The sequence below is a fragment of the Schistocerca gregaria genome, chromosome X (genome assembly GCF_023897955.1).
Source record: "Schistocerca gregaria isolate iqSchGreg1 chromosome X, iqSchGreg1.2, whole genome shotgun sequence".
NCBI classification, from domain to species: Eukaryota; Metazoa; Arthropoda; class Insecta; order Orthoptera; family Acrididae; genus Schistocerca; species Schistocerca gregaria.
Genome location: NC_064931.1, coordinates 873,051,693 through 873,340,050, shown reverse-complemented (window position 1 = coordinate 873,340,050; position 288,358 = coordinate 873,051,693). Strand labels below are relative to the sequence as shown.

The 288,358-nt window shown below is 40.5% G+C and overlaps 1 protein-coding gene across 2 annotated transcripts; it reads left to right on the top strand.

Annotated features, from left to right (window-relative positions):
• The first annotated feature begins 95,597 nt into the window (after positions 1–95,597).
• Positions 95,598–238,441, top strand: LOC126298227 (uncharacterized). Of its 2 annotated transcripts, XM_049989532.1 has the most exons (10): positions 95,598–96,377; positions 128,781–128,829; positions 147,373–147,644; positions 168,570–168,804; positions 186,196–186,385; positions 189,303–189,424; positions 203,055–203,178; positions 218,963–219,979; positions 220,673–220,822; positions 236,176–238,441. In XM_049989532.1, the coding sequence occupies exons 2-9, from the start codon at positions 128,823–128,825 to the stop codon at positions 220,803–220,805; spliced, it is 2,100 nt and encodes a 699-aa protein (XP_049845489.1). In that variant the 5' UTR covers positions 95,598–96,377; positions 128,781–128,822; the 3' UTR covers positions 220,806–220,822; positions 236,176–238,441. The 2 variants fall into 2 exon arrangements, with proteins under 2 accessions (XP_049845489.1, XP_049845488.1); XM_049989531.1 differs by lacking the exons at positions 95,598–96,377; positions 128,781–128,829 and having other exon boundaries at positions 147,351–147,644.
• The last annotated feature ends 49,917 nt before the right edge of the window (positions 238,442–288,358 follow it).

The window sequence follows — 288,358 nt, the reverse complement described above, 5'->3', positions numbered from 1 at the left end:
TTTGCTTTCCCAAACAAGAAAACTCTACGCTGTTTCTGTGGTTATTTTGCAACTTCCACTAACATAGAAGCCACAACGACATTATGGTCGCTAATACCTTCTTCTAGAACAACTTCCTCAAAAAAGATCAGGTCTGTTTGTCACCAAGATGTCTAATATGTTCCCATTGGTTCAAATGGTTCAAATGGCTCTGAGCACTATGGGACTCAGCTGCTGTGGTTATTAGTCCCCTAGAACTTAGAACTACTTAAACCTAACTAACCTAAGGATATCACACGCATCCATGCCCGAGGCAGGATTCGAACCTGCGACCGTAGCAGTCGCACGGTTCCGGACTGCGCGCCTAGAACCGCGAGACCACCGCGGCCGGCTGTACCCATTGGTTTTCTAACCAATTGCTCAAGGTTGTATGTTGAGAGCGTTCCTAGAATAACTTGACACGAATGTTTGCTTCTGCCCCCTGTGATAACAGTGTAATCTATGCCAGATCAAAGTCTCCACCTATAACTAATCGATAATTTGCATATTTATTTCCTATGTACTCAAGACATTCCCTGAAACGTTCTGCAACGTTTGTTGCAGATGCTGGTGGTCTATAAAAACATCCACATACAATGGCGAATCCTTGTCTGATTGACAGCTTTATCCAGACTATTTCACAGTCCGACCCAGTATCGATCTCAACTGCGTTTAAACAATTTTTATCTGAAATGAACACCCCGTTGTATAAGTCATATCCTTCCTAAACATTTTCCCATACGAGTTGAAAATTTCACTGCTATTTATGCCTGGTTACAACCAGCTTTCAGTACCTAATACAATATTGGCTTTACCACTATTTATTTCAGAGAGTAACTTCGGGATCTAACTACAGACACTTCGACAATTTACTAACATGAGATTAAGCATATTTAAATCCTTGCAATGACTTGTTTAGGGGAACTAACAATTTTTTCAGTTGGAACACCCACATCAGTGACATGAACTGGTACTTTTTCAGGCCAACGGTTTGTTTCCCGTGGGGACGAACCTAATCTAAAAAAACTGTCATGTGCACGCCGCAAATACTGTGCTACCAGTACAGCTACTTCATGGGTGTGGTGCACCCCTGATCTACCAGTACAGCTACTTCATGGGTGTGGTGCACCCCTGATCTATCGAGGGGCGTCCTACAACATTCCACCCCATAGCGTACGTCGACGAATCTACAGCTGGCTGCACCCCACACGCTCGATAGCCGCTGGAAGAGCCTCTTCCACATCCCGGACATGGCCCCCCAGCAAGCACACTGGGTCAACATTGGACTTCCTCCCCGCCCTAGCCGCTATGTTCCTGAGAAGCTCCATGACCCGTTCCCAATAACTAACAAACCCCCTACCCCCACATGCCTGTTCGGACCTTGCTGAAGGAGTGGCCACTTTCCAGGAGAAGGTGCATTTTGATCTGGCTCAGCCTCCCCCCCCCCCCCCCCCCCCAGCATCAAATATCACACTGACTCTATTAGGAAAGTGCATGGGATTTGGCAGGAGCCTGCATCTACCATGCAGCCCTAGCCTTGAGGCTCGAGACCTCGACGCAGTCCGCCACCCACACTAAGGTGAGAGTGGGTCAGCCGATTCAGTTGTTCCTGATGTTGGCTCAGTGACACAGAGCTGTGACATCCCCCCCCCCCCCCCTGCGCATCTAGTACATCTAGTATAGCAGAGGCTGCCCCAGGCACCCCATCCCCACCACACCTCAAGGTGGCACTCTGGAGCTTGTTGACTGTGGCCAACAAAGCTTCCAGCTGCGCTTGGACTGTGACCAACTCCTCCTGCATCCGCTCACAACAGACACAGTCCCTATCCATCTAGTTAATATGTTATTTACTATAAGAAACGTAAGGAGACCTACTGCCACACAAGGTTTACAGTTACACTCTAGTTGCAGAAAGGACACTCAATAATGAAAATAAACATTTATGGCAGAAGCTAGATCTGGTGCTTAATTTCCTGCTAGGGCCTATCTAGTGAATGCTAAAGAATAAGACAGTGACCTACAGTAAACTGCTAGGGGCTATCTACTGAATATTATTAACGAATTAAACAGTGACGTACGGTAAGCTGCACCCGCTGATTATCCCTCGTATTTGTAAATTAAACAAACGTTTACGTAAACGCGAAAGTGACCTAATATAAGTATAAAAACTGCTACCTTAACGAACCGAGTGTAAATGACACTAATAAACGTAAATACTGAGTATTTTACACTGGCACATGCAGGTACAAAAAAACCTTTACCTTACAATAAGAGTTCAGAACGTAACGCACAAATACGAACTTTACTTTATAGGAACCGATGGGCTTACAATACACGATCACTAAAGCCGACAAGAAGCTAAGGAATTGATGCAGACAGCGAGGTGAGTTTTAGCTTTCTGCTAACTAAACTGTATGTAAGAAGGGCTCAGAAGTTGTATTGTAACACTGATTTACTCAGATGTTGTAGTGTAATACTAATTTACCACGTATTTTACGTTTCCTTGACTGTTAACGGTCGCAGCTTGCGCTAGTCAAACGTATACAAGTAAGGTTAGAATTCACTATCAGTTCCTAATAAAAAGTATAAAAACTGCTACCTTCAATGTATCGAGTCTAAATGACACTAATAATTGCAAATACTGAGTATTGTGCACTGAATTAATTGATAATCCCGCGTATTTAACGTCATTTAAGAATGTAAACATACGTTTGTATTCTCGCGGAACTGTCCTAAACAGAAACTTCGCTTATCTGATTCAGGCGCAAATAAAAACTGGAACCTTCAATTTATCACGTCTGTCTGACACTAATGCACGTAAATACTATAGAATAGACAGCAAAAACGATTAATTACTAGCTGAATTATTTATCTTGTAACACAGCAAGCGAGAAGCGCTCGTGGCCAGCGTCAGATTCATAAGAAATCTCAGAGATTCCACTAATCTCACTGCCTGAATCCAGAAGTCCTTTACTCTAAAATACCCAACACTTAATTTAATTTTTGGTTTTAATGTTGCCATCTAATTATTTCTAAAAAAAATCTCAAGTAGATCCTTCTCAATCCTTTGAGATTCATTTACAGTGTCTTACACACTTGTACCACTGAATTCTCCCACTGTATGATTCATTGACTTATTGCTATTCCTAGAAACAACATTACATTTTAATTTACCACATGCTACACCTACAATTACATCTTTACTACTTATATCCCCTGAGGAATTGACGTCACACTGCAGAACATTTCTTTCTACCATATCAATTTCACCAAAAAGTTCCTCAGTATTTGCCAATAACTTCATATTTATTTCATTTCCCCCCACGATCACTTTATTCTGTACCTTTCTTTAGTATTTCTGGCTGCCAGTTCTATTCTTGTTGGTCTAAACTGCGAACAACATTTACAGATTGACCGCCAATTACATTTAGCCCTAATTTTGGTACACAGAAAAATGAAATTCCATTTTGTATACAATTTGCACTCATATCGTTACTGATTGCTATCTCTACATTGCCACCTGCATTAAATACATTAGTTGGTGCCTCCCCTTCACAGTAAATTTTATCTTCAGTTCCTGAAGAAACAGATACATCAATAACATTTATATTACACAGACAAGTAAACCTAATGCTGACTATAGCAACATGTATAGCATTATTAATACCAAATTCAATCATATACAATGAAGTGGTACCCCATAGGCACATTTCTCAGAAATAATCAAGAAATATTTCTATATTGCTGTACATCACCTCATATGTATCTGCTTGAATGCAATTTGTCATGTTCAGTTGATTAACAAGTCTTTCCCAGATATATACAATCTAAATTTATAATCTACATATATTGTTCTATACAAATCTTCTCGTTTAATTTTATGAAATACAAAATCTCTTGTGTTGTAGTGATCACAATTCTTCTAGTTATTACGCCGCGTCATTGATAAAAAACTAACAGCAATAATAAACTAAAACCGACGTTTCGGCCGAACTGCAAAGGCCTTCCTCAGGGCACAACTGGTTTTGCATGGGGATAGATGCTTATATTTATTACAGACTATCGATGTCTGACGTCACTGTTGTAAAACTTTTAATTGCCATCTAATATGATTGGCTAGTCGTGACGTAAGGGAAGATGGAACGAACGATGCTATTCGTGGATGTCCATGTCGTAGCTGTCCGCCCATCAGCGTTCGGCTTCAGGTCGGCAAGTTTTCTTCCTGGTGTGTGCGGAAGTGGACTGACAGTTGCTCAACAGCTGTTTGTGCAGATACGCCCGTGTCTCGTGTAGCTGCTGCCCCACGACCGCTCGCGACCCGTTGGATTGGGGTGGCCGGCAGCCAGGACGCCGGGAGTTTGTAGCCATCTTGTCTGTTTATGTTGTCAGGCTGCTTAATAATTTCGATCGCCTCCCATATTTTGCGTTCTCGCATCCACGATTCTTTCGCCAGTACTCGGGCTTCCTGGAACCTGACAGGTTGTCCACAGTCATGGTGGTGACTTTATTTTATTCATTTATTATGTTGTTGTAATCGTACATAGCGTTCGTGTTCTGCTACTCGTAAGCTGACAGGTGTCCCTGCCTCTCATATGTAGGCAGCTCTGCACTCACACCGTAGTTCGTAAACACCTGCAGTGTTAAGATTGTTGACTACATCTTTGGTGGAACCTGTGACTGCTTCGAAAAATCGGTTTGAAACCTCGTCGGCGGAGGAAGTTGCCTAGCCCTTCACTGACGCCTTTTACCTTTGGTAAGTGTACCAGTGGAAGCTTCTCTTCTTTGCCTTCTTCTCGCGTTCTGCTCCCTTTAGTTTTAGCTACCTTTCTTATGATGTTATCATCATAGCCGTTGGCACGAAACGTGTGTTGTAGTTCCTTTAATTCTTCTTTGATGTTATTTTCATCGCTTATCCGGTAGGCTCGGGCAGTTAACGTATGCAGAACAGAATACTTTTGAGCTGGGTGGTGGTGGCTCTTCGCGTGCAGGTACCGATTAGTGTGCGTTGGTTTCCGGTACACTTTGTGTCCCTGTTTACCTTCGGCAGCTCTGTATACTTCCACATCCAGAAATAGCAAGGTACCATTGTTTTCAGTCTCATTTGTAAACTTTATATTTTTGTGCAGGCTATTTAAGTGCTGGAAGAAGTTTCCCAATTCCGCTTCATCGTGAGGCCAGATAACGAATGTGTCATCCACATATTGTAGCCAACAACTGAGACGTAACGGAGCAGAAGCTAGGGCCGTTTACTCAAAGGCTTCCGTGAAGATGTCCGCAGCTACAGAAGAATTTTAATCACAACGACACCGGCCATGGTAGCCTACGTTCTTGTATCAGTGACCTGTATGGGTAGGAAATGTACCAAAACATACGGAAACTGGAGCTGCTGAGGAAGAGGAAGGTGAAACTGCTGAATGATTTGGCGTTCCTTAAAAGGTGCCGAGATCATCATGTCATCACGAAATTCATCAGCGTACGGCCTCAAATAGATACGAGAAGAGCAAGAACCATTTACTATCGGGCCAGCCATGCATTATTAAGGGAGAGGATACAACACCTCCGGAGCTTCATAAACTACAACAACAGGCAACTGTACGCCATGCATTTATGGCTGTCAACTACGTTATCAGCGAAGGACTGGGATAACATCGATCGAATAGCCCACAACCAGGCCTGCACGGATAAGGACTTGGTCAGCAGTCGATAGAAAAAGAAATTTGAGGAGCTAACGGGAAACAAACACCACTCACAGCTAAGTGTGGATACAGCTCGTACATCTCGACACAGACCATCAGTGAGGCAGCGACGTCAGTGCTGTCCAAAGGGTTAAACTTCGCAGTTACGCCCACAAAGATTTCCACAGAAGAGATGATTCAATCTGTGGAGGCGTCACTCCACCAATTACTACGTGTTGAAGCAGAAAAGATAAGACAGGAAACTGTAAGAATTTTACAAACAGCAAATCCACCCAGAGCCAATATAACACGTGAAGAAAGACAGGCCACAAAGGAGCACAGGAATAACAAGGATATTGTGGTCCTACATGCGGCCAAAGCAAACGCTACGGTTTGATGGACACTTTTGAATATGAAAAGAAGATGGACGAACTGCTAAGCAATCCCATTTACAGAGTACTAAGGAGTGACCCGACGGCGAGGATATGCAGAAATACGAAGGCTCTCGTAAAGGACTCGAGAATTGATCGTGACACAGCCTAGAGACTAATCACCAAGGTGCCTGTTCCTCCTAGAATCTACGGAGTATCTAAACTCCATAAGGAGGGTTATTCGCTGAGGCCCATAGTGAACGGAATAGATTCACCTACGTATTATGTTTCGAAACATCTGGCACCTAAGTTAATGTTGTTTTGTGGGACAAACACACTTCTACGTGAAAGACTCTTCCCACTTTATACAACTGATTAGGGAACAGCGAATGAAGACATCAGACATTATGGTCAGTTTTGACATCAAGTCTTTCTTTATTAACGTAACTATTGAGGAGACTATGCGCATTCTACAGGATCGGATCCCACCAGATATCTGCGGTCTGGTGCGCGCTTATGCCTGTCATCTAAGTACTTCACCTGGCAGGGAAAATACAACCTATCAGGTTCCAGGAAGCCCGAGTACTTCCCTTACGTCATGACTAGCCAATCATATTAGAGGGCAATTAAAAGTCAGACATCGATAGTCTGTAATAAATAGAAGCATCTATCCCCATGCAAAGCCAGTCATGCCCTGAGGAAGGCCTTTGCAGTCGGTTTTATGACGCGGCATAGTACTCAGAAGAATTTTAATCACTATGACACCAGCCGCCGAAGCCTACGTTCTTATATCTTCTGTTGTATTTCTATTTTTGCTTCAGGTTTGGTCACTTATTCAGATTTAATTAGTTCATATTTTAAATTGTTAGTGCATGATTATTATTGTAAATTTGAATAACAATGAGGAAGTGCAGAATTGTTCCTGTCAAAAAATGCTGGATGCACTTCAGTTTTGTACATGAAGCAGAGTAGACAACTGCTGTTTCATGACAGGATGATTGTTTTTAACGTAAATGGGAATCGATCTTTCACATTTAGGTAGTTTCTGTTTAGCGTAACCACTCTTGTCCCAATCATATTTGAAAATGTTTTCGAATCTTGGAGAAGAAAACTGATTGTGAATGAGTGATTGAATTTTAGAACATTATTTCTTAAATGCAAATTAATATCGTAATTATACAGTAGAATTACGTCTGAAAAATGTTTCAATAAATCTTTCTGTGGCTGAAAAGTATATACATCTAATGGCTAAATCATACTGGTCGTTCTGGTAGGAATAGTTACAATATTCATTTCCTATACATGTTTATCAATGGCGTTAAATATTTTTTTCAGTTTTCTCGGTCCATGAATCTAAACATAAGACAGACTTTAAATTCGTATTAGGTATATAAACCCATTCAAAGCATTTCCTTATGAGCTCGGATGTAAATTTACTGGACATAGGAAAGGCCACAAGAATACTATATGCTTTGTATAAATCTTTTATACGAACTTGACATATTTTGCTTTCAAAACTAAGAACCGAGTGAGGTGGCATGGTGGTTAGAACACTGGACTCGCATTTGGGAGAATGACGGTTTAAACCCGCGTCTGGCCATTTTGGTTTAGGTTTTCCTTGATTTCCCTAAATCACTCCAGGCAAATGCTGGAATGGTTCATTTGAAAGGGCATGGCCAACTTCCTTCCTCAACCTTCCCTATTCCGATGGGACTGGAGACCTCACTGTTTGGTCCCCTCCACCAGAATCAACCATTCAACCAACTAATACTGAAAGCGAGGGGAACATTAAATTTCCGCTTGCTGATATAATGCGCTGTATCGTATACTACAATGACAAAAAAGCATCATAAACTTAATATAGAGTAATAAAACTTCGGAAATAAATTTGTCTTGGAAACAAATTCATGTTAATTACATTGCAAGATCACAGGATAATGGAAGTGTGAGATAAGACATTGTTGAGTGAGATGTTGGTACATTAATAACCAGTGTAACCGCCAGAATGTTGAATGCAAACATGCAAACATGCATGCATTATGTTGTACAGGTGCAGGATGTGTCCACTTCAGTGCAAAGTTGTCATGTTGGGTTGTTCAATAAGTCTTTCCCAAATAAATATAAAAACATATTCTAAATGTGTGTATTATATATAGATATTAAAGCACTCCGTCTTCAGGCCACGAGTGGCCTACCGGGACCATCCGACCGCCGTGTCATCCTCAGGGGAGGATGCGGATAGAAGGAGCATTGCGTCAGCACACCGCTCTCCTGGTAGTTATAATGGAATTCTTAACCGAAGCCAGTACTATTCGGTCGAGTAGCTCCTCAATTGGCATCACGAGGCTGAGTGCATCCCGAAAAATGGCAACAGCGCATGGCGGCTTTATATAGTCCAGTAAACTTGTGCTCTAAAATCCGTATCTTAAAAGTTATGAGCACTTGTTCATTAGAAGAGTTGTGTTTCAAAGTAGTGAAGGTGAACAAGTGCTCATAGCTCTTAAGGCATGCATTTCACAGCACATGTTTACTGGACATTTTTGCTTGGTTTGGTCCATACTACCACTTCACAAAATATGGAAAGCATAGAGCTTGCGGTAGAAGAATGTTTTTTATTGGGTGGGTATATAGCGACATAGGTATATTTCTTCCTTAAAGTCACAAATGCGTCTTTGGAATACTACTTCACATGATTGAATTTTGTATTAACCATGCTATACGTTTTGCTATTCGTCAAATGTTGAAATGAAAAACAAATTAGTGGAGCAGCTGATTTCAAAAAAATTAAAAACTATAAATCTCGGTACACCATCGTAACGTACATTAAAAAACCACAGAACTTTCAATTGAATTTCTTTTTGTATCTGTTACCGTTTCAATGGTATTCATTCAGAAATATTAAACTCAATTTTTTTCAAGGGAATGCTTCATCCCTTAACGTCTATATGGGCACATATAAAAAAAGAAATGTGTTGTATTTTACTCTACATGGCAACATTTTCAAAGCTGATCAAAATCGAAGAGTGTTCGAGTGTTCCTTGGGTAGGCTTACTTGTCAGTATGTTCCACTGCAACACTGCTGGCAACAACAAAAACAGCTGAAGCATTGTTCCCAATAATGACCTCAGGGAGATCTCCGTCAATATAACTTGCACCATTAATATTATTATCCAGATTCACTTCCACTGCCTAGTTCATTTCAACCTCTATACTTGCATCAACACCAGGAATAGCATATGCAAAACTGACAACTTTCTTGATGCAATGTTCAAAATTCAGATCAGTGTCAACATCATTTGAAATATCACATACAGAATCAGCAGAAGAAATATTATCACATGAAGGATCCACCCTTCCTTCATCTATATGTAAATCAACACAATTACCAGTAACTTCACTTAATATGTTCTCATGCTGCTCATTAGTATCAATACACACACTCTCAACATTTGTGTTATCAGTTCCAGAATTAGAACAAACCATATTATTATACCTTAAAATTTTAAAACTAGCATTTCCAGTATCATTCACGTTTGAATTTTCACCATTCGCTCTATCACTTGATTCAGCTCACTGAAATATTTCACTCCCATTCTCACTTACAACCTTTTCTTTCAACTACTTCTCTCTTTTCTTTTTTCCCAGTAGTTTCGAAACAGTCTCCTTAAAATTCACTTTCCCGAAATTCACTCCATATTGAATTAATTAAACTGCCTACCCACTGGTCCTTTAGTCAGCATTTCTCACTAGGTCCTTTTCCAAGCATTATCAGTCTTTATCACAGTTCAGACCTTAGGTGGGATACCTACTCGTTTCCATGCTTGTGAGGTTTGTCTGACTCCCAGCTGGTCGTTCAACATCTAAATCTACATCTACATCCATACTCCGCAAGCCACCTGACGGTGTGCGGCGGAGGGTACCTTGAATACCTCTATCGATTCTCATTTCTATTCCAGTCTCGTATTGTTCGTGGAAAGAAGGATTGTCGGTATGCCTCTGTGTGAGCTCTAATCTCTCTGATATACGTAGGAGGGAGATATACGTAGGAGGGAGCAATATACTGCTTGACTCCTCGGTGAAGGTATGTTCTCGAAACTTCAACAAAAGCCCGTACCGAGCTACTGAGCGTCTCTCGTGCAGAGTCTTCCACTGGAGTTCTATCATCTCCGTAACGCTTTCGCGATTACTAAATGATCCTGTAACGAAGCGCGCTGCTCTCCGTTGGATCAGCCCTATCTGGTACGAATCCCACACTGCTGAGCAGTATTCAACCAGTGGGCGAACAAGCGTAATTAACCTACTTCCTTTGTTTTCGGATTGCATTTCCTTAGGATTCTTCCAATGAATCTCAGTCTGGCATCTGCTTTACCGACGATCAACTTTATATGATCATTCCATTTTAAATCAAATGGCTCTGAGCACTATGGGATTTAACATCTGAGGTCATGAGTCCCCTAGAACTTAGAACTACTTAAACCTAACTAACCTAAGGACATCACGCACATCTATGCCCGAGGTAGGATTCGAACGTGCGACCGTGGAGTTCGCGTAGTTCCGGACTGAAGCGCCTAGAACCGCTCGGCCACACCGGACGGCCATTTTTAAATCACTCCTAATGCGTACGCCCAGATAATTTATAGAATTAACGGCTTCCAGTTGTTGACCTACTATATTGTAGCTAAATGATATGGGATCTTTCTTTCTATGTATTCGCAGCACATTACACTTGTCCACGTTGAGATTCAATTGCCATTCCCTGCACCATGCGTCAATTCCCTACAGATCCTCCTGCATTTCAGTACATTTTTCCATTGTTACAACCTCTCGATATACCACAGCATCATCCGCAAAATGCCTCAGTGAACTTCCGATGTCATCCACCAGGTCATTTATGTATATTGTGAATAGCAACGGTCCTATGACACTCCCCTGTGGCACACCTGAAATCACTCTTACTTTGGAAGACTTCTGTCCATTGAGAATGACATGCTGCATTCTGTCATCTAGGACCTCTTCGATCCAATGACACAATTGGTCTGATAGTCCATATGCTCTTACTTTGTTCATTCATTATCGAACGCCTTGCGGAAGTCAAGAAACACAGCATCTACCTGGGAACCCGTGTCTATGGTCCTCTGAGTCTCGTGGACGAATAGCACAAGCTAGGTTTCCCACGATCGTCTTTTTCGAAACCCATGCTGATTCCTACAGGGTAGAGTTCTAGTTTCCAGAAAAGTCATTATACTCGAACATAATACGTGTTCCAAAATTCTACAACAGATCTCCGTTAGAGATATAGGTCTATAGTTCTGCACATCTGTTCGACGTCCCTTCTTGAAAACGGGGATGTCCTTTGGAACTCTACTCTCTTGTAGAGACGTACGGTACACCGCTGCAAGAAAGGGGACAAGTTCCTTCGCGAACTGGTAGCCCATCAGGTCCAGCGGCCTCTTTTGAGCGATTTTAATTGTTTCTCTATCCCTCTGTCGTCTATTTCGATGTCTACCATTTTGTCATCTGTGCGACAATCTAGAGAAGGAACTACAGTCCTCTGTAAAACAGCTTTGGAAAAAGACATTTAGTATTTCGGCCTTTAGTCTGTCATCCTCTGTTTCAGTACCATTTTGGTCAAAGAGTATCTGGACATTTTGTTTAGATCCACCTACCGCTTTGACATAAGACCAAAATTTCTTGGGATTTTCTGCCAAGTCAGTACATAGAACTTTACTTTCGAATTCACTGAACGCCTCCCGCAAGGCCCTCCTCACATTACATTTCACTTCGCGTAATTTTTGTTTGCCTTCAAGGCGTTGGCTATGTTTATGTTTGCTGTGAAGTTCCCTTTGCTTCCGCAGCAGTTTTCTAACTCGGTTGTTGTACCACGGTGGCTCTTTTCCATCTCTTACGATCTTGCTTGGCACGTACTCGTCTAACGCACATTGTACGATGGTTTTGAACTTTGTCCACTGATCCTCAACACTATCTGTACTTAAGACAAAACTTTTGTGATGAGCTGTCGGGTACTCTGAAATCTGATTTTGTCACTTTTGCTAAACAGAAAAATCTTCCTACCTTTTTTAATATTTCTATTTACGGCTGAAATCATCGATGCAGTAACCGCTTTATGATCGCTGATACCCTGTTCTGCGTTAACTGTTTCAAATAGTTCGGGTCTGTTTGTCACCAGAAGGTCTAATATGTTATCGCCACGAGTCGGTTCTCTGTTTAACTGCTCAAGGTAGTTTTCAGATAAATCACTTAAAAAAATTTCACTAAATTCTTTGTCCCTGCCACATGTTATGAACGTTTGAGTCTCCCATTCTATATCCGGTAAATTAAAATCTCCACCCAGAACTATAACATGATGGGGAAATCTACTCTAAATATTTTCCAAATTATCCTTCAGATGCTCAGCCACAACAGCTGCTCAGCCAGGGGGCCTATAGAGACATCCAATTATCATGTCTGAGCCTGCTTTAACCGTGACCTTCACCCAAATTATTTCACATTTCGGATCTCCATGAATTTCCTTCGATACTATTGCACTTCTTATCGCTATAAACACGCCTCCTTCTTCACTGTCCAGCATGTCTCTGCGGTATACATTCCAATCTGAGTTTAGAACTTCATTACTTTTTACATCTGGTTTCAGGCAACTTTCTGTCCCTAGTACTATGTGGGCATTGTGACCGTTTATTAATGAGAGCAGTTCTGCTATCTTTCTATAGACGCTCCTGCAATTTACTATTAGCACATTAATATTGTTATTCCCTGTTGCATTTTGCCTACTCCTACCTTTCGGCGTCTCAGGACGCGTCTTGTCGGGCCTAGGGAGGGAATTCTCTAACTTAAAAAACCCACAAGTGCACTCCACACGTACTCCGCTACCCTTGTAGCCGCTTCCTGCGTGTAGTGCACGCCTGACCTATTCAGGGGGACCCTACATTTCTCCACCCGATAGCGGAGGTCGAGAAATTTGCACCCCAAATCTCCGCAGAATCATCTGAGCCTCTGGTTTAAGCCTTCTACTCGGCTCCAAACCAGAGGACTGCGATCGGTTGTGGGGACGATACTACAAATAGTTAGCTCAGATTGAAGCAAAGCAAGCGCTGTATCATGTATAAGATACAGAGGCGAGCGAGTGCACGGGACTTACCCTAGTTCACTGCTAGTAGCGTCACGTCATCGTAACGCGCCTGCATATAGTATTGCACCACATTTAACATAAAAGTAAAAATTAAGATTTGTGTGTAAAACTTTGTTAAAGTATAGTTCTATGTAATAATGTTTCAGGTAACAAATCTTAATGTTATAAAATTAGTAGTTTACGTAAAATTCACGTTTTGAAAGAAAAATAGGAGGCGCTAGATAATGACGCTAGGAAGCCAAAATTTGGTGAGAAGGTGCAGTAAGAAGTCATTAATGAGTGGTGCTGGTTTCCAAAACCATAAAACTAAAATTGACTCCAGAATCCGCGTTTTTCGGAAAAATCAGAGGCGCGAAATAATAGAGCTACAATATTGAAAATTGGTAGGATGCTTCAGTTCACCCTAATAATAATAATGGAAATACCACAATCAGTTACCTCTTCTAGTTTTTTAGTAATTTAGTAAAAACTACTTTTGTGAGTAAAATGTACATAAGCATTATAGATTAAGTACTTTAAATTTTAATGATAAAACAAATTCTTTAAGACCAATGATCAGATAGGACAATTAACAAAGCTACACCAAGTTTTAGTCTTGTAGCATAATTAACAGCTGATACAAGTCTTGATAAAGCTATGGTTCAGAGGTAACAATCTACCGTTAGTTCCATTGTAAAAATTCTAGAGAGTAAAGTTTTAATTTTAGCGGGCTGAGATTTTCTACGTGCTTCTGTACTGCTCAGATGTATGTATACAAAAATTGAGAAGTTTGTAAAGCTATTATTAAATGTGATATTTAAGATTATGTGCCTGAGATAGCGATCATTTGGAGGCTGCAGGCATCTGCATAGGAACGGAAAGAACAGATGCTCTCTTGGCGGTACGCGCCGGAGCTATATAAAAAGAGCGGCAGAGGCAGTAGGAAGCTCACTCCGCATTAGACCAACGCCTAGTCCACGCGAGCTTAACGTCCGATCGCGCCTCGCCTCGGGTGACGTCATAGCGGGCTGTGACATGCGCGTACTTAGCAATGTAAACGGACATTGAAAATCGCGAGGACTGTACACCGTCCTGGATCGTTTAGACTTCGGTAACAAACTGTTATTGTTCCGTCCGTGTGAAGTATAATTCCGCGTGGCAAGTGGTGACTAACTCCACTTTTAAGGCGAGCATTAATCTTTTTTTTTTAACATTATTGCGAACTATTAATAGAGCACCGTTAGTTAGAGTAATGAACTATTCGGGAGGAACTTGCTGTAGAAGTCGCCTCTGAACTATTAAACGATTGGCTGAATTAACAATATTTAATGTCTTTAGCATTTTCAGAAGTTTCGAGTAATTTGTGTGAGCCTTTAAGATAATAAAATCTTGTTTGGAACTTTAAATTTTATTGAAGCAGCCCTAATCCCGTGAAGAACTATGGATATTTTTCGTTTAGCTGGGCTGTACAGGAATGTGGCCGTGCAGACTGGGAACTAAGGTCAGTAAGTTTCCCTTCGCTTTCTGACTGGCCACCAAATTAGTTGCCAGGCTCGCGTGATTTAAGGTGGCAATGTTCAACTTTCATTCAACATTAAACAACGACTTCTTCGCCGTCCCACATATGTTGCATCGGCAATAGTCTGTTACGTGAAATGAACATTACAACAACTCATTCGACGACTTCTTCGCCGCCCCACAAGATTCCACCCCGCGAGCGAGGCTTTCTGCCAACTCCGCCAACCGCCTGTACGAACTGAGGATGACCTGTGAACCCAGACGGCAGTAGCAACAATTTGCAGTCGGGTGCACCCAGTGCTCTCTATCGCCGTCGGCAGGGCCTCTTTCACATCTCGGATGAGACCCCCCGGCAAGCAGACAGAGTGAACACTGGCCTTCTTCCCCGACCATTCCGCTATTTCCCTAAGGGGCTCCATCACCCGCCTAACGTTGGAGCTCCCAATAACTAATAAAGCCCTCCCCCCGTGTGCCTGTTCGGACCTTGCTGAAGGAGCAGCCACATGCCCACTCACAGGCAGAGCGGGCGATGCCACTCGGCCAGCCTCCACATTCACCCTCCGCCTCGTGCGCCGCGAACGCCGCTGAACCCGCCACTCCCCTTGGGGAGAGGGTGGCCCAACCGCGCACGGTACCCGCGAAGATGTTTCCACAGCAGGGACAGTGGGTGAAGCATGTAACACCTGGGGTGTACCATGCGACGCACCAGACTCCCCACTGCCGCTACACTCCGAGGCAGCAGCCTGAAGACGGCTGACCGCGACCATCAACACGTTCAGCTGTTCGCGAACAGTGGCCAGCTCCTCCTGCGTCCGTACACAGCAGTCACACATCCTATCTGTCCTAAGAAATCAATTTACTGTAGAGAGTTAATCAACTTTTAACTAGACTGCTAATTCACTAAAGGCGGCTGATAGTTGACTAAACTGTGGTTACTAGACACTTCTTGTAGAAAACAATGAACATAGCACTACCTGTCTCTGGACTGTATTCAAAACAAACACTAGCACTACTGGCACTATGGCTGACTAAAGGGACTCTCTCTGACTGTATTCAAAACAAACACGAAATCTATGGAACACTATTACTAGCACTCGACAATTAAAGCTTCCTAAAAGCAAAAACACACGAAAGAAGAAGTGACAAGGGAAAAAAATACAGTTAATACATAAATTAACGTAGCTCACTGCACAGCAGACGTAAAGCAGAGGGCAGTTGCGACGACACTACGGTCTACTGTAATGTCTTCTAACATTTGGCCCACAATTTCTCCTACTATCATTCCTCTGTTAAAGTTCTGTTGTCTACCCTGTAATTCCTCTTGTCCCACCCATCATGATTTCTGTCGTTTCAGAAATTTTTTCTGTTTCTAAATGGTCAAGCACTATCCATATTCCCTACATAATTAATGAATGAGTCTACATCATCTCTCGTAACATTTACGACATCCAATTATATATTTCTCGGCACTCTCTTCTTTAAAGTGAAAATGATTATTAACGGCCCAGTTGCCTTTTCCAAATTTGCTTATTTTTCAATTTTCAATTAAATCAGCAGCTATTTTCCATAAATATTAAAACATTTAAAAATCTGAACATTATAATGGGCAACATATTTACAGAATGGTTACCATATTCATGTTCCATCATAGCAACCTTTACCTCATACCAACCTTTACCCCATGTGTTTAATTTTCTTTGATATCACAGTACTGACATCAACTTTTGATTTAGTCAGTTTACTATCCACTTTATTAACATTTCTAGTTCACATTTCACTCATTCTTGAAATTTGAAATTTTCAGCTGTGCAATTTTCATCCAGCTTAACAGTTTCATCCCTTACCACAGCATTTAATCTGCTACATTCCTGCTTCTTTCTGATGTTAGCTTTCCTTCCATTTCTCGTTTAATGTTGCCTCCACAGACTGAAAACTGTTTTTTTTTATTTCACCTTTGCTGCTCTTAACTTCTTTTAATTGTTCATGCATTTGGTTCCCTTGGGTTTTTAATTGCACTTCTTGTGCTTTAACACTATTTCGAACATCATTTACAGTTTTCTGCAACTCAGCAAAAGAGCTCAAAATTTCTTTGAACACATGTCTCTTGGAACAACAATATTCTCATCTGTCGATTCCACATCGCTTACAACATTATTTCCCGAAATATGTTCCCCCCATTACGGCAAATAAAGGGAGGAAAACACAAAAGTTTGCAGCACACGACAATAAATTCTACTCATAGCACTTGCAGATTTACGTAATTTTTGAAGTCTTCGTCTCTGCTGCTGCACTCCGTAGCGCCAGAAAATCTGCAGCGCCCCATGTGCCGTAGTCCCGTGTTGCACTGTGAACAGCCGTTTGCGACGTCTCTGTTCGTTTCAGTTTATCCTAATCAGGAATGTCGATTGCTGTGTTTGGCACTCGAACTCGAAAAAACTGGAAACGACAGCGTACAGTAGCCATTCAGTAGCAACACTACTGATCACTCTTTTTATTTTACAGTGGATGCACACTACCACACGAATGAGATTTTCACTCTGCCAGTACCTTCCAGACTTCACAGAAGCTCTTCTGCAAACCTTGCAGAACTAGCACTCCTGGAAGAAAAAAGTGCTAGTATTGTATTAATAGCCAGGACCCTGCTTCTTGACGTTTTGCAGAGCCCACGACTCTACAACATATCTGGCATATATTTTGTAATAAATCATAGCCCATTTCTTCTTAGATAATTACACATATTTGTCGAGTTGCTCTTCTTGTAGAAAAGTTGAATTCTATCATTGTCTTCCGGGGTTCTCACACACACTACATCTTCATGTCACCTGTCCTGAACTAGGGCTCCCTTATTGTAGTGTACTGAAACTGCAGTTACTGAAAAAGGTGGGACATGGCCTCATAAATACATCCATAGGGATTTCCCTACAGATTATTCCTTAGTACTATTATCATGTCTCCTTAGAAGGAGAATACATAATTTAACAACATTTTCAAAACATAATCCTTTTAAGAATATAAATGAAATAATATACATTTATATATTTCACAAAAAATGTGGTTTATGAAATTCTACAGCATCATTAGTTGCTACTTTAGCCATAAGGTGACAGCACATTATCGTCACTTCATAACATTTGTACTCATTACAGCCATTAGGCGTCATATGCGTATAGTTTGACATGCTCTATGACGAGCCTTTTTACTCATGAGAGAGGACAAGTGCTTAAGTGTTGCCTGCTGTTACAGTGCAATGTTAGTAAAAAGTTTACTGTTTATGGTCGTAATGATATCTCTACCTTTACATACTGCCCACTACTTTGCCTGCCCCCACTGCTTTGTCTGCTGTCGATCATCCGTTGCAGCGTTCAAATCGTCGTTAAAGCCTTTTTCACTGCTTCTTGGTACAACCAACACTACCTTTGGATCGTCTCCTGTGGTTCAGACATCCTGAACGAAAACTCCCATTTATAACGCTAAACGGTTCTGATCACTACGAAAAATCTCATCGATGTTTTCAGTTAACTTGTTGGCTCTCTGGGAATGATATCACTTAGCTCCTTGCTAGTATTAGCGTCATATAACTATTTGATTACTAAAATGCAACTGGTTGGGCCAAATAAAATTACAGTTTAAAACATACATTACTTTACTCCAGTTACAAGTTCACATTCACACACCAGCACTGCTCTAACGGAAAAGACACCAATGTATGTCTGAGCCCCTCACCACTTCTGCTGCTTCTGCCACATTGCTATCATGCAAAGTAAACTCTCCAAAATAACGACAACATCCACAAGTTCCACACATTCTGCCATTCCGAGATTATTGTTTAATGCTAAATATCGCAGTTCTTAAAGGACTATCGTTACTTTGTTTTACTAGCATGGAAAAATTCTTCAAGACATGTGGCACAGTGATACAATAGGTATCTAAAGGAACAGATTTCCAGCGAGAACGACCTACATGTGGAAATAATATCTTTGCGTTACTTTCGAAGATTCTCTAGGATGTCGTCTGCCACCAACCATCAATTTTATTTTAATGTACAGTGTGCTGGCGATGGGGCAGGATCCACTAGAAGTAAGCGTTGTGCCATGACCGAGAGCATTCCATTGTTGGAGAAGTGGGAAGTGAGGGTGGCTGCCTTAAAGTCACTTAGCAGTACAGTTTTTTGGATGTCCCACGTGATTGTTAAAACAACAGCTGATTCCGCAAACTGGGGTGCTATCAAGCACGGAGTCCCACAGGGTTCGGTCTTAGGTCCTTTACTGTTCTTGATATACATTAATGACTTACCATTCCACATTGATGAAGATGCAAAGTTAGTTCTTTTTGCTGATGATACAAGTATAGTAATAACATCCAAAAACCAAGAACTAAGGGATGTAATTGTAAATGATGTTTTTCACAAAATTATTAAGTGGATCTCAGCAAACGGACTCTCTTCAAATTTTGATAAAACACAGTATATACAGTTCCGTACAGTAAATGGCACAACTCCAGTAATAAATATAGACTTTGAACAGAAGTCTGTAGCTAAGGTAGAATTTTCAAAATTTTTAGGTGTGTCCATTGATGAGAGGTTAAACTGGAAGCAACACATTGATGGTCTGCTGAAACGTCTGAGTTCAGCTACGTATGCTATTAGGGTTATTGCAAATTTTGGTGATAAGAATCTCAGTAAATTAGCTTACTATGCCTACTTTCATTCACTGCTTTCGTATGGCATCATATTCTGGGGTAATTCATCGTTGAGTAGAAAAGTATTCATTGCACAAAAACGTGTAATCAGAATAATTGCTGGAGCCCACCCACGGTCATCCTGCAGACATCTATTTAAGGATCTAGGGATCCTCACAGTAACCTCACAGTATATATATTCCCTTATGAAATTTGTTGATAATAATCCAACCCAATTCAAAAGTAATAGCAGTGTGCATACCTATAACACCAGGAGAAAGGATGATCTTCACTAAGCAGGGTTAAATCTGACTTTGGCACAGAAAGGGGTAAATTATGCTGCCACAAAAGTCTTTGGGCACCTACCAAACAGCATCAAAAGCCTGACAGATAGCCAACTAACATTTAAAAATAAATTAAAAGAATTTCTAGATGACAACTCCTTCTACTCATTGGCTGAATTTTTAGATATAAACTAAGTAAAAAAAAAAACTTAATCATTAGTGTCATGCAATATTTTGTGTAATGTAATTTCTTGTACAGACATCTTTTATTAACCTGACACGTTCCACATCATTACGAAGTGTCGTATTCATGATCTATGGAACAAGTATTAATCTAATCTAATCTAATCTAATTGAAATGTTTTTGGGCTGGTGATCTGTGTGTTGTCCTTCGATGATGAGGTTGTTGTCTATAATTTTGACAGTGAGATCTTCAGGAAGTAAGTCACTGATGTGTATACGGAGTTTAGAGGTCAGTAGTATAGTGCTAATAGCATGAAGGTCGTTGAGCATTTTGAGGGAGGGTGCTTGGTGCGCATTGTCATCGAGTGTATCTTCCTGTAATGCCCATGCAGGATTCAGACTGCTTACGAACATGACTGTTAGTTTACCATTCAATGAGATGAGGAACATTCGATCGTATCATCGAAGTACCGTATATGGTTGTGTGTAAAAGGTTTGTATGGCAGGACGTACTGTGTCTCCTGTCTACATGACGAAGTCGCTATCTGCGAGAGGTCTGTACACAAACACTTTTGGGATTGAGTGTAGGAGAAGCAGAGATATTCTGAGGTGCACTATGTGTTTTTTAACACGATGGCGGGATTCATCAGACCTGTGGGCATGACTGACTGGACTTCAAGTATGAAGTTCACTGAATGCTTTGGCAATGGCTTCAGCCATAATTGATTAAGTGGTTTCGCCTTGACCCATCGTATGACTCAGTTGATGGCCGAGAGGATGGAACGGTAGCCATCAGAGGCTGCCGATGGGTCAACGAGGTTGATGTGAACGTGTTGGAAGCATTCTTTAGCAACATCAAGCTGACCTAATGGTGACTGTGTGTGGCACGAAACTTAACTTTCTTGACATAGAATGCATGTGCGAGCCCAGAGTTTGCAGTTTTTTTTAACATTAGGCCAAACAAATCTGTATATTACCAGGTAGGGCGAATTCGTGGATGTGCCAGTCTGTGAAGCTGTTCGCATAGTATGGGGGGCGTCGCCTCTGCTATATGACAAAGTTCAGATCTGCGGTTTATGTCTGGGTCGTGGGTGAGGCCTTGTAACCGATGGTCTTTTCTTGCACCTTGGCGAATTGTTCATAATCGATAGTCGAAAACAAGGCGCTGGGGTGTGAAAAATAATTCTCTACGACGTTCTCTGCACCTTTGAGGTGGTAGACATGTATAAACCACGAATTTATTACCAGAAAACAAGTTTCATGTCGCTGTTTCTGACAAAGAGTACACATTTGTAAATGTACAGTTCTTGCAACAGTGTGTAGTCTGCAATTGCTCCCGGCCGGAGTGGCCGAGCGGTTAAAGGCGCTACAGTCTGGAACCGCACGACCGCTACGGTCGCAGGTTCGAATCCTGCCTCGGGCATGGATGTGTGTGATGTCCTTAGGTTAGTTAGGTTTAAGTAGTTCTAAGTTCTAGGGGACTTATGACCACAGCAGTTGCAATTGCTAAAGAGAGGATAACATTAGTCCCTAGGGCCAACCTTACGCATTACGTGTGACATTCTTCTTTGTATTTTTAAAATGTTGGTAATGTAAAAAGTGTGTGCATAAATGTAAATGCCAAATGAAATTTTAAGAGTCCAATATACAGTACTCTACTATAGTACCAGCATTCGATAACCATATGTCTCAATTTCCATAGGCAATAGAAGACTTGTGAAGCATTTTTGCAGAAATAGCTGACATGTTCTTTCCAGTTAAGTTTAGGATCAATATTTATTCCAATGATTTTCACAGATATATTTTCTATACCCTTGGAAAATTATAAAACAAGTTGTTGTGCTACTTCTGGGTTGCAGAGTATTTTATTTGACTAGAAAGAGTGGAGTAAAGACTCAAATGATTCATGTGTGATCATGTTCAGAAATGAGAAGTTCTGGTGCGAGGAAAACAGAGTTGTGTCTTAGCACTCCATATGAAAATCTGGTATGTGCAGATCATTATAGTGCTAATGAAAAAAGAAAGGTCTGAGGACAAAGTATTGTGGATACCAGCACTAATTTCTGCTAAAGAAGAATTTTTATTTTTACTGAGCAAACTGCCTGCTGTTCAGACAGGAAATAATTACTCTTAATGAAAGATTGCACACATCATAATATTCAAGGTTTACTACTAGAATTTCAAAGTAAAAGCAGACAAATGCTTCGCTTAGGTCATATAATACAATTGGCACCATATATTCTTATTTTCAAAGGCTGTTAATGGTCGATCAATAATTTCCACTACACCCACAAATGTTTCTGTCCTGCTAGAATCCAAATTGACTATTATATGGAAGATTATGTACCTCAAAGTAGCTAATTAATTGAGGATCCATAATTGACTCTAATATGTTAGAAATACTGGAACAAACAATTAAGACTGACTGACAGCTTTGTGGCATATTTTTAACACCCTTCCTGTCCGCCCCCAGTAGCTGAGTGGTCAGTGCGACAGAATGTCAGTCCTAAGGGCCTTGGTTCGACTTCCAGCTGGGCCGGAGATTTCCACCACTCAGGGACTGGGTGTTGTGTGGTCTAATCATCATCATTTCATTCCCATCGATGCACAAGTCGCTGAAGTGGCGTCAAATCGAAAGACTTGCACCCAGCGAACGGTCTGCCCGACGGGAGGCCCTAGTCACATGACATTTACGTTTTCTTTTAACACTCTTCCTAAATATTGGAACAGCTTTTAAAAATCTAAGTGAATCATGTAAAACTACAGACTGTAAACATTTGTTAAATATGAAACTCACTGACATAAAAGTGAAGACTACTGTGTTTCTGCTAATAAGGTAACTAGATAGCCAATAGCAGTCTATGCAGTTAAATACATTATGAATGTCCAATTAGCTTCATGAGCAAACAATCTGATTGCGACAATAGTAGAGCACAGACTGATGGGCTTCAAGCACAGAGGTAAACACACAAACTGTACCTGGGTTACTTGTTTGCTTACATTTTCTACAATAGGGCAGACTTTTGTAGGGCCATTTATTTTTACAATAGGAAGTGGTTTGCAGTGCTGTTATCTTGTTACTGTTTCATCAAGTTCCAATTATGCTATGTCACTGAAGTCATATTAGTAGGCTCTTTCCAGTGCCACAGGACAAAATATGTATTTTCACTTAAACGACGGTGTTATAATTCGACAGCTATGAGCGTCAAAAAATAACTTTCATATGTGAGAAAATTCGTCTCAATGTACCCTATAGTTTATTGAAAACCGCACTTCGATATTACTCATTCTGGATGCATTTGCATCTCCCTGCCTTAGCTGCTTCAGCCTGTATACGTGATGAAACAACTAACAATACCACCAATAGTATTTTCAACATGAGATGTGCAACTGATATGATAGTGATGTATATGCTAATAAATGTGCTGTTAAAATTAACCTACACAGTAATTCCACAAGATATGATAATGATTATTAACAGGAAGTTGAACGTCCTATGCCGCCAATGATAAATTATCGGATTTTGTGACCCATTATCTAGGAAACTTTTTAAGACACCAACTTACAATTTGCCATAATTATTGAATGCGACTTTCTAGTTACACTGAGCTACAATTATTACTAAAATTGTATTGTGTGGCATGTTATCTTCTTTTTAAAACACTCAATTTTTTGTAAACAAATGAACATAAAAATAAAACAACTCAGGATACTTAATTATACTAGTTCCATATGTGTTGAATCTCACACTTGGCATGCTGTGAAAATTTCATATCTCTACCATCAATACTTTTTAGAAAATGGGTCATTTATTACATAAAATGTAGTTCTGAGATATTGAGGTTCAAAGTTTTTTTATTACATATTCTCATACAGACTTCCATTTCTGCATCTTTTATGCACGAGAATTGTCCTGGCCCATAGTCTGTGTCTTCTTCAGAGTCACTACAGCCCAGTGCTTGCCTCCTTCTCTTTCTTGCTTCTTTTGTCATTTGCTGAGCAGCTAACTCTGTTTCATGTACACGAAGCTCGTCCAGTTCCCACAGTCCTTTAGCTGTGTTCCGTCCAAATCTTACCCCTAATTTCTCCAGAACCTTAAGTCTTTCAAAGTTCCTACCATTAAAAGTTATTACGGCATCTGACACTGCGAACTTAATAGTCATAAGGCCAACAAATACATTTTTAGGCACACAGCACCACACAACATTATTGAAAGACTCATTCACATTCTGGGTCTTCCTATGTAAACACTTCTTTAGTAGCTCAGGATTTGCCAAATCTCTGTAAATAGGTTTTATTGCCTCCATTGCTGCCAAAGAACGAGAATGTCATCCATTTCTAAAATTACTTTCCTTTTCGATGCATTAGGGGGCGTGGTCACTTCAGAAACATTATCGTGGTTTCCTTTACTGTTAGCACACATGTTTTCAAGTACTTCAGAAGAAAATGCAGGTCTCACATATCTGTTACCAGCAAATTTGCGTTTCTTGAAGTTAATTTTACGCTTAGTCATTTTCATCAAATCAGTCTCAGGACTGAAGACAACAATAACAACAACAACATTTTATTCACGTATAAAAAGCAACAGAAGTTAACTTACTACAAAAATAACCGATAATCACACTACTTTAAACGAAAACTAGTATCAGAAACAAAGGACTGATTTGTTTATTCGCAATGTCAACTTCTGAGACGCAGCAGTAGGAACAAAGAAAAGCAATTCACAGCCTTCTAGACTGTGTAGTTCCTAAGATATGACTGCTCAACTGTGGCAGTATACGCATAGCGGCTAAATTTGACAGTCACATGTCAACATTTAAAATATTATTTGAAGGTCTCACAACAGTCTTATTTTAATGTATCATATACCAAAATGTTCAGCAAAGTCCAAAGTACATTATGGAGCAGAAAACAGAAAATGTCAAATTTCAACGAATTAAATGGAGTAATACCTTTGTTTACTACAAAACTGACGACAGAGGTATCATGAATCACAACTGAGCTCCTCATGCAGCTTTAGTTTAAATAGTTCTTGAAATACTGTAATTTCACTTTGCAAGTGTTTTCTGCCTCATTAGATTCGCCACTAGCACGGTAATTTCGCCTACAGTAGCTGTTTGCTTTATTTTATCATTTGACTTTCGAATCGTGGATGTCACTTGAATGAATCACAGACCTTGCCAAAGTGGGATGCCTTGCTTGCCTTAGTGGTACAGAGAGCTGGACAGTAGATGCAGCCAGAATCACAGGCCAGATAAACCTGTATTACTTGAAGAGGGGCATCATTAGTTGCAGGGGCAGTATTTTGAATGATTGAGTGATATGGCCTTGTAATATTAGCTTATATAGCCTTGCTATGTTAATACCATGGATGGCTGAAAGCAAGTGGAAAATGGCAGTCATTATAGCACGTGGTTATAATTAAACTAACAGTGTACTGAGTGCTGCAGTGTGAGCTGTATACATTGCAGAACACTGAAATATCGTAGGTATGTTCATTAATCAGTGCACTTGTGAGGTATGCTAAAAAAATAAAAGTTCCACTTTCTGCCACCGGGTGAAAAACTGGCGCTATGAGCAGTCACAACGTGAAATGTTTTCTGTTTTGACGTCAGTTTGCTGTTTGTTGCTTCGAAAAATGTGTGGATTTCTTTTTCGAAGTGACTGATGGTGTAAAGGGTTAAGAATCTCGAAGTTTTCCATACGAAACATAGTGGCTATTGACTAGAAAGACCGTGCATTGCTTGTAAAGTTGTTTTATCACAATGGGAGCAATATCATTGTTGCAGTGTGAGAATATCGCCGACACAAACATCTTCGAAGAGGCTCCATGTAAGTAAATAGGCGAAATAATATAATCAAGACATTTGAAGAAACAGGTGAATTAGGTGGTGCAGCAGGGAAAGAGAGACGGCCCATTCGCATGGCAATCATTAATGAAGTTGCTGTAGTTATAGCTTACCCTGTAGCACATGCCTCAAATTCTGCAGTCAGTACGCAAGCTGTGTCACAGGAAGTGTTTCTTCCTGGGTCAACAGTTCAATGGATTTTGTGCGCACTTTACACTGGCATCCCTAAAAGATTCATAATGTGCACCAAGATAGTTTGAAGTGCTGTGACATTGCCCTTCGTCGTTTGGTATGCATGGAAATGGATGACACGTGGCCGGGGAATATTCTTTGGTTAGACCATGCACATTTTACCCAGCAGAGTGCTATGACTGCACAGATTTGTTGCATATGGGACTCTACTCTGCCACAATTTGTGCAGGTACATCCACTGCACTCAGCTTATGTAACTATGTGGTGTGGTTTCACAAGCTCCTTCACTCTTGGTTCGTCTTTCTTTGAGGAGATTACACCTCAGGGGCGTGTTAGGTGAACAGTGACATTTATATACACTCCTGGAAATTGAAATAAGAACACCGTGAATTCATTGTCCCAGGAAGGGGAAACTTTATTGACACATTCCTGGGGTCAGATACATCACATGATCACACTGACAGAACCACAGGCACATAGACACAGGCAACAGAGCATGCACAATGTCGGCACCAGTACAGTGTATATCCACCTTTCACAGCAATGCAGGCTGCTATTCTCCCATGGAGACGATCGTAGAGATGCTGGATGTAGTCCTGTGGAACGGCTTGCCATGCCATTTCCACCTGGCGCCTCAGTTGGACCAGCGTTCGTGCTGGACGTGCAGACCGCGTGAGACGACGCTTCATCCAGTCCCAAACATGCTCAATGGGGGACAGATCCGGAGATCTTGCTGGCCAGGGTAGTTGACTTACACCTTCTAGAGCACGTTGGGTGGCACGGGATACATGCGGACGTGCATTGTCCTGTTGGAACAGCAAGTTCCCTTGCCGGTTTAGGAATGGTAGAACGATGGGTTCGATGACGGTTTGGATGTACCGTGCACTATTCAGTGCCCCCTCAACGATCACCAGAGGTGTACGGCCAGTGTAGGAGATCACTCCCCACACCATGATGCCGGGTGTTGGCCCTGTGTGCCTCGGTCGTATGCAGTCCTGATTGTGGCGCTCACCTGCACGGCGCCAAACACGCATACGACCATCATTGGCACCAAGGCAGAAGCGACTCTCATCACTGAAGACGACACGTCTCCATTCGTCCCTCCATTCACGCCTGTCGCGACACCACTGGAGGCGGGCTGCACGATGTTGGGGCGTGAGCGGAAGACGGCCTAACGGTGTGCGGGACCGTAGCCCAGCTTCATGGAGACGGTTGCGAATGGTCCTCGCCGATACCCCAGGAGCAACAGTGTCCCTAATTTGCTGGGAAGTGGCGGTGCGGTCCCCTACGGCACTGCGTAGGATCCTACGGTCTTGGCGTGCATCCGTGCGTCGCTTCGGTCCGGTCCCAGGTCGACGGGCACGTGCACCTTCCTCCGACCACTGGCGACAACATCGATGTACTGTGGAGACTTCACGCTCCACGTGTTGAGCAATTCGTCGGTACGTCCACCCGGCCTCCCGCATGCCCACTATACGCCCTCGCTCAAAGTCCGTCAACTGCACATACGGTTCACGTCCACGCTGTCGCGGCATGCTACCAGTGTTAAAGACTGCGATGGAGCTCCGTATGCCACGGCAAACTGGCTGACACTGACGGCGGCGGTGTACAAATGCTGCGCAGCTAGCGCCATTCGACGGCCAACACCGCAGTTCCTGGTGTGTCCGCTGTGCCGTGCGTGTGATCATTGCTTGTACAGCCCTCTCGCAGTGTCCGGAGCAAGTATGGTGGGTCTGACACACCGGTGTCAATGTGTTCTTTTTTCCATTTCCAGGAGTGTATTATAAGGACCTCCTTGTGCAACACGTCATTCCAACTTTGCAAGAACGCAGCTGTGGGGTGACACGACATGTCGCTTGCTAGGTGAAAGATTTTTCTTCGAGAAATCTTTGGTAACAACCACATCATCTCTATGGAATTTCAAGATGTGTGGTCTTCCAGTTCCCATGACCTAAATCCATGTGACGTCTGGTTGTGGAGATATTTGAAAGATCGTGCCTATCAGGGATTCATCTGGACTCTCCCGGATCTGAAGGATGGTATACAAGACATACCACTCTGATTACACTAAATATTCTGTGAGCAACTGTCGACCACGCCATGTTATGGACCCAGTGTGTAACTGAGTTGGGAGACCCATTGAACATATGTTTTAGCTTGTCACCATACCCTAATAAACATGTCAGAACCACCCTTATTATCTGAGTGATCGTTGTTCCCCTTTTGCCGTACCCACACCGTAATGAGTAAGAACATTTGATGTGGATAAGTCACTATGAATAGCACAGTGAAGCATTAGCACAGTCGAGACAGACAAACACCCACATCAGGAGTACAAGTTTATTTGCAAACTAACTGCTAGATAATGAAGAAAGTGAAAGAATATATTATGAGGTAAAAGAAATTACTCAAATACTTAAGGGAGAAAAAAAACTTAATTGTGATGGGGAAACGGCATTCAACACAAGGAAAAAGAAGGGAATGAAAACTAGTAGGTGAATAGGGACTGGGGGAAAGGAGTAAAAGAAGTCATCTGGTAGAGTTTTGCACAGAGCATAATTTAATCACAGCTAACATTTGGTTGAAGAATCATGCAATAAGACTGTATACGTAGAAGTGACGTGGAAACACCGGAAGTTTTCAGATTACTTACGTAACAGTAAGATGGAGACATTAGAAACAGATATTAAACTGTAAGACACTTCCAGGGACAGATGTAGATTCTGGCCTCAATTTATTGGTTATGAATAGTAAATTCAAACTGAAGAAATTAAAAATGGTGGGAAATTAAGAAAATGGAATCCGGATGGGTTGAATGAACCGAAAGTAGCTGAAAGTTTCAAAGGGAGCATTAGAGAACGATAGGCTACCACAGGGGAAAGAAATACAATAGAAAACGATTGGGTACCTTGAGAGAAAGGTAATGACTAATTAGTGCTATCGACATGGCATGTCAAACTGAGTCCATATTTTTAGATTTCTACGGAGTATCGCCTCAGTTGTGAGACTGGATTCGTGATTTCCTGTCAGAAGGGCCACAGTTCATAATAACTGACAGAAAGTCTTCGAATAATACAGAAGTATCTGGCGTTCCCCAGAGAAGTGTTATAGGCCCTCTGCTGTTCCTGACATACATAAACGACATAGGAGACTATTGAGCAGCCCTCTTAGATTATTTGCAGATGATCCTTGTTTTGTAAAGTCATCAGACGATCAAAGCTAGTTGCATCATGCTTTAGACAAGATATCTGTATGGTGCAAAACATTCTAAATAATGAAATGTGTGAAGTAATTCACATGAATACTAAAATAAATCCGCCAAATTTCGTTACACGATAAATCACATACATTTACAGGCTGTAAATACTTAGAGATTACATTTATGAATAACTTAAATTGGAACGACCACATAGACAATGTTCTGGAGGAAGTCAGCCAAGGACTACAATTTATTGGCAGAACACATAGAGTGTGCAAAAGGTTTACTAAAGAGACTGCTTACACCATGCTTGTCCGCCCTGTTCTGAAGTACTGGTCTGCGGTGTGGGATCCAAATCAGATGGGACTGAGGGGGGATATCAAAAAAGTCCAAAAAAGGGCAACTCGTATTGTATTATAGCGAAAAAGAGGAGAGAGTGCTACCGATATGATACGCGAATTTGTTCGGCAATCATTAAAACAAAGGCGTTTTTCGTTGCGGCAGGATCTTCTCATGAAACTTCAATCACAAACTTCCTATTGCATTACGAAAATATTTTGTTGGTGCCCAGTTACATAAGGAGAAATGATCATCATAATAAAATAAAAGAAATCAGAGCTCGTACGTTATGTAAAGGCTTCAATGCTCGTTTTTCCCTCACGCTGTTCAAGTGTGGAACGGTAGAGAAATAGCTTAAAGGTGGTTCGACGAACCCCTGCCAGGCACTTAAATGTGAATTGCAGACCAATCATATAGATATAGATGTAGAAGGCAGCAGAGGATTAAACAGGTAAAAAGAGACGGCCAGATAGAAGTCCTTGCCTATCACAGGAGATAATGAATTTAAATGATGAAAGGACAAAATATAAACGCGTAGCCAATGAAGTACGCGAAATAGAGTACAAACGTCTAAGAAACGACAGCGACAGGAAGCGCAACATGGCTAAACTGTAATGCCTAGAGGACAAATGTAAAGATGTAGAAGTGTTTATAACTAGAGAAAAGATAGATAAAGCCTATAGCAAAATTAAAGAGGCCTTTGGAGGAAAGAGAAAAAGTTGGATGGATATCAAGAGCTCAGATGGAAAACCAATAGCAAGCAGATAAGGAAAAACTGAAAGGAAGAATGAGTATATAGAGGAGTTACATAAAAGAAATGAATTTGAAGGCAATATTACAGAAAGGGAAGAGGATATAGATGAGGATAAGATGAGGTGGGGATATGGTACTATGCAAAGAATTTGGCAGAGCACTGAAAGATCTACTCCGAAATAAGATACCTGGAATAAATGACATTCTGTTGGACTACTGATATCTTTGGCAGAGTCAGTTAGGACAACACTATTCCACCTGGTGTGTAAGATATATGAGGCAGGCAAAATACCCTCAGACTTAAAGAGGAATACCATAACTCCAATTTCAAAGAAAACAGGTGTTGACATGTGTGAATATTAACGAATTATCAGTTTAACAAGTCGTGGCGGCAAAATACTGACACAGATTCTTTTTAGAAGAATGGAGAAACTCGATGAAGAGGTGGACACCAAGCCAACACCCACAAAAATATTAAAAATTTATAGGCCTGTTAGCCCCACAAATCATGAAGAGCTCGAACCGATGTATGATGAGATAAAAGAAATTATTCAGAGAGTTAAATTTAATTGCGACGGGGCAGTGGAATTCAATAGTAGGAACAAGAAGACAGGAAAAATACCAGAAAATGAACTAGTGGAATGAAAAGGGAAGTCACCTGGCAGTATTTTTCACAGATCATAAATCAATCACGAATAGGGTTGTGTATAAGGAACAGATCTAAAAATAAAATACGATATGATATAAAATATACACTATGTGATCAAAAGTATCCGGGGACTCCCAAAAACATACGTTTTTCATATTAGGTGCATTGTACTGCCACCTAGTGCCAGGTACTCCATATCAGCGACCTCAGTAATCATCAGACATCGTAAGAGAGCAGAGACTTGTGTCATACATCTGTATGCGAGATTTTCACACCCTTAAACATTCCTAGGTCCACTGTTTCGGATGTGATAGTGAAGTGGAAACGAGAAGAGACACATACAGCACAAAAGCATACAGGCCAAGCTCATCTGTTGACTGACAGTGGCCGCCGACAGTTGAAGAGGGTCATACCGTGTAATAGAAAGATATCTATCCAGACCATCACACAGGAATTCCAAACTGCATTGAGATCCACTGCAAGTACTATGACAGTTAGGCGGGAGGTGAGGAAACTTGGATTTCATAGTCGAGCGGCTGCTCATAAGCCACAGAGGTAAATGCCAAATGACACCTCGCTGGGAGTACGCAGCCTAAAAATTGGATGACTGAACGGTGGAAAACGTTGTGTGGAATAGCAAATCACAGTACACAGTGTGGCGATCCGATGGAAGGGTGTGGGTATGGCAAATGCCTAGTGAACGTCATCTGCCAGCGTATGTAGTAACAACAGTGAAATTCGGAGGGGGTGGTGTATTGGTATGGTCGTGTTTCTGATGGAGGGGGCTTGCACCCCTTGTTGTTTTACGTGGCACTATAAAAGCACTGGCCTACAGTGATGTTTCAAGCACCTCCTTGCTTCCCACTGTTGAAGAGCAATATAGGAATGGCGATTGAATCTTCCAACACGTTCCAGCACCTGTTCATAACGCACGACCTGTAGCAGAATGGTTACACGAAAACAACATACCCGTAATGGAACGACCTGCACAGCGTCCTGACTTGAATCCTATAGAACACCTTTGAGATGTTTTGGAACGCCAACTTCATGTGAGGCCTCACCGACCGAAATCGATACCAGTATTGGGACAAGGCTGATGCCACCCGAAACAACCGTTATCCAAGATGTAGGCGATAAGGTCAATTGATGACATCATCCAAGAGGGCAGCCATGACGTTATTCAATATAGCGTCTTTTGGCGGGAAGTTTGAATTTTGGTGGGAAGATAGGCCAACTGGACTACCTCCACTAATGTAACCCCCATTCTCCTACCACATAAAATAGCGGGAACTTCAAATTCCATCACAACAATGCAGCCTCTACTAATCTAAGGAAAATGGCGGGAAGATAGGTCAATTAGACTACCTCCACTAACCCAAGTCATCAACCACCACCTCTTCCTAGTGATTGGTGCGAAGTTTGAGTATTGGCAGTAAAGAAAGGTCACTTGAGCTGTCTCTACTAAACTAAGTAAATGCTGGGAAAGAAAGGACAGTTGGGCTACCTCCACTAACCTAAGTCATCCGACTACCACCTCTCCCCAGGGACTGGTGGGAAAAGGACTCGGCCTGTGCTGCGCTGCTGGAGAGAGGAAGGAGTGTACTTTATTTATTTTCGAACAATTTATTTAGGGATGGATTTTGTAAGATAGTATATTTATCACAGAGATGCAGAACACACGCTGTGATGTGCGTGGGGTCACGCCACACAGCCTACAGACCTACAAACCACTAGTAAATATTGCAATACTTTTATGTCCAGAGAGCCAAACAATTCGTAAATTGTCAAAATAATAGTGCTGTCATCCATTCTGTGATGTAACCAAGACAGTGGTGGAAAATGGTGGGAAACCGTGTGGTCGCCACGAGGTCTGGACCTAGTGCACAGTATTGTCACCAGAGGGCGCTGTCGCCCATTCTGTGCCATAAACCAAGATGACTGTCTGGAGGGGAAAATGATGCAGCCTGCGCTGGGCTGCTGGAGAGAGGAAGGAGCGTACTTTATTTATTTCAGAACAATTTATTTAAGGATGGATTTTGAAATATAGTATATTTATCACACTGTTACAAAACACAGGCTCTGACATGCTTGGGGTTATGCCACACAGCCCACAAACCTGTAAATTACTCCTAAATAATGCACTACAGACACGCAAACAACTCCTAAATTACCGAAATAATTTCAGTACAAACATGCAAACTCCACCTAAGTAATGCAGTACAATAATGTGCAGACACAAAATCAACTCGTAAACTGTCCAGATAATACATAGCACAGCCTACAGACCTGCTCACAAAATAATGCAACAGACAAGCAAACAATGTGCACAGAACAGGTACTGCTCACTGGTCCCAGTCCACACACACTGCCAGAAGTCAGGAAGCACCGGCTAAGTGATGCACACGTGCCCATTTGGGTCCTGCAACCATGAGGTGGCGACATCCCTTTAATACTTGGTACCTGAGAACTTCCTCTCGAAATACTTGTTCACTTAGGCACCATTGCTGATGCGACCAGGCGGGAGTGAAGACCTATTTGCAGAGCACGTCAACACCACGAGCCACCACTGGATGCAAGCCAGTACGAGCCAGCACTCTCACTCAACTGTACACGGCATGTGAAAGTTCATCCATTGTTATACGGATGTCACGTCTGTCTAAATAAGCGCCAACTTATCCTCTGGACCGTGTACGCATGTGTTTACCGTTGGTGGTGCGATGACGCATAGGTGTGGTGTGGGGCCATTGGGAGCACCATTCACCATTGTTTTCTGCAGACGGGACATGCAGGCGGTAAAATTATTTTGCACAGATCGCTAAATTGTACTCACAGTTAAACCCACAAAACTTGTCTACAAATCATCAAATACATACAAGACTCACAAGAATATTGGAAGCCAGGAACATATTTAGCAGTGCAACTACAATTAAATATTATGATTGCTGCTACAGTCTGACACCGGTCGATGAACATCTCCTCTTGACGGCTGTGGTTATGGTACGAAAGTCAGTATCTATAATTTTTCACATAAAAAATCTCTCTCATACCCTCGTGGTTATCAATGTGTTGAATCTATACTTCCCTCATGATAGGACACACACTCTTCTTCTCTGGTCATGCCACAACATTTGTAACTTTACACTACAATATATAGACATTTTACACAAACAGTGCAGTTATCTTTTATATCTGTACAGCACCCGAAAAAATTATGGTATGCTACACTCACACCTGCTATAAGTCTCGATTCTCCTTCACATGGTTCAAATGGCTCTGAGCACTATGGGACTCAACATTTTAGGTCATAAGTCCCCTATAACTTAGAGCTACTTAAACCTAACTAACCTAAGGACATCACACACACCCATGCCCGAGGCAGGATTCGAACCTGCGACCGTAGCAGTCCTGAGGTTCCGGACTGCAGCGCCAGAACCGCACGGCTACCGCGGCCGGCTCTCGATTCTCCTCAGTCCTAGAAAATTATCTGACAAACTCTTACAATCAGCCCTTCTGGAAGGTGCTACATCCTGCCACGATTCTCTCAAATAAGTGTTATGAAGGACAGGCATCTGGCACTATGTGTGATAATGAATACTGCACCCGCAGACATAAGCTTGGAAAGACATCACTGATGCAGGTTGATGTACTGTAATCATCATCACTACCTATAGAACAACAAGGGAAGTGTGTATTCATTCTCCTTCGCGCTCCCAACATGACTCCGCGTCCATCACGCCCTACCCTTCCTGCTTTCAACATACACAAACGTTCTCACTGCTAAGTAGAGACTCCTATATCCCAGCACAAAGGATGTCTTGTGAATGAATGGGGGAGTATGATTGCCTCTTATCGAATTTACCCATAGAATTACTGATGCCGGCAGTCTGGAAGATCCGTCCGACTTTTTTATTCTTTCTGCAGACGAGACTTACAGAGACAAAAAAATTATTTTACCCTCATCGCCGTATTGCACAAACAACTAAACATTGCAAAGTGCCCTACATATCGTCAAATACGGAAAGACTTACTCATTTACACTGCTCTCCCACTAAGGACAAGATTTTGAATATTAGAGTGTGAAACTGATCTCCAACCCAGCACTATAACACCACATACCGTGTCGATGTAGTAAACATCCAATTCGTATTCTGCGCCATTCAAAACCAACCCTCCTACATCATTCATACATATACCACAAAGACAGATGGCTCTGAGCACTATGGGACTGAACATCTATGGTCATCAGTCCCCTAGAACTTAGAACTACTTAAACCTAACTAACCTTAGGACATCACACAACACCCACCACAAAGACATGAAGCGCCGTATATACCCCTCACAGCACAAGATATGTCCCTGTGAAGTCCGCAGTCATCCATTCCCGACGGGTGACCAGACCGCCCTCAGTGGACCAAAGTCACTCTCAGAACTGTTATACAAATTTGCACTCATTCCCGCTCGGCACAAACGCGTTACTGTTTCTGGTCCGTACCTGCTTCCTTGCTTGCTTTTCTACACCCATCTCCAGATTTTGGGATTACAAGAGCACATGTATTTTCTCATGATTTGCCATAATATTACACCATTTTCGCTCCACTTTTCGATATCAAGCACACAGCAGTAACCTACCAATCGCTCGCGCAACATAATTCCGAATATACATACTGGAAATTATTTCTCTTCAAACCCCAAACATTAGCGAGAAGGAGCGTGCTCTAGACCACTAAGTAACTAGACAATTATCGCATCTGCGAAGACCTTTACGTGAGAGCTCGAAACAAATAGAGTAAAATGATCTTTCCACTCGCGAATACCGATGGCGGTGATGTAACAGATTCCAAATCATCCCTATAATTTACAAAGTCAACTAAGGTGTTTCTCATGTCTAGAGAACTGGAAAACGTGTCTTTCACCTGCAAGACGCACACACCACAATTACTTCTCTCAACTACATAAAAAAGTCAAATGTAAAGCAGCAGTCAACAGAATAATTTACATGGGAGGGAACAATGGACCAGTGCAAACCAGTGTCCATATTCAATCTTCTCAAATTTCCAATTGATCACGAAAGCTGCCCAACACACACTAAGTATTAGTTAGGTATTCAACTGTCTAGAGGACAATACGGTTAATTCATCTACATTCCTCCACTCCAACAGGCCTCTCCTTTCTGCCAGCTCTTACCATTAACAGGAAACATGAATCATCTGTGCACAGATTTTCAGCACTGCATTCCGACCACGCACAGGTAGAACCATCATCCTAAGGAATCGGTCTCATATATATTTTATCAGTGTTCTTACAACTAAACGGTACGATTGCAGTCTCAGTTGAATGACATTCGACAATGAGTGAAGTATCAGAAATATACCCCGTTGTTGGCCGCAGCTCTGTTAATAAAAATATCACAACCGTTCTTATGACTTGTCATATTCTTCCCTTTGCTATCAAAGTACTCGACATCATATCCATCCATACCTTCTGTTGCAGCCACGTGTAGTAAGCGTTGCCTCACGCAGTAGAGAATGGCAAAACAGAGGCACACCAGCGACCGAGGCGTTGTGAAGCACGCACAGATAGCCTTGCTGACGGCAGCAGTCTACCAGCAGACTGACACAAGGATGCACACAGACCGAGTTCCGAGCAAAATCCAGGAGAATGCTGAGTAAGGAGAAGTGAGGCCAGCTCGCTAAGTTACGATTCAAATTACTGCGTGAGTAATAACAAAAAGCTACCACCGAGGGTAAAAAACGTCCTCCTGCTGAATATAAATAGTGGAGCACAGGCAGCAACAGACAGATGCCATTAGAAAGCAGTTCGGATCTGAGGACGGACGTAGTCCGTGTCTGAAGGTTCAATCTCCGTAGGTGACGAATACGGATGTCTGTTCCAGCTCGCAGGAATCATCCGTTCATCGCCAGATGTCAACTTCAGCTCTGGAGGTCTGCCCGAGTTCGGTCGGCATCATGTCTAACTAACTGCAGCGAGAACCTCCAGCAGGACCGGCCACAACGCAGTCTTGGTCACAGACGCCTGGACTTCACGGCAACCTGGCCCCACGGCGCATGGTCCGTCCATGACGGGACCTCAGGGACATCGCGACTGACGGCGTTTCAGCTCAGCCGCCGGTGCAGCAGGTGTCGGCAGCTGACCTCACGGCGAGGCGGCTCCATGGGCGTGTCTGTACTGGGGCGCCGCGCGGCGATGAGTTCATCTCAACCGCAGTGCATCCTGGCTTTATCGGAGCACTGGTGGCCTGAGGCTCCCGAGTGCGCGCATTGTCTGCACTTCGTGAAAAGGTAAATCATTTGAGAGGAAATGATCTTTCGGGTATGGAAGCATTATTATTAAAGTATAAAGCATTGTTTGAAGCGCAGAGTACGTTACCTGCTACACCGATAACACAGCATCGTATTCTGACAAGGAATCATGCTCCAGTGAATCGTAAGCGATACAGACTACTGAAACAATTACAACCAGTAGTAGAGCAATTAATAGAGCAACAACTGGAAGATGGGATAATCCAGCACAGTAATAGTCCTTGGAGGATGGGATAATCCAGCACAGTAATAGTTCTTGGAAGATGGGATAATCCAGCACAGTAATAGTCCTTGGAAGATGGGATAATCCAGCACAGTAATAGTCCTTGGAAGATGGGATAATCCAGCACAGTAACAGTCCTTGGAAGATGGGATAATCCAGCACAGTAACAGTCCTTGGAAGATGGGATAATCCAGCACAGTAATAGTCCTTGGAAGATGGGATAATCCAGCACAGTAATAGTCCTTGGAAGATGGGATAATTCAGCACAGTAATAGTCCTTGGAGGATGGGATAATCCTGCATAATAGTCCTTGGAAGATGGGATAATCCAGCACAGTAATAGTCCTTGGAAGATGGGATAATCCAGCACAGTAATAGTCCTTGGAAGATGGGATAATCCAGCACAGTAATAGTCCTTGGCCTAGTAGCGTGGTCCTAGTTCCGAAGAAGACACCAGACGGGTCGAAAAAATTTCGCTTTTGTTGCGATTACAGACATTTGAATGAACGGACAATGGCGGACGTATATGCAATTCCAAATATCACAGAATCGTTAGACAACCTAGGGCAGTGTAAATTTTTCTCCACTATGGATTTCCGAAGCTGTTATCACCATATTTAAGTATGTCTGGAGGGCAGGCCAAAAACAGTATTTACGACGCATTGTGGTAACTTCGAGTATAAAAGAATGCCGTTTGGACTAAAAAACGGTCGAGCAAAATGTCAGAGGTTTTTGGATGGAGTCCGCGGGTTGAAACCGAAAAAATGCATGGTGTATCTGGATGACATTATAGTTTTTTCAAGAGATATAGAGCAGCATGTGGAACGGTTAGAGGAGGTGTTTAAAAGATTAGAGGCAGCACGGCTAACATTAAGTTTGGACAAATGCTATTTTGCGAAAGCACAAGTAAATTATCTCGGGCATGTTATCAGTGAGGATGGGGTATGGACAGATCCTCGTCTCGCTTCTGCAGTATGAGATTTTCGTGTTCCACAAACGGTTAAACAACTGCAATCGTCTATTGGTCTTGTGAGCTATTATCGAAAATTCGTACAGGGGTTCGCAGAAATAGTGAGGCCACTTACTAAGTTGTTAAGAAAAGGTGTTACCTTCCAGTGGACGTCAGAGTGCGAGAAAGCATTTCAAGAGTTGAAACGGATACTGACATAGATCCAGTTTTGACGTTTCCTGACTTTTCGAAGGAGTTTATACTACAATGTGACGCATCTAATCACGCTCTTGGGGTTGTACTTAGGCAAGAAATTGATAGCAAAGAACATCCGATTGCGTTCGCGTCTCGTCAACTTAACAAGGTGGAACAAAATTACTCCACGACGGAGAAGGAATTACTAGCGGTAATATACAGGATTTAGTACTTTCGATGTTATCTGTATGGAGGAAGGTTTAACGTTGTGTTGGATCATTCGGATCCGAAATGGTTATTAGGTCTGAAAGACCCAGCGAGTAGGCTGATGAGATGGGCGCTGAAACTCAGTGAGTTCGATTATGAAGTAATACACATGCCAGATGTGAAACATACCAATGCTGACGCATTGAGCAGGAAAGTGGCAGTACTACAAGTAACAGGGCTGACTGAAGATAGTGGAAAAAGGCACAAGCCGCGGATAGTGATTGCATTCATCAGAAAGCAACTGCAGTTCCTAGAACAGGACGGGTTACTTTGCAGGTCGACTAAATGCGGCCCACGCATCGTTGTACCAGCAGCATTAAGTTCTCAAATTTTGCAACAGGCTCATGACCATTTTCTTTCAGGACAAATGGCTCAAATGGCTCTAAGCACTATGGGACTTAACATCTGCGGTCATCAGTCCTGTAGAACTTAGAACTACTTAAATCTAACTAACCTAAGGAAATCACACACATCCATGCCCGATGCAGGATTCGAACCTGCGACCGTAGCTGTGGCGCGGTTCCAGACTGAAGCGCCTAGAACCGCTCGGTCACACCGGCCGGCCTTTCAGGACATGGCGGGAGAAGAGCTACAAATAGGCGGATAGCAGAGAAGTTTTGGTGGAGGACACGACGTCAAGACGTGGACGAGTACGTCAGGAAATGTGTGCCATGCGCACAGCATGCGAACTTGAGCCATCAAAAGATTCAGCTTCAAAGATTACCACAGGCACACAGACCTTTCCAACAAATCGGAATTGATGTATTAGGCCCATTTCATAGGAGTGCAGCAGGGAATATGTATGTGTTAACAGTGATTGAGCACTTTTCTAGTTATTTAGTCATGCTCACATTACCAGATCAGAAAGCAAGTATGGTGGCACAAGCTTCAGTTAATAATTGGTTACTCAGGTATGGGAGACCTCAGTCCTTAATCTTGGATCAAGGTACTAATTTCACGTCAGATCTGACGAAGAAGCTATGTAAGTTACTGAAGGTAAAGAAACTATGGACTAGTCCATTCCATCCGCAAACAAACGGACGAACGGAGAGAGTTCATCGCACGATCACTAAGATCTTGAGTTACTATGTAAATAGTCAACACACCGACTGGGATGTGTACTTGCAATTTGTAACCAGTGCATATAATGGTAAGGTACATATCTCGACAGGATTGTCGCCGTACGAAGTGGTGTATGGGCGGAAGATGCTATTACCTTTTGACATGCTTCGTCCAAGGCTGGGAGTGGAGGGCGAGCATGTGAGGCAGTTTGTGAAAACCATTAAGGAAGTATGGCAGAGAGTTAGAGGAGCTAACATAAAAGCGTTGGAATGACAAGAACAGATAGGAGGTACAACGAGGAAGTTGCCACAGTACAGAGTAGGCCAATGGGTGCTAGTAGCTAATCTGTATGTTCCAAAATGGAGAATCAAGAAGTTCACAAACAAGTTCCAGGGACCATACCAGGTAGTGGAAATGACATCACCTGTCAATGTAAAATTACAATTGCCTACCAAGACTACGGTGGTTCACATTAGTAGAGTTAAGCCATTCCAGGGGGTGGTAGATCTGTGTATATGTACTTCTCCTTCTGGCAGAAATCGAAAAGAAGCGCCAGAAGCAGACAGTAAACCGGGTATTAAGTATAAGATGCGTTCGAGGGATGTGTAGTTAGCAGTAATTATCATGTGTGTATTATTTTTGTACACGGACCAGGGTTATTTTATTGGTATTAAGGGATAGTGATGGGAGTTTTTTCCTTCTCTCTCCATTCTGTAGGTGACGCAAGCTGTAGGTGGCAGCTGACACAAGCTGGCCAGGTACAGGATATGCTGTTGCAAAGTGGGGTGATGTTCGGGAAACAACCGGAAGTGGTCCTCACGAGTCATGAGTGGACGCTTCGGCTGGCACTCAACATCCTGCAGGTATGGAACTTACGGGACGTGCAAGAAGAGTACGAGGCTTTGGATATATCATGTAAGGAAATAAGGGAAGAACTGTGCCAAGTCATGAGCATGATTCCAGGGAGGAGAAAGAGAGTAAAGACAGGTCGGTTGAATGCAGGTGGGAAGTTGCTGAAAACAATTGTTGGAACATCGGATAGAGACGATATTGAGGGTTTGGACAATTGTTTAACAGTTATTCGCGACAGGGAGGAAAACATAGGGAAGTTAGTGGATATACACACAACAAAGATACGAGGATTAGGTACAGAGTTGTTGAATGTGACACGTGTGGTGTGTGGGGTGGCTACAGGGTTACGAGCATATATAGAACAAACACAGAAATTATTGAATACGGATCTGGAATAGGTACAAACGGGATTGGATATAGTTTAAAGGAAGCTGTAAATGGTTAAACTGCTGCGGGAACTGGTTAACAGCATTGGTGATGCAGGAGTCAGGATGGATGAATTGCAAGAGGTGAGTGTGGATTATGTCTAGGATTAAGGCAAGAACGGATCTAGTTAAGATGTATATAGAGATTAGATTCCCAGTAACTAGTGTGGGGAGACGGTATCACTGTTACACAGTGCATCCTTATCCGGTCAGATGGAAGTGCATGGGGAAGGGCGTACAGTTCATGATACAGGAGGTTTTATTAATTTTAAAGGAGGTGGATACTCATGCTACTATGTCGAGTTTAGAGTTGATAACGGAGTCAGTTTCCATTTGACCAGCACAGGTTGTTTTCACGGGCAAGGGGTCTGTGAGATCCAGTTATTTAGGGCAGAAGCAGAAGCTTCGGAGTGTCGGAGAATAATAGTGAAGCCTACGCCACATTTTCAACAAGTTGGGAGGCACTGGTTGTATTCAGTATTCGCTACCGAGAGGATATGAGCCAAGTGTTATAACAATGGGAATTGGACAGCAGCCACGGAGATGGAATTATGGGATAGTGGTTTGCTAATCAATGGGACAGATTGTGAAATAGTAGGGGATCGTTTCAGCTTACCACCGACAGTCAAAGGAGTCACTAAGGTTACAGATACTCATCTGACGTTGTACTGGCCAGATGCCAGTAGAAAATTTGATGTATATTAACAACACCTTCCATGCTACACTATTGCAAACGATAGATAAACTAGCAGATTCAGAGAAAGGTCAAATTTCAATGCAGCAATTATTAAGGCATGTGGGGGAGTACAATATCAGGTGGAAACGTAGCATAGTGACCATTGGTATTTCAGCCAGTAGTATTACTGTGTTGATTGTATTTATCGGTGTGGTACATTTCTTATTAAAATGGAGGATTCAGCATCTTAATGCCAAACCGCTCTATGAGATTCCTGTACAATGGATTACCAGTAGGGCATGAGTCAGGGCAACCTGGATGTATATAGGGAAGAAATAGAATATAGCATAGAACTGGAGTTAACGTATAGGGTAAAGTCGGGGACGAATTTAATTTTTAGGAGGAGGCAGAGTTGCGGCCACATGTAGAAAGTGTTGCTTCACGCAGTGGAGAAGGCAAAACAGAGGCACGCTGGCAGCTGAGGCGCTGCGAAGTAAGCACGCACAGATAGCCTTGCTGACGAGAGCAGTCTACCAACAGACTGATGCAAGGACGCACACAGACCGGGTGCTGAGTGAAGCGTGGAGAGTGCTGAGTAAGGAGAAGTGAGACCAGCTCGCTAAGTTACGCTGCAATATACTGTGGGAGTAATAACCAAAAGCTACCACCGAAGGTGAAAAACGTCCTTCTGCTGGATATAAATAGTGGAGCGCAGGCAGCAACAGACGGAAGCTATTAGGAAGCAGTTCAGATTTGAGGACAGATGAGGTCCCTGTCCGAAGGTTCAATCTTCTTAGGTGACGATACTGGAAGTCTGTTCCAGCTCACAGAGTAATCCGCTTCCGCCAGATGTCAACTTCATCTCTGGAGGTCGGCCCGAGTTCGGTCGGCACCATGTCTGACTAACTACAGCGAGAACCTCCAGCAGGACCGGCCGCAGTGCAGTCTCAGTCACAGGCCCCGCCGGGGACTGACGCCTGGACTTCACGGTAACCTGGCTCCACGGCGGGACCTCGCAGACATGGTGAATGATGGCTTTCCAGCCGCCGGTGCAGCAGGCCTCGGCAGCTGACCTGACGGCGACGCGGCTCCGTTGGCGTGCCCGTACTGGAGCGCCGCAGGGGACAAGTTCATCTCAACCAAAGGGCATACTGGCTTCAGCGGAGCTCTGGTGGCCTGAGGCGTTGCACGCATTGTCGGAGAATCTACACAGCAGCAGCCAGGCGGAGACATCCGCAGGGCTGGGGGATAAATTCTAAAGAAAGTTCAATAAATAATTGTAAAACTCCACGCCATCTCAGTCTTTGGCCCAGTCACTTTGTCTGCTGCTAACAAGTGGTACAGAAGTCGTAACACTTCCTTTGCACATGACGGAACACAAACACATACTTTATAAGCCTGATGCTCAAGACGAACCTATCATGCACCCCCTACTACTAACTATAATACTGCGTCAATAACTGATCGCTGGCGATACGAAATAATACTGACCGAAAGTCATCTACGGGTGGACATGTCTCGTAAGTTTTGCTTGTGAGTGATACCACTGTGTCTTAGAAAGATAGGCGTAATCGTCTCATATGTCAAAAAAACCCGATCACAACAACTACTCTACGTTACTGTCACAAGCGCTCCTGGTTCTACAGGTGCACACAAGTATCCATGTTAAAAGCTATACTTGCTATATAAATCGAGGTACGACAAATACCGAGACGGTGATCGCTGGAGTATATATTATCAGAGCAGCAGTCCGAATACACGTAGCCCTCGATGCAACCTCATGATAAAACCGCTGAATTTTGAACCTAGAAGGTATTGGTAAGAGAGAACATAAACACATGCACTCCTAAGGCTACAACGTCGTGCACTTAAAACGGGCTATAATGTTACATCTCTTTCGTTTCCAACCTATCGGTTGTATGGAATGTGTCGCTGTTAATAGTCCAGTGCAAGAAATACACTTCAAGCGCAAGACATACACCCTTCATCCCGGTTTCTCTACGATGAACTATGTCATCGAACCGTAAAACGAACAAACTGCTGCCTTAAAACATTGACTCTGTGTGATACGAGCACAATATAGCTTTCCGGATATGTATAGCGTCAACTGTTCACGTCCGATCATGGTTCAGAAATTATACTATGCTTGCCTCAGCCCTAATAAAATGATCCAATGTGGAGGTAACTGGACACAATCGAGTACAGTGATATACTACACTTTTGGGCTAGGTGTTGGCAGCTGTGCTACATTTACAAGCAATTTTAGAACACAGAACGAGAGACTGTGTCATGATCGCATGAATAGATCTGACAAAAAATCGATAGAATTGCTATAAATGATGGGGGAATAGGTATAAATGATCGAATATACACCGAAATGTTGGGAAATTGAGGAAGTGCTTGCGTATCTTCTGATTCGCGCAGAACACTTTGTACATGGGAACAAGTATGAGGCGGCAAGAGGAATCCGGGAAAACGTCGACATGGAAGCAGAAACGAATCAGTGAAGCAGTCAATCTTTCTCCTTCGAGGCAGCATTTTAGTGTATGTCTATTGAGGTACCAGTGATACACGCAAGTTGACTACTGTATTCGACGCTTTTCAGGAAGACGGAGAACTATCCGCCTCTAAACTTACATACATCTGAGTTAAAGGATAAAGAGAGTGGACGGGGTGATCGACGCAGATGGGGCTGTAACGAGGTACGACTTAATTGTTAACTGATGATGCATTCTAGAGAGGGAGAAGTCACTGCAGGTCAATTTTTCCATTGTTCTGTCAGAAGGCATCGGTCACGTGGCATAACCTCCTTTCTACTCGTATATAGCCACATGTTCTGTATGTGGTTTAAAGCACTATCTACTTGCGATCGTTAATGGTAAACCTATCGGTCAGCAGAGGACTTCCATCTCACGTGTGATGAAACGTGAAACATTCATCTAAACGAGCTATGATGTATGTGATGTACTCCATCTCTCTGTCGCATGTTGGGTGTAAAATCAAGACTTCTGCTTCATAACTAAGTTAGCGATAGGTGTTTGTGAGGCACTGCAATCCCCATGTATACATTTACCTGACAGATATGCTGTCTACAGAGTTAGTGGCAGAATGACTTGTAATTTTCACGTGTCCAAAGTTGCTGGTATTCGTTTACGTGTTTCTTTGTAAGAGGTATTCACCGTTACTAACAATCATTTTATATAGGGCTGATGCAGGCATAGTATAATTTTCAAACCGTGAGCCATCAGCTATTCGGTCAATGGGACAGATGAGTTTAAATGTATTTTGGAAACCCATGCCAGCGTCGTAAAACTCTTCCAGTTTCTTTATGTTTTAACTGTCTTTTACTTAAAATCATCCAGTGTGTATGGCGTGTTATGGTAGGTGCAGTAACAACATGATTTACACAGTGTGACGTCTAGTTTTCTGCGAGAGGCAATGGATAAGAACGTGTTAATGTCAGTTGAGAACCTGACATAGACCTCGGCCATATAGGACTTAATATCTGCGGTCATCAGTCCCCTAGACTTAGATCTACTTAAACCTAACTAGCGTAAGGACATCACACACATTCATGCCAGAGGCAGGATTCGAACCTACGACTGTAGCAACAGCGTGGTTCTGGGCTGAAGCGCCTTACCTGTTAGAACCGCTCGGCCACAGTGGCAGGCGATGCGGTAAAAATCTTATCGAGTTCTCTATCGGATGAAGTTAGTGGAGCTTTTACTATTCGTAATTTTTCTCTGGTGGATGGAACAGAATAACGATGGTAGAATGTTGGGGTGATAGACGTGGATTTGGCCCTGAGGGATGTGGATTTTTAGTACCTGCTTGTACTTTGGAGACGCACCACAATGCAGCAGCAACATCCACGTCCTTCCCCCAGTTCCCGTACTGTCCTTTATACTACTCCGTGTTGCAGGAGCAGGCTTCGTTTCTGTCAAATGGTCAAAACACAGTTATGTCGCAGTAACTCGGCTTTGTATGTTTCTATATTGGTTGCAGAGGGTGATAGGTACAGCATTCTTCGACTTCTACGCAGTTCCGACTTACATTGGAAAAATCACTCGTGCAAAGCTGCAGAGACGGTAGCGCAGTGTCTGAGGGGTAGTTGCAAGATGCATACGGGCCACCTAAAACCACGTTGGAATCTTACTGTAGCAGGTAGGTTCGAGAAAGGTGGCTCGTTTCGAGATACGAGAGTGCCAGAAATATGATTCACTGGTGACGGTAGTCATTAGAGGACGACTCCATAGGATCCAACGCAGGTATGTGGTTGAATAGAAAGACTTGATTCCAAATCATAAACATCATTTCTGGAGGGTAGTGTAACACTAGACATCTGAAAAGCTAGTGTACATTTCTTGCGACCTCAATCAGCACACCATCTACTGTTACTGTTTGTGATCCTTCTCAATCAGTCATCGCCTATAACTCAGTGGATATATCGCAGAACCTCTGACATGGTATCAATGCAGAATACGTTACAAATACTATAGACATATCTAGCTGGGGCGGCGTGAGGGAGTCGCAAATAGCGCTTACATACCACGTTTATTAGCCGAATCACTTTCAAAATTCACGTTTATTAGCCGAATCACTTTCAAAATTCAGCGGTTTTATCATGAGGTTGCATCGAGGGCTACGTGTAATCGGTCTGCTGGTCTGATAATATACACTCCAGCGATCACCGTCTCGGTATTTGTATGGACAAAATACCATCTCATTCAGAGGTAACGTCGTACATCGACTTATAAAGCAAGTATAGCCTTTAACATGGATACTAGTGTGCACCTATAGAACCAAGAGCGCTTGTGACAGTAAAACAGAGTAGTTGTTGTGATCGGGTTTTTAACATATGAGACGATTACGCCTATCTTTCTAAGACACAGTGGTATCACTCACAAGAAAAACTTGTGAGACATGTCTACCTGTAGTTGATTTTCGGTAAGTATTGTTTCGTATCACCAGCGATCAGTTATTGACGAAGTATTATAGTTAGTTGTAGGGGATGCATGATAGGTTCGCCTTCAGCATCAGCCTTATAAAGTATATGTTTGTGTTCCGACATGTGCAAAGGAAGGAATGGATTTGACGTCGAGTACTGTGATAGCAAAGGGAAGAGTATGACATGTCATAAGAATGGTAGTGATATTTCTATTTCCAGAGCCACGGCCAACAACTGAGTGTAATCCCGATACTTCACTCATTGTCGAATGTCATTCAACTGAGACTGCAATCGTACCATTTAGTTGTAAGAACACAGATAAAATATATATGTGACCGATTCCTTAGGATGATGGTTCTACCTGTGCGTGGTCGGAATGCAGTGCTGAAAATCTGTCCACAGATGATTCATGTTTCCTGTTAATGGTAAGAGCTGGCAGAAAGGAGAGGCTTGTTGGAGTGGAGGAATGTAGATGAATTAACCGTATTGTCCTCTAGACAGTTGAATACCAAACTAATACTTAGTGTGTGTTGGGCAGCTTTCGTGATCAATTGGAAATTTGAGAAGATTGAATATGGACACTGGTTTGCACTGGACCATTGTTCCCTCCCATGTAAATTATTCTGTTGACTGCTGCTTTACATTTGACTTTTTTATTTAGTTGAGAGAAGTAATTGTGGTGTGTGCGTCTTGCAGGTGGAAGACACGTTTTCCAGTTCTCTAGACATGAGGAACACCTTAGTTGACTTTGTAAATTATAGGGATGATTTAGAATCTGTTACATCACCGCCATCGGTATTCGCGAGTGGAAAGATCATTTTACTCTATTTGTTTCGAGTTCTCAAATAAAGGTCTTCGCAGATGCGATAATTGTCTAGTTACTTAGTGGTCTAGAGCACGCTCCTTCTCGCTAATGTTTGGGGTTTGAAGAGAAATAATTTCCAGTATGTATATTCGGAATTATGTTGCGCGAGCGATTGGTAGGTTACTGCTGTGTGCTTGATGTCGAGAAGTAGAGCGAAAATGGTGTAATATTATGGCAAATCATGGGAAAATACATATGCTCATGTAATCCCAGAATTTGGAGATGGGTGTAGAAAAGCAAGCAAGGAAGCAGTTACGGACCAGAAACAGTAATGCGTTTGTGCCGAGGGGGAATGAGTCCAAATCTGTATAACAGTTCTGAGAGTGACTTTGGTCCACTGAGGGCGCTCTAGTCACCCGTCGGGAGGGGATGACTGCGGACCTCTCAGGGACATATCTTGTGCTGTGAGGGGTATATACGGTGCTAGAATGAGATTTTCACTCTGCAGTGGAGTGTGCTGTGATATAACTTCCTGGCAAATTAAAACTGTGTGTCAGACCGAGAATCGATCTCGGGACCTTTGCCTTTCACAGGCAAGTGCTGTACCAACTGAGCAATCCAAGCACGACTCACATCCCGTCCTCACAGCTTCACTTCTGCCAGTATCTCTCGTCTCCTACCTTCCAAAGGCTTTCCTGCAGTCGTTCTTCCCGCGAACCATACGCGACTGGAACAGGTAATGACAGTGGCACGTAAAGTGCCCTCCATCACACACCGTTGGGTGGCTTGCGGAGCACAAATGTAGATGTAGATGAATATTCTTTCTTTCAGGAGTGCTAGTTCTGCAAGGTTTGCTGTCTGTCTTTGTGGTATATGTACGAATGATGTAGGAGGGTTGGTTTTGAATGTCACAGAATACGAATTGGTTTGGAAGGTAGGAGACAAGATACTGGCAGAAGTAAAGCTCAAGGACAGGGCGTGAGTTGTGCTTGGGTAGCTGAGTTGGTAGAGCACTTGCCTGCGAAAGGCAAGGGTCCTGAGTTCGAGTGTTGGTGCAGCACATAGTTTTAATCTGCCAGGAAGTTTCATATACGGTGCTGTCTGTCTTTGTGGTATATGTACGAATGATGTAGGAGGGTTGGTTTTGTATGTCACAGAATACGAATTGTATGTTTACTATATGGACACAGTACGTGGTGTTAAATTGCTGGGTTGGAATCGGTTTCATGCTCTAATATTCAAGATCTTGTCCTCAGTGGGAGATCAGTGTAATTGAGTAAGAGTCTTTCCATATTTGACGATATGTAAGGCACTTTGCAAGGTTTAGGTGTCGGTGCAATACGGCGATCAGGGTAAAATAATTTTTTTTCCGCTGTAAATCTCGTCTGCAGAAAGAAAAAAATAGTCGGACGGTTCTTCCAGACCGGCGGCATCAGTAATTCGGCAGGTAAATTCGATAAGAGCCAATCATACTCCCCCATTCATTCACAAGGCATCCTTTGTGCTGGATATAGGAGTATATACATAGCGGTGAAAACGTCTGTGTATGTTGAAAGCAGGAAGACGTGACGGACGCAGTGTCACGTTAGGACTACGAGGAAGAACGAGTTCGCTTCTTTGTCTATCGATAGTGAACATGACTGCAATACACCAACCTGTGTCAGTGATATCTTTCCAAGCATTATATCCTCGGGTGCGGTATTCATTATCACAAACAGTGCTGGACACCAGTCCTTCATCACACTTGTTTGAGAGGATCTTGGCAGGATGCAGAACCTTCCAGAAGCGTTGAATGTAAGACTTCGTCAGATAATTTACTAGGACTAAGAAGAATCAAGACATATAGCCAGTGTGAGTGTAGCATTCCATAATTTTTTCGGGTGCTGCACAGATATAAAAGATAACTGCACTGTTTGTAAAAATGTGTATATATTGTAGTGTAAAGTTACTGTGGCTTATGTTGTGGCATGACCAGAGAAGATCAGTGTGTGTCCTATCGTGAGGGATGTATAGATTCAACTCATGGATAACCATGAGGGTGTGAGATTTTTTACGTGGAAAATTATAGATACTGAGATTCGTTCCAGAACCAAGTATGAAAGGGATGTTGCCACCTCACTTGTGGGATCACTTTGCGGGGGGTGCCAGTGCATCCTGAGTGTGTGCGGTCGTGCGGTAGGCTCCTGCGCGACCCAGTGGGCAGCGGGCGGCGTGCAGTGCCTGTGCTGTGCACGTTGTTTGCTTGTCTTTTGCTTTACTTGGCTACTAGGTCTGTAGGTTGTGCTATGCATTATTTGGCCAGTTGATTTCGTGTCTGCACATCAGTGTACTGCATTATTTAGGACTAGTTTGCATGTTTGTACTGAAATTATTTCGGTAATTTAGGAGTTGTTTGCGTGTCTGTAGTGCATTATTTAAGAGTAGTTTAGAGGTCTGTGGGCTGTGTGGCGTGACTCCAAGCATGTCAGATCCTGTGCTTTGTATCAGTATGATACCTATACTATCTTTCAAAATCCATCCCTAAATAAATTGTTCCAAAATAAAGTACACTCCTTCCTCTCTCCAGCAGCCCAGCGCAGGCTGAGTCATTTTGCCCTCCAGACAGTCATTTTGGGTTATGTCACGGAACAGACAACAGCGCCCTCTGGTGGCAGTACTGTGTACTAGGTCCAGCTCTTGTGGTGAACAAAATCCGCCATACTGGAAAACGGTACCTGTGTCATCAGCTGATGTCATGGCCACCGTCTTGGATCACATCATCAGCTGACATTATCGCCGCCATCTAGCATTACTTCACAGAATGGTCGACAGTGCCCTCTGGTGTTGGTACTGTGTACTAGATCAGTTGGACTCTGGACCTCGTGGCGAACAAACTGAATGACGGCAGTGCCTCAAGTTGTTTAAATAAAGACTGGTGCATGATTTCTATAGTTGACAATTAGCAAGCATGTTTGCAGAGTCTTTTAGATGGATTTTTATTTTTACAATTTACGAGATGTTTGGCTCTCTGGACATAAATGTATTGCATTATTTATGATTGGTTTGCAGTGTGTGACCCCAAGCATGTCAGAGCGTGTGTTCAGTATCACTGTGATAAATACGCTATCTTTAAAATCTATCCCTAAATAAATCGTTCCAGAATAAATAAAGCACACTCCTCCCTCCCTCCAACAGTCCAGCATAGACTGAGTCCTTTTCACGCCAATCTCTAGAGAGAGCCCAAGTGACCTTTCTTTACCGCCAAAATTCAAACTTCGCTCCAGTCCCTAGGAAGAGGTGGCGGTCGGATGATTTGGGTTAGTGGAGGTAGCCCAATTGACCTATCTTCCCGCCATTTTTCTTACGTTAGTAGAGGCTTCATTGCCGTGATGGAATTTGAAGTTTCCGGCATTTTGTAGGGGAGGGTGGGTTACATTAATGGAGGTAGACCCATTGACCTATTTTCCCGCCAAAATTCAAACTTCCCGCCAAAAGCCGCCATCTTGAATGACGTCATGGCCGCTTTCTTGGATGGTGACATTAGCTGATGTCATCGCCGCAATCTTGGAGGACGGTAGTTTGGGGTGGCCTGGCCTTGTCCCAATACTGATACCTCTCTTCAGTGTAGCAGTCCATGAAGAATGGGCTGCCATTCCCCAAGAAACCTTCCAGTATCTGATTGAACATACGCTTGCGAGAGTGTAAGCTGTCATCAAGGCTAAGGGTGGGCCAGCACGATATTGAATTCCAGCATTAGTGATGGAGGACGCCAAAAACTTGTAAGTCATTTTCAGCCAGGTTCCGGATACTTTTGACCATATAGTATGTATTACATAATGGTGAAAAAGGGATTGTAAAGGTTTTCCAGCAAAAATATTCCAGGGGCGAATATGTACTCGTATCGTAGATTATTGGTTATGAATTGCAGCAGAAATTGCAGAAATTTGTTAAATGAAGGAGATGAGACTTGAATAAATTGAAAGAATCAGACGTTGGTGGGAATTTCAGAGGGAGCATTACACACAACGATTGACTGAAACAGGGGAAAGGAATACAACAGAAGACAAATGGTAGCTTTGAGAGACGAGATAGTGAAAGCAGCAGAGGAGTAAATAGGCAAGAAGCCAAGGCCCAATAGAAATCCTTGGATTACACAAGAGATACTGTATGTAACTGTTGAAGGAAGAAACCATAAAAAACTATAGCAAATGAATGAGGCAAAAAGGAATAATGATGCGCAGTGCACTACCTTGGGAGACAGGAAGGTCAATCAGAATTGGATGAAACCCATCCAGACGGCTGACAATTTTGACTGGTGCACTGGCTGGCCTAGGTGCGATTTCTTGGCATTTTCCCACGCTTGTTTAGGCAAATGCTCGGCTGCTCTCCAATTTATGCAATTTCTGTCTCGGAAAGAAAGATACAAGTGCAGCTTGACAAGAAGCACTGATAATATGCTGCAGATGATTTTGTATGTGTTGCTCATGATTGCCGATTGTGGCTATTTGCAAATGTACTTGTTGTATTACATTTCAATACTTACAGCGACAGCGATCTACTTGTTGGTTTCAGCTACTAAACTCGGTGGAGACAGACACAGAAAAGCAACTAGTCGGTGAAACTCAATTATTTATTCATGTCTTAAACACACTTCAAGCAAGCATGCTTGCATGCTAAACGGTCCAAAGCAATCTCATGTCAGAGGTCTTCACTTCCTTCATCGAAGTTGATTGGATCACTGTCATAGGCACCAAGGAGAGCACCCCCCCCCCCCCGCCCGCCCCCCACCCCCATCATTGCTGTGGTAGTGTAGAGCATGGAGAGGCTGAGGAACCGACAAGGCAGGTGGCAGGTGCCAATCCATGTAGGTTGATGTGGTGATCGGCTGGCGTTGGAAGGACCATGTGGCAAGCTTGTATGCTTGTATGACCAGCTGTTTCATGGCCAGTCCCAAAGGAAAGAAAGGCTGGGCTGTTTCTCAGTGATGGAGTTCGAGAACACAAATGCCCAAACAACATAGTCTCGGAGACCAACGGGCGTTCTAGGCATCAACTCACACAGGAAAGGGATATTGAAACGTCCCCTTAGAAAAATTATACACGACTGTGCTTAAACTGACACACAATATTTTTAGCGCAACGCAATCTGACTTTCAATAATCCCTACGAAAGAATGGCCCTGACTAACATTAACCTCTACGTTTCACAAATCGCTTACCTCACCAAAAATCTTCGTTACTCGAACTACTGCAATACAGCGAGCGCCACTACTGCCAGCTAAATAAAAGATTCAAACTACTGAAGGCACTAACTACTGACAGGCATAGTTAGCAAATGACAGATTTTAATAGAGAACAAACAGTGTATTTACCTTAATAGTCAAAATATATATGGTAGTTCATGACATCCAGTCTTACGAATTACAAAACTCCGCCATTTCTCTCCTCACATCCACCAATGGTGGCGGCTCGCCTCCAACTGCGCAACGCTAAGCGCTGTTAACATCCAGCTGCCGCTGCCCAACACTACAATGGCAGACAACAATGCAAACCAGCCACAGACTGCACACGGCACAGCCAGTGATTTTCATACAGAGCGCTACGTGGCGGCGGCGTTACCAATAAAAAAAACCTAAACAGCCTACTTAAATAGCCCCCATGCTCCCCACAAAAAATTTTTACAAATTGTTTTGGGCAGTGGCCAATAATGATTTGATAAAATTTTTCATAATTACTATAACAAAGATATCAAATGCACACACTTATTGATACAATGTTGGTCAGAAGCTAAAATTTTCTCACAGTCCATAAAGACAGTCCTGATCGTTCATCACAGTAAAATTGCAGTGTTTTTTTTTTTCAAAGTCTGAGCAATAAAAGAAATTGCACTTGGAAGTAGTGGATTTCTAAGCAGTCTTGAAGAAGTAGTGTTGTCCTTCCAACGAAAGACAGTGCTGACTCTTGACATGCAGACAGGTAATGGGCCACAGCAGAGTCAGTCGACGTTGAGGACTATCGGTAGGTAGGTCATCACAGAGCAGACCCACTGTAGTCCTGGTAGAGATTACTATTGGTGGGCCACCAGAGGTGTAGACCCACTGCAGTCCTTGTCGAAATAATGGTATTGGTGGGTCATCAAAGGTGTAGACCCACTGTAGTCCTTGTAGAGATGGCCAACAGCCATCTGTTGCGACTGTGCAGGTGCACAATCACCCTCGAAGAGTCTTGCGGAGAATATAGCAAGTCCATAAACCACCACTTGTCCAATCACAAAGAATTTGTTTGAAATGTCCTTAGAATCAGCAATGCTGTTATTCAGTCCCTTACTGAATTATTAACACACGTGCAAACACTATCAGTCCCTACTTCTCACATATTGTCCATATACTATGACCAACAGAAATGTGTGCAGTAAAATGTAACTTACAAGTTACTTAATTTGATGACCTGATGTCAATTACAATTTTATAACATAAGAATACAACAACAAAGGTACAAAATACATCTTTAAAGAACATAACAATACAGATAACATTTGCAGTAGTGCAGGCTTTACAAAAGAATCGAAACAGCAAATACATCAGTGTTACAAAAATTACGACATAAGTACATACATAAAAGATCAGAATACTTTTGAAACATCAACTTCACACATGAGCATTAGCACAAAACAGAATAAATAATGTGTAAACATCTTTACTAAGTAAATAACATGTTATTAATGCAAATTATATTTGAGGATAACAGTATTCCTCATCATAGTGAATGTAGCTTAGTATTAGAAGAGAAAAAATTCTATGAACAGTACACAGAGACAGGAAGAAAACAAATACACAAGGGTACACAAACGCATAGTGGGATAACACAAGAGGAAAGGGCAGGGTTTGTTTTCAGTGTAACATTTGGTACTGCAGTCCAACCCAAAACTTCATTCTGTAGACCTTTCGTCATATCTCAACATTTGTTTCCACCAAAAATATCCTATCCAAGCATGCTTTCTGTATTTTGTTCACATCCTATTTCAAAAATAGTTTTTATCCACTGTACACTACCTTTTTTGGCCAAACCATTCATTTTCTTATAGCTTCTCAATGCTTTTCTTCCAATTCATCATAGTTTCTTATATAGTCTACCCCCTCTTAAGCTAACTTAAACCTACTGAGCTCAGATGCTTAACTAAGGGATGAGGCAATGCAGCGGCACAAAACAATTAATACAAACAGCAATGACAAAAAAGTGCAAGTAAGCATAGCGAGCAGCAATAAATGTAATAATTTATATCCAAACAGGACAAAGCTGAAGCAGAAAAAATATTATAGTAAAAATGTTTAATACCTATGTCACATCTTAACACTAGAGTGATGCATCACTAGAACATACGATCACTAGAAAATACGCTAGCAGATAAGTTACCAAAATTGTAATAAAAATTATTTTTGTAAGTCCTGTGAAGGGAAATGTCTATTTGTGCTCTCTTTTCTAAGGAAGTACATCATAAAATGGTTCTTTACTGGGTCTGTAGACAGAAAATAGTGATATTAGTACATCTATTAAATTTTATTTTAACCAATGCTGCAGTGCAGATAGAAACTGGATATTAAACAAAATGAGCAATCTCTCAGCTAGAAAGACAATAGATATAAAATGTTTCTCATCATTTCATTTCAGTAAATATCATAAATTAAGAACTCTACAGTGTAATCATGTTTTCATGTTTGAGGGTGTTGTATTTACGATGCTTTCTACAAAGGAATGTCAATAGCGAGGATAATGACCTCTTTTTTTTTCTCCACCTGTGCCTGTGACAGGCACACACTAATGGCTTTCTTTTGTCAGGTGGTTGTCGCGCAGCTGGGTGCCCACGACGCATTACGTGCACGTGGTCACTTAACTGTCTTATCGAAATATTTACGACAACAGTTTCCGCTACAGTGGCAATCTCATTTTAAAATATTTTCACAGGTTGAGAATTTGCGTTACCAACGTGTAGAAAATAAAATCCTATAAATATAACAGCGTCCAAAAATTTTTCGACAGCATTGTAATACATTCACGTATGTACACACATTTCATAACTCCTAAAATACGATTCTCGGTTTCCAACGTCCTTTTTCACAAACCAGAGTCTCTAACCACTACTCTTTATTCCTTACCTTATTCGTCGACACTTCTTCAATATTTCATCATAACAGCTACATAGCATAATCAAATAACTCATATAGCATCAGCTTATTGACCATAAACATACCACAACAGCATAATACACATAGTCATCGTAATAATAACATCATAACACCTCAGTCAAATATCAAAATCGTCGTAGCTTCCTCCAATAATTTCAAAACCTAAAAAAAAACTTCTCTGCTCATGTCAAGTGTCATCTGCCTCAAACGTACTTTAAAAATCATGATCTCATACCAAATATATCATTCAAAGCTTCATAGTATCACAATGGTTCCGAAAAAATATGAACATTTGACAAAGTACAGACAAAATACAGTTTCATAAGTGTGAAGTTGTCCAACAGTGCAATTACATAAACATCTGTCACTGATGTAGTAAAATAAATGTTTGTCTCTCTCAGTTAAATAACCAGATAGCTGTGTAATTTATATGTTAGAGAAATATGGTACCGATGTGTAAAGTTGTATAAGCAAATACCATATTAGCTAGGGCTCCTTGTGCTTGCCAAACACATGGTACACAAAGTAGACGTGTACCCCCCTGAGGATTAATGTAATTGTATCCTCAGATGTTACAGGTTACAGCAATGGAATGAAATGTATCACGGAAAACCTTTGTATCATTGTATTTAAAATATCTTTAAAAATAAATGTTTTAAGTACAAAATTAATCACTCAAACACGTGTACTGTAGCGCTAAACTGTGCGTCATGTTGTAAGATAATCTCTGTGGAAGTGTTGTAGTTATCGTCCTTCGATAGCTAAGTTCTGCAGAAGTCAATGTACTGACCTCATGATAAACAAAAGTGAAATACTTTGGGTATAGATATCTTAGTTATTACGCTTATTGCTGTGATGAAGAAATTACTGTGCTGTAACGTATTGTTGTGCTACGGAAAAGACTGTCTCCTTGTAGCTATACCACAAAAGTTACTACTAAAACATGTTTTACTTTCCAGAAAAATTCAGAGAAACTGTGCATATATAAAACAGATAAACTGCAAAAGCAACATTGTAAATTGTCACTCATTAGTAGCGTCGTGATAAAATCGTGTAGCTGTCACATAAACTAACCACTGTGTCATCTGGTATCTCACAGAAAGTACTTTAAATCCAGAATGTATTTTCAAGTAAACCAAAATGTTGCATTAAAATCTCATTAGCAATACTGGTAAATGTTCTAAGTATGTGAGCCTTATAGTCGTTACGTAATCGTGCAACTAACAAGCAAGAATGTACACACGCAATAACACTGTGATGTCTGTTCACTATAACAATGCACTCGTAAATACTGTCTAAATATGTTCCGTAGGTTCTAGACTGGATAGTAAACTTCAAACATTGTTGCATTTAACAGTTTCTCAGTGTGACAAAGCATACTAGAAATGTGAAGTGAAATGTTTTATGGCAAAGACAAAGTTAAAAAGCAGATTATCTTTCAATAAACGGTTTTACATGTGAAATGTGATGTAAACCTTTATTCTTCCTAGTACGCAGAGTTTCAACTTCAACGCAATTATCGTGTGGTATACGTCGGTAAAGAATACTGGAATTTTTCTCAAGGTTAGCGTATATGTTATTTTTCTCTGAGCCAGCCGGCGCAAGTGGCTGCCTGCGGTGCGAGTCATTGTCTGTCTCTTTGTTGGCGCGCGTCGTTATTGGAATTAGGAGACCTAACTTCTACAAATTCACCTTGCCGAGAGGGCCCTGCTCTGTTTGAATCCCGCCAGTTCTGATGCAATTCAGGTCTGTCGTTACGATCATATCGTCTGTCGTCATGTCGGTAATTTCTGTAATTAATTTCTTGTCGGTAACGTGGTGGAGAATTTCTCCCTGAATCGTAACTGCGCGCTGGACCGTTGCGTATGAAGTTATTCCGTCTCCCGTGATGATAATAGTTCTGGTTGCCATATTGTCTGTTTCTCTGATTGTCTCTGTCATATTCATTACTACGGAAATGCGATCTTTCTCTGTAATTATTACTAACCTGCCAACGGTTGTCATACGGGTGGTGTCCGTTTTGGTCACGATTTGCGTTGTAAGAATAGCCTTGTCGTGTCCAGTTATTATTTCGTTCATCGCGGAATTGCGACGGATGTGACCTGTAGTGATTGTTTTCCTGTTTTCGCATCCCGCGACTGTCTGTGTCAGTTTCTAATTCTTGTAAGAGTCCCTGAAAAGCTTCAATGTCGTCTTTGCAACGCCCTGCCAAAATAATATTCCTTAAATGCTCCGGCAATTTCATTAAGCAAATGCGGATCAGTTCTGAAGGGCTGTATGGGTTTGAAAGATATCGATTCTTATGCAACATGTCTTCAAAATATTTGACAAGACTGGAAAATTCAGATCGTTCAAAGTGTTTCATCATCATGATGCTATGTTTTACTCGGTCTTGTGTGTCTTGAGACCAATATGCTGAGAGGAAGGCATGGTAAAATTCTCCTTCACTGTGGCAATCGTGAATGACCGATCGCATTCTTACAGCTGGTTCATTCTCTAAATAGCCACACATAAATTCTAATTGTGCTCTAATGACCAGTTGGGGGGGGAAACAATGAGAGAATTGATGATGCCACGCTTGTGGATGAATGTCGTTGCCAGAATTCTTAAATGTTTTGAATTTACGTGTAGTAATGAACAGCTTATAGTCAAATTCATCGTGTCAGCGGGTCGCATGTCGGTCATTGTTACGTCGTTTCGGCAGTTCCATCTCAAAATTCGGTGTACTTTGCCAATTGCTTTCATAATCTCCAAAGTTCCCTGTGTTATTATTTTGTGGCAGTTCCGTATTTTTATGTCCCTCTTCCCGTATTGGAGTGCGAGTGTCCTCTGAAATACGCAATTCTTGTATTACCTGTGTCAGCTGATCTTGTACTTCCCGGATTTCTCTTTGGTCTTGCGTATTAATTTGATTCTGATTTTGTTTGAATTTCCTAATTTGTTCGAACTCTTCTGTGTCATTAAAGACTACCGGTTTTGTGTCATTCAGATTATCATCTACCTTCGTAGATAAATTATTTAGCTGATCTGAAAGTTCAACTACTTTCTCTGATAATGAACTAATGTCCTCCATGTGTTTTTCTGAACCAATTTTCAGAGTATCTACTGTGTCCTTTAAGTTCGCTTGAGTTTTTGCAAGTTGCGTAACCTAATCGGTAGATGCAACTGAGTCAATTTTAGCTTGCAAGGTCTCATGATTTTCATGAACAATAGTTTGCAGTTCTTTTATGGCTGCTTCGTGATTCTGTAATGCATTTTCATGCCGCGAAGAAATAGGTTGGGAATGCTCACAAATTTGTGTTTTTACGTTATTACAGATTTTTTGACATTTCGATTCGATTTTATGTAATTCAGTAGTTAAATCTTCACGTGTTTGTTCAAGTGTATGTTCCACTGAGTCTAACTTTTGAAGCTTTTGTTCCATTGCGTCTAACTTTTGAAGCTTTTGCTGTGTTTGTCTCTGATTTTGTTCCATTGTGTCTAACATTTGAAGCTTTTGCTGTGTTTGTCTCTGATTTTGTTCCATTGTGTCTAACTATTGAAGCTTTTGTCCCATTTGTTGCATTAATTGTAATAACAATGCACTGGTGTCTGAAACATGTTCCTTAGTGCTATTCGGCAATGCACTTGAACCGGCAATATTCGCAGTTTGAAAAACAGAAAATTTGTCTTGACTTATTTGAGAAAGTGGTGAGGACGCAAAACCTGAATCTACAGTATATGCAAGAATGTGTCCTGTCATTTCGGAATCCTGAGGCGAGCTGTTGCCGACTGATCGATCGATAATTGTTCTCTGTTCACTACTTGTTTCACTGTCTACACCATTGTTTGGAGCCCGCTCCATTTCCCTATGTACAATTACCAAATTACTACTTTGAACATTAGTTAATTCATTACTCGGTGGCGCTAACACACTGCTTTCGTCTTCACTGTTATTTCTCAGTTTACTTTGGAGCCTAGTATTGCGTTTTTCACACGCCATTATTGTCACAATATTTCACACGAAACACAGAAAAAAACAATTTGAAGAGCAAAAATAAGAGAATACATTAACATAGAAAATAATATCTAGTTAATTGCAAGCGCAGCTGCGAAATACTTGGTGCAACTCTACATGAATGCTACAACTGTTTTACTGTACAACAATGAAAGACTACAACTACAAAGGAGATTCTCTCTACAATTACGCGCCAGCAATAAACAAAATCTACACTAATTACACAAACTACAAGAAAAAAATCAGAAGATTCCAGTGAGGTATCCTCGGCTAAGGGTCGACATATGAAACGTCCCCTTAGAACAATTTATACACGACTGTCGTTACTCTAACTACTGCAATACAGCGAGCACCACTACTGCCAGTTAAATAAAAGATTCAAACTACTGAAGGCACTAACTACTGACAGGCATAGTTAGCAAATGAAAGATTTTAATAGAGAACAAACAGTGCATTTACCTTAATAGTCAAAATATATATGGTAGTTCATGACACCCAGTCTTACGAATTACAAAACTCCGCCATTTCTCTCCTCACATCCACCACTGCTGGCGGCTCGCCTCCAACTGCGCAACGCTACGCGCTGTTAACATCCAGCTGCCGCTGCCCAACACTACAATGGCAGACAACAATGCAAACCAGCCACAGACTGCACACGGCACAGCCAGTGATTTTCATACAGAGCGCTACCTGGCCGCGGCGTTACCAATAAAAAAAACCTAAACAGCCTACTTACAATATATCTGTCGATTGCCCATGTTATTGAAAAGGCGCAAGTAGCAGAACAGTAATGGAGAGGCGACCGTCTCTAGTACACTACTGGCCATTAAAATTGCTACACCAAGAAGAAATGCAGATGATAAACGGGTATTCATTGGACAAATATATTATACAAGAACTGACATGTGATTACATTTTCACGCAATTTGGGTGCACTGAGAAAACAGTACCCAGAACAACCACCTCTGGCCGTAATAACGGCCTTGATACGCTATGGCATTGAGTCAAACAGAGCTGGGATGGCGTGTACAGCTACAGCTGCCCATGCAGCTTCAACACGATACCACAGTTCATCAAGTGTACTGACTGGCATATTGTGACGAGCCAGTTGCTCGGCCACCATTGACCAGGCGTTTTCAGTTGGTGAGAGATCTGGAGAATGTGCTGGCCAGGGTAGCAGTCAAACATTTTCTGTATCCACAAAGGCCCGTACAGGGCCTGCAACATGTGGTCATGCATTATCCTGCTGACATGTAGGGTTTCGCAGCGATCGAATGAAAGGTAGAGCCACGAGTCGTAACACATCTGAAATGTAACGTCCACTGTTCAAAGTGCCATCAGTGCGAATAAGAGGTGACCGAGATGTGTAACCAATGGCACCACATACCATCATGCTGGGTGATACACTAGTATGGCCATGAAGAATACACACTTCCAATGTGAGTTCACCGCGATGTTGCTAAACACGGATGCGACCATCATGATGCTGTAAACAGAACCTGGATTCATCCGAAAAAATGACGTTTTGCCGTTCATGCACCCAGGTTCGTCGTTGAGTACACCATCGCAGGCGCTCATGTTGTGATGCAGCATCAAGGGTAAGCACAGCCATGGTCTCTGAGCTGATAGTCCATGCTGCAGCAAACGTCGTCGAACTGTTCGTGCAGGTGGTTGTTGTATTGCAAACGTCTCCATCTGTTGACTCTGGGATCGAGACGTGGCTGCACGATCCGTTACCGCCATGCGGATAAGATGCCTGTCATCTCGACTGCTAGTGATACGAGGCCCTTGGGATCCAGCACGGCGTTCCGTATTACCCTCCTGAACTCACCAATTCCATATTCTGCTATCAGTCATTGGATCTTGACCAACGCGAGAAGCAATGTCGCTATGCGATAAACCACAATCGCGATAGGCTACAATCCGACCTTTATCAAAGTCGGAAACGTGATGGTACGCATTTCTCCTCCTTACAAGAGGCATTACAACAACGTTTCACCAGGCAACGCCGGTCAACTGCTGTTTGTATATGAGAAATCGGTTAGAAACTTTCCTCGTGTCAGCACGTTGTAGGTGTCGCCACCGGCGCCAACCATGAGAGTGCTCTGAAAGGCTAATCATTTGCATATCACAGCATCTTCTTCCTGTCGGTAAAATTTCGCATCTGTAGCGCGTCATCTTCGTCGTGTAGCAATTTTTATGGCCAGTAGTATAGTTCTGGCCATGATGTTTTACTCGTCGGTGTCGACTGATATCTCGAATGAGCGAAGTAAAGTGATGTGGGTCCAGGATGAGTCATCACGTGTTTGCATCAGAGCAGAAAATCCACAGATTATGCCATTGAACAGTTGGATGGAACGTTCCTCCATATGAAAGTTGGAGACATCGACATTGAGTACAGAAGCTTGTATGACCAGCTGTGTCACGGCCAGTCCCAAAGGAAAGCAAGCTGGGCTGCTTCTCGGTGATAGAGATCGAGGACGCAAATGCCTGAAAAACATAGTCTTGGAGACAAACGGGGGTTCTAGGCATCGACTCGCACAGGAAAGGGCTATATCTGTCGAGTGCCCAAGATATTGAGAAAGCGCAAGTAGCGGAACAGTAATGGGGAGGCGATCATCTCTGGTAGCTCTGGCCATGATGTTTTACTCGTCGTTGTCGACCGGTATTTCGAATGAGTGAACTAAAGTGATGTGGGCCCAGGATGAGTCATCGTGTGTGGGCATCAGTGCAAAAAACCCAAATGTCATGTCATTGCACAGTTGGGTGGAGCTTTCCTCGATATGAAAGTTGCAGACGTCGACTTTGGATACAGAAGCACTGGAGGCGGAAGAAGGCGAAGAGTACTTGTGTACCCTAACTACACCTGTCAGAGGGGTAGCATCACATGAAGCGACAGTGATGTGGCACACACTGGGGCGGGGGGGGGGGGGGGGGGAGGATGTCACAGGGAGCAATTATCATGACACAACACACGAGGCAGGGATGTCGTCGCATATCAGTTCCACATCAGTAGCTGTAGCCAAGGACGGCCTATCGTCCAGGGTGTAAGCAGGTTTTACTCTGTTGATGGAATCCGTCTGGCGTTTCGCCATTGAGTAAAATGTGTATGTTGTTACTCGCATGGCTGAGTATTCTGTGTAGGCCTGATTATGGCGAGTGAAGTACCACCCAAACTGTGTCATCGCATAACATGATGAATTTGCAGTGACCCATGGTGTGTAGCTGCAAGGTTGGGTTGAATATGTTCGTGTTATGTGAGCAGGTGTGCTCGACTAGGGTAGGGAGCTCATCCTAAAGTGTGAGCTTGCAGTGGTATCTCGGAGTCTTCCACAAACTTAGCCAATAGCACCAGAGGCTCCCCATATAGGATATCAGCTAGAGAAGTGTTCAAGTCATCACTGTGACCAGCAACCACCATGGCACATTAGAGCTGCTTTGAGCATGCAGTGCCAACATTCTACAAGCCTGTTGCTCTGCAGATGATAGACAGTTGTGTGGAACTTGTCGACGCTGCACAAGTCACACAATTTAGAAAAGAGTAAAGATTCGAACTGTCGTCCCTGGTCAGTGGTAGTAGACAAGGACACTCAAAGTGTGCAATCCACCTGGACACGAAAGTGAGTGCGATTAAATCAGCTATGATGTCCGAAAGAAGTACAGCCTCGACCCACCTGGTTACCCAGTTGATGGCTGAAAAAGTATACCTATACCCCTCAGAGGTGGGAATTGGGCCCACTATATCGAGGTGCACATTTCTAAAGCATCCCTTCAGCATGTCAAATATCCTCAGTGTTGGTTGTGTGTAACGTCCAACCTTGCTTGATTCACATAGAAGGCAAGCACATATCCATGTACAGCAGTCGTCTTTCACGTTGGGCGAAACGAAATGCTCCATGATGAGGTGTGTTGTAGCCTTGACATCTGGGTGCAAGAGATCTCGTATAGCCGAATAACTGTCGATCGGAGAGGGACTCGGATGAGGTTGTGGATGTGACCCGTAGACACATTATCTAATATATGGAGTGAAGAGGCCAGGAAGGCAGTGGGACAACAAGGTCAGAACCAAGTTAGGTGCCTGTCATAGATTTTGAAGTTTGTTGTCCGCATGTTGCCGTGCCAGCTCGTACAGCTCCAAAGGAGAAGTGATGGCGTTCACTGAGGAAAGGGTATTCACAGCCACATAGTCTGCCACCCATATGTAACGAATGTTGCTGGTATGCTGATTAATCAGATCCGTGTGGTGGAATCTCCTCAGAGGTAGGTCCTGTGCTGGGTTGCAAACAGCATCAGAAAGTGGCTTATAGTCTGTAAAAATTATAATCGCATGCCATTCAATGGTACCATGGAAGTATCTCATGGCTTCATAAATCGGGAGTAGCTCAAGGTTGAATGCTGACCACTTGTGTTGGGAATCTGTGAGTTTCCTTGAGAAGAACTGGAATGGTAGGCTTGTATGCCAAAGAACAGCACTCATTGAGGTGTCACTCACATCAACTGTGACAGAGACACTTGCATTATGGACTGAGTGCGTGACCATAAAAGTGTTCTAAAGTGCAGTCTTGAGTCCGTTGAATGCTACAATCACTTCATCCAACCACTGGATCTTTCATTTCGCTGAGGTGTTTCTCCCAGCCAGAGCATATGTGATTGGGACCTAGATGGAGGCAGCATGGGGCTAATGTCTTTGGCAGAAATTTACCATACCGAGAACACAGCACAAATCGTGGTAAGTGTGGGTATGGGGAAAGCATGGATGAAATCAATGTGTTCATACATCAGACGGATGCTGTTAGTGGTGACAGTGCGACTGAGAAAGGTTACAGTTCTGCAACCCAATTACAGTTTGTCATGGTTAATTTCTACGCCGTGGTCACTTATGGTAGCCTGACCCTGAAACAGGTGGTACCCATGTTCCTCAACAGAGCGGAGAAAGATAAGGATATTGTCGAGGTAGGTGTAGCAGTATGGGAGATTGAACAAGACAGAGTCAATGAATCTTTGCCACGCCTGAGCCACGTTTTTCAAGCCATAAGGTATTAAGCAGAACACAAAGAGGCTGAATGGTGTAATGATTGCCGTTTTGGCAATGTCGTCTTTGAACATAGAGATCTGAAGGTATGCTTTCTGGCAATCAAAAAAGGTAAACACTTGTGCCCCATTAAGCAACTGGATGAAGTCCTAAATGTGGGGGATAGGACAGTTGTCAATAATGGTGCAAACATCTAGTTTCCGATAGTCACTACACAAACGAAATGAACCATCTTTCTCAGGCACATGGTGCATGGGTGACGGCCAGTTACCCTCTCAGAGGTGTATGATACCCAGATTTAAAAGGTCGTTAACAGTTGCTTTCGTGTGATTTTTTTTTAATGGAAATTATGGAAATGCCGTGTGGCTAGGGCCTCCCGTCAGGTAGACCATTCGCCTGGTGCAAGTTTTTCTAGTTGACACCACTTCAGCAACTTGCATGTCGATGGGGATGAAATGATGATGATGAGGACAAGACAACACCCAGTCTGTGAGCGGAGAAAATCTCTGGCCCAGCCGGTAATCGAACCCGGGCTGTTAGGTACGACATTCCGTTGCACTGACTACTCAGCTACCAGGAGCGGACTTTTTTTTGGTGAGACACAGCGAGCCTTGTAGTGCATGGGAAGGCCTTCTATTGTGGTTGTCCTGTGGCAGCTGCCTGTAGTGATCATGCCTAATAGCGCATCTCACTCAAGTGTAGAAGGAACACAGTTGTCTTTGCTTGGAAAGGACGCACAGTGGAACAAGACACTGATAAATGGAATATCACTAACCTCAGTGTATGGATGCTAAGGCCCCAGTTGGGCCATGTCCGCTGCAGTGGGTGTGCCAGCAGCGAGCTTGTGTAGCAGGGGAGCATGCAGTGAGCTTGTGACAGTATCTCTGATGTGGCGTCAATCATATGTTTCAGCTCGACATTGTGAGCATGTAGGGCACCAATCTTGGAGCGCTCAATCATAAGTTCAACCAGTGAGGAAGTGAGAAGAGCAGTCAGTGTAGAGCACTCAAAGAAGGCGAACAGAAGTTGGGGGGTGGGGGGACAGAAGGGCAGATGCGAGTGCCAGTAGCATGGTGCAGTAAGGATGCTGTCTGTAGATCCGAGAATTGGCTAAAATGCTTGAGAAAATCGATTCCAAGTACTGGTTCATTGATGTCAGCTACATGAAACGTCAAGGTAAACTCCATCCTGGTGTAAGCTGGACCTGAAGTTCGGTTGCACTATGAACATCAATGAGGGATCTGTTACTGCACATAAAGGGAGTTTTTGCACAAGGGTGTGTAGAGGCACACAAGTGTTGGGAATGACATTGGCATCCATCCCTGTGTCAGTGAGAAAGTGAAGACTACTGATGAGATCCAAGACATAGTGTCTTCCACTAGATGTTGTGGCAATGTTTGCCGATCCCTGCCTGTGAGGGCGACATACAGAGATGTAGCGAGCCAGGCGTCTAGACTAGTCAGTGTGCAAAGTTTAGGAAGGCACAGGGCGGGCAGCAGTATCTTTCTGTATCATCGAATGTAACGTGAAACAGGAAAAGTGGGTAGGCAGGATGGGGAGTGAGGCAGGTGTCACCCATTCCGTCTGTTGCACTCCACATCAGATTGGCTTCACCTTTGGGTGAAGCGTGGGCAGAGGTCATCAGCAATCAGGAATTTAGTGCACTTAGTACCCAGTGTTGGGCGCCAGGTGGCCACAGGTTGTTTTCATGTATCATGCCTGCTCTCACATGGTTACTGCCACCCAAGCATATTAGAGGTGAGTGGAGAGTGTGTACACTGCTGCCAACATTATCATCTGCTGGAGTACATGTGGTCAAAAGTAACTGTCTATGGTGAATAATTCTGTCAGCCTGATCTACAGGCCGAAGTTTAGTTTCCAATGTGTCTGATGATGAAAGTGAAGCTCGAGCTATAGCTCATGTGGAAGTTTCACTAGCCACAGTGTCCATAAAATGATGTCGAGCATGACCTCTGAGCCAACTTGTGCATGTAGATGGCATCAAAACTGCGAAGTCGATTATAAACCACGATCTCCACGATTCCACTGACCTCATCAGTGACTTATTTCTGTGCCCTACGTTACACCATAAATGTGCCACACTGAAGTCTGTCATCATTGACTATCTGTTGCAGCTGACAGTCAATGATGACAGACTTCAGTGTGGCACACTTATGGTGTGGTGTCGGGCACAGAAATAAGTCACTGATTAAGTCGGTGAAATCGTGGAGATGGCTGACAAGTTAGATGAATTGGGCACCGACATCGAGAGTGTCATGTGTGTCCAGTAGATTGTCCACCACTGTGAATTAAGTTTTAAGGCTGTATTGTAACTGAGGTAGGTTTGTGAACCTGTCACATTCAGAGAATAACTGTCTGCTGTCTGCTGAGAGTGAATAACCATAGAGGAGTAGAAGGCACAACAGTGTGACACAGCGAGGTAGATCTGGCTTTCGAGGGAGTAAAGCATAGTGTAGTGCAGCAGGCAAAACTCGGAAACAAATATACATTTGTGTGTGTGCCAGAGCCAGCGTGTGCGTTTCCTGCCATTGAGGTTCAATGAAGGTTAGACTGGCTGCATCTGGTTCAGTGCATATTCACTTGCAACCATAAGTTACATCATTGACGGCATCTGTGGTGCGTAATCGTAGTTAGGTGTATATGCAAGAAACACAGTGGCTGATTCGCCCCATGGTAGGCTATCCTTTGCCTCCGCCAATGAAAACACAAAACTCATAATCGAAGAACGAAAAAGATTTGGGTTCACCAATGTGGGTTCCAGCTACTCAACTCAGAAGAGCTAGACAGAGAAACTCAAGTAGTTGATGTAATTCAATTGTTTATTCGTATGTCAAACACAGTACAAACAAGTATGCACATATACTGGAAAGACCAATATCAAACTCAAGTCAAAGATCTTCACTCCCTTCATCGAAGTTGTTCGGTTCACTATCAATATTTGCTGCAGATGTCATGTCTGAAACTAGTCACTGCAAATAAAGAACATTTCTCATTGCGACTCTGACAGAATTACAAATAACAGTTTTGATACACAAACAGTTAAAATACAATCACACACAAAACAAAGGTTACACAGTTAACAGAAATGTGACATACATGACTCCCCACCCCCAGAGGCAACTGACGACTACAACGACGGAAAGGGCATTCAAGCACACAGCTTAATAACACATATTTGCCAAATTTTGAGGGCTCTAGGCACTATGGGACTTAACACCTCAGGTCATCAGTCCCCTAGACTTAGAACTACTTAAACCTAACTAACCTAAGTACATCACACACATTCATGCCCGAGGCAGGATTCGAACCTGTGACCGTAGTAGCAGCGAGGTTCCGGACTGAAAGGCCTACAACCGCTGTGCCACAGCGGCCGGCTACCAAATTCTGAGTACAGATAACCAAGTCCTATATGGGATATATGCTAACGAAATAAGAAGCAGAAGAAGACTAGAGGAGTCAAACGAATTGAGATGCAACGAAGTTATGTGATGCCTGTGTACTACTATTTTCCGAAAATCTCATTTCAATATCTTGAACCATACACGAAATAAAATGGATGTTACGTTTTATGCAAGTCACTGTATAATAGTAACCACAGACGGGCCAATTGGAACCGATCGATCACAATGTCATCTTCTGCCAGTAGCGTTGCTGGATGTGCTATGAAGTGGTGGAAGCGACACACTGCTCACCTGGCTTTTGTCCTTTTAGCTGGCTTTTGTCACCACCACTTGGTCAAGTAGCTCTTCAATGGGCACCATAAGGTTGAGTGCACCCAGTTCTAGTTCTCCCGCCAAGGGAAATTCTTTGGCAGCACAGGAATCCAATTCGGTGTAATGTGCCTCTTAAATGCCGCATATTCGATGGCTTGTCCTCGAACCGCACATTAGTCATTATTTTGAAATGAGTTGCACTGAAGGACATATCCACATACTAAGATATACAGTTCTTCCGTAGCTGATTACCTTAATGTTGGCTTCATTGCCTTTAGAAGCATGATAGCATCCATAGGCTGGTCTACTATGTACAAAATTAACTGATGAACTGATGAACGATTACGAAATGTCGTATCTGACCTTTTAACTGTTTGTATTCTGAAACTTTTCATGTATTATGATGACACAGTTTTGAACTAACAATTCAAGCAATACATCTGCTTTCTGAAGTCTCACAGGATGACTTGACCACCATTCACCCCAACTTCCCATCAAACCTGTACATGATGAAGACCAGAGACACTACACAAAGAAAAGAATTTACATCTTTGTCAGACCCAATATCTGATACATATGTAGCAAAATTTAATAGAACTGAATTTACGAAATTTTGTATTAAACTTCAATATTGTTCTAACTAAATGAAATGTAAATATCTGAGCTTGAAATAATTAATTCTTGTGGGCATAGTTTTATATTAACTTTCCTTTATGAAGGAAGATATTGATACCAATGGGAATCGTAGTATTCCCAAGGTGTCATAGGCTTGATTACATTACACCGGTCCTCCACATGGCAATGAGCCACACTGAGCACTGAGCTACAGAGGTGGCTCACTGTATATTACTTTAGTTATTTTCTGTGCCCTGTTGCCAGAATATACTATTATAGCTTATTTATTGGCTCAAAAAATACAAGAGTACAACTTTTTTCTACATATCTTTTAGAGACAGATACTACTATAATAATAACAAATGTTCGTATTTTCTGGACTTTAGGTTAAACATAGTATACTTCCTAGTAGCCTACACTTACATTAATTTTTTTTCCTGATCTAACAGCCAATTTCTTTTGATCATAATGCTCATCGCATATTCCTTGAAACTATGAACAAATTCAAGTGAAATTCCAAATGAAGAAAATTAGCACAGGACGAAATACAGTGAAACACGGGCCAGAGAAACGACAAACTGATATCCAGCTTCCATTTGTATTTATAGAAGGTCACATCTGGAGTTCAACATAGAGGAGGTGTTGAATGACAGTTTAAAAAAATCTTTCCTAGTGGGTAGAAACTAATTGTGAATAGGGTAGCTTTGGTAGTAACATTAACTGTAAAGACAATTACAAAAAAGCACTAGAAGCAAAGAAACACAATAAGAAATTATGTCAGTAAGTAATGTAACAAATATAAAATGTGGTTGGTAATAAGAACAATTAGCGTTTTTATGTGGTTTGAAATCTTTAAGACTTATCTTATGAGTATTCGAACAAACAAGTGACTCAGCCATATGTTCATAACGTCTAATATTAAGGACAAGCTTATAATTCCGAATATTTAGTTTTTTATGAAAAATATGGCCCATATTTGACACACTTACATGGGAAGTATGGAAGGGCCTTGTAGCCACCTTTCATTAGTCCGGTAGCCGACATTCTTTCTTTTTCTTGTTTCTCTTTTTCCATAACTGATTGAATGAATGTGGTTGTGTGTCACGTTGCTAGACAGTAGTGTAGTCTGCTGCAGAAATTCTGCAATAGTCATACAGATTCAGCAGCAGTTGTACAGAATAGCCATCCCTCACAGTGGTCAAGTGGGCAAAGAACTTTGCACTACTTGTGAGAAATCTACCTGCCTTAGGTTGGTGGTGGGGGTTTTCCAGGCCACATGGAGCATAGAAGAGGCTGGGGGAGAAAAAGTGAAGCATCTGCCGCCCGTACGGGAAGCGCCCACAGCTGTGCTCCAGTCGAGAAAGGGTGAGTTAGACTGACCGCATGGCGCGTTGTTACTTGACGAGAGGAGAGTTGTTAGCATTTGGTCTCGCTTTTCAACTCTGAAAGATTGCTTTACCTTGTGGCAGCAAGGAATGCAAAACTTTGGTAGATTTTCCTTTTAGTAAACTTGTCGCCTCTATAAGAAGTGAGCCCTCACTTCTGTATGAATGTCTGTTCACCCTCAGCCGTGCCTGTATACGCTTTGATTTTTCTAAATATTAATAGCTATGCCTTCTCGTGAATTTTCCTTCCTTTATGTATCTTTCGTACGTGGGGAGCCAACCACGTGGTTGAACATCAAGTTTGTTGGGCTACTGTCATCACTAACTGTCTGATCTCATGTGCGTTTTAAAGAATGTTAACTGTTCATGACTGCGGAATGTGATATTGTTTCCAACTTGGCCACGATACCTAGAAATTGCGTCTCCACAAACGACGTGGGTACGCGGGTGTACTGCGAAACGTGGACCGTTTCACGAGCCTTTGCCACCAGTTATCAGGCAACCGCAGTTGTATGAATGGTTCACACCAATTACCTTAGGTCTAGATTATAACGGTGAATGTACCTCCGACTTTCTTTAATGTTTTAGGAATTAATCTTATCTGGAATTGTGCACATGCCTCACATCTATGTCTTAGGAATAAATGATTTTATCCACAATTTTCTCTTGTATTCCGAGGTTACGTTTTTGCACCTAAGCCACTCACATCGAAGCGTTCGCGTTAGCACATCCAACGCGTTTCCTTATGCACAGGTCCAGTGATTAGTTTTCCCTTTTATTTTAACACAAATGCTGTAGATTAAGTCTTATTTCCAGGTGTGTTGCTGGCAGCTGATCTTATGCACAGTGTTCATGTACTTTCTATTTTATTTTAAATGTTTGATTCTCGTGAGCAGTGCACGGGCAATACTAGTAATTACATCACGTTCCCTATGAGCAATATCACACTGTATGCACTTTTATGAGTTTTTGGTCTGTGATCAAATTAATTTATTTTCCGACTCGCCCAAACCTTTGGTTAGTTGTACGGTTAGAGTCGGTGGCGACCCTAATCTTCTCATGTTAATTTCACAATCAATAAGATAGTGTCGGAAGTTCCATGCGGCTTTTCGCGGATGATGCTGTTGTATACAGAGAAGTTGCAGCATTAGAAAATTGTAGCGAAATGCAGGAAGGTCTACAGCGGATAGGCACCTGGTGCAGGGAGTGGCAACTGACCCTTAACATAGACAAATGTAATGTATTGCGGATACATAGAAAGAAGGACCCTTTATTGTATGATTATATGATAGCGGAACAAACACTGGTAGCAGTTACTTCTGTAAAATATCTGGGAGTATGTGTACAGAACGATTTGAAGTAGAATGATCATATAAAATTAATTGTTGGTAAGGCGGGTACCAGGTTGAGATTTATTGGGAGAGTCCTTAGAAAATGTAGTCCATCAACAAAGAAGATGGCTTAAAAAACACTCGTTCGACCTATACTTGAGTATTGCTCATCAGTGTGGGATCCGTACCAGAAGGGGTTGACGGAGGAGATAGAGAAGATCCAAAGAAGAGCGGCGCGTTTCGTCACCAGGTTATTTGGCAACCGTGATAGCGTTACCGAGATGTTTAGCAAACTCAAGTGGCAGACTCTGCAAGAGAGGCGCTCTGCGTCGCGGTGTAGCTTGCTCGCCAGGTTTCGAGAGGGTGCGTTTCTGGATGAGGTATCGAATATATTGCTTCCCCCTACTTATACCTCCCGAGAAGATCACGTATGTAAAATTAGAGAGATTCGAGCGCGCACGGAGGCTTTCAGACAGTCGTTCTTCCCGCGAACCATACACGACTGGGACAGAAAAGGTAGGTAATGACAATGGCACGTAAAGTGCCCTCCGCCACACACCGTTGGGTGGCTTGCGGAGTATTAATGTAGATGTAGAAGCATTTCCATTTGCACCAGGTTCATTTAAATATTCGGTCACAGTTCCGAGCGCTACACTGTAATTCTTCGTGCTTTCCCGGCGATCTGTTGGCATCTTGGATATTCGAGAATCCAGCCGGATGTTCGCGTCGTTCTCGCACGATATTTCAACAGCGTGCCTCTCTGCCTTCTTCACGTGCTACCTGAGACTGGTCCTTGGGTTGATCGAGTCCAGTATTTATGCCTGGAAGGTGCTGGGCGTTCCCTAATCGGTCCGCGCCGAGTCGAGTGTTCCGACTGTGGTTCGCGCCCGCCAGACTCGACTTCAATGGACCACTCCAGTCGTGGATGTTCCGCCTGTTTTGGCCGTCCTCAACGGTTGTGGTCGTCATCTGAGGTGTGTCGGACCCGATCTGAGATGTCGGGTACTCCGTCTCATGACTGTTACTATGATTTCCACTTCTGTTTCGTGCTGGGCGCTCCATAATCGGTCCGCGCCGCGACGTGTGTTCCGTCTGCGGTCCGCGCCCGCCAGACGCGTCTACATTGGCTCTCTATGGTTGCCGGTGTTCCGACCGCCATCGGCGCCCTGAAGTCGAGTTCATGATCTGGGGTGTGTCAGATATGGTCTCTAATGTCCGACACCTTGTCTCATGGCTGTTCTCTCGGTCTCCACTTCTATTTCTTGTAGAATCCTGGAGCTCCTGCGTTGAGTTTTCACAAGCTCAAGCGCTGGATTCCAGGCAGTGCTGGTTTGGTATTCCGATTCACGGTTGATTGGATTATCTGTGACCTTTAATGACACTGTCCCAAAACCTTGAGGTCTCTGTCACAATCTTGGTGTCACTGTAATCCATTGAATGACCAAGTTCCAGACAGTGCTCTGCTATGGCTGATTTAGTTGCCTGTCTGAGTCTTGTGTGGATCTGGTGTTCTTTACACCTGATGTCCTCAGTTCTGGTGGCCTGACCAATGTATGACATCCCACACTGGCATGGTATGTTGTAAATACCTGGCTTGCGTAGCCCCAAGTTATCTTTTACATTCCCCAGCATAGCCCCAATTTTGGTTGGTGGGCAAAATATGCTCTTGATGTCATATTTCTGGCGAATTCTGCTGATTTTGGCAGAGATAGGTCCGGCGTATGGCAGGTGTGCCATCTTCTTTGCCTCTTCTGGTTCTTCTTCTGGATTCTTTGGCTGATTGGCAGGTTGAAGTGCCTTCTGTATATCTCTAGAGGAGTACCTATTCCTGCTGAACACTGGCTCTGAGCACTATGGAACTTAACATCTATGGTCATCAGTCCCCGAGAACTTAGAACTACTTAAACCTAACTAACCTAACGATATCACACAACACCCAGACATCACGAGGCAGAGAAAGTCCCTGACCCCGCCGGGAATCGAACCTGGGAACCCGGGCGCGGGAAGCGAGTAAGTGTTCTATTTCTGTGGCCAAACTATCAGGATCTGACAGAGTTTGTGCTCCGTGGACCAGTGTTTTGGGCACTCCATTCTTCTGTGCCGGATGGTGACAACTGCTAGCTTGTAGGTATAAGTCAGTGTGTGTAGGTTTGTGGTACACACTATGTCCAAATGTGCCATCTGCCTTTCCTGCCTATTGTCAGCAATATTGGCGCAACAACCTATCCTGCTGCGAAATGCCTGAAGAAGATGTTGACACCACATGCGAGTAAATGTGCATATCACATCTGGAACGTACTTCCTATATGGGGGTCAATTTTACGAACAAACAGAAGGGTTGTCGATGGGCAGCCCTCTATCACCAGTGGTGGCAAACCTACTTATGGAAAGGTTTGAAGAGGAGGCACTCTCTTCAGCCACATATCAACCCTAGTGCTTTTTTAGATATGTGGATGATACCTTTATCATCTGGCCCCATGGTAGGGAGAAGCTGGATAAATTCCTGCTACATCTGAACTTTTGCCATCCGAATATTCAGTTCACAATGGAAATGGAGAAGGATGAACTACTTCTGTTCTTGGATGTTCTAGTGAAGGGAAAAGGCAGATAGTGTGTACCACAAACCTACGCACACTGACTTATACCTACAAGCGAGCAGAGACACACCAGACTCAGACAGGCATCTAAATCAGCCATTGCAGAGCATTTTCTGGAACTTGGTCATTCAGTGGATTACAATGACACCAAGATTGTGACAGAGACCTCAAGATTTTGGGATAGTGTCATTAAAGAAGCCATTGAGATGAAGGTCACAGATAATCTACCAAATCAGCACTGCCTGGAATCCAGCGCTTAAGCTTGTGAGAACTCAACGCAGGGCACTCTGGGATTCTACAAGAAATAGAAGTGGAGACTGAGAGAACAGCCGTGAGACAAGGTGTCGGACATTAGAGACCATATCTGACACAGCCCAGATCATGAACTCGACTTCAGAAGACGCCAAGGTCGGGCGCGGACGGCGGTCGGAACATCGGCAACCATAGAGGGCCAATGTAGCCGCCTCTGGCGGGCGCGGACCGCAGACGGAACACACGACACGGTGCGGACCGATTATGGAGCGCCCAGCTCCTTCCAGGCATAAATACTGGACTGAATCAACGCAAGGACCAGTGGCAGGCGAGCATTCTCTGGATGTTTCACGGGCGTTCGATTCTGTATGGCACCTCGGTGTGCCCCTGCCGCATGTCCGTCTCTTAAAGTCTTACCTCGCCAACAGAAGCTTTCATGTACGCACAGAGGACCTGTCGACGCGCCGCCGGGTCAGGGCTGGAGTTCCCCAAGGCTCCGTCCTTGGCCCCATACTCTACATCCTGTATACCGCAGACATGCCGCGAGTGGACAGGCCCACCTCGCCCTGTACGCGGATGATACGGCGATGTACACGTGCAGCGTGAATGCAGCTCTGCTCCAATGATGTATGCAGGCAGCAGCTGACACACTTAGTCAGTGGGCCAGGAGGTGGCGCCTTAGCTTCAATGGGGCTAAGACGCAAGCCCTCCTCATCACCAAGAAGCATATCCCAGCAGACCGACTACAGATCACCATCAGGGGAACCGCCGTACCTTGGGGAAATACTGCCAATTAACTGGGTGTGACACTGGATAGAGGGCTCACATGGAGACACCATATCGACGACATCGTCAAAAAGGTCAGGGGTAGAATGACTCAGCTCTACCCCTTCCTCAATCTGACACCTGCACTCCCACCAGAACTGGCTGTTGCACTTTATCTTACAGTCATACACCCGCTCATCGACTACGCCGCTGTGGTTTGGGGCAATGCTGCAACGACCCATGTTGACCGACTCCAGCGACTTCAGAACCGGATTCTACATCTGGCATTGCACCTCCCTCAGGACTTCCCGTCGGCCACCTTAATCGAGTCTCCAATATCCCTACTCTTCGAGTCAGGTTTCGTCAGGCTTCACCGCTCTTTTACGAGAAGAACGTGCAGTCCAAAGATCCGCTCCTTCGAGCACTGGGCCACCGGGTGCAGCGTCTTAACGCAACCAGATGGCCCCACCTGCTTGGCGACCACTGAGTTGCCAGCACGTCCAGAACACTGTCCCAGCAGACTGACAGGACATCATAAAAGTGGTTCAAATGGGTCTGAGTACTATGGGACTCAACTTCTGAGGTCATTAGTCCCCTAGAACTTAGAACTAGTTAAACCTAACTAACCTAAGGACATCACACACATCCATGCCCGAGGCAGGATTCGAACCTGCGACCGTAGCGGTCTCGCTGTTCCAGGTTGCAACGCCTAGAACCGCACGGCCACTTTGGCCGGCGACAGGACATCAAACACGAAGTCGGGACACATCACACACTCCGTCAGTTTGGAGGAATAGCCTTCCGGCTTAGACTCCGCCGACCCACAGGGGCTCATCTGTCCCTGTCAGGCAGCAGCAGCAGCCAAGGACCAGTCTCAGGTAGCACCTGAAGAAGACAGCGAGGCACACTGTTGAAATATTGTGCGAGAACGACGTGAACATCCGGCTGGATTCCCGAATATCCAAGATGTCAAGTACACGGCTGTCTTACACCATTTATTCACAGATGCCGCATGACGACTGCCAGCAGCGACCGTTTGTCTATGCTTTAGTTTAATAGTAAGAAGGAACCAAGTGCGTTACACAGAGTCGGTACCGACCCAATAATAACGTAATAACCTGTAGAAGCAGGTTAGTTACACATGGCTTATCCTGCTCACAGATGTCGATAAACCAGAGAGAGATCTTCTGCTGTGCAGTGAGGATTAGTTATTTTCAATTGGATGTGGTAATTGGTATATTGTCTTTCTGCAACACAGAATTTATGTGAATTTAGGATATAGGTGTACTATTTCTTCCATGTTTTATCTTCTTTATGAATTACTGTACAGACATTGTAATTTAGTATCCCATTGTGTCACAAGTGTGGGTTGATTCTTGTCCTGTGGCGTGTATCGGTGTAATATAGTAAATCTTGGGTGCTTTGTGGGGACTGTGAGTCCATTACGAGACTTTGGTATTATTCTTGTTGTATTTTAGAGCACAGAGTAAATATCCTTATGATGGAGACGTGTAGCTGTTCAGGGAGCTGCAATCAGGAAAGCCAGCCAGACGATAACCCTGAACAAGGATGAGACCAAAACCTTGAGTCTGTCCAGGAACGAAATACGGAAAACTCATGTACAAGTGTTGTCCATCCTGAGGTCGCTGTAGTGATTTCGAATCAGTCGACAGATGCAAATTCATTACAGAGTATGCTACGACAATAACTAGACAATAATAGGAGACATATCGAGGAAGCGAATAAGAAACTAGCAGAAGAAAATAGGAGGGATATCTAGGAAGCAAATAAAAGATTGAGTAGTGAAATAGTACAGGGTGTTGGGGAGAAATTGGCGATCATTGACCAACGCATCTCTGCTTCAGAAAAGGGTCGCTAGTCATCAAGAAGAAAGGTTCGCTGAGAATCTACGTATGATAGCAGAGCAATACCGGAGTGAACATACGGCTCTTGAGTCCTGAATAGGACAAAGATCCGCCGAGGATTTCCGCGTGTTAGCAGAATAATGCAAGAGAGACCACGTGGCTCTTGTGTCCTGAATAGAGGAAACTGCGGCTAAGTAACCGGTCCACCTTAGCACGCAGGTAGAAACCCTCAGTAAGGCCATAATAGCCCTCGAGCGAGAGCAAGGGCGTGTGCAAACACAACAAGACACGGCCCACCGAGAGATGCAAGAAGAAATATCCAGAATCTCAAATGCAGTAGCGCGTAACTTTGACAATAATAGGGAAACGATTACCTCGTCATCATCGGATTCAGACGAAATACGGCAGATAACGAAATGTCCACATGGACGGTGTGAAATAAATATACAACAAAGAGGGGTTATTAAGGGACTACGTGAGCACATGGCCCGTTTAGAATTTCACCAAAAAGAGTTAACGGCCCATGAAATTGAAAGAAATGAACGAAAGGGCCCTTATTCCAACGATGGAAATCAAAGACACCCCAGGGAGTTTAGACGATATGGTAATGAGCAGAGATTTAGGCGCAATTATAGCGGACCTAGGAGCGGTAGTCATGGCCGGTCACGAAATAATTATCGAACAAGCAAGAACAGGGGTGCCAGTGGGTGTTGAAATTCATCCCGCGAACCTGCGGCACAATCCGCCAAATGCCCGTAATCAAAAGAGATCAATGACTATTGGCTGACTTGGTTGGTGTCAACTTAATGAGGACTGGTGCTATTGATGATATTGATGTGCTTTTGATAGAGGAAGACGATATTAGGGAAGAGTTGTTGAGGGAGGGCCACAGTATCAGGGAGCCCGCAGTAAACCCAGTCGTGTCTGTTTACATTAGGGGAGTCAGTCTTAGATGGGTACTCAATACAGGCAGCCCCTTTCCACTTATTAGTGAGGCAATGTTTCGGAAGTCGAGGAAACGGGAAGTTGGCCGAATTTCCAGGTGAGAGGAACCACAGTCCGGGGCGTGATATATGGGAAAAGTGTTCAAATTGAATACAGAATCGAGTTAACTTCGTCTGTCAAGGACGTGAGTTTGACTTCAACATTTTTGTGATGCCGCTAATGAGTGTGGCGATGATATTGGGGACTGACTTTATGAATGCCCACCGTGCCATAATCGACATGGCTGGCGGTGTTATGACTATCGTTGCCGGGAGCAACCCTGTCAGTCTAATTTTCGAGGAATGTGTTTTGCGCAAGGAGTCTGAGGTGAGCTGTCTGAAATTTCACGTTAGGACTGAGTCGCGACCTGGGCAGGAGGTTCTGGTCAATCTGATTAGTGACCTAGATTCACAACCTAATGAGCACGACAGAAACTATGTTATCACGAGCGGTGTGGAAAGGAGTATTGCTGGTGCAGGAGCCACGGAAGCGAATTGTGTGGAACTGTGTCGCGTTCTGAGAAGCCATGCCCGAGTATTTCCGGATTCAACCGGGGCAATTGATGGATTGCTGTACCGCTTTACGGTGTGTGAGCATCTTCCGTTGCTTGTTAAGCCCTACCCATCCTAATGGTGCACAAGAGCAGTGTGGAAGCCGAAATAAGCAGGATGCTGGATCAGGGTATAATAGAGCGAGCTAGGAGTTCTTATAACTCGCCATTACTCGTTGTGCCAAAGCGGGACAAGTCCATGCGTTTGGTGTTGGACTCACGGCAAATAAATATGGTCTTCATGTCCAAGACATATAGGCCAGAAGGATTGGAGTAACTGCTGCAAAGGTTTCATGGCGTGAAAGTTTTGTCATCCGTGGACCTCTGAAACAGCTATTGGCAAATTATGCTTGATTCGTCTTGCAGGCAATACACTGCGTTCCCCTGCTATGGGAGTTGCTACCAGTTTATACGTCTCCCTTTCGGGTTGAATGTTTCCTCAGCCGCCTGAATAGCATACTACTTTAGGACCTAAAAGCGCGCGTAACTGTGTATGCGGACGACATCCTCATTGCAGAGAAGCCATGTGAAGAACACAACTGGGTTTTAAACCGATTGCTCGAAGTATTCGAGAAAGCGGGGGTGACTGTGAATCTGGACAAATCCCAGTTCCGGGGCGAAAGCATAAAGTTTCTGGGTCATATTGTGTCAGCAGAAGGTATTCATTTGGACCCCGAAAAAATTTCAACGACTGCAGAGTGCGCGACGCCCACGTCAAAGCGTCAGCTCAGGGGTTATTTGGGGCTTTGCAATTTCTACAAGAGATTTATAAATCTCAATATTTTGTCCATCTCTCGTTTGTGTGCTCTGATGGGTAAGAAAACTGTTTGGATGTGGGATGAGCAAACTCAGAGCGAGTTTGACGAATTAAAGAATGCATTGGTTAACGCTCCATTGCTCGTGCATCTGGATTTAAATCAGGAGTATGCCCTGATGACGTATAATTCAGTGACAGGGCCGGGAGCAGTGTTGTTCCAGCCGTGTGCTATTGCGGAGTAAACGGAACTGCTGTGTCACAGAGCTTGAAGCCCTGGCGACTACTATTTTGTTGGGTGCACGACTATGGTCTACAGCGACCACTGAGCACTAAAATTCCTAATGAGCGCCAAGATCAATCATGGTAGGCTCGGGAAGTGAACCGTGTTCCTTCAGGAATACCACTTCATGATAGAGTACATTCCAGGGCACAAGAACATCATTGCTGATGCTCTAACTCGGATCCCTATCGGGCTCACCCATGCTGAGGATAACGCTATTGATTAAAACAATTTTAGTGTTCTATACCTTCAAAATGTGGCATTCGAGAATTATGTCACTGATCACTAGGCGGAGCAAGACAAGGACGAAGCGTTGTATGACATCAAAGAGAAATGGCATGATAAATTCCACGCACCTATCAGGCAGTATTATATTATGCGGAATGGCATCATATTTAAGAGGCGAGCTCTGGATCACTCCAGGTGGCTGTTAGCGATTCCAGAGGAACTGGTTAACAAGCTCGTGTGGTATGTGCATCTAAGCTACGGTCACTTTGGTGCAAGGAAATGCTTGGAGAGACTGCGGGAAACCTGTTACCTTAAAAATGTGCTTCGGTGTATACATAAAGTAATTAGGGTATGCAAGCCCTGTCAGCAAGTCAAGCTGCCCACTGTGTCGTTTGCTACACCAATACACCCGATCGTTCCCAGTCAACTCAGGGATCTCGCAGCAGTAGATCTATTCGGTCCGCAAGTGCGCTCTGGGAATGGATTTTTGTGGCAGTAGATCTGACGTCAAAATTCGTCTGCCTCACCCTGCTGTGTGGGGCTACCGGGAAGGCAGTAGGTGCCGTGTTCGCAAATCACTTCTTGTGGGAGGTTGGCACTGTGAAGCGTGTGATTTCGGACAGCGTGCCACAATTCAGGTCACGGCACTGGGAGTATATGCTTCGAAGATAGCGAGTGAAACCGATCTTTATCTCCCTTTTCTGTCCTTCAGCAAATCCCTGTGAAAGGTGGATGAAGGAGATTGGATAATCGTGTCGGTTGTATTGCCACCGTGACCACCGGACGTGGGACACAAAATTGTCCGATTTCCAGAACTTATTAAATGAGTTGCCAAATGCCTCGACGATGTAGCCACCGATTCTGGTCCTGAAAAACAAAGAGCCTCCGAGTAAAACAAAAGAGGTGGTTCTCTGGCCAGCAGAACCCATGTTACGGATATATGCAATTGTGGAGCTTGCCCTGAAAAATATAAAGAGTGCCGCCGAGGCTCAGATAAGAGCCTACAAAAAGAAGGTGCTGAACATAATAACTTTTCACGTAAGCCAGAAAGTACTTGTATGCTAGTACAAGCTCTCTAATAAACGTGCTGGGCTGTCAAAGAAGATCGTTTTCTCATTCAACGGGTCGTACCGAATCAAGCGGATTCCACATCCGAATCCACTTGAAGTAGAAAACCTTCGCTCTCGCAAATCGAAGGGCCTGCACCACATTTCCAATGTAAAACCTTATATTGAATAAGAAGCAGAAGATCTTGCCTCTCGGAGGTCAGAATGACGTATTGCCTATATGTTTTTCTTGCAGTCATTCTTTTGTGAGTAAAATTACAGTGTATATTTTCCAATGTTTTTATTCACTCTGGTGTGATTAAAATTAAAGTGTACATTTTCTATGAATTGTAAAGGGTTCCCCAATGTGCATGTGGTTATTTCTTCTTCTCAGCAGAAAAGAGTAGTGTTGTGCAGCTTTATAATGTCTCAATGTGAATGATTATGAGGCTCAGATGAAGCGTTTCCTATTACAGTAAGATGGCTTTTTTTTCTTTTGACGACTAAAAAGGTATCGAGTGTGTTGGCATGGCGAGTCAGAAGTGGTAAGGTAATTATCGATGACAAATTACAGTTGTAGTGTGTTTATTCTCCCTAGGTGAGGATGATTCAGTGAAATTTTGCAGCTGTATTGCGATGTTGATGAAGCGACTTGGTGACTTGCAGGTGAAGGATTTGTGTATGAAGGAAGATTAATAGTGTTTGATTTTCAGAGTTGCCACCTTATAAGATGTTTGGAAAGTGGAACTTGCAGCCACATACTACTAGGTACGGTTGAGTGTACCAGAATGTGAAACCCCAGAAGACATATATGGAAACAGCTTATAAACTCAAGCAACTTGATATTTAATAGAGAATCCATGCGACTACCTCCAAGCTGAAATAACATGATCGTAGGTGAGGATCTTTGGGGACACGGTGAGTAATCATACAATCATTATGAGTATCTTATGACCAGTAAGTTGGGTACTCATGGTTCTGTACAATGGCTTTCTTTTGACGGTATTTTGTATGTTCGTATAGGACGAAGTGTTTATGTGTTCGATAATAGGATGGAATGATTTTAATTTCCATTTTTATGCCCACTGATCTTTTTCATTAGTCTGATGAATAGATGTTGAAACATTTACCATTCGAGGTGTGACTTGAATGAACCTTCTATGTCTCATTAACCATAACTTATATTATGCAATGTCCATAGAAAAGAAGTCACGGAAATTTTTCAAAGATCAGCAAATGTGTGCTGCAAACCTCGGAGGAGCAGTCGATGAACAACGATATGGGTATCGGTGTCGAAAGGAACATTTTGTTTATACGTAGGAATTGTAGTCGAGCTATATGGTGATGGTGGTTAGTACGAGCTCTGTAGATTGTGTGAGAGTGTAGTTAGAAGTAGGTAGAGTGTTGTGTCTGTAGTTAGCAGCAGCGCCAAATCCTATCCACATCCTGACCAAATCTTGCACAAGATCTAACCTGAATGATTGGCAGCAGATGTAATGCTGGACCTATATTTTGTAAAAAGGATTTTTTTGTTTGAATATTGGTTCAGTAACTTTCCACATTGGTTTTTTTTTATTAGTATTGTTAAGAAGGCCCTTCTTGCCAAGTTAAGTTTGGGCAATATTACATGTAGTGATCAGGAGTAAGAAACTCTGCTGATTTTGTGTTAATCTGTTAACCCGATATTTTGTAACGATCTCTGTGAGCACAGTTCTTAATGGGGCACAAGGCCGCCTAGGGAGCCTCCGCGTCAGAAAGCACAGGGCTCGGTCCACCGGCAGTCGTTGCAGAACCTTGCTGTCAACGGCGAGGCAGTGGTGTGGCGAGCGGTCACAGCTGATTTCCCGTCAGAGGAGAGGGGATGCCGGTCTTCTCCCAACCCCAGGCTCACCTAACAATGCCCGCCACAGGCGTGTCACCTCAGCAGCGCCAGCCGATGGCCAGCGTTCCTCTCCACGCGCTAGTCATCTGACAAGCGAAAGGGAAAGTATGACGCACGCCAGGCGAGGCCGCCGAGCCCTGAGCGCCGCTAGTCCAGACGGCTGCTGCGATGAGATAACGCCCACTGTCAGGAGGGAGACGGTGCGAAGAGGTGATACGCGGGTCTCATGCCCGACACCCGCACGAGTTTACGTCGACCTCGATGCGACGCACAAGAGCGCGTGTCTCTCCATTGACACGACAGGAGAAGGGGGTGTCTGTCGTAAAACACATTCCTCCATAATACGCGGACGACCGCCAAGCCGCAGGGTCGACAAGCGGCTATGTCCTGAAATGTCAAACCGTCACACAGTACGGATGCAGAGGGTGGAAATAGGCACGACGCTACGTTGCGGGGTGCTGTCTAGGATGAACAATCTGGGTTACAACGGACGTTACAATCGACGTCGCCCCCAACTCCCCAGTTCAGTGTTGTGGTTTCCTAGTAGCATATCCTCCAAGTCACCATTAGGAGAGACGCCACCCCAGCACCTAAAGAGAATACCCAGTGAAACTACCGTGTGACAAAACTGCAAAATGACAGGGTGTCACTGAGCCGATTTCTGTATGTGTTTTTGTACTCATGTCTTATTTTCCATAGGTGGTTATTTACCAGCTGTCATTCGATTGGGTTCATTAATGATTTTCTATCACTGTATTTATTGTGCACATTGGGTTTTGCACTTTCACTTAGATGTTTTTATATCTGTCAGCACCAGCTAACACTCCTTTCGTTCGTGGTAATGATTTTGAACGTTTCTTCAACAGGTGGCAGCAGCTAAGTGACAATCCAAATCGAAGGTTAGAATTTTGTGAATGGGTTTAGGAGATGGTGAGACGTGAACTGGGATTTATGGGTAGCATAATTTGGTTGGATGAAGCCCAATTCAAACTCAATGGAACTGTCAATAGGCACAATTGCGTGTACTGGGCTGATGATAATCCTCACATTACAGTTGAAAAGGCTGTGAGTTTGCCTGGTGTAAATGTGTGGTGTGTTTTGTCTGCAAGGGGACTCATTGGGCCTTTCCGCTTTGAAGGTACTGTTACTAGAGAAACTTACCTAACAATGCTTGCTGACTCCATATTCCCTGCCATTCGTGCATTATACGGTAATGATGAGTTTTATTTCCAACAATATGGCGCCCCGCCGCACTATCTTAGGGGTGTACGAGCATACCTGGATCACAATGTGCCGAGCCAGTGGATAGGACTCAGGAGACCAATCGAGTTTCCTGCACGCTCTCCAGACCTCACGCCGCTGGATTTCTTCTTATGGGGCACAGTAAAATATGAGGTGTGCAAACGTAAATCACGTAACCTGGACACACTTTGGAATGAGATTCAGGCGGTGTGCGCAGGAATCTCATTGGACATTTTGGTACGATGTACGGAATTAGTGGTGACTCGTACTCAGAATTGTATTGATGCTGACGGCCACCAGTTTGAACATTAATCACATTTGCAAAGTACATTTATTTTTCCAATTGGACTTTATGATTTCCATTTCCAGAAATTTAACATTGTAGTACGGGAAATAAATTTTCTATAACGCTTCACAGTGTGTATACATTTTTTGATCACCATATATATATATATATATATATATATATATATATATATATATATATATATATATATATATTGTGTACTTGTTCATCTATGTCTCTATGTTAACTTTTGATAATTGGTTAAAGCATTTTTAAGATCATATCTCATGTTTGTTGTCGTAGTACGTCAGGTGACATGATGTTAGTGTACAATATCATGCTTAATTTAATTTGTTCTGTTTGCTTTGCGGACTGCATGAGGTCACAATTATTGACTAAGGTCAGATAAAACTCATTTGGATATAAGAGATTAATCTTCTTTTGTGCTGCTGTTTGCCTGTTGCAATTGTTGCGCGTTAGGGTATGTTTGTTTCGAACACTGTTGGCAACTCTCCTAGCATGGCGAGAAAATTCGCGGCACAGTCTTCTCCACGACGTTTGGGGTGATGAAAGAGTCCTGTAGCCACCTTTCATTAGTCCGGTAGCCCACTTTCACTAGCATTTCTCTTTCTTTTTCTTGTTTCTCTTTTTTTCAACTAACTGAATGAATGTGGTTGTGTGTCACGTTGCTAGACGGTGGCGTAGTCTGCTGCAGAAAGTCTGTGATAGTCATACAGATTCAGCAGCAGTTGTACGGAATAGCCAGCTCTCATAGTGGTCAAGTAGGCAAAGAGATTTGCGCTACCTTTGAGAAATCTACCTGCATTAGGTTGGTGGTGGAAATGGCATCTTTGGGTTTTCCAGGCCACACGGTGCGTGGAAGAGGCTGCCGTCGGTACGGGAAGCGCCCATAGCTGTGCTCCAATCGAAAAGGGTGAGTTAGACTGACCGTGTGGCGCGTTGTTACTTGGCGAGAGGACAGCTGTTAGCTTTTGGTCTCGCTTTTCTACTCTGAAAGTTTGCTTTACCTGGTCGCGGCAAGGAATGCAAAACTTTGGCAGATTTTTCTTTTAATAAATTTCTATAACAGACTTGGATCCACCAGAAGAGCGCCAAACAAAGTTGCGCTCCTGTATGAATGTCTGTTTGCCTTCAGCCGTGCCTGTATACGATATCATTTTTCTAATTATTAATAGCTTTGCCTTCTCGTAAATTTTCCTTCCTTTATGTATCTTTCGTACGTGGGGAGCCAACCACGTGGTTGAACATTAGAGTTTGTTGGGCTACCATCATCACTAACTGTTCGATCTCATGTGTGTTTTAAAGAATGTTAACTGTTCACGATTGCGTGATGTGATATTGTAGCAACTTGGCCACGATACCTAGAAATTGCGTCTCCACAAACCAAGTGGGTACGCCGGTGTACTGCGAAACGTGGACCGTTTCACGAGCCTTTGCCACCAGTTATCAGGCATCCGCAGTTGTATGAATGATTCACAACAATGCTTTTAGGTCTAGATTATGATGGTGAATGTATCGCTGCTTTTCTTTAACGTTTTAGGAATTAATGTTATCAGGAATTGTGTATATGCCTCACATCTATGTCTTAGGAATAAATGATTTTATCCACAATTTTCTCTTGTATGCCGAGGTTACGTTTTTGCACCTAAGCCACTCACCTCATAGCTTTCGCGTTAGCACATCCAACGCGTTTCCTTATGCACAGGTTCAGTGATTAGTTTTCCCTTTTATTTTAAAACAAATGCTTTAGATTAAGTCTTATTTTAAGGTGTGTTGCTGGAAGCCGATCTTATGCACAGTGTTCATGCATTTTCTATTTTATTTTGAATGTTTGATTCTCGTGAACAGTGCAGGGGCAATATTAGTAATTACATAGTATCCCCTATGAGCGATATCACAATGTATGCACTTTCATGAGTATTTGGTCTGTGATCAAACTGATTCATTTTCCGACTTGGCCAAAACTTTGACTAGTTGTACAGTTAGAGTCGGTGGCGACCCTAAGCTTCCCATGTTAATGTCACAATCAATAAGCATTTCCATTTGCATGTGGTTCATTTAAATATTCGGTCACAGTTCCGAGCGCTACATGTTGTTGACTGAAAGGCGCTTCGTGTCACTTACACAGTTCACGGCTGTCTTCACAGATGCCGCGCTACGACTGCCAGCAGCGACCGTTTGCCTATGCTTTAGTTTAATAGTAAGAAGTAACCAAGTGAGTTACACAGAGTCGGTACCGACCCAATAACAACGTAATAACCCGCAGTTACAAGCAAGCATGACAATTGCATGCCAATGGATGGCCTGAGGATGGAACTGTGTGCCAAACCCATTAGCCAGTAAGAAATATAAATAAACTGTGACTGTAGACACAGACATACTTTTTCAGTGACATTATGGTCCGTGAAGCATGACTTCAATTTGTTTCTGAACTATTATTAGTTATTAATGTCTTATTTATACGAAGAAATAGATTGTTATAAACTTTTGATCCATACCAAATAATTCTTTTCGTGCCCTTATGAGGGTTGCAGTGCTATTGTGAAAACTTTGCTTCTGTTGTGGACGTCCTTGTTTGTTTGGAAATGTTTTCTGTTGTTAGCTACAATCATAATTAATGTGTAGGTATAAAGACTATACATTGACGAGCTAAAGCATTACGACCACAGCCCACCGCAAGATTGAATGCCTCCTGGTGGTGATGAGGGCATGTGATGCAGTACGGAAAGGATGTAAGAGGAAGAGAGACGAATGGGCAGTCATTATAGTCAAAATACAGGCCATAAATGTGGAAATCCAGTGATATAAGCGGTTTTGGCAAAGAGCACATTGTTGTGGCGCTGCAGCTGGGAACGAGAATCTCTGAAACGGCGAAGTCGGTCGCCTGCTGGTGTACTACTGTCGTCAGCATCTACAGAAAATAGTTGAAGGATGGTGACATAACGAGTAGAACATATCTCATCACCGAATGTGGAGGTCGGAGGACCCCCCTCTGTGTAATCCAGAATAGGCAGCGATCTGATGACAGAATGCTGGTGCAGGCACAAGTGTCTTAGAGCACACCGTTCAAAGGCCATTATTCAACTTGGAGCTCTACATCACACAACCCCTATGTATTCCTATGCTGGCCCAAAGACATCATCAGTTACGATTGCAGTGGGCACAGCATCACTTATTGTTCACAGTGGACCAATGGAAACGTGTCGCTTGTCGAATCTTTCTCGTTACACCATTTCGATGGCTGGGTCCTTACACGCCACCATCGAGGCGACTGGCTGCACGAAACGTGCACTGCACCACAGATGCAGGCTGGTGAGGACAGAATTATCCTACGGGGTACACTGAATTGAGCTTTAATGAGCTCTGTAGTGGTATTCGGAGGCATCGTGACAGCAGTGACCCGTGTGAACGTTATTGTGCACCACCTGCATCGCTTCGTGCTTGAAGTCTCCCCCTGCAGCAATTACATCTTCCAGCAGAATAACTGTCAACGTTGCAAGGTCAGAATCGTGCTACAGTGGTTTGAGGAGCATTATAGTGAACTCACATTGATGTCTCGGCCAGCAACTGTGCCCATTGAAACACATATCCGGCGCCGGCTACGTGCCCGTATACCACCGTCCCGTAATTTGCGGAAATTGCTTAACCCGTCTGCAGACATCTGATGCCACGTACTTCTGCAATCCTGTCGATGATTTTTAGAATGCATTCGAGCGGAATCCGTGTTGCACTGTGTTTGAAAAGTAAAACAACATGTTATTAAACAGGTGGTCATAATGTTTTGTCTCATCCGTGTAAATCTGTCTCGAACAGATGCCTGCATGAGATCTTATACCAAATTCAATTGATCCTTTTTTGAAATTTTTAAAAAGCCTCTCTTTTACTTACTACCCACTGCTTTTCTTGTAAAACATCTCATCGAATTTTACTGAGCGTTTCTGTGTCTCTTTCGTGTCGCTGAAATAAATTCACATACCGTGAAATCAGGCAACCTCGAATATCAATGGTGCAATGCATAATCCGTGCACCCATTAAGTTGTGGGGTGTGCACTGCCATATTTTTCTCGAAAAGCACGCCGCACAATTGTAAATAAATTGTACCTGTTGAAATGGAGACCGCAAAATGCCTTCTGGTTCAGTGTTATCGTTATCTCGATTTGACGTACTAAGGGTAATTAACGAGAGAGTGAGCTACCTGCATGATGAACACACAGGTCTCTTTGTTGGCTATGATGCAGACCCCTACTGGCAACCACACGAACTGATAACTTACAACTGATGTGAGGGAAATGCTTTTGTTTCAACACCCAAGTTGAAGTTCATCCCAAGTTTCTATCTTCAGTCATGTAGAAGATGTGAATTCTTTTTGAATATCCTGTACTATAGGACGCGTCAAATACATTAGAGATATATTTACACATACATACATTTATATGAAAAGGAAATAAACTTGAGTGAGATTTGATATGTGTGCTGCTGGAAATTAAACCCTCCAGTTATTCACCTAAGCGGCTTTGGGAAACCAAGTCGGGGTGACTGAATAAGACAGTCAGTCCCGCTCCTCCAGACAGTGAGTCTACTGCATTAACACTGCACCACCACACTTGGTAGTCTTGCAGTCGACCTTACACTGTAGAATAGGCTACGGTATTGGGTTAATATACTGTCCAGTCATTTTAATGTAACCACCAGTCAGAAGACTGAACGACCATTTTTGTAGTGCAGACCACTGCGAGACGTGCAGGAAGTCAGTGAAGTTCTGGAAGGTACTGACAGGGATGTGGTACCGTGCCAACCCGAGGATTCTCAGTTGAGGATCACTGGCGCAAACAGCCCGATCCAAGTGATCGCACATATTCTCGATTGGGTTTAAATCTGACGAGTTCGTTGGCCAAGGGACTACTGTAAACTCATCCTGGTGCTCTTTGAATCGTGCACGTACACTGTGAACTCTGAGACACACTGCATTTTCCTGTTGGTAGATGCATCTGTGTGGAGGTTCAAATTCAAATGGCTCCGAGCACTACGGCACTTAACATCTCAGGTCATCAGTCCCCTAGACTTAGAACTACTTAAACCTAACTAACCTAAGGGCATCACACACATCTGTGCCCGAGGCAGGATTCGAACCTGCGACCGTAGCAGTCGCGCGGTTCCGAACTGAAGCGCCTAGAACCGCTCGGCCATCGCGACTGGCTCGTGTGGAGGAAAAACAAACTGTGTGTAGGGGTCCAATGGTCCCCAAGGATAGAGAGATACTTTTGTCGATCCATCGTGCCTTACAGAATGATGAGATAATCCTGAGAATGTCACGAAAACATTCTCCAGATCATAATGCTCCCTCCGCCAGCCTGGATCCTTCCAACGACGGTTGCAGGGCTGTACACGCCAAAAGCCATCTGTCCAATGGAGCACAAGACGTGAGTCATCTGAAAGGGCGACCTGTCGTCACTCAGTAGATGTCCAGCTGCGATATTCCAGCCTCCGTCACTGACGAACAGCAGTCAGCACGGGTGTATGAACCAGGCAGCTGCTGCAGAAGACCAGAAGCAGCAACGTTTGCTGAGGAGACACTGTTGTTTGACAGCACCGTGGTTCATCTGGCCAGTATCTGCACGTGTATCTCCACAGTCATCTGTCACCCCTGTCACCTATGGTCCGTGGCGCACCGCAGTCGCCTCGGCACCAGTTGTGGATAGCTCCATTTTGCCATGCACGAGGTACGAGGGCTATTCAGAAAGTAGGGAACGTTTTGGCATTAAAAAGAAAAGCTAAGTACAAGAAATACATTTTATTATATACATCTGAAAGAGCGACTGACATACTACTTTTCCACATAGTCACCGAACACATTGAGGCCTTTATCATAGCGGTGGACAAGCTTTTAAAGACCTTCGTCGTAAAATTCTGCCGCCTGAGACGTCAGCCAGTGAGTCACGCCCGCCTGGAGATCCGCCTAGATTTTGAGTGACAATTTCAAAGAACAAAGTCCGTGAAACTTGTGGATAAGAAAGCGAAAGCTTCGTTATTGTGATGCGACGGTTTTCACGAATCGTTTCATCGACTTTAACGACAAGATCGTCAATCACATTGCTTGAGCGTCCACTCTTCTCTTCATCGTGAACGTTGGTTCGGCCATTTTTAAACCGAATGCACCATTTCCGGACGGAACATTCACTCATTACGTTGTTTCCCTACACTTCGCACAGTTCACGATAAATTTCTATACGTTTTAGGTTTTTTCCCAACAAAAACGTATCACGGATCGCACCTCACAACTGGAAGGATTTTCTATTGCAGCGCACATTTCAAATTCGAATATCGAAAAAACCGGACGCGCAGAGACGTTCCCGCTGTCACGAATGGATGCCAACCGAGCTAACGAGTACGCACATACCAAAATATACGCGATCTGATCGTGGCTAGCGGCGTCAGAGGGAAACGTTCCTTACTTTTTGAATAGCCCTCGTATTTTATACATGCCGCCACACAAACAGTTTAAGAATTCAGCCGTTTCAGAAATCCTTCGACCCTTGGCCCGAAGGCCAGTGATATACCCTTTTGGACATCAGATAAATCTCTCCATTTCTACATTATGACAACAATTGCACTGTTTTCCGCATCCTCCTGATACGCTTTAAATACTCTTCACTGATACTGCTGCCACCTGCCATCTGTGAGTGGTTATTGTACGTTGAAATAATCAACAGTATCTCACATATCTGATGTGAGCATACGATGTGGGTGACATATCAGTCCCAGGAATCGTGCTGTCGGTAATACTTATATCGTATCATCTTCTAATTTCATATTTGGAACAAGGTGCTCCACAAGTTTGCGACTATACACAACTACTTCAGGTTTGCAAGGTGATATTGTTAGCCCATATATTTTTTTTATCAACCATTCATCAAGTTATCTTGCAACACGATCTACACCAATGGCTGGAAATCCACGGCTCACGATTCAACGCCATGCGGCTCTGAGAGCCATCATTGCATTGAGCGTGATACAAGGAACAAAGTTTTAAATGATTTTATGTGTTTTTCATAAAAGAAAATACATTTCAACCAACCACTTCTAAACAAGAGCCGATAGGTTCCACCGTTGTCGGTGCTAATTATTTGGCCGCTTTTACATGTCGAATAGAGCGTAGCGCAGGAAAATTAGTTTTGTCGTGTTGTTGTTGTGGTCTTCAGTCCTGAGACTGGTTTGATGCAGCTCTCCATGCTAATCTATCCTGTACAAGCTCCTTCATCTCCCAGTACCCACTGCAACCTACATCCTTCTGAATCTGCTTAGTGTATTTATCTCTTGGTCTCCCTCCACGATTTTTACCCTCCACGCTGCCCTCCAATGCTAAATTTGTGACCCCTTGATGCCTCAGGACATGTCCTACCAGCCGATCCCTTCTCCTATTCAAGTTGTGCCAAAACCTTCTCTTCTCCCCAATCCTATTCAATACCTCCTCATTAGTTACGTGATCTACCCACCTAATCTTCAACATTCTTCTGTAGCACCACATTTCGAAAGCTTCTATTCTCTTCTTGTCCAACCTATTTATCGTCCATGTTTCACTTCCAGACATGGCTACACTCCATACAAATACTTTCAGAAACGACTTCCTGACACTAAAATCTATACTCGATGTTAACAAATTTCTCTTCTTCAGAAACGCTTTCCTTGCCATTGCCAGTATACATTTTATATCCTCTCTACTTCGACCATCATCAGTTATTTTTCTCCCCAAGTAGCAAAACTCCTTTACTACTTTAAGTGTCTCATTTCCTAATCTAATTCCCTCAGCTTCACCCGACTTAATTCGACTACATTCCATTATCCTGGTTTTGCTTTTGTTGATGTTCATCATATATCCTCCTTTCAAGACACTGTCCATTCCATTCAACTGCTCTTTCAAGTCCTTTGCTGTCTCTGACAGAATTACAATGTCATCGGCGAACCTCAAAGTTTTTATTTCTGCTCCCTGGATTTTAATACCTACTCCAAATTTTTCTTTTGTTTCCTTTACTGCTTGCTCAATATACAGATTGAATAACATTGGGGAGAGGCTATAACCTTGTCTCACTCCCTTCCCAACCAATGCTTACCTTTCATGCCCCTCGACTCTTATGACTGCCATCTGGTTCCTGTAAAAATTGTAAATAGTCTTTCGCGCCCTGTATTTTACCCCTGCCACCTTTAGAATTTGAAAGAAAGTATTCCAGTCAACATTGTCATAAGCTTTCTATAAGACTGCAAATGCTAGTAACGTAGGTTTGCTTTTCCTTAATCTTTCTTCTAAGGTAAGTCGTAAGGTCAGTATTGCCTCACGTGTTCCAACATTTCTACGGAATCCAAACTGATCTTCCCCGAGGATGGCTGCTACCAGTTTTTCCAATTAGTCTGTAAATAATTCGTGTTAGTATTTTGCAGCTGTGACTTATTAAACTGATAGTTCGGTAATTTTCACATCTGTCAACACCTGCTTTCTTTGGGATTGGAATTATTATATTCTTCTTGAAGTATGAATGTATTTCGCCTATCTCGTACATCTTACTCACCAGATGGAAGAGTTTTGTCAGGACTGGCTCTCCCAAGGCCGTCAGTAGTTCTAATGGCATGTTGTCTACTCCCGGGGCTTTGTTTAGACTCAAGTATTTCAGTGCTCTGTCAAACTCTTCACACAGTATCGTATCTCCCATTTCATTTTCATCTACATCCTCTTCCATTTCCATAATATTGTCCTCAAGTACAAAACCCTTGTATAGACCCTCTATATACTCCTTCCACCTTTCTACGTTCCCCTCTTTGCTTATAATTGGGTTTCCATCTGAGCTCTTGATATTCATACAAGTGGCCCTCTTCTCTCCAAAGGTCTCTTTAATTTTCCTGTAGGCTGTATCTATCTTACCCCTAGTGAGATACGCCTCCACATCCTTACATTTTGTCATCTAGCCATGCTTGCTTAGCCATTTTGCACTTCCTGTCGATCTCATTTTTGAGAGGTTTGTATTCCTTTTTGCCTGCTTCATTTACTGCATTTATATATTTTCTCCTTTCATCAATTAAATTCAATATTTCTTCTGTTACCCAAGGATTTCTACTAGCCCTCGTCTTTTTACCTACTTAATCCTCTGCTGCCTTCACTACTTCATCCCTCAGAGCTACCCATTCGTCTTCTACTGTATTTCTTTCCCCCATTCCTGCTATTTGTTCCCTTACGCTCTCCCTGAAACTCTGTACAGCCTCTGGTTCTTTCAGTTTATCCAGATCTCATTTCCTTAAATTCCCACCTTTTTGCAATTTCTTCAGTTTTAATCTACAGTTCATAACCAATAGATTGTGGTCAGAGTCCACATCTGCACCTGGAAATGTCCTACAATTTAAAACCTGATTCCTAAATCTCTGTCTTACCGTTGTATAATCTATCTGAAATCTGTCAGTATCTCCATGCTTCTTCCATGTATACACCCTTCTTTTATGATTCTTGAATCAGGTGTTAGCTATGATTAAGTTATGTTCTGTGCAAAATTCTACCAGGTGGCTTCCTCTCTCATTTCTTAGCCCCAATCCATATTCACCTACTATGTTTCCTTCTCTCCCTTTTCCTACACTCGAATTCCAGTCACCCATGACTATTAAATTTTCGTCTCCCTTCACTACCTGAATAATTTCTTTTATCTCATCAAACATTTCCTCAATTTCTTCGCCATCTGCAGAGGTAGTTGGCATATAAACTTGTACAACTGTAATAGGCATGGGCTTCATGGCCACTATAATATTATGTTGTCGTGGTCAGCACGATTACGTAACTACAAAAGTTTTCCGCGGCTTGTCATGCTTTACATGTTGTTCGACAAGTAGAAACCTATAGATGTGCCTACACTTCAGGTGCAGTTTTTACAGTAGTCGGAAACGCTTAATCGTCACTGTTACTACTGTCGTATTTGAAATGTTGCAAATATGCAGCTACTACACGAACGCAGGTAGCTGAAGCTGTATGACGTAGCGACTCGTCTAAAATGTTACTGACTGCTGGTGTAGGCTGCGGTTGCTATCCCAGAGGGACATAAGCATTGAATGTAGGCTTTTATCGTCTGTATGTTGTTAATACTTTAGTTATTCGTGGTGTAGAACTTTGATTTTCAGCACTCCGTACAATATATAAAGTTGAATTGAGGAGCGCCCCATGGCTGTATTGCGATATTGTGTGTGAACCCATCACCTTACCGCTCAGCCAAATGTATGCGCAATAATTGTGAAACTGCCGTCGACATTACAATAACGGTCTGAAGTGAAGGCTAGTATTCTAAGAACGCGAAGTTCATGTATTCGTATACGGATTTGGCCAATTTGTACGCAGCTGAGACATTGACTGACAATGCAGTGACGATACTGCATCGCACGTGAGAGGCCAATATGTCACTCGTTAATTACGTGGTTGACCTGATCACCTTCCTTTAGGAAACATCCTTGGGTACAAACACATACAGTAATGTTAGTGCACCTGTTAACAATCGTATAAATATATTCAGCTATTTCGAGAGTGATTAGTATGTCTGGGGCCGAATATTATTGGCTTAAATTGTAAACACATTTTCCAAGAATAAACATTTTTAGTCTGCGCTAAAATAACTTTCGTCTTACACACCCTTGGTGTAGAGTGGTAATGCCCTGTAATTTACCTTATTCCCGGCCACTCCATCAACAATGAAATTTACACACTCTTGATAATTAGACCACTACCATTGTACCTTAATCTGCTTTTAATTGGAGTTTGTTTTGTAAAAGAATAACGGATTGTGTATAGTACTTATAAATACAGGCTTCGCAAGTGACTAATCTAACTACTTAAAACAGTAGGCTAGCTTCAAATCTATTGTACACCTGTCCATAGTCTACCACCAACATTTCCTTAAATATCGTTAATTTCATTTCTATGTTAGACCTTACGTACATAAGGATCTGACGAATGAGTCTGTTGTGATAATTTCATTCTGACTAAGCTATGAAGTAAGCAATTTCGGCGAACAGTAAGGAACTACCGACAGATAACGTACAACACGTACAAGCGGATGTTACTGAATGTGGTGGGGGAAGCAGTTGACTCAGTGTAAGGTTTATCTTCCATTTCAGTGGAGGCTGCACAATGAATGAAAATTGCGTGTCAGACTGACATTGTAACTCTGCACTAATTTAAAAACTCGGCTAGGAATTAAAAAAGTGATTTGAGACGAAACGTAAAAATACAGTCTATTTTTCTACTTTATTACTACAGTGTGCGGTAATTATATACTTTCGAAGTGGGAAGTGAACTCATTGTTTTGGTTGTACCCTGATAATGTTTGAGATATAACAGTGAATAAGACTTGCAGAAAAAAGATAGAGTGTAACTAATATGCCGGGAGGAAATCAGTATAATTTCTTGTACCGACGTCGTCGCAATGAACATCTCGTGAGAAATAACGTTCGTTTTAAACAGTAGTTGTGCATCAGACTATGTACTGTGTGTGTGTGTGTGTGTGTGTGTGTTAGTTACGCATCCCAGAATGATTTAGTGCCAAAGTGCATGTGGACATGAGCCTTTCACGAAGTAAGGCCCAAATTTTGGACTGTTTTGAAGGATCTCACAAATACGTTTTCCAGAGGTTTATTTATGGACCTCTGAGAGACCAGATCCAGTGTTTGGCAGACGCCCACCGATGATGAATGCATTTCTTGTTGTTTAACACTAATAAATTGTTTTCCGGTGGTACGCAGAAGCAATCCGACGGCTATGTACTTGATCAGCACCAGGGATTTTTAGCATGTAAAGTAAGTGGAACAATTATATGAAGATAAAATCTTTCGACCTCTGAACTAGAGATGTAGCAGAGTAGTTTACAAATAATGAAACCGACTGAATGAGGTGAAATTGTTGTGTGTTTTACGTTAGTTAAAACTGCGTATAAACTCTGATACAAATCGAAGGTAAACAACACTTGACAGGATACATGTAAACAGATGGAAAAAGCTGCCTATGCTGAAGACAAAGATTTAGATGTGACCTCTGAGTGATACTAATATTTGCTGACACTTGTCTGACATAGTGTGTACATTGTGTCTAGTATTCTACACATATTATTGAATGTGTTATGTCTTTCTTGTTTCAGTAGTATCAGATAACCTATATTGTTATTAGCATTTTGAGTAACTGGAAACATTATATCATTCAATGATATTTTTATATAACTTGTACAGATAAGAAATAGAAGTAGTGTAATCACACATCATAGAGCACTCAAAGTATGAATCCAAGATATCTTTTTCTATGGCTCTCGTGCCTGTATGCTGTACACTAATAGATATTTGAACATTATAATCAATGTAGGCCTGAATATAAAACACTGTGGGCATGGAAAGTTAACAAGGGCTGATTTATTTGGGAAAAAACTGTAATAATTGTGTACAGTTCACAGCATGCAGTTCATATTTTGCTCTTGTCCACTTGTCTCCTTCATATTAGAAAATACAGAGAACACCACTCTTTTCTTTCAAAAGAGGGAATGTGGAGGTATAGTCTAGGTATAGAGACTAATTCTTTCTTTATACCTTTTCCACAACACAAGAATGTATTGGTTGAGGTCCAAGCCACAGTTAGGTGGATATTGCAAATTAATATTGTAGGTAAGCTGTCATGGTGGCAGTCATGCCACACTGTACTAGTGAATGGTACAACCAGTACAGTAGGGCTACATTGAGACAATACACATGTGCAAAGCAAATTGTTCGCTACAGTACTACACAATACACATATTGCTGTCATTTGCAAATTATTTGTTTTAAATTAAATAACTATTACACGTTCTACATCTTTTGAATCTGTTGTCCCATCTAATACTCTAATAACACATGACAAAATTCTAACTTTTTGCATGGCATTTTATTTGTTGTTATTTTGGCAAATCGGCTTTGGTGTATTTTATACTTGTTTCTGTACCAAAATTGGATTCATCATATTAGTGTGATGATTGATTTCCTGTATTATTAAGAATGCCACTTTCATTCTTTGCTTGTGGTGAATTGTTGATTAGAAACTAATATGAATTTCAGAGGATTGTAGTAGTCCATATTTCTTAAATATATGCACAAACAAATGTAGGGCTTTGAAATACACTCATAATTATAATAGTTTTATTTTAACCAGTCCACAGCTATTGACTCAATGGTGGTTTCCTGAAAAATATTATTCTTTTGAAACAAGAGTAATATATTGACTCTGTATGGTATTCTGGTACTGTAATAGGGCTCAATCTCCAGTTGGTGCTAGGATATTCTTTCTTTCACTTGCGACTTCTGCTGATACTGACATTGTTTTGTATACTTGAATATGTCAGCTTGTAACATGCTAGGGAGTACATAGTGAATTTATAATCCCCCCCCTATGATTTCCTGGGTCAGTCAGTTCAAAGGTCGAAAGAAAGCAAGGACATTCCATCTCCAGTAAGATCATGCTGATTAAATCACTGTCCCTGTGTGTGTGTGTGTGTGTGTGTGTGTGTGTGTGTGTGTGTGTGTGTGTGTCCTCATACTGTTCCTTATCTTATCATACAGAATATTATGATGTGCCTTACCAAAGAAGACACAAATTAATACTCAGAATGACTGTAAAAATTATTAATGTATGTCAAGTTATCCACTGTACAGAGGTCTAACAGTGACTTCCTTCAATTTGCCATGTCCATTCCCTTAATTACTCGTGCACTTTCTGAGGCAATAAGAATATATTATAAGGACACCAACATTTTATGATTTATAAGTCCAAGTTCCTAAAAATTATCATTTGAGTATTACTTGTAAAATCAAGTTTATATGCAAGTAAATTGCATTATACAGAGCCGTAGTAAAAATATAATTGTAGAAAATGTGAAATGTGCTGGTGTGCATGTGTCAGAATTATTTCAGGAAGGCTATCCTGACGAAATGGGACAGGCTATGGTTTAAGCTCCCATGAGACAGAAATTGCTGCAGTATGTGAAGACCATCCTACCTCGGCCCATTTTCAGTCAGTCAGTGGGTGCAAGAGGTTCCTTCTAACTTGTACTCATTATGTTCTCCAGCTTCAGTAGATCCATTTACAATAATGGTAAACTGAAGAGAACTGGTAACTTAATTGGTGGTATAGTCTAGTAAATCTAACTTTATCTGTATGGAAAATAGTCTTCAGAGAAAGGGGCACTCTGATATATTGTAGATGTTTAAATTATGCAGAAATATATCCCTTGTTTGAAGTGATTGAATTTTATAACCATATTCTTCTTCCTGCCGTAAATCTTTACAAGATGAGACTTGTTGTGCACTGGTTATGACTGTGGATTCTTATTTATGATTTAGCTGCCCCTCCTAAGATAGTTTCTGTAATTTCTTTAAGTAACTTCAGGCAAATGCCTAAATAATTCTTTAAACATCACAACTTCCTCTTCCTCCCTCCAAATGGAGTAATACATACCACTTGGTGTCTAAATTGGTAACTGTCAGAGTTAATGTGAAATATGTCAAGTTACACCATGGTTTAAAGTCCACTATAAACTGATTTTTTTGTAACTAGTAATGTAAATCAGTTCATAATTCGGAAAAAAGGTACTGGCATACCACAGGTGGGACCATGTCTACTAAAGCACTACAGTGTTAAAACAGACATTTGGATTGAGCACTGCTTTATTTTTTAATGAAGTACAAAGGGACCACACCATACTGTCTGTTCGAATTTTAGAATTTGTTGTTGTCAATGTAGTGTCAGTGTCAACATCTCCTATGCCGACACATTTTCTAAATCTGGTCCACAGTGATTTGCAGATGTTATCTAGGCTGAAATTAGTATTACATGCTTTTAGATGCATACTTGACAGAGATGACAATTTTTGAGCAGGTGTGCTTATTATTGTCCACTTACTGAATTTTATTTTCGAGAGAGTAGTAGTCTTATTCCTACAGGAGATGAGGAAAGCAGTGCTTTCTCCAAATTTCCAATGCAGTACTTGTTTGTTGTACAATCTCAGTTTTTCTTCCGAATTCCTTGAACATATTTCAGTCATTTAAGAAGTTATTACAGTGTTTCGAATACAACTAGTGTCATTGATGAAAATTTTAATCTCCATAGTAGAAATGTGGACACTGAAAGTCGTGAGTGGAATACAAACAGTGCATAGACTAACGATTTTCACTCACCACCTGGTTCTGCTGTTTCATGTAGACAGGCCTTTAAACAAGATTTAATTGTGTAGCTAAGCTTCAAATACTATCCTTCCTGAGAATTATCTCTTCTCTTCAAGGAAGATGTTGTCATAAAGGCTTAACTGTAGGTTCAGTCGTATTTATGTGCTTGTCTACTCTTTAACTATCTTTGGTGTCTAAGTATTTTTATATGGAAGGATACTACATCCATTAGACGTTGAGAACTTGTTTTACATTTTGTTTAAATGAGCTAAAGAAGATACAAAATTTCCCGGCAGATTAAAACTGTGTTGCAGTTTGATACTAGAACTCAGAATGTTGCAATTGTGGGCAATGATGGGGAAATCGAAGTTTGAGTCCTGCTACATCACACAGTTTGAAGCTGTCAGGAAGTTTCAAAACAGCTGCTGCTGCTGAGTGAAGGTTTCATTCTCTAAAAGTAGGTATAATTTAGCTGTGGATATTCAGGGACAAAATAAATATGTGGCCCACAATGAAATGAACTCCCTCTTGCTAATGCTGTCACACCATATATTTTATGTCTTTATGCATTGTGAATGTTTGGTATAAAAATTAGTTTTTGGGGCTTGGCTTTCATAGTATCTATTGACAACAAATCCACATATGTACATAATTAGATTACTGCTGCATTTTCCCCACATTTTCCATTTTATTTGCATACCAGATGTCCCAAAAAATATGTACCGATACCATAACTGTAATTTTAATGTTACAAACACAATGTGTGAAAATAAAACCTGTGTCACTGAAGATATGACTTGAACAATTTCTTAAATTGTCAAGGTTGGAAATATTGCTTCAGTTGTAAGATTATTTTCTCGCTGATGGCACACCATGTCCTGTACTTGTCCTTTGCGACACTTGCAGTCACAGCACAAAGTTATCACACTTGATGATGGCCGCGTAAGAGCTTGAAACTGGTCTTGGTTTAAGCTTTGTAAAATAAAAAGATCATTACAACTGGAGTGGTATTTTAAAGCTCTGCTATAAGTCTCAGTTGTGGATATTCCTCCAGTGGGATTGTTTGTTCTTAAATAGTGCTTTTGTATATCTTGTTCATACTTTGAAAGAGATTGCTATAAATTTTTGGTCATTCTTAGTGTGCATTTTTAGCACAAACTAGTATTTTTGCATGATTATGGTGGGATAGTGGTATCACTTTCCTTTAGGAGTGTATCGTTTTTTTTCTGTTACATTGCTGTTAAAAACTGCAGTGTCTAGCTAATGTAAGTGCATGTTAGTGAAAGAATATTGAAAGCTTTGAAATTTATTTCAATTCAGCATTTTTAAATTCTTGCTGTAGATATTGAATATAGTGAGTAGAGCCATGAGTGTCCACAGAAGTTTATGTAAAAGGGGGCAAAGTCCTAAAAATTACAGTTTATTATAGAAATAGCAATCTGCCATGGCTTCATCATGAGTAGCACCAAGTATATATGACCAAATGACTTGTCTGGTCTAACTGTATTAAATTAAATACTTGAACCGTCCATTTGAATCAGTCTGTTTATTTGTGAGAATGTATCAAAATCTCTAAAATAGTTCCTGAGATTAGCCTTGATGTACAGACAGAGAATGTGGCAGAAGGCAGGTGCCTTGAATTTAGTGATAGGCCTATTTATGAACAAATTTTTTGAGTTTCACACCATATCTCACACGAAGAACTAAGTCTGTTGAGAAGTACAAAACATGTTGTGTTTCATTCAGTTGACAGTTATCCAGTCACTAGGGCTTTTTGAAGATAAAGTACTCTGATAGCTGAATTTATGTATTTATTCATTGTTAGCCTGTGTATTCTAGGTGACAAGCTTCAGCTTATGTTACTGGATTATGTCATACAATTTTTTGTGCAGACACTCCAAGATAAAAGAAATATCAATATTATGACTGCATACACCATTTTACATTCTGCCAGGGCCTGATTACAATGAACATAAATTAAATTTACAATGAGAAATCACATTCTATTGGTGCATAAAAGGTCTTTGAAACACATTTATTACATATTTCCTGCTCTAATGTAACAGCTGAAATTAAGTTACATTGAACTCACTTATATGTAAGTGCATTTCTGTGTAAGATACACTTCAAACAATTTAATGATTTTTAATACCTATGATTTCTTTAATTTAGTTAGATAGCTTATTGAAAAATCGCGTGCCCCTTCTTCCTCTGGAGCATCCATTATCAGGAGTTTCACTCTCTTGTGTAATAATTTTCCTTCCCTTTCATTATGTAGTTTTATTAAGAAGGTTTCTCTCTCTCTCTCTCTCTCTCTCTCTCTCACACACACACACACACACACACACACACACACACACACACACACACGCGCGGTGGGGGGGGATAAAACTGTCATTGTATTGTATACAGTACTATCTGAGCGGTATAGCTACACAGTGTACTGTCTTACGTAACAATTGAACAGAATAGATGGGGAAATATAACAAATTTTCCTGAGAACTTACTCTTCCACACAATTTGTCATTTTTTGGCTCCGGAAGATCTGCGTGCTTATCATTTTACATAGAGCATCTACATGCTACATTAACTGCCTCTCCATTTATTTCAGTTGTTTTTTTTTTTCTTCCTCTCTGTTCAGTTTGAAACATTGTGTATATTTGTTTAGGTTGATTATAAAATGTTGTTTTGTCATTGATTCTTATTTGCTTTTCCAATATTCAGGACTGCTATCTTTTCAAGCTCCTTTGTTTGTGTAGAACAGTTAAATTATCTTTTCATCGGCATACATTGTAAGTTTCTTATTTATATTGTGTGGAAAATTGTTGGAGTATATATTGCACAGTCCTTTCCAATGCCTGTTCTAGTTTTGAAAACAGAAATCAAAATCCACTACTGGCTTGCTTAGCCTATCGTAGCTTCACCAGAGCCCTGTTAGCCATCATTTTTCACGGTTCCTGTAGGACCTTCACAGCTACCATAGATGTCCCAAGGCACACACAGTCCCCACTGTACCTCATTCCTACAGGCAATCCCCTGCTTCATACGGGATGAAATTTAGTATAAGTAAGTGTGAGATGATTATCACAACAAGAATGAAGAAGAGAGGAAAAACTGGAATAACAGTTGGTGGGGAATGATTGAGGAGAGTGGAGAGTTTCAAGTACCTAGGAAACCGGATACAGGAAGATGGAAAAAATGACAGAAAAATAAATGAGCAGGGGAGAAAAGCAGAAGCATTTCGTAAGGGTGGCAGAAGCCTGATATGGAGTCATCTGAAACCTAGGGTATGAAAGGAAGAGAGAAAAGCAAAGTACAAGCTAGTGAGGTGAAATTCTTGAGGAACAGTATTGGAGTGACAAAGATTGACAGGTTAAGAAATGAGAGGATCAGAGAGTTAATGAAGGTGGAACCATCACAGGAGGAGATAGAGAAATGAAGGCTGAGATGGTATGGGCATTTTAAGAGAATGGGTGAGAAGAGGATACCCAGGAGAATACACAAGATGAGACTGGAAAGAGAGAGACCAATAGGGTGACTAAGAGACAGATGGCTGAAATGAGTGGAGGAATGCGTCCAGAAGAAAGGAGAAGACTGGACCAAAGTGAAGACAGAGAGATGGTGGCAAGACAGAAGACAACGTAGAGGCTTATGTTCCAAACAGACCTGTCCAGAGGCTGGAAACTGTCCAAAACTGTCCTAGATGATGGTGGTGGTGATGATATTTCACAGTGAAGTAATGTTGATGGAGAAACACTGTTTAGGAACATATATTTTACTATGTGTAATGTGTCCCCAGCACTATACAAAGGCATATTAGACAAAGGTGTATAGCACAGAACATCTAGCATATATATTTAAGAATACATATAACGAGCAAAGAGATCCATACACATAAACTCACTATTGATATAACAAATATTTTGTTCACCAAATCCCAAAACCTGCCCTTGAAAATATTTTTATGTGCTCACAATAATACTGAATACACCACCACCTCAAACCACTATGCATGGAATGTTATGTTGTTAAACCATACAGTTTTACCGATTCCTGGAATATGTCTTTACCAAGAGGGTTGGTCAATAAATCAGAAACCATTTCCTCTGTACACAAATAGAGTATTGTAATATTTGTCTGTTTGTGTGGTACCTAATAAAATGTTGCCTAATATAAATGTGCTTGGACCACACACCTGTTGTTTGGTTTTGACCTAACTTTATTGCTCCGGTTTTGTCGCAAAACATGTTGGTTGGCTCAATAATTACATGTGGCTCAACATCACCTATTAAGAGCCCTTACCATAGCACTTCTTGTATGGTGAAAGACAATGCCGTATATTCAGCCTAAACAGTACTCAAGTCACTATTCTATTTTTCTTGCAAGACCAGGATATTAATCCTCCTGTCAACTTGAAACAGCTGCCTGCAATAGAATGTCTGTTATACAGCTCATTTCCCCCAGTCTGCGTCACTGTAACATTACAGATTCCAGTTTCCTGTCTTGTAGTACCTTAATTTGTTGTCAACAGTTCCTTTTAAATTTCTAGGTATTCTTTTAACTATATCTACATATATACCCCACTAGCCACCAAGTGGTGTGTGGTGGAGGGCACAATTCACGTGAAAGAAGGATCCTTTATTGTATGATTATATGATAGCGGAACAAACACTGGTAGCAGTTACTTCTGTAAAATATTTGGGAGTATGCATGTGGAACAATTTGAAGTGGAATGATCATATAAAATTAATTGTTGGTAAGGCGGGTACCAGGTTGAGATTCATTGGGAGAGTCCTTAGAAAATGTAGTCCATCAACAAAGGAGGTGGTTTACAAAACACTCGTTCGATCTATACTTGAGTATTGCTCGTCAGTGTGGGATCCGTACCAGAAGGCTTGACGGAGGAGATAGAGAAGATCCAAAGAAGAGTGGCGCGTTTCGTCACAGGGTTATTTGGTAACCGTGATTGCGTTACGGAGATGTTTAGTAAACTCAGGTGGCAGACTCTGCAAGAGAGGCGCTCTGCATCGCGATGTAGCTTGCTCGCCAGGTTTGGAGAGGGAGCATTTCTGGATGAGGTATCAAATATATTCCTTCCCCCTACTTATACCTCCCGCGGAGACCACGAATGTAAAATTAGAGAGATTTGAGCGCACATGGAGGCTTTCAGACAGTCGTTCTTCTCGCGACCCATACACGACTGGAACAGAAAAGAGAGGTAATGACAGTGGCACGTAAAGTGCCCTCCACCACACACCGTTGGGTGGCTTGCGGAGTGAAAAACGACTGTCTGAATGCCTCAGTACGAGCTCTAATTTCTCTTATCTTTGCGCAATTTCAAAGTTGGTGGTAATAATATATGCTGTACATCCTCGGCGGATTTTGGAATTTTGTGAGCAGTCCCTTCTGTTTAGCACATCGTCTATCTGCAAGTGTGTCCCACTTCTAACTTCCTGTCAGATTTGTAACACTCTTGGGATGGCTAAATGTACCAGTCAAGAATCTTGCCGCTCTTCTTTGGACCTTCTCAATCTCTTGAATCAGACCAAACTAGTAAGGGTCCCATAGAGATGAACAATACTCTAAGACTGGACGCACTAATGTATTGTAAGCAATTTCCTTTGTTGAAGGACTGCATCCCTTTAGGATTCTACCTATAAATCGCAATCTAGAGTTTGTCTTGCCCATTACTTATGTAATCTGATCATTCCATTTGAGATCATTTCGAATAGTCACACCCAGATACTTGACGGATGTTACCGCTTCCAAAGACTTTGCATTTGTTTTGTACTCGTACATTAATGGGGATTTTCGTCTTGTTATATGCACTGGGTTACACTTACTTATATTAAGAGATAACTGCAAGACATTACACCACACATTTATTTTCTGCAAATCCTCATCGATTTGTTCACAACTTTCATGTGATACTACTTTCATGTGATACTACTTTCATGTGATACTACTTTCATGTGATACTACTTTCATGTGATACTACTTTCATGTGATACTACTTTCATGTGATACTACTTTCATGTGATACTACTTTCATGTGATACTACTTTCATGTGATACTACTTTCATGTGATACTACTTTCATGTGATACTACTTTCATGTGATACTACTTTCATGTGATACTACTTTCATGTAGACTAAATCATCATCGGGAAACAGTCTAATGCCGCTGTCAATACCATCAACCAGATCGTTTATGTAAATCGTAAAAATCAGCAAACCTATTACGCTGCCCTGGGGCATACATGAAGGTACGCTTGTTTCTGTTGAAGTCACCCCATTCAGGACGACATATTGCTCTCTGTCTGTCAGAAAACTTTCTGTCCAACCACATATGTCATTGGATAGACCATAAGCGAGCACTTTTTGGAGCAAGTGACAGTGTGGAACTGAGTCGAACGCCTTTCAAAAGTCGAAAATAAGGCATCAACCTGGGAGCCGGTATCTAGAGCCTGTTGTATATCATGTACAAAGAGAGTCAGCTGTGTCTTGCATGACTGCTGTTTCCTAAAACTGTGCTGGTTTCTGCAGATGAGTGTCTCAGAGTCTAGAAAGGTCATTATGTCTGAACACAATATATGTTCCATGATTCTACAACAAATCGATGTCAGTGAAATTGCCCGGTAATTATGTGCATCCGATTTTCTCCCCTTTTTATAGATTGGTATGACCTGGGTCCTCTTCCAACCCTGTGGAACTTTCCGCTGTTCCAATGATCTCTGATAGAAGATGGATAAGAATGGTGCTATATTTGTAGCGTGGCCTTCCTGGCGTATAAGGATCTTAACTGTTTTGCAATTCCAGGTACACTAAACACTACGTCGGCCATCCTTGCATTTGTTCAATAAATGAAAGGGGTAATGGTGCACAGCCCTCTACCGTAAATGAGTTTTTAAAAGCTAGGTTTAGAATTTCTGTCTTCTGTTTATCATCATCCATTACATTACCCGTACTGTCAGCAAGAGAAGGTGTTGAATTATTTGTAGTGTTCATAGATTTTATGTATGACCAAAATTTTTTGGGGTTATGTTTAGAATCTGCAGATGAAACATTGCTTTCAAATTCATTAAAAGAATCTCCCACTGACCTTTTGACAGCTGCTTTCATTTCGCATAATTTTTGTTTGTCAGCGGGGCAGTGACTACGTTTTAAACAACTGTGCAAAATTCTCTGCTTTCTCAGCAACTTACTAATATGTTTGTTGTACCAAGGTGGATCCTTTCCTTCCCCTATATTTTTGCAATGCACATACTTGTCTAGCACGTGGTGGACAATACTTTTAAATTCCGACCAAAGATACTCAATATCTTTGTGTCCCGCAGTGAATGCTTGGAGCTGACTATGAAGATATTCATTAATGACACTTTTATTTGCTTTCCCAAACAAGAAAACTCTGATGTTTCTTTGGTTTTTTTGTGCAACTTCCTTTGACATAGAAGCCACACCGACATTATGGTTGCTAATACCTTCTTCTAGATTAATTTCCTCATAAAGATCAGGTCTGTTTGTTGCCAAGATATCTAATATGTTCCCACCTAGAGTTGGTTTTCTAACCAATTGCTCAAGATTGTATGTCAAGATTGTACACTCCTGGAAATTGAAATAAGAACACCGTGAATTCATTGTCCCAGGAAGGGGAAACTTTATTGACACATTCCTGGGGTCAGATACATCACATGATCACACTGACAGAACCACAGGCACATAGACGCAGGCAACAGAGCATGCACAATGTCGGCACTAGTACAGTGTATATCCACCTTTCGCAGCAATGCAGGCTGCTGTTCTCCCATGGAGACGATCGTAGAGATGCTGGATGTAGTCCTGTGGAACGGCTTGCCATGCCATTTCCACTTGGCGCCTCAGTTGGACCAGCGTTCGTGCTGGACGTGCAGACCGCGTGAGAAGACGCTTCATCCAGTCCCAAACATGCTCAATGGGGGACAGATCCGGAGATCTTGCTGGCCATGGTAGTTGACTTACACCTTCTAGAGCACGTTGGGTGGCACGGGATACATGCGGACGTGCATTGTCCTGTTGGAACAGCAAGTTCCTTTGCCGGTCTAGGAATGGTAGAACGATGAGTTCGATGACGGTTTGGATGTACCGTGGACTATTCAGAGTCCCCTCGACGATCACCAGAGGTGTACGGCCAGTGTAGGAGATCGCTCCCCACATCATGATGTCGGGTGTTGGCCCTGTGTGCCTCGGTCATATGCAGTCCTGATTGTGGCGCTCACCTGCACTGCGCCAAACACGCATATGACCATCATTGGCACCAAGGCAGAAGCGACTCTCATCGCTGAAGACGACACGTCCCCATTTGTCCCTCCATTCACGCCTGTCACGACACCACTGGAGGCGGGCTGCACAATGTTGGGGCGTGAGCGGAAGACGGCCTAACGGTGTGTGGGACCGTAGCCCAGCTTCATGGAGACGGTTGCGAATGGTCCTCGCCGATACCCCAGGAGCAACAGTGTCCCTAATTTGCTGGGAAGTGGCGGTGCGGTCCCCTACGGCACTGCGTAGGATCCTACGGTCTTGGCGTGCATCCGTGCGTCGCTGCGGTCCGGTCCCAGGTCGACGGGCACGTGCACCTTCCGCCGACCACTGGCGACAACATCGATGTACTGTGGAGACCTCACGCCCCACATGTTGAGCAATTCGGCGGTACGTCCACCCGGCCTCCCGCATGCCCACTATACGCCCTCGCTCAAAGTCCGTCAACTGCACATACGGTTCACATCCACGCTGTCGCGGCATGCTACCAGTGTTAAAGACTGCGATGGAGCTCCGTATGCCACGGCAAACTGGCTGACACTGACGGCGGCAGTGCACAAATGCTGCGCAGGTAGCGCCATTCGACGGCCAACACCGTGGTTCCTGGTGTGTCCGCTGTGCCGTGCGTGTGATCATTGCTTGTACAGCCCTCTCGCAGTGTCCGGAGCAAGTATGGTGGGTCTGACACACCGGTGTCAATGTGTTCTTTTTTCCATTTCCAGGAGTGTATGTTGAGAGCACTTCTAGAATAACTTCACACGAATCTTTGCTTCTGCCCCCTGTGATAAGAGTGTAATTCTCCCAATCAATGTATGCCAGATTAAAGTCTCCACCTATAACCGATGGCTATTTTGAGTATTTATTTCCTATGTCCTCAAGACTTTCCCTGAAATGTTCTGCGACAATTGTTGCAGATGCTGGTGGTCTATAAAAACATCCTAATACAAAGGTCAGTTTATCCAGACTATTTCACAGTCCGACCCAGTATTGATGTCAACTGCATTTAAACAGCTTTTAACTGCAATGAACACAGCACCTCCTATAGCATCAGTCCTATCCTTCCTAAACATTGTCCAATCTGAGTTCAAAATTTCACTGCTATTTATGTCTGGTTTCAACCAGCTTTTGATACATAATGCAATATTGGCATTCCTACTGTTTATTTCAGAGAATAACTCGAGGACCTCACTACAGACTTAGACAATTTACTAATATTAGATGTAGCATATTTAAATCCTTTGGAATGACTTGTTTAGACGAACTAACAATTTTTAGAGTTGGCACACCCACATCAATGACATGAACTGGTAATTTTTTAGGCCAATGGTGTGTTTCCCGTGGGGAGGGACCTAATCTGAAAAAAACCCCATGTGTACGCCACAAGTACTGTGCTACCCATATAGCTGCTTCCTGTGTGTAGTGCACCCCTGATCCATCAAGGGACGTCCTACAACCCTCCACTCCATAGCGTAGGTTGAGGAATCTATAACCATTTTCGTCACAGAGTCGATGTTGCCTCTGGTTTAGATTCTCCACTCGACTCCGAACCCAAGGACCCTGATCCACTCAGGGTACAGTGCTGCAAATCGTCAGCTTGGCTTCTACTCCTCGAGAGATGGAGGCCACCTTTGCCAATTTAGCCAGCTGTCAAAAGGACCCAAGGATTTCCTCGGAATCCCAACAAGAGGCATTGTTGGTGCCGAAATGTGCAACAGTCTGCAGCTGGCTGCACCCTGCACGCTCAATAGCTGTCAGAAGAGCCTCTTCCACATCTTGGAAAGGCCCCCTGGCAAGCACACCGAGAGAACATTGGAATTTTTCCTTACCGCAGCCGCCTAACATTGGAGCTCCCAGTAACTAGCAAACCCCTGCCCCCCGCATGCTTGTCCAGACGTTGCTGAAGGAGCGGCCACTATCCTGTCAGAAGGTGCATTCTGATCCAGCTCAGCCTCCCCCCCCCCCCCCTCCCCAGCATCAGATATCACACTAAGTCTATTAGCAAAGTGCATGGGATTTGGCAGGAGCCTGCGTCCCCCATGCAGCCTTTGCCTTGAGGCTCAAGACCTTGACACAATCCGCCACCCACAGTGAGGTGAGAGTGGGCCGGGTGGCTCAGTTGCGCCTGGTGTTGGCTCAGTGACAGAGAGCTGTGACATCCCCCCTGCGCATCTAGTACAGCACAGGCTGCTCCAGGCACCCCATCCCCACCACACCTCAAGGTGGCACTCAGGAGCTTGTTGACTGTGGTCAACAAAGCTTCCAGCTGCGTTTGGACTGTGGCCAACTCCTCCTGTATCCGCACTCAACAGACACAGTCCCTATCCATCTAGCTAATAAATGATTTACTATAAGAAACGTAAGGAGACCTACTGCCACACAAGGTTTACAGTTACACTCTAGTTGCCAGAAAGGACACCCAATAATGAAAATAAAAATTCATAGCAGAAGCTAGATCTGGTGCTTATTTTCCTGCTCGGGCCTATCTAGTGAATACTAAAGAATAAGACAGTGACCTACAGTAAACTCCTATGGGCTATCTAGTCAATATTATTAACGAATTGAAGAGTAACCTATGGTAAGCTACAACTACTGATTATCCCTTGTATTTATAATGTAAAGAAGCATTTAAATACACACAGAAATGACCTAATAAAACTATAAAACTGCTACCTTAAATGTACCGAGTCTAAATGACGCTAATAAACGTAAATACTGAATATTGTACACTGACAGAGGCAGTTACAAACCAAAACCTTTAGCTAACAATAAGAGTTCAGAATGTAAAGCACAAATACGAACTCTACTTTATAGGAACCGATGGGTTTACAGTACACTATCACTAAAGCCCACAACAAGCTAAGGAGCTTAAGCAGATGGCGAGGGGAGTTTTAGCTTTCTGCTAACTAAACTGTATGTAAGAAGGGCTCAGAAGTTGTATTGTAACACAGATTTACTCAGATATTGTAGTGTAACACTAATTTACAATGTATTTTACGTGCGCTTAACTGTTAATAGTTGCAGCGTGCACTAGTCAAACGTATAGAAGTGAGGTTAGAATTCACTGCCAGTATCATTTTTCTAAATAAAATGCAACCCAGTGTTTAATTCTTGAGTCTTTGCAAAAACTACTTAGAGTATTATTATCAAAGGCAATATCTTGCCTCAAAAGTTTGAGCTATATATGAAAGACTTTCCACTGCCTCCAAATAAGTTACTTTATTATTATACATTTCATCTTCTTCTGCCACTAACAACTTCACACCATGTTCCATAGGTGTCGAAACTGGCTTGCAATTATTCGTGCCAAATTCTTCTAGTATTCCCTTCCTGTACATCGATTGGTCAATTAACAAGTCTTCTCCCTTGTCACTTGTTATGATCTTCATACCAAGATACTGTTTCACTTCACCTAAAGCATGCGTATAAAATTCAGATTAAAGTTGTTTCTCGAAACTATTCTTTGAACTATTGTCAACCCATATAGCCAAAATTATAGTTTCTTTGCCATTCCTTCTGTGATATATACCAGGATGTTTTATCATAAGCATTGATTCCTACAGTATCCACTCTGTTTAAGACCATGCATACTCCTTTCCAGATGTCAGTTCTTATTCTTTTCTTTAAGAGTTTTCTTGGCTTCCTCTGGCAGAATCACAGAAATGTCTTCCTACAATTCTCCATCGAGCTATGTGGTCTTTTCTTCCATATGGCGGATTAATAAATTTTCTTTTACAGCAAGGAGCAGGAGATAGTTTAAAGAAACGTATTTCACTGGAGGTGAGAATGTTCGTGTATAGTCTATGTTCTCTGTGTCATAGCAGCCTTTAACTATGAAATGAGCTTTAAAATTTTGTTTTGAATCTTCCAGGTTTTCAATACTAAAGACCCATCTCACTCGTATGGGTTGCTTTCCTTGTGGTGCGGCAACCCATTCATAAGTATCAGTCATGGAAAAAGACTGTAATTCCTTTTCTATATCTTTCTTCCAATTATCTGCATTCGAGCAGGTCAAGGCTGCTTCAGCTGTAAGAGGGTCATTGTTAACATTTGAGGAGCCACATAAATCTCATAATCTGGATACAGCTTAGGTTTTATTGTATGTAATGAACGCCTTAAATTAACATCCTCGTTGCTGGTGTTTCCTGGATCTCATTATCCATTTCATCTTCAATAAACGTATCTGGTTGTTCCTGAACAACTTCTTCAGGTCATTTAGTTTCTAAATTTACTGGTGACTTTGCATATTCTTGGACACCATCTTCGTGATTAATAGCTACAAATACTTTTTCACCATTTGTTTTGTTTTCACCAGATTCTAAGAATATTACATCTATATTAGTTTGCACCTTTTGGTTTTAGGATTTATTAATCTGTAACCCTTGGAATGTTCACAGTATCCAATAAAAATAGATTTTTCAGATTTAGAATACCATTTTCTTCTAAGTTGTTTAGGAACTTGTACCGAGGCCTTACATCCAAAAATTCTTAGATGATCAAGATCAGGTTTCTTTCCAGTCCAGACTTCATATGGAGTCTTGTTTGGTACAGCTTTAGTATGTGGTCTGTTATTATAGATACACTGCAGTTGGTACTGCTTCTGCCCAGTAACATTTTGGTAATCCTGCATCCTTTAACATGCTCGCTGTTTTCTCTACAGTCATTCTGTTAGCCTGTTCTGCTACTGCATTTGAGCAGAACTATAGCGAATTGTAGTTTGATATCAGATTACTCATTCACTTAACTGTTGCTTAAACTGTTTTTTGACGTATTTGGTACCATTATCTGATTTGATAACTCTTATCTTCTCATCTGTCTGTCTTTCAACTGGCACGAAAAATGGAAAATATTTAACTCACTTTGTCCTTGGTTCCAAGGAAATAAACATGTCATCAGTCAGGGTATGAAATAACAACTGCCTCCTATGGAATCTTCTTCCATAAGCCCACAAAGGTCTGTGTGCATCAGCTGCAGAAGCTTAGTAAATCTATTTTTACTTGTTTTAATTAATAATCTGGCTTGCTTTCCTTTATGATGCTATAAAAAATTTTGCAGAATGTACTGGTAACTATTTCCAACTGGAAAACATCTAATTTTTAAAAATGTGTTTCTTTGCTTTCTGTGGCTACCATCCTGCCACTCCAATCAACTATTTCTTCACCATTTAAATCAAAAATTACCTGGTTGCCCTTATTCACTGTACCACTCACTGAAAGCAAATTTGTAGTAACATTCTTCATTTAATGTACATTATGTGTTGTAATATCTTGTGATTATCCTTTAACATTTAAATTTAAGTTTATCTTTCCAACCAGTTCACATTTTTATTTGAGGACCATCCACTGTTTAAACTTCAGTGTTTATTTTTGGAGAAACATCATACAAAACTGATTGGTCTTTGGTAATATGCATAGAAGCTCCAGAATCCAGGAACCAATTTGTACTTTTGCTTTCAGTTTTGCCATAAGAGTAACATGCAGTAAGTGCCTTTACCTTTATTGTCTGGATTGCTTGTCTTCCTTTCTGGACCTTTTGAAACTTGACTTTTTTCTTGTGTTCTTGTCTTTTTTTTTCCATGCACTGTGGTGCAAAAGTCCCATTCCTTGGCATTTATAACGTGAAACACATTTCTTCTTTTTGTATTTTGAATATAAAGCTGTTTCCCTATCCTGCAAAGAGTATTCTTGTACATTCTTGCTTTTGCCCAATCACCTGTAATTGGTATCCCTGAACTCTCGAAGCACACTATCATGGGGGAGTACTTATTTGGTAGTCCCACTAGTAAGAAGGTACTAATTCTTTCTTCAGCAGTGCTGAATCTGATAATTCTTAGACATTTCAAAGTGGATATGATTTTGTTTACATATTCATCATCATTTTTACGTTCACCTAAAAGCTTGATGATAAGCTTTAGCAACCAACTTTCCTAGTTTAACCTCTGTCTTCAAAAGCTCGTCCTAGATTGTCCCATACTTCCTCGCTGTGTTGACCTTTTCTAGATAAACATAGTTTACAGGATCAATTAGAGGAATTAATTTGGATTTTTCTTCATGATCTTTGTTTTGAAAATCTGAATCCATGGACTTTAAGGTTTCATCAATGACATCCCAAAGGTCATCCAACTGTAGATAAGCTCCTACTGCAAACTTCCAAGTTGTGTTATTCGTTCGATCCATGAGCGTCTCAGTCTGTGGCGTTTGCTAGTCAAACTTATTTAATTCAGTCTTCTTAGGCCCATAACGTGTTGGATTATGTATTTGCACAGAGAAATAATGTTGACAGAGAAACACTATTTAGGGACACTTAATTTAAAAATTTAATGTGTTCCCAGCACTATACAAAGCCACATAACACAGAACATCTACCATAGAACATGTAGCATAGGCATTTGAGAATACATGTAACAAGCAAAGAGATCTGTACACAAAAACTCACTGCTGATGTAACAAATATTTTGTCCAACAAATCCCAACAGAAATAATTTACATAGAGAATAAATAATATTGGTCAGAACATTGAGGCACATTGTGTTTGTCAATTTTTGCTCAGCTCTGTAATTGATGATTTTCTGTGTGCTGTTTCGTAGTCATCATGTATAAATTTGTTATGTAATAGCATTTCCCTCTAACCCAATGCTGATACAACTCCACTAGTGTGAAATGATTCTAGCAGATTTCATTGGTGTATACTAACTTCATCTTATTGTATAATTAACATGAATATTAATGCCACATTTTGATTCAATGATCCCTCCTCTTCTTATCCGATGCATTTGGGTCGAAAGGGGTATAGATGTACATACCTACAGGGTAGTATGCCTGTTTTTTTTTGTTTTTTTTTTTTTTTTTGTCTTACAAAACTGAATGTAGACTCAGGAAGTCATCATGGGTATCATTCATCCTCTGAAAAATGGTAACCTAATTTTGTAATTGTATTGTACAAGAAGAAGAGAGTTTACTTGAGGGAATTGGGGATGGAAGCCAAGCAGCTGTACTGCAGTCATGTTCATGATATGCTAGGATTTTTTGGCAATATACGGGTGCCAAGGTCTACCTTCTCTGCACCTTAACTAGAGCTTTGAGATGGAGCAATAAAGAGATTTGGGTGTCAATTTTGGCTCTACTCTGTACAGATTTCCGTACACTTTATATGCAGGATAGTGCCAAGGAAATGGCATAATATCCCATGAACTGCATGACAAAACACAAATCCAGTTTATGCAGTAATTATTAAAGCCACAGCAGTATTTCCCGTTGGCTTTTCAATGCAAAATCTACTGTTTAATAGACTCACAAACAGTCATTGGTGGCAGTGTGTGAGAATATTGTAATAAATAAAAATGTATATACTCCAGATTCCAGTAGGGGGTCAAACAGCCCACTTGCACCCCCTCTACCCCCCCACCCCCCATAACCTTACAAGTTGCCAACAAGTACAGCTGAGAGGTTTTTTTTTTCCAAATTAATGTAGGGTTTCAAAACTCATAAGCTCATAGGAGGTATTTTCATGTTAAGTGTGTTTAGTGCGGCTGTTATTTTGCTGAGTGAGACCAACCACGTAATAAAATTCGCCAACACGGGAGTTCTGGCTGTAGAGAAGCACTATAACACCTGCTTGTTCAGAGACGCTGTAGAAATACAAAACACAGGAATAGTTTCAACAAGAAAGAAGAAAGCCTTAAGGTAAATGGATCCTGTCTTCCCGTACTGCAGCGAACGACCATCACAGATAGCAAGAGGAAAACCGCTCTGGAAACGACCACGGAGAAGCCCTCGGACGTTGGTGTGCTGGGTACATATAGTCAGTGGCTGCGAGCTTAGCTCCAGTTTACCACCGACAATATAGGGGGAAGCTTTGACAATGCCAGCCACTCGTACTGGCGAAAAGTCAGTAAAATCATCAAACAAACGTCGGCCAAAGAATCCTAGACAGACACCAATAGGCAGTTTGAAATTAATTATATGCAAACTGAGAACGTATTCAAAAATTCTGGAGCAAACCAATGTTAAGGATATTCATCTCTAATTATGTGTATTTTACCCTTGTTATATATAATAGTTGCCACACGCCAAATAAGTAAATATATATAGAGGAGTGACTTGTGCTTACTTCCTATTACTTGGGATTTTGCACTGGTCAAGAGATTCATGATAAATGAAAGCTATTATGGTGATAATTGCGGAATTTTGTTTGGAAAGTGCTTAAGCAGTTATTTGCAGAACCGTTCATTTGGTGTAAGGCATCATTTATTGGCCATTGGGGTATCTCTCCTTCCTTCTCCCCTGAATGTTTATATCATTGACAGATATGACAATTTTGTTAACATCTGCATTTGAAATAAAATCATTAGTACAAAAGGAGGAAATAGTAAATGTATAAGTTACTGAGCATGAAGACCTTGTCATATCATTAATGAATTTCAGTGGCTTGTTTGAGTTTATTATCTATGTACTCCAACCTGAACAATTACTTTTATTTTTAAGAAACAACATTGAACTTGTTTTAGCAAGTGTTATTTCATTATTAATTAAGCCCTTTTAATGTATATTCTACTTACAATAGTGTGATATAATATATGATTCACTAGTATTGACTGTTCTCTGATGAGAATAACTTGATAGGCCTACAATGAGCTGTTAAAGCTGTGCCTCATGCTACTTTCAATCTTCAGAGAAGAAAATGAAATATCGCAGTTTAAGTAAAATTTATGTAGCCTGAAATTATTGTAGATTAGATTACATGTACTTTTCGTTCCAGTTGATCCATAGTGAGGAGATCCCCCAAAATGTAGAACATGTCAGAAGAACGAGAATACCCAATATATATTACAAATGAAAAACACATACAAGTATGCTAATAAGCCTTCCAAAGATCACAAGTGGAATGATTGTCATCGATGTAGAATGAGTTGAAAAAAAATTTTAAACATATTTTTGTGTATGAGGTAATGAACATGAAAGGAATAATAATTTTACGACACTTAATCACGGTGATCTCATTACTGCACTGAATGTGTACAGAAGTCAGATTGTTCTAATATTTGCATTGTTTTATATTATCAATAATATGTGCTTACACACACACACACACACACACACAGTTGTTTGTACTGAGTAATTCATCAGAGGAGTAGGTAGAGTTGGCCACCAATAAGCCCTTTATGCTCCTCTTAAACTGAACTTTATTGATAGTTAAACTATTATGGCTGCTAACAAGCCATTGAAAATGTGTATTCCTGAATAGTGATCACCTTTCTGGACGATTACTCACATTTATAAAACTGATTCCATTAATTGAGCTGTTGGTTTAAGGAAGCAGTGGTTAACCTCCCTAGCTCCCTAAATAGGCCTCTGCATGATGTTCTGGAGTTCGCACCACAAATAATAATTATTACATGTTTTTTACCCAGAAAACTTAAGCTTGGCTTATGAGTAACCCCCCCCCCCACCCCGTCCCCCCCCCCCAAAAAAACACCTTCATATGACATTATGGAATGAAAGTAAGCACAGTATGTCAGCTTTTTTATTTTTATGTCCCCCATGCCTGACAACATTTGTTCTGTGGTGTGCTCCTCCCAGTTGAATTTGTCATCAAGCTGTAATCCCAAGAATTTAACATTGTCCACTTCTTCAATCTCTCTGCCATCATATTTTGGCCGCTTACTGGTGGGGAAACCTCTTCCAATTCTGATTTTTTTTGTGTGTGTGTGTGTGTGTGTGTGTGTGTGTGTGTGTGTGTGTGTGTGTGTGTGTGTGTGTTCTCTCTCTCTCTCTCTCTCTCTCTCCCTCCCCCTCCCTTTCTCTCTCTCTTTTTTCTCAAATTTTAGTGACACGCAGTTGGCTAGGGACCATTTATTAATGTCCATGAAAATTCCATTAACTGATCTTTCTAAGACTCCACTTCATTTACTATTTATTGCAATGTCTGTAGCATCTGCAAACAAAACAAACTTGGCATCTGGTAATGTTGCTGATGAAAGGTTACTGAGATACACAGGAAAAAGCAGTGACTCTAAGATGGAACCTGTGCGATGGCACATTTAATTAGTTCCCAGTTGGTTGATGCGTGGCAGCTTCATTTATGTCTCTTACCTTATGACACCTTTTGTTTTCTGTCAGAATTATAGGAATTGAACCCTTTTGCAACATTTCCAGTTACACTGTAGTATTCTAATTTACTGAAAAGGATATTGTGATTTACTCAGTCATGTGCATTTGACAGATCACAAAGCATACCAGTAGCCTGTAATTTATTGTGTAATGGATTAAGAACATTTTCACTGTATGTTTAGATAACCTTCTCAGTATCAGAACTATTTAGAAATCCAAACTGAGACTTGGACAATATATTATTTGGGTTAGATAGAGCAGCAATCAGTTGTGGAATTAAGTTGCTTTAATATGACATTTATAGTCACAACCCAGATCAGATTTCAACCTGTGTCAGGTCATTATCAATGCAGTGCGGAATTGTTGCAGTTGCTCGTGCTCAAGTGAATGCTTACACAGTTCAACCCCATGGAGGCAATCTCATGAATATATTATTTGTTGGCAGGTGGTTAAGAAGCTGACTGTATATTACCTTTCTGAAAAGTTTTGAGAATTCTGGCAAACGTGAAATTGGACAGCAATTTGACACCATTCATTATCTCCTTTCTTGAACAAAGGCAAAATTCCATCATCTTTCAACCACTGATAAACAGCTGGTTAAATAGATAGCTTAATATGTTACCAAACTCAGAAGCACACTCTTTAATAAACTTCGTTGATATTTTATCGTAGGCACTAGAATTTTTTTGATATTAAATTTTTTATGATGGGCATTACTTCTGCTTGGGTAGTGAGGGTCATATTTATGTTAGTGAAGTTATGTGTACTGTATGGTCTGAGGTCCTCCATTAAACCATCTACTGAACCTGACAACACCATTTTTCAGTAACAGTTACGTAATGTTTGTTAAAAGTTTTGCAACATTGCACACATCTGTTACAAATCTATCATTTACTCTTTGATGTTATGTGCCCATCTTCATGTCTGGTTCCACCAATCGCCTCCTTCACTATATGCCATATTGTCATCATTTTGTTATCCAATGTGATTATCTTTTTCTTGTAATGCATTTGTTTTGATGTCCATATTAATATCTTAAATATTTTGCAGTATGTCTTTTAATGTGCTATATCATCAACATCAGAGCTGTTTCTGACTGACACATGCAGTTTTCTTTTTCTTTTACACAATATCTTTATTCATTGAGTAATCCATGGTTTCTTTGTAAACTTTAGTCTAATCTGGGTTATTTTTTGGGGAGAAAACAGTGTTCAAATAAGATATGTAATTTTAATGAAAGTGTTGTATATTTAATTTGTGCCATTAGCACTGTATACATCACTCCAGTTCATATCTCTGAGGAGTGTTATAAAATAATCAATTTTTTGCTTACGACCAGCCTCTTGAATTCAGATTTAATATATTTTATATCCTGTTCAGTATTAACAATTAACAATAGGAACTGCATGTTATGGTGTGATTTTGTTATATAACTTCGTTCATTAGACCTCTCTATAAAGATATGTGGCTGTTTGTGAGCAAGTAGTTACTCTGTGACTTTACATTCTTTCCCGACAGATCTGTTGCAAATGCACTTCTCGGATTTGCCGCCGGATCGTATCGTGTAGCTCGCTCAGTATTTTATTGATGCAACTGCTCGACGTTGTCAGTTGATGGTAGCTGCCGCTGTCGCTGCTGCAGTCACACCTTGCAGCAGTGACAGAAGCAGCTACCACCACCTGATGATGTCTAGCAGTTGCATCAATGAAATATTGTGCGAGTTACACAATACAATCTGTCGGCAAACCCGAGAAGCGTATTTACAAGTAGTTACCCTAGTTGGGAAGTTTACAGTAGGAATTAACTCAAATTATAGTGTTACTGACTGTATTAGATTCTACCTGAAAGAGTTTTTAAGAAAATCTACATTAAAGTCACCAGCAACCACTGTTTCTTTGACCAGTTGATTTTCAAGGTGGTTTATGAACAGATTAAAATTACCTGCAGGTGCTCAATATACACTTGCCATTACAAATCATTTATTATTAAATTCTGCTTCTGTTGCATATGAGGTTGATGATAGTGTCTGAGAACATATACAAAGTCAATATTGGTATGTCTTGATGCTGATGCAATCTTTGCCAGGTCACGCTTTATACTGTACCCAGGACCTCTATGTCAAAGCAATTACCTGGCACATCTGCTATAATCATGATGTCTTCCTTGGCGAAGCCTTTGCAAAGTGGTCCTAAATCCTCATGTCACGTGCTCCAGACCAGCACTAGGTTAAAAAAAAAAAAAAAAATTGTGACCTGGTATTCAGATTCAGGTTCATCCGGGAAACATTGGCTGACATCTGTAGCATGAGAACTACCTAAAAACAAAACTGTCTTTGTCCTTACAGCCTTCTCTACATTTTTAGTTTTTAATTTGCTGCTGAAAATTTGTTGTTCCCTGTCTACACTTGCATCTGCTTGAGGCTCTTGAGTTACTAACTGAAGTCACAAGTAAAACTCATTTTTTCACATTCACCACAAAGCTGTCAGAGGTAGCTGTAACTCTGTTCCTCCTGTTGCCTGTTTCCACTTCTCACCTCTATTTATCCTTCTTGTGAGCTTATTCATCAGACCATCATGGCTAAACAAGATATTTTCAACAACAGAATCACATGCTTCAAAAGCAGGATAGATCATAGATGTGCTTATTAGTTTAATAGTGTTCCCAAAAACTTATAAAATTTGAGTTACACATAACTAGCTGCAGCCAAAAGAATCTCATCTTTTACTTTAAAAACTTCCTAGTAGCTATAAATTTGAGCTGGAAGTACTCAACCCAACTGTTCAACAATAAGAAACAGGAACTGAACCTGCACAAGCCAACATAGAAACATTTGTACAGTCTGATTCATATCAACACTTTCATATTATAATCTCATTCAGCCAGAGAATACATGTTGATTAGAAATCGAGAAGTTCAGTATGACTCAGTAGTACAAGGAGTTGTAACGGTTATTCCACCCAATAGAAAGAGAAATTTGAAGTGAATTATGCTATGGTTGTGTAATGCAGCAAAAGGTAAGCAGTTAAAGTTACTGCTGATGAGTAAAAAACTTTGATTTTATTGAAAGTATTTCAGTAGTATGCTGTTAACTATTTTCATATAACAATGAGCAATGATAGTGGAATAATGAATTTGGATAAATTACTATGTCAAGAATTTATAACTGAATGATACCTCACTTCAGTGGAAGAGAGTTTACTGTACTGACTAAAGTTGGTTAGTTTGTTGAGGTTTCGCCTTCATGTTGCGTAGGTATTCTTGTTGCTTTTAAATTTATGGGGCATATCATGACATGTTGTTGAAGAAACTACATATTATTTCAATGAAGCAGATGCTTTTCATCTTCAGCAATAGGCAGTTGCTGTAGCACGTGAGGATGAACAGTTGCCTCTTTAATATATTATGTAGTTTCTACAATAACATTTGTTGCTATACCCGAGAACCTTGTAAGCAGTTATTATGCCAAGGGAAACTTAAAGGAACACAATATTCTTACTGTTCATTCATAATTTTCCCATTTGAATTAAAGCAATATAATTGCTTTTGCACATTAGTGGCTATAGATATAGAATCCATCACCATTGTACCTATTTTTAAGACTTAGTGGAATGACAACAAGTACACCAGACAATTTTAGATGATAACAGACACATTGTACTGCTACTTCTCGGCACAGTTTCTGAGCATCAGTGTCATAGTGCTCTTCGCCCGACTCCTTTCCGTATATTAATTACAGATTATGTACAAAGTATTTTTTAAAGATTTTACAGGGAAATAACTAATCTGTTTTAGTTTAAATAATTCTTATAGTGAGTGGCAGCACATAGATGTGCACTTTCTGTTAAACTTTGGACCGAGTGTGGTGGTACAGTGATTAGCACACTGTACTCATAGTAGGGACGATGATGGTTCAAACCCACATGCAGCCATCCTGATTTAGGTTTTCTGTGATTTCCCTAAATCGCTTCAGGGAATGCCGGGATGGTTCCTGTGAAAGTGCATGGCTGACTTCCTTCCCCATCCTTCCCTAATCTGATGGGACAGCGGTTTGGTCCCCTCCCCCAAATCAACAGACTGACCTTAGACTTTGGAATCGCACATGCTGCTGGTTAACATATGGACCCATTGTATTTTCCATACAGCTAAAATGGACCTGCTGTATGTGGCTCAGTTGGCGTTTCATGATGCTTACACATGTGCAAAAATCATTCTCCGTGGCAAAATGTATACCTCAGTAACTTCCATGATTTACAGAAATGACAAGTATTCCATTTCCTAAAGATCCAGTGAAGGAATACCAAAAAAGGATGAATAAGGGGAAAAAAGTCATGTAGTCACAATTTTTTGTACAGTGGTAGGAGGGAGTGTCATGAACAACATACTAAAAACCCTGAGTGGTGGGGTGTGAGCATTGAAAGGTGGGGAGGGAGGAGGGGACGAGTGTTTAAACTACATTAAATTTTCTACAACAAAAAGTCCTATACATTTTTTCTCTAGAACTAATAGTTTCCATGTTGCAGAGGATGGAAAAATACATATTATTAAAAATAGTGCTTTAATGGTATAAAATTAATGTTTGCTATTAAATTGAGTGAGTTAAGAACAAATATTAAACATGTGTACCCCATCTAAATGCAGTTGACTGTAGTAAGGGAAAAAATTGTGTTCTGAGGACATAACAGGGTAGAGGGATAGGAGAGTAGAAGCTCAAGGGAAGGCAGGCTGCCAGATTGTGGTCATTCAACTCCTTCCTTCATAGGTCTGCAGACAGAAGAGCAAGGATGTGATTCCCCACTTTGTCTACACCACAACATCACAAGAAACAACTACACGACGTTTCACGAAGCTACACCCACTCTCTGTAACACACCTTACGAATCGGTGGCAACGCAATGCGTGGGCAAGTTCGGGGGTGTTTCATTTCCATTAAGTGCATTAACGCTACGTGCAATGCCCGGTATGAGTTACTAATGATACTAATGCAAGAAACTCTTATGGACCAAATCTATGCAAAGTTCTACACCCTGCTAGAGGGAAAAGTGATTCTTAGTCATCTGGTACATCAGCTGTAGGATTCTTCCAGGAAAGGCAAATTCCCACCCACCACAAGCACTGCTCACTTTTCGTTTTGCAGACAAAATATACTCCCCAGCATTTTCTGTCAATCTCCCATATGTGAGATGGTGAAGACAACTACACTAAGCTTGTGTTTATGTAATAGTTATTTTCAGCTCATTAAATGAGTGCTTACTTGCACTTCTTAAGTCAGCTGTTGTTGTTGTTGTTGTTGTTGTTGTTGTCTTCAGTCCTGAGACTGGTTTGATGCAGCTCTCCATGCTACTCTATCCTGTGCAAGCTTCATCATCTCCCAGTACCTACTGTAACCTACATCCTTCTGAATCTGCTTAGTGTATTCATCTCTTGGTCTCCCTCTACGATTTTTACCCTCCACGCTGCCCTCCAATACTAAATTGGTGATCCCTTGATGCCTCAGAACATGTCCTACCAACCGATCCCTTCTTCTGGTCAAGTTGTGCCACAAACTTCTCTTCTCCCCAATCCTATTCAATACTTCCTCATTAGTTATGTGATCTACCCATCTAATCTTCAGCATTCTTCTGTAGCACCACATTTTTTTTAAAGTCAGCTATTATGTGAAAATGTCAAACAGATGAAGCTGTCAACTGTCTATCGTACTGAATAGCCTGTTACAAGTGTAACATGCTGTCAATAAATGTACAACAATGTCAATTTAATTGTTCCGCTGTCACTGGCTAGAATACTTTTCACAGCACGAGGGGTGTCAAACGTACTGCCTCAGCCTCAGCTCTCCCAACATCTGAAGAGGCCCAGAGGCTTAAACTACCTCCTCTCTGGCGGAAGGAGGTCACCTAGATGCTGTTGAATTTTATGTATCTCAGTATTAGTCAAGCAATGTGTTGCAGGCATTTCTATTCTAGACTTGAACATAATCAGTCCCATTACTTCAGACATATTCACATCTGCCTTGGAAGGTATACAGTGGATGTGTGATAACTGGCTCTGCTCAGGGCAGCCCACTCTACAAGTGACAGCAATTCCTAAGCAGAAGAGATTTATCCAGTCTGCCAGTAGCACAGTTAGTGGTGAGGGAAGTGTAGTATCTTCCTGGTCAGTCATTAAGTCACCACCAAGTGACTTCAACCCAGTTGCATAGTTTCATGATATGTTGTCAACAACAGATAGCAACAAGTTGCTACATTTACCAGTTCAATCCCTTTCCCACCAGCACTGTATAGATCACTGACAACATGACACAAATTATATACTTTTCCATTTTCTTTTGAAATGTCTGCAATGGTCTAGTGTCTGATAATTTTAGTGTAACATTTTATCACCTTCTTTTGACAGCTGTTTTGAAATTACATTTCTTATGGTCAGAGGTCTGCATGGATAAGTGAAATGCTATCAAAATCAGCAAGTCCCTTATCCCCATTTGAAACTATACAAAAGAATTGCAAGGATAGTGTTATATAGGTTTTGAGGACACTGTCAATCCCAGCCTGGCACAAATTTTCAGCTTTCCGCATTGTTTTCAGTCAGTGCGTGCTTGCACCCAATGTCTGTAATTCCTTTGTGTCTTAATCTTACATCTCTTTTCTAGCTGTTTTTAAGATTGTTTGCTGTTTCATTTGAAAATGCTCATTTGTGTGTGTGGGTGTATTTAATTGACCAGCAAAGTAATTTCAGTTTTAATGACAAATCTTTTTACTTTAAAACTGTCCAGGATGTCTACTTCGTGTAGAGTTTCCAGGTCTCTATAATGAGGCTGCAAAAGTGCTACCATATTTTTATTGACATATTTGTGTGAAAAAAAGTGTGAAATTGTTGTGTCTGTCCATATGCTGGCAGTTCATACCAGACAAAAATTATATTATGTCTTCATCATGCCAAAAATAATTAAGTAACACTGAAAATTTGTTTTGTTTGTGATCTATGATGTTGAAAAATGTGGAATATAAAACAAGTTATATGCAGTGTGACAACACTGCTATTTAAATGCAGAGTATTTGCTGCAGTTTTCCCCTCTTCCCCCTCCTTGGGCTCAGACAGCATGGTGTGGCAGGAGATAAAATGTGCAGTGAAGCCAAGTGCTTTGGCATTCAGGCTTGGGAATGGCTCACGGGCAAAAATCTTGGCTACCCATGCGATATGTACTCACATTGCTTCAGATGGAATGAAATGTTGTCTGTATCTCTAATTTCATTGACACACACTCCCAATAATATTAACCTTGCTGCATGCTTTATTTGGTCACTACAGAGTTATAAAGCAGTAATTGAGGATAGCACAAATTAATCCTAGCAGTTAGCTATTGTAGTGGCCTGACACATTTTTGGGAACATGCATCATAGATTTAATGAAAATGTCTTTGAAACATAAGTCAACAGGTGCAGATAAAGGGATTGTAGCTAAAAATTAAGGACAGGAGCAGATGTTTTCTGAACCTACAGTATGAAATTTGTCAGCTGACATTTACTTTCTTTGCCACTTCATTCATATAAATATGTGGACCATGTGTAATGTTATAATATTGACACTGTTCTTAAAGTTTTATCCCAAAGGTGTTTAATACTGCAAATATCTGCATCTGTGCACGTATTTCTGTGGATAGCTAGCAGATCCCATCTTGTGGTTTAATGTAATTGTCCTGTTGTTGTGCCATTGGTTTTTGTAAAGATTTCGGTTCTTCATATGCACCCAAGGTATTTGTAATATGCTATGAGGTGACAGAAGTCATGGAATACCTCCTAGTAATGTGCCAGATCCTGACATAGTACAGCAACTCAATATGGCGTGGGGTCAACAAGTCCTTGGAAGTCCCCGGCAGAAATATTGAGGCATGCTGCCTCTATAGCCATCCATAATTTCGAAAGTGTTGCCAGTGAAGGATTTTGAGTGTGAACTGACCTCTCAATTATGTCCCATAAATGTTTGATGGGTGTCCAAATAATTCACTTGAATTGTTCAGTATGTTTTCAAACCAATCACGAACAATTGTGGTCTGGTGACATGATGCATTGTCATCATTAAAAATTCCATCATTGTTTGGGAACATGAAGTCCATGAATGGCTGCAAATGGTTTCCACGTAGCTGAACATAACCATTTCCAGTTAATGATAAATTCAGTTCTACCAGAGGACCAAGAACATAGGCCACACCATTACAGATCTTTCACCAGATTTCACAGTGCCTTGTTGATAAGTTGGATCTATGGCTTTATGGGATCTGCACCACACTTGAATCCTACCATAAGCTCTTATCAACTGAAATTTGGACTCATCTGACCAGGCCACAATTTTCGTCATCTATGGTCCAACCAATATGGGCATGAACCCAGGAGGGGCACTGCAGGCATTTGTGTCAGTCGTCTGCTGCACTGTCCTAACGGATACATTCATTGCCTGCCCCACATTGATCTTTGGAGTTATTTCACGCATTGTTGCTTGTCTGTCTCTATGCAAATCGCTGCTTCTCTTCATCATTAAGTGAAGGCTGCCAGCCACTGCGTTGTCCATGGTGAGAGGTAATGCCTAAAATTTGGTATTCTCTGTACATTCTTGACATTGAGACTTGGAATATTGAATTCCCAAACGATTTTAAAAATGGGATATCTCATGCGTCTTGCTCGAACTGCCATTCCGCATTCAAAGACTGTTAATTCCCATTGTGCAGCCATAATCAGGTCAGAAACCTTTTCACGTGACTCACCTGAATACAAATGACAGCTCTGTGAATGTACTCCCATTTAATACCTCGCGTATGCAATACTGTCGCTATCTGTATATGTACATATCGCTGTCCCGTGACTTTGTTAACTTCTGTGTAAATAATTGGACACAGTGGTCTAAAAATGCATTTACTGTATGTGAGGGGAGGAATAGGCATATATTTGCGTAACACGCGTGCTATGTTGGAACAGTGCATGGGACACACTTTTATGAGCTACTTGAATAGTGAATTGGGAAATAGTAACTTGTAATCATTAGTGCTTTGCAGCCAAACAGTGTGGTTATGTTTGTGTGAACAGTTGGTGTTGTCTATTTCTATACGGTTTTATCATGCCTTTCATTTTAGTGATCAGTAGGGCATCCTGTATTTCCTTTGAGATCTCTAATTAAGAAAGTTATAGACACTGAGAGTGAAGGTACTGTATACAAGAGTCGAGTACACTGATGAGCCAAAACATTATGACTACTGTGCGCCAAGACATTTAATGCAGTCTGGTGGCAGTGCAGGCATATGACACAGTAAATAAGTATATTAGCTGAGCAGAGATGAATGGGAAATCATTCTAGCAACAATACTAGCTGCAAGTGGGGAAAATCCAGTGACATAAGTGACTTTGACAAAGGACAGATTGTCGTGACCTCGCATCTGAGAACAAGCATCTCAGAAATAGTGGAGCGATTCATTGCCACTATCTATGGAAAGCAGTTGAAGGGCAGTGGAACCAGGAATAGACAACAAGGTGTTAAATGTCCATGCCTCATCAAAAAAGTTGAGATCTGAAGGATAGTTGGCAATTTGTGGCAAATCTGGTGATAGAGTACACTGCTGGTTCAAGCACATGTATTTGTGAGCACAGTGTTCATTATTGAACTTGGAATTCTGTAGCAGATGAAATATATGTGTTCCCACTTTTACCCAATGACGACGTCAATTACAATTGCAATGGGCAAGAGATCATCGAGATAGTACTGTGTATCAATGGACACGTCACTTGGTCATTAAAGTTCTTGCTACACTATGTTAGTAGTTATGTCCATATACTCTGGCATCCAGGCGAGAGTCTGCTTGAAATGTACACTGATGGAGGCCAGTGGGGAGGGGGGAGAGCTTTACATTATGTGGGATGTTGAAGGCACTGTGATGGCCGTGGACTACATCAACATATTGTAGACCACCTGCATCCCATTGTGTTTGATATCTTCCCTAACTATGATAGCATCTTCCAGCATAACAACTCTCCCTGTCACACTGCCAGAACCAGGATACATCGATTTGAGGAGAATGCTTGTTAAATCGCGTTGATTTCTTAGCTGCCAAATTCACCTAATGAAACACATCCCAGATGCTATTGGGCACCAGCTCTGTGCCCACAAACCACTGGAGTGTAATTTACAGGAACTGCATGACCTGTTCATAGACCTTTGGTGCCACATACTTCTCAAAATCTACCAGGGACTTTCCCGAATCCATGCCACACTTAATAGCTGCTGCATAGCGTTCCATAGATTAATCGTATTGAAGAGGTGTTCGTAATGTTTTGGGTCTTCATTGTATATGTAATTGTTTATCGAACATATTTGATGAGGTTCTTCCTAGATAAATTTCTCACATGTAAGGTTGTTGCCCACATCTGAACCTCCTGGAAAATGTAGGAACCAGATTTTACAGTCTATGTGACCCTTGTGTACAGTCTTTGCTTGCTAAAATTAGTCATCATTTATTTGTTGGAATGTTTGCTAGTTTTATGATTATTTAAAATGCAGCGGCTTTCTTTGTTTCCAGTTGAGTAGTAGTTTTATAAAAAATTTACTTCAAATTTTGTTTGATAAAGTTCTTCTAATTTACAGATGATGGCAGAATTTTAAGCTTCGTGGCAGATCATTTCTAATATGATGGGTACGTAGATCATCTCTTTGTTCAAATACTTGAAGTATTTAACTAGTTTTTCCCAAAGTCTTAGCAAAATTTGAATGCTAATAATATTTGTGTCAAAAGAGATGCATTTACTTACCTTGGGAGTAAATAGGAAGTACGAAATCAATGCAGACAGGTGTATTCGAATGTACAAATGTGATTAGTCTCATATTGCTTTTCACATTTTTAAAACATTGCTTAAGGGGATCTGGGCATCGTGGTCTTTATTTTTTTTTGCTATTATTTTAAAATATAGCAACACAGAGACTTCAGTAGATACTGACAGGAGACTCTAACTAAATAATTAGTATATTGTCTTCGATGTGGCAAAAATTTAAATATTGTGGAGTCCATAATGAAGCGAAAATTGATTTTTATCTTACACTCTGAATTATGTAGGGTCTTGGGATGGAATAACAACAATATTATGAAAAGGATAGATTGCTACTCACCATATAGAGAGACAGTGCATTGCAGAGGAGCAGACTGCTATAAATTTTAAGCTTTGGGCCAAAAGGCCTTCTTCTGAAATAGAAAACAAACACACACACACACACACACACACACACACACACACACACACACACACACACACACACACACACATTACAGCTGTGGCTGGACTGCAGACAGTAACTGCACTTGATGATAGCAGCATTCTCATGTAGGTAGTGGAGGTAAGGAGAGGGGATGGAAGCAAGATAGGGGTGAGGGAAGGTATAGTGCTGCTTGTGCGAGCATGCATGAACATAGTGGGGACAGGATATGTCTGCTAGGTGCAGCTGGTGTCATCTCCCTCTACAGTAACATCCCCGATGCCCAGCGCCTTGCTGCTATTGAATACTTTCCAGTACCCAATTGACTCCAAACCTACAATGTCCTTCCTGGTCACCATGACCAACTATATCCTCACCCACAATTCCTTCTCCTTTGAAGGATTTGAGTACAAACAAATCCATGGTACAGAAATGGGTGTTCACATGACCCCATCCTATGTCAACCTATTACGGGCCACCTAGAGGAATTCTTCCTAACCACCCAGAATGCCAAACCCCTCACCTGGTTCAGATTCACTGATAATCTGTGTGTTCTGAACTGAGGGTGAAGACACCTAGTCAACATTCCTCCAAAACTCAACACCTTCGCCTCCATTACTTTAACTGGTCCTCCTCAACCCAACAAGTCACCTTCCTCAATGTTGACCTCCACCTCAAGGATGGTTACATCAGTATCTCTGTCCTCATCAAACCCACCAACCCTGAGCAATACCTCCACTTTGACAGCTACCACCCGTTCCATAGTAAGAAGTCCCTTCCATGTGGCCTAGCCACCCTGTTCATCACATCTACAGTGACGAACAGTGCTTCTCCAAATAAGCCGAGGCTTTCACTGAGGACTTCACAGGCCAAATTTACCATCCCAAACTTGTACAGAAACAGATCTCCCATGTCATGTGACCCCAGTCACCTACCACCTACTGCCTCCCATCTCCAACATACCTTCTGTCCAGCCACAAAGGAACAATCCACTCATCACTCAGTACCACCAAGGTCTGGAGCAACTGAATCACATTTTCTGGCAGGGTTGTGATTACCTTTCATTGTGTCCTGAAATGAGGAATATCCTACCCAGTATCCTTCCCACCCCTTCCACAGTAGCATTTGGCAGCCTATCTTAATCCTTCATACAAACACTAGCTTTTCTGAATTGAGCAGGTGAGAACTCTCCCTGCAATACATCTTGCATTTCCTAAACTCCCTTACCTCAACCTTTGCTAGTCGCTGTCCTCCACCTGCCTATAGAATTGCCTCATCCCACTCGACACTACACAGCCTTTTATTCAAGCATTGCGCCCATCAGTCTTTTTCCCCTTCTGGGTATTTCTCTTTTTTTTCTCTGCCCCCCCCCCCCCCACCCCCCCGGGCCTCCAACCTCCAGACTGCACTAGCTGCCCTACCCTGTTTCCACCACATCCCTGCATGCTCACACAAATAGCACTATACGTTCCCACACACGTACTCTGCTATCCGTCCCTGTCCAATGCCACTTCCTTAACTCCACCGTATACAGAGATTGCTGCTACTGTCTGACACAGTTGCTCTCTGCAGTTTGGCCACAGCAGCTGCACGATGGTCATGTGTGTGTAAGCTGTGTGAATGTGTGTGTGTTTTCTGTTTTGGAAGAAGGGCTTATGGCCAAAAGCTTAAATATGTAGCAGTCTGCCTGTTGTACCTGTCTGCAACTCAGTGTCTCCTTTATATGGTGAGTCCCTCTCGTAATATTTTTGTTATTCTGAATTCTTTGTAATTTTGATTTTGGATACACAGTGCTTCCTCACGAATCAAAATAAAAGGTCAGAACAAATTTTAGTCTTTTAATTAACTCATTAAACATTTACTACTAATTTCTTGTTTTGTGTATTTAAAAAAAATTAGAAGCTAATTTTTTTCTCCTAATGATGTAAGGACGTATGAGATGCTCCAGCTTAAAATATTTAATACATTATTAAATTATCTGGTTCATTATGTGGGCACACACTGCATTATTATTCATGCTTTTTGTAAATATTAGGTGAGATAATGATACCTAAGTATGCAAAAACATTGATTACAGGAAACTGAAACTAAAGGTTTGCATTGCTTTTCTTCTGAGTAATAACGTGTCAGAACACTCCAGCTCCATAATCTACTTGATTCTGTGTATCTTTTTCATCATCTTCAATTTTTTCTCTTTTCTTCGTTATTCTGGCTCCTTTGTTGGTTTTCAGCAGCTTTTTCACCTACAGCAGCAGGTTGCCTGTCCTTATGTAGAAGCCAATCTTTCATATTGTCCCTAGTTTTAATGCCTAGTCTGCTCCTGGTTTTTAATCTGCTTGTTACTACATCATTAAAACATATTATGGCATCCATCCTACCAATACCAATACAATGCCTCTCTTCTGCCAGGAACTGTAAAATGCACCAACAATATCAATATATTGACAAATATTTACAGTACTGTTTCACAATATATTTATTCTTTCATGAAGTTTGTTCTAAATAATACACTACAGTTCTAAGGCACAATGAGGTACATAATTGAAATACCAGAAGGAAAAATAACATTCAGTACACCACGTTAAGGTTGTTTTTAGCACAAAAAGGGGTGCACAATGCTGCCCCAAAAATTTTTGATCACTTACCCAGTGATATAAAATGTCTGACAAAGAGCAAAGTAAAATTTGATAACAAACTGAGCAAGTTTCTCATTGGCCACTCCTTGCATTCCATAGAGGAATTTCTATTACTATAATGTGTAAAATGTTGTGGGTAGGAATTAAAAACTTAGAAGTGTTCAGAATGTAACCGTATGTACGACTAAATTTGCAATGTGAATGTAAAATGACTCATTCCACATCATTAGGATCTGTCATGCAAAATGATCCGTGGAACATGCAACTAACCAACTAACTAACTAACCAACTTTCTAACTTTCTTTTACTGTCCTCTGTATAGATGCTTCACTGATTTCAATTAGGGCAATATGCAACTGATTATAATACCTCTCAAATTTGACAAGTGGTGGTAAGAAATCCACCCAGAGCACAGAATATCTGGGCTGCTTTTCTTCACTTCTTAATACACCTCACAGAATAAGTGAAGCGAATATTCACTTCACAATACTTTGAGCACAGTACAGTTATCATTGTCTTTTCATAATGTTACATACTTGGCATTCCATTACATTTTTTCTAGATAAGCCTCTTCTGTTACTTGTGTCCTCACTAAATATAAAGGATTTTTCACTATTACAGTATTTACATTTAGCAACACACAAAAGTAATTTTGAAGTCTTGCACTTACTAATTAAAACATTACCATTATTCTCACTTTTTACAATGCCAATGCCTTTTTCACTGTCTGTAAAATGTTTCAACTTGTGTTTTGAAGCACTGCCTGACAAACTTTGAGGCATAATCTCGCTTCACTGCAGCATAATGATTTCTTCATTTTTGTTACAATATCTAATGACACACTTGTATTGATTAACTTAAAATTTACAACTGCAATTAAGCATCTTAGTTTTTGTCATTTTGGGATGAAAAATCATTTAAGTACACCTGAAATGGTCACAACAACAAGTTTACCACACACACACACACACACACACACACACACCTGCAAAAAACCTAAATAAACTGAAGTAAACAACTTGTATTATCAGAAAGACAAATTACTCACAGTACAGTCAGTTTGTTCTTAAAATGAGTTACTATGGAAGTATTGGCAGCAAAATTTAATAACAATGTTTTGTGTTTGACGGTAATATGACATCTAGGCATTTAAAAAACACACACTGCATCTGCTTTAGAAAGGCATTTAAACACGAAAATTATGATGTAATATACTTGAAATATATATTTTTAAAATCAGAAACAATCACAGAATTTTATTAAATAAACCCAAATTTCCATTTTTTTAATTATTATTATTTTTAATTTTTTTTAATATGCTCATGACATCCAAGTCCCCCTTAATTGTGAGAAAAAGATATGGAAACTGCACAGGTTTGTAAGGGAATGAAAAAGTGCCCCCAAACACTGGATCAGGAGACAGACATGGGGCAAGAAATTATTTGGAAAAATTTACAAGCTATATTGTAGGATAATTTGTTCCTGATGGATATTAGGTTGTTGTAAAACTCTGTACTCAATACTCCTGAATGCTGGGGCAGAGAGAACTTTCCTTATTGGAATTTGGAATGCCTTCATTTCCTTTAGCATTTGCACAACTTACTCTGTTTCACTCCTTTCTTTTCCCCTGGTGAACAAATTATTCAATATTCATGAAACATAATGTTTTTAATTTTCCCACTATTGCTTTATGTGTAGTCGTGGTATTTGGTATAGGTTTCTTCCAGTATTTTCCCATGTAAGTTCCATGGGACCTTAGAACTGTTTTAGGTTGTAAATTGCTGCGTACAAAATGTAGTTGGCATATTAGAATTGTTTTTAACACTGGAAGAAGAGCCATATATCTTGCGAGTCCTGGATAAATACTGTTCAGTGTTTATGATGTGGCTGATGACGGGCTTCACTAGTCACTATGGATACGTGCTATGCAGAGTTATAACTTAAAAATTTCTCTTTTGTACGTGCTTTAAGAAGTCAGTTACAGTCACATTTTAAGATTACATTACATAAGAGTTATTTTCATTTTAAAACTAGATAGACATACATAGATCAAGTGGCAGATTTAGCTATACCTTGTCTGTATTTTTTTTCTTGTCTGCACTAAGAGTTTCATTCACAAAAGAATCAGCAAGTGATTTTGTTCACATATCGTTCAACAAATGGCATTTGCTCCAGAGAGCAAAGAATGTGAAATTGGATTTTACTATTGATGTAATTAAAGCATATTGTGTTCTGGAGCTTGAAGACACATTTACTGTGAAATTATTTGAATCTGCCTCAAACTTGGATGAAAGAAGAAGAAATGGGTTAACAATAAGAAACAGATTTGCTGTGACTGATTATTTTTTAAGTGAGGCTAGTAAAAATTCCTTGGTAGGACACCAGAATCTGAGGTCTTACAGAAAGTAGAATATGAGTTCGTATATGAATTTCCATTTACATGTACATTTTTTTTTTAATTTCATTGTTCCACCTTGGTTATTACTTTTGGTAATTGTATCTGTAAATACTTCTGAAACATAATAAAACAAACTAATTGGCCGTGTCCTCACACTGTCTAGCAATCCATTTTAAAGCAGTGCTTTCTAAACATGGTTTGTTGTATGTTCTATTTTTATTGACATATCACTAGTTCCAATAACATAATTGTCCAAGGCTATAATGTGGTGTAATTCCTGTGATGCAAAGGAATCAATCCCTTTATTGTCACTTGTTCACGAAACGAATGTGGGAACAGTCACACCTTGTAAGAAATTATAATGGATGCTGCCACAGATGCATTCGTGCTGTCTTGTTACTTGTCATCTTTTCGTCTCGATCCAGCAGAAACACAAATGTTGCACAGATAAACACTGTGTCACATGACCGTTACTGCAACTTGTCAAATTGCATATCATATTGTCTCTATGGGAACCGTGCCTACCACTCACATACAACCCATGTGGAGGGAGATTATCCTTGATACTCACAAAGCTAGTGGCTCATTGGTTAAAGAACTGGATCCCATGTAGGAGAAAGAGGATTCAACCTCTCATTTAGCCCTCTAGATTTGGTTTTTTAACAGTTTTTCTAAATTGTGTAAGGCAAATACTGAGATGGTTCCTTTGGAAAGGGCATGGCTGTTTTCATTTCCAATTTTTGTCTAACTTATATGACTTTGTTGTTGAAGAGAGATTAATATTACTCATCTCTTTGATACCAAAACCAAATTTTAGAGTATTATTGCGATAAATATTATTATGGAGTGCTCTGCTTATGAGGTTGAGACATATCATCTCTTTGGGCTCTTACACGTGGTCCTTTGCTCAACCCTAATAAAGTCTTCTTGCTTTCCAGAATACTTCCGCACTCTAAATATATACTGACTGTCTAATGCTGTTAGTACACATTGCACAGGTGTGTGGTGATTTGTTGTGAATATCAGATTATGATTTGGCCAAGTTTGCAGGTTGGCAAGCTTGTCATCCTTCAGTCATTTCTCGTCCTTTTGAATATATTTTATTTTATGCTTTTTCCTGCAAGATTTAGGATTTGAGGATGGAATAAGTGGTGCAGTAGGGCTGTAGTGTATTTTTTTTATACTGTAATTGCACAAAATCATCAAGAATGAACTTCAGATAATATAAATGTAATTACTTCTCAAGTTCTCCTACTTTTGGCACAGCTATTGAAGCTATATGAAGAAAAAGTAAACAGCTGCAGATTTTTCTTTAATAGCAATTCTATAGTCTTCTTGGATCTGAAACAAAACATGTGCAGTCACGAATACACAGTGTAAGAGAGAGGCTTGTTGTAGTGCTGTTATTTCAGACCCACTATTGTCAGTGTGATAAGAAAATCTTACATGGTTAAAAATAAATTTCTTTGGGTCCTGGAATTTTGTTTGCAAATATAGTAGAGCTGGTACAGCAGGTAGTGAAAGTCAGTATTGGGAGGATTTGGGGGGGAGGGTATAAATTTGATCAAATATCTGGAAAATCTGAAGAAATAAACATGTGAGCTTCTGAGTAGTGAGACTGAAAATAAAATCTACCTTTTTTACTGAAGCAAAGTAATTATGTGTTTAAGGACTGATCAAAGAGGTACACAAAGGAAGTAAAATAATTTGGCATTAGTGCACAAGTTTAATATGAAAATCTAATTGAAAAATGAAAATTTACTATATCATAGAGATTGTACAGTTCAGTGTTCTTTTAAAAATGTGAGGAATGTAAAGTTTTTGTTCCTTATCCAACAAAAGAGAAGTTTTATAGTAAATATTGAATTTACCGCAATATTGATGGTTTATTGACAGCAAAATCGATTTTCAGTCACATACTGATAATCTTCAGTGCTGTGGTGTACAAATTAAACTCATAGGCACTGGTGTCAAGTTATTATCAGTAAAAAGCTAAGAAACAATCACAATAAAACAATAAAAATCGATTTTGCTGTCAATAAACCATCAATATTACGACCAACACTGACCTTCCTTCTAATTTTAAATATATGGTCATTGTGGACACAACACTCGATGGAGCCACCAACCAAATATTGAATTGAATAGAAAAATTGCCTACAGTGTATCTTAGTCTATTTGGTTTGTGCTTTGTCAGGGGGAAAAATATGTTGGTATAAATTTCCTGGGCTCCATGTTAAGTGCACTGAAAGGCTCCTCTTTGCCAGACTGACTCAGCATGAAGCCCAACCGTTTTTATATTAGTTTAGCTCACTGGGTAATCCTGTGATGTTGTACAGTTTTGTTGTCTCTTCCAGGTACAAATTTAAATCAGCATGGCCTGATTAAGAATGTGATGTGGATCACTTACCCATATATTTAATGTTACAGATTTACTCCTTCGTAAAGCATTTCAAAAATGAAGTGACGAATGGAGATTTAGGGTGGTTATCTTCTGTTTAATAACAGAAAATTCAAACATGTGACTTAATTTAGTCATCAGCATCAGTTATCAGTCTTGTTAAGTCTGTTCCATCTTAAAGAATTGCAGAATTGGGCTTTCTGTCTTTTCTGTGGTCTTCCAGTACTACAATACATTATGATTCAACTATTTTATCAGATTTACTGCAATTTCTTCCTTGTACTCTTTATACCCTATGTGGATTTTGTATCTTCATTTCAGATGTGATCAACTCTGGTAGCTTACCACTATCATTTCCTCATTTCCTTGTTCAATTTGAGATTGGTACATGGGAAGAATGATGGTTGATAAACCCCCTTATCAACTCCAGTTTCTCTCATTTTATGACACGCATGTGGGGAGAAGTAACATGACACCCAACTCCTCTTGAAATGTACGCTTGCGGAATTCCAAAAGTAAACCTCTCTGTTGTAGCATTGCCATGCGAGTTTGTTGAGCACCTCCGTAACACTTGTTTGACAATGTACTGCTCTCTATTGGATCTTCTCCATCCCTTCTACTAATCCAATCTGGTAAGGTGCCCAGGATGATGAGTAGTACTCAATTATCAGTTTTGTAAGTGTTTTGCAAGCCACTTCTTTTTGTGGATTAACTATTCTTCCAATTAATCTCAACATGACATGATTTTTTCCTGTAATTCATTTTATGCGTTCTTTCCATTTTAGGTCATTCAAGACAGTTACTCCTAGGTATTTTATGGTAGTTGCTGTTTCCAGTGGTTTGTCGCCAGTAGTGCAATCGAACAATAGTGGATTTCTTCACCTTTTAATATGCAAGACATTACATTTATTCACATTAAAGCTTAATAGGCAGTCACTGCACCAATCATTAATCCTCCGCAAATCATCTTGCATTTCACTACAGTCTTCTAGTGTTGCAGCCTTCCTATAGATAACAGCATCGTCTGGGAACAGTCTCATAAAGTTTCCTGCATTATCCACTAGATCATTTAAGTATATATTGTAAAAAGGAAAGTTACAGGCACTATAACACTTGCTAGGGATACAACTAAAATTACCTTTATATTTGTCAGTTTCATCATTTTAAGAGCAGTGTGTTGAGTTTATCTGCTAGGAACTCCTGAGTCCAGTCACAGATCAAGTCCAATTCTCTGTCACTAAACAACAATGTTAATCCGTATCAACTGCTTTTCGGAAGCCGAGGAATACAGCACCGATCTTGGGGTATTTCTCAGCAGTGTTCTATATATTTCATAACTGAACAGAGCTAGGTATGTTATGCAAAATCTCTATTAATGGAATCCGTGTTGACTTTTATAGAACTTTCCCTTCTCGAAAAATGTCATTATGTATGGACATAAAAAAATGTTCCATATTTCTACACCAGATAGTGATATAGACTTGTACTATGTGCATCTGTCAGATGATCACTATTGAAAACTAGTGATTTGCCCCAGATTTGCATGGGTGACACGAAGTATCTATGGCCAGTGACTTGTCTGGCATAATGGTAACAAATTATCTGCACAAACCTCCCTATGAATCAGTCTATCCATTAGTGAAAACCGTATCAGTATCCCTACATCAGTCCCTGAGCTTAGCCTTCACATACAGACAGAAAAATACAGCAGGAGACTTTGATTTAGTAATATGAGGTGATTACAATTAAACTATCCCATGAAAAACAAATGAATATAGTACAATGAAACTTCATGCAAACCTATGTAAAGAAATGCAGAAGAGAAATAATGAATAAACTATGGAAAGAAACACATTTTAATTTCCTTATAAGAGGGTAATGTTTGTTAATTGCGTACCATGTCTACATTCTAGGTTACAAACATTCCTCAATGTGATGACCACCTGCATCCATGGCAGCCCACAACTGCACTAGAGATTGCTCTACTGCTGCCCAAAACATCCCAGATGGGATGCTGGTTACCTTCCTTACTAAGCTCATCTTCAACCTCCAACACATTTTAGTATCCAACACAAGTTCAAACCTGATAATCTTTGTGGCCACATAGTTTGGAACAATTGGCCAATGGCGGAGTTATCTCACAAGTAAATGGCAAGTCATGACACTAACAACACAAATCCTGCAGCACACAGTCTGTACATTAACCCTATAACGTTGGGTGCCTATACTGTAAAGAGTTTTCTGTCTACACTGTCTCAAGTACCGAAATTTTAATTACAGCCACCCTCTATGTATAAATAGGAATAACATGTGCTTTTTTAAAAATTATTTGTTATCCCTCATTGCTCCAGTGATTTGTGGTATGCTGCTGTTAGAAGAGAAGCAAGTTTTTTCTCATAATCTCTATAGAATCACAGAAGTATGTCATATTGACTAGATTTTTTGCTTCTGTTGAGCTATTTTAATTGCTTTTCTATTCCGTAATCTGTCATTTCAGCATTTGTACAATGATTGGAAGGAGGAACCCTATCACAGTCTTCTGCAAAGAAACCATTTTGGAAGAGTAAATTCAGTATTTCAATTTTCTCTCTGTCATCTTCTGCTTTGTTGCCAGTATGGTCACTGATGAACTGAATACGTGATTTTGATCTACAAATAAACTTATATAAGACCAGTACTTCTTAGGTGATTTTATCACATTGGTTGACAGAACTTTTAAAGTAAAGTTCATTGAACTCTTCCCTCATTGCCCTGCTTATGCTCATTTTGAGCTTGTTCAGCTTTTGTTTGTCAACTAGATTTTGACGTCACTTAATTCTTTGATTATACTTTCTTTGCTTCTGTAGCAACTTTCTAACGTCATTATTAAACCTATTCCCCATCCCTCACAATTATGCTGGGCATGTACTGGTCAAAAGCATGTTGTACAGTGCTATGAAAGTTAATCTATTTGTGCTCTCCATCATGCTCCTCAGAAATAAATATTTGTAGAATCGAAATTCTAAAATAGGTAAGTGCCATTAAACTGGATTTTAGTTATAGTGAAAAACATAATAAATACCAGAGAACAAGATTGATATATTTTATCAAAATTTTGTATTGAGTTACATTTCAAATTAATCTATAATATTTATAGATATGTTTTCTTACAGTCAATGGAAATAACGTTTTGCAAAATTGTCCTCAAAAATTGAAAAGGGCTATGTGCCATAACACAGATACTGTAGTTATGTGCTAAATACTTGTAACCTGAAAAAAAGTGTAAGGAGTTGTTTAGAACAATTCAGTTACATTATCAAATGCTAAGAGATAACACACATTACAATATTTTGTGATACTGAAAACAGTGAAATAATAAATCCATAAAATAAAAAGTGACACTTATTTTGCACACATATCAAGATAAAACTGTTTGTTTCCTTCAAGATAGTCAGTCATTGAAAGCAAGTTATTTTAAAGCTATGATTTCTTGCTAATCATTCAGCAAATCTTAACTCAGTGACTCCTGCGGGTCCAGGGGTTAGAATAGGCCCGAGGTATTCCTGCCTGTCGTAAGAGACAACTAAAAGCAGTCTCACACATTTCGGCCTTTATGTGATGGTCCCCTGTAGGGTTTGACCTCCATTTTTCAAAATTTTCCTGATGAGCGAGTCAATTGGGAAAGGATGCCTTATACGGTGCATCGAGATCTTCAGCCCACTTTCTCGTCGTCGCATTGCAGTCCCACCCGTTCTCCATCTCTTGGGCAAGGACACCTTCCTGGGAGCGTTTTCCACCGTGCACTACGCAGTGTCACTTTCTGTGCCGATGATAACCGTGGACTTCTTTGCACCTCATATCCAGCACGGTAGCCAGTCCATTATGGTGGGGCCGTCACGTACCCTGTTGTAAAACAGTAAACTGGTATCCGATATTGCAGGAATTCTTTTTATTCCACGATTACCGGTTTTGGCGAAACTAAAGCCACCGTCATCAGATCTTGTGACACGTACAGGTTACAACATCGAGGCAAACAATGTTCATAAGATGCAATGACGGCGGCTTCAGTTTCGCCGAAACCAGTAATCGTGGAATAAAAATAATTCCTGCTATCTTGGCTACCAGTTTGTTGTTCTACAACCGTCTAGATCACTCCCACACGAACACAATGTACCCTGTCGGTTGTAGCCCCCTGACTACACAGGGACCACTCTGCCGATGCCTGCACCGTTAACTCCCCACGTATGCCGAGGAGTAGATGTCCGTCACTCCGGGTCGTCTGGACTCCCGGCAGTGGCCGTCCTGCCGAGTGGCCTTTGCTGTGGCTGGGTGACACCCATGGGGAGGGCCCCAGGTCGTAGTGGGTGGATGACATGCCAGGAAGCCTAGTATGTCATCTCTTGCTGGTGGTCTGTTGCCAGCAGTCTTTAAGTGGGCAAAGTCTAACTACAGTGCTGAGAAATATGACCCCAAGTTGTTCCCCTCCCTGGCTCCACCATGGGAGGAATGTCAGGCTAAAGATGGTAGTGAAGCTTATGCGCCCCAGTACCTCGTATGTACGAGAGTTGAAGAACCTTTCGTGTTTGTGAAGTCTCAGTTTTTTGTGGAGCATTTGGAGAACAAGTTTGGGGAGGTGGAGGGCTTGTCCAAAATGCGCTCTGGGTCAGTTTTGATAAAAACAGCATCCTCTGCCCAGTCACGGGCATTACTCGCTTGTGGCAAGTTGGGGAATGTTTCTGTTACCATCATGTCTCATAAGAGTTTAAATATTGTCTAAGGTATTATATTCCACAGGGACCTTCTTTTGCAGTCTGGTGACGAACTGGATGCCAATTTAGAGCTGTTCATTGGGGCGTCCATTGGGGCCCGAGGGATTGCGTGAGAAGGTCGAGGTGATGGTCTACTGCTATGACGTCAAGCAATATATTCCTTCCCCGATGCAGCACTTAAGTGTTGGAAGTTTGGCCGTATGTCTTCCCGCTGTACTTCCGGCCCCACCTGTCGAGATTGTGGATGTCCGTCGCACCCCGATACTCCATGTGCCCCACCTCTCATCTGTGTCAGCTGCGGGTAGCACCATTCACGTTGCTCGCGAGACTGCAGAATTTTACAGAAAAAGAGGAAAATCGTGGAATATAAGACCCTGGACTGACTGACCTAAGAGGAAATTTGAGCACCTACATCCCGTTTCTATAACTTCCTCATGACGCTGCCACAAGAACAGTTGTCACTCCATCAGTTCCTCGAATTCCTGTCAACTCTAAGAACCAGGAGATACACCTGCCCCCTTGATTGAGGGGGGCACTTCTCTCCCTGTTGCTCCCGTACCACCTACTTCGGGAGCAAAAGATGTCTATTGGGTACCAGACCCCCAACAGGTGTCCCTGGTGTTACCATCAATGGTGTGCCATATACTGTGAAAATGCAATTGCCAAGCTTGAGCCTCTGTGTTGGAGAACTACCCCTCTAGCCTTTTGCACCCTCAAACGGCAGATGGAAAGTCCTCTCGTTCACTACACGCCACAGTGAACCCTATAATGCCCCATTTACGGAGTGGGAGCTCCGCAGTGCACCTGCACATTGTCCCAACACAGTTGCTGGGCCAGATCGGATCCACAGTCAGATGATTAAACATCTCTTGTCTGACTACAAGTGCCATTTCATTGTCATCTTCAACCGGATCTGGCGTAATGATGTCTTTCCATCGCAATGGGGGGAGAGCACCATCATCCCGGTGCTCAAACCCAGTAAAAACCCGCTTGATTTGGATAGCTATCGGCCAATCAGTCTCACCAACGTTGTTTGTAAGCTGCTGGTGTTTGCCTAGCGACAGGAGCTTTTAGAACGAGACCGGTGACCAGTGTCCTGGGCTGGAGGCCCTCCATTGCAGATCTGATGTGCACAACTGCTCACCAGTTAAATTACACAGATTCGTAGTTCTTCTGAGCATCAAAATTACTGTCTCCTTTTTCCACCTGTGGCAGTTCATCTCCCACATTGGCGGCCCAGGTTAGGGCTAACGATTGCGGTTCACATGCGATCCCTTCTGTCTGAACTGGAGTCCTTCCCTTTACCACCTCCCATCCAGGTCCATCTGCATACACCTCCATGGTGTACACCTAGGCTGCAGATTTTTCTGGACCTTTCGCATGACACTTAGGACTCAGTTACTCCTGCACTCTCTGCTGTCACTTCCTCTTGGTTCTTGATGTATTCAGGGGCTCTGAAGTGGTTTACACTGATAGCTCGATGGCTAATGGTCATGTTGGCTTCGCCTACATCAAGAGACCATTTTGAACAGCATTCCTTACCCAATGGCTGCAGTGTATTCACTGCAGAGCTGGTGGCCATCTCTCGTGCACTTCAGTATATCCGTTCATGTCCCAGGGAATCATTTCTTCTGTGCATTGATTCCTTGAGCAGCCTACAAGCTATTGATCAGTGCTACCCTTGCCATCCTTTGGTAGCGTCCATCCAGGAGTCCATTTTTGCCCTGGACTGGTCCTATCATTCAGTGGTGTTTGTCTGGACCCCAGGACACGTCGGCATCCCAGGCAATGAACTCGGTGACAGGCTGGCCAAACAGGCTATGCGGAAACCACTTCTGGTGACGGGCATCTCTGAACCTGACCTGCGTTCTGACTTATGCCGTAGGGTTTTTTCGGCTTTGGGAGACGGAATGGCATAACAGTACACACAACAAACTGCGTGGCATTATGGAGACTACAAATGTGTGGAAGACTTCCATGTGGGCCTCTCGCAGGGAATTAGTTGTCTTTTGCTGGCTCCGCATTGGCCACACTTGGGCAACCCACGGTTACCTCCTGCGCCGTAAAGACCTGCCTGAGTGTCGATGCTGGGCCTGGTTGACAGTGGCCCATATTCCGGTTCACTGTCCCGCTTTTACTGCCCAACGACAAAATCTTGGGTTAGCAGACTCGTTGCCGCTACTTTTATCTGGCAACACCATAGTGCGTATAGGGTGGAGGTTTTAATGTGTTGCAGGCATCTCCTTTTTTATTCTCGTGGTCTGCCAGCCATGGTAATCTGCTTTGCTGTTTTAATCTCTTCATCCTGTTTCTTGCGTTCCTGTGGTTTTCTTGTCCCCTTTTGTCCATTTACATGTTAGTTGCCCTTCATGATTATTGTGATTTTTCCTTTCATTCCATTTTGAGTTGTCAGTCTTGTTTATTTTATTCTCACACTTGTGGCAGTGTTTTATTCAGAACAAGGGACTGATGACCTCGTAGTTTGGTTCCTCTCCCCCTTTTTTAATCCAACCAACCAACTCAACTCAGTGGACAGTATGTCAAATAATCTACAATCTTTCTTCAAAACATTATAGTGTGACCACATTTTCATTTTATTGAAGTCTTTCTTGTATTTCACGACACCAGGGATTGTCGCTATCTACTCATAGCCATACTAATCCTGATATCTTCAACTTGTTGGTGTCAGTAACTTTTGCAGGTACTTTATAAAGTCAATAATCTTTCCCATCATTTTTACAGTTGTAAAAGGCCACATTGGCCATGCACTCGGACAACTTTAGCTGGAACTTCACACTTTGTTATTTTGCCCCAGCACTTCTCAACCAGTGCAAAATCTTGGTCGGAAGAAGAGAAACTGTGCCCAACCACTAAAAATTTGTGATTGATTCTTTTAAACAGTCCTGCACTGACCAGAAACATGTAGAGGAATAAGATCGTGCATTTTTTAAAATGTTCCTTCAACAATTATCACACCAAACACACAGTTCTTTTTTGTGTTAAAGGACTGTCAGGGTCAACAACAACTTGAAGCACATAAGATTCCGTCTAGTTTCCACCTCGAGAGGACTCTCCATCATGCCAAACACACATTATCACATCTCCAGTATTGCAAACATGAATGCCGAAATTGTATGAACAACATTCTGGCTTGAGCTGCCGGAGTTGGCTGTTGACATATGCACGAGGTGTGCTTGCTTATGTGTGTGAATGGTGTGTGTTTCTCTTTTGCTGATGAAGGCTATGGTGGAAAGTTTTATATAAGTGTCTTTTAATTGTGCCTTACTGCAACTTAACGTGCCTTATTTACGATAAGAAGCAATCTATCTTTTCCTTCATCATTGAAATTGTATAAATTGTTGTTGTCAAGAGGAATACATATTTAGATGTGTGAGTTTAGGTAGCTGAAACAATTTCTGTATGTCCATGATTATATTGCATATATTGCTGTCAAGTAATGTTGAGGCAATACTGGCACTTTTCATGGCATTGAAAGCTGCTTCAACTTTTTGATGGTGTAGTTCCAATTTTAATTTTGCTGAAGCAGCTTCAGCTGTGTCTCTATTTTTCATGGCTATATTGTAGCAGTCACAGCCTTTGCAAGTGTCTACATGAGATTTCTGAAAGGAAAGTTGAGGAAAGCCATTGTGGAGAAACCTGCAATAAAACTTATATGTCACCTTACCATTTAGGGTATTTGATCAGAAATGCCTTCCAAGCCTTTCCATATTTAAATCGCAACTCAAATACTGCTTCTGTGTTTTCCTTCTCTTTTCCTATTCACCAGGGTTTCAGTTAGCTTTGTAGTAATTCCAAAAATGTCCATAAAAGTCTTCTTGCATAGCCTTAAATGATTTTCATTTTCATCTGGAACAATTAAGCTTATAAAACATTAACTTTGACTCTTGGTAGGCTCAGTATATGAGGCATTTCAATATCTTGCAAATGGCAATACTTGCAATGAGCCAAGTAAGTAGCTACCATGACTGTTCATATCTTGCTTGTGAAATGCATGAAAGAGAGCCTTCATAATATTAAAAGTGATGTCCTTGCATTGATATTGGCAGCTACATATAACCTGAAAGTAAAAAACACTGTGATTGTACATTACTTGACAATTACTTTAGTTGACACAGTGTTTTTATTGTTTCAGAAGACTTATTCTTTCATTGCCTTCTGCACTTGAATCTAAGCTAAAACACATTTTCAGATATGCAGTTGGTGCAAAATACGGTTTTAGAGGTGGTTAGTTACAGTATAGTTGGGCGATTTTTCTCATTGACGTGCACATTCTCTTTGTTTTCTCTAAATGGCGTAACAGGAACTGTATTCACACTGTGAAATTACTTCTTCCTAGTTGACATATATTTATTGTTCCCCACATACTATTTCAGATGACTGTATGACAGTCTACATATCAAGATTAGTTACCTCAAAAGATTACTTATTAAAACTTAATGATGTATTACTGCAGATGATGGTAATTTCTTTTCTTGCTTATCAACATTTCTGTAGTTATGAAGTTATGATAACTTTCACCACTAATTCTTGAATTGTGTTGTTGTTTCCTAAGACTCATAATTTTCCATTAAGATTTAAAAATCATGTTACTAGTAGCTACTCAATCTATGTCCATTGTAGACATGTTGAGTGGAAATGAGAGATGTGCGTAACTTCACACATTAGGTGACAGGCAAATAGTGCTACAGCTTCCAAACAGCATGAACATACACCAAGAGCCATGTGTAGCCATTTCAACTAGTTGCAGCAGGAAGATGACATAGCACTTTTAGAAGGGAACTGGAATTGACACACAGCTCATTTACATGGCAATAACTCATTTTTAATAAAAGTAGCACTTATTGCATTCAGAATTCCAGCTCTGCATTTTTTTGTTGACTACTTGGATACTGAGCAGTTTATCAGGTCACTATCCTATGACTGAGTGTTGAAGCCTAATTTCTGCTGCCTGGATTTTTCAATTTTGTTGCATCCAGCTCTATGCTCTGTACAGGAGTTAGAGGTACTGATGTGGTTCTATAAAATCTCATCATTGATTAAACATTGGTTTTGCAACTCAGGTTCTTTTAATTGTGCCATGTAAACTAGAATAGGATTTAATTTTGGGGTCAGTCTCACTGGAGCTGTTTAAAGCTTAAACTACAACCAAGGCATTTAAAAACATTGATGTGTTCCACAAGTTTGTCTCCTATGAATATTTTTGCTGTTGTCAGTTGTTTACCAGTGGATATTTGTATCTTAATTTTATGCATAAATATTTCAAAATTACCTTTTTTGTTATTTCCAGTTTGTGGATTGACTTCTGTAAGTTATCTTCTGATTCTCTTGTAATGAGGGGAAAGAGCCACTTTCCTCTACCTGGATGATGGATGGAACATAAATGCACGTAACTGCTTAGAACATTGTTCTAGCTTTCAAACAATTTATTGTCCATTTTCTACTACTACTCCTGCTGCTGCTACCACACACACACACACACACACACACACAGTGGTTTTCCACAACTGCAGAAAAGCAAGTGAAATGTTTAGATCTATTACACATATCAGCCTGTGCCACCCATCAATTAGCTGCAGTTGAATGCTTGTCTGTTTTCATTTCGTATTGTAGTGACACATGTTCATCTTGTCGTCTGTGGCATTGAGTGTCATTGTTGAGAACTGGAGATATTTATTTACAGTAGATTTTTTTAAAAAAGTTAATTTTTTATTATGCACAATTTAATAATGTAGACATTTAGATTAAGTATACAATTATACTATTATGTTTGCTCTTGGCTGTGTAGATGGTGAAAGTCTGGATGCACAGCAAAGTAGCCACAGAGAGTTAATGGCCTCTTTAGAATCACGCAAGAATTCAATAGAGCTGAAACTGCAGGACTGCACTCAAGAATTGAAGGAGCTGTGTATTAAAGAAGCTGAATTAACAGGAGTTCTTCCTCCTGAGATACCATTAGAACCAGGCGAGTCTCCTCCACAGTTTCGCAAGCGTGTGGGAACAGCTTTCCAGTACCCAGAAAACTTAATAAATGGATGCAAGATATCAAAGTCAAAAGAAGTAAGTATATTTGTATATACATTTACACAGTACATTTGATGTAATTAGTTATTAGTATTCCCATGTTGTATGTTTTAGCTTAGTCCCCCTCCTCCTTTATTAATTTATCAAATAATTGTGTCTTAATTGTGAAGTATTTGCTGCAGATTTCCAAATTGAAATATTCTGTCATTGTTGCATATATTGTTTATTTGACAATATGTATTTAACCCCCCCCCCCCTCCCCCTCTTTTCCTTCTTAGTAGGTGCTGTGTATTTATTTAACAGTGGAGGTGAAAGTCATGTCACAAATTGAGAGCCTTTGATGTAGCAGCCTTAAGCAGTGTTTCATTATTGTGTTCAAAATTAATCAATCATTTTCATCTTCATAGATCACAAATATTTTCTTTAGGAACTCAACCCTTATCGGTGTGCAATAAACAATGTGGTATATACTGTGCGATCCTGAGCTCAACATTAGAAGCTACTTTGGCTGTTGTTAAATGATCAGAGTCAGTGGAAAAATCTAATCCTAGACGATGCCTTTCTTTCACATACCAGTTTAGGAAGGCTGTAGTATATAATAGTGCTGTAACATTGTGATGTCCAAGTATTCACTGTGTTTCAGGTTGAAGATAAATGATAAAGAATGTAATCTTCTTCATTGTCTTGAAGATATGTTAGTATTAGAATTATGTTTGTTCCCAAACTATTCCAGGTGTAGGTAGTATATATCTGTTACCTGTAGTTGATTCCAGTCCAAATGTTATCAATGATGACACCACTGTTATGATGTGCCACAAAGAACTGAATGGCACACTTAATAGGTCAAGTTCATTCTAAGCACAAAAAAGTAATTTCACTGTTAATAAATGTCAGGAGTGTTCCTGGTAATACCACAGGATTAATCTAATTTATCAGTAGTAATCATCACACACACACAGTATCTAGAGATGTTATTGGAGAGATGCTGTATAAGATATGTATTTAGTCTCAAGCTTCTCCATCATCATCATCATCATCATCATTAGAAGTTACCCATAGGCTGTGCAGTACTTGATTTATTTAACTGAATTATGTCAAGAAGATCTCACAAAGTCGCAGAGCTTCCTTATTCTACCTGAGGTTATGTCAGATGTCTGTGATGGAAAAACATTGGTAGTGATTGTGATTTATTTAGATGGTGGATGACTCAGCAGATTTTACTGTTGCATTTCAGCATCAAGCACCCATTTTCATGCACCACTGAGGTATATCCAGTGTCCTGGTTAAAGTAATTGTTACACATTCTGATCCCAGTGGCTTCTCTGATGACAGAATCCAGAATCCCAGTAGGTAGGTGCATGTTCTGTGCAGCATTCTTATTGACTGAGCAGTGTAGCTACTATGGCAGTCATAAGAACAAATAAATGAAGTACTACATTGCCTACGGATAACTCCTCACTGTGACGTCAGAAAAAGTTGGTGAAAGCTGTGGTTGAATACATACCTGATATGGAAAGAACTCCGTGAAGCAGTCATTCAAGTCTGTCGCTGTGAAAATGTACATTGTTATGTTAATATGATGCTTTTATAGACCGTGTTCCTCAGAAGCCATAATGACAACATTTTAGGAAAAAATTAGGGTATATCACAAATAAATTTTCTGCTCGTGCTGTGGCAAATACCGACTTGTAGCTTAAAGGCTCGTGATATGAACAAGTGGTAGAAACAGGGACTTATGTGATATTGTACTAAATGTCTTATACAGAAATTATCTTGAACAGTTAGAGAACTGACCCTTAAGAGTAATTTCTGAGATCTGATTGCCAAGGGATCACAAACTTTGTGATTCACTAAACATAGAGAATTGAATTGATGACAATATGGCTATTATAGCATCAATAACTATACGCATTAAAAGAAATTTGAAGAAAGGCAGGAAAATTTTTCTCCTGAGCAAATGCAACAAAAAAGGATGACAGATTACCTGAGTAGTCAGCATCAAACATTCATCTCAAGCAGTGTAGGTATGGAATATCAATTAATAAAACTCAACAGTATTGTACAGCACACTTCAGCAAGATTGTGAGTGATGAGAGATACCTATCCTGGTTCAGTAGTCATGTTAAAATGTTGCTACAGAAGCAGAGAGAGGTTCATCACAAATTCAAACAGGACCAAAGTCTTCTTGTCAAACAACAGCTGAACAAATCCAAAGTGAGTATGAGGAGAACAAAAATAGAAGAGTTCAATGAATTAGCAGGTAACAGTCTGTCCCTAATCTGACAAGAATTCATAAGAATTTTGGCCTTGCATAAGTCAGTAAACATTTTAAATTCATGTATCAGCTAACTAGTATCAAAATGGATGACAGCACAGACAAGGACAAAATTTTTGATACCATCTTCCAGAATTGTTTCTTTGGGAAGATCATACTACAGTTCCTCCTGTCTGTCATTATATGAGTACTGATGTGATTCATTATATGAGTACTGATCTGATAGGTACAGAGAGAAATAATTGTGTAATAGACAATAAACTAAATTTTGTCAATACAGGTAATGTAATTGGAGCTTATGGCATATATGTAAAATCATATATAGATTAAGCAAAAGAACTTTCTCCTCTTACAGCAGCAGTTTATTGTCAGTTTCTGTAGCAAGTAAATGTTCTAAGCAGGGTGTATGCGACCCGGGACAACCGCGAGATCCGGGAAAACCCGGGAAGTTTTTCATCCAGGAGAAAACCGGGAAAAAACCTGGAATTTTTTAGAATTCTGGGAATTTGTTGTTGTTTTAGTTTTGAGTTAATTTTTTGGAATTTTGACTGGTAAGAATCAATACTCTAACAAAGAATATTACTGTGTCCCGCTACTGCAGAATAGTGCTGTAACAGTAAAACGGAACAAGAAAAGAAAAGAAAAGAAAACATAAATTGCAAAGGAAATGTGCCATATACCACAACAAAACACAGTGCTCATACAAGCGTTTGCCAACAGCAAAATGTGTCGAAGGCTTTAGGAAGGCTATGCAATGCTTCATAACAACAAATTGCCTCTGATGAGTGTGACATCACAACTGTTTACATTAGATTCATTTTAGCATTTACGAGTGGGCTCATGCGCATGTGCAGTTGAGTGACGTGTGAGTAGTACCTTCTCCCGTTTCTGGCTACAGAAATATGGCTGTTTGCTATGTAGCAGTCGCAGCAAGCAGCTAGATGCAACCGGGAAAAATTTTACTGCCACGCCCAAGCTGCCAGATTCATGCATGTGCAGCAAGCCCAAATCTATGAGAGAGAGAGGGGAGGGGGGGGCGGGGTCAAATTCATATTCTTATATTCTTGAGAAGAAGAAACTTTGTTTCACAAAGCACCTAGCATCCAGCGGATCCCTGTTAGTTTTAACTCTGTAAGTTGATTTCTGAATGAATCATAAGCCGGGCGGGGTAGCCATACGGTGTAAGGCAATTTGTTACGGTTTGTGCGGATCCCCCCATCAGAGGTTCGAATCCTCTCACGGGCGTGAGTGTATGTGTTGTCCTTAGCGTAAGTTAGATTAAGTAGTTTGTAATCCTAGGGACCGATGACATCAGCAGTTTGGTCCCATAGTAAATAATAATAATAATAATAATCGTAATCATAAATTGATTTTTGAATATGTGCATAGTGTATGTGATATCTGTGTCAGGGGAATCCTTGTTGCATCTAGAAATAAACTTTCCTGCAGGCAAAAGGGGACTGGGCTATACAAATTGAGCGGAATAAAGCCAAACGAGTGAACGCCAATCACTGTCTGATTATGTTGTTAATTGGGTTTGTGAATGATCAGCTTTGTTATAAGTACAAGGGAAATCCATAGATTCAGACTACCAGAGTGGAAATAAGTGACTAACAGGAATAACAGGTTAGAAAGATTACGTTTTATCTTCTCGGTGTATCCAGGAAAATGAAATTTTGTCAGAAAATTGTAGGCCAGATAGCTAAATTAGTAAGGACCAGTTGTATAGTCCCCGTCTCGCAGCCGCTTAAGTTCTATTGTGGAAGTAGCGCAGAAAATGGTTTGTACGGACATAACAACACCTAACCGCAGAATAATCAGGGATAACTAAACCGGTGATTCTCGCAGGGTTAGTGAAGTTAACCAGCGAAAAAGTTTTGACAGAGGTAGGAATAATTCCAGAATTAATCATGACAAGATTGTTTGTTAGAACAAGGAAGGAGAAGAAACTGGGACATCACACAAATTAGGGAAGAATATTTATATTTATATAAAAATCTCGTACTACTACTTTTCAATTTCATGCTCGCGAAACTGGAGCATATGAATGAAATGTGAAAGCTTTTTGCTTGCAGTAGGCCTAATAGGCATTTTATGTCGGTCTTCGTGAAATATAATCTGCCATGTTATAAAAATGACCATTTGTGCCAAAACAGTCTCGTTTATTTGGTGTGTGTTACAATTTCTGCAGTGTTAGAAAGACCTATATTGTTTTATCTAGAAGACATTGACAAAATAGACTTAATCAAACCGAGAAACCACGCCAGTCTTGGGTACTATTTGTATTAGTAGCTTAAGCAGTATTAGACAATGATATTTCGATGTTTCATGTAGAAACATTTGACAAATTTAATGAGATAATAGATTCTTTCGCAGAAAGAAAGCACGCCATGTAATAAAGCTGTAGGAAGGTTAGAGAGAAAACAATGCTAGGAGCTCTAAGGATCGAAGAAATTTGTACTGTATTGTTTGTCTCTTGTCTTTACTGATTTTATGTATCCTATATTTAATTTTGTCACCCAAAACAGAAAGTTATTAGTTAACAGGCAATAAAGAGTGCAAATTTTCTGAAGAGTTCTTGTTCTCAGATTACAAATAATCCCATCCAGTATTAACTGCAAGGTTTTTTTTTAAAAAAAAAAAAATGAGAGAGAGAGAGAGAGAGAGAGAGAGAGAGAGAGAGAGAGAGAGAGAGAGAGAGAGAGGAGGGCATAATGTCAAACCGGGCAACTGGAAGCAGGAGAGGCACCTCATGAAATTTTAATTTCCACTGTCCTGAATATAGTTTGATGGCATCCAGTACAAAATATACAATTTTCAATCCCACAGAGCGAAATAGAGTGACATGCGATAGAAGAATGCTGTATGAAGAGGCACTGCACTCTGGCACACTTAAGACAAAATAACATGTCTTACATTTCCTTGAACATATATGTTTTATGTATCAGGCTCTTCAGAAAGATGTGCCCACTGGGAGGGCCCAGGGGCACCACTATCTTAGTATTGCCCCGGTTTGGAAATATTGTAGATCTGGGGCTGATGTGCAGAGCAGACTTAGTTATAGTGAGGAAGTGTGTAGTCTCCACGTGACCCATGCTTACATTTAGTGATTTTGCTGTTTCCTCTTCGTTTACTGCTCTCAAATGGTTCAAATGGCTCTGAGCACTATGGGACTTAACATCTGAGGTCATCAGTCCCCTAGACTTAGAACTACTTAAACCTAACTAACTTAAAGACATCACACACATCCATGACCGAGGCAGGATTCGAACCTGTGACCGTAGCAGTCGTGCAGTTCCTGACTGAAGTGTCTAGAACCACTTGGCCACAGCGGCCGACCATCAGCAACATTTCCATCGCTATCGCACAGGGACAGTATTGAATGTTTTTTGCCGCTGGTGTACTTTACTTACCACCAGAATCTCTCTGGGTTTTGTACCATATTTTGAGACAATATTTCATTGTGGAAACTGTTAAAAGCATCTCGCATTGATGTCTCCACTAAATTTCGAGCTTCGGTGAAAGTTATCCAGTTTTGGGGATTTTGCATTCTTCTGAATTTGGCATGAACATCCTCTGATGTATTTTTTCTTTTATGACATAATGTAAAATCTTTTAATGTTCAACACGTACGAACACAGGGCTTCCTGTGTCATAGCAGCTGCCAAAGCGTGGTGGCACCTGTTATCTGGCGCTCTCTGACGACTACTGAAACGAACCTATTTCTAACAGGTCACGGGAAAATATTGCTAATGCTGGCTTGAAAAGCGTTACTTTCAAAGTAAATTTCCTTTCACGCAAGTTGAACTATATTCGAGAATGTACGATGAATTTCTTAAATCACACAGCGTTTGACGAGCCATTTAGAAGTATTTTGAGTCCAGAAGATCATGTTGTTATTATGAGCAAATTGATGTAGTGCTATGGGAAGCTCTCTCTCTCTCTCTGCGTTACCTAATTCATTTGTGGAAAACTTTAAGGACAAGTCACTGGACTTGGCTAAAAATTTTATGGCACATTTGTGTGATATATCTTAAAGTGTAACACACGCAAAAAATATCAACATTATATGTGAAAGCTTTGCTTTACTTGTAGCAACACTATGTATATTAATTTAAAACATTAACTTTTCCTGTTTGTGTATCCGTGCTGCTTAACAGTGATGTTTCTATTAGCTGACTACATCACGTGTCCTGTGGTCTGAATATCCACTGCCACTGGCTGGCGGGATCACGTAACATGAGCTACGACTAGCTTACAAAAGTGCATTGCAATCTCGATTACAATGATTTGGAAAGTAACATGTGGTGTTTGGTGGAATTCGAATTTATACTTTCGTAGTACGAAAATATGCAGTGTACATGTTGCTGCTCATCAAAAATTTTTCCGAAAGGAGTTTTGTTTTCTAAAGTGCCGGGAAATTCTACACCAGTGTATAAAAACCTAACCGTTCAAAGGATTGATAACTTTTACAGTTCTGAGGGAAAATATTCTGTTACTTAATAACACGGAAAAAGTTATTTTCATCCGGGAGAAAATGTATTTTTAACCGGGAAATCGAGGAAAAATATGGGATTTTTTTTTCCTTGTCTGCGTATGCACCCTGTCTAATGATTATGAAAAGTTGCAGGTCATTTTTGTTTTCAAGAAAGGTCAGCTTATAAATGCACAAAACTATACTCTTATAGTACTGATATCAGTATGTTATAGATCTATGAAGATGTTTTGTGCTCACATAAAATTATGTTTTTGGAGACTGAAGGTCTCCTCAACAGGAATCAGCATGGGATCTTCGGACAGTGATCATGCAAAACTTGACTTGCGCTCTTTGTCCATGAGATCTAAATGCAGTGGTTGGTAGTTTCTAGGTTGATATAATGTTTTTTGACTTCCACAAGACATTAGTGTATAGTTCTACACTTTTGCCTATTGAATAGAATATGAACGTATAAAATACCAGACAAAATTTGTGACTGGAATGAAGCTTTCCTTGCATGTGTACTTGTTACATGGAGGAAATATAAACAATTTTAACATATCGTGCATAAATAGCTGGAAGGATGAACTGTTGTTGGATTACATGGTTGAGGCATCTTGTATCAAAACTAGCCAAATCATTGAAGGCATATTTTTCGGTGTGGATGAGAAACCTCTAGAGACAAAACGATAATGGTCAGAAACATTTTACTTTCATAGTTACATCCTTAATGGTTTAACATTTAAGTTCTATTGTTTTGTGAAAATGATTCATAGTAAATTTTTTGATGTTGTAAGTTTTGGTCATTTTTGTTGCAATTTTATATAATTTTATTCTTTCTTTATAAAACTATATCCTTTTTAAATGCCAGAACCTTGTGAAAAAAGCTGTTAAGTGAAAATAAAATGCCATTGTAATTAATTTTCTTTATAGCAGTAAAAAAGCGTTTTAATATAAATTGGATACTAACATATCAAAAGAACATCAAAAAACTGAGGAGAATATGAAATAGGATTTTTTTAACCAAAAGTTTGTAGTTCACTTAGATCTTGAACACAATAAACAGAAAATGATGTGCAAATATTCAAGTATGTCAACAGAATCATTATTATGATAGACACTGTTAACACCTACTGAGTAATATTGTTGTTTTAAGTCTTCAGTGTGTCCTCATTTAGATTACAAAATCAGGACTTTTATGTGAACCATTGACACAGGCTTTGGTGATTGTGTTTTAACCCTTATTAAAAGTGCAAGTTGTTTCACTAGTTAATATAATTGCAATGACTGAATGTCTTTCCATGTTGGGCCGAAGTGTTTTTCTGGGAGATTTTTTTGTGTCTTTTGTTTTAGAGACAAGAAGTGTAATGCCTTTGATCACTGTGCAAGGTACCATTTCAACCAGCATTTTTCTTTCTTACACCAACTTTGGGACTTCCCAATATCATGTTTGCAAAATACTTTACTTTTTACATTTACAGAATTTTGTGCATTCTGTTTTCTTCATAATAATTCTTTGGGTGTTAGCTAATGGAAGATGTCTTTGCGAAGGAGATTTCAACTCATTGAACTCACAAGCCACATCCAAAGCAAAAACGGTTCCATAACTAAATAACATCTGTTCATATTCATTTGGATATAGGATTGCTTTCACATCAGTTTTGGTAATAAGCCCATGGATATGGAAATTAGTGGAAAAGATTGGCATTGCCAATATACAGATGAAATATTATGTTGTCAAAGAAATAAAATAAAAGAAATTATTTTTCCTACTGGTATGGTCACATTGTTATTAAAAAAAATGTTGTGACATGAAAATTGTTGCTCTTTCCTTGACATGACTAGTTATGAATTCACTGCCTGCAAGAGTTGGCACAACCAAGAATACAGTGCTCTGAAACATGAGGACATGACCATGTTTGAAACATTTTCTTGTTTCACCTGATAGTGATATACTTCTACTTTAAATTGATAACTTGGACTCATTTTTGTAAATTTTGTGACTTGTCCGGTTATGATATAGACACATCAGTTGGTTATCAGTTATTGGGGATAGTCACAGTTATGAAACATACTGAAGTACGACTTTGAAGTAATAAAAGGGTACCTGACTTAGATTAATTGAAAACACCTTAATGAGATGTAACTTTCCAACAAAGGAGGTAGCTTATGGACTCTTTGTTCTACCAATTCTTGGGCATGGCTTGTTTGTCTGGAAGTAGACAAGGCAGATCCTAAGAAGGGCAATGCATTTTGCCATATCCTCATTTAACAAGCACGGGAGCACCTCGAAGATGCTTGTCCACCTCCATGGACAGATATTGCAAGAGAGTCATTATGCATCATGCTGTGATATAGTGTTAAAATTCTGAGAATGTGTGTTCCTAGAAGCAACCTTTGAGCAACATATTACCCCCCACCCCTCCCCACCCCCTGCCACACACACACACACACACACACACACACACACACACACACACACACACACACACACACGAATAAGAAATGAAAGTGGTATATGAGATGTACAACTATTGTGTCTCCTGAAATGTTACTAACACTATTGATTATATTGTAGTCATCCTAACTCAAGTTTGTGATGTCAACTGGCTCCAAATTAGTGGACTGTTTTGGACATCGAAGTTTGAGTTTTGTGCTGCATGTTGTCAGAATGTTTGAAAGTAAAATATTTGTGAAGTTCAAAATGCTGCTGAAATTCTCTCAGTTCTCACGATACTTGATAAATATTACTACTTTGCCAGTGGGTGTCTTTTAATAGGACCAAAAACACATTTTGGAGCTGCCTAGCAGTTTGGTGGGGTAATACTAAGGTGATAGAGCCATACATCACTTTTATTATTCATTGCTTGATGTTAAGAGTTACAGTTTCAAATGGATTAGAAGGTAGATTTTGTGTTGGATATCTGTCGTGGAAAGACACAGTGGCCATTGCACAAAAATACTAAATACACTAACCTATGTTAGTTAAAACTCATAGTTGTCCACTTTAAGACAGAAGTGTCATTCTCATTGCTATCTTTAACTTCCTCACTCCATAGGTACTCTGCAAGCCATTGCACAACGTTTTTTGAGTGATTTTTCTGCCCTATCCAATTTTGTATGTGGACCTAAGGAAAAATTACTTGTTTTGTACCTTAGTATGCATTTATATAGTTTTCTCTGACTGGGAGATATTTGATATGTATAGTATGGCCACCTTTTGCTACTCTGTTGTAGCATAATATTGCATATAGTTAGAGATTGTCTGTGCGTCTTGCTCCACCAACTTTCTATTTGTGATTTTGAAGGAAGTTGGGGGAGCTAATTGAACACTCTCAAGGACTGGCGAATCAGAATAACACCACCGTACCAGAACCAGGCATACAAAATGCAAAGCACCCCTTGGGATATAAGGGATTGTACATGGACCTGAATGTGATTTTGATACAATGGAGCAAACATTAGACTACATTATCAGTGAATGCCCAATAAGATGATGTCGAATGAATTGAAACAACTTTATAAAAGCCTCTCTAAAGGACACTGTCTCATTAATGCCCCTGTAGATAGAACTTGTAATGTGACAACGTGTCATTTAGTGAAGACCAGCATAGTCAAGGCGCAACGGTAGAGAAAGTGGAGGCTTATGCCATCTGTGGGCCAGAATCGAAGGCAAAGTGGAAGTGCTTCCACCTGGTGGCAGCTAAATTAAAGAACACTATGCAGGAGACAGTGACTGGCTTGTGCTGCACTCTGACAACGAAATAACAAAAGAATTAAACTAAATAATACTGTTACGTGTAGTAAAAATATAAATGTAATATTACTTTAATATATGAAAATGACTGTAATTGAATATTGTAATTCTATGGTATGTTTAATTTTAAATAGAGAACTGCTATAATTTTATAATTGTTTGTTAATTTTTTCATGTTCGTTTTTGTATCTAACTTTCCTGTTGTACATGTCACATTTTTCTGTAGTTTTCCCCACATACAAAACTAACTAAACTTTATTTTTATTACTCAGATTATACATTTTTGCCCTTAAGACAGTGTTCAACTTGAATGTTACATGATTATTCATTTTTTCTTGTGTCTTTCTTCTTTTCCTCTTCCCAAAACTCTTCATTCTTTGACTGTGTTCGTGTTTCCTTTACTCTGTCCAGGTTTTCCTTTCTTTTGTTTCAAATTTCATGTTCATAGTTGTGTTCCTGAATTTGTCTTTCATTTATCATCAAGACACTCTAAAATTTCTAAATAAAATCCAAAACTTCACCGTAGCTGCTAGCTACTGCAGACAAAATAAATCACATGGAGGCTCATGTATACTTGACATTCTAACATAACGTTTAAAATAGGACATGAGTTTATTCATTTGAATGAGAAATGTAGCTTTGAAAGTTGCTGTGTAGAACTTGTACATGTAGGTATTATTGTAATTTCAATTTACAGAATCCCGGGAAATCAAATAACAAACCACATCCTATAAAAATGAGAAAATATGCTCGAAAGCCTAATTAAATAAAAAAGTAGTAATAGCAGCTGACTTCAACATCAATGTCATAAGTGAATGCCATGAAGCTGACAAATTCACTGATCTAATAAAAAAAATCTGGCTGCAAACTACGCTTCTTAGAATACACCAGAGAAAATGCCCAATCAGCAATCAGCATTGATAACATTCTGACAAATTATGTATTTGAAGACGTTCATAAATTTTGCTTAGATGTAGGAATCACTCGGGTGATGCTGAGGGAATTAGATTAGGAAATGAGACACTTAAAGTAGTAAAGAAGTTTTGCTATTTGGGGAGCAAAATAACTGATGATGGTCGAAGTAGAGAGGATATAAAATGTAGACTGGCAATGGCAAGGAAAGTGTTTCTGAAGAAGAGAAATTTGTTAATGTCGAGTATAGATTTAAGTGTCAGGAAGTCGTTTCTGAAAGTATGTGTATGGAGTGTAGCCATTTATGGAAGTGAAATATGGACAATACATAGTTTGGACAAGAAGAGAATAGAAGCTTTCGAAATGTGGTGCTACAGAAGAATGCTGAAGATTTGATGGGTAGATCACATAACTAATGAGGAGGTATTGAATAGAATTGAGGAGAAGAGCAGTTTGTGGCACAACTTGACTAGAAGAAGGGATCGGTTGGGAGCTGATTCAAACCAGTCTCAGGACTGAAGACCACAACAACAACATAGGAATGTCTGATTATAAAGCACTGTTTATTGAACTGGCAAAAACAAACACAGAAACCTCACTTAAAAGTAAGCCTAAGTACTTTAAAAGAAATTTCAACTCAGGAAATTTAACTTTATTCCAGTGTATCTGTGTACATAGAATATTAGCATTTCCTAATCATGTCTGCAAGTCTCTGTGTGTGGATCAAATAAACCCATTAATGTCTGTTCTGGCATCCAGCAGTTAGTGGTCATTGTCTGTTCACCAAGTTGGTGTGGCTGCTACAGATATGTCTTCATCTAAGCAATCAAATCTAACATTTCTAATCTCCAACAGAGATCACTACAACCACCTTCAATTTTTAAAAAAATCATGACGGAGCAACAGGTAAGGTATCCACTACCCCAGGCCCCATTAAATGTACTGGTCTTTCCTGATCATTGTATTCTGGGCGATCAGGAACACTGTGAAAAAAAGGAGAGTCAGAGCTTCTCGAAACCTCTTTGCAAAATGTTAATAATAATAATAATAATAATAATAATAATAAATAATCATATGATGATGATGATGTAAAAATACTTTTGGTTCATGCCTTAATCCGTATCATGTCATTCTCATGACCACATCATCAAATATACAAAAGAATAAGTAGTATTTTTCACAAGAATGTCTCATTTATTTTAAACATTTCCATTTAAGTTCCTCGAATGTCTACACTGGCGTCTAAAATTGAAGCAACAAGTGGAAATTGTGAAAGGTTGTGTTTATTTTGCAACAAAACAATATAAACAGGTGATAGTAAAGTAGAAGCAATGTAAAGAACACAGAATGTAAACATCAGCATGCATAATGATGGACAAAAATGTTCTTCATTTTTTTTCCAATTTAAAGGATTTGCACACGCATTCCGACAACTGGTTAATGTGCTCAGTATCGAGTGTGACCATCTCTAGGAGCAGTGCAGGCTCGACAGTGATGCAGTATGGTCTCAACAATGTCATCAGTCTCATGTTGCGGCAATAACATCCGTTCTTCCTGCAGAGCTGCTCGCAAGTCTTGGACAGCGGTTGTGGATGCTGACATGGTGTAGCCTGTCTCCCTAGTTTGTCCTAGACAATCTGGAGAGTGAGCAGATCCATGTCATGCATGCAATATCTTCCGTTTCCAAGAAAACGTCAACCACCCGTACTCTACGAGGTCGAGCATTATCGTCCATTGCTACAAAATCTGGACCCAAAACACTTCGCAACAACCGCAAGTTGGGCCCCAAGATCTTGTCGCAGTACCGGACAGCAGTTACACCTTGCTAATTCACTCGTACAGTTTCTTGAAGAGGTGTTTGAGTGGTAAACATAATCCGTACTCACACCTTTAGGGACTCTCCTTGAAATCTGTCTCTTTCCACTATATTGGGGTCCAAATATCATGTTCAACTTTCGCTCCAGATCGAATCGGGACTCGTCTGTGGAAGAACATTGACCCACTGTCCGACAGTGTTGGGGGCATGTTAGTGATGCCACTCTAGACATCCCCTTCTGTGAAGATGCAGCAGAGGTACTCTGCTGCAGCCTTCTGTACATTTTTTGCCTCAATACAATACTTCCAGTGTATACTGTGAGGTCAGATGCCAGTTGCTGTACAGTACTGAGATGGTACCATCATGCCCTTACAGCCAAATAACAGTCTTCTCTTTTATGGTGTCACACCTGGTCAGACCTGTCATTGTTTTCAGGATACAGTTGCAGTCTCCATCGCCACATCTGAGAAATGACAGAACAATTCTCATTAAGACATCGGGCCATGTCAGTTTGCGCCTGTCCTGCTTCCGTTCATCCTGTGGCCTTCCGCAGGGACTCTGGTAGGCATCTTGTCTGTGCCATACTGCACCATCTCTGATTGTGTACAGAGGGATTGTGGATGTGGGACTAACTGGCAAATGCTACCCTGTTTGATAGGTGCCCTGACATCATCGTTGGCGTGGTTGTCTGTTTACCGGAATGCCGTCTTCCATGCAGAACACAAACATATGGACATCTGTTGGCAGTTCGTATTATTATATCATGAATTAGACACAAGATGGGGAAATAGCAGTTTGTTGCTTTAATTTTGGACACCAGTGTCTATTAAACTTTTGTATTGTTGCTACTGATATATTATGATTGTAGGTGCATGTCTGCATTTGATTGTACATCTACAGCTACATCTACAAATACATGGATACTCTGCAAATCTCATTTAAGTGCCTGGCAGAGGGTTCATTGAACCACCTTCACAGTTCTGTATTATTACAATCTCGTATAGAGTGCGGAAAGAACGAACACCTATATCTTTCCATACGAGCTCTGATTTCCTTTATTTTATCGTGATGATCGTTCCTCTCTATGTAGGTCGGTGTCAACAAAATATTTTCACATTCGAAGGAGAAAGTTGATGATTGGAATTTCGTGAGAAGTTTCCGACGCAATGAAAAATGCCTTCCTTTTAATGATGTCCAGTCCAAATCCTGTATTATTTCTATGAGACTCTCTCCCATATTTCGCGATAATACAAAACGTGCTGCCTTTCTTTGAACTTTTTAAATGTACTCCGTCAATACTATCTGGTAAAGATCTCACACTGTGCAGCAGTAGTCTAAAAGAGTACAGATAAGCATAGTGTAGCAGTCTCCATAGTAGATCTGTTACATTTTCTTAGTGTCCTGCCAATAAAACACAGTCTTTGGTTAGCGTTCCCCACATTTTCTGTGTGTTCCTTCCAATTTAAGTTGTTCATAATTGTAATGCCTAGGTATTTAGTTGATCTCGTGGCCTTTATTTGACTGATTTATCATGTAAACAAAGTTTAACAGATTCTTTTTAGCACTCATATGGATGACCTCACACTTTTCGTTATTTGGGGTCAATTGCCAATTTTCACACCATATAGATATCTTTTCTAAATAATTTTGCAATTTGTTTTGATCTTCTGATGACTTTATTAGTCGATAAACAACAGCATCTTCTGCAGACAACCTAAGAAGGCTGGTCAGATTGTCTCCCAAATCGTTTATACAGATAAGAAACAGCGAAGGGCCTATAACACTACCTTGGGGAACACGAGACATCACTTCTGGTTTACTTGATGACTTTCCATCAATTACTATGAACTGTGACCCCTCTGACAGGCAATCATGAATCAAGTCACATAACTGAGATGATATTCCATAAGCCTGCAATTTCACTACAAACTGCTTTTGTGGTACAGTGTCAAAAGCTTTCTGGAAATCCAGGAATATGGAATCAATCTGAAATCCCTTGTCAATAGCACTCAACATTTCATTCGAGTAAAAAGCTATTTATGTTTCACAAGAACGATGTTTTCTAAATCCATGTTGACTGTGTCAATAGAGGTAATTCATAATGTTTGAACACAATTTATGTTCCAAAATCCTGCTGCATATCAACATTAATGATATGGGCCTGTAATTTAGTGGATTACTTCTACTACCTTTCTTGAATATTGGTGTGACCTGTGGAGCTTTTCAGTCTTTGGGTACAGACCATTCGTCGTGTTAACAGTTGTATACGATTGTTAAGCATGGAGCTATTGCCTCAGCGTACTCTGAAAGGAACCTAATTAGTATACATTCTGGGCCAGAAGTCTTTCTTGTATTAAGTGATTTAAGTTGCTTCATTAATCTGAGGATATTTGCTTCTACATTACTCATGTTGGCAGCTATTCTTGATTTGAATTCTGGAATATTTACTTCATCTTCTTTTGTGAAGACATTTCAGAAGGCTGTGTTTAGTGACTCTGTCTTCAGTAGTATCTCCATTGCTATTGGTAGTATCTCCATTGCTATCATCCAGAGAAGGCATTTATTTTGTCTAGCCGCTAGCATACTTCACGTACAACCAGAATCTCTTTGGATTTTGTGCCACATTTTGAGACAAAGTTTCACTGTGGAAACTATTATAAGCGTCTCATATCAAAGTCCGCACTAAATTTCGAGCTTATGTAAAAGATTGCCAGTCTAGGGGATTTTGCGTCTGTTCAAATTTGCTACCCACTATCATATCCATTTGTTAAGCACTAAAAATGCTGAAGTAATACTCAAGAACTGATCACTCTAGTGTCTTTGCATACAGTTTCCTTTAAGTTTGTCCTGCTGTTTCCCAAAATCCTCCCAACAAATCCAACTCTTCCATTTCCATTCCCTACTTCTGATTTTAATATTTCATATAACTGCTTGCTATTAGCCTTAAACGTTTGAATTTTCCAACACATCCCAAAAGTTCACCACTGCTCTTGTAATTGGATACTCTCAGGGTTGTTCTCCTTGTTGTGGACATTGTTTTGCATTAATCGTGTATTTGAACAGGATTGATTTTAAGTAAGTCAAGTGGTGCATTTTCATACCATCATCTGGAAAGAATACTTTTCATTAGACTATAGTAGCATCAGATAAAAATTAGTGTCAGCTGCTGATCTTGTCTGTTAAATCTTGTATGTTTATTGATAATATTAGTGGCCCTATCATTCTTCTTCGGGTTGTATCTGATGTCACCTTCTATTCTGTTGAATATTTACAATCCAGTATAATGTACTGTTATGTAAAAGTTCTTTGAGGCAGTCACATATTTATGAAGCAACTCTTCATGGTCATATCTTGGTTGGCTGTCAGCAGGATGATACAGTGTAAAACCAACCTTGTAAGTCTAGGAAGATGGAATCTGCTTCATCACCTGCATTTGCCATTTGCAGTATCATTTGTGAATATAGTGAGCTGTGTTTCATACATATTAAACACACATTGATTCTTCCCCCCCCCCCCCCTCCCCCCATGAACCATGAACCATGAACCATGGACCTTGCCGCTGGGGGGGGGGGGGGGGGGGGATTGCGTGCCTTAGCGATACAGATAGCCGTACCGTAGGTACAACCACAACAGAGGGGTATCTGTTGAGAGGCCAGACAAACATGTGGTTCCTGAAGAGGGGCAGCAGCCTTTTCAGTAGTATGCCGTTATCAGGAGAAAGAAAACTGGCGTTCTACGAATTGGAGCGTGGAATGTCAGATCCCTTAATCGGGCAGGTAGATTAGAAACTTTAAAAAGGGAAATGGATAGGTTAAAGTTAGATATAGTGGGAATTAGTGAAGTTCGGTGGAAGGAGGATCAAGACTTTTGGTCAGGTGACTACAGGGTTATAAACACAAAATCAAATAGGGGTAATGCAGGAGTAGGTTTAATAATGAATAGGAAAATAGGAATGCGGGTAAGCTACTACAAACAGCATAGTGAATGCATTATTGTGGCCAAGATAGATACGAAGCCCACACCTACCACAGTAGTACAAGTTTATATGCCAACTAGCTCTGCAGATGACGAAGAAATTGAAGAAATGTATGATGAAATAAAAGAAATTATTCAGATAGTGAAGGGAGACGAAAATTTAATTGTCATGGGTGACTGGAATTCGAGGGTAGGAAAAGGGAGAGAAGGAAACATAGTAGGTGAATATGGATTGGGGCTAAGTAATGAAAGAGGAAGCCACCTAGTAGAATTTTGCACAGAGCACAACTTAATCATAGCTAACACTTGGTTTAAGAATCATGAAAGAAGGTTGTATACATGGAAGAACCCTGGAGATACGAAAAGGTATCAGATAGATTATATAATGGTAAGACAGAGATTTAGGAAACAGGTTTTAAATAGTAAGACATTTCCAGGAGCAGATGTGGACTCTAACCACAATCTATTGGTTATTAACTGTAGATTAAAACTGAAGAAACTGCAAAAAGGTGGGAATTTAAGGAGATGGGACCTGCACAAAACTGAAAGAACCAGAGGTTGTACAGTGTTTCAGGGAGAGCATAAGGGAACAATTGACAGGAATAGGGGAAATAAATAAAGTAGTAGAAGAATGGGTAGCTTTGAGGGATGAAGTAGTGAAGGCAGCAGAGGATCAAGTAGGTAAAAAGACAAGGGCTAGTAGAAATCCTTGTGTAACAGAAGAAATTTTGAATTTAATTGATGAAAGGAGAAAATATAAAAATGCAGTAAATGAAGCAGGCTAAAGGAATACAAACGTCTCAAAATATGTCTGCTTGTGTCTGTGTATGTGTGTGTGTGTGTGTGTGTGTGTGTGTGTGTGTGTGTGTGTGTGTGTGTGTGTGTGTACGAGTGTACACCTGTCATTTTTTTCCCCCCAAGGGAAGTCTTTCCGCTCCCGGGATTGGAATGACTCCTTGACTCCTTACCCTCTCCCTTAAAACCCACTTCCTTTCGTCTTTCCCTCTCCTTCCTGAAGAAGCAACCATCGGTTGCGAAAGCTAGTAATTCTGTGTGTGTGTTTGTGTGTTTTGTTCATTGTGCCTGTCTGCCGGCGCTTTCCCGCTTGGTAAGTCTTGGAATCTTTGTTTTTAATATATTTTTCCCATGTGGTAGTTTCTTTCTATTTTATTTACGTCTCAAAAATGATATTGACGGGAAGTGCAAAATGGCTAAGCAGGGATGGCTAGAGGACAAATGTAAGGATGTAGAGGGTTATCTCACTAGGGGTAAGATACATACTGCCTACAGGAAAATTAAAGAGACCTTTGGAGAAAAGACAGCCACTTGTATGAATATCAAGAGCTCAGATGGAAACCCAGTTCTAAGTAGAAAGGTGGAAGGAGTATATAGAGGGTCTGTACAAGGGTGATGTACTTGAGGACAATATTATGGAAATGGAAGAGGATGTAGATGAATAAGAAATGGGAGATACGATACTGCATGAAGAGTTTGACAGAGCACTGAAAGACTTGAGTCAAAACAAGGCCCCCGGAGTAGACAACATTCCATTGGAACTACTGGCGGCCTTGGGAGAGCCAGTCCTGACAAAACTCTACCATCTGGTGAGCAAGATGTATGAGACAGGCGAAATACCCTCAGACTTCAAGAAGATTATAATAATTCCAATCCCAAAGAAAGCAGGTGTTGACAGATGTGAAAATTACCGAACTATCAGTTTAATAAGCCACAGCTGCAAAATACTAACACGAATTCTTTACAGACGAATGGAAAAACTAGTAGAAGCCGACTTCGGGGAAGGTCAGTTTGGATTCTGTAGAAATACTGGAACACGTGAGGCAATACTGACCTTACGGCTTATCGTAGAAGAAAGGTTAAGGAAAGGCAAACCTTCGTTTCTAGCATTTGTAGACTTAGAGAAAGCTTTTGACAATGTTGGCTGGAATACTCACTTTCAAATTCTAAAGGTGTCAGGGGTAAAATACAGGGAGCGAAAGGCTATTTACAATTTGTACAGAAACCAGATGGCAGTCATAAGAGTCGAGGGGCATGAAAGGGAAGCAGTGGTTGGGAAGGGAGTGAGACAGGGTTGTAGCCTCTCCCCGATGTTATTCAATCTGTATATTGAGCAAGCAGTGAAGGAAACAAAAGAAAAATTCAGAGTAGGTATTAAAATCCATGAAGAAGAATTAAAAACCTTGAGGTTTGCTGATGACATTGTAATTATGTCAGAGACAGCAAAGGACTTGGAAGAGCAGTTGAATAGAATGGACAGTGTCTTGAAAGGAGGATATAAGATGAACATCAACAAAAGCAAAATGAGGATAATGGAATGTAGTCGAAATAAGTCGGGTGATGCTGAGGGAATTAGATTAGGATATGAGACACTTAAAGTAGTAAAGGAGTTTTGCTATTTGGGGAGCAAAATAACTGATGATGGTCAAAGTAGAGAAGATATAAAATGTAGACTGGCAATGGCAAGGAAAGCATTTCTGAAGAAGAGAAATTTGTTAACATCGAGTATAGATTTAAGTGTCAGGAAGTCATTTCTGAATGTATTTGTATGGAGTGTAGTCATGTATGGAAGTGAAACAGGGACGATAAATAGTTTGGACAAGAAGAGAATAGAAGCTTTCGAAATGTGGTGCTACAGAAGAATGCTGAAGATTAGATGGGTAGATCACATAACTAATGAGGAAGTATTGAATAGGATTGGGGAGAAGAGAAGGTTGTGGTACCACTTGACGAGAAGAAGGGAACGGTTGGTAGGACATGTTCTGAGGCATCAAGGGATCACCAATTTAGTATTGGAGGGCAGCGTGGAGGGTAAAAGTCGTAGTGGGAGACCAAGAAATGAATACACTAAGCAGATTCAGAAGGATGTAGGTTGCAGTAGGTACTGGGAGATGAAGAAGCTTGCACAGGATAGAGTAGCATGGAGAGCTGCATCAAACCAGTCTCAGGACTGAAGACGACAACAACAACAACAACAACAACAACAACAACAACAACATTGATTCTTTGAATGAAGATGATTTTCCTGTGGAAACACCAAACTTTAGAATATGTCGGAGGATACTGATACAGGTGGATGTTAGTGGTGTTGAGTTGTAATTCTCTTCATCTTGGTCTTTTTATAAAAAGGAATTAACCCTGTGTTCCTGTTACACAAGACTCTCTGCCTCAAAAAGACATTCTTTAAATATGAGAACAGGCAGCTTACTATAGTTTCAACACTAGAGTGATCTGCGAGAGTGAGGATTGGAGGATAGATAAATTCATTTACTTTATATAGGACCAGAACTTCCTAGTAGATTCTGGTTACATTTTGCAAGCACCAGGCTGTGAAAATTGTAGCTTTTCTACATAGCCCTTCTTATGGATTCAAAAGTTGCCACTACACTTTCTCTAGGAGTTTCCGTATATTCTCTTCAGTAGTAAGAGTGTAGCAATCTCTGCTTTGAGAATATTACCCAGATGGTACATATAACCAAGATCAGTCTTGATTATCAGTTATTTACTTATTTTGTGCATATTTATTTCAAGTGCTATTTATAATGTGTTTTGGCTGATTCATAGTTTGTTAAATAAATTCTTTAATCATCAGTGATGTGAATGTCGTACGACAACCGAAATATGCTAGTATGAAAGATAACTTAGTGCAGTTGCTTTGTGGCAGTAATAAAAGCAAATAATATTGTGTCAAAAAAAAGTAAGAATCATTGTCATAAGTTCAATTTATTTTCCAGGAAGAAACCATTGATACCTTGGAACTGGCACTGAAGATTCAGACAGGTATTGTGGAAGTGGCACTTGGTCTAGCAAATGACCCAAATGCAAGTAAAGCAGTACGCCGTAAGCGTAGGCAAGACTACCAACTTGCATATGAACGTCTTCAGGAACTGAAGGCACAACTGGCTAACTGCCGTCAGGCACACAAGACACTGAAGCAAAGAAAAAAGCCACGACCACCACTTGACTGTGGTATGTTTCTTAACATTCTCTATCTGTTTTTAACTTTTTTTGTTCCACTAACATTTGTTTATAAATTTGATATTACTTGCTGTTCTTGTGTCGGCTTACAGTAAAACCATTTTCTCATAAATAATTTTCAAATTTTCACCCAAAAACATTTTTATTAATCTCACACAAATTGGGAATTTTTATTATTAAACTGCTTAAAATTTTGGACTAATGAGATTTAGAAAACACAAGTGTTCTATTTCTTTATGTGTGACCTTAATTCTAAACCTTTTCTTGCTGCAGCATAAATATCTGCAAAAATTCACTGAAGAGCCAAAGAAACTGGTATAGGCATGCTTATTCAAATAGAGACACGTAAACAGGCAGAATATGGCGCTGCAGTCGGTAACGCCTATATGAGACAACAGCTGTCCGGCGCAGTTGTTAGATTGGTTAGTGGTGCTAGAATGGCAGGTTACCACAATTTAAGTGAGTTTGAATGTGGTGTTACAGTCATAGCATCTCTGAGGTAGCCATGAAGTGGGGATTTTCCCGTACGACTATTTCATGAGTGTACTGCGAATATCAGGAATCCAGCAAAACATCAAATCTCCGACATCGCTGTGGCTGGGAAAAGATCCTGCAAGAACGAGACCCACGACAACTGAAAAGAATCCTTCAGTGTGACAGAAGTGCAACCCTTCTGCAAATTGCTGCAGACTTCAATGTTGGGCCATCAAGTGTCAGCGTACCAACCATTGAGTCAAAGGCCTACTCGTGTATCCTTGCTGACTGCACAACACAAGTCTTTACGCCTCACTCACCTGGGCCCCCAAAATCAACATTGGACTGTTGATGACTCGAAATGTGTTACCTGGTCGGATGAGTCACATTTCAAATTGTATCGAATGGATGGATGTGTACAGGTATGGAGACAACCTCATGAATCCATGGACGCTGTCAGGGGACTGCTCAAGTTGGTGGATCCTCTGTAATGGCATGGGGCATGTCCAGTTGGAGTGGTATGTGCAGTTGGAATGGTATGGGACCCTTCATACATCTAGATACGACTCTGACAGATGATACATAAGCAAGCATCCTGTCTGATCACCTGCATCCATCCATCTCCATTGTGCATTTCAATGGAGTTGGGCAGTTCCAGCAGGACAATGCGACACCCCACAGGTCTGAAATTGCTACAGAATGACTCCAGGAACAATCTTATGAGTTTGAACACTTCCGCTATTCACCACACTCCCCAGACATGAACATTGTTGAGCATATGTGGGATGCCTTGCAACGAGCTGTTCAAAAGGGATGTCCACCCCATCATACTCCTACAGTTTAATGGACAGCCCTGCAGGAATCATCATGTCAGTTTCCTCCAACATTACTTCAGACATTAATCAAGTCCATGCTATGTCGTGTTGCAGCACTTCTGCTTGCTCGCAAGGGCCCTACACAGTATTAGGCAGGTGTACAGTTTCTTTGGCTCATCAGTGTACATACAACTGGATGCAGTGTCAAATACTAATATCACAAGATATGTAAGGAGAACACATTATAGATTCTCTAAATGTTTAATGTGTGTATTGGTGTGTTTATCATCATAGCTTTTTTGGTCATATCTGAACAGTTCAGGTCATCTCAACCTTTAGTTGTGCATTTTCGTTTGTAACAGCTGTTCACCATTTGTGTACCAGTTTTTTCCTTTATTAACTTCTCATATGAAATATGTACACACCATCGGCAGGTACATAAATAATTTGAGTTGTTCTCTGTGACTGGTAGAATGGCCACCAGAGTGCATTAGTGTTGTTTGTGTTTAGTGTTGGTACCAGGCGTCATGGGCAATGTGAGGAACATGAACAATATTAAATGTTAAGTGATCACTGTGAAGGAGGTGAAGATGCCACACACTCGTGTGAGACAGCATTATTAGCACCTAAAATAGTTTGAAAGGGGAACTCAACATGGGCCCCATTTGGCCAGCTGGTTGAGTTGTGCAATATCCACATTTATGGAGCACTTAGATGTAACGCTGCCCATTTTTGTACTCCCTGGGAACATGAGAGTAGGCATTCTCATCATCAAATACCTGACTGACCACATTTGACCACCACAAGGGAATGCTGCTGTATTGTGCACCAAGCATACTATAACCCCTTCACTCCTCCACCTGCCATCTGGAACATCGTGTCAGCCCGCACCATGGATCAGACTAGCAGCAGCTGGACTAGGGAATTACCATCCTTAGTGTAGGCTGCTGTTAATACCAAAACACAAATGGTTGAGTTGGAAGTGGTGCCATGACCAAGATGCGTAGACTGCTGATTAATGGCATTGCATTGTGTTCAGTGATGAATCACAGTTCTGAATTACAATGGGTGACCACGGCAGGTGACTATGTTATCACTGAACGAGGTGGGCTCAGTTGTTAGACCACTGAACTCACATTTTGCACGATGTCATTCCAACTCTGCATTCAGCCATTCTAATTTAGGTTTCCTGTGATTTTCCTGAACCATTCTCTCATGGAGCATGAGAAAACATGTTGATGAGGTGCTGATGATATCGCAGCATGGAATTCCACGTTCCACTACAGTGCAGAGTGTGAAATAAAGAATCAGGCATGTCACAATTTTGCCTAATGGGGAGGATTGTGATGCACTCTTCTTGATTTTGTCACCTCCAATGATGATTCATCCACTTTCACTACATGCACTCCTATGTGCTGCATACAAAGCCTTAATCAGTTCATTCTGGGCTTAGTTCCTATTTCCTCTAAAACACATTTTCTACTTGTTCAGTGTCATTAAAACATGAAGTTGCATCATAAACAGCAACAGCAAATGCATTTCTTCCCACAAAAGTGGTTCTTGGCAATCTTCCCCATAAACATTGGTTAAAACTCTCATTTGGGTTTTGGGTACTGTCAGTGAAGACATTTATTGAATAAGTTTTCATTTTAAATGTTCCTGAATATTGGTTTGATGGCTTCCATTACAGCAATTGGTAGAGAATTTCTGCAGTGATATCCTTCATCACCAGCAATTGACCTTTGGTAGCCACACCATGATTCACTTCCCTTTGGACACAAGTTGTGGATAGTGTTATTGTCTGTAGACATTTTGTGGAAGTATAAGGCCCAAACTGCCTGTTCCATGTTTCTCAAGTCCCTTTTATTCCTTCTTATTGCCAAGCCACAATGTGTGTCTAACTTGTCAATTTCTGCATCAGTCAGTCGCTCTCTCCATTTTATTCATTTCCGATCAGGTAATTTTTTTCCTGACAAATCTTGTCTCGTCATTCTAAGCCTAATGCCAAATCTTTTCTAAACATGCCCCACACATTCGATCTTCTGAACAATAGTGTCAGTTTCATATGGAGCACATCTTTTAACCTCAAGGAAAGCTTTACTTTCACTGCCACCAAGGTACTTTACCTATTGCAGGCCATGGGAGGCAACTGATGTGGTAAACAAGCTGACAACTCCTTTTGCTTCCATACCTCCACTTGATTCTTTATAGTTCATATTACATTTATGATCTGGAATCCCTGTCACACAACTGAGACAAAATTTACTCAAAACTTCAAGTTGCCACTATGTCCTTGTCACCATCAATTTTGGAAACAGATTCTTCAGTAGCACTTCTCATTGACGATTCTACAACTTCTTCTCCACTGAGTGGTAAGCTATAATATCTCTCAGATTTTACTGGAGGCAGTAGAATATCACAACATAAAACATTTTTGCAGCCTTCTGTCCCTTACCATGTCATACGGTACCCTCACATTTGCATCATAACCTTTGTTTATGATTGTAGATGTCTAACAAGGCCTTTCCTGCCATTCTAATATTTCACCATAGAAAGACACTGAACACCAAAGCAAAGCTTGCACATAATGTTGTCCAATATTAACTGTGACAGTATATTGATATCAACAATAACATTGCATGAACCCTCATATTCACAGTGTCTGTTTTCAGTAGCACCAAAAATAAGTTTATTGCTCGAAGCACGTAGCAGTGATTCGTTTACTTGCACTGAGGTTGCAGTCTCTTGCCACTGGGGCAACATTTGTTGAAGCATGCTTTACTGCATATCTGCCGCTCTGGTGATGTTTACGGTTGAAGCAACAAATTCTAGGCGTCTTGTGTAATAATATGCCACAAATGAGCACGAAACAATGTAGCCATATGAAAATCGACTTGAAATTCATAAAGTCACATTGCAAGACTTTCAGAACAAAGCATGAACAAAAGTGAGTAAACAAAACTGCACATCGATAGCAGTGGATATCGGTAGTCCTTTGTTTTAGGTATGACAGTTCCTGAGGAAAATATATATGTTTGAATTCCACAGAGTGAAATACAATGACCTTGACAGAACATAATGTGCAAAGGGGTGTGGCACTGCACTTAATTACTTTTAAGACCAAATAACATGTCTTATATTTCCTCAACCATATATTTTTGAAAATTGATTTTAATTTTTGACGTCTTACCTCCTTAATGCAGCTATTTTATGTGTATTCGTTTTTATAAAGAAACTGTGTAATTTACATGCCAGATAGAGGGAGAGCACTAAGGTTGCAAATCACAATGAGCAGCACATTCTGTGAGATATTTCTGGTTATTTCAGAGTGTGCAGCAAGCTTGACAGACACCACATCTGGTGTGCTTTGTGATGAGAAACATGACTCGTGCGAGGACAATCTAAGTCACTCCAGGCAAATGCTGGGATGGGTCCTTTGAAAGGGCATTGCCTTCCCCATCCTTCTAAACTTTCTGAACTTGTGCTCCATCTCTAATGACCTCCACATGCATCCAAACCACCAGGGATGCAACATCGTACTGATAAGTGGGCTCATACTGCTGAGTTCTTTGTAAATTCGAGTTAGATTTGTAATCACTGAAATAACATCATATACCCTCTCAAGTCATGAAGTTTCATTTCATTTCCTCCTCCCCTTCTGGGTGCTTCACTGTTTTATCAGTTTTGTAGTCCAGTATCTATTGATGTTAGCAATGAGGGGGTCCCAGTTTTGGCTTGTAAATGATACTTAAATTCTTATTGAGTAAGGTCACACAGGGTTTATTATACTAAATTCACATTTAGGAAAAGTGGGGTTCAAATTCTCACCTGATCATATCAATTTAGGTTTTTTGTCATTTCCCTTAATTGCTTAAGGTCAGTGATAGAATAGTTCCTTTGAAAAGACATAACTGATTTTCTTCCTCATCCTTGTTCAACCTGCACTTGGGTTCCTCCTCTGATGACTTTATCATTGACAGGATGTTAAACTCTAAACTTTATTCCTTCTTAAATTCTGTATGGTGCCAGGAATGTCATTCATCTTATGAGGTTGATTTAGGAACCAGTTAATGTGGAAGCTCTACCATGCATTTCTCAGCATAGCACTGATTCACAGAAATTACACCAAAGAAGTTACCTGTCAGAAGTCATGTGCAACAATTTAAATTCGAGAGGTGTAAGTATTATGGTGAGATGTATTAGATCATGTAGTACGTTACTGGTCAGTTTTGGCCAGGTCAGTTTGTGTCGCTATATTTAAAAACTATTTAGTGCTACGTGGGAAAAGATATATCAAAAAGGCGCATATATTGTATTGTGTAGCCTGCCATATAACTGAAATGCTGTTCACAATTGGTTTCCAAGTCTTTGCTTGAGATATTTAACAGTACTATCTGACCTTTCACTTCAAGAGACATAAACCAAGGGAAGTCTGTGGAAACAAAAGGACACATTGTGCTGTTGAATACTTTAAACAAGGACTTTGCAAATGATCTGTCAGCAGTGTTTTAGTTATATGACATGCTAGACAACGCTTTCCCGTATACAGTATGTGATATTAATTAACATTGAAATATATGTTGTGAAACATGTTCCTATATTGCACTGAATAATTTTTAAATGTAATGACACATATTTCACCAATACAAATGCATTTAAAAGTAAGCATAGGCTGAAACTGTACAGTAAGGTACTACATGATGTAATAAAGTACATCTGTATAAAAAAATCAATAGCCTGTAGCGGACAAAATAAGGGTGATAGCATACATAGCATTTGTTATTTTTGTTTTCACAACAAATATGAACATGAAATTTAGCAAACCATTTCAAAGTATAATACTCAGTCTCAAATTTTCTGTTGCACATTACAGAAAAACTAGATGTTTTTAACTTACAAGAGAGAACTTGTTGCTACCAAATTTTCCTGTACTCAATTACGAAAGTAATGCTTATGCTGTCTCTGAGCGACATTCTCCTCCAGAACTAAAGTACGATAAAAACACACACACACACACACACACACACACACACACACACACACACACACACACAAATGAGGGTGGAGGGAAGGTGGGACTGGGAGGGAGAGGCAGCAACGGCGCTAGATAAGAATATGAGGTTAGTTTGGTGTAGGCAGAGGGAGTGGAATATGGTGCACAATGACCTGAAGGAGTGAATCTGATGGCAACAGAAATAATCTGATAATTGATTGTCAGAAACATTACCTCAGGTTTCAGCTATATTGTCCTACAAAATGGTTGTTCTCATAGAATAATCAGTGCATTGGTACTCAATATGTTGCATTTGAAACATTAAGGAGTAAAGGTGGTTCACTTGTAGAGTCTGTATCCTTTGTATCATAGTAATTTAGTTGTGTCACAGTTGGAGGACAGCTGCCTAAGGTAATGGACACCCATGCAGTGCCTGTTTACGGAGTAAGGTGACAAACCAACTTTAGGACCACTGCCGTCAGTATCTGCACCCACCAGAATCTTGGGCAATATAAGAAATTGTATCCCTCATTTCAAACCCAGTTCTGTAAACTAATAGTTCAGTTTCTACATCTCACACATGTGGTACAAGTAGTAACATATTAACTTTTCAGAGCCACGGGTTTTTGCAATAGTATGTTTATACAGGGTGAGCCGAAAGTTATATCCCATAGAACAAAATCTACATTGGTGATTCAATTGTCTTGGCCCATATGACAAAGTCATATGAAAGGAACAATCATTCAAAATAAAAAAGTCAAGTAAACATGGGTGCTAAAATGCATACCTTAGAAGCTGTGACTGTTTGTTCAATAGAAAAGATGGGTTTCACAGTAATGAAGATGAACAAGTGCTCACAGCTCTTAAGGTATGCACTTTAGAGCCAATGTTTACTAGATGTTTTTGTTTCAAATGATCATTCCTGTCCTATCCCTGACTATGATTTTGTTCTATGGGTCAAGACTATTGAATCACAAGTGTACACCTTGTCCTATGGCACACGACTTTCAAATCCCCCTGTATACCAGACTGTGTGAGTTTAGATAGATAGATAGTCACGTTCCATAGGTAATCTGAATAATTTTTCTATCAAAATGTACATCTACATCGATACTCTGCAAGCCACCATACGATGCATGACGGAGGATACCCTGTACCACTACTTGGCATTTCCTATCCTGTTCCACTCACAAATAGTGTGAGGGAAAAAAAAGTGTCTTTATGCCTCCAATGAGCCTTAATTTCTCGAATCTTATCTTCACAGTCCTTATGCGCAATGTATGTTGGCAGCAGTAGAATCTTTCCGCAGTCAGCTTTAACTGTCAGTTCTCTAAATTTTCCCAATAGTTTTTCTTGAAATGAACGTCACCTTCCCCCCAGGGATTCCCATTAGTTCCCAAAGCATCTCTGTAACACTAGTGTATTATTTAAACCTACCGGTAACAAATCTAACAGCGCACAGTTGAATTGCTTCGATGTCTTCCTTCAATCTGACCTGGTATGGATCCCAAACACTCAAGCAGTGCTCAAGAATAGGCCACACCAGCATGCTATATGTGGTCTCCTTTACAGGTGAACCACTATTTCCTAAAATTCTCCCCATAAACTGAAGACTACCATTTGACTACCATGTGCCTTCCCTACAACAGTTTTCACATGCTAATTCCACCTCATGTGGCTTTGCAACATTATGCCTAGATATTTAAACGACTTGACTGTGTCAAGCAGGACACTATTAATATTATATCCAAACAGTACAGGTTTGATCTTCCTACTCATCCTGCATTAACTTTCATTTTTCCACATTAATGGCTAGCTGCCATTCATCACACCAACTGAAAATTTTGTCTAAGTCATCTTGTATCTTCCTACAGTCACTCTACTTCGACACCTTACCATGCACCAAGGCATCATCAGAAAAAAAAAAAAGCAGTTTGCTGCCCACCCTGTCCGTCAAATTATTCATATATATAAAGAACAACAGTGGTCATGTCATACTTCCCTGGGGCACTCCAGATGATACCCTTGTCTTTGATGATCACTCCTCCTCGAGGACAACATTCTGTGTTCTATTATTTAAGAAGTCTGAACCACACACATATCTGTGAACTTATTCCATATGCCCGTACCCTTGTCAGCAGCCTGCAATGAAGGACAGTGTCAAATGCTTTCCGGAAATCTAGAAATATGGAATCTGCCTGTTGCCCTTCATACATCGTTCACAGTATATTGTGTGAGAAAACGGCAAGCTGAGTTTCGCACAAGCAATGCGTCCTAAAATCATGCTGATGGACATAAGCTTCTCTGTCTCAAGAAAGTTTATTTTACTCAAACTGAGAATATGTTCAAGGATTCTGCAGTAAACAGAAGTTAGAGATTTTGGTCTGTATTTTACAGGTCCTTTCTTTTACCCTTTTTGTATACTGGACTCATCTGCACTTTTTTCTGGTCACTTGGGATTTTGTACTGGGCAAGAGGTTCATGATAAATGCAAGCTAAGCTAGGTAAGAGGACAGTGCCATATCTATCTCTCTCTCTCTCTCTCTCTCTCTCTCTCTCTCTCTCTCTCTCTCTCTCTCTCTCTCTCTCTCTCCTGCAGACAATATACAAATACACTGACAAAAAAGTCTAAAGAACTAGAGTGACTTAATAGAAAAAATAAGAAATGAAAACATACCAAACACAGCAATGTTGGTTTCATTTGGCATAATTTCCATGTACACACACATCCCAACAGAAGAAACCATCATCATAATAGAAAGAAACCTCCAACTACAAAGAACATACCCAAAACAAACATACAAGAAATATCGACTATACTCAGGCTCATAACAGAGCTTAACTACTTCACATTCAACAACAGATTTTACTCTCAACAAGATGGACTACGCATAGGATCCCCAATCAGTGGCCTAGCTGACATTTTCCTCAATCAGATAGAAAAACAAATCTTTGACAAAATAGTAATACCAAAACAGTACAATATAATATATTGGTAAAGGTATGTAGATGACATAACTTGCTTAATAGATGACCCAGAGCGTCACATAAAAGAACTTCATGACAACATAAACTCCATCCACCCGCAGATAAAATTCACCATTAAAACACAAACAGATGAAAAACTTAATTTCTTGCATCTCACCATACACAAGAGAAACAAGAAACATGAACTCACAGTGTACAGAAAACCCACTATCACCAGCACTATTATTCATGTTGTTGTTGTTGTGGTCTTCAGTCCTGAGACTGGTTTGATGCAGCTCTCCATGCTACTCTATCCTGTGCAAGCTTCTTCATCTCCCAGTACCTACTGCAACCTACATCCTTCTGAATCTGCTTAGTGTACTCATCTCTCGGTCTCCCTCTACGATTTTTACCCTCCACACTGCCCTCCAATGCTAAATTTGTGATCCCTTGATGCCTCAAAACATGTCCTACCAATCGATCCCTTCTTCTAGTCAAGTTGTGCCACAAACTTCTCTTCTCCCCAATCCTATTCAATACCTCCTCATTAGTTACGTGATCTATCCACCTTATCTTCAGTATTCTTCTGTAGCACCACATTTCGAAAGCTTCTATTCTCTTCTTGTCCAAACTAGTTATCGTCCATGTTTCACTTCCATGCATGGCTACACTCCAAACAAATATTTTCAGAAATGACTTCCTGACACTTAAATCTATATTCGATGTTAACAAATTTCTCTTCTTCAGAAACGCTTTCCTTGCCATTGCCAGTCTACATTTTATATCCTCTCTACTTCGACCATCATCAGTTATTTTACTTCCTAAATAGCAAAAATCCTTTACTACTTTAAGTGTCTCATTTCCTAATCTAATTCCCTCAACATCACCCGATTTAATTGGACTACATTCCATTATCCTCGTTTTGCTTTTGTTGATGTTCATCTTATATCCTCCTTTCAAGACACTGTCCATTCCGTTCAACTGCTCTTCCAAGTCCTTTGCCGTCTCTGACAGAATTACAATGTCATCGGCGAACCCCAAAGTTTTTACTTCGTCTCCATGAATTTTAATACCTACTCCAAATTTTTCTTTTGTTTCCTTTACTGCTTGCTCAATATACAGATTGAATAACATCAGGGAGAGGCTATAACCCTGTCTCACTCCTTTCCCAACCACTGCTTCCCTTTCATGCCTCTCGACTCTTATGACTGCCATCTGGTTTCTGTACAAATTGTAAATAGCCTTTCGTTCCCTGTATTTTACCCCTGCCACCTTTAGAATTTGAAAAAGAGTATTCCAGTCAACATTGTCAAAAGCTTTCTCTAAGTCTACAAATGCTAGAAACGTAGGTTTGCCTTTTCTTAATCTTTCTTCTAAGATAAGCCGTAAGGTCAGTATTGCCTCACGTGTTCCAACATTTCGACGGAATCCAAACTGATCCTCCCCGAGGTCCACATCTACCAGTTTTTCCATGCGTCTGTAAAGAATTCGCGTTAGTATTTTGCAGCTGTGACTTATTAAACTGATAGTTCGGTAATTTTCACATCTGTCAGCACCTGCTTTCTTTCGGATTGGAATTATTATAATCTTCTTGAAGTCTGAGGGTATTTCGCCTGTCTCATACATCTTGCTCACCAGCTGGTAGAGTTTTGTCATGACTGGCTCTCCCAAGGCCGTCAGTAGTTCTAATGGAATGTTGTCTACTCCGGGGGCCTTGTTTCGACTCAGGTCTTTCAGTGCTCTGTCAAACTCTTCACGCAGTATCGTATCTCCCATTTCGTCTTCATCTACATCCTCTTCCATTTCCATAATATTGTCCTCAAGTACATCACCCTTGTATAAACCTTCTATATACTCCTTCCACCTTTCTGCCTTCCCTTCTTTGCTTAGAACTGGGTTGCCATCTGAGCTCTTGATATTCATACACGTGGTTCTCTTCTCTCCAAAGGTCTCTTTAATTTTCCTGTAGGTAGTATCTATCTTACCCCTAGTGAGATAAGCTTCTACATCCTTACATTTGTCCTCTAGCCATTCCTGTTTAGCCATTTTGCACTTCCTGCCGATCTCATTTTTGAGACGTTTGTATTCCTTTTTGCCTGCTTCATTTACTGCATTTTTATATTTTCTCCTTTCATCAATTAAATTCAATATTTCTTCTGTTACCCAAGGATTTCTAGCAGCCCTCGTCTTTTTACCTACTTTATCCTCTGCTGCCTTCACTACTTCATCCCTCAGAGCTACCCATTTTATTCTACCGTATTTCTTTCCCCTATTCCTGTCAATTGTTCCCTTATGCTCTCCCTGAAACTCTGTACAACCTCTGGTTCTTTCAGTTTATCCAGGTCCCATCTCCTTAATTTCCCACATTTTTGCAGTTTCTTCAGTTTTAATCTACATGTCATAACCAATAGATTGTGGTCAGAGTCCACATCTGCCCCTGGAAATGTCTTACAACTTAAAACCTGGTTCCTAAATCTCTGTCTTACCATTATATAATCTATCTGATACCTTTTAGTATCTCCTAACAAATCCAATCACCCCGTAACTCACAAAGAAGCCAGCTTCAGATACTTACTTCACAGACTGAACAAAATACCCATGAACAAACATGATTACACACAAGAACTGAACACAATGAAACAAATTGCACAGGAGAATGGATATGATGCAAAGAGAGTAAACAGAAGCAACCACAAAATACAAAAACAAACAACACATAACCATGAAACACACACACAAACAAATGCAACACACAACAAATCAGCAGACAGTAAGCAACAAATGGCACATAATGACTTACAACAAGAAAGTCACACACAGGGCGGGTAATATACTGAAGAAAAAAGGACTCAAACATCGCATACAGAACCAACAACACAATACAAAGCAGACTTGGAAGAAATACCACCAACACCGACAAATACAGCCAGTCCGGTATATACCAACTTACTTGCAACTGCTGTCGATCTGTATATATGGGCCAAACATGTAGGAATTTCAGAACCAGGTATACAGAACACCTCACAGTACTGAAAAGCAATAGCTCACACTCAACATTTGCAGACCACCTGGTAGCACACAATCACCACCCAACAAACATTGAAACTGACTTACACATCCTAAAAACTAGTAGCAGCTTATACCAAAAATTAACTATAGAAGAAAACTATCACATCCAGAAATCAATAACCCAAGGAAAGAAAGTACAAATAACAGCCACATGAAAACTACTCATGGGGAAAAAAACTCTCTCTCTCTCTCTCTCTCTCTCTCTCTCTCTCTCTCTCCCCCCCTCTCTCTCTCTCCCCCCCCCTCTCCCTCTCTCCCCCTCCCCAGTACTCAACACACACACACACACACACACACACACACACACACACACACACACACACACACACACCACTGATGCCAAATACAATTCAAACTCGTGCGCGTCACCTAGCCAAACACACTACAAAACAAATGAATCCCACACAGCCACAACAACATGTAATGGCAGCAAAAACTCCGCCTGTGTTTTGAGAAATCGAAAAAGTGGAGTGCCAAGCTACCGTAGGTCACAAAGTAAGCCTATTTATTTCACCAACAACACAGGGGAATGCACCACAACTTCAGAACTTTAAGTTACACACAAAAAACATGATTCAGACTCATTTCCATTTGTAAATGCATAACAAACAGAAAAATAAATTACATTTTGCTGTTTACAGATGACAAGTTGTATATTGTGTAGCAGAAAAGCTACTAAAATAAATGGACAATAGCATCATGTAAGGTATGTTAACTAATGCATACATCCACTTTTTGCCAATTGAGCTATAAATGGAACTTTGACACAATATTATAAACAACACAAATGTTAATATGTAACAACAATTTTACAGTTAAAAATAAAAATTAAACCCACTGATGATAGCACAAAAGTGCCGAAACATGTATGGGTGAAACAAAACAGAAAAAAGGTGTCTTGCATAAGGCGGAACTTCTCATCCCATTTTCGTAGCAAGCACTGACATAACAAGAAGAACTGCACCACGAGATGATTATTACATGTCCACCTGCAAATGGATGGACTTCCTAAATGTATTGGCATTCCTGATGTTGTCCAGTGCTTCTCCATACCCTAACACTTCTAATGGCTAGTCTTGTCAGCAAACATGATATTACTCCATTCTGAAATGGTCCACTGTTGGTGTGCAACACCACAGGTCTTTCAGTTGCGCCGGTTCCTTTGGTTCGGTGAAAAACTTCTCATTGGTCTTCTGGAATGGAAACCACCCTGATCCAATCGTCTACACACTGTTTGCTCTGAGATGCAAATACCTGTTGCCCAGAATAAATCATTTCCAATATTTCTGCAGATGGTGTTGACATAAGAGGATGACCACTGCGAGGTCTGTCATTCACATTTCCCATCCGTCAGCATCTTTCGACATCTAAGGCACACCACTTGAGTGCCGTGTAACTGACTGGGAACATCTTCCTGTGTATGACCTGCTGAAAGTAAAGCCACTATCCTGGCTATATAAAAGTATTGTATGCCTCTATGTGGCTTGTTACTGCAGTGTTGAACACAAAATAGAGTGAAGTTGTTGTCGATACTGCTCACAGTTTGCCACAGTGGCAGATGTATGTTTTCATGACTGGGAAATGGCTACAAAACATGCCAGTAGTAAACACCTTCCAGTATATTGGCAGTAACTGGATAATGTCTAAAGTGCCTAGGTGAGTGAGATTTCTAGTATCGTAGACTTCATTTTACAGTAATATCCCAAACTTTTGTTGAGTAGTGTAGGTATTATGCAGTAGTCTCGGTTTCTTTAGAAGTTTCCTTACAAGTTTCTTTACAGTGACTGTATACCATGGAGGATCCCTTCCATTATGAACTGTCCTACTGGGTACATACCTATGCAGAGCGCCGTCAACTAGTCTCTTAAATGTGAGCCACAGTTCCTCTACATAATCATGTCCTGAGCTAAAAGTTTCAAGTTCCTCATTGAGGTATGACACTATTGTCTGTCCAGTTTGCTGAACATGCAAATCTCTGCTTGTTTCAGTTGCTGTCTGTTTTGGTATTCATTGTTGCTATAATTGCCTCATGGCCATTGATACTAGTTTGTAAGTAGACTTCCTAAAAGAGGTCAAGTCTGTCTGTTGCCATTAGATCCAACATATTTCCATCACGAGAGGGTTCTGAACGATCTAGGTAGTTTTCAGAGAAGGAATTTAGTAACATTTTGCATGATGTCTCGTTGCACCACAACTAACAAAACTGTAGTTGTTCTCATTGATTGTTTGATGATGAATGTCTCCTCCAATGATTATTGTAGCATTAGGAAACTTATGTACAAGCAAACTGAGGTCTCCACTTAAGTTTTTGGTTACATCAGTACAATCTGGCGGTCGATAGGAGGACACTATTATAATTTTTTGCCCATCCATGATACTGAGTCTTGCCCAAAAGTCTCACATGCAGCTTCAACTTGTATCCTGGTGGATTTGAGTTTCTTGACAACTGCAACAAATACACCACTTCTGTCTCTTGTTTTCCTATCCTTTCAGTATACCTATAACTTTTCCGCAGAGATCTCACTACCAACTCTAGGTTTCAACCAGCTTTCAGTGACTAATATTATTTTTTTTTTTTTTTTTTTAGTGTTTTGCACTCTGGCCCTTGGTTGCAAATTTGATGAGTGAATGTATAAATAGCATTCTCAGCTGAGCAACCTTTCTGGAATCTAAGCTGTGATATGCTGAATAAATTTGTTCTACTTACGTTCGAGACTACTCGAGTATATGGCTTTTTCGAATATTTTGGAAAAAGATGTCAGTAATAAAACTGGACAATTATTTCTGTCGCCTTTCTTACGAAGAGAGTTAACAGTTGCATATTTTAACCTGTCTGGAAAAATTCCCTATGCTAGTGATGTTTTACTTATATGATTAAGAGTATGACTTATTACATTAGAACAACTATTCAGAATTCTGTTTAAAATTCCATCAGCGTCACATGAGATTTTGCGCTTTAGAATTTTTGTAATTCTATTAATATCAGTGAAGGATGTTGGTGCTACTTCTAGTTGATTAAAGTTTTTTCGAATGATGTTTTTAATACATCCTTTTGCATTTTCAACTGAACCATTTAATCCTACACTTAGAAAGTAGTTGTTAAAAGTACTCGCAGCATGTGAATTATCAGTCACAACACTGTCATTCACTTTAATTTTTATGATATCTGATACACTGACTGGCTGCCCTGTCGCCAATTCACAATGTCCCATACAGTTTCAATATTATTATTCACATTATTAATTGCTAGCAGGATATACATACTTCTTGACAGTTTAATAACTTTCCTTAAAATATTACACTATTTTTTGTAGTATGCAAGTAATGTCAGATCTTGACTTATCCTGATCTTATATAAATTTTCCTCTTCCTCTTACATGAGAGTTTAATTCCCTTAATTATCCATGGCTTAATTGTTTTTTGTTAATCTTCTGGATACCTTTCTAGGAAAACCATTCCCAAATATTGACACAAATTTACTATTGAACAAATTGAATTTGACATTAGGATGTCTTTTTTATATATATACATCATCCCATACCACCTCTTTTAACTTACTCTTAAAAACACTGTATTCTGTTATCATTAATAAGCCTCACTGCTTTGTCTGAACTTGCCTCAGGGCTGTAAGGTGCTATATTGTTTATTTCCATTAATTCATGATCAGATAGTGCATCCACAGTTGAGTATATATTGATTGTTTCTGTCTGAGCACTTTCTACAAAATGTTATCAGTCAGTTTCCTGCTATCTTGCTGCACATGAATTGGAAAATTGATTACTAATTTAGACTGAAACATCAAAATAATGATTCTAGTTCATTTTTCTTGTTTGTATCTTTTAAGAAATCTCCATGAGCTACTGACAGTTCCTTCTTGTCTGACAGATAGCTCAGTAATGCATGTAGTTTTCTCATAAATAGCTGAAAGGTTTGTAGAAGGTATCTGTAGACTGTTACAATTATCATCAGAGAAGTATTCTGTTTGCAACAACTCACAAGTACATGCTTTTAGGATCTGATCAACACAAAAACTATTTGTTTCAATATGTTTGACTTTGTGTCACACTTTTATATATGTTGCAATGCCTCCTTTTTCCATGTTACCTTTACATAAAAATGATGCTAGTCTGTAAGCCCTGATATTTAACATTTCCAACTTATATTAAACAAAACAAACAGTATTGTAAGTGCAATAATTTAGATAAATGATTCAGGTAATGTAAAGTCCTGGATGAAAAATACACTGATGACAAAAAAAAGAGTGCCATCTGCTATTCTTCAAGTAGGAAGATTAGCATTTAATGTTGTGGTGATGATGCGGTTTTTGGAAATACAATTCGGGCTCTGGGTTGGAGTAGCAAATCAACCCTGTCATTGTCAAAGTAATTGTACAGCCATTCAGGGAAACCAAAGAAAATCTAAATCTGTATTCCAGGTGTGAACTGGAACATCACTCCTCCAAACTATGGAATATGGGTACATTGCCAAAAGAGGGACAATTTAATGGCTTACAGGCAGGTAGTGAGTTGAGATAGCTGACTGATCTGCAGTTCAATGTACTAGATTCTGCTCAAGATAATTTTAGGAATAATAAATGATGCATCAAGTGGAAGCTGCAATGTTAATCACACGTAACCCTAGCATGCCTGTAAGAACATTGTGATTCTAACAATCAAAAGATTTAGTTATCATACAAAAAAAAAAAAAATATTATTTGATTGCTGGAAATGGAAAAGGAAACAGTTGAGGGTGACTTTACTTGAAAGCATTGAGGCCAACTGTATTCATTGCTACAATTATTCTTGCTATTAGGGCAGTTAACTTCACATTATTACAACAGCTGAACAGGAAAGTAACAATATTTATAAACTGATATCCTGAAAAGAAGAGCTGGGGTATTTTTTTTCCACTGAAACATTAATATGTAATACAAGTGTTTAATTCACTTCATAATTTTTGTGATATATATTTCCAGCTTGCTGAATAAAATGCTATAATTGCTTAAAAAAAAAAAAAAGGTACCTGGAATTTATTTTACACATTTTTCTTTGTTTGGATTTTCAGAAATAGGCACCAGCACATTGCCAATCCAGAAGGCAGAAAATGAAACAGATCCACGATGCCCAAATTATTGGCACCAAACTCATGATGATACAGTTGATGGTGTAGCTTTATTCAGACATTCTGCTGCACAAAATGTCTTTCTGAGGCACCCACAGGATGCAAAAGCTGTTTACACCCTTCAGCACCACAGGTACTTTCTTTTTATTATGCTAATAGTAGTGATGATGACACATGCAGCAGCAGTAGAAGTGAAGGTATTCTGGATAACTGTAAAATATCAAGTCTCAAGAACCTGTCTTTGGGGTATTTTTTTCATTTGGTGTGTGTGTGTATGTGTGTGTGTGTGTGTGTGTGTGTGTGTGTGTAGGGGAGATTGGGGGACTTAGACTATTTAGAAATTATTTATTGTATTCTCAGGATACACAATATTGCCAGAATATGAACTGTATAAGAAGTATACAAAATGATGTAGCAAGGTAAGTGACATATACTGCCAGCAAGAATGGTACATTAACAAAATTTACACTTTACAATGTTCTAAAAGAAACTGTTGAAAGACGTGGCCGAGTATAGCATTTATTTTGTTCAAGCTATTCCATTTCAACTGTGAAAATCTGATTGTTTTCTATATGGTCTCTCTCTCTCTCTCTCTCTCTCTCTCTCTCTCTCTCTCTCTCTCTCACACACACACACACACACACACACACACAGAGAGAGAGAGAGAGAGAGAGAGAGAGAGAGAGAGAGAGAGAGAGAGACTGACACTGACTGACTGACTGACTTCTCATATGTGTGTACACTTTGTTTACTCTTTTAGCACTTTCTTTCTTCTCCTTCAATTTCTGTCAGCTAATAATTCCCCATTAAAGGCAAGAGGTAAGCCAGTGACAATACTTAGCCCTCATATTGGACCCTTCCATGATTAAGTTATCATAAACAAACACCTCCATTTGTGATTACATCTAAAGAGGATGGGAAAGTTGAGAAATTGTAACACTGTTTAGTGTTGTGCAATAGTAATGCTTCATTCCATGTGTATCAAACAGTGGTTTGTCAAACGAAACATAACAAGTTTTCCTTCATTGTTTAGAACTTCTGTTGGTAATAAAGAAAGAGGGAGGGGGGAATCTTGGATAATATGACTGCCTGATTGAAGGTTGGTTCTTTATTTGTTGCAACTTGAATAACTGTATTATGGAATAGAGTTTCTAGAGTTTATTAATCTCTAGATTACAGATTTCCACTGTATTTTAAGTTGATATTGAATATTATAATCTAAGTATTTTCACTGCATCTTTGTAAAACTGTTTGCTGATGTAAGGTATGTGACTTTTGCTGCCAGTGCTGCTCTACTACACCAGTAAAATTTATATTGTAGTCTAGTTCATAGTTTCTAATCAGTTACAAATGATTTTTCTTTTCTTAAATGTTTGTTCTCCATTTGTATTTGTATTTATACTTTTTATTGGTCCTGTTGTCTACATAGCAGCTTAAGCATAAGACATTGGACAAGTCAAGTTATAAATGTACAGGCTGAAAGTCATTTCAAGGCAAACATATTTAAGGTTGCAATAATACACTTTACACGTAAGTATTTATATAACACATTTCATAAATTTAAGTATTCTTCAATGGAGTAAAAGCAGTGATGCTGAAAATATGACTTAGAGATTTTCCAAATGTATTGACCTTTATGATAGCTTTTATGTTTTCAGGAAGTTTGTTATAAAGTGTGAAAAGCACCTTTTTGGCGCAGTGCTGTGCTGATTTGAGTCATGTGTAAGTTTCTTTTTTGTTTTGTAAAGTGATCATGTATATCACAGTTTTTTGCAGTCTCCAGTCCTTACCTATCACATTTAATTTAAAGAACAAAAGGGTTTCCATAATGTATACACATGGTAATGGAGGAATACCAGATTTCTTAAACAGGGGTTTACAAGAGTCTCTAAGCTTGCACCCAAATAAAGATTCTAATGGCCCCTTTTTTGTAGTTTAAAAGTGCTATTAGCTGTTTTAGAGTTTCCCAGAGGGTGGCCCCATATCTAAGACAAGAATTAAAGTATGCATGATATGCATTCAATACTGTTTTTTCACTACAGCATGATTTTAATGAACAAAGAAGGTAACATGTTTTGCTCAGTTCTGCATTGAGATAGTCAATATGCTTATTCCATCTGATGTTACTCTGCAGCCAAAGTCCTAATAATTTGGTTTCAGTATTGTTACCAACTGGTTCGTCATTGATAGAGACTGATGGGATAAACATGTCCTTGTTAGGAACGTTGTGGAATTTTAGAGCAATAGTTTTCTTACTGTTTATTACAAGCTGATTACTCTGTGCCCAGCTGCTAAGTTGTTTCGTGACCGCATTTACTGTCTGCTGTAACTGTTCATAATCATCTCCTTTTAGTAGAATCGTGGTGTCATCTGCAAATATGATTGTTTTGTGTGCATCAACATTGAAGCTTAGATCATTTATGTACAGAAGAAACAGAAGGGGTTCCACTACTGATCCTTGGCGTACACCACATTTAATTTGTTTATAGTCAGATAAGTGATTAGATACAGTTTTTAGTTCAACATTTGTGTGCTTGATGCACGCTGCCTGCTTACGATTAGTAAGGAAGGAACTGATCCACTTGTTGGACAGACCTCGAATACCATATCTTTCAAGCTTTGATAACAGAATTTTATGGTCCACCATGCCAAAAGCTTTTGACAAGTCAGTGAATACTCCTATTGTTTCCTGTGTTTTGTCCATCAGGTTTAAGATGGAATTGATGCACTCATAGACGGCAGTTGTCGTTGACCTCTTATTTCTGAATCCATGTTGTTCATTACATAGGATGCTGTTTTTATTTATAAATTTCATAAGTTTGTCATACATAATTTTTTCCAGTACTTGAGAGACACAGGAGGAAGTTGTGATGGGTCTGTAGTTATTTACACTGTCTTTATCCCCTTTTTTTATGTACAGGAATAACTTTTGATGTTTTCAACACATCGGGGAAAGTGCCTGCCTGAAGTGAGCAGTCACATAACTGTGTGAGTACTTCAATTAGGTTTGATGCACTCTTCTTTAACATTGTTTTTCATTGTGTTTGCAGGCATGGGTACTATCAATCACATTTCGTACCGGGCCAATATGGAGGACATCACTATCCAACACTTGCTTCATGTGCCCATCCAGAGTTGGAACGTATGGGATACTGGACTCATCATGATCATAGTAAGAGATTTCATACATTATCATTTGAAGTACGCTTACAGACTGTATTCTTAGAATAAAAATGTTAAAGTGTCACAGAAACTAAAAATGGACTCACTTTTGTATAATAAAAATAAGCATGTATCAACTGAAGAAATAACACTTCAAGGAGTGGTACTGATGTAAGGGCAATTAAAGAGAAAGGGAGGTTTCATTTAACCACCAAGTGAAATAAAAGAAATCAGAACAAAAACAATGTATCAATAAGTTACATATGTATAAACATTGGAATTACAAAATAGATTTGAATATCGAGGGGGATTACTCCCATCACATCCACAGAATTCAGGAAGCTCCTAGGTCATTCCAAATGACAGGCTCCTTGAATAGACAACCTATATACGCAATCAGTGTGTAGGTGTCAATGTGCACTTCTTGTCAATGGCTGCATATTAAATTTGTTCAATCACTTTTTTTTTTTTTTTTTTTTTGTTTTAATTTAGTTGTCAGATTTTGTGGGCCAGTCTGAGCTTAAGCTACTTGATCATCAATGAAGTCACTTCATTTTTCATTCAGTGCTGATACAAATAATTCATCCATTGTGAAAAATTGTCACCTTCTTCGTAGAAAAGGTCTCTAAATTCCACTAAGGGATTGTTTCTACTGCTAATTTTCCACTACACAGAGTCATCTCAATAAGCTATTAACTAACCTTATGAAATTCAGACAATTAGTAAGTGTCCCATAATAGCATAACTATATCAAATCATTAACTACAATAAAGGTGTGATAACGTGCAGTGACATTATGCACATGTGGAATATGGAGATCAAAGCTTGAGGTGAAATGAAGACAACTAAATTTACACTGGTACTTGATATGCTGATTTTGCAAATCATGTAAAAAGTGGATTTATGAGGCTGGAAGTAAAATCTTGCATTTGAAACCCCTGTTGTTGTTTCAAGTACCAGAAATTTGAGCTCTGTGACATTTAAATGTCAAATGATATGCAGAAAATACGATTTGGCAGCTCGTGCTGACGAAACTGTATGCCCCTGACTTCTGTGTTAATTATTGGAGCAAACACTAAGTTTAGAGCGTGAAATGATTCATTCTCCTAAAATAAAATGGAAATATAAGAGCTGAAAATCACTTGGCACAGACCATGTGTTGAGGCAAAGACAACTTACAAGTCACATTACCCCCCCCCCTACATATTTTACATATTTTACATATTCCAGTGTTCTGCCATAAGAATGGGATTTATCTAACAAGAAAATAAGATAACAGCTATATCAGAACAAAGTAGAAATTGGCCACAAGTGACCCAAACCATAGATCAGATACTTAGCACAGTTCATTATCAGTCAGTCAGGATAAGTACCAGATATTTATGCCACTAGGTGTGAACTCTGATAATGCTGTCTTCAGGCTGAAACAGTGGCTGTGATAGTGTACGGATAGTGGTAGCCCTGCTGTTGAAGTGCTGCAGTGGTGCTGTGCTAGGAAAGACTGCTGTAGCAGAGGTTTATTGTATGGTGTGTCTCCGGTCTCCCTACACGATGTGACATCTGTAATGTGCAGAGTGTAGCATTTGTATACAATCCTGCATGTAATCACCTTCACTGTCCTTACCTCATTGTCAGGTTAAGATGCAAGCTCTCTGTTTCCTGGAGACTGAAGTGACTCACCCTGTGGCGGCTCAATCGTGGGGGTGGCTGCAGTAGATGGGAGCACCCTATCTACACTGGAGCTGCGTAACAGTGTCCAGGACAAGTGGTTCCCTCAGTGTGATTATGTCACCAGGAGACAGTGGGCAATATGTGTTGCTTACACATCTCAGTATCCTCTGGATTAATATTACTTTGAGGAGTGGCAGTATCATGGCAGAGGACTGACATGATTTTGTGTTGCCCAGGAGATAACTGTCTGTCATCAGTGCATCTGGACAGTGACCCTCTTTATTTGTCCCAGGCATGCACAGTTAATGGGCACTGTAGTGAACACATTAGATGCAGCAATGACAGTTGTAGATTTAGTGGTAGCTGCTGCTGTGTCTGACATGGGGGCTGCTTGTTACCTTGTTTATTGTAGGTGCAGTTGGTTTCAATGGCAGGAGAACTTTGTGAAATCAGCATCAGTGATAAACACCCAGCATCCATGTGTTGCAGTGATCAGTATCAACCTTGGCCATTGGCAAAACACTTGCACCCAGTCAGAAGCACCCAGGTAGCCATGACAACACATCAACATTTGTGCTGTGCTGTTGGTTTGTAATGGATATCATAGTTTATAATTGATCTAAAAACATATCTAAAAACAATTGTTTATAATTGCTTAGAAAGTGAGTTCACTTATGTAAACTTTAGGCTGTTTCCTTGATAAGCTGCGGGTATGAGTCAAAAAGTGGCTGTGATGGGTTATAGTTTGTGGCCAAAGTTGTTACCTTTTAGGAAAATGTGATTTTTTTTAACTAACAGTGGGTTGCCCCAGCTGGTGGTGACACTTGTGTCTGTACTTTGGTGATGGGGACACTTAATAAATAAAGCACCAAAATGAGGTGAAACCTTTGGAATTATCGTGGCAGAGGCAGTGTGTTAGATATACCACTACATTTCAAGATATTCAGGAAAAGCACTGAAAAATTAAGTGCATCAACACAGATTGTAGTTATTGAAACATAAACAAAAAATTTCTGATGAAAGTGTATGTACAGAAGTGCAGTGAATGAGCTTGCTGTTAACTGTTGACCAGCTACAGCAACAAGGGAGTAGTAACACCATTAGAAACAAAGGAAGAAAAGTAGTACCACCATCTAAGCCAGCCAGCTCCATCAAATCAGGAAGAGACAACCAAGTAAAAGAATCAAGAAATGTCAGAAGACGGACTCAAAAACAGCATATCTTTTGATGCCCATAATCTCAGATTCAAATCCTAATCAAGTAGTAAAATAATTCTACTTAATTTCTGGTCCACAATAAATAATATAAATTTAGGATACCAGTTACAGTCAAGTTAAATTGGAGTCATCACATAGAAAAAAAAATGTTGTGAAGAAGCTTGTAATAGTGCGAGGTGGTGCCATCCTACTTCTTCTCCTACCACTCCTGCCATCCAGATAATATTTTTGTTTATTTGATCTCGTGTCATAAATAACATATATATGACTACTACACAAACTGGTACTTAAGCAGAAAATCATAAAATTTTATTAGTCACTATCTAATTTCCAGATTACTGATGCCAGTAGCCTAATTAGTTTACTGGGAAATAATTTGTGTGAGGAAATAGCCATAATTTAAGATTAATCAACAACATATGAAGATGAAATTTTCAGTGAGCTAATAGATGTATATTTGTATAGCTAATTTTCAAACCTTCATTCTCCTATTCTCTGTAGCTATCTTACTTTTCCCAAAAAGTTCCATTCAAGAAATTATTCGTAATCAAAGTTCTCAGGTTCCGGAACATTCAAATCCTAAATAATTTTTATATCCCAAATTCATTACCTTAGTTTTGTAGCTCAGATTTTTCTGATTTTTTAAAATGCTTACTTTCAGTAGGAGAAATTTGCAAATCACTCAGTCTAAAAATTTTCATTTTTTAACCATTTTTAGTGGGCTCCGTGTCCTCAGAGATGGTAATTTTGCCTTTTATCCCAAGTGAAACTATATACTTCTAGAAACCTTTTCAAGTCTCAGACATCTGTGATGTATCTGTGCAGACTGAAAATTTGTACCAAGATCAGAATTCAAACCTGGGTCTCCAGCTCAGTAGGCTGATGTGCTAATCATACACCAACTTGGCACCGTGGCTTTGCGCAGCTGCATAGACTACCCTAGCATGCCTCCCTCCTCAGTCCAATAGGGGGAATATCATGTAGGCTGTGGCGTGAATAAAAATTTAGATTGAGGAAGGAGACATGCTAGGGTAGCCTGTGCACTTGTGCAAAGCCACTGTGCCGTGGTGGCATAGTGGTTGACACATCTTTAGTGAGCAGGAGACCCGGATTCAAATTCCAGCCTTGGTACAAATTTTCATTCATTGCTTTGTTCTGCATCATAGATGATTGAGACTTGGAAAGACCTCTGGAACCATATAATTTCATTTGGTTAAAGCACCTATGCCTGGGTTTTATGCGGGATCCCCTGTTTCTTTCAATGCTGAGGTGCTATTCCAATACAGCTGAAAAGCCTCTGTACTCCTGTTTGAGTTTATGGAGAAATGCCATGTGGGCTGAGGCGTGAATGACAATTTGGATTGAGAACAGAGGTGTGCAGCTGTGCAAAGCCACTTTGCCAGGGTGGTATAGTGCAACTACCTAGTGAGAAGGAGACCCAGGTACGAATCCTGGTCATGGTACAAATTTTCATTTGTCACTTCAGTCTGCTTTTATACATTTTTCCTCTTTGTTAATCATACCACTAATAGTTAAAATGACTTGCTGTGCTGTTTATCATAAAATTATATTCTCTGATTTTGCTTTCTTTCATGTTATTAAATGAGCTGGCCACTGTGGCTGCATTGCTACTACGGTCGCAGGTTCGAATCCTGCCTTGGGCATGGATGTGTGTGATGTCCTTACGTTAGTTAGGTGTAAGTAGTTCTAAGTCTAGGGGATTTATGACCTCAGATGTTAAGTCCCATAGTGCTTAGAGCCATTTGAACCATTTGATAGTAATTAAATGCAATAACAAAATTTAATTATTATTCTTTTGTCTATCTAGTAGTAGTTGTTCAGGATAATGGATCAGTCAGTAGTCAACCATAATGTCAACAATTCTGTGTCACCATTAGTCATTTGGCAGCTAATAGCTAAATTATCAACATTTCTATGTGCGAGCCGACATGAGCAATCCTGGTTTACTTATCAAAAAGTACAGAGTCTGCAGGTATTATGTTAACATTATGTATTTGTTAATCACTATGTTGGAGAAGTGTATATGTGCATCATTTTTACAAAACAATTCAAAAGCCATTGATTAGCATGAGCAATGGCCAAAAGTCCAATATGGTCCAAATCATAGGTTGTGAAATGGCCGTGAAAATGTGGCTAGTATAGTTTGTGGCCTTTTTGGAAGACACACTGCATGCACAATAAGTGGCCATAGTGTTCACAAGTGAGTTCAAGGGTGCCTGTGGAAGTCGCACCCATTCCACCTCCAGAGCAGTTTTTAACTCCGGAGTGGTTCTGGGGTTGAGAGGGGTGGGGAAAGGGGGGGAGGGGGTGTTGCATCTGCCCTCCCAAGAGCATCTCAAGCATGTTCAATAAGATTCAGATCAGGTCATTTAGCCAGTCAAACCATGCAGTGAATAGCCTTACTTTGCAGATATTCATTAACCAGTCGGGCCCTTTGTGGCCATGCGTTGTAATCCATAAAAATGAAATGAGAGCCAACAGCACTCTTAAAAGGCTGCACATAGGTTTTCAGGATCTCCTGCATGTACCCCTGGGCATTCACAGAACCATTGCCAAACACATGGAGCATTGTGTGGGTATCACGCATGATCCGTGCCCAAATTGGCACATCTCCACCACGTGTCCGTTTCCCTGATTATGTGGGGATGCTGTCATGTCCCATGTTCCCTCCATATGAAGACTTGCAAGAGTCAGGTTGTAGACTAAATCTGGACTCGTCCATGAAGAGAACATTACCATATTGAATTGTCCACTGTCTGTGTTGTATACACCACCATTGTAAACACTCTCTTTTGTGGGAGAGGGTGAGTGGAAAGTGCATGGCCAGCTTTCTAGCATATACGCCCTGTCTAATATTGCCTTCTGGCAATTGTTTTCATGGAAACTGATTTTTTGAGGCAACAGCAAGGTATGAAAGAGTTGGGTGATTGTAGAAGTCCTCTGGCACTTGTCTGAAAGCACCAAATACTGATTGTGATTGGCTATTGTGGCTTGTGGACAACCTTGTCCTGAAACTTCCTGGCAGATTAAAAGTGTGTGCCCGACCGAGACTTGAACTCGGGACCTTTGCCTTTCGCGGGCAGAAGTAAAGCTGTGAGGACCGGGCGCGAGTCGTGCTTCGGTAGCTCAGATGGTAGAGCACTTGCCTGTGAAAGGCAAAGGTCCCAAGTTTGAGTCTCGGTCGGGCACACAGTGTCAATCTGCCAGGAAGTTTCATATCAACACACACTCCACTGCAGAGTGAAAATCTCATTCTGGAAACCTTGTCCTGCTCTTCTGCTCAGTGTCCCACTTGTTTTAAACTGCACCCACAAATTCGAGATGACACTTGGTGTTACATCAGGTTGTCTTGCAACCTGAGCTTGTTACTGCCCTGCCTCAAGCCTACCAACGATTATCCATCTTATACCATTGCCTAAGTGATGATGTGTACTCATTTCACCTAAACAAACAGAAAGGAAATGGCATTATTCATAGAAGGCAATGACTACTGTACTGGGGTGTGGACGTAGCTGTGCAGACTTTTATACTTCCCACTGGCATTGGACAGCCCACATGAACATGTAACCTTATCTCAGCAATGCCAGGACCTCAGTGTTTGTGTATGGCACCACACAGTCCCAGTTTTGTGTGTGTGTGTGTGTGTGGGGGGGGGGGGGGGGGGGGGGGGGGTTTCGGAGAAATTTGGGAAAATGTCACCTATCTCTTAATTTTGTCCACCATTGTTGCAGGAGGGTGATCCAAGACGACAAATTTATAAGATCGCCAACAATGAATCATCAGGTCATGTAAGCTACAAAGTGAACCGAGGCTTGCATTTAATTCACAAAACAAATAGAAGATGCAAGAAATCCACTGAAGAGACTATGTACACTATACTAGTCCATCCCCTCTGGAGTGTTGCTGCATGGTATCTGATCCTTAACATATAGAGTGACAGAGGACAACAAAAAAGTTCAAAGAAGAGCAGATTGTTTTGCGCTATTACAGTGTTATGGATGTGAGCAGTGCATCAGGGTGGTAATCATTAAAACAAAGGCATTTTTTGGTGCAGTGAGATCTTTTCACAAAGTTTTAATCACCTACTTCCTCCTCCAAATATTTTGTTGAGTCTGACTTACATAGGGAGAAATGACCATTGTAACAAAATAAGGTAAATCACAACCCACACGAAATAGTCTGAAAGTGGTTCTCTGAACCTTCTGCGAAACACTTTTAAGTGTGAATTGCAGAGTAATCATGTAGATGTAGACTTCAGTGTACTATGGGGCTGTAAGCTATCCTACACCAGAGTTGTGTTGTTGAAACCTTTGTTACCTCAGAAGATTCGTGTCTTCTAAATGTCAGTGGTTATGCTGGAGTTGGGTCATTCTCTACTGTTGACTTGACAGTCTGCTCTCCTACTTTTTCAGTGGAAAATGGTCACAGACTTGCATTCATGAGACAACTTCCCTGTCTGGATCCACTTCACGGATAGAGTAATACCAAAATGCATAGTCAGTAGATCAAACTGGAAGGGGGGGGGGGGGGGGGGGTGCTGTAAGTATAGGTAGCATGTCTCATCTAGCAGGGGATGAGTATCCTCCACAGTTAGTCAGGCAGGCAACTATGAAATGCTTCAGGTACATATAGTCTGCTTAGAACCTCACTGCCTTTCAGACAGTAAAATATAATAAATCACACTAAACAAGAAGATTCTGTGACATGTATTTATGAACTTCTTACATAATTTCTTGAATTGTGTAAAGTTATGGGGAAACTAAAAAGAGGATTTTTGGTAAATTTGTTGTGAATCAGGAACAGCTGTACTGAAACAGAGGTGTCTCACCACTGCTCTTGAAATCATTACCTTCATGATGGCGAAGTACTTCTCTTTGATCACTGTTACGTGAAACCAGAATCCGCTCTTCCACTACTGACTGGCATTAAAGGTGACTGGTGACTGGAACGTTCCATGTCATTACGAAGTGTCGTATTCATGATCTATGGAACAAGTATTAATCTAATCTAATCTAATCTGAACTTCCTTTTCAATAACCCTGAAAATTACAGCTGCATCTTTTCTATGTGGGAGCTGGATTCTTCTTTGTCTGTGGCCTTGAATATGTCGTAGTTGATTCCTTGGATGATTAGAGACTTCCTTAACTGATGGAGGGAGCAAGTTTTGACATCCGCCTGAAACGGGGAAAAACTGTACTGTGTCCAGTAGTTATTGTGGTGCTGCTCCTCCAAGCTATATAACGAAGTGACTCGCAGTTAACTAACATTTGACCAGGGTTTTTAAAACCAGGAAATTACTTTCTTCACTTTCAGTGTGTGTTCAGGAAGTATCATTTAACCTCTGACAGACTTACATGGTTCCCATACCTGAAGTACATAACTTTAAAACCTAAGTGTGTAAGCACATCAGCTACATGTCATTTGGAACAGAATGAATGTGTCTGTTCTAATTCTTTTCAAATGGAATGTGTTTTTTTTGTGGTCGTGGCTTTACAATGGCTGAATTTTTTGCATTTGGGCTTGACCATTTTATCATTCGTGCACTTCGCCATGAGAGCATTAGGCCAGTAACAGAGCATATAAAACACTTGCCATAGAGAATGATTTGTAATGTACTGACAACCCCCCCCCCCCCCCCCAATCCCCCAGTCTTTGGCATTCCATACTACTGTCTGCTCTGCAATAAAGCAATAAAGAACTTAAATTATTCAGCTGAGCATCATCTACGGTATTGTTACTGTGTGTGACCCATATAGTTGGACATAGTTCAGCATGACATTGTTCACCATTGTAGATATTTTGTTGCTTACAGAGGGAGAAACCGTTGGCTACTTTACAATATTCTCAAAATCTGTCCTCAAGATTTGTTTACCATGTTTCATACAGTATTATATTTAATCACAATAGCACTGGACAGGTTAGATGTTGCCATGCCATTATATTTCCTTTGATTCCCCTTCACACTTATACAGCAAATAAGATCAGCCACCCCAGGACACCTATTTCTCAGTGCTGTGGTAGAGGAAAGCTGTTTGTTATATATAAAGGCAGGCTGATATTCAGGGAAACTAAACTGCATACAAAGCAGCTGAAGCTATTGGCTTAAAATACATTGTAGAACTGGTTACCAGGTCCTGCATGCTAACATGTGTTTGTTTTTTTTGGGGGGGGGGGGGGGGGAGGGGGTGTTGTGTAACAAGAAGCTGCAGTCAGTGAAGCCAGTAGTATAGCTGTGGCTTTCAACCTTCTAGCAACTGATGTGAGAGCCAGTAATTTAAATGTGCCTGCAAGTGGGATACTGTTAAATGTGACAGAGATTGCTACTCTGGCCAGAGGACTCACCAATATGTCGTGCTTGGGATGTGCAGATTTCTGTACACCACATTTTAGCAGAAAATATTTTATGTCATACAAAAGGGCAGAAGCCAGTTTACCAGGTGCTCTGTACTTTAGTTTTGCTGGCAAGGATACGAACGTCCCCAAGGGCTCAGCATTTGTTTGCTGGGAACGACCTTGGCGACCCTCGAGTTCCCAAGCTTCCTGAACTGGGGACTGGGAAGTACCGCAAGTCCTCTGTCACCATAAGCTCAGAGCATGCTTCAGACGATGGTGGAGTGTTGTTTGTCATAAGGTCCGGGGATTTTGGCTCAACTGCTCAAATTGCGAGGATGGTATAACCATCTATTTAAAAAAAAAAAAAAAACACACACACCCTCACTCTCAATGTGTGCTGTGCAGTGACGAGGTGCATGGCTCCTGAGCAGGCACGGCACAGTCACTAGCGGGCAGGCAGGTCTCTGTCTGGGTTTACTTCTTTCCCTAGCTGCTCGTGAGAATTCCGTGAAGCCTAGATCTAACATTTCCACACCCAGCAGTTCGGGTGGTCCATTTGGCAGCATTTACACCCAAACTCCTAAGAGGAGTCATGTGGCTAGTCTATCTGCATTCTCTTTGAATGTCGGAGAAAGTCAGTGTTAACAGGCCATGTCCTGTGGTAGCTAATGTCTTTGTTGCGATGGAACGTGTGGGCAGTTCTTTTGAAAAATTGTCATCCTTCACTATCCATAAAGCTCTGGAGGGACTTGCAGGGCAATTCAAATCTGTCAACAGGCTGCACAGCAGTAGTGTCCTGCTTGAGACTCAGGAGGCTCCCCAAGTAAATGAGCTGTTGAATGCCAAGCTACTCGGAAGATGTCCCACTGACAGTGAGCTGCACACTGGGTAAATAGTGTTAATGAAGCTGAGACATTATGGATACGGATACAGACGAACTGCGTCAGGGATGTGTAACAGCACAGGTGACTGAAGTCCAGAGTGTTATGAAAAAAGTTGATGGTGAACTTCAGAGGTCAGCACCTTATATCCTGTCATTCAGTCAGCTGAAGTTGCCTGAGTATATTACAGCAGGCTTTCTCCACCTTAAGGTTATGCCTTATGTCCCAAATCCAATGCACTGCTTCAAGTGTCAACACTTTGGTCACACCACTGTGGGTTGTAATGGTCGGGCTATGTGGTGACATGACCCACAAACCAGGTTTTGAATTTACTGTCCCACGTGCCTCATACTCTGATGCGAAGAAAGAATTTACTCACAGTCAGGCACCAAGTTTTGTGAAATCTCTTGCCTTGACATTGGAGGAGCCTGCCCAGAAAATCAGTGCTAGCAATCGGACTATGAAGGTTGAGCAGCGCACGTGTACCTGTACCTGTAAATGCCTACCTGCACCTGTAAAGACAACTGCCAGTCTGCATCGCTGGTCCTGTTGCAAAATGTAATGTCAGTGAAGATAGTACACCCTCTTGGCAGACATCAGAAGAGATCCAGCAGAGTGTTCCTGAGCAATGTTACCATACCGTACTTAAACCATCACTTTTGCGCCGTGTAATCTCTGTTCTGCATCTTAACAGTTCCAGAACACATCTAACTCTACTGCCAAATTGACGCGCCAACCTGCATTGTCCGCATTCTCGGGGGATTTCCCTCACATTTAAACATTAATTTACACTATGCCAAGTTCTCTATTTACAAATGGACATACCATAACATTACCATATTCAATTACAGTCATTTTATATTTTTTACCATACGTAATAATATTATCCTAGTTTCATGTTTCTTTATTTCGTCGTCTGAGCGCAGCACTATTCAGATACTGTCTTACTCGTAGCGCTATTTCATTTGACTGCCACCAGGTGGAAGCACCTGTGCTTTTGTTTGTGCAACTATCCAACAGATGGCATGAGTGTTCACTTATTCAACTGCTGCACCTTTGCTATGCTTCGTTGTGGCATTACAACCACCATTCTCTATACTGGCTCACTAGGCAAAAGGATCCGTTGGATCAACTGATGAGATGGCATGGAGGGTTCAGAAGTATGATGTTACAGTGATATACGAAAGCAGATGCAAATGCAAGGATGCCAACTGCATTTCAAGGAATCCATTGGTGGAACAGAGCAGCATGGATGAAATCTCAGTCGTCTCTGCACTAAATGACATAGCTGCTGAACAGAGGGAAGATCCAGCATTGTTGAACACTATAGAAGCCTCAGAGAAAGAGGAACTGAACAGAAGAGAATGTCAGTTAATAAACGGAGCATTGCATAAGAGGAACTAGTGCTTGTCACATCAGCTCATCTATGGCTGGGTATCACGGCCAGGTTTCAGCCAATCTGTTAGTCACTGTGTGAGGCACTGTAAGCAATGCCCCCAATCGAAGCAATTGCCGCATTTACCTGGCGCTGTAAGCAATGCCACCAATGGAAGCACATGCTGCATTTACCTCTGAGGCTTCTGATACAAATCTTGCCTGTAGCAGAACCATTCCATTGAATTGGAATTGACCTTTTGAGGTTCCTGAAGTCAACAAATGGGAATTGACTACCTCGTGTGCTGCACTGCCACTAAAGCTGATCTGACTGCTTAAGCTTCAGAAATTACAAGGTTCCCTGTATAGACATAATTCTAAAGCATAAAGCAATTTGATTGATGATCTATGATAGTGGAAAAGTTTTTCTGTCAAGACAAGTATCAGAGGTAATTTGATATTGCGGCATAAACCACAAGATAACTGCCTACCATCCACATTTGAATGGCCTCGTAGATTGCTTTAATAAGATGTTGGCAGATACGCTCTTGTGTACATTGATGTCAAACGGGGAGACTGGGATACAGTACTGCTCTTCATGTCATTTGCATATAATGCAGCAAAGCAAGATGTTGCAGTCTTCACATCATTCTTTCTTCTCCACAGTCATGGGGCTGAAACAACAATGGATACACTGTTCCCATTTCTTCTGGACAATACTCAGGATGACTACATGAAACATCTCATCACCAGGATTAAGCAAGCAAAATGGCTGGCCTGCATACACACTGTGGATGTCCATGAGGGCTAGGAGCACTAGAGGCTAGAATGCCAAGCACTGGCCAGTGAGCTACAGCCCAGGATATTTTTTATGCTTTTGCAGAAAGTGGGACTATCAGAAAAGTTACTAAAGCGTTACTTTGGGCCACGTCATAGCCTATGTCGCTTTTCAGTTGTCACGTACGATGTAAAGGATTATGACCCTTCACCAAGAAGACAAAAGCTCAAAGACATTGTCCGTGTCCTCCATATGAAGCCACACTGCAGTACCGAGGCGCTGATTGACAATGGCTGCTTCCCATTCGAGGAAACTGAAGACACTCTAGGCAACCACAAAGCTTTGACCAGAGGAGCTACTTTCGACGGTCATCATCACGAAGAGGGTGTGACAACATAACCAGAACACAAGTATCCACCAGCGCTTTGATACAGAGGACCTTTGACAACATCTAGATCCAGGGTGCTGCAGTCGACTCCAATGAGAACTTCTGAAACAGCGGATTACTGTCTCTCCAGCGGAGGGAGCAATGCTATGAACTGTGCTGCACGTGTGGCGTAGCTTTTAGCATCACTAACTGGCGTGCTAAGGGTCATCAGTTCAAACCAAACGACAAGCAGTTATTTGTTATTTAGTATTTACCATTTATGGAATGTTCTTTAATTTTGTTATGGTTTTTATGTTCTTCTGTTCTGGGATTTTCAGTGTTTGTATAAATTGCCACATGCTCTATCGAGTAATTTAGTTCTGTTCTGCTTGTGTGTTGGTGTTCATAATAAATTTGCTTTCAGTGCTAAGTACTGTACTTCATTGATGACCCTACTTTGGATATGGATGTGATTGTGTGTACAATATGAAGATATTAGTATGCCTATGTATACAGTAGTTCGAGGTGCCCCTAATAGTTTTGTGACTGCTCTCACTGATGCACCAACTAAGTGGAAACTGATAATTGGGCCTTGATGAACTATGTAAGGTCAAACATGACCATAGATCAGCACAGCATCACAACAATTACAGATGTAATAGTGTTTCAGGACTTTCATAGGGGTGTTATACTGAAATGGGAAAATAAAAGATGGTGTCAGTCTGTTACAGGTAAAAAAATGGATTCTGTAAGTGAAATATTTGTATCTGGGTGTTCATATTGTTGCCCAACCTCTGTGTATGAAAATATAGTTTATTTTTTGTAGGTTCTCTATTTCTATTGTCTCAGGTGAGCTGCTAAATTTATGAATTTTGCTAAATTCTTTCGGATACAATACATATAGGATCAGGTATTACATATACTTACTTCAATTACTAAATATACTTGCTTCAATTTAAAAGGACTCAATCTTTATTTTTTTGCTGTTAAATTCCCAGGTCCAGTTTCAGTAAACAGGATACACGATGTCCCAGATCAAGAAAAATCTTGGTACTCTTCGACTCATCATCCAGTTCGTGGGGTCTCATCTGAATGTATTGAGTCACAGCATGATCGTGAATGGTATGAAGTATTATTTGTAATTAAAACCAGTAATATCATAGTTCACTAACAGTGATGCAATGTTTTCATCAGATTTTGTCCCCTCCTCCCTCAGGTGGCATGCGACCATTCAACAGTCTTTTATGTAAAACAGTAAGATGTATCAGTTCATTATGAGATACATAATATGTGTGTCAAGTCAGGAATCAAACCTGGTCTTGTAACGCTGGTCTTTAGCACTTTGACCAAGAAGTACTTGGGAAGCAGGGTTTTATTTGCACTTTTTTATTTGGTCAAATCAATTGTAGAAAAAGTGCCAGCTATTAATTCTCTGTATCTGTGAAATGTTTTTCATATTTTTCTTGTAGCTTAAGCCTGGAATTCCTGTTTTGCCAGACTCCTCCTCCTCCTCCTCCTCCTCCTCCTCCTCCTCCTCCTCCTCCTGATACGATGAGGCTTTGATGTAATGAACTCTGAGTACCTGAATTGAAGTGATAGAAATCAAATGGTATTGACTATTATTGGCGGCGTTGTGGTCACAACTGCCTTTAGGTAATAGATAGCTCGACATTTTATGTGGTTAATAATGTTCTTGTTGTTGTTATCACCTCAGACTGAAGACTGGTCTGATGCAGCTCTCCGTGCTACACTATCATGTGCAAGCTTATTCAACTCTAACTAACTACTGCAACCTACATCCTTCTGTACCAACTTACTGTCTTTATCTCTTGCGTTTATGATTTTTATCTGCCATTTTTCCCTCCAATACTAAATTGGTGATTCCTTGATTTCTCAGAACGTGTCCTATCAACCAGTCCCTTCTTTTAGTCAAGTTGTGCCACAAATTTCCTGTTTCCCCAGTTCTGTTTAGTACCTCCTCGTTGATGTTGTTGTGGTCTTCAGTTCAGGGAGTGGTTTGATGCAGCTCTCCATGCTGCTCTATCCTGTGCAAGCTTCTTCATCTCCCAGTACCTACTGCAACCTACATCCTTCTGAACCTGTTTAGTGTATTCATCTCTTGGTCTCCCTCTACGATTTTTACCCTCCACGCTGCCCTCCAATACTAAATTGGTGATCCCTTGATGCCTCAGAACATGTCCTACCAACCGATCCCTTCTTCTAGTCAAGTTGTGCTACAACCTTACCTTCTCCCCAACCCTGTTCAACACTTCCTCATTAGTTATGTGATCTACCCATCTGATCTTCAGCATTCTTCTGTAGCACCACATTTCAAAAGCTTCCATTCTCTTCTTGTCTAAACGATTTATCATCCACATTTCACTTCCATACATGCCTACACTCCATACAAATACTTTCAGAAACGACTTCCTGACACTTAAATCTATACTCGATGTTAACAAATTTCTCTTCTTCAGGAACTCTTTCCTTGCCATTGCCAGTCTACATTTTAAATACTCTCTACTTCGACCATCATCAGTTATTTTGCTCCCCAAATAGCAAAACTCATTTAATACTTCAAGCGTCTCATTTCCTAATCTAATTCCCTCAGCATCACCTAATTTAATTTGACTACATTCCATTATCCTCATTTTGCTTTTGTTGATGTTCAGCTTATATCTTCCTTTCAAGACACTGTACATCTCGTTCAGCTGCCCTTCCAGGTCCTTTGCTGTCTCTGACAGAATTACAATGTCATCAGCGAACCTCAAAATTTTTATTTCTTCTCCATAGATTTTAATTCCTGCTCCGAATTTTTCTTTTGTTTCCTTTACTGCTTGCTCTATATACAGACTGAATAACATTGGGGAGAGGCTACAACCCTGTCTCACTTCCTTCCCAACAACTGCTTACCTTCCATGCCCCTCGACTCTTATAACTGTCATCTGGTTTCTGTACAAATCGTAAATAGCTTTTCCCTCCCTGTATTTTACCCCTGCCACCTTCAGAATTTGAAAGTGAATATTCCAGTCAACATTGTCAAAAGCTTTCTCTTAAGTCTTCAAATACTAGAAATGGTTTGCATTTCCTTAATCTATTTTCTAAGATACGTCGTAGGGTCAGTATTGCCTCACGTGTTCCAACATTTCTACGGAATCCAAACTGATCTTCCCCAAGGTCGGCTTCTACCAGTTTTTCCATTCGTCTGTAAAGAATTCGTGTTAATATTTTGCAGCCGTGACTTATTAAACTGATAGTTCGGTAATTTTCACATCTGTCAATACCTTCTTTCTTTGGAATTGGAATTATTATAGTCTTCTTGAAGTCTGAGGGTATTTCGCCTGTCTCATACATCTTGCTCACTAGATGGTGGAGTTTTGTTAGGCCTGTCTCTCCCAAGGCTGTCAGTATTTCTAATGGAATGTTGTCTACTCCGGGGGCCTTGTTTTGACTTAGGTCTTTCAGTGCTCTGTCAAACTCTTCACACAGTATCATATGTCCCATTTCATCCTCATCTACATCCTCTTCCATTTCCAAAATATTGTCCTCAAGTACATCGCCCTTGTATAGACCCTCTGTATACTTCTTCCACCTTTCTGCTTTCCCTTCTTTGCTTAGAAATGGGTTTCCATCTGAGCTCTTGATATTCATACAAGTGGTTCTCTTTTCTCCAAAGGTGTCTTTAATTTTCCTGTAAGCAGTATCTGTCTTACCCCTAGTGATATACGCCTCTACATCCTTACATTTGTCCTCTACCTCCTCACATAATGTACCCATCTAAACTTTATCATTCTTCTGTAGCACCACATTTCAAAAGCTTCTATTCTTTTCTTGTCTAAACAGCTTATTACCCATGTTTCACTTCCATACATCGCTACACTCCAGACAAATACCTTCAGAAAAGACTTCCTAACTCTTGAATCTGTATCCAATGTTACCAAATTTCTCTTCTTCAGAAATACTTATCTTGTCATTGGCAGTCTACATTTTATATCCTCTGTACTTTAGATGTCATCAGTTATTTTGCTGGCCAAATAGCAAAACTCATCTACTACTTTTAATGTCTTGTTTCCTAATCTAATTCCCTCAGCATCACCTAATTTAATTTGACTACATCCCATTATTCTTGTTTTGCTTTTGTTGATGTTCATCTTATATCCTCCTTTCAAGGTGTTGTCCATTCCGTTCAACTGCTCTTGCAAGTGCTGTCTCCGACAGAATTACAATGTCATCGGCAAACCTCAAAGTCTTTATTTCTTCTCCCTGAACTTTAATTCCTACTCCAAATTTTTCTTTGGTTTCCTTTACTGCTTGATCATTCTACAGATTGAATAATGTCAGTGACAGGCTACAACCCTGTCTCACCGCATTCTCAACCACTGCATCCCTTCCGTGCCTGTTGACCCTTATAACTGCTGTCTGGTTTCTGTACACATTGTAAAAATTCTTTTACTCCCTGTGTTTTACCCCTGCTACATTCTGAGGTTATTTTGCCTGTCTCATGCATCTTGCACACCTTATGGAATAGTTTTGTTATGGGTAAGTCTGATGGAATGTTAGTCCAGGGGCCTTGTTTTCTCTTACACCTTTCAGAGCTTTTCAAATTCTTCTTGGAATATCATGTCTCCCATCTCATCTTCATCTACATCCTCTTCCTGTTCTACAACATTGCCTTCAAGTTCATCTCCCATATATAGACCCTCTACATATTCCTTTCATTTTTAAGCTTGTTCTTCTTTGCTAAGTACTGGTTTTCCAACTGAGCTCTTGATGTTCATATAGCTGTTTTCCTTTTCTTCATTAATTTTCATGTAGGCAGTATCTATCTTTCCCCTAGCAAAATTTTCTTCTAAACCTTTACAGTTATCCTCTAGCCATTGCTCCTTAGCCATTTTGCACTTCCTGTCAGTCTCATTTTTTAGGCATTTCTATCCGCTTTTGCCTGCTTCATTTGCTGTCTTCTGATATTTCTACTTTAATCAATTGAATGCAATATATCCTGTGATAGGCCTTGTCTTTTTACCCATTTAATCCTGTGCTCCCTTCACTATTTCCTCTGTCAAGGCTACCCATTCATCTTCTACTGTATTTCTTTTCCTTTTACTAGTCAGTCATTGCCTAATACTCCCTCTGAAACTCTCAGCAACTGCTGGTTCTTTCAACTTATTTCCTATCTTCTTGCAATTTCTTCAGTTTTAATCTGCAGTTCACAATCAAAAATTTGTGGTCAGTCCACGTATGGCCTGTAAATGTCTTATAGTTTGAAATCTCGTTCCACATCCTCTGTCTTATTGTATATAATCAGTCCAAAACTAGTTGGCGTCTTCAGGTCGCTTCCACATATAAAGCCTTCTTTCGTGATTCTTAATGATAATTAAATTGTGCTCTATGCAAAATTTTGCCAGGGTGGCTTCATCTCATATTCCTTTCCTCCAGTCTACATTCGCCTGTAATTTTTCCTTCTCTTCGTTTTCCTGCTTTTGAATTCCAGTCCTCCATCACAGTTAAATTTTCATCTCCCTTAACTATTTGAATAATTTTTTTTTTTTTAATTTTATCTTACATTTCCTCAATTGCGACATCACTTGCGGAGCTAGTTCGCCTGCAAACCTGTACTGCTGTGATGGGTATGGGCTTAGTGTCTATCTTGGCTACAGTAACATGTTTACTATGCTGTACATAGTAGCTTATCCACATACCTGTTTTCTTATTCTTTATTAGATCAACTCCTGCATTACCCCTATTTGATTTTGTATTTATAACGCTGTATTCACCTGACCAGAAGTCCTGTTCCTCCTGCCACCGAATGTGACTATTCTCACTATATATGACTTCATCCTCTCTATTTCCCTTCTTATATTTTCTAAACTACCTACCTGATTAAGGGATCTAACGTTCCATGATCCAATTCGTAGAATGCCAGTTTTGTTTCTCTGATGTTTACATGCTCCTGAGTGGCCCCTATTTGGAGAATCAAATGTAGGACTACTTTACCTCCAGAGTATTTTATCCAAAAGGATTCCATCATCATTTAACCATACATTAGAGCTGCATGCCCTCAGGAAAAATTAGAGTTGTAATTTCCCCTTACTTTCAGCTCTTCGCAATACCAGCACAGCGTGGCCTTTTTGGTTGATTTTAAAAGGCCAGATTAGCCAATCAACCCGACTATGGCTCCTGCAATAATTGAAAATTCAAGTGCCCTTCTTCAGGAGCCACACATTTGTCTGGCCTCTCACCAGAGGTGTTTGCACCTATGGTATGGCTATCTGTATTGCTGAGGCACACGTGCATCTGTAATCTATAGCATCTGTAATCTCAAGCTCAATTACATGTAACATTTTAGCAAGTGTTAACTTTGCTTTGGCTAGCTAAATTTGATGGCGACCAGAAAGCTGTTAATACTAGCTAGTGTCATTCAGTTTCCTGTGATTCTGCAACTCCTATCAGTCATCCCCAAGAACCATCTTACATCGTGCATATAGTAATGTAGCTGGTCCCTCCAGTGCTGTAAACCCTGTGCTTACTTCAGCAACCGTGGTAGAGGTAACAGAGGGACATTGTGTATAAGAGGTAATGGGCATCCTGGTCTCAGTGGCTATATCTTTAAGAAGATACTGTGTAACTTTCAACTTCAGTGTGTGCATATCATGGGAAATTCAGTTATTGTTGAGAGTAAACATTCAGTCAACTTCAACATCTGAGGTGCCTGTCACATCACAATTGCATTACATTTCCTCAAGTACACAGGACCCTACCTCAGCAGACTGTTTTCTTAGCTGCTTGTGTGATCAATTTGGATTCTAACAACTGAAAAATACGAACTCCCAGTTGTTTGGGTTGGCAGTCAGGTTGTAGTAACATCCAGTGAAACAAGGGGACAAGCTGTCTTCAGCAAGTATCACCTATACTCAACATATTAACAGAACATATATAATGTGTCAGAATGTAGTTGTTGATGTTAAAAGAGAGAAGTCAGAAAGGGAGGGGAGATTTTTAAAATTATTTTTAAAATTATTTTTAAAATTATCTTACCCCTAGTGAGATAAGCTTCTACATCCTTACATTTGTCCTCTAGCCATTCCTGTTTAGCCATTTTGCACTTCCTGTCGATCTCATTTTTGAGACGTTTGTATTCCTCTTTGCCTGCTTCATTTACTGCATTTTTATATTTTCTCCTTTCATCAATTAAATTCAATATTTCTTCTGTTACCCAAGGATTTCTAGCAGCCCTCGTCTTTTTACCTACTTTATCCTCTGCTGCCTTCACTACTTCATCCCTCAGAGCTACCCATTCTTCTTCTACTGTATTTCTTTCCCCTATTCCTGTCAATTGTTCCCTTATGCTCTCCCTGAAACTCTGTACAACCTCTGGTTCTTTCAGTTTATCCAGTTCCCATCTCCTTAATTTCCCACATTTTTGCAGTTTCTTCAGTTTTAATCTACAGGTCATAACCAATAGATTGTGGTCAGAGTCCACATCTGCCCCTGGAAATGTCTTACAACTTAAAACCTGGTTCCTAAATCTCTGTCTTACCATTATATAATCTATCTGATACCTTTTAGTATCTCCAGGGTTCTTCCATGTATACAACCTTCTTTCATGATTCTTAAACCAAGTGTTAGCTATGATTAAGTTGTGCTCTGTGCAAAATTCTACTAGGCGGCTTCCTCTTTCATTTCTTACCCCCAATCCATATTCACCTACTATGTTTCCTTCTCTCCCTTTTCCTACACTCGAATTCCAGTCACCCATTACTATTAAATTTTCGTCTCCCTTAACTATCTGAATAATTTCTTTTATTTCATCGTACATTTCTTCAATTTCTTCGTCATCTGCAGAGTTAGTTGGCATATAAACTTGTCATTTAATTATACAGTAAAGCTGCATGTCCTCGGGAAAAATTACGGCTGTAGTTTCCCCTTGCTTTCAGCCGTTCGCAGTACCAGCACAGCAAGGCCGTTTTGGTTAATGTTGCAAGGCCAGATCAGTCAATCATCCAGACTGTTGCCCCTGCAACTACTGAAAAGGCTGCTGCCCCTCTTCAGGAACCAAACGTTTGTCTGGCCTCTCAACAGATACCCCTCCGTTGTGGTTGCACCTACGGTGCGGCCATCTGTATCGCTGAGGCACGCAAGCCTCCCCACCGACGGCAAGGTCCATGGTTCATGGGGCATTATAAATTCATATTATCATTTGAAAATAGCTATCAACATAAGTTAATCAGAAGGGACATTAACAATTTAAAACAACCATGGATCGCTAGAGGGATTAAAGTATCATGTGAAAGGAAAAGGGAAAATGTACTTTTTGCCAAGAACAAGTAAAGATCCTGCAATAGTTGCACACTACAAAAACTACTCAAAATTAGTAAGAAAAATTATCAGAATATAAAGGAAAGTGCACATTGTCAGAAGTCAGTGATTCCAACAACAGACTGAAGGCTATGTGGAATGTAGAGAAGTGAGAGACAGAACAGGATAACATTACTGTTCAACTGAATACAAGGGCTATCAATGTGTCACAGATAGCAAATATATTTAATACTCATTTATTAAATGTAGCAGAGAAAAATCACACCAATATGTTGAGAAACTAACTCTGATGAAATTCAGCCATATGAATATATCACAAACTTCTCCTTGAGAAAGTAAGAAAATTATACATTCTCTTAAAAATAAAATCTCATCTGGTTTTGATGGTGTTTCCAATAAAGTACTAAAGATCTGTTCCCATATAATAATAGCTGTCTTATCTGAATTTGTAAAGAATCACTAACTCAAGGCAATTTTCAAGTGAGACTGTTAAACTCCTCTTTAAGGAAGGTGATAGGGAGGACTTCAGTAAGTACTGACCTCTTTTGCTACTGACATTTTTCAAAATTTATGAGAAGGTGATTTATTCTAGAATAGTATCTCACCTTAGCAACAGTATTTGCCTCAGAAAATCACAGTTGGGTTTTAGAAGAGTTGTTCTACTGAGTTGCCATTTACATGTTAACTCATCGAATTTGCATTAAATAACAAAATAGTGCTAGTTGGTATTTTCTGTCACCTACTAAAGGCATTTGACTTTGTGAATCACAATATTCTCCTAGATAAACTGATGTTTTGTGGGATTAATGTATAGCCAACCAATGGATAATGTAATATCCAACCAAAACAACGCAGAAAGTTTTCTGACGGGTGAGAAATCGCATATGGGGTTCCTCAAGACTCAATCTTAAATCTGTTGTTATTCCTCATATGTGTAAACAATCTCCCATCCAGTATACAACAAACAGAATTAGTGCTTTTTGCAGATGACACTAGTGTTGTAATCAATCCACCCAGACATACAGCAACAGAAAAAAATGGTAAACAAGTTTATTAAAAAAATCATGACTGGTTTGCTGCGGATGGTCTTGCCCTCAAGTTTAAAAATACAGAACGTATTAAGTTCTGGACAGCTAAGGCTATTACACCAGTGATAAGGTAACACATGGTGAGGATTTAATAACTAGGGCGGAAACTCAAAATTCTTAGGTGTCAATACTGATGAGACTTTAAACTGGAGAAAGCAGATCTTGGAGCTCCTAAAACAACTTAGTTCTGCCATATTTGCACTTAGAATCATTGCAAACTTTGGCGAGAGAGAAATTAGTAAGATGACATATTTTGCGTATTTTCATTCAATAATACCACACGGAATAATGTTATGAGGCAATTCATCTTTCAGAAAGCAAGTTTTCTTTGCTCAAAAATGTGCTGTAGGAGTATGTGGTGCTCACCTATCATCATCTTGTAGAGATTTCTTTAAGGAGTTGGGCATTTTGACTACTGCTTCGCAGTATTTTTATTCCCTCATGGGTTGTTATAAATAATCCACTGAAGTTTAAATGAAACATTTCTGCACATAATTGCACTGCCAGAAGGAAAAATGACATTACTCCACATTAAAATAGTCTTTAGCACAAAAATGTTTGCATAATGTTGCAGCCAAAATTTTTGGATCACTTAACACAGTGATATAAAAAGTCTAATAATCAGCAAAGTAAAATTTGAAAATAATCTGTAAAAGTTTCTCTTTCACAACTCACTCTGTTTTGTAAAAGAATTTGTGTTACAGTGATGTGTAAAAGATGATAGTTAGGAATTACTAACACAATCTGCATATAATAATAATAATAATAATAATAATTATTATTATTATTATTATGTAATATAAAATGACTGGGCCCATGTCATCACTGTTTTTCATGCAAATGATCCATAGAACATGAAACTAATGAAGTGATTAGCTCCTAATAGGTAAGATAAGTTTTTGTTAGTGTGAAGAGGTGTAGGGGAAACCTTTATACCATTCCTGTTAAGGCTGTGGAGTTTGCCCCAGAAGCAAGATTAATCCCAGAGATGGCGGGCTTAAAAGTGTAGTTGTTATCCTTCTTTCTACATTTGATTCCCTTTAAATTCAATTGTTGTTGTTGTTGTTGTTGTTGTTGTTGTTGTTGTGGTCTTCAGTCCTGAGACTGGTTTGATGCGGCTCTCCATGCTACTCTATCCTATGCAAGCTCCTTCATCTCCCAGTACCTACTGCAGCCTACATCCTTCTGAATCTGCGTAGTGTATCCATCTCTTAGTCTTCCTCTATGATTTTTACCCTCCACGCTGCCCTCCAATGCTAAATTTGTGATCCCTTGATGCCTCAGAACATGTCCTACCAACCGATCCCTTCTTCTAATCAAGTTGTGCCACAAACTTCTCTTCTCCCCAATCCTATTCAATACCTCCTCATTAGATATGTGATCTACCCATCTACTCTTCAGCATTCTTCTGTAGCACCACATTTCGAAAGCTTCTATTCTCTTCTTGTCCAAACTATTTATCATCAATGTTTCACTTCCATACATGGCTACGCTCCATACAAATAATTTCAGAAATTAGAAATACAAAATACTGCTATATGCGTGTTCCAGAATATAACAGCATTCTCGGTATTCTGTGTCACCTTGTAAAATACCTTATTATTGTGCAATCATGCTTTAATTTACTCCTTGGAGACTGAAGTTCACGTAGCATACTGCAAGGTTTGACATCAGCTTATCCCAGGTTAATACTGTCAACATCCTAATACAACCAAAAGATAATTGTCTCCCAAATTTGTATCACATGGCTGACTTCATTGTTGTTCATGCCATTCTTCAAAATTACACTGTTGTATTTGCTGTCAAGCCTTTGTGTGCAAGAGACCATTAGGCTTTCAAAAGTTGTGACTAAAGACTAACAAATTACTAAAGACAAGAATTCTGCAAATTAGGGGGGGTAGGGAGTACATGAGAATATTTAATAGAAAAGCTTGATGTTATACTGGAATTGTCATCGTACACAGTAGTTTTCCAGGAACAATTCCAGCACAAGAATTTTGGATGTGTTTCATGATCCAGTGTTTCAGTATCAGATGTGAAATGATACTAAGAGTGAATGGGCTTAAAGTCTGTCAGAAGAATAGTTGACATTTAGGAATTTCAAAATAAGTTGTGTAGTGAGTGACACATCCACAGAAGCAATGACATGCATTATAAGGTTATTTGAGACTATATCTAGGACAATCACACCCTTCCCAATAATTATCATGGTATGGCACTTACCGCACCCGCCCGGTTAGCCGTGTAGTCTAACGCATTGCTTTCCGGGCAGGAAGGCATGCTGGTCCCCGGCACAAGTCTGCCTGCTGGATTAGTGTCAAGATCTGGTGTGCCAGCCAGTCTGTGGATGGTTTTTAAGGCAGTTTTCCATCTGCCTCGGCGAATGCAAGCTGGTTCCCCTTATTCCACCTCAGTTACTCTATGTCGGCGATTGCTGTGCAAACACTTTCTCCACATTCGCGTACACCATAATTACTCTACCATGCAAACATTTGGGGTTACACTTGTCTGGTGTGATATATTCCTGGGGGTGTCCACTGGGGGGCCGAACCGCACAATAACCCTGGGTTCGATGTGGGGTGGCGATGAGGTGAGTCGACTGTTGTAGCCTGTTGTGGGGTTCTGAACCACAGAGGGCTATGGCGGGGACAAAGCCTCTTCATCATTTCTGGGACCCAGTTCCATACAGTACAATACAATGGCACTTACCAGTAGCATTGGAAAGACTACTAAGTGAGTGTTAAAAAAAACTACTGCTTTCCATGAAGTTTTGTAGGTGGAAAGCTTAATAATTGCTTTCAGTGGGGAGTTTGGAAGTGCCATTTCACCCTTAATGTTGGAAAAGGACACACAGGATTTCCATACATAAATATTACCCTAACAGGGTATTTCTCTCTTTTTTTTTGTGGAGACATCTTGCATCAACTTTTTAAATGAGGCTTGTGAGACTATGTGCTTCTCTCCCTCCCCTCCGCCCCTCAACCCACCCCACCCATCTCTCTGTTCCCTCACCCTTTTAGTTGATGAGTACTAACTGAAAATTTTTGTGTAGAGCAACATATGGAAGCATGTGCCACTGAACTTAAACTAAATTATGGCACTTTCATAATTGTAACAATGTATAGGTCCCCCTCAGGGAATTTCCAGCTATTTCTAGAAAACTTGGATGCTTCGTTGTGCTATCTGTTAGACAGGGGGAAGCAAATTATCATTTGCGGGGATTTCAATGTTGACTCCCTGAAAGAGTGTAATAGGAAGGATGACCTTGTAGTATTACTCAGTTCTTTCAATTTGAGCTCCCTCATTGATTTTCCTACTCGCATAACAAAGAACAGCAGTGCATTGATAGATAATGTTTTTATAGACCAAGATAAGTTTAAGGACACAAATGCTTATCCTGTTGAGAATGGTCTTTCAGATCATGGTGCACAGCTAGTTACAGTTCATTACATAGCTCCATGCAGTATATCAAATCAGACTTTCAAAGCAGTGCGTTCAATTAACAATATAAATATTGCAAACTTTAGGGAAAGCCTACAGCAGCTAGACTGGGATGAAGTGTATAAGGAACCCAACGCAAACTTGAAATATAACTTATTTCGCAATACATTTTAAGGGTATTTGAAAATTGTTTTCCCAAGAAAATAGTTAAACATAATTCCAAGAAAATATATAAAAAATCTTGGCTAACTAAAGGAATAAGAATGTCTTGCAACCATAAAAGAGAGCTGTATCTAACAGTAAGAGGGAGCATTGACCCCGAAATTGTTCAATATTATAAAAACTATTGTGTGGTACTAAGAAAAGTTATTAAAAAGTCCAGAAGCATGTGTATCATGTCTGAGATCAGTAACTCTGATAATAAAATTAAAGCAATTTGTAATATTATTGAAAGGGAAACAGGGCAACCAAGAGCACAGGAAGACTTTAGTGCCATAAAACTGAATGACAAGTGTACTAACAAACAATCAAAAATTGAAAATATTTTCAATAATCATTTTCTAAATGTTGTGGAGAAAATAGGATCTAGATCTTCACTAGAACAGGCAAGGCTACTAATAGAAGAGGCCATTCCTGTGCAGTTTGAAACAACTGTAATTCCACCAACCTCTCCCTCTGAAATCAGTAAAATAATAAACTCACTGAAAAGAAAAAGCTCTTACAGAATTGATGGCATTTCCAGCAAGGTATTTAAAGCTTGTTCCCCACAGATAAGTAGGATTCTCAGCCACGTATGTAATAGCTCTCTGGAGCAGGGTGTTTTCCCCAATAGACTGAAATATGCCATTGTAAAACCGTTGCATAAAAAGGGGGATACATCGGATGTCAACAACTACCGCCCAATCTCTCTTCTGACAGCTCTATCAAAAACTTTTGAGAAAGTAACGCATTTAAGAGTAGCCTCCCATATTTGTAAAAATAAAGTACTAACAAAAAGTCAGTTTGGTTTTCAGAAAGGCTTTTCAACAGAAAATGCTATATACACTTTCACTGATCAAATATTAAATGCTCTGAATAACCGGACATCACCCATTGGTATTTTTTGTGATCTCTCAAAGGCCTTTGATTGTGTAAATCATGGAATTCTTTTAGATAAGCTAAATCATTGTGGTTTGAGGGGGCAGTGCACAAATGGTTTAATCCATACTTAACTGGAAGAATGCAGAAAGTTGAAATAAGTGGTTCATGTAATGTTAATACAACAGCCGATTCCTCAAACTGTGGGGGGCTATCAAGCAAGGGGTCCCACAGGGTTCGGTCTTAGATCCTTTACTGTTCTTGATATACATTAATGACTTACCATTCCACATCGATGAAGATGCAAAGTTAGTTCTTTTTGCTGATGATACAAGTATAGTAATAACATCCAAAAACCAAGAACTAGGTGGTGTAATTGTAAATGATGTTTTTCACAAAATTATTAAGTGGTTCTCAGCAAACAGACACTCTTATATTTTGATAAAACACAGTATATACAGTCACGTGCAGTAAATGGCACAACTCCAGTAATAAATATAGACTTTGAACAGAAGTCTGTAGCTAAGGTAGAATTTTCAAAATTTTTAGGTGTGTCCATTGATGAAAGGTTAAACTGGAAGCAACACATTGATGGTCTGCTGAAACGTCTGAGTTCGGCTATGTATGCTATTAGGGTTATTGCAAATTTTGGTGATAAGAATCTCAGTAAATTAGCTTACTATGCCTACTTTCATTCACTGCTTTTGTATGGTATCATATTCTGGGGTAATTCATCGTTGAGTAGAAAAGTATTCATTGCTCAAAAACGTGTAATCAGAATAATTGCTGGAGCCCACCCATGGTCATCCTGCAGACTTCTATTTAAGGATCTAGGGATCCTCACAGTATATATATTCACTTATGAAATTTGTTGTTAATAATCCAGCCCAGTTCAAAAGTAATAGCAGTGTGCATAGCTATAACACCAGGAGAAAGGATGATCTTCACTATGCAGGGTTAAATCTGACTTTGGCACAGAAGGGGGTAAATTATGCTGCCACAAAAGTCTTTGGTCACCTACCAAACAGCATCAAAAGCCTGACAGATAGCCAACCAACATTTAAAAATAAATTAAAAGAATTTCTAGATGACAACTCCTTCTACTCATTGGCTGAATTTTTAGATATAAATTTAGGGAAAAAACAACTTAAACATTAGTGTCATGCAATATTTTGTGTAATTTAATATCTTGTACAGACATGTTTTATTAACCTGACGCGTTCCACATCATTACGAAGTGTCGTATTCATGATCTATGGAACAAGTATTAATCTAATCTAATCTAATCTATCTTTCAGACCACTTTGCCACCATTTGGTACAAGTAGTAACAAGAGCAGCAGTAATGACAACAACAGAGGAATATGTTTCTTCCATTTATCATAGAAGTAAAAGCTATACATTGCCTCATATAGATTCACTAAAGTTTAAGAGGTCATGAAATTGCAGTTAGGTGTTTTTACTCTTTCTCTACTATTAGACACACGTATCATCACACAGCCACACCAACATGCAGACATTGTTCCTGTGGTGTTCTTTTAGATAAGATTACTCTATATCCATGAATTCTGAAGAGATGGATTACTGGGTTGTGGAAAGAAGTCAAGGATGCACATTTTGTTCTGCTTGATATCATTTTTTATTACTGTGTTCATATTAGTAATAATACAGTTGCAGTCATTAACTTTAAGACTTTCTGTGAAGGTGCTGGTTCATGGAATAGATGGAGCTGCCCACCAGAAAATTTTTTAACTCAATCATAAATGCCACCACATTATCCATAGTAAATTTAAAGTGCTCTGGCAGGTTTTTGAATACATGTGAACTCACATATGACTAATTTCTGTACTACCATCAATCAATTAAAGTCTTTTTAAAAGTTGTTCAGTTACTGTTAGTCACGGAGAAAATTATTTCAGTTGTGCATGTGCACTGGTTTATTTATTTATTATTATTATTATTACTTTTTTTATTACATTTCTGAAAGTATTTGTATGGAGTGTAGCCATGTATGGAAGTGAATCATGGACGATAAATAGTTTGGACAAGAAGAGAATAGAAGCTTTCAAAATGTGGTGCTACAGAAGAATGCTGAAGATTAGATGGGTAGATCACATAACTAATGAGGAAGTATTGAATCGGATTGGGGAGAAGAGAAGTTTGTGGCACAACTTGAGCAGAAGAAGGGATCGGTTGGTAGGACATGTTCTGAGGCATCAAGGGATCACCAGTTTAGTATTGGAGGGCAGGGTGGAGGGTAAAAATCGTAGAGGGAGACCAAGAGATGAATACACTAAGCAGATTCAGAAGGATGTAGGTTGCAGTAGGTACTGGGAGATGAAGCAGCTTGCACAGGATAGAGTAGCATGGAGAGCTGCATCAAACCAGTCTCAGGACTGAAGACCACAACAACAACAACACTTTTTTTATCAAAACAGGGAAACACAGCCCCCGCCAGCTTGAAACCAATTTGCAGTGGCTAAAAGTTGCAAGCAAGCTGAGTAAGCTATGGCCAGTAGAAACTTAAAAAATTGTCATTAGTGGTCTTCTGACAAAGGTAGGTAGAAGTGCAGTATACTGGGTACCTACCCCAAGCTAAATCAGTCTACGTCTTGAGGAAGGCTGATACATGGTCAAAACATGGGTTGTTTTATTATTCTACTATTTTCAGTATTACCTATGCTGAAATAATAGTACATCCAGAAGAATTTTAATGAGTGGGAGCCTACATATTTGTCTTTTTGTTGTGCTTATCTACTACTCAACATCTCTGCTATATGTTGAGTAGTAATCTATTCGTTTCATAATAGTGACATGACAGTTTGCTGAAAGACAAAATTTTGCTGGCTGTGATTACTTCGACACCTCAAATATTTAGGGAGAGTTGTGCTGCCTGACTAGTGACAGTGACAACAATGTAGAGTAGATTTAATGAGCCTCTATTAGTTTTACGCTTTCATTTGTTTGTGCTCTAATCTTTTGCAGGTTTGGAAGTCTAGATAGAAGAAAGGTGGTTGGCTCAACTCAGAGTGATGCTGATTATAGCTCAGACCCAAGGTGCACAGACAGAAATAATGGATACTGTCTCATTCCACCGCATGGACATTTCACACACAAAGTGTCATTGCCTCAAACACTGCTCCCTAATCAGATGTACCCTGAAGCTGCGAGCATCGATTCCCACGGTTTAGTGCGTGCACACTCTCTTGACAGTGTTGGACAGCAACATAGTGGAGTGGATCACTGTTCTAGCAACAGAAAGCCCAAAGAGAAGGAGTGGTATGAAACATCATTAGATTCAACACCTCGACGCACAAAGCTCATTTCTCAGCGACACGGTAGCCCCATTTCTCAGCGACACGGTAGCCCCATTTCTCAGCGACATGGTAGCCCCATTTCTCAGCAACATGGTAGCCCCATTTCTCAGAGACATGGTAGCCCCATTTCTCAGCGACATGGTAGCCCCTCTGTAATTAGGACAGGAGGAACTACAGTGAAAATGATGAGTGAAGATATAGATGTCATTTCCCGTGACCCATCTGCTCTCAAAAAGTGTGAAGTGAGTGCTGAAGTTTGTAATAATGATGTGTCACATAATGGAGAAATATCCGTACCTATTAGTGTTCGTGGCTTGTTGTCTTCACCTGTGTCTGCCACTTTAGATGGTGCACGTTCCGAAGGGAGTGATACTTCTGTTACTGTGATGACTGCAAATACTGCTACTACACCCACGATGCTCACTGTAGGTAGCTTTGATACAATTGTTCCTTTTGAATCCCCAAAGAATCATACTGTAGTCCAAGCTGGTATGTGGCAGCCATACCGTGAAGTGACAAAGCCATTTGAAATGTCAGATTTTTATAAGTACAGTACAAAATTCCGCAAAGCAGCAAGTAATACTTGTCAACAGCCTCAGGCCTCACCCCAGCAAAAAGGAATATATCAGCCTCTGCAGCCCATGACATGTAAACCTTTGGATCCTGCTGCATCGGATGAATTAAGGTAAACTACTAATCATTTAAGTGAGAAGTTTCATGTAGCCATCAAATTGAATGTTACTGCAATAAATTTTTAGCTTAAGTAAGTAGTTCATATTTGTTTCATGTGTCTACCTCAGTTGTTTTATGGTGTGAGAGAATATATACATTTGTATGAGAAAGAAAGTTCACTTGAGAAAAATGTAAAATTATGGGATAGAACAGCTGGTTAGCACTTACCCCTAGAAGCTGAAATTCTTAGTACTGCCAATAGGCACACAGAAGAGTACAAGAAACTGTCCTAGCTTTGGGAAACCTTTAGTTCCTCCCTCCAGGAGGAAAAAGATATAGCTTGAGGATGGGTAAAAAAGGAAGGGCAGATCACTCGAACACCAAGGTGAGAGGAACCCACCTTTTGCGAAGACAGCAGGATCACAACATATGAATCCCTCTCATCATTAGATCTGAATGACCTTCCCTTTCTTTGCATTCATTTACAAATACCTCTCTCTGTCACCAAGGAAGAAATTATTAGTTCCAAAAGATAGGACAGTTCCTTGAACTTTTAGCCAAATATATGTACATTTGCAAATACTGGTAATAAACCATATGCACACCAAAATATAAAAATATCTTAATGAAAAAGTTACCTTCTCAGTAACAGTTCAGTAATTCTTGGTGTTTGCTAATTTGCCTTTGATAATTTGTCTTGAAACAGGGTCCAGGATGCATCCCCAAATCCTTCAGTTAAAGATACTGTAACTCCAGAGTCAGTTGGAGACACATTCTCAAATGAAATGTTGGCATGGTATCAAGATCAGAATGTTCCTCGATCTGCAACGTTGGTGTGATAAATACTAGTTTCCATGTAAGTACTTTTACTATTGCTCAAATGTTCTGTTTAGTATTGTTCCAATGACTGGTGTATCAAATACTGATTGTGTACATTAGTTGCATGGCTATTAATTACAGAGAACAAGTTGAGAACATGTGAAGCGTTATCTTAATGTTACTAATCAGGTGGAAAGAAGGGAAATGTTAAATGTGGAATTCTTTGTCTAAAATAAATAAATAAATAAAATTAGCACAAGACTTGAACCAGACTAAGTACCACAATGGCATGGACCTACCAAAATTAACGTTCCTTGCTGTCACTCGACGATACTTGGCAGTTTGGAGTAATCCAAGATAATGGTACACAGCTTGTTACACCACAAATTAAGCTGCCATAACTGTGAATCCTAGACACCATGGTTTTTCATTTCTTGATTGCTATAAATGAGGTTATTTCCAACATTCTCTTCTTGCAGTGACCATACAAATAAAATCCACTCTCAGATGATAAGCACTGAGTGATGGTAGTAATAATATTGAAAGATATAAATACACAGTGTTCTGCGATTGGTGTCACTCCTTCTGAATCATCTTAGAAGATACTTGAAATACTAAAATAACTGACCTTTCAACCACATTGCAGCAGCTTTCCTCAAGACCTACCTCATAGCTGAAATGTCAGTTATTTTAATATTTTAAGTGTTTTATATGATGATGTGGCACTAGATCCAAAAATATATTAATAAGAGTGTTGGAAAAGTTTGGCGTGGATGATAAAGCAAGAAACATAATTTGGCAAACACAAATAAACACATATCTACATCTATCTAAGTCTACATCCATTGTATCAGTTAGGGATTTTCCCATTCCATTCACATATGGAGCACAGGGAGAATGATCATTGGAATGCCTCTGTGCATGCTGTAATTATTCTAATCTTGTCCTCATGATCCCTATGTGACCGATAGTTAAGGGGTTATACTATATTCCTAGAGTCACGATTTAAAGCTGGTTCTTGAAACTCTGTTAGTAGACTTTGTCAGAATAGTTTGTCTATCTTCAAGAGTGTGCCAGTTCAGTTTCTTCAGCACCACTGTCACACTCTCCCACAGGCCAAACAATCCTGTTTCCATTTATGCTGCCCTTCTCTATGTACATTCAGTATACCCTGTCAATCCTATTTGGTATGGGTCCCACACACGTGAGAAATATTCTAGAATGGGTTGCACGAGTTATTTGTAAACAATCTCCTTCGTAGACTGATTACACTTCCCGGTGTTATACCAATAAACCGAGGTCAACCACATGTTTACAATGTGTTACACCCAGTTAGTTTTATGAGTTGGCCAATTCCAACAGTGACTCATTGATATAGTCGTAGTATACGATATTTTTTCATTTTGTGAAGTTCACAATTTTACATTTAACCTAAGGTGCCAATCTTAGCACCACTTTGAAATCTTATCAAGATCTGACTGAATATTTATGCACCATCTTTCAGAGTACTTCATTATCTATAACTGCAACATCTTCAAAAAGTCTGTGGTTACTATTAAAATTGTACGCAAGGCCATTAATATGCAACATGAACAGCAAGGTTCTCAACATACATCTGTGAGCACACCCAAAGTTACTTCTAACATCTGATGATTACTCTCCGTCCAAGATAACATGCTGTGCCCTCCCTACCTAAAAGTCCTCATTCCAGTTACAAATTTCACTTGATACCCCATACAACAGTACTTTTGGCAATAAGTTTAGGTGTGGCAGTGCGTCATATGCTTTTCTGAAATCAAGAAATACCACACCTACCTGACTGCCTTGATCCAGAACTTCCAGTATGTCATATGAGAGAAGTGCAAGTTGGGTTTCACATGATCAATGTTTTCGGAAACCGTGCTGGTTGGCATGGAGGAGGTTCAAGGTAGCTCCTTATGTTTGAGTCAAACAATGGAAAATCCAGGATGGAGTGTAACAATATTGTGAAAAAGAAAGTTGCTACTCCCCATATAGCAGAGATACGGAGTTGCAGATAGGCACAACAAAAAGACTGTCACTAACATAGCTTTCGGCCAGTAAGGCCTTCATCAGAATTCGACAGCAAACATACACATACACACAGTCTTTTTGTTGTACCTATCTGTGACTCAGCATCTCCGCTATATGGTGAGCAGCAACTTACCTTTTCGCATTATGTTTGAGGTTAGAATATGTTCTAAGATTCTACAACAAATTGATGTCAGAGATAGTGAAGGTTAGTTTTGTGTATTACTTGTACTACTCTTGATGTAAACAAGTGTTATCTGTGCTTTCTTGCAACTACTGGGTATGGTTTTTTATACAAGGGATGCACGTTAAATTATAGTAAGAACAGGGCCTAACTCGGCCACAAATTCAATATAGAAGATGATAGGTATTTAATCCGGTCCTGGAGCTTTGTTCAGTTTTAATGATTTCATATGTTTCTCAACACCACAGGCTAATACTGGTTTTACTCATCTTTTCAGTGGTATGACGATTAAACTGGGGCATTGTATCATGCCGCCATAACAAAATTTTAATTTTCCCAAGTGATTGTTGGATGGTTAAGGTCTCCACCAATGATTACAGTATGATTTGGGAACAAACTGAGCAAACTGAGGTTTTCTCTTAAGTTTTTGGTTACATAAGGAGATGAGTCTGTTGGGCAATAGAAGGATCTAGTTACCATTTTATTGCCACCCCTGATACTGAGCCTTGGGTAAATAGTCTCTCACACACAGCTTTCTATCTTGGTGGATTTGAGCTTCTTGTCTGCTGTTACAAATAAACCACCTCCATTTTCCATTAGGCTGCCCTTACAATAACATTAAAATTTTGCCCACATATCTCACTGCTACCAATTTCAGGTTTCAACAAACTTTCTGTACTTAGTATTATATGAGCTTCGCTGCTTATTGGGAGTGCTTTGGACTTTGGCACTTTGTTGCAAATGCTTTGGCAGTTAACAACTAGGATTTTAATACTCTCACCTGCGAGGGCTATTTGTTTTTATCTTATAGTGATACTTCTGGTTTTCCTGCAGCTATCATCATCTGGATTGGATGGAGAGTCTCCCAATCTAAAGAAAAAAATCTTGTGTCCACCTCACACACAGTCAGCTACCTGGGTAGCAGCTTCTGGCATGTAGTGCACCATTTACAGGCACCATACAGTTCTGCATCCTATGGCACAAGTCTGTGAGGTTGCAGCCTTGCTTGTCACAAAACATTCAAAGTCTCTGGTTCAGCTCTTCTACTGTACTCAAAATCAAGGGTCCATTATCAGCTCTGGGGACAATGTTGTAAATTGTGAGCTTCATTGAAACTTCATGTGGTAGGCTGGTCTTCTCAGCCTCCTATACCTTTTGTTGGAATGATCCATGTATGACCTCGGAGCCCAGACTGCAGGCATCATTTGTTCCAATGTGTGCCACAACCTCCAGCTGCTTGTACCCTGCTCTCTCAGTGGCTGGAATAGCCTCTTCAACATGTTGAGTGAGTCTCATACATACTTAGAAAATTAATAGGCCGTACCCTTTTGCATTTGACTCCTCCTGACACCAGACAAAACAGATTTCCCCAAAACAGGTGAAGTGAGTTCCACTGGCTCAGTTTCAGTGAAAGAGCACCTCGAACTTGTTGGTTAGAGGGATTGATGTAACACCTGAGTCGTCCCTAGTGCCTGTCCACACTGTAGAGGAGCCTAGATCTACAACTGAAATATCACTCACAGTCAAGTGGATGAGTAATGACATATTCTGTACTTTGTACAGAGGAGTTTGGATCCACAGAAGAGGATAGTACTCGTGCTACCTTTGGTACCAATACCACCGGTAAGTGAATCTTGGGAGCTCTCCAATACACCGATTCACTGCAGCTGCCAATCATTTGACTGTAGTCAGGGCAATTTCCAGCTGCTTAAAAACGTCAATCAACTCATCCCGTGTTCGAGAACAGCATTCACATTGGAGCTGAATTTTATCTGGTGCAATGTATTACAGACCAGTGAACAAATAACTTTGAACTAAGCCTACTGATTATGTTTACTATGCTTTTTTTAAATTTATTAGGGCAGCTCGTTTTGTATTGTCACGTAATAGGGGAGAGAGTGTGGCAGATATGATACGCGAGTTGGGATGGAAGTCATTAAAGCAAAGACGTTTTTCGTCGTGGCGAGATCAATTTACGAAATTTCAGTCACCAACTTTCTCTTACGAATGCAAAAATATTTTGCTGCGCCCAACCTACATAGGTAGGAATGATCATCAAAATAAAATAAGAGAAATCAGAGCTCGAACAGAAAGGTTTAGGTGTGTGTTTTTCCTGCGCACTGTTCGGGAGTGGAATGATAGAGAGATAGTATGATTGTGGTTTAATGAACCCTCTGCCAAGCACTTAAATGTGAATTGCAGAGTAATCATGTAGATGTAGATCTATTGAGCTAAAAAAAAAAATTACTAACTCCCTATGAGAATTGGAACAAATACACAAAATAAGATTTCTATTAAGGCAACAGAAAAACCTGTGCTATAAGCTACTACTTTCTTAAAATTATTGAAGTTAGTTATAGTTATTAGAAAACCCAAAAATAGAGTCAATTTATTATAAATGTCGGTAATAATACTCCTCTTTAAGGGAAAACTAGATATAACACAAAAAGTTAGCTAGAATATCTACTATGGTAACTAAATTGCAAACGCCAAGTTACTAAAAATTAGATTATGCACAGGACAATGGTAACTCCGGAAAGTTCTCAAAACTATGTTGATATAAAATGAAATTTGGGGCAATCTGTTCGTAGACAGTAACTGTGACTCATAAATGCTGATTTGCCATGAAATAAGTTATCAAAAAAATACTCATACTGGTGTTGTTGTTGTTGTTGTGATCTTCAGTGCTGAGACTGGTTTGATGCCGCTCTCCATGGTACCTACTGCAACCTACATCCTTCTGAACCTGTTTAGTGTATTCATCTCTTGGTCTCCCTCTACGATTTTTACCCTCCAAGCTGCCCTCCAATACTAAACTGGTGATCCCTTGATGCCTCAGAATTTGTCCTACCAACCGATCCCTTCTTCTAGTCAAGTTGTGCTACAACCTTACCTTCTCCCCAATCCTATTAAATACTTCCTCATTAGTTATGTGATCTACCCATCTAATCTTCAGCATTATACTGTAGCACCACATTTCAAAAGCTTCTATTCTCTTCTCGTCCAAACTATTTATCATCCCTGTTTCACTTCCATACATGGCTACACTCCATACAAATACTTTCAGAAACGACTTCCTGACACTTAAATCTATACTCGATGTTAACAAATTTCTCTTCTTCAGGAACTCTTTCCTTGCCATTGCCAGTCTACATTTTAAATACTCTCTACTTCGACCATCATCAGTTACTTTGCTCCCCAAATAGCAAAACTCATTTAATACTTCAAGCGTCTCATTTCGTAATCTAATTCCTGTAGCATCACCCGATTTAATTTGACTAAATTCCATTATCCTCATTTTACTTTTGTTGATGTTCAGCTTATATCTTCCTTTCAAGACACTGTACATCCCGTTCAGCTGCCCTTCCAGGTCCTTTGCTGTCTCTGACAGAATTACAATGTCATCGGCGAACCTAAAAGTTTTTATTTCTTCTCCATAGATTTTAATTCCTACTCCAAATTTTTCTTTTGTTTCCTTTACAGATTGAATAACATTGGAGAGAGCCTACAACCCTGTCTCACTCCCTTCCCAACAACTGCTTACCTTTCATGCCCCTCAACTCTTATAACTGCCATCTGGTTTCTGTACAAATCATAAATAGCTTTTCCCTCCCTGTATTTTACCCCTGCCACCTTCAGATTTTGGAAGTGAATATTCCAGTCAACATTGTCAAAAGCTTTCTCTAAGTCTACAAATGCTAGAAATGTAGGTTTGCCTTTCCTTAATCTTTCGTCTAAGATAAGTCGTAAGGTCAGTATTGACTCACGTGTTCTGATATTTCTACGGAATCCAAACTGATCTTCCCCGAGATCAGCTTCTATCAGTTTTTCCATTCGTCTGTAAATAATTCGTGTTAGTATTTTACAGCCATGATTTATTAAACTGATAGTTCAGTAATTTTCACATCTGTCAACACCTTCTTTCTTTGGAATTGGAATTATTATATTCTTCTTGAAGTCTGAGGGTATTTCGCCTGTCTCATACATCTTGCTCACCAGATGGTAGAGTTTTGTCAGGACTGGCTCTCCCAAGGCTATCAGTAGTTCTAATGGAATGTTGTCTATTCCCGGGGCTTTGTTTGGACTCAGGTCTTTCAGTGCTCTGGCAAACTCTTCACACAGTATCATATGTCCCATTTCATCCTCATCTACATCCTCTTCCATTTCCAAAATATTGTCCTCAAGTACATCGCCCTTGTATAGACCCTCTGTATACTTCTTCCACCTTTCTGCTTTCCCTTCTTTGCGTAGAAATGGGTTTCCATCTGAGCTCTTGATATTCATACAAGTGGTTCTCTTTCCTCCAAAGTCCTCTTTTCCTGTAGGGAGTATCTATCTTACCCCTTGTGAGATAAGCCTCTACGTCCTTAAATTTTTCCTCTAGCCATCCCTGCTTAGCCATTTTGCACTTCCTGTCAATCTCATTTTTGAGACGTTTATATTCCTTTTTGCCTGCTTCATTTTCTGCATTTTTGTATTTTCTCCTTTCATCAATTAATTCAATATTTCTTCTCTTACCCAAGGATTTCTAGCTGCCCTCGTCTTTTTACCTACTTCATCCTCTGCTGCCTTCCCTACTTCATCCCTCAAAGCTAGCCATTCTTCTTCTACTGTATTTCTTTCCCTCATTTTTGTCAGTTGTTCCCTTATGCTCCACCTGAAACTCTGTAGAACCTCTGGTTCTTTCAGTTTATCCAGGTTCCATCTCCTTAAATTCCCACCTTTTTGCAGTTTCTTTAGTTTTAATCTACAGTTCATAACCAATAGATTAAAGTCAGAGTCCACATCTGCCCCTGGAAATGTCTTACAATTTAAAACCTGCTTCCTAAATCTCTGTATTTCCATTATATAATCTATTTCAAACCTCTCAGTATCTCCAGGCTTATTCCATGCATACCAACTGATAACTTACGAAAATATCAAGTAGCCATTTTCATACATTCTCGTACAAATTGAAGCATTGTTCAGTGAGAGCATGTCCCAGTGACGCAAATAGGTGATAATTGGATGGAGCCAAGTCTGGGGAATAAGCCACATTTGCAAACTGAGTGCCTTGATCCTTTCCGTGACCCATTTTGCTGTGTGTGATGGGGTGTTATCATGGAGCAGTATGACTTTTTGTTGCCTTTTTCCTGGTCATTTTTCATATGATGCTTGATTTAAATCGATCATTTACTGTTGGTAGCAATCAGTGTTAATGTTTTCACCAAGTTTTAGCAGCTCATAATATGACACCCTTCTGATCCCACCAAACAAAGAGCATTGTCTTCTTTCCAAAGTGTTTCAGTCTTGCGGTGGATGTCGATGGTATTCCAGGATTTGCCCACGGTTTGCAATGCTCAGGATCCATTTTTCATCACCTGTCACTATTTGATGGTGAAACTACTTTCTTTTGTATCTGGGCAGCAGCATTTCACAAGTGGTCATTCCAGTTTTTGCTGTCTTTCATTCAGTTTGTGCAGAACCCTTTTTCCCACTTTCTGCACTTTTCCCATAGCTTTCAACCGAAGAGAAATGACTTTTTGCGTCACATCCAATTGTTCTGCAAGTTCCTGTTTAGTTTGAGGATCATATTCATCCAATAAGACCTGCAATTCGTTGTCTTCAAACTTTTTTATTGGTTTTCTGCACTCATTGTTTCTCACATCAAATTGATCACTTTTGAGTTTTTTGAACCACTCAAAACACAGTGCTTTTTCAAGAGCATGTTCGCCGAAACCTTTGACTAGCATTCGATTAGATTCTGGAGCAGTTTTCTTCAAATAATCAGAGGTTTCCTGTGGGCAAAAAGAGGGGAGGGGAAGGAAAGGAGGAGAATGAAGAAGAAGTTGATGAAAAACACAAACTGTGTAAGACATGGGGATGGGTCATAACATTTTGAACAGTCTATTTTTAATCCAAAGTTACAGCATGTGTTGGAAAACATGCAGACAGGCATTGTGTAGATATTGGGTTGCTATTATAATAGTTTTTTAGCTTTAAATCTGCTGCATGATTACCCCCAACCCCCACCCCCCCCCCACCCCCCCAAAAAAAAAGAAAACAGCAATTTTTATATTTCTACTCAATTTGGTCCCCCTATGAACCACATAAGTAACTACTTATCATTTAGCTTCCAGTTTTTCCAATAATTTTTCATTACATCAGAGTGCTGGCGTTTCTGAGCTTCTGACCAATTTGTTCCAGTTCGCTGTTTTAATTTTCTTGGAGATAGTAAAGCAGTCGTCACTCTGAAGACTGTTTTGAATGCTAGTGTTTTGCTAGGCATGGTTCTGTTGGTGGTGGTATGCTGTTGCCTTCCTCTGACCTTAGAACTATGGTGCATAATTTGACAAATGGTTTTTTGTTTTTCCATCTGTCTTTCATTCAATTCATGTGGCACCCATTTTCCACACTTTTGGATCTTTCCCAGAGCTTTCAACCGGTCAGAAATTGTTTGTTGTGCAACATTTAGCGTTGCTGCCATTTGCTTCTAACTCAGTGTCATCTTCATCCAATATTGCTTGCAATTCGGCGTCTTCGAACTTTTTTGGTGGTCTTCCACGTTTCTCATTTCTTACATCAAAATCATTATTTCGGAACCGTTAAAACCATCTTTTGCATGTTGCTTCTGATAGAGCGTGATCAGCGTATGCCTCGACAAGCATTCATTGCGACTCTGCAGCACTTTGTTTTCAAATGAAAACAAAAAATTAATGCTTTCTGCAAATCATCATTTTCTGGTACAAAATTCAACATTGTTAACATGAAGGAAAAATATGATGATGTTTGTTCCATGATTTGATGTATACTAAATATGTTCCCTATCGACACATTTGTATCTTAACGCTCATTTCATACCGGTACACCTGGTATATGCCCTCCACTGCTAGTACTACCATCTGCCATCTGAGTGTGGTTATTGCACATTGGCATTGACCATTGGCAATGGTCACATTAATGCTACTGGCCTTTGTGTATGGACAGGTTGAATGTGTTTCCCTGGAACTGACACTTAATATATAACTTATTTCATGATACATTTTTAGGGGTATTTGAAAATTGTTTTCCCAAGAAAACAGTGAAACATAATTCCAAGAAAACATATAAAAAACCTTGGCTAACTAAAGGAATAAGAATATCTTGCAACCATAAAAGAGAACTGTATCTAACAGCAAGAGGGAGTACTGACCCCGAAATTGTTCAATATTATAAAAACTATTGTGCGGTACTAAGAAAATTTATTAAAAAGTCCAAAAGCATGTGTATCATGTCTGAGATCAGAAACTCTGATAATAAAATTAAAGCAATTTGGAGTATTATTGAAAGGGAAACAGGGCAACCAAGAGCACAGGAAGACTTTAGTGCCATAAAACTGAATGACAAGTGTACTAACAAACAATCTGAAATTGGAAATATTTTCAATAATCATTTTTTAAATGTTGTGGGGAAAGTAGGATCTAGATCTTCACTAGAAGAGGCAAGGCTTCTAATAGAAGAGGCCATACCTGTGCAGTTTGAAACAACTGTATTTCCACGAACATCTCCCTCTGAAATCAGTAAAATAATAAACTCACTGAAAAGTAAAAGCTCTTACGGAATTGATGGCATTTCCAGCAAGATAGTTAAAGCTTGTTCCCCACAGATAAGTAGGATTCTCAGCCACGTATGTAATACCTCTTTGGAGCAGGGTGTTTTCCCTGATAGACTGAAATATGCCATTGTAAAACCATTGCATAAAAAGGGGGATACGTCGGATGTCAACAACTATCGCCCAATCTCTCTTCTGACAGCTCTATCAAAAATTTTTGAGAAAGTAATGTTTTCAAGAGTAGCCTCCCATTTATGTAAAAATAAAGTACTAACAAAATGTCAGTTTGGTTTTCAGAAAGGCTTTTCAACAGAAAATGCTATATACGCTTTCACTGATCAAATATTAAATGCTCTGAATAACCGGACATCACCCATTGGTATTTTTTGTGATCTCTCAAAGGCCTTTGACTGTGTAAATCATGGAATTCTTTTAGATAAGCTAAATCATTATGGTTTGAGGGGGGCAGTGCACAAATGTTTTAATTCATACTTAACTGGAAGAATGCACAAAGTTGAAATAAGTGGTTCATGTAATGTTAATACAACAGCTGATTCCTCAAACTGGGGGGCTATCAAGCACGGGGTCCCACAGGGTTCGGTCTTAGGTCCTTTACTGTTGTTGATATACATTAATGACTTACCATTCCATATTGATGAAGATGCAAAGTTAGTTCTTTTTGCTGATGATACAAGTATAGTAATAACATCCAAAAACCAAGAACTAAGTGATGTAATGGTAAATTATGTTTTTCACAAAATTATTAAGTGGTTCTCAGCAAACGGACTCTCTTTAAATTTTGATAAAACACAGTATATACAGTTCCGTACAGTAAATGGCACAACTCCAGTAATAAATATAGACTTTGAACAGAAGTCTGTAGCTAAGGTAGAATTTTCAAAATTTTTAGGTGTGTCCATTGATGAAAGGTTAAACTGGAAGCAACACATTGATGGTCTGCTGAAACGTCTGAGTTCGGCTATGTATGCTATTAGGGTTATTGCAAATTTTGGTGATAAGAATCTCAGTAAATTAGCTTACTATGCCTACTTTCATTCACTGCTTTTGTATGGTATCATATTCTGGGGTAATTCATCGTTGAGTAGAAAAGTATTCATTGCTCAAAAACGTGTAATCAGAATAATTGCTGGAGCCCACCCACGGTCATCCTGCAGACTTCTATTTAAGGATCTAGGGATCCTCACAGTATATATATTCACTTATGAAATTTGTTGTTAATAATCCAGCCCAGTTCAAAAGTAATAGCAGTGTGCATAGCTATAACACCAGGAGAAAGGATGATCTTCACTATGCAGGGTTAAATCTGACTTTGGCACAGAAGGGGGTAAATTATGCTGCCACAAAAGTCTTTGGTCACCTACCAAACAGCATCAAAAGCCTGACAGATAGCCAACCAACATTTAAAAATAAATTAAAAGAATTTCTAGATGACAACTCCTTCTACTCATTGGCTGAATTTTTAGATATAAATTAAGGGAGGGGAAAAAAACTAACTTAAGCATTAGTGTCATGCAATATTTTGTGTAATGTAATATCTTGTACAGACATCTTTCATTAACCTGACACGTTCCACATCATTACGAAGTGCCGTATTCATGATCTATGGAACAAGTATTAATCTAATCTAATCTCTAATATGTTACCCCTTATCATCAGTATATTTCTGTTCATGGGTGCTGTTAGGTAAATTTGGTTTCCTGATAATTTGCACAACCCAAAAAATCAGGTTTCCAACTTTTTCCATATGAAAGTGAAACTATCAGTATTTATAGTGTCCATACTCTGAAGGCATTTTGAGAAGACTGTTGGGTTGATATGTAACAAGTCATCAGATAATATAATTTCTTTCCTGAAGTTAATCACTTACTGCAGTTCTACACTGCTGCGTGTTTCCAGTTGTCAGTGACTTTCATTTCAGTTAATTTTTCTCTGACTTTGACCGGTTTTGTCCATTGATTGTTACAGAATTTTGAGCATGTTACTGGATATTTCACAGAAAGTACTAAAAATTTTTCTGAATTTTTTTCTGTCTCAAAATTGTTGTCTTTCACATACCATCTGCTCATGTTTCCCTTATTCCTCACTTCAGTGGGGAGTAACCTTCCCCCCCCCCCCCCCCCTGCCCACACACACACACACACACACACACACACACACACACACACACTCCATCCTGCATGGAGAGGAGCCTTGGGTAGCAGAAGAGTGGTCTGAAGTTAATTCGTGTTGTACTGCCTGCAGTAGAAATAGGACCTGTGTTTTGTGTTTCATGAAAGAGAGGAAACTGTCTTACAGAGCTTTTCAAAGGAAACATTTACAGTGTTGCAGGTGAAGGACATTTTGAAAATCAAATATGCTGAATGCGCCAAAAATAAAAAATAAAATGTTATTCATCAGTTGTAGTGAGGCTGCACCACTTATTCACAAATACTCATACGATTTGAATCACTATTTGCGTGAAATCTTCAAGTTATAAGGACTCAGTAGCAAGCCAAAAAAAAAGGGACATATCTTATTTTGTGTATCATCTTGACTATACTGTAAAAACAGATACAAATCAGAACACATCAAGTAAGAAAATAAAATGAGATGATTTCTTTCCATGAAACAGCACCCTCATGCTCAGTCTTAAACATATTTTGAAGTTCTGTGGCAATAATGGTTGCAATTAAGGTTGGACTCTTAGGTCATACCCAGTGAGAGCTGGGTGAGGGTAGCCGCTCTCCTCCCCCTCTCAAAGAAAAATACACTATGTGATCTAAAGTATCTGGACACCTGGCTGAAAATGGCTTAAAAGTTCATGGTGCCCTCCATCGGTAATGCTGAAATTCAATATTGTTTTGGCCCACCCCTAGCCTTTGACAGCTTCCACTCTCACAGGCATACGTTCAGTCTGGTGCTGGAAGGTTTCTTGGGGAATAGCAGCCCATTCTTCACAGAGTGCTGCACTGAGGAGAGGTATTGATGTCAGTCGGAGAGGCCTGTCACAGAGTCTGCATTCCAAAACATCCCAAACGTGTTCTATAGGATTCAGGTCAGGACTCAGTGCAGGGCAGTCCATTACAGGGATGTTATTGTCGTGTAAACACTCTGCCACAGGCTGTGCATTATGAACAGGTGCTCGATCATGTTGAAGGATGTAATCACCATCGCTGAATTGCTCTTCAACAGTGGGAAACAATAAGGTACTTAAAACATCAATATAGGCCTGTGCTGTGATAGTGCCATGCAAAACAACAAAGGGTGCAAGCCCCCTCCATGAAAAATATGACCAGACCATAACACCATTGCCTCCAAATTTTACTGTTGGCACTACACACACTGGCAAATGATGTTTACTGGGGATTTGTCATACCTACACTGTGCCATCACATTGTGTAACATGATTCGTCACTCTACACAACATTTTTTCCACTGTTCAGTCGTTCAATGTTTATGCTCCTTACATCAAGTGAGGTGTCGTTTAGCATTTACCAGCGTGATGTGTGGCTTATGAGCAGCTGCTCGACCATGGAATCAAAGTTTTCTCACCTCCCGCCTAACTGTCATAGTACTTGCTGTGGATCCTGATGCAGTTTGAAATTCTGGGAATTCCTGTGTGATTGTCTGGATAGATGTTCGCCTATTGCACATTATGACCCTCTTCAACTGTCGGCGGTCTCTGTCAGTCAACAGGTCAGCCTGTACGCTTTTGTGCTGCACGTGTCCCTTCACATTTCCACTTCACTATAACATCAGAAACAATGGACCTAGGGATGTTGAGGAGTGTGGAAATCTCACATACAGATGTATGACGAAAGTAACACTTGGTCACCTGACCACCTTCAAAGTCCACGAGTTCCGTGGAGTACCCATTCTGCTCTCTCACGATGTCTAATGGCTACTGAGGTCGCTAATATGGAGTGCCTGGCAGTAGGTGGCAGCACGATGCACCTAATATGAAAAATGTATGTTTTGGGGGGTGTCGTACCTCGCTGCAGTTCACTATTATCATTGCGAGCATTTCCGTGTGTATCTTTCATTTGTATTCTGTGTTGTACGACAATCTTTAACTGCAATTATTTTACTGTGGTGCAGTTCCTCTAGCACTCGAAAAAACAATTTGTGAGTTATTCGTGGCAACACTGTAGAAAAGGTTTTTCTTTTGAAGGGTGAGGAAGGCTGTGTGGTTGTAAGTGGTATATTCTTGGTGGAGTATAAATAATGGAAGGAGTGAAGGTGACAAATCATCATATAGTCGAGCAGTCTAATGTACGCAAACGAGACAGAAATCGTTGCTATGCTTTCAGACAAATCCTTCTTCATAACCAACAGAATACACGTACACTTATACCTGCACCTGCACAGCCGGCTGCAGTGTACTTGCACAGTGGTGCCAGTACAGTGTAATCGGCCGGGTCAATGTTGGTGTGCAGGTGTACGTATGTGTGTATTCTGGTAGCTCTGAACAAGAGTTTGTCTGAAAGTTTAACGACATTTTTCAACTCATTTATGTGCCTATCATTTTCTCAGTACCTCAATTATAAGGCAAGTTGTAACCTTTACTCTTTCCATTATATACATGTTATGTTCATTAGTAAAGATGAATTTCAAGAAACTATATACTGTAGTGTAATTTACACGATTTGATCACTTTTTAATAAGCTTTCAATCACCGTTCAACGTCACTCAAGTATTTTAATGCGAGCCACTATATTGCTGCCTATCGCAGCCAAACGATACTAGGGGTATTCGGTAAGAAATGCGTCTCATTTTTTATGAAAGCGGGTCGGTTTTATTCAGGATTCCATTACACAATATTATTCCCCACTTTTGTGGCGGCCTTACGTCACCTTACCGGAAGGAAGACGTTCGGGGCCAGTGCCTTGCGCGCACCAATAATCTCCGCGTCACCCACGTACCGCTTCCCGAGGATTGCATCCTGCATTGCGCCAAACAGACAAAAGTTGGAAGGTATCTGTGGCCTTACGTTATGCCGTGAGGAAGCTAGTGAGCACACACTTTTGAGTACCCCAACTGATGGATATGTGTACCGGCACTACTTGCAGAGACGTCCAGCTGAGCAATGAGCTGGTTCATTGTGATTTATTGCTCATTTTGAATGGGATTATCCACACGTGCCAACGTTGCAGAAGTGACAGCTGTTTAGGGCCCACCAGCATGCGGGACATTTGACAGGCTTGCACGACCTTGTTGCAATGATGACACCCACAGACTCATTGTGCTTTTATTCACTGCTAGATCTCTGTAGAGACTCTGCAAGTGTCTACGAATAAGTGTGATGCTTCGGTTTTCCATCAAAAGTAACTCATTACAGCTCTCTGCACGGAATGCAACTCCATTAGAAAACACCATTTTGAAGGCTAGATGTACTGCCGCAATGTATTAGAACCTCATGAAACTGTAAGGGCAGAAGCGGGAATATTCCATGATGTCACTCGACAAACTCCGCATTTTTCGACTGAAACTGGGCGGAGAAGAAATGTTTTGCATTACTTACTGAATGCCACTTGTAGTAGCTGTGTTTTTTGCATGTCCCTTTTAAAATGTAATCTTTATGTTCCAGGATGCGAGGAGCTTACCGTGGAATACCTAAAGGCATGAAGAATTTGTAAACAATTATGACAGTGTGATTTGAGAAATGTACAGTCAATTGTGATGAAGTTAACGAGTCCGTGTACTCCCCGTCTTCAATAATGTGCCCCCTCCCCCACCCGGCCATGTGGCCACACTGACCAAAATGATTTTGTGTAACACATAGTGCCTTATATGTTTATGAAATTGTAATTTTTTAAGAAATGTTGATTTAGTGCAACAATCCCCGTGTTTGAGTACAATTGATGCCTTAAAAGTGTGATATTTAAGTGAATGAAAAATAATTTTAGGAATATTTTGATGAAATCAGTATGACTGATCTTTTATTTGAGATGAAATTTCACCTTAGATGTGTGTGGGAACTTCGATCTCTCTCTCTCTCTCTCTCTCTCTCTCTCTCTCTCTCTCTCTCTCTCTCTCTCTCTCTCTCTGCCCCCTCCCCTTACATATAGAAATGGAACAAGGTTGAACAGTTTTGTGAACCAGAAATTTCCAATTTTCATATAGTTGAAGCAAATTATACAGTACCATGTGTCAAATTAAACAGCCACCTCATCAACAATGTCCACCTCTGTGTAACTAATGAAGGCTGTTACTGCTTAGACTTAAAATATACAGGGTGGCCATAATAGAGCTGTCTTGGAAAATGTTTATAAATCTGACACAAAAATATATTACCCTAGTTAATGAATAGGAGAACCATTCTTTAAATAAGAGACTGAAAAAGGCCACCATTGATATTATTTCAGAAAGCTCTTTGCTGCTATCATTACATTGTCACAAAATATCAAAAGAACTTTTTGCACGAGTTGGAAATTTGGCTACTGTGTTTTGAAATGTGAGCAGCAATACATTAATGATTTCAGTTGCAAACTGTCCGCTGTCTGTCAGGTAAATTTTGAGTGTATAGGTTGAGATTAGCTGATATTGTTGAAGACATTTATTATTAAGAATTTAATATAGGATAGGCATTTTTGCATTTGTTGTTGAATGTGCCATAGAACTGGAGCATTCACACGTAGAACCTTTGTTGTTCATTAATTTTCCTGTAGTAATGATTAGTGTTACTGAACCTATCCTGATAATTTTTCCCAAAGGCCAATTTGAGTTCCAGTGTTAGTCAAAGTATCTACATTTGGCCTTCTCCCTTTCATGAACTTTGCTGATTTTTGTATAATGCTGAAACAGTTGTTGAGATAGTCAAATAAGATGGCCCAGTGGTATCAGTTTTATTTCATTTGACATGGAATTTGTACTATTAATATTGAACCCATGAAAATGAAAGTTTTGTACCTGCTCAAAACTGAAGCATATTGCTGATAATTTATTGAAGTTATTTTCTTTCCTGCTGAATATGATAAGTAATTTGTATTCATGTCATTAATAGCAAGGCCTCTAGGTTGTGTGGCAATATTTGAAGTTTCTGTATGACTACTTCTAGAGTCAGATAGAAAAGATTATAGGGAGGACAGCCTCTAGTCTGACTTTTGTACTAATGCTAAACCAAGTACTTAATATTCCGCATACTCACACTGCAGTGCTGGAATCAGCCAGTAGTTCTTAAATGTGTGAGGAGTATTTAGATGGTACACCAAATAGTTACACGTGATTTAGCATGTCTGCCTTAATATTATCAAAGGTATTTCTGTTTCTATTGTATTTCATATTTCTTATGAGTGATGCTGTCAAATATCTGTAAACATGTGCTTTTTTCCCCAATAAGTAGATTATACAAAGTGTGAAACTGCAGTGCTTAACTTCGACTAAGCAATTAGATATGAAAGAACCATTAAGAAAGGTCTGCGTAGAGAACCCAGTAACTCAAATGTTTCATTTGTGATGTGATTGTGATTATGTAATCCTTTTCTTTCTGTGTGTAAAGTGTAAAGCTGACTCCATTGTAAGTACAGCTACACCTCATTCACAAAAAATTTCATCTGTTACTGTATAAGTTACTTTCAGATTATCATTTTTATCTAATGTGTGAACTCTAGTTTCATCATCATTAAGTAATGTTCCCACGCAATAATGTTCATTTATAAAACAGGATCATAAAAACAGTATATTTTTCAGAACATCAATTACCTTTTGTCTTGTGACACAAAGTTATTACATTGTTACAGAGAGGAGAAAACTTGAAGCAGAGAGGGAGATGGTTATGTATTTTGTACATAAATTATACTTGTACATATCAAGAGACTGTATAACTTATATTTTTATCACAATATATATTTTTTGTATTTTGTACAAAAAAAATTTATTAACCTCAGATATAACATACCAATTCCTATTCCCACCACTTGTATTTACCAACTGGTTATGTGAAATAGTGCAGACCTTCTGTCATAGGTTTTATTGTTTTCTAGTTGCAAGTATACACAGACCTACAGATGTGTGTTACATATCCTATGGAGAGCCACATGGCAATATATTTCCTTTCAGATAAGTTAAGGGAAGTTGTTATCTCTCAAATTATAATGCATTCATAGCACAATCAAAGCACAGTTTGCAGTTAATAATGAACATAAGTAATTTAGAGAGAGTGAAAGAATTGCAAAAAATTTAAAATCATTCCAGAGTAGAGATGAGTATTTTTAACACTAATAACAACTCTTAACTCATGGTCATAAATACATTAGCAATGGGAAAACTGAGAGAAAAATACTTGGAACATCCATCTTGTTCACCAGCCTTGTCAGTGACAGATTTCAACAACTAAAGACATCTTGGCTGGATAATGCTGGAGTTAAATGTAGAGGTTATGGCAACTTCTTATAGGTATTTTTTTAGACTTTCTTGAATTGCATTTCAGGGATGCAGTCTTTTTCATTGAAAATGCACTGAACCCAGTGCATTAATATGAAAGTGGACTGTCAGAAAGCATGTACATTTTTACCTAAATGTGATTGCTAAGCTAAGAACGTTTTTGTACTATAGTATTCTCATGAGCCTTCTAAGAGTAGGAGCTGTGATAGATGAAGATATATTCTGAATTATAGTGGCCTCTTTTCTTATTTCTGTAACTTAAAGAAAATATTTTCATTTATCCAAGGAATCGCTTACACCTGATTTTGATCAAGTTTTCCAAGGACATTCCATACTGAAAATAAATACACACGTTTCACCTTTTCAGTAGACACACTAGTTTTTGAAAAAATCCAGATCAAATTTGACTACAGAAAATTGTATTATTTTTTTTTTATTAATAAAATATGGGGCCCAATGTTAAGTCTGTGTTCAATTCTCTGTTACTGTTTCGTTTTCAATTGATATTTTGTTTAGTGTATCTGATAATATTCTGATAATGTGGATACTTTTCTTCACCCTTTTTTTTTTTTAAGGAAAGCATCAAGAAGCATGATTAATAATCAAATAAGTATATATAATGTATTTACAGTTATTTTCATCATGATACATACTACAAAAGCTGTGCAAATGAAATCACACACTTGTACATTGTGCAATATTCTATCACTGCATCCGGAAAACTGCTGCTTACAGTGGTTTTATCTCTGCAAGGATACAACGGAAAATTGAGGCCGTGGCTCAAGAGGCTGAAGCTCTCCAGAGGGATTTGGAAAATTTTTGCATGGTATTCAATTAATGGGGTAGCCAAACTGACATGACACAATATGATAGGACTTTCGTAGATAATGATGCTCACGGACCTGTACAGTGAAACTGGTGCCACCAAAAATACACTACTGGCCATTAAAATTGTTACACCAAGAAGAAATGCAGATGATAAATGGGTATCCAGTGGATAAATATATTTTACTAGAACTGACATGTGATTACATTTTCATGCAATTTGGGTGCATAGATCCTGAGAAATCAGTACCCAGAACAACCACCTCTGGCCATAATAACGGCCTTGATACGCTTGGGCATTGAGTCAAACAGAGCTTGGATGACGAGTACAAGTACAGCAGCCCATGCAGCTTCAGCACGATACCACTGTTCATCAAGAGTACTGACTGGCATATTATGATGAGCCAGTTGCTCGGCCACCATTGACCAGGCATTTTCAGTTGGCGAGAGATCTGGAGAATGTGCTGGCCAGGGCAGCAGTCGAACATTTTCTGTATCCAGAAAGGCTTATACAGGACCTGCAACATGTGATCGTGCATTATCCTGCTGAAATGTAGGGTTTCGCAGGGGTCGAATGAAGGGTAGAGCCATGGGTTGTAACACATCTGAAATGTAACATCCACTGTTCAAAGTGCCGTCAGTGCGAACAAGAGGTGACCGAGACGTGTAACCAATGGCACCACATACCATTACGCCGGATGATAACGCCAGTATGGCGATGACAAATACACACTTCCAATGTGCATTCACTGCTAAGTCGCCAAACACGGATGTGACCATCATGATGCTGTAAACAGAACCTGAATTCATTCAAAAAAATGACGTTTTGCCATTCGTGCACCCAGGTTCGTCGTTGAGTACACCATCGCAGGAGCTCCTGTCTGTGATGCAATGTCAAGGGTAACCGCAGACATGGTCTCTGAGCTGATAGTCCAAGATGATTTCATCTTCCTTTTATTTTACTTTCATTACTGTGCAGTATCAGCTGTGAAGCCATTTTCAAAGCTTTGAATAGTATAACATATCATAATAGACATCCTTAGATTAGAATCAAAGAACTCATTAAATTATTCAGTGGTAAATAAGATAGTGTGAACTTGAACCAATATGATGTCTATAAAAACTAAACATGATATTTTTGAATGCCCTGCTGCAAACACACTCTTACCAGATAAGGGAAACTTAACGGTAGATTAATTGTTTCTCCCATATATATTCTTTCTCCATAAATATAATTTTAAACAAAATGTGTATACACAATAATGTGCTGTTTCATTTTCTTCCTCACAATCGGGTTTAACAGATAATAAGTTGTCTTTATGGCTTATTGGGTTATGATTAAAATACTACTCTGAAATCTGAAATGTCCGAACTTTGTAATCCAACTCGTTTGGAGATTATGACCACGTGAAATACTGTCACTGAAGCTTCTGCCTTCACAGATCCAACTGCTGGAGAGGTCTCTCTTATACCTTATATACCATTGATTCCAACCAGTATACCCATTCATTTTAAGTGATTTTGATTCAAAATCCAGGCATCCCTTAAAACACCAGTAAACAATACTCAAAGCCAGAGTCAGAGAAGTACGGGAGATGGACTGAGAAGGGAGATGGAGGAAATGAACATAGAGAGGGGGAGGACGATATTATGATATTAATTCAATTACCATATGTATTTAGCAATTGTAAAGCATTGCTGGGGTTCCTGGTGTTTGTATATGTTTTTAACATTTCCAGTCGTGATGATTAGCTGACTACTAATAGTCATAAGTTTCATGTATCAGATGAATAAACTCACATGGAAGTGACAGTAATAATTTGGTTGTGCCCAATAATGGACCACATACAGGGCATGAACCCAAGTGAAAACATGCTGAGTGATGGGGAACTTAATAAGATGACTGGCTGACTTGAAAATAATAATAACTGACTTGGAGCCTTCCATAGTGTCTGTACTCGTTGAATGCTAGCCAAACTGACTATGGCATTGTGCAAAATGCCTATCTAAAAGCGTGAATAGGATAGTTATAAACTGTTAAAATAAGAGCTATTATATCAACAATTGTAACATAAAGGACAGAAAAAGTTTAGAATATAGATACACATTAGGCAAAGTGCTGTTCTGGTTAACAGTTGGTTAAATGTGCTGATAAATGTATAAACGATGGTCCTGTTTTGTGGTGTGGAAGTTTGAGTGTCAACTGGGATTTCCAAAGCTGACAAATATTTTTTTTACAAACAAAGACTTTTAATACAGTAGAGTCCCGTTAATCCGAACTAATTGGGACTGGACCTTGTTCGGATTACTGATTTGTTTGGATTAGCCGAAACTACAGTGACAAGTTTCTGGAATGAAGTATACCACGCAGATAAGTAGGTACCCCATGGTAACCAATGGGAACAAGTGGAGGAACAATGGCTCACTCACACTCCCTGCCCTTGTTATTGGGCATTGTTGAGACCTTTATAGTGTCTGTGGTCAGTGCACTGCCAGTTGGCTTGCAAAGTGCTTGGTTATGTTAGTTATCAATCGCTGGCACATGTAAGAGTTTTATTGAATTTGTTCAGGTGTAGTGGTGTACGTATTTTCATCATGAGTAAACAGAAATATACAATGTTAACTCTCAAGGAAAAACTTAATGCTTTGAAGCGGATAGACAATGTTGAGAATGTATCTAAACTGGCAATGGAACTGGGTGTTGGTAAAGCAACCATTTGTGATAGGAAGAACAACCAAGTGAAGCTTGAACAGCCCTGTGCAATGTCTTCAGGGAAAACACTCAAAACTTGGCAGACTTTCAAACAGTCCCAGTACGATAAAATGGACAGATTCCAAAAATGAAACGGAATCCGTCAGCTAAAAATTACTGGAGAGAAGCTTTCTTCTGACTGTGATGCAGAGAAGGAATACTTGGGTGAGTATGAAAAAATGATGAGAGAGCGAAAGTATTCGCCCACAACAAATTTATAACGCTGACAAGACTGGCCTTAATTTAGGGCATTGCCAACAAAAATTCTGGCATCAAAAGAAGAAGACCATGCTCCTGGTTTTGAAATGTGCAAAGATCGTGTGACTATTAGCATGCAGCAATGCTGCTGGTAATCACAAGCTGCCTTTAATGCTGATCGGCAAATCTGCTAGGCCCAGAGCTTTTAAAAACTGTAACATGAAGTCCCTGCCCGTATATTAATGCAACCAGAAAAAAGCATGGATGGATGGTAAGCTGTTCAAAGAATGGTTTCATGGCCAATTTGTTCCCTCAGTTCAACAGTTTTCTAAGGAAAATCATTTGTCTCCATGTGCAATCCTTTTGATTGATAATTGGCCATCTCACCCCAGCACTGAGGAATCATGTGATGGAGAAATTGTGGTGAAGGTTTTGCCATCGAATGTTACACCACTTCTACAGCTGATGGACCAGGGCACACTGCAAACATTAAAACTGATTTACAGAAGTCAATTTTTAAGAATGCTGATCCAAGATGATTCCTTTAGTGTACAAAATAAAAAAGACCAATATGAAGGATGTTGTTTATTGGGCTGCTAAGGCATGGCAGAATATTTCAGAAAATACTCTGAGAAAATCGTGGAGGAAGCTGTGGACATCTCTTGAATTTCAGGACAACCTAGTTGAAAATGAATGATACAGACTGTCCCTGGATGTGAAGAAGCTAGTGAAGGGGACGTAGATGAGTGGATGGCAGCGGATGGGGCATGTGTGGCTGACGCTGATTTAGTTGCTGCTGTGACTCGAGACCAGGAAGAAGTGGACTGCTGTGATGGAAGTGACAATGAGCCTGAAAGCGACAAAGGAGAGCTGGTGCCACGCCGTGACACAGCAGAAGCCCTTGACCTTGCGGTGTTATTTGGAAAAACAGCCCACTACTACACCTGCTGATTTGATGTTTATGAGATGATAGTGCAACTATGCGTCATATAACAGACTGTCTTCACTACACCAAAAAACAATGACTTGAGTTTTTGTCATCTAAAAAGTAGGGATAAAATGTCTGCTGTATTTTAGTAAGTTTGATAGCTTTTCTTTCATTGTTATACATTGTTTAAACCTAATGTTTTCTTGCCAATTTTTCTAATATATGTTTACTGTGCTGTGTAAATTAAAATAGTGTTATGTACAGCAGTTTACCACACAGTTTTCCATACTTCGACTAACATTTTTCATGTTTGGATTAACCAAACGTTCAGATTAACGGTGTTAGGATTAGCGGGACTCTGCTGTACTTTCAAGACAGCACCCGAGTCTCACTCAGGCACTGGCAATGGGTGGTTCCCAAGTCTAATATTCGAACATTCTAGAATCTGACAATTTTTAACAAAGATTACTTTTGAAATTCATACACAGATTTCAGAAAAGCTAAGATGTTATTTAGAAAGAGGATAATAAAGGTTTTCAGATAAAGTATGGACAAATGTAAAAGAAACAGTTATGAGTGGGGTCAAATTTAGAAGTACAGTACAAACTCTTCAATAATATACCCAGAATTCAGCTGGTAAGCAATGTCTTTATTACAGACCGGTTAGCCATGTGGTCTAACACACTGCTTTCCGGACGGGAAGGCGTGCTGGGCCCTGGCACGAATCCACCCAGCAGATTAGTGTCGAGGTCCGGTGTGTCAACCAGTCTGTGGATGGTTTTTAAGACAGTTTTCCACCTGCCTCGGCGAATGCGGGCTGGTTCCCCTTATTCTGCCTCAGTTACACTATGTCGGCAATTGCTGCTCAAACTTTTTCTCCACATGTGTTTACACCATAATTACTCTACCAGGCAAACATTGGGATTACACTCGTCTGGTGCGAGATGTTCCCAGGGAGGATTCACTCAGGGCCGGACTGCACAATACCCCTGGGTTCAGTATGGGGCGGCAGTGGGGTGAATGGACTCCTGTAGCCTGTTGTGGGGTTGTGAACCACTGAGGGCTACAGTGGGGATGAAGCCTCTCCATCGTTCCTAGGTCCCCAGTTTCATACAATACAATACAATACAATACAATGTCTTTATTGAAACCATTGGCAAAGACAGCTCTCTTTCATGGTTCTTTGAGCTACAGAAGTAATCTTTAATCAGTTCAGACTTCATAAAGATTCAGTCCACGGTTACAGTTGATATAAGCACTGTTGAAAGAATACTGAAATCTGTGAACAATATTAGGGTACCCATTTTTCACACTGTGATGCCAATGACAGAGCAGTACTCAGTGATTTAAGAGATGCCTTTTTTTGTGTGGCGATATATACCTGGCAGTTTTTAGTAAAGTCCTTCGCCATACATGTCCTTTATGGTTACAGAATGATATCGTCCTCTAGTATTAGGTTGTATTACAGTTTTTCATATCGCATGCAAAACCTCATGATTTCCCCCAAAAAAATTCCATCAAAACAATTACCGTGTCTATTGCAGAGATTAAAAATTTACTTTGGACTGTTTTTTTGGAATTTACAATGGGCGCTTCTGTCTATTGATAATCATTTTCTACTTATAACAAACTAAGGGAATGTGGCCTCTGAACTGAGGCGATAATCTTCATTGACACTGATACGATCCGTCACCCTAAACAGCTGCAAGCAGCCTTCTCCTCATCTGCAACAAGATTTTCTGCAAACACTATCCACTTAATGTCCTAGCTCACAGTAATCAGTAATCTCTCCCCCTGTGACTTCCAAGTTTGTCATGAAAGTAATCCTGAGTTCCAGCAAATGAAGCAACTTGCAATGGCTCCAACAATTTTTAATTGTGAATTGTGGTTTATTTGTCTCATAATGTACATAATCTAAATCATCTGACTCAGGCACAGGAGACACATCAAATTGTGGTAAAATTTCACCATAAGCAGCTAATGGTATCAAACAGCATCATAATAACAATAAACTTTTGTTATATATACATACATTGAAATCTAACACTTAATTACTCCTTGCCCAAATTATCATTTCATCCTCTGTGAATTCTTCTATTCAATAGTAGCATTTATCCCACAGAATCTGCTGTAGCCTCGTTTTCAAAATTTCTGGCTTCATATGAAATATGTTTTTCCCCATTAAGTTGTTGTATATTGTTATCGCCATATACTGTGGAGTCCACAAACATAATTTCAGATGGTCTGGGTTAGCATAAAATTGTTTATATTTCTTGTGTTACATGTATGGTTAAAAAATGATTCTCCTCAAATAATTTTTGACTGCTCTGTAGCAAGATAATAATTTCATAAATGTATATGGAGGGATCAGTTAGGATTTGTAGTTTCCAAAATATTGGGTGCCAAGATTCTGTTTGCTGTGCAGTACACAAGTATCAGACAATTTTGTTTTGCAGTTTCAGTATTCGTGATACACCACTTTAATTTTCCCAGAAAATTATCTCATATTTAATGACAGATTCAAACGAATTATGATAAGCAATTTTTTGTGTACTCAAGTCAGTGGAATTTGCTAGTATTTGTGTTGCAAATGTACAAATGCTTAGTTTATTTGATAGGAAGTCAAGATGTGTATTCCAGCTTAAGGGGAGGTTAACTATCTTTGGCTCGAAAAAAGCATGTTCTTTGAGAATTTTCTCCTCAGGTTGTGTTATAGATATCAATGTCAAATTTGGTCAAAGTGATTATTGATATTTCCTCAACAAACTGGAATTTTTTCGACCGGAAATGTCGAAGAGCAAAGGCGGAAGTGCCGTCGGATCAACACAAAATTTTGATGTAGACCTCCACGCGCGGTATGTCACAGGTCAGCCGGCTCTTCTGAAATCAAAATTGAGATGACATTATCGAAGTATATAAGATTCTTTAGGAATTGTACCTCGCTTAAGTTATTTGGACCATAGGAAACAAAAAGGCGGCCATTTGAAAAACGTAGGGTTTTTTCATCGATTTTTCTACTTCGCCGGACAAGTAAAAATATTTATAGTTGATGGATCGGAATAAAAGTGGTACAACTAGACAATTTAGTTAGCTCCGTTCGAAACAAATAATCATGCCAATCGGTTCTGTATATTTGAAGTTACCATACTGTGCGATAAAAAAAAAGGTCATTTCGAGAAAAACGCGTTTGAAGTTTTGACTACATATAAATGCAATATTATGCAACTTACGTTGAATCTGCTATTACGGGTCCATGAACTAGTCCTTCCTCTTCCTCATAGATGGTACTCTGCTCTATCTGGGCCATCCTGCACTGCTCCAGAGCCGCTCGTACAGCCTGTGACAAGCGGTTTTCGGCCGCTTGAATCCGATGGTCGTCTGAATGCTTGGCGAACTGTTGAATAGAGTCCCAGAGTGACGTCCATCGTTGTCATGGTCTCCAGAATTGCTGAATACCCTTCGTTGAAGCTGCTCACTGCCAGGAAAGTCGTAATCTTCACAGTTTCGCACCAGAATCTACATCTACATCTACATCCATACTCTGCAAGCCACCTGACGGTGTGTGGCGGAGGGTGTGTGGGAATGCAAATGCTTGGGGGCTAACTTCCAAACACACACGTACAAACTTTCATTTGAATTTGGTGTGTTTCCCCCCAAGCACAGGTACAATAACTTGTCCTCCTTTTTTGTTCAACCGCGAATAACAAGCATACCTGTTCCGTATTTGGAGAAACCATTTCAGGGGTGGATTCTAAATACTTTTATGGATCCAAAAATGCAATTTTTAAAAAATCAATTTTTTGAACCAAAAGATAGTGAACGTCCACTTAAATTCTTGTTCACATTTAGTGCCAGGAATTTGACTGTGTCAACTTTTCCGTAAGTTGATTGTTATGATGAATTTTAAGTTCCACACATTTTGAATGTTTGGTTTTGAAATGTACCATACGGGTTTTTGCAATGTTCTGCAATTTATAAACTTCTTCAGATACATAATTTATTATAATATTATCAATATAGGTAGCTGACTACATTTACTCTAGTGGGTTGCATGAAGTTTATTTTGAAGCCAAAGTTTTTTATTAAGTCAGTGAATTCAGACATGTCATTGCTTTCAGCTATGATATTAATGTTGAAGGCAGCAGCTGTTACTATCTTTGTCCTTTTTTCTTTACTGAGTTTTTCAAGCAGGCAATGAAATTTCACCAGAAAAGCTTCAATTGTAGCTTTCTCTGGTACTCTGTAAATAGAAATTACTATGATATTTAGACCTCTCAACTCAATACAGCAGCTTTCAAATATACATTCTTCTTTCAAATGATTAAAATCATTTCTTATGTTATATTTTATATCAGGATGAGTAAGTATGCAAGAGCCTCCATGTTCTCTTGTCTACAAAAGCTGTTGGCTAATTCGAAATTTTCAATTTTATTAACAGTTTTAATATTGTCAGATGTAAGCTTTGTTCACTGAAGCAAATAACTTTGATATTTCTACATTCTGATAGAATACTTTGTAATTTTCGACTCTTGTTTTAAACGTCAGCATTAGACCATCTACACTGATGTGCCAAAGAAACTGATACACTTGCCTGATATCACGTAGGGCCCGAGTACGAGGGGGTGGAGATCTGTTCTGAACAGCACGTTGGAAGGCATCCCAGATATGCTCAACAATGTTCATATCTGGGGAGTCTGGTGGGCAGCGCAAGTGTTTAAACTCAGAAGAGTGTTCCTAGAGGCACTCTGTAGCAATTCTGGACAAGTGGGGTGTCACATTGTCCTGCTGGAATTGCCCAAGTCTGTCGGAATGCACGATGGACATTAATGGATACAGGTGATTAGACAGGCTGCTTATGTACATGTCAACTTTCATAGTCATATTTAGACGTATCAGAGGTCCCATATTACTTCAACTATGCATGCCCCACTCCATTATAGAGCCTCTGCCAGCGTGAACAGTCCCCTGCTGACATGCAGTATCCAGTCGTCAACAGTCCAATGTCAGTGTTGAGGGCCCAGGCGAGGTGTAAAGTTTTGTGTCATGCAGTCATCAAGGGTACACAAATGGGCCTTCAGCTCTGAAAGCCCACACTGATAATGGTTTGTTTCATGGTTCGCACGCTGACACTTGTTGATGGCCCAGCATTCAAATCTGAAGCAATTTGCAGAAGGGTTGCAGTTCTGTCACACTGAATGATTCTCTTCAGTTGTCATTGGCCCCATTCTTGCAGAATCTTCTTCCAGCCACAGTGATGTCAGAGATTTGATGTTTTACTGGATTCCTGATATTCATGATACACTCGTGAAATGGTTGTATGGGAAAATCCTGACTTCACAGTTACCTTGGAGGTGCTGTGTCCCATTGCTCGTGTGCTGAATATAACATCACTTTCAAACTCACTTAAATCTTGATAACCTGCCATTGTAGCAGCAGTAACCAATCTAACAACTGTGCCAGACACTTGTCTTATATAGGCTTTGCCAACGGCAGCATCATATTCTGCCTGCTTACATATCTCTGTATTTGAATAATACCAGTTTCTTTGGCACCTCAGTGTATATTAAAGTGCATTATGTAGGGACATTCTTTTCTATTTATGGTATCAGGCATACTCTTTGGTTCAAATGGCTCTGAGCACTATGGGACTTAACTGTTGAGGTCATCAGTCCCCTAGAACTTAGAACTACTGAAACCTAACTAAGCTGAGGACATCACACACATCCATGCCCGAGGTAGGATTCGAACCTGCGACAGTAGTGGTCACGCAGTTCTAGACTGTAGTGCCTAGAACTGCACGGGTCATACTCTTTCTTGGGTACCATTTCTGTCTTACAGTTTTCGTTTCCAAAACTGTTTCTTATCCCCACCATTTCTTATGATTTTCCCCTATTTTGCAGAATTTTACATGTATCTGCAAACATTTTAGTAAAAGTTTTGGATCCTAAACTATTTAAATGCAGACCATCTTTACCCAAACATTTAGTGCTTAAGATTTGCTGTTAAATTGTTTGGGGACAGCGATTCAGGTAGTGTTCTGACATTTATGTCAGGTGGTGCAGCAACTTCAGGAGATTCCAGGTGATCGCAGTTGCAACTGAAGTGACACAGAAATCATCTCAGGTGTCTCACCACCACTACAGCCCAGTACAGCTTGAAGTGTATCAACATGTCTTCAATTGGCTATGTGTTGGCAGACAAATGTTATTTGTGGTCAGTTCACACTGCTTCTACCCATATATCTGATGTTCCTTTTCCACCTTTAACTGCTAAATACTACAAAAAAACTCAACAAAACAAATGTAAGAACCAACCTAAGAAGAGACTGTAACCACCACCTTTTATGGAAAATGATGCTGCATTGGTGATAAAAGAATGAAAACAACAACAAATTTTAAATAAATGAAAGCCCAAAATTATTACTATTGTTATTTTTATTACAATATCCCTTTATTTTGCAGAGTTCAATTGTTGCCATTTTCAACAATGTACTGTAACCTGTCAGATGAACATACTTGGGTTACAGTAAATACTTTTATTTAGTCATACATTGTTAAACTGCTGTCGATTGGTTGGACTTCAAGTGTTACCTGAATAGTTATGATGTAACATACCAGTTTCAAGTAAAAGAATGTAGCCTGCCCGGTTGGCCGTGCGGTCTAACGCATGGTTTTCCAGGCGGCAAGAAGCGCTGGTCCCCAGCACAAATCTGCCCGGCAGATTTGTATCGAGGTCCGGTGAGCCTGCGAGTCTGTGGATGGTTTTTAGGCGGTTTTCCATCTGCCTCGGCAAATGCGGTCTGGTTCCCCTTATTCCGCCTCAGCTAAACTATGTCGGCATTTGCTGCGCAAACAAGTTCTTCACGTACGCGTACACCACCATTACTCTACCATGCAAACGTAGGGGTTACACTCATCTGGTGTGAGACGTTCCCAGGGGGGACCACTGGGGGCTGAACCGCACAATAATCCTGAGTTCGGTGTGTGATGGTGAAGGGGTGAAGTGGACTGCGGTAGTTGTCGTGGGGTTGCGGAGCACTGTGGCTGCGGTGGGCAAAGAGCCTCTCCGTCGTTTCTAGGTCCCCGGTCAACATAACAAAAGAATGTATCTTGCAACCAAAATATTAATTGTGTTTTTATGCCATGTTAATTAGGAACCTTCTCAATGGAACATTACACACACTATCTCCCTGAGTTGCACAGTAAATGAATAATCGTAGCCAAGATTGACAGGAAGCCGAGACTCACCACATTAGTACTATGCCCATTAGTTGTGCACATTATGTAAAGATTGCAAGAATGAATGATGAGATGAAAGAAGTTACTGAGATATTAAAGATAGATGGAAAATTTAACTGTGAGAAGGGACTGGAATTCAATAGTAGAAAAAGAAAGAGAAGGAAAACGTGGACTGCAGAAAGGAATGAAATGGGAAGGCAGAATTTTGCACAGAGCACGGTGTAATCATCACTACATTTGGTTCAAGAAGCATGGAGACATAGGAGGGTTTCACATTATGTAATGGTGAGACAGAGTTCAAAACCAAATTTTAAACTGCAAAACGTTTGAGGTGGTTGAGAGTCTCAAAAGGAGCGTTAGACAACTATTGACTGAAACACAGGAAAATAATACAGAGAGTGAGACAGGTTTGTAGACTCTCCCCAATATTATTCAATCTGTATATTGAGCAAGCAGTGAAGGAAACAAAAGAAAAATTCAGAGTAGGTATTAAAATCCATGGAGAAGAAATAAAAACTTTGAGGTTCGCCGATGACATTGTAATTCTGTCAGAGACAGCAAAGGACTTGGAAGAGCAGTTGAACGGAATGGACAGTGTCTTGAAAGGAGGATATAAGATGAACATCAACAAAAGCAAAATGAGGATAATGGAATGTAGTCGAATTAAGTCGGGTGATGCTGACAGAATTATTTTAGGAAATGAGACACTTAAAGTAGTAAAGGAGTTTTGCTATTTGGGGAGCAAAATAAATGATGATGGTCGAAGTAGAGAGGATATAAAAGGTAGAATGGCAATGGTAGGGAAAGCGATTCTGAAGAAGAGTAATTTGTTAACATCGATTATAGATTTAAATGTCAGGAAGTAATTTCTGAAAGTATTTGTATGGAGTGTAGACATGGATGATAAATAGTTTGGACAAGAAGAGAATAGAAACATTCGAAATGTGGTGCTACAGAAGAATGCTGAAGATTAGATGGGTAGATCACATAACTAATGAGGAGGTATTGAACAGAATTGGGGAGAAGAGGAGTTTGTGGCACAACTTGACAAGAAGAAGGGACCGGTTGGTAGGACATGTTCTGAGGCATCAGGGGATCACAAATTTAGCATTGGAGGGCAGCATGGAAGGTAAAAATCGTAGAGGGAGGCCAAGAGATGAATACGCTAAGCAGATTCAGAAGGATGTAGGTTGCACTAAGTACTGGGAGATGAAGAAGCTTGCACAGGATAGAGTAGCATGGAAAGCTGCATCAAACCAGTCTCAGGACTGAAGACCACAACAACAACAAGACAAATGGATAGCTTTATGGGATAAAAGAGTGAAGGCAGCAAAGATCCATGGATAACATACGATATACTGAATTTAACTGGTAAAGGGAGACAACATAAAAGCACAGCAAGTGAAGCAGACAAAAGTCAACAGAGATGTCTATAAAATGAGACTGGCATGACATGTAAAATGGCAAAGCAGGTGTGGTTAGAGGAGAAATTCAAGGCTGTAGAAGCTTGCAAGATTTTGGGATGGATGCTGCTTCATATAGGATAATTACAGAGACCTTTGGAGAAAAGAGAAGTGCTCAGATGGTAAACCAGTACCAAACAAAGAATGGAAGCCTGAGAGGTGGAAGGAACATATAGGAGGCCCACAGAAAGGAAACAAACTTTAAGACAATGCTATATAGAGGGCAGAGGAAAAAGGCAAATAGGTCATGGGAGATGTGATACTGGAAGGTTTTGCAAAGCACTGAAAGACCTAAGTCATAGCAAGGCACCTAGATAAGAGGAAATTCCCTTGGAATTATTGAGTTCAACCAAGACAAAACTGTTCTACCTTGTGGCGCTGATGAGGTCGACACCAGCATTGATATATGTTTGTCTCTAGACTCCAAGCATCGTCTTTGGACGCGAAGCTAAGCTGCCTCCTCGCCACTTCAGATACATGACACATAAAGGGTGCTGACAATATAGTTGCTGATTTCCTTTCACGATTCGACGCCATCCATTCGCTGTTAGACCTCTCTGAATTGCCAAACTTCCAACGCGCCGACGGGGACACACAAAACCTGATCTCAGACTCTATGTCTTCACTACACTTCATCTGCATCACCTTCCCTGGCATTTCTGGTGAGATATGGTGCAAAGACAGTACAGGCACATTATGCCCCCATCTCAACCACGCTTCGTCGAGCTGTCCTCAACGCATTGCATAATTTAGCCCACCCTGGTGTTCGTGCATCTGCCCACCTCATAGCGGAGCGCTTTGTGTGGAGAAATGTCAAGAAGGATTGCCAGCAATGGGCACTCTCCTGCGTCGTGTGCCAACAATGCAAAGTACACAAGCACACTTCACCCACCCTTGGCACCATTTCCATCCCTCCTGGGCATTTCCAGCATACTCATATTGACATTGTCGGCCCTCTAGCCCCTCTCTAATGGCTCTCGTTATGTTCTCTCGTCTATTGACCGAACAACTCGCTGCGCCGGGTCTGTCCCCCTCCTAAATATTACGACAGAAACTGTAGCTTGAGCTGTCGTCGAGTCATGGGTACTGCATTTCGGATGTCCAGCTATCATCACGACTGACCAGGGCAGACAATTTGAGTCGGCCCTGTTCAACGAGATTTGTAACATTTGCAGCATCCAGCGCATCCATACCACAGCGTATCACCCGCAAAGTATCGGGCTAGTTTGTACAGTTGTAGTCTTAGTATCCAACAGTAAAAAAAACAATTAGTTTTGTTTAAAACCATGTTAATTAAAAGTTATGTTTGATTAAAAATTTTACTATAGTAAATAGCAGTGGAACCATTTTGAGCTAAGAAATAGATTTGGTAAGGATGATACCACTCATTCTAAAGACTAGCTTTCCTACTTTTCAGAAACATAGTTAAATTTTTGTGGAAAAACTTAACTTACAAGATAATAATCATTAAAATTCAGAAGTAAACACATTTTACATTGCAAATTTTGACTTTGTGCTTATTAAATTTCATCTCTGAGTGCTGTGCTTCTATTACCCCAATTTTTATGCACATGTTGGCTTACTTCATTAACTGATTGAGCCATTAGTTATGAAAACTGTGTAATCTCCCACGATGTTCAGTATTGTGCTTGTACCCATAAATGGATTAGTGCCAATACAGATGCGTAAAATGATTCCGTATACTATTCCAAAGTCCTAGATCACTACACTTTTTACTAACCAAACTATTGTTAATAATTATAGTCTATCCTGAGTAGTAATTTTTTTTCATATGACATTAAGAAATTGGTCACCATCCAACAATGGGACCTTGTAGACAAGTGAAAAAGTGAAACCAAAATTGTGGTGGTGTGTACATTTTTGTTCAAACACCATCCTGAACTCATTAAGATTTGCCACTTTATGACTTCAGAATTATGTGCTACCGTAGAGGCATCATAGAAGACACTACATAAATCAGGTAGGTGGGCTTACAGTACTTGTGCAATACAGTGTCCTTAGTGTGGATGATACAAGCCTAAAAAATGCAGTAAAGCAGCTGCTCTGATATAGCCCTTGTTAAAAATCATAACTATGTTTTTTACTGTATGCCACAATCTAATATTGAAGCATTTGGGCAGTCCTTCGAGAAAATTAACTTATTTTTTGCAAAATGGTCTAAGGAAAGAATATATATTCTTGGAGACATAAATACTGATTTAAGACTAAGGCAACAACACAATTTACTTTTCTTAAAATGATCAGATTGGATGACTTGCACTGCATTAATGATAGTTCATGACAATAGTTCTGTCATCATCAGGGTTCATTAGTGATACTTCAGAGAACAGTAGGGTTTCGACTACCTCCTATCGTGTCCTGAAATGAAAAATACCCCCCACCACCATCATCACCACCACCACACACATACAGAGGTATTCCGCTGCCTATCCAACTTACACGGTATCCTTGTCTGGCCCTATTCCATCTCTGCTCCGAACCAATTGTCTCGTGGGGCTTATCCTGTAATAGATGCAAAACCTGACCCATACTACAACGTGCTCCAGTCCTGTCCCTGGCATCTCCCACCCAATGAAAGGCAGGGGCAAATGTGAAAGCAGTCATGTGATCTACCGAGTTATCTGCAACCACTTTCTGTCATACTATATGCCACTTTCTGTCATACTACATGGTCATGACCACTGCCAAGTTGTGTGTCCACATGAATGACCTGTACCAAACTGGCCAAGAGACAGCTGGATCACACATTTGCTGAGCATGCCACCCAACATGATATGCTTGAATTCAATGACTGCTTCACTGACTGGATTCTTTCCTTTCACACCACTACCCTGATCTCAACCTTCCCCACTCCCACCCCAGCCGTACACAACCTTCTACCCCACTGGCACACTGGCAGAATCCTTTTCCCTTCTCTACTTTACTCCACTTTCCCCACAGCCTCAGCATAGCCTGCAGATGCTGCAACTAGCATCTCATTATCCTGTCTCTACTATGTCCCAGCATGCTCCCACTCTCTCTCTTGCCTGCTCAGTTTCCTTTTTCCATTTTCTAGATTCACCAGTGACTAAAATATTGTTGTTCACATTTCACATGAGGGATTTCAAAATGTTTACAGAAACAGTTTTTCTCAGTTCTACATGAGTACATAAAATGCACATGATTTTATTTTCATTCTAAGTGTCAACCACTCATAGTGTTATCTGAATCTGAGATCAGGACTTAATGTATAATTTACTGCAATAGGTGTGCAACTGGCACCACTCACAGAATTGTAAGATTCCATTTTTGGATTCTGCTATCTCTCAATTGTACAATCATAGTTCCTTTTCCCTTTGGACTATGCCATACAGTACTAAGAAGTCCATAATCCATATTGCTTATTCACTACCTGTATAAATATTAGTTGCTGCTATCTCGGCAGGCTGTTCTACCACTTGTGTTTATTCATAAATTTTTGTTTGTCTGAAGTAATGGTATGAAACAAATACTAACAAAGAGATAGAGGGGCTGGCCAGTACTTACCTCAGCTCAGTACAGCCGATAGATACACAAAAAACAACTGAATATTTACGTTCCTAGCTTTCAGAATAAATGTTCCTTCATCAGAGAGGAGAGAGGGGAAAGAAATGGATGAAGGGAAAGTGGATTTAGTTACTCACAACCCAGGTTATGAAGCAACAGGGAAATGAAAAACGAAAAGGAAAAGAAAAACAGGGAGGGTAGCAAGGATGGAGGCATGGTTGTCAGAGGGAAGCCACAGATATTTTACTGTAAGTACTGTGCCAGCTTCAAACCAAAGAGGATGCATACAGAAGTAAAGAGGTATATAGTATAAAGATAAACACAACTCTGTAGGATGAAAAGATGGGTGAATGGCTACAGAGGAAAGGGAAAGAGGAGGAGACTGAAGAATAAATGGGAGTGAGGTTGTTTAACGTAGGTTCAGTCCAGGGGGATGGCGGGATGAAAGGATGTGTTGGAGTGCAAGTTCCCATCTCTGCAGTTCAGAGGGACTGGCGTTGGGTGGGAGAAGCCAAATGGCACATACAGTGTAGCAGGTTCCTAGGTCCCTAAAATTATGCTGGAGGGCATGCTCCGCTACTTGGTATTACTCTCCCGAGCAATACATTCCTCCCCGTCCAACAACAATGTTCCTACCCCCAGACCACACAGAAGCATCCCCCTTGTCACCCAATATTATCCTGGCCTCAAATACATCAACAAATTATTCCGCCAGGGATATGACTTTTCTCAAGTCAACCCCTGAAATGAGATCATCCCTTGACAAAATTCTCCCCACACCAACCAAAGTTGCCTTTCATCGCCCCCCTAACCTCCGTTACATCCTTGTTAAACCCTACAATATTCCCAGACTACCTTCTCTACACAGCGGTTCCTACCCCTGTAACCGACCCCGCTGCAAAACCTCCCTCATGCATCCCCCCCACAACCACCTACTCCAGCCCTGCTACTGGTAAAACATACACAATTCAAGGCAGGGCCACGTGTGAAACTACACGTCATTTTTCAGCTGACATGCCTGTACTGCACAGCCTTTTATATCGGTATGACAACAATTAAACTGGCTGAGCGCATGAACGGACACAGACAAACTGTCCGCCTAGGAGATGTCCAATACCTAGTACCGGAGCATGCCCTCCAGCATAATTCTAGGGACCTAGGAACCTGCTACACTGTATGTGCCATTTGGATTCTCCCACCCAACACCAGTCCCTCTGAACTGCGGAGATGGGAACTTGCACTCCAACACATCCTTTCATCCCGCCATCCTCGTGGACTGAACCTACGTTAAACAACCTCACTCCCATTTACTCTTCAGTCTTCTCCTCTTTCCCTTTCATCTTTAGCCATTCACCCATCTTTTCATCCTACATAGTTGTGTTTACCTTTATACTATATACCTCTTTACTTCTGTATGCATCCTCTTTAGTTTGAAGCTGGCACAGTACTTACAGTAGAATATCTGTGGCTTCCCTCTGACAATCATGCCTCCATCCTTGCTACCCTCACTGTTTTCCTTTTCCTTTTTCCTTTCCCTGTTGCTTCATAACCTGGGTTTTGAGTAACTAAATCCACTTTCCCTTCTTCCCTTTCTTTCCCCTCTGTCCTCTCTGATGAAGGAACATTTATTCTGAAAGCTAGGAACGTAAATATTCGGTTGTTTTTTGTGTATCTATTGGCTGTACTGAGCTGAGGTAAGTACTGGCCAGCCCCTCTATCTCTTTGTTAGTATTTGTTTCACATCTTTATATGAGATTTTCCATTAATCATGAAGTAATGGTATTTGATCAGGTATCTTATTACACATATTTGATTAATCTTAATGGTACATGGAAAATAAAAAGTAACTGTGAAAGTGAATACCTTTTTCATGTTTTCTTGTATCATGTCCTGACAAGAGGTCCTTCCTACACAAGATTATACCTACTCAACCCAGAGTCCTTTTTTGTAGCTCTTTGTCTTAGGTACATATCACAAAATATTTATGCTAGATAGCACCTTGGTGATGCAAGCGTTACTGCTCTCATTTACAACAGCAGTGTTTTGTTACTGTGTGTACTAACCCAAAGGAATACTATTATTAGAACATGCTACCTCATGGATATTAATAAATGGTTTAAAGCCAACTCACTGACATTAAACTTCAAAAAGACTCACTATATGCAATTCAGAACCTGTAAGAGGTTTCCACCCAGCATATGCATAAAGTATGAAGAAGAGCAGATAGAAGAGGTTGACAGTCTTAAATTCCTGGGATTACAACTTGATAATAAATTCAGTATGGAGGAGCACACCACAGAACTGCAGAAACGCCTTAACAAATCTGTATTTGCAATTCGAGTGTTAGCAGACATAGGCACCATAAAAGTGAAAAAGCTTGCATACTTTGCCTACTTTCATTCCATAATGTCATATGGTATAATATTTTGGGGTAACTCTCCAAGTCAAACAAAAGTTTTCAGAGTCCAAAAGCGTGTAATACGTATTATTTGTGGAGTAAACTCACGGACGTCTTGTAGAAACCTCTTCAAAGAACTGGGTATACTAACTACTGCCTCTCAGTATATTTACTCCTTAATGAAATTTGTCCTAAATAATATATCTCTTTTTCCAACAAACAGCTCAGTTCATACATACAATACCAGGAACAAAAATGATCTGCACAAGGACTTAAAAGCCCTTACTTTAGTTCAAAAAGGGGTCCACTACTCAGGAACACTCATCTTCAATAATTTGCCAGCAAACATAAAAAATTTAGTTACAAATAGAGATTAGTTTAAAAGGAGCCTGAAAGACTTACTAGTGGCCAACTCCTTCTACTCCATTGATGAATTTTTAATAGAAACAAATTATGTGTTGTATATATTTATACTATTAGTATTGTTATTTCAGCTTTAAATTTTTTTTTTTTTTTTTAAAATGACATGTTCCACATCCACGAGGATCTCCTCAACAGGGATCTATGGAATGAAAAACTAATCTAATCTAATCTAACATTTTGTCAAAAGGAAGGAATTATGTTTGATCCAAGAGCTATAATATTTATCCCTGAATTAATTAAAATTTTGGTGATTAACACAAACTGAATTCAATATTATTCATCTGTGAAAGATAATTTTAATCCAGAAGGTTATGCTAATACAGTGAAAGGTTTCATGTACTTTTTTATTTATTGTATTTAGCCTTCAGCAGTATAACACTATTTAGCCAAGGTTACCTGTACTTGGAATTTGTTTATTGTTTATGGATTCATAGCCTCAACAAACTCATTGCATTAGTATCCAGACTACTCCATAATTTCATTGTAAAATGTGCATATTAACATTTTGTATAGGTATCTAACTCCCATTTGTAATTTTAGTTTTCCTAAATTTGCCTGATGAACTTGTAATTGACTTAACAGTAACTCTTACAGGCATATCTTGTATATGAAGAATAGAAATCCTTACAAAATGGACTCATTCCTCATATGATTTGTTTACTTCACGAAATAGAAACAAACACTTCAAGTGTCGATGAGTGCACTGTACAGTACAGTATTTAGTATTGCAGTTTAGGACAACCTGTTTTTCCAGTTGGAATGGAAGTTGGTTACAAAATGCTTTTTTTTAATGTGCACTCCTCTCATACTTGGTCATATGGGTAGCCACATTTTATGTTTAGTGCATCATTAGGAAGCTTTTCATCATGATTACGGATTCTACAGTTTCCCAGTGAAAAGCTAACCACACTATGTAACATTAATAATCTGGTTATATTGCTGGTATTCTTTCGTAATGCTAGACTTTTGAAGTCTCGTTCTCTGAAATTGGTGGAAGATGTAGTCTAGTTCAGTGACGGACATGACATCATTGATTTAAACTTGAGATTACTTCACATTTCTTAGTGCCAAAACGCACAATCATGAAGATTAACTTCTGCTATAACTGTTTTTATAGATCAAATAGACCAAGTCAGCTACTACACTTGAACTCTAAACAGTGGCAGGTTCTTTCCATGGTGAAGTCACCATCCAAGTCTACAAAAAAAGTAAATCTTCAGAAAATAGCATTTGAATGAACTCAGTCACTGAAGCTTTACTAACACTTTAACACAGAGAAGTTATGTGAATGACTACAGACAGATTTTCCAAACAAGTTCAAAGAATAATTACACTGAGTGACTAACAGTAAGATCTGCTCATATTAGTAACTTTGACATTGAAATGTGGAATGGATGAGTGCAGTCGATGGATTTTTACATTGATATATTAAGATAAAAATAGCTAATCATGACTCTACCACGGAGAAGTTACTGTAACAATTACTAGGACCTAAATTCCTATTGCTATATAAAGAGATAATTTAGAAATTAGTGGCAATGACATTATTTGGAAACAACTAATTATCTGGTTTATCTATGTGATAGATGATTGGGAAATAAAAAAAAGTTGGGTGGATTATTTTATTCATATCATGAGCACTGCCGTGGTAATTTACCAACCCTCTTGTAAATTTAATGGGATAATAGTTGTCTCCATTTATTAATTGTCAAATCACTCTGATAACCAAACCTATTTTCTAGTTCAGAAAAATTACAGCAAGAAAATTATAACTACACCTATAATTTTATAAACATACTTAAAGGTCCAAATAATAATATTTTTTTCTGGGTGTGGAAACTTTAATTATGAATAACATCTTACTTAATGACTTTTCACAAATAATAAAATGTTTACTGATAGAATGAAATGAGGGCTTTCAAATAATTTATGTCATTCTGGAAATAAACAATTGTTAGATCACAATATGCTCCTGAGCATATGGCTTCTCAGTAAATTACAGATTTCTCTTAAAAGAACACATACAGTGTTGGTTTAGCGGAACTCAGTTAAATTGATAGATAATGAATTTTACGCAAACATTACCTAAATATGAATTTTGGTGCTTTATGTAAATGTGGTACATCTACTACCAGCAAAATATAAAAAAGAAAGTTTTCTAAGGAGTATTTATAGCAAATGGAGTTACTCCAACTTGCGAAGTTTCAAGTTTCTCGTCTGTACAATAGAGGTATGTGTTATGCTGTCCCCACCTTAAAAAAAGTGAGTGTACAGTTCACAAATCCAGAATTGTGCATGTCCATCAGTGTTTAGGAAACTACTGTTGATTCTTTTAGCACTGCAGATAATCTAGCTGGATTATAAAAAACCTACCAAGTTTGGGATATGTTTAACCCAGCACACAGCTGTAAGTTTCTGAGGGGAACACGGTATTTTTTTAAAAAAAAAAACTTGCTGTAAAATAATAATAGAACACTTGTGTGCGTAGTACACAGATCTACAAAAACAAACTTAAGAGAGTGGCATACAAGGGCAGTCAAATTAATACAAAAAAGGTGGAAAAAAGTAAGTAAACTATTCATTAACACTGAAGTACTTGCTATAGTTGTTAACACATTTATTCCACTGTAATTGCCTTACAATGGTCAACACCTTTGTGGAAAAATGTTGCCAGGCATGCACCTCTTTATCTGAAGCAAAGGGACAGCCATGAATGTCTTTCTTCAGCATTTTAAAAATATGGAAATCACATGGAGAGAGATTGGGACTTTATGGAGAATACGTGTTTCCCAGCAAAACTTCTACAACGTACTCTATACAGCCTTAGCAGGTGTGTTATTGGCAGGTTGCTTAAACTATGTTGCAGAGTTTTGTCTGGGAAGTCTTCACACAACCTCCATACAGTCCTAATCCCTCCTCATGTGATTTCCATATTTTTGGAGTCCTAAAGAAACATTCTTGGCCATTCGTTTGGTTCACACCAAGAGGTGCATACATGGGTACAATCATGGTTTCGTAGAACACCGCAAACATTTTTCCATGAAGCAATTGACCACCTTGTCTCGGGCATAAATGTATTCACAGCTATGGTGATTACTTTTGAAATACTAAACAGTTAACTCACTTTTTTCCATCAGTCTTGTTTTCATGGAGCTTTCATCTTGTGTACTCTTTATGAAGTTTTGCATCAGTGTAACCAAATACACTCCTGGAAATTGAAATAAGAACACCATGAATTCATAGTCCCAGGAAGGGGAAACTTTATTGACACATTCCTGGGGTCAGATACATCACATGATCACACTGACAGAACCACAGGCACATAGACACAGGCAACAGAGCATGCACAATGTCGGCACTAGTACAGTGTATATCCACCTTTCGCAGCAATGCAGGCTGCTATTCTCCCATGGAGACGATCGTAGAGATGCTGGATGTAGTCCTGTGGAACGGCTTGGCATGCCATTTCCACCTGGCACCTCAGTTGGACCAGCGTTCGTGCTGGACGTGCAGACCGCGTGAGACGACGCTTCATCCAGTCCCAAACATGCTCAATGGGGGACAGATCCGGAGATCTTGCTGGCCAGGGTAGTTGACTTACACCTTCTAGAGCACGTTGGGTGGCACGGGATACATGCGGACGTGCATTGTCCTGTTGGAACAGCAAGTTCCCTTGCCGGTCTAGGAATGGTAGAACGATGGGTTCGATGACGGTTTGGATGTACCGTGCACTATTCAGTGTCCCCTCGACGATCACCAGAGGTGTACGGCCAGTGTAGGAGATCGCTCCCCACACCATGATGCCGGGTGTTGGCCCTGTGTGCCTCGGTCGTATGCAGCCCTGATTGTGGCGCTCACCTGCACAGCGCCAAACACGCATACGACCATCATTGACACCAAGGCAGAAGCGACTCTCATCGCTGAAGACGACACATCTCCATTTGTCCCTCCATTCACGCCTGTCGCGACACCACTGGAGGCGGGCTGCACGATGTTGGGGCGTGAGCGGAAGACGGCCTAACGGTGTGCGGGACCGTAGCCCAGCTTCATGGAGACGGTTGCGAATGGTCCTCGCCGATACCCGAGGAGCAACAGTGTCCCTAATTTGCTGGGAAGTGGTGGTGCGGTCCCCTACGGCACTGCGTAGGATCCTACGGTCTTGGCATGCATCCGTGCATCGCTGCGGTCCGGTCCCAGGTCGACGGGCACGTGCACCTTCCGCCGACCACTGACGACAACATTGATGTACTGTGGAGACCTCACGCCCCACGTGTTGAGCAATTCGGCGGTACGTCCACCCGACCTCCCGCATGCCCACTATACGCCCTCGCTCAAAGTCCGTCAACTGCACATACGGTTCACGTCCACGCTGTCGCGGCATGCTACCAGTGTTAAAGACTGCAATGGAGCTCCGTATGCCACGGCAAACTGGCTGACACTGACGGCGGCGGTGCACAAATGCTGCGCAGCTAGCGCCATTCGACGGCCAACACCGCGGTTCCTGGTGTGTCCGCTGTGCCGTGCGTGTGATCATTGCTTGTACAGCCCTCTCGCAGTGTCCGGAGCAAGTATGGTGGGTCTGACACACCAGTGTCAATGTGTTCTTTTTTCCATTTCCAGGAGTGTATATTACAACAAAAAAAAGGGAAATGTGACAGGGTTCAGATACCATGCAGAGCCAATCACAAAATATTTTGATGTCATTCATCATTTTCAAATTATTTTTTTATTCTGCTATGTTGACTCAGTGATCCATGATTAGGCTGGGATTTCTTAATTAACACGTACTAAGATAGATTTTTCCATGTGAGCAGTGAAAACCTTCCCTTCTCAAGCCCCCCCCCCCCCTCAAAAATTCATAAGACCAATTTTGTTTATCAGTTTCTTTGGGTGGCAGTGTGTGTGAACACAACTCAAACACACATACCTGACCGCAGTCTCTGGCTGCCAAGGCCAGAATGTGAGCAGCAGTGCAAGATGCTCGAAGTCTTGCCTTGGCAGCCAGAGACTGTGGCCATGTGTGCACATGTTGCGCTTGTGTTGTGTGCTGTCTAAATCTAATGAAGACCGGTTTAGCCAAAAGCTATGTTTGACAGTCTTTTTGTTGTACCTATCTGTGAATCAGTAACTCCACTATATGGTGGGTAGCAACTATCCTTTTCATAATACTGCCAAACATAAATCTTCCTTTTTCATAGCTGTGAGAAGACAAAGCAATCCAGGTACAGTTACTGGCATCACTATTTTAAACCAAACAACTGCTCTCGTTGTTATAACCCGTGTTCGATTTGTGATGGTATGCCATACCAATACCTCTAGTAAGTCACAGTACTTGTACCTCTTCTTTTTTATAAATCGAGCACTGGTCATAACGTTTACTACTTCTACTTGTTTAGTTTCTTCAAGATCATGTCACATACAAAAGGTCAAACCAAACTCAAAACATCTAGAAGAAACTGTGTTACAATTGGCTCATTATACCTTATTCTAAACATATACACAGTGGATCTTTGATGAGGCTCAAGTTGCAGTCCGGCAGAAATTTTCATATGTCACTTATATACCTAATACTACTGATACCAAATAGTTCACAGCAAGTGAATAAATTTTGAATAATGGAATATATTATAACAAAACATTCAACATTCCATGCAGAACCAATCACAAAATATTTTCATTTCATACTTTTCACCGTTTTACTTTTGAAGAAATGTAAGCAACTCACTGAAAAAATATTATTCTTGGACCTATAATCATTAGTGGATGGGCCATTGAACTAATGATTCTTGATTCTGTAATTACTTTCTCTGGGTGGGGATGGGAGCAGGGATTGTGAACAACAGACATATAAAATGGCACAATACAATGTATGTGAAAGACATAACTCCTTTTACAATAAACAAATTTATTTTACTGCAGTTGTGTTTAACACGTCATACTAAAAAATTACATTCATTGAAACAGTAACTCCAACACAAGTACAAGTGTCATCCAAGTCAATAAACATTTTATGACAGTAGGTTTTCACAGTGGAATGCAAACCATTTCATTTTCTTAATGTGTATCTATGATATTACTACAGTGACATAACATTAGTACCTTACCACACGCATTAAATTGACACAGAGGGTAAAATAAAAATAATGATATAGGGTACTGGCTGTTGCCTATCCCTAGTAACCATCCCAGAAAATATAGGGTGGTCGCAGAGAACGTTTGGTCGTGCAATCATGTAGTCACTCTGTTGTGGTACTGGATTTGCAATGTGCTTCTGAAAATAAATCAAAGATATATTGAACGAATTACTGAATATTTTTTTTATATAGAACCTGGCAGTAATGGAAAGAACAAACATAAGTAGCATAACATCAGTACATGTAAAATTAGAAGAGAATTAAGTACGTACTGATCACTAACATGAATTTTGTATGTACAATACACCACTCTGTCGCCAATGAGGTGCAAATCAATCTCAAAAGAAGTACCTAGCAGTAAAAACTCCTACATTTGAGCACATATTAAGTTGTTAAATGGTGGAACATATAATCAACTAATCTGATCATGTATTGCATTCACATTCAAACTGGGCAGCTGAAGATAGTGATGCTATGGATTTACTGACAGTCATTACGTAGGTATGTGTTCAAGGCATTTAAGCATTCTAATAGCACCTTAACATTATATACATTTACTAACGTGGCTTGACATAAATAAACCATCACAATTTCAAAAGAATAGAAATTTATTCTACTCATTCATCATAGTCTGTACATCCCACCAAGAAGGTGAACAAGAACAGGAATTTCTTCTACTCTGCCACCAAGAAGGTGAAACTACAGGGAGCAATTGAAGGTAAACAGTAACAAAAGACAACCAAACATTTCTTAAGCTGTACACTATATTAACAAGAAACTATCACAATACTGCTTAATGCTAGTTGTGTTTATGCCAGTTATATGTGTTCTAGTGAATTAGAAAAAAAGCTGCTGTTACTTTAGTTATATTAGGTAGCTGCAGGATGTCTTATAAGAAACTTAATATTTACTTCATTAATCATGTTTTTTTTCAAAGAAAAGAGTAACCTAAATATGTAATTACATAGGACAGTTTACAACACACTACCTGCCACAAATCCTTGTACTAAGATAATCAATGGAAGGAGTCACCAATGAGATATGTTTTAAATTTTCCTTTGAATTTGCTGAGATAACTAATTACTTGTTGTATGTTCGATGGGAGTTTGTCAAATATCTTCATACCATAGTACATAACTTTCTTAAATCCTAGTTAAGGATGGAAAGTTTACACAAAAGTTATATTTCTGTCTTGTATTTATAGAGCAAATCAAATTTCAGCTTGAACTGATTTTTTTCACAACCACACTACGCCTTGATTAATACAACTCTGTGATAGTGGCAGTGGCTAAGAGTCAACAACTGCTGTTCTTCCTTCACACCTATGTGTCCGCTATAATGTCTGAGTTTTTAGGCACTGCACAGCTTTCTCAGCTGTAGTACGATGCACAGTAAAGGTGAGAGGCAGCTGTTGCCCTTTCCACCATCCCCACTGATATACTTCCCACTGCTGCTGACAATGACAACAATAAAAGTAATCTGAATGTATGTTTTGCTCTATTTGCATTGCATGTGCAGCTCTTGCTTAAGTATGTAGAATGATGCATATAACGAACGACCCTGCGCCCACAAAGCTGTCTGCCAACCAAGAGTTATTTTAATCAAAATTTAGAAGAAAACATAATAACTGTTTATCACTAAGTCTGCCAAAGGTTCACAAAAGCGATCGACAATAGCCACAAAAGTTTTCTATTATTGTCCCACTAACATAATCTGAGAGGTACTTAAAAAAAAATAAAACTTTCCAGAAATTACTGTCAGCCACATTTCGTATTATTTTTCAATCTTTATTTACCAAGACGAGTTTTGAATCACTATCATCAGGTGGTACATATTTATTGCATGTTTGCAGCTTTGTTGGAGTTGTGCAGCTGTGGCCAGGTGTGAAATGTACGTAGTTCTAACCACATTCGGTGCCTATAAGTTTCGTTCTCTTGCCATAACTACATGAGCCACAAGAATGCTGCAGATATGCAATAAATATGTACCATCTGATGATAAATCATTTGTTAATTTAAAACCAGTCATGGTAAATAGAAACTGAAGAGCAAAACCAAAGGCAACTGGCTGCTCTAAACCCTTACAAAAATTTAAATCTGAACTGAAACTGCTTCTTCTGGCAACTTCAGCTCTAAAGATGGATATTTAACAGAAACCTTGTGGTATAAAAAAGACTACAATGATTGCTTGTGCTATTTAAAAGTAGATGTAAACATTCTGTAACAGTAACATGAACAGTGAATGAGACCAATATGTTCATTATCATTACTTTTCAGTCAATAAGCTAGCTGGTAACCTGCAAATAGCCAGTATGTAACCATAAACAAAGACACAGAGTGTAAATCCAAAGTAATCTACACCATTTTGATAGAAACAGATCAATGGTCCTTGGAACAGAGCATTACTTTTAACTAATCAAAACACACACAAACTATATCGAAGAACAAAATCACTTTATATAAAGTGATCTACTTCTCAATGATAAATGATAGATTGGTGTAAAGTCATGACTCCACAGCCTGTTTTGACCAGTAATGCCATCAACATGGTGTACACTATTTCAAACACGTACAATATGGTGACCACGACATCACTCACTACACCTGCGAACAAACATAAATAGCATGTGAAGTATTTAATTCCAGCAATAGAATGAAACTAACACAACAACCAAATGAAGAGGACAAACTAAATGAACAACAGTAAGAATAATGACATCACCGCATAACAAACATTCACCAAATAATAAAGCACACAAAATCCTCAAAACTTAACGAAAAAATGAAAAAAATTAAAACTGTTGGTGAAGTAAATTCCACGTGACCTATATATCTCAAATGAAGACCTCAATACCAGTAACCCATAAAGCAGTCAGAAACTCAAAAACTTTTACTTGAGCTACACAGCTCCAACAAAGCCCTCAATACCACAAACCAACCATCCTAAAACATGGTGTTGCTAATTTCACTTCACCCACAAAGCTCAAGCAAAGCCCTAGATACAACACTTTCACTTACTCTATCTAAACCATAGTTTTCAGTACAACAATCCAAACCATGTTCGCATGACTAATACCAGAAATGTATCCTAAACAACGATGACACACCAGTACCCATGATACCTACTAATAACACAAATTCTTTCAATACCAACATGAAACATTCGATTCATGTCAAACTACTCACTAACAAACATGCAGCCCAACACAGAGCCACCAAATACTACAACATACAAACTACATACACAAAGACTCAAAAACATCAAGGGTCACCATAACATTATGGGTCAAAGCAGAAGGGTGTAGTATCAGCACATGACCCCGTGTGAATAACCTCATATTAGCCTCAGGTAGGAAATAGCGATGAGGCAGTGATTGCCACTTGGCAAGAAAACAGGACTAAATTATCAAGAATGAAACTTAATTACAGTTGGAGCATTTGTTCAGAGTTTGCATGTTTCTGGTACAACCCAAAAAGGCCAATACAGCCTGCTTTGCACTTAAGTGATCTTTCTCACTGTACTGGCCCACAAACTCAATACTTTTATTCAATCTGTCCTACAGCATTTTCTTTCTAAGTAGCACAGCTAAGATCTAAAAATTGTCCATTCTACCATTGAAATTCAAATACTTACATCCTAAACCATTTACTCGCTAATGGTCCTTATGATTATTAATTAAGAGTAAATTTACTAGACACGATTTGATTTACGAATTTTCTGAATGTCTGGTGAGACATTCATATGAACCCTTACCTGCTATTTCAGCATCTTATTTTGCAAATGCAAATTTCTCACAGTATCTCCAGTTTTGCTGCATTTCTCTTCCTGTCTTCAGCGATTTTCATTGCTAAATACTTCAGTGGCTAAAAATTAAGTCCAACAACTCCATTAATTAACATCTCAACAGGTTTAAACGAGAGTTACATTTGAAGAACCAGAACTACAGGATCGTACAACCAAACGTTCATTTCCACCACCCTATATTTTTTGGGATGGTTACTAAGGATAGGCCATGGCGTATACCAAAGATCATTATTTTATATTTTACCATCTGTGCCGAATTAATGTATCTGTTAATATATTAATCTTACGTAAAAATTGTAAATAACCTTTCACTCCCTGTATTTTACAACTGCCACCTTTAGAATTTGAAAGAGAGTATTCCACTCAACATTATCAAAAGCTTTCTCTAAATCTACAAATGCTAGGAATGTAGGTTTGCCTTTCCTTAATATTTCTTCTAAGATAAGTCGTAACGTCAGTGTTGCCCCACATGTTCCATTTCTACAGAATCCAAATTTATCTTCCCCGAGGTCAGCTTCTACCAGTTTTTCCATTCGTCTGTAAAGGATTCATGTTAGTATTTTGCAGCTGTGACTTATTAAAATGAAAATTCAGTAATTTTCACATCTGCCAACACCTTCTTTCTTTGGGATTGTAATTATTATATTCTTTTTGAAGGCTGAGGGTATTTCGCCTGCCCCATACATCTTGCTCACCAGATGGTAGAGTTTTGTCAGGACGGGCTTTCCCAAGACTGTCAGTAGTTCTAATGGAATGTTGCCTACTCCCGGGACCTTGTTTTGACTTAGGTCTTTCAGTGCCCTGTCAAACTCTTCACGCAGTATCATATCTCCCATTTCATCTTCATCTACATCCTCTTCCATTTCCATAATATTGCCCTCAAGTACATCGCCCTTGTATAGATCCTCTATATACTCCTTCCACCTTTCCGCTTTCCCTTCTTTGCTTAGAACTGGGTTTCCATCTGAACTCTTGATATTCATACAAGTGGTTCTCTTTTCTCCAAATGTATCTTTAATTTTCCTGTAGGCAGTATCTACCTTACCCCTAGTGAGATAAGCCTCTACATCCTTACATTTGTCCTCTAGCCATCCCTGCTTAGACATTTTGCACTTCCTGTCATTCTCATTTTTGAGATGTTTGTATTCCTTTTGCCTGCTTCATTTACTGCATTTTTATATTTTCTCCTTTCATCAATTAAATTCAATATTTCTTCTGTTACCCAAGGATTTCTTTCAGCCCTCATCTTTTTACCTACTTGATCCTCTGCTACCTTTGTTTCCTCTTTCATTTGTTACCCCCAATCCATATTCACCTATTATGTTTCCTTCTCTCCCTTTTCCTACTATCGAATTCCAGTCACCCATGACTATTAAATTTTCGTCTCCCTTCACCACCTGAATAATTTCTTTTATCTCATCATACATTTCATCAATTTCTTCATCATCTGCAGAATTAGTTGGCATATGAACTTGTACTACATCTACATATATACTCTGCAATCCAACATATGGTGCATGGTGGAGGGTACCTCACACCACAATTAGCATCTTCTCTCCCTGTTCCACCCCCCAAACACAACGAGGGAAAAATGACTGCCTATATGCCTCTGTACGAGCCCTAATCTCTCTCTACTGTAGTAGGCATGGGCTTCATATCTATCTTGACCACAATAATACATTCACTATGCTGTTTATATTAGCTTACCTGCACTCCTATTTTTTTATTCTTTATTATACCTACTCCTGCATTACTCCTATTTGATTTTGTATTTATAACCCTGTATTCTTCGGACCAAAAGTCTTGTTCCCCCTGTCACTGAACCTCACTAGTTCCCACTATATGTAACTTTAACCTATCCATTTCCCTTTTTAAATTTTCTAACCTACCTGCCCGATTAAGGCATCTAACATTCTACACTCCGATCCGTAGATCGCCAGTTTTCTTTCTCCTGATAACAATGTCCTCTTGAGTAGTCCCTGCCTGGATATCCAAATGGGGGACTATTTTACCTCCGGAATATTTTACTCAAGAGGACATCATCATCACTTAATCATACAGTAAAGCCGCATGCCCTTGGGAGAAATTATGGATGTAGTTTCCCCTTGCTTTCAGCCGTTCACAGTACCAGCACAGCAAGGCCGTTTTGGTTAGTGTTAAAAGGCCAGGTCAGTCAATCATCCAGACTATTGCCACTGCAACTACTGAAAAGGCTGCTGCCCCTCTTCAGGGCCCACACGTTTGTCTGGCCTCTCAACTGATACCCCTCAGTTGTGGTTGCACGTATGATACGGCCATTTGTATCGCTGAGGCACGCAAGCCTCCCCACCAATGGCAAGATCCAAGGTTCATGGGGGGAGGGGTCCTTCATAGGATTTAACAAATTTTATTTTTATTGCATTTATATCCCTTTTCTTGCAAAAAGTGGGTAATTTCTCTTGTTAAGTCTTACCATTTTAAGTTACTTCTTTAGACTGCTGTTACAAATTTTACACACAAATAATACATATGCCTAAAGAAAAGACAAGAACAATGAATTTATATGTGGTACATGTATAGCTAAAGAAAGATTATAAGAAAATGGCAAGTAAATAATGTTATGCCTTGGGGTTTTGCTAGGGTTCAAGCCTTAGCTGGGACTAATCTTTTCCTTACCAGTATGGTAGCCAAAATGGTCTGCCATGGTGTCTCACAGATGACTCAGTCTTCGGTGTGTTTTATCTTCTTCGAAGTTTCTAATGTTATGATTCAGTTCTTCCTGCTGTGACAGCTACCCTTTGTAGTGCATTACTTCATCATTTATCACTGTTTCGTCAATCTTCACTGTTCGAGCTGATCTGATTCTATCCTCTAAGGTACCCCCGTCATTCATGTTGTGCAGTTGCCCAACATCACCTTTTTGCCTTTCATATCAGAGTGATCATTGTGGATGTCCACCTGGGGTGTCAGTGTCTCTCATGTTGTTGAGAGTGATCTTTAATTGGGGAGGCTCTTGTGACACCCATTTGCTCACTGACCTGCATCAAACGTGATTCTGCTTGTGCTCGCCAGTGGTGGGCTGATCAGTAGGTGGCAAACCTCCTTCAGTAGAAACCAGGCTGCTTCCAACTCAACAGATCATATGCTCCTCACAATGAAATTGTATAGGATTCCCAATGAAGTATGTCAACGAATGTGATGATTCTCGTTGTAAATACGTCGAATCAGTGTTCACCTATAGTAACTTCCTTAACGAACTAGAAATATTTAATTTAAAAGAGATGTCTTATTTTTACTATGATTTGACAGAACTTTATAAAATCAACAAAAGACTGTTCTCACACCAAAACATGGGAAGTAACATCATTCACAGAAGTTACCCCATCGACTTCAACTACTGAGTATTGTCTCAATGCTGTCAGACTATGCCCAAATACTGATGTTGAATGCTTGAGGAATGTGCATAAAATACAGCAGAAGACATTGTTAAGTGCTTTAAGAATGGCTACAGATATTGGGCTTATTTATGATACATGGGCAGGAAGAGTACGTTACGGCAGGGCTAAGAAAACGACTGTATTCCAGTCATGGGATGGTAAGTAAAATATATAAGATTTGTAAAATGAATAGCTTATGATGTGCGCATTTAAGGTAGTTTTATTTTTCCTATCAACAAGTGAAGAACAGTTCTGGGTACATTTCTTGAGTTTCATACTTTGGCCATCATTCTGATACAGTTTTAAAGTCTTATTTTGACGTGTGTATAAAGATTTCTCTTTGTATTAACGCCTCATTTTCTGAAGAATTTGCTTCTGTTCTACATTAAAGTCATAAACATTTTATTCAACAATGGTTCATGTAGTGTCTATTTTTGTTAGCTAATAACAATAGTCCCTGTAATTTGTATAATATTGATAGCATATCTTCACACTGTACTGTGATTGTTATAATTACATTTTTACAGATTTATTATTCAGCTGTGACAAAGGAAACGCACCGAGGAAAGATGAGCAAAATGTGGAATTATAATTGTATTAAACATTACAGTACTGATTGAGATTTTATTGCACTTACATTCATTGTCTAATATTCCAGGTTCAACGTGGTTTGCAGGGACCAAGGGCATAAGGTATATTGCATAAGTAACACCACTGACAAAGTACTGCCAAAGGATGTGAATTTTGCCTTGAGGGAGTATCCTGTACAGCTTGCTTCCTGTGTTCAAATACATATCTGATGCTCTTTGTTCGTGGGAGAGCAGTTTCTAAATAGCCAATTTTTTAATTAGTGATTTTGTAACACTGAAATAAAAAATATCGCAAACATACAAATCTGCTAGGAGTGATAATACTACACAGAAAATATAAATATTTGGAGCCCATAATAATAAAAAATTATTTTGTATTTAATGATTTTTGTGTAAACATGCTGAAGTCTGTGAGTTATGTAATACAGCAAGGAACTTGTGGAAGACAATTGCACCATAGTTTCCTTTGGTCAGAACACAATAAAAAATGAAACTAATATTTTTCTTGGCCAGTGGCCTTGCCACAGTGGTAACACCAGTCCCCGTCAGATCACCGATGTTAAGAGCTGTTGGGCTTGACTATCACTTGGATGGGCCACCATCCGGGTCTGCCGAGTGCTATTGGCAAACGCGGTGCACTCAGCCCTAGTGATTCCTAATGAGAAGCTGCTTGACTGGGAAGTAGTGACACTGGTCACAAAAGCTGACAACAACTGGGAGAATTGTGTGCTGCTCATGGCGGCTGCAGTGTAACACGTGTTAAGTTCGGCTCGCGAAATTTAGTCGAATTCGAAGGTGTTCTCGCAGGTGGTGTTGTCTAGTACAAGTGGAAATCGTGTAAACAACAGTGTTCTGTGCAGTAGTGATATTTTTTTCTGTGCTCCGCCAATATCTGCGAGAAAATGGTAAACAGAAGAATCAACAGCAGCGCGTCCAGCAGCGGGGAAGCAGCAGGTGCGGCGGGCCTGCTCCTGGCGGAAGGTGCGGCCGCGGCTCCCGGTATAGCGGAGTTGGTTCGCTCTGAGGTAAACCCTGCGCTTCGCGATAAAACCAATCTCGATCTGATAGCAGGCACCATATCAGATACTGTAACGGCAGCAGTATTGGCCAAAATGCGTGAAACTGTTGAGGCCAATACTGCCGAAATTACAGCACTAAAAAAGTCTGTGTCTGAATACGAGAAAAAGGCACGAGAGTTGGAAGTGAAACTATCTGCCGCCACAGACGAGCTAGAACAGTACCAAAGGCGAAATAGTCTACGACTGTTTGGAGTAGCAGAAAATAAAGAAGAAGACACGGACAACCTGCTTATACAGGTTGCGCGTGAAAAATTAGGCGTCGAAGTGACCAAGGCAGACATTGACAGGAGCCACCGGGTGGGACGAAAACTACCAGGTGCTACCAAACCTCGTCCAATAATTATTAAATTTGTGTCGTACCGAAAAAGGGCTGAGATCTTTACCCAGAAGAAGAAGTTAGCAAGGACAGGGATTACAATAAGGGAAGATCTGACACACGAGCGGCTAAAGATTTTAAACAGTGCCATATCCCATTTCGGTCTTCAGAATGTGTGGACTCAGGATGGCAGAGTAATCATTAAGACTGCAGCTGGAAAGAAGACAGTCACAAACATGACAGAACTAAATAGTATTAAGTGAACCTACTCGAGCCAAAAGTCAAACTTAACACCATTTTCAAATTTTAACAGTCCTATACTCAGATATAGTCTTGTAATTGTATTAACTTTTTAATTATTTGTACCTTCAACTAATTGTTTTTGTAACTTATTAACTTTTCAATTATTTGTACCTTCAACTAATTGTTTTTGTAACTGTATTAACTTTTTACTATTTTTGTGTCTTTAGCTGTAGCCATTGCTTAGTTTTAGTTACTGCTAATACTTTTTTCATTTTCTCAGTTTATTCTCTTCCATTCTGTAATAGTTCTATTGCAATTATTTGTCTCTCCTTTAGTTCATTAGTCAACCATCTCTTCGGTTTAAATTGTGCATAACAAAAATTACTATCAGTATCACTTTAGCAAATTTCAATTTAATTCTAGCTTCCTACGATACTCTATTAAATATTAAGCTTTCTTCTCTCTGCTGGCAGCATCGGCCTCTTGAATCACTCCTCTTTCCCTTATTTCCACCCTAAGCTGTTTCAAATACTCTAATTACACTTTTCCTCTTACGACATAGGATACTCAGTGACACACAGCTGTCACCATTTTGGTCATATTCTCCCTGCACCGAATACCACTAATCCATTTTCTATACTCCCGCAACCTCAGGAAATCTCTTGCAGTCGCTTTTCTTTCGGCTCTCGCGGAGTCACAAACAGGGCGCGCAAAATCTCGGACACCCCTGGAATATGTCACTTGGCGGAAACACCGGTCAGTGCCCCTCGCGGCAGGTAGTGCCTAACAAAGGGACAAACCAGTCTGCCACCCTACTCCAGGCTGCTCAGCGGAACGCGTCCGAGCTTTTAGCAGCTCACTGCAACATTCAGTCTTTACCTGCGCATTACGAAGAACTTAGCCTCCTCTTCCACCAACTAAACTACCACGTAATCCTCTTATCCGAAACGTGGTTGAAACCACACATATCCTCTGCATCTATTCATCTCCCAGGGTACACATTTCTTAGGGCAGACAGATCAAAAAAGCGAGGTGGCGGGGTCGGCGCATATATACGAACAGATCTCAAAGCGAAAGTCTTATGTACGTCAAATCCTGCTGAAGAAAAAGAGGCTGAATTCATGTTCATTGAAATAAATATACAAAGTCGGAAATTCTTGACTGGCGTCGTGTACAAGCCGCCAAAAATAAGCTCAATGAGTTCCTTCAAGTCGGAATTACATTCACTTCAGTGTCAATACGAACATGTCATCGTAATGGGTGACTTGAACATAGACCTGCTAAGAGACACTCCCTCCGCAATAAACCTAAGAAGATTGTTTAGTTGCAATAGCATGAACATTCTTCCATTACAACCTACACACCATACGGCGCACAGTCATACTCTTATAGACGTGATCGCAACGAAACAGACTGACAAAGTAAGAGATGTTGGTCAATCATCGGCCCCTGGCCTCTCAGCACATGATGTAATATTCCTGGCCTACTCTGTGCAGCCCCCAAGGATCAAATCGCGTTACATAACTTGTAGGAACATGAAACGTATTGACCTTGACGCTCTAACAGCCGATTGCTCAGAAATCTCATGGCATCAAATAATCAGAGAACCTACAATCGACGGCAAAATTAATGAACTTGGTGATAAACTCACTGCCCTTTATGACTCTGTGCGCACAGTCCGTGTAAGAAAATCTCCTGCTCCATGGCTGACAGCTGAATTACGTCAAATGATGACTAATAGGGATGCTGCCCACAGGCGTTTCAAGGCAGATCCGAAACCCGAACGTTTTGAAGAATATAGAAAGCTACGGAACAGAGTGAAACAATGCATTCGCAATGCCAAAATCAGGCACGCTCGCTCCCTCGTATGCAGCGATTTGACACCCACGACTCTATGGAAGAATCTCCGTAGCTTGGGGGTCGGAAAGGCAAAATCGGAAACTACTTTTCATGTGTCAGCTAACGAATTAAATGAATTCTTCTCTGCACCTCTGAATACCAGCACGGCTGATGATTTCCGTCCACAAGAATCCCCAAACAGGATAACTAACAATGATACCTTTCATCTAAAACATGTAACAACAAATACGGCAAGAAAAGCAATAATGAGAATCTCTTCTGATGCAATAGGCAACGACAGTATCGGTATAACCATGATTAAGAATGTTGCCGATATCTTAGTACCTGTCTTAACTGACATATTTAATTTTTCCCTCGTGAACGGAATATACCCCACTGCATGGAAAAGAAGCATAATTCGACCCATCCCTAAGGTCGAAAACCCGCAACTGCCTAGTGATTACCGACCAATTAGCATACTGCCTGCTGTTTCCAAAGCACTGGAATATATTGTTCATGACCAAATCACTGAACACTTGCATGAATTCAGTCTATATGACAAATTTCAATCTGGTTTCCGTAAACATCACAGCACAAACACTGCTCTAATTAAAGTAACTGATGACCTGAAATATGCCATCGACAATCGAAAGGCAACAATATTGACGCTACTGGACTTCAGCAAAGCTTTTGACACTGTTAACTTTGACATATTACTCAGAAAAATGCAACAGCTTAATTTCTCTGATAGTGCAATGAGATGGTTTGAAAGCTACTTAAAAGACAGACAGCAATGTGTTGTCTGCGCAAATGAAAAATCTTCCTGGAAACATGTTTCTTCGGGAGTGCCACAAGGATCAGTCTTAGGACCACTTTTGTTTTCTTTATATGTCAACGATATTTCGTCGGTTTTGTCCTCCTGTAAACATCATTTCTATGCCGACGACCTCCAGCTCTATCTCAGCGTCAGACCTGAAGACGTAAACACTGCAATCGCTCTGATGAATGATGATCTGTCTTTAGTAGTGACATGGGCGAAAAACCTGGGGCTTAAATTAAATGCAAAAAAGACGCAAGTAATCTTAATAGCCCATCAGAAATTAATAAGTTCAGATTTCCGCGAACGGCTACCTCCTATTCTGCTCGAAGGTACTCCAATACCATATCAGAAAACAGTGAAGAACTTGGGTGTAACTTTGGACGAGCATCTCAACTGGGCGGAGAATACAGTCGCAGTGTGCCGAAAAACGTCTGCTTGTCTCTATGCTCTCAAAAAGTTTCGGAACATATTCCCACAGGACTTGAAACGCCAGCTCGTGCAAGCACTCGTTCTACCGAACCTCCATTATTGTGATGTGATTCAACAAGGCATGAGTAGTGAAAACAAAAGACGGCTAGAGCTAACCATGAATGCCTGTGTGCGTTACACCTGCAACATTCGCCGATATGATCATGTTAGTGCTTCATACTCCGAGCTAGGGTGGCTGCGGCCGGACAAACTGCGTGACTACCACACTCTATGTCTACTTCACCGACTCTTCATCGCGCAAGCACCCCAGTACCTAGCTTCAGAGATTAAAATCCTGTCATACCATCATAATCGAAACACGAGGACACTCTTATCTGGTATCCTAACTGTGCCCACTCACAAAACAAAAACTTTTGCAAACTCCTTCTCAGTTGCTGCTGTCCGCCTCTGGAACAAACTGCCCCTTACCTTGAGGAAAATTCAATCTCCTGTTGCTTTTAAGAAGAAGTTGAAGCATTTCCTACTATCATCCGCATAAAATTCTCCACAAAATTAATGTGCAAGGCAAATCCTCTCATCTGTCAAATAGCAAAGCTAGTGTCTCCTATCTTGCTCCTGAGATGCCTTCCTCTTCATCTATCTCTATTAGACATGCAGTCTCCTTTTCCTTTATATTTTCCTTAATTATGTTTCATCATGTCTCTCTATTCTTCTCCTCGCTTCACCATGAGTCTCCCTCATACTCCCTGCTGCCAGCACTCCTATCTTAAATCTTTCTCTTCAATAATGTATTTTTCGAGGTGTACCTTTCTAATTGTTTATCTCACTTTTTGTATTAGATGTAGTTTAACATGCCTACTGAAACATATGACTGTAAAATAAGTAGAATGCCTGGTTAGATGTAAGAGAGGGCCTGATGGCCCTAATCTTGCCAGGTTAAATAAATAAATAAATAAATAAATAAACATGCCCCTCTGTATCCACACCTGGTGATGCCTAAAGGCTGAGGATGACACAGCAGCCAGTCAGTACCATTGGGCTTTCAAGGGCTGTTCGGATGGTTTTTTTTTGTTTTTTTGTTTTAATACTTTCTTGAACATGCTGGAACCATATAATAAATGGATCTACATCCACTGACTATTATATCAAATGTTTGTTGATAGTAAATATTGGAACTGAGAATAGTTAATTGAAAATAATAATGATACAAATGTATATTTGATACCCTTTAGAAGCAATCCTCACAATTTGTACTGATGCACAAATCCGTGAGGATATCACAATTAAAAGCATTGTCTGTAACTGTAATTTATTTATTCAGGAAACTTGGATACATTTTGTTAAAAGGCATAGCTTCCATTACATTTGGTTGTAAGGTACAACTTCCATCCATTTGAATCTGCTTACAATAGTCAAACCTAGGTGCACCTCTGTAATTTTTATCTCACCCACTTACTCCAGTACCAAATTGACTTGATGATTCCTTGATGCCTCGGGACGTGTCCTAACAGTCAGTCCCAATTTTTAATTGTGCCAATAATTTCTCTTCTTACCAATTTTTTTTTAGTATCACCTCTTTACTTATCCGGTATGCCCATATAACCTTCACCATTCTTCTGTATCACAAAATTTCATACGCCTTATTCTTATGCAAATTAATTTTCAGGTTGTGTAAACACCTACTTTATCACCCTAAATGAACACTGACATAACAAAACTGAATAGACGTTTTGTTGTGATGAATGATCTGTGTCCTCCCCCCATGAACCATGGACCTTGCCGTTGGTGGGGAGGCTTGCGTGCCTCAATGATACATATAGCCGTACTGTACGTGCAACCACAACGGAGGGGTATATGTTGAGAGGCCAGATAAACGTGTGGTCCCTGCAGAGGGGCAGCAGCCTTTTCAGTAGTTGCAGGGTCAACAGTCTGGATGATAGACTGATCTGGCCTTGTAACAATAACCAAAACAGCCTTGCTGTGCTGGTACTGCGAACGGCTGAAAGCAAGGGGAACCTACAGCCATAATTTTTCCTGAGGGCATGCAGCTTTACTGTATGGTTAAATGATGATGGCGTCCTCTTGGGTAAAATATTCCGGAGGTAAAATAGTCCCCCATTTGGATCTCCGGGCGGGGACTACTCAGGAGGACGTTGTTATCAGGAGAAAGAAAACTGGCGTACTACGGATCAGAGTGTGGAATGTCAGATCCCTTAATTGGGCAGGTAGGTTAGAAAATTTAAAAAGGGAAATGGATAGGTTAAAGTTAGATATAGTGGGAATTAGTGAAGTTCGGTGGCAGGAGGAACAAGACTTCTGGTCAGGTGAATACAGGGTTATAAATACAAAATCAAATAGGGGTAATGCAGGAGTAGGTTTAATAATGAATAAAAAAATAGGAGTGCGGGTAAGCTACTACAAACACCATAGTGAACGTATTATAGTGGCCAAGATAGACACGAAGCCCATGCCTACTACAGTAGTACAAGTTTATATGCCAACTAGCTCTGCAGATGACGAAGAAATTTAAGAAATGTATGATGAGATAAAAGAAATTATTCAGGTAGTGATGGGAGATGAAAATTTAATAGTCATACGTGACTGGAATTCGACAGTAGGAAAAAGGAGAGAAGGAAACATAGTAGGTGAATATGGATTGGGGGTAAGAAATGAAAGAGGAAGCCGTCTGTTAGAATTTTGCACAGAACATAACTTAATCATAGCTAACACTTGGTTCAAGAATCAGAAAAGAAGGTTGTATACATGGAAGAATCCCGGAGATACTAAAAGGTATCAGACAGAGATTTAGGAACCAGGTTTTAAATTTTATGACATTTCCAGGGACAGATGTGGACTCTGACCACACTCTATTGGTTATGAACTGTATATTAAAACTGAAGAAATTGCAAAAAGGTGGGAATTTAAGGAGATGGGACCTGGATAAAATGACTAAACCAGAGGTTGTACAGAGTTTCAGGGAGAGCATAAGGGAATGGGGGAGAGAAATACAGTAGAAGAAGAATGGGTAGCTTTGAGGGATGAAGTAGTGAAGGCAGCAGAGGATCAAATGGGTAAAAAGACGAGGGCTAGTAGAAATCCTTGGGTAACAGAAGTAATATTGAATTTAATTGATGAAAGGAGAAAATATATAAATGCAGTAAATGAAGCAGGCATAAAGGAATACAAACGTCTCAAAAATGAGATCGACAAAAAAGCTCAAAATGGTTAAGCAGGCATGGCTAGAAGACAAGTGTAAGGATGTGGAGGCTTATCGCACTAGGGGTAAGATAGATAAAGCTTACAGGAAAATTAAAGAGACCTTCGGAGAAAAGAGAGCCACTTGTATGAATATCAAGAGCTCAGATGGAAGCCCAGTTCTAAGTAAAGAAGGAAAAGCAGAAAGGTGGAAGGAGTATATAGAGGGTCTATACAAGGGCGATGTACTTGAGGACAATATTATGGAAATGGAAGAGGATGTAGATAAAGGTGAAATGGGAGATTCGATACTGCGAGAAGAGTTTGACAAAGCACTGAAAGGCCTGAGTCAAAACAGGGCCCCAGGAGTAGACAACATTCCATTAGAACTACTGACAGCCTTGGGAGAGCCAGTCCTGACAAAACTCTTCCATCTGGTGAGCAAGATGTACGAGATAGGCGAAATACCCTCAGACTTCAAGAAGAATATAATAATTCCAATCCCAAAGAAATCAGGTATTGACAGATGTGAAAATTACCGAACTATCAGTTTAATAAGTCACGGTTGCAAAATACTAACACGAATTATTTACAGACGAATGGAAAAACTGATAGAAGCCGACCTCGGGGAAGATCAGTTTGGATTCCATAGAAATGTTGGAACACGTGAGGTAATACTGACCATAGGACTTATCTTAGAAGAAAGATTAAGGAAAGGCAAACCTACATTTCTAGCATTTGTAGACTTAGAGAAAGCTTTTGAAAATGTTGACTGGAATACTCTCTTTCAAATTCTAAAGGTGGCAGGGGTAAAATACAGGGAGCGAAAGGCTGTTTTCAATTTGTACAGAAACCAGATGGCAGTTATAAGAGTTGAGGGGCATGAAAGGGAAGCAGTTGTTGGGAAGGGAGTGAGACAGGTTTGTAGCCTCTCTCCGATGTTATTCAATTTGTATATTGAGCACGCAGTAAAGGAAACAAAAGAAAAATTCGGAGTAGGTATTAAAATCCAGGGAGACAAAATAAAAACTTTTAGGTTCGCCGATCACATTGTAATTCTGTCAGAGACAGCAAAGGACTTGGAAGAGCAATTGAATCTAATGGACAGGGTCTTGAAAGGAGGATATAAGATGAACATCAACAAAAGCAAAACAAGGATAATGGAATGTAGTAGAATTAAGTCAGGTGATTCTGAGGGAATTAGATTAGGAAATGAGACACTTAAAGTAGAAAAGGAATTTTGCTATTTGGGAGCAAAATAACTGATGATAGTCGAAGTAGAGAGGATATAAAATGTAGAATGGCAACGGCAAGGAAAGTGTTTCTGAAGAATAGAAATTTGTTAACATCGAGTATTGATTTAAGTGTCAGGAAGTCGTTTCTGAAAGTATTTGTATGAAGTGTAGCCATGTATGGAAGTGAAACATGGACAATAAATAGTTTGGACAAGAAGAGAATAGAAGCTTTCGAAATGTGGTGCTACAGAAGAATGTTGAAGATTAGGTGGGTAGATCACATAACTAATGAGGAGGTATTGAATAGGATTGGGGAGAAGGTAAGCAGATTCAGAAGGATGTAGGTTGCAGTAGACACTGGGAGATGAAAGAGCTTGCACAGGATAGATTAGCATGCATCAAACCAGTCTCAGGACTGAAGACCACAACAACAACAACAACAACAACGAATGATCTGTAGTGTAACCAGAGGATTAGGTTCAGGTGGCTAGGTGACCGTTTGGTTACTTGTGGTCAAGCTGAATGTGAAAGCAGTGTGTTAAGAGAAAAGTATTGTCCTGAGGTGGATGCTAGGGTAAGTTACACCAAACAACACCTTATTATCAGGAGTTCATTTATTCACCTCTTTACACAAGCAAGGCTTACAAAAAACTGGTTGGCAAACTGCACAAAGATAATGTTTAGCTTAGATCAAACACGATACTCAGATCGATACTGGTGCCGACCTCATCGGCACCACATAGTCCCCCCCCCCCTCCCCTTGCAGTAAGGAGTGCACTTGAGAGGCCAGGGGGGGGTGGGGTGACTATGGTGACGGCAGGGGTGGTTCAGTGGAGCCGAACCACGGTCAGCTCAACAGCATCGTTGGGGAGCTGTGTGGGTAGGTTTCATGACGGAAGGTCCAGCCACTGAACCTGGAAGTCAAAGCACGCCGGGCATTGTACTGGGCGTGCTGGTCGAGCGGCATCAGGTACACTGGCGGTTTGTGGGAGGAACGGAGCGATGATGACAATGTCTCTGGAGGGCTTGGCAAACACATTAAGCATGTCCGGTTCGACCCTGGGCGAGAGGGGAACACATTTCACCAGGTGGCATGGAATGGCAGAGGTTGTGTCATGAGCACTGGATGAAGGGAAACACACGACTAAAAGTGTATCATTGTGTAGTATTATAGAGATGTTGTGGAATATGTCTGGGGGAACAGGCACAAACAGCTCAAGCGAGAGCACGTTCAGGATGGGGGGGGGGGGCTGAGAAACCTCAACAGGGTGAGGCAGGCGAAGGGGGAGAGGTAGAAGGGACCGGCGAAGAGGCCGGCGGCGAGGGCGTGATCGTAGGTAAGCTCGACGTGGGGAGCACGGGGTCACTCGACGGAGTGAATGAGACCAGAGTAGGTGGCAAGGTCAGAGGAGAGCTCGACGATTGGAGCTGGAAGTCACTCAATCGAGTATGTAAGACCAACCTGGAGGGAGTGGTCAGAGGGTCGTGAGCCACGACAGTGAGTGGCGTGGTCGTGGCCTGAAGGGGGGTAGAAGGAGGCTCGGCATGAGCAGGCTTAAGTCTGTTGATAGAGAATGTGACAGCTGAATCTTTCATCTGGATGTCATAGGTGTTGGCTGAGCGCCGGAGAACTCGGTACGGGCCGGTATATGGCTGTTGCAGGGGAGCACGGACAGTGACATCTCAGAGCATGACGTATTCGAAACTGTCCAGAGATTTCGGGACGTGAACCTTAGGGCGGGAGTGGTTGGCAGACAGAGGGAAATGGAGGTTGTTGAAGTGGTGTCTGATGCAGTCAATGAAGGAAGGTAAGTCAGACTGAGGGAGAGAAGCAGAAGGGCTCACAAGTTCACCAGGGAGAACAATGTTCTGTCCCCAAAAGAACTCAGCTTTTGTGCCTTTGAGGTCTTCCTTATAGATCGCACGAATGCCGAGAAGCACAAGGGGAATGGTCTATATCCATAGAGAGTTGTGGCATTGAAGAGCAGCCTTGAAAGTGCGGTGCCAGCGCTTGACTAGCACGTTACTTTGTGGGTGATATGCTGTGGTATGGATGTGCCGGATACTGCAGATGTTACAAATCTCATTGAACAGGGCCGACTCAAATTGTCTGCCCTGGTCAGTCGTGATGATAGCTGGACATCCAAAATGCGATACCAATGACTCGATGAAAGCTTGAGCAAACAGTTTCTGCCGTGATACTGGGGAGGGGGACAGCCTCGACCTAGCGAGTTGTTCGGTCGATAGATGAGAGGACATAATGAAAGCCTTAGATGGGGGGAGAGGGTCGACATAGTCAATATGGATATACTGGAAACACCCAGGTTGGATCGAAAAGGTTCCGAGGGGATAGTGAAATGTGCTTGTGTACTTTGCAGCGTTGGCACGTGATGCAGGAGAGTGCCCATTGCTGGCAGTCCTTTTTGACATTTCTCCACACAAAGCACTCCGCAACAAGGCAGGTGGACACACGAACACCGGTGTGGGATAAATTATGCAGTGCGTTGAAGACAGATCGACGGAGCGTTGTTGAGATGAGGGGCGTAATGTGCCCGTATTGTCATCACACCAGATCTCACCAGAAGTGGCAGGGAAGGTGGTGCGGATGAAGTGTAGTGAAGAGGTAGAGTCTGAAATCAGGTCTTGTGTGTCATCAGTGGGTTGGAGGTTAGGCACTTCAGAGAGGTCTAACAGCAAATAGATAGCGTCAACTCGTGAAAGGAAATCAGCAACTATATTGTCAGTACCCTTTATGTGTCTGACATCAGTGGTGAACTGAGATATGAAGTCCATGTATCTGAAGCGGTGAGGAGTCGGATCCGCTGGAGAGTTTGTAATGGCCACAGCAAGAGGTTTGTGGTCCGTTAAAACATAGAAAGGTTGTCCCTCAATGTCAGTCTTGAAATGCTTGATCGCTTCATACACCGCGAGCAACTCCCTGTCAAACGTGGAATTTTCTGTTGCGTTGGTGAGCTTCCTCGAGAAGAACTGCAGAGGCAAAGTCTGGCTGTCGATTGTCTGGCTGAGGACAGCGCTGATGGCAGTATCACTTGCATCTGTGGTGATGAAAAGCTGTGCATTGGCATGAGGATGCACGATGGTGCAGGCCTCAGCAAGAAGACTTTTGAGGGAAGTGAAAGAGTCAGTCATAGCAGGGATCCATGGAACAGTCTGAGATCCAGAAGTGTGGGTGCCTGCCAAGGCATCTGTCTGTGGAGCCTGAATCTCCGCGGCCCGAGGTAGATGTCGGCAATAATAATTAACCAGAAAGCACCGGACCTATTTGAATGATGCAGGTCTGGGTAGGTTTATTATTGTTTGTACCTTCTCAGGAGGTGGTGATATGCCGTCAGCAGAGACCCGAAAACCGAGAAAAGTGACAGCGGGTTTATGTAGCTGCAATTTGTCCTGGTTGGTCTCGATGCCTGCTGCCGTGAGAGTGTTCATAACAATTTGCACATGTCGAATGTTGTCCTCGACAGAGGAGCAGAACACAAGAATGTCATCAAGGTATGCAAAGCAGAATTTTAGGTCGAATAGCACTTCGTTGATGAAGCGTTGCCAGGTCTGGGTTGCGTTTTTCAGACCGAAGGGCACGAATCGAAACTGAAGTAACCCAATAGGGGTGGTGATTGCTGTCTTCTCGATGTCTTCAGGTGCCATGGGGAACTGGTGGTAGGCCCATTTGCAATCAATGACCAAGAACGTGGTCGCACCTGGGAGGAAACTGGTAAAGTCGGCAATGTTGTGTATGGGGTAGGTGTCCATAATTGTTAGTGCGTATAGTCGATGGTAGTCTCCGCACATGCGCCATGACCTGTCTTTCTTGGTGTCATATGAATGGGCGTAGACCAGCTACTGGCAGAGGGTTCAATGACGCCGGAGCTTAGAAGTTCAGAAATCTGCTTTTTTAGGTCGGAGAGGGGCTCTGGACAAAGTCGATGTGGTTTACTGGAGATCGGGGGGCCTGGCATGAGGCGAAGCTTGTGAACCGTGCTGTTGGTGACGACAGAAATGTTGCCGGCGGCACAGGAGGCGGTTTATTTACAGTGTGTGACGGGCGGGGCAGGCGAGGCGTGGTCGTGGTGTTCGGAGCCACTCGGCGCATCCGATGGGAGCCGAGGTGAAGTGTCCCAGGAGTCAAAGTGACAAGATGGCCCTGACCCAAAGTAGTGGCACCACGGTCAGGTGAGCTCGGTAGCACTTGTGAAGCGTTAGTGAGTCCATTGTCCAAGGGCATGGCCTGTGGCAGTACGGTCGCAGGCGAAGCACCAGGTGCGAGTACACTGTTTGTGTGGTCAGTGGCGGTCACACGGCGCCGCGCAGGAGCTGAAGTTATATAGTTTGAAGTGCTGTCCGCAAGGGAAGAGGTAGGAGCTGTCAATTTGTGAACACATGACGCTCATTGCGCATGCACACACGTGTCCGGCCAAGGGTCAAATGCTGCCGTGTTAGGGGAATGTGGTCCTGTGAAACTGTCAGTACACGTTACGGCAGACTTGATAGCACAGTTGCGAGGGGTAGCGAGAGGTAAGTACACGGAGGCTCGATTCCTGGGACTACAAGCAGATTCAACGCACTTACTGACCTTGCTTTGTCCTTGTTGCAGGGTATGTAATTCCTTTGCTGCATCGGAGAGCTGGAGCTGAGTTTCGTGGAGCCGGAGGGAGAGCTCAGTTTTCCTTGCATAGGAGAGCGAGGTTTTCAAGCTCGACAAGGCACTTCTGCGTTGATTCTTGTAACGTTGTCGACAGACACAAGCATGTATGGATGAGATGAGCCCGGACAGACGTGTCACGAGGGGGGGGGGGGGGGGAGGGGGGTTTGCTCAGGGGAAGTGAGATTTGGACGGGTGATGAAACACAGTGTTTTTGCACTAGGTCCGGTGAAGGTTTGTGGTGTCGCAAGAAGTCAATGTCTAGTATAGGTTCCTCAATATTGCACACTAAAAAGTCAACATGAGTTTGCAGTTTGCGGAGAGTGAGACGACGTGGGAGGTTGAACCCGAGCAGTGCCGTTTACTTGAATTCACGGCTTGCAGTGAAGTATGATAAGGGCAAATGTTTAACGACACCAACAACGTAGGCAGCTGTGAAACATCGATGACTGTGTCCACTAGGAAAAAGTATCCTGATGAAATGTCTTTAATGTAAAGTCGTCTGTAATTATCTGATTGTTACTGGATAGAATGGAGCACTGGGAAGTGCCTGTCATCTTGTGTGCAGGAGGCGGCACCTGGACCTACCTGCAATTGGCGTTTGGGAAGCAGCAGGGTGGTCAGCAGTTCCATGCCGCCTCAGCAAGCGGGTGTGGAAGTAGCAGTATGGGTAGTGCGGTTGCATTTACTGCAGAACGTTCATTGCCAGAGACGCTGCCTGAGGTTCGGTGGCGACAGCAAGATCAGTTGCAGGAGGGGGCATGACCGTGGGCGGAGCTGGTGACATCCCAGTTGCTTGTTTACTGCTTCCCGGAGCAAGCAGAACAGTGGGTTCATTATGGCCCCGGCTGCAGGACGAAGAGCCTGAACCTGAGACTTGCCAGGTAGGCAGTGGCTGGCGAAATAGAGCAGTGATGCATCATGTACTTTGTCAGCAATTGTCATTCTTTGCTTGACAGGTTCAGAAGACCTGTGAGCCAGAGCAAAGTGGACATGAGGAGGTAGTTTATCTGACCAGATGGCGAGGAGAGCTGCATCAGAGAGTAGATGACCAGAGCCCGTAGCCGTCTCCAGAGTTGAGAATTTTTGTCATTGCCTAGTTACTCGACGTGGAGCGCTTTCCACATTGTCGTCTCAGTTGAGTGGGCAAGCTGACATAGAACTGTCTTTTTGGCTAGAGTGTACCGGGTAGCTGAGTCCGGAGTGTCGACCAGGTCAGCAATCAAGTCCTCCTGGTTGTGCAGGTGGGTAATAAGGCACAGAAATCTGGTTGATTCATCGAGTTTGAAATGGTCGAACACTTCGTCCACAATTTTAAACCAGGCTGTTGCCATGTCGGGATTGAACGGCGGCAGCATCGGTAAGGATTGTTGAATGTTCGGAAGAACAGGTTGAGTTGAATTCGTTGAGGCACTGCCTGAAATGAGCTGCTGTTGCTGCAGTATTCCAGGAAAGGGTGTCTCCAGGGTATGAGGTGACGACGGCTGGTTGGGTGGCAGTGTGAAGGTGACGCGTTGTGGTTGAGTGCAATCCGTCTTGACACAGAAGGCCGACGCGGTTGAGACACCGTAATGTGCCAATTGCGGGCGGAAGTTCAACACGTTGCGAGTGTGTTTGGATTGACGTGTCGCGGAAGACCAACACAGCTGAGGCACCAAGATGTGCTGAGAATGGTAGTGGAAGCTCGACTGGAGCCAGTGTGGGGGCAACAAATGAGAAAAAGTTCAAAGTTTGAAAACGCGTGCTAGTCCGTAGAAAGCTCAACGTACAATCAGAGCCGGAGCCACCTGTGTTGCAGGGAGGCTGCGGAGGTGCAGACTGTCCGGAAGCACAGTGAAAAAATTAATGTCAAACGCTGGA

Excerpts from the sequence above, each read along its gene's own strand:
- LOC126298227 (XM_049989531.1), top strand. The coding sequence starts at position 147,351 with ATGTTTGCTCTTGGCTGTGTAGATGGTGAAAGTCTGGATGCACAGCAA. Across the intron at positions 168,805-186,195 it reads ACGACCACCACTTGACTGTG|AAATAGGCACCAGCACATTG; the intron begins GTATGTTTCTTA and ends TTGGATTTTCAG. Across the intron at positions 219,980-220,672 it reads GCTGCATCGGATGAATTAAG|GGTCCAGGATGCATCCCCAA; the intron begins GTAAACTACTAA and ends GTCTTGAAACAG.